The following is a 255,013-nucleotide window of genomic DNA, read 5'->3' as shown; positions in this document are numbered from 1 at the left end:
ATGCTTCTGGCTTCAGCCTGACCTAGCCCTAGCCATTGCAGGCACTTGGGGGAATGAACCAGTGGATGCAAGCTCTTTGTCTCTCGCTCTCTCTATTTAACTCTGTCTTTCAAATAAATAAATAAGTAAATAAATCTTTTAAAAAGACTGAAATGGATACCATATTATAAAGAAATGCAATTGTATTGCTCTCAAATGTGACTAGAAGGGACCAGTGCTGTGGCGTAATATATTAAGCCTCTGCCTGCAGTGCAGGCATCCCATATGAATGCTGGTTTAGGTCTCGGATGCTCCACTTCCACTCCAGCTCCCTGCTGGCCTGGGAAAGCAGTGGAGGATGGCCCAAGTCCTTGGGCCCTTGCACCCACATGGGAGACCAGGAAGAAGTTCCTGGCTCCTGGCTTTAGATTGGCCCAACTCTGGCTGTTGCGGCTATCTGGGGAATGAACCAGAGGGATGAAAGACCTCTCTTTCAGTCCCTCTCTCTTTCTGTAACTCTGCCTCTCAAATAAATAAATAAATAAATCTTTTTTTTAAAAAAAATTGTAACTAGAAGGGGACTTCAAAGAGTTTTCAGAAATGTGGAATTAAAATATAACTTTTAAAAAATTTTTGTGAGACAGAGAGGGAGAAATAGAGAGAGAGTGCTCCTATTTGCTGCTTCACTCCCCAAATGTTTGCAACTGACTGGGCTGGGCCAGGCTGAAACCAGGAGCCAGGAACTCAGTCTGGGTCTTCTATGTGGACGGCAGGAACCCAAGTTCTTGAGGCATTGTCTATGGCCTCCCAGAGTGCACTGGTGGGAAGCTGGAGTCAGGAGCTGGAATCAGAACTGGACTCAATGTGGAATGTGGTATTATAACGAACAGACTGAATGCCCACCCCCAATAATGTTTGTGTGCAAAAAACTTTGAAATCCTGTGGGGAGCAATCCGGACTGGACTAAGTTACTGGAATTAAGACTTATTCTATGCATCTGCTCTCCCACAATATGGCGCTGGGAGAGAAGTAAACAGCTTCCGCACAGCTGCCTCCAGTTCAACCAATAAACTGTAGGACTTGCTACTGATTGGAGGAGAGCAGCGTACTCGGCGTGTGGGCAGCCGAGTTGGGATTGGCGGAGGAGGACTATAAAGGAGGAGAGAGACGGCATGCACCAGGGAACATCTAAGGGGGAACATCTAGCTGAAGGAACACCCGTGCAGCCCCCGAGAAAGCCGGCCGGCGGTGTGCCGCTCCCCTGTGGAAGTGGGGAATGTGGCCAGGGGGAACTGCCCTTCCACGGAGGTGGAAGGGATAGTAGCCAACCCGGGAAGAACCAGCAGCAAACCCGGGGAGGGCCGAGCAGACGAAAGAACAGTGCAGGGTCCTGTGTCGTTCCTCCACGAAGAGGGGGAGCGACAAAATCCATGCATAGGTTTTTTAGAATGTGCCTTTTTGAAGACCACTCATGTATTACAACTCCAAAAGCAAGGAATATAAAGTACATTTTCAAAAAAGTAGAATAGATGAAAATAGAGGGAACTTAATGTAAAAATAAAATAATAATTAGAAAATATTCTGGAGTGCCTGGTATTTACCTGCTTCCATCCTTTTTAAAAAACATTATGGGGTCGGCACTGTGGCGTAGCGGATAAAGCTGCTGCCTGCAGTGCCAGCTTCCCATATGGCTGCTGGTTCGAGACCTGGCTGCTCCTCTTCCAATCCAGCTCTCTGCTATGGTCTAGGAAAGCAGTGGAAGATGGCCCAAGTGCTTGGGCCCTCGCACCTGGGTGGGAGACCTGGAACAAGCTCCTGGCTTCTGATCAGTCCAACTCTGGCCAGTGTGGCCATTTGGGGAGTGAACCAGCAGATGGAAGATCTCTCTTTCTCTCTCTCTCTGCCTCTGCCCTTCTGTAACTCTGCCCTTCAAATAATAAATAAATCTTTTAAAAATTACGTATTTAGTCATTTGAAAGGTGGAGTATCAGAAAAAGAGAGAACTTTCATCTACTGGTTCATTCCCCAAATAGCCACAACAGCCAGGGTGGGCCAGGCAGGGCGAGGCCAAAGCCAGGAGCCAGGAACTCCATCCTGGTCTCCTACATGGGTGGCAGGGGCACAAGCTTGTGGGCCACCCTGTGCTACTTTCCCAGGCACATTAGCAGGAAGCTGGATCAGAAGCAGAGCAGCCAGGACTTGAACAGGCACTTTGATATAGGATGCTGGCGTAAGCGGTGGTGCTCCAATGCCAGCCCCCCTGTTTCCATCCTTAAATTTCTCAAATCTTTTTGCAACACAGCAGCTTTGAAGACTTAAGCCAACTCATGTCACTTCCCGGTTTAGAATCTTCCCACTTCATTCAAAGTAAAAGGCAAAATCTTCGCAACGCTCTGGAAGCCCTTATGCAATCTGCTTGCCACAGCCCACTTCCACAGCTTCCTCATTCTGTATTTTGTACTCTTGGCTGTCCCATAACTATGCCAGGTTCTCCTGCCTCAGGGCCTTTGCACTTGTGGTTCCTTCTGCCTGGAGGTTTCTATTCCTTCAAAGTCACATTTCCTTCATGGCCTTCCTCAAGCACCACCTTTCCTGACTGCCCTATTTAAAATGGCAACTTCCCCACAACCCACAACCACCTCGCAGTCTCCTTCCCCACCCTCTTTCCTTATAGCCTGTCACCACCTGACTTCCTTTTTATGTATTGATAAGTTTTGTTTATAAATCTTGCCCCACCCTTCGTGTATCAAAGTTCCTCCCAGCAGGGGTTTGGGTACGTGTTGTCCCCTGTTACGTTCCTAGTTCCTTGTATAGTGGCAGATTGCTAACCCTGTCCATTGAACAGGTGGATGAATTCATGAAGGATGCTAGGCATGTTTGCCTACACTGCCTCGTTGACCCCTGTTGATCAGAGGTGATTCTCATACTATGTCACTAAATGATAGCCCTCATTATAATTATGTGGTTTTATATTTAACCAAATAAAAAATGGCCTGAAAACTCCTTTAATTTCTGGAAGCTGGAGTTGGAAAAACACTGTTTATTTTAGCATGTGGATGTCCTTTCAAGGCTTCTGAGGCAGGATGGGAATGCAGAGGAGGAAGCTGTTTTTTAACTTTTCACTCACTAGAAATGACATACATTGCTTCTGAATTAAAATGAACTATGAATTTTTATATCAACTTAAATTGGCCTTTCCTAATTTGGCACTAATTCCCCAACCCTTAAAAATGATTTTAAATTTCGCCCAAATGGTGCATGAGGGCCCAAGTGTGGGCCCGAGGAGCCGCTCCTGCCTCATTGGAGATAAGGCCTCTGCCTCCTGAATTTCTGGTTTCCATTACGGCTGATGACACGAACGAAATGCTTGTAAGAACAAACGTCCGCTTCCAGGCTGTAGCCTAATTTAATAGTGCGCTTGAAAAAGAAAAGCTGATGATTCATTCCAAAACCCCTGGGGAGGGAGGGGCGATTGTAAACAGTTTGGAGAGGGGCGAGCGAGCCACTGGGAACCGGGCAGCAGTCTGCACAGCAACCAAAAGAGCCTGGCCGAGACTTGGCAGATTCGGATTTTTTTTTTCTTTTTTCCAGAACAATTTTTGCTCAGGAAAGACTGTTAGACTTCCAAATGCCTTTCTTCCTGCTCTGATTTGGGGGGTGGAAGTTTGTAGTTATATTCATTTTTGATAGTTCCAGATAATATGAAGTGTTTGGATGAAAGATTACCCCTGAGGTTTTCATAACCATGGTTTTCCTCAAAATAGTACATGCGATTGTAATTTCTGTTAGGGACCATAACCCTAGGCAAGCTTTTATAGAAGGAAGAGAAGTTTTTTTTTTTTTTTAAAGAAAAAAAATAAGTAAGATCTAAGACACACCAGCCATTGGAGGAGGTGGAAGCCACCGCTGCCATGGACAAGGCCCAAGCCCCTCCCACTGCTTTACTGGACCATGCCTGAAACTCGGAAAACCAGGAATTCATTTTAGTGGACTAAGATTTCAGCTCTTAAAATACTCAGAGCCCTGCCCAGGATCACTCTCTGAACCTTCTGGTCCACTCAAATGGCTATGGCTGGCCTCACTGGCTCCAGGTCAGCAGAATTTCACAACACCACAAGGGAAGAGTGAATCCTGGCTATGTGGAGATGAGGCTGTTTCCGATGCTTCAAAAGTTCATGGAAAAATGGAAACAAAAGATAAGTCTGTTTTGGTGCCCAAACCATTATGAAATTCAGGCAGAGTTTTTTCATAACACATTTTGCATGAATCTTAAAAAATAATTTGTTTATTTGAAGGGCCCAAAGACAGGAAGAAAGAGACACATATACATATATATATAGGAGAGAAAAGAAAGGGTGTGTGAGAGAGAGAGATCTCCCATTTGCTGCTTCACTCACTCAAAGGCAACAACAGCTGAGACTGGGCCAGGCTGGAGGCAAGAACTGAATTCAAGTATCTCTTGTAGATAGCAGGAGCCCAACTACCTGAGCCATCACCAGCTATGTCCTAGGGTGTGCATTAGCAGGAGGCTAAATTCTAGAACAAAGCTGGGCCTTGAACCCAGGCACACTGATGTAGGATAAAGGCATCTCAAATAACATATTAAAAAGAGAGAGAGAGAGAGAGAGAGAGAGAGAGAGAGAGAGACAGAAAGGTCTTCCATCTGCTGGTTCACTCCCCAAATGACAGCAAAAGGTGGAGTTGGGACAATCCGAAGCCAGGAGCCGGGAGCTTCCTCTGGATCTCCCACACAGGTGCAGGGGCTCAAGTAATTTGGCCATCTTCTACTGCTTTCCCAGGACATAGCAGAGAACTAGATTGGAAGTGGAGCAGCCTGGGACTCGAACCAACGCCCATATAGGATGGTGATACCGCAGGCAGCAGGTTAGCCCACTACACCACAGCACTGGCTCCTCAAGTAGCATCTTAACTGCTAGGCCAAACACTAGTTCCCGTATGAACTTTCTGAAGTCCTTTCATATGTACCATGGGGGCGGTGGTAGCAGCCACCCTAGGAGGAGCTCATCAAGGATGGTCAGGAAGTGAACTTGAAAACTTTTCCCCTGGTGGGAGCCATGTTCCCCCACTGTTGCCCAAGTCTTCCTTCCCTGGATGCCTCATGCTTGTCCTCAGGTCACCCTAAACCACCGTGGGGAGGGGTGTCACAGCCATGACCCTCTAGCATAAATCAAAACCACTCGCTGCAGTTGGGTTCACGTCTTTTGTTCCTCCCTGACAATCAGAGGTATTTGAATGCCTTTATCATTTCAAAAGGCATTCCTGAAAGTCCTTCTGACATCCTGCTCCATGTAGTTTTATCAGTCAAACCACGGCTGCTGTGTGGAAATGACTCCAGTCTTGCTATTGTCACGTAGGTTTTCGGCACTACTGTTACTAGCTCCATGGTTATCTTGCTGAGATAATGGTGACATTTTGTTTTAATTTCTCACCACTTAACTTAGTTATTTTCTTTTAGGTGACTCTGAAAACAATTTAGTTCTTCCCAGGAGTGTTGAAAAAGGGGAATTTAATAAGGTTTGGCTTCTTATGCCATTGTAAAATGGTGGCTTGTGGTACCGGACACTGCGTTGGCACAGCTTGTAAAGACTATCAGGCTGTGTTCTTTTTTATTTTTTATTTTTTTTTTAATTTTTGACAGGCAGAGTGGACAGTGAGAGAGAGAGACAGAGAGAAAGGTCTTCCTTTGCCGTTGGTTCACCCTCCAATGGCCGCCGCTGCAGCCGGCGCACCGCGCTGATCCGATGGCAGGAGCCAGGATCCAGGTGCTTTTCCTGGTCTCCCATGGGGTGCAGGGCCCAAGCACCTGGGCCATCCTCCACTGCACTCCCTGGCCATAGCAGAGAGCTGGCCTGGAAGAGGGGCAACCGGGACAGAGTCCGGCGCCCCGACCGGGACTAGAACCCGGTGTGCCGGCGCCACAAGGTGGAGGATTAGCCTATTGAGCCACGGTGCCTGCTCGTTCTTTTTTATTATCCTTAAGTCATTTATCACATGCTCATACTATGTAGCAGATGCTGTACTGGACACTGAGGCTGCAGACCTGAAGTCCCTTCTCCTGTCCTTAAGCTGTTCTGCATAGTCACTTAGAAGAGACAGATACATCTCTTTCTGGTAAGAACATGACAGAAGTTTGTGGAAAACAGTGGAAGCTTCTTCATCCATGCTGGGACATCAGGAGCACTTTTCTGTAGGGATATGACTGAACTGAGGGTTTTTAGGATGTGAATAATGGGAGGAAGTAACCAGATGAAGAAGTGGGGCAACTGTGTTCGAGGCAGGGGGAACAGCATATACAACAAAATAGTGGAGAGAGAACACATGTTCTTGTCCATCTTCACTTCTGTAGGATAAGGCACAACTATTACTCATTACTGTAAAAAAAAGAAAGAAAGCAAGCAAGCAAAAACCAAAAGGTCCACTTTATCATTAGCAAGGATGCTCTTGTATGAGTGTGCTGGTGGCAGCCACTGACAATGGAGCCCTTTCAGAGGGAGTTCAAAGCACCTGCCGTGAAGGAGAGGGTTAATGCGAGTCCTGCCCTGCCTCTAACAACACCTACATCAGAAAAAGTAATATGGGGGCTAAAACAAGACAGCAAGGGCTTGAGGATTTAAGTAATGGAGTCATATATTGCAATTAGTTGGAAATGTTCCATTTAGTAAGTTGATTATAATTTTTTTCTCTGTCAAATTGTTTTAAAGGAATCCTTTCTTCTTTTAAAATCACCATTTAAGAATTCTAATGCAGTCTTGTTTGATTCTGAATGTCTGATGCCAGATGGATTCTACCAAACATCTCTGAGATGGCTGATCTACTTCTGTAGGGAGATACTTGAATAGGTTCACCTGTGCTCCTAGCGAAAAGAAAGAAACGGAAAGCTATGGGACTGAAATCAGAATACTGTGGCATTATAGCTTCTTTTGTCCAAGACATTTGGGAAGAATCTCTATTTTGTGTAGCCAAACAAATTAGAAATTGATTTAGGGAACTGAATCCAATTCATTGGATTTTTATTCTGCATTCTTTTCTGTTGCTAGTGGTTATGATTTTTATAAGAGCGATCAAAACTGAGCGCTTAGTATAACATATGATAGACTTAGAGATATAAATTATCTCAGAGATCTAGTCCAGCCCTTCCTTGGAAAGGAAGTTACAGAGGGGTGAATCACCACGGTGGCAGGAGCAAGACCAAAACCTGAGCCTCCCAGTTTTATTACACAACCATTTGGTGCTGCTGGAGCTGGTGTTTCCCCAGAAATCAGACCCAGAGACGGAGATTTGCATGCGGGAAACATTAGGAAGGGCCTGGGGGGTGAGCCCCTGCAGAGCAGGGTTAGACAGCAGGAGTGGAACTATGATGTAACTGCAAGGAAGATCGAATGATCCGACAGAGTGCTCTGCCACTGGGATGGCCCCGGTGAGGCAAGGGCCTGGGGTCTCTACTCTCTCCTGACGCAAGCAGTCATTGGATGTAGATTGCTTTCGGGCAATAGCTGGATCTTAGATAGGACACAATATTTAGCTGAGGGCAATCTGGGGAAAGGGTGTATCTGAAGGCTGTGGGTCCCCAGGACTCCTAGCAGTTGGAGAGATGAGCACAGTCCTGAAGGTGGCTCCAATGCCACCTCTAACATGATGCTCGACAACAGCCGGGTAATGATGTTTGCATATCTGTGCGCTTGAATTCTCCTACTGCTTAACAAGACCCTCGAAGACAGATCCCCAAGTTATATTGGGCTCAAAAAAAAAAGTGAAATACATGTAGCATATGGCTCCAACCTCTTGGAAACTCAGTAATACTAGACAAACATCAAAGAAATTAATTATAACATTAACTGTGTCTTGAAGGGGATAACTTATCTAATGACGTCACCCCCCATTAGTGTTACAATTAAAAATTAGGAATGATTCATTATATTAAATACCTACTTAACATTAACGCCTTAATCCTTCTACTGTTGCTTAACATAATGTCTGAGATTTGGTCATTTATGAAAGAAAGAAATTTACTTAACCTCATGGTTTTGGAGGCTAATTTTTAAAAAAAAAAGACTTGTTTATTTGAAAGGCAGAGTTACAGAGAGGGAGGGAGAGACAGAGAGAGAGAGATCTACCTGCTAGCTTACTACCCAGATGGCTGCAACAGCCAGGGCTTGTCCAGGCCGAAGCCAGGAGCCAGGAGCTTCATCAGGTTTTGCCATATGGGTTCAGGGGCCCAAGGACTTGGGCAATTTTCTGCTGCTTTCCCAGGAGTATTAATAGAGAACTGGATCAAAAGTGGAGCAGCAGGGACTTGGACTGGTGTCCATATGGGATGCAGACACTGCAGATGGTGGCTTAACCCACTGATCCACAACAACACTGGGCAAGTGGGCACTTACGGCAAAGATAAAACACAAAAGGCAGCCTCACGCTCTAACAACTTTGTATCAACTTTTTTTTTAAGATTTATTTATTTTACTTGAAAGAGTTACAGAGAGGCAGAGGCAGAGAGAGAGGTCTTCCATCTGCTGGGTCACTCCCCAAATGGCCACAAGGGCCAAAGCTGGGCCAATCCAAAGCCAGGAGCTTCTTCCGGGTCTCCTGCACAGGTGCAGGGGCCAATGGCTTGGGCCATCTTCTACTGCTTTCCCAGGCCATAGCAGAAAGCTGGATAGGAAGTGGAGCAGTTGGGACTTGAACTGGCTCCCATATGTGATGCAGGCACTGCAGGCTGTGACTTTACCCACTATGCCACAGCACTGGCCCCAACAGCACACTCTTAACAGTGATGAATCCAGTCCTGCAGCACGGCGTTAACCTCTCCTAAGGACCCCATCACCTCTTAAGAGTCCTGCCTCCCAACACCGCCACAATGGCAATCAAATTTCAATATGAGCTTTTAAAAAAAAAAAAAGATTTATTTATTTGAAAGGTAGAGTTACAGAAATGCAGAGGTGGGTGGAGGAGGGGGGTCTTCCATCTGCTGGTTCACTCCCCAAATGGCCGCCAACGGACAGAGCTGGGCCAAACCAAAGCCAGGAAGCAGCAGCTTCCTCCAGGTCTCCCACATGGGTGTAGGGTCTAAGTACCTGGGCTTTTCTCTGCTGCTTTCCCAGGTGCATTAGCAGAGAGATGAATCAGAACTGGAGCAGCCAGGACTCAAACTGGCGCCTATATGGGATGCTGGCACTGCAGATGGAGGCTTAACCTACCATGCCACAGTGCCGGCCCCCAACATTTTTCTATTAAGTGCTGTGGTTTGAATATAGTTTTGTTTCCTTCAAAACTTACATTGAGGGGCTAGCACTGTGGCATAGCAGGTAAAGCCGCCGCCTGCAGTGCCAGCATCCCATATGAGTGCTGTTTCCAGTCCTGGTTGCTCCACTTCTGATCCAGCTCTCTGCTATGGCCTGGGAAAGCAGTAGAAGATGGCCCAAGTCCTTGGGCCCCTACACCTACGTGGGAGACCCGAAAGAAGCTCCTGGCTCCTGACTTCGGATTGGTGCAGCTCCGGCTGTTGCGGCCATCTGGGGAGTGAACAAGTGGATAGAATCCCTCTCTCTCCCTCTCCCTCACACTCCTCTTGTCTCTCTCCCTCTCCTTCTCCCTGTCTGGGACTCTGACTCTCAAATAAATAAATAAATCTTTAAAAAAGAAAGGAAGGAAGGAAGGAGTCTTTGCTTTCTGATTGGCTACTAACCTAATTATTATGGGGTATGGAGGGGCATTAGAAACCAACATGTTATATTAAGGCAAAAAGAAAAAGAGAGAGAGAGAGAGAGAGAGTAAACCTAAAGATACAATTTTCATGAAAGGCTCCCCTCCACCACCCTGTTGTCCTTATTAATTGCACAGAAGCCTAAAAGTCAAAATACCCTGCTCCCTTCTAAGTTAGCTTGGGAGCCTTTTCACCAGTGGGTACAAAGTGAATAAATTGATATCTCTGAAGTGTATTGTAAACTTGAAAATCTGTCTAATATTTCCTTTTTCGTTAAAAAATACGATGAAGGGAAATTTTCCTGTTTAAAACATGATGAAGACTGGAGGCCAGAAGATTGCCACACTGAAATGTGAGACATTGTACGTCACCTACTAAAAAGGAGGATTTGCACTGGGTAGTTCAGGTGTTCTCACTCCATTTGGAAAAGATGATTCGTGCCAAACAGTATATTGAGTGTGCTTATGTACTACTGTGTGCATGTGCATACAATAGTGTAAGTCTACGGAAAGGACATCCCCAAGTTTTAACTTGTGCCTCAAATGAGAAGCAACCTTTAAGAGTAACAGTAAAAACAGAAGAATTCAAACATCACAAATAGCACTGAGAACTGTAATGAAAGGCTTTTTGTGTCACCAAACTATCCCTTTGGCAGGCCTAGTTGCAGCTGTTAACTTTTTGGGAGCATGCAAAAAGGGCAGATGTGCCAAAGTGTGGCCATGTCCCCTCTCCAGGGATTAAAACATCATGTCTCAGTCCCAGGCCCAGAAAAGCCGCGGCGGAAATCCTCAGCCAGAGAGCAGCAGTGGCTGTCCCAAGGTCAGCAGTGTGAAGCCAGAGGCTGTCCCTTCTTTTCCATGCTTTCTCAAATGCCAAAGAACCAACTAGTTGAAGATTCAGCAAAGTTTTACTTTGTAAGACTATCAGATGTAATAAAATGATGCTTATTAGGATACATTAATTCAGAGTGCATGATAATATTCACAGAATTTCATCAGTGTTTGCTTTCATGAATGGCTTGCTGAATGATGTATGATGCCAAGAAGAGGTGGTGCCTTTAAGCAGCACTGTGGGGTTGGAGAGGGGCTGGGCATCTTCAGGGGCCATTGCTGCAATTGCAGACATAGTGTGTACTCCAGCAATGTTGAAATAAGCATGCACCCTTATCCCCAAGCCAGCACACTTCATCCATGTTATGAAGTCGTATTCTGAATTCTCCTGCTTCTCCTTCCCCTCTCCCCTTTTTTTTTTAAACTTGAGTTGCCTTAATGGTAGGATCTAGTAACTTTTCTTCATCAGGCATAGATAGACATGAACTATCCATGAATTGTTATCCAATACGTAAATTCATCAAGCAATGAGCTTGTCTGCAAGTTATTGTGGTACCGTGTGGATGGGTAAGTGCATACCTCAACCAATAAGCCATACCGAATTTTTTTTTAATCCTTTAACCATTTTTTTTCTCAGGAGAGAGTTCTATAAGGGGACTGTTCACTTGACTTTGTTCTGGAAATGTTGACCTTTATTCACATAGATATTGCCCACCTTGGTCGATGTAGATAATACTCATCCCAGAAAGGTTTATTAACTTGAGCTTTTTAAAAATTTTTTTTAATTTATTTTGATTTTATTTGAAAGACAGAGAGTTAGATCTTCCACTATTATTAGAGTGCCTACGACAGCCAGTGCTGAGCGAGGCCAAACTCCAGAGCCCAGAACTCAGTTATGTGGGTTGCAGGGACTCAGGTACTTCAGCCATCATTGGCTGCCTTCCAGAGCACACATCAGCAGGAAGCTGGATCAGAAGTGGAAAAACCAAGTTCATACCAGGCACTCTGATACGGGATGTGGGCATACCAAGCACAGTCTTAAACACTCCACCAAAACTCTGCCCCCAACTTGGAACTTAATGAAGTTCAAACAAAAAGATTTGTTGACAGCGAAGTTCTCTCTAGAATTAGAAAGGCACTGTATGGAAATAAGCAATTTACTTTGTATAGTCCTCTCTTCTCTGCCCCCTTAAAAGTTTTCTAAGTCCATTTCCTGTTGTTGGAATTGAATATCACAAACTATAATTTGTAAAAATTTTTGAAGATTTATTTATTTATTTGAAAGGCAGAATTACAGAGAGGCAAAGAGAGAGTGAGAGAGAGAGAGAGAGAGGTCTTCCATCCACTGGTTCATTCCCTAAATGACTGAAACAGCTGGAGCTGGGCTGATCCGAAGCCAGGAGCCAGGAGCTTCTTCCAGGTCAACCACGTGGGTGCAGAAGCCCAAGCACTTGGGCCATCTTCTACTGCTTTCCCAGGTGCATTAGCAGAGAGCTGGATCAGAAGAGAAGGAGCTGAGACTGGAACCAGTGCCCATATGGGATGTGGGCACCACAGGCTGGGGCTTTACCCACTATGCCACAGTGCCAGCCCCCTACAAACTATAATTTATAAAGAATAGAAGTTTATTCAGCTCATGGCTCTGATGTCATTCTCCAGATATTTCTAGTGAAGTATCTTTTTTTAAAAAATATTTAATTATTTATTTGAAAGTCAAAGTTACACAGAGAGAGGAGACGCAGAGAGAGAGAGAGAGAGAGAGAGAGAGAGAGAGAGATCTTCCACCCACTGGTTACTCCCCAATTGGCTGCAATGGCCGGAGCTGTGCCGATCCGAAGCCAGGAGCCAGGAGCTTCTTCTGGGTCTCCCACGTGGGTGCAGGGGCCCAAGGACTTGGGCCATCTTCTACTGCTTTCCCAGGCCATAGCAGAGAGCTGGATCAGAAGTGGAGCAGCCGGGACTAGAACTGGCACCCAAATGGGTTGCCAGCGCTTCAGGCTAGGGCGTTAACCCACTGCGCCACAGCGAGGCCCCTCTGGTGAGGTATCTTAGGGTGGCTTTAAAAGACCTTTTTGCTTTCCAAGCCTCTCTCTATCTCTGTGCACACACACACACAGGAGGGTACTTCAAAACATTTGTGGAAAATGAAATCAAAAGGTGTTTGTTCTGGTGCAAGAAAATATTGAAATCCACACATAGCTTTTTTCACAATATGCATCAAAAAAAAAAAGCACTGGCTCTGTTTCTCTGCAGAATCCTTGCTAATCAATACACAGACTGTTTCTTGCTTTCCACCTCAGCCTCACTCAGAGCCTCATTCACCTTTGCCCTGTGCCCCATGGCTGCAGGAGGAAGCTCACCTTGATAGCTGTGACTTACTCCCTTTGCACATGTGATTTCTTTCGGTCAATATTAGTTTAAGACCCACTATGCTCCCACCCTCATGGAGAATGGAGGAAAGCAGAAGCAGAAATGGTTACTCTGTGTGTGTGTGTGGGGGGGGGGTGTGTGTGTGTTAGGTAGGACTGCATTGCATTGTCACTTTTCTTGTGTGTGTGTGCGTGTGTTCAGTAGGACTGCACTGCATTGTCACTTTTGTGTGTGTTTGTGTGTGTGTTAAGTAGGACTGCACTGTATTGTCACTTTTGTGTGTGTATATATGTGTTGAGTAGGACTGCACTGCACTGTCACTTTTGTGTATGTGTGTATGTGTTGAGTAGGACTGGACTGCATTGTCACTTTTGTGTGTGTGTGTGTATATGCGTTGAGTAGGACTGCACTGCACTGTCACTTTTGTGTATGTGTGTGTGTGTTGAGTAGGACTGCACTGCACTGTCACTTTTGTGTATGTGTGTGTGTGTTGAGTAGGACTGCACTGCACTGTCACTTTTGTGTATGTGTGTGTGTTGAGTAGGACTGCACTGCACTGTCACTTTTGTGTATGTGTGTGTGTTGAGTAGGACTGCACTGCACTGTCACTTTTGTGTTTGTGTGTGTGTGTGTTGAGTAGGACTGCACTGCACTGTCACTTTTGTGTATGTGTGTGTGTGTGTGTTGAGTAGGACTGCACTGTACTGTCACTTTTGTGTATGTGTGTGTGTGTGTGTTGAGTAGGACTGCACTGCACTGTCACTTTTGTGTTTGTGTGTGTGTGTGTGTTGAGTAGGACTGCACTGTGTTGTCACTTGGTTGCCTTTCTTAGCTTTCTGTGATTGACCCCCACTCCTCAGAAAAGCCTCATGGAGTCTTCATTTGAGTTCTGTGTTTCTTGATTATGCCTTCTTTCACTTTTAAATCTTTTGCTTAAAATTTTTTATTATTTATTTCATTTATTTGAAAGGCGGAGAGAGAGAGATTGAAGTCTTTCTATCTGCTTGTTCACTCCTCAAATGCCTTCAACCACCAGGGTGGACCAGGCTAAAACCCAGAACTGGGAAGTCAATTTGGGTCTCCACGTGAGTGGCAGGAACCCAACCTGCTGTGACCCTGGGTATGCATGAGCTGGAATCAAGGTCAAAGCCCAGACTCAACTCCAGGTGCTCTGCTATCAGATGCAGGTATCTCTTTTTTTTTTTTTTTTGACAGGCAGAGTGGACAGTGAGAGAGAGAGACAGAGAGAAAGGTCTTCCTTTTGCCGTTGGTTCACCCTCCAATGGCCGCCGCGGACAGCGCGCTGCGGCCTGCGCACCGCGCTGAACCGATGGCAGGAGCCAGGAGCCAGGTGCTTTTCCTGGTCTCCCATGGGGTGCAGGGCCCAAGCACCTGGGCCATCCTCCACTGCACTCCCTGGCCACAGCAGAGGGCTGGCGTGGAAGAGGGGCAACCGGGACAGAATCCGGCGCCCCGACCGGGACTAGAACCCAGTGTGCCGGCGCCGCTAGGCGGAGGATTAGCCTAGTGAGCCGCGGCGCCGGCCAGATGCAGGTATCTCAATCAAGATCTTAACCACCAGCAAATGCCAGCCCCAGCTTTTAAATAAACAACCCCAGAACTTCACATGGTCAGTGACAAGCATTTCCCCGTGTACCTGAGCATGACGATGCCTTATTTTATCTCAAGTTTGTGTTTTTCAGTTTGGAAAAACCTTTGAGATCATAATAATCCAAAGTTAAAAAAATATATTGGGGCCAGTATTGTGGAACAGCAGGTTAGGCTGCCGCCTGCAGCATTGGCATCTCATATCAGATTGTTGGTTTGAGTCCCCGCTGCTCTGCTTCCAATTCAGTTCTCTGCTAACGCAAGTAGGACGCAGCAGATGATGACACAAGTACTTGGGCCCCTGCCACCCATGTGGGAGTCCAGGGTGGAGGTCCTGCCTCTTGGTTATGGCTTAGCACAGACCTGGATGTTGGGGACATTTGGGGAGTGAACCAGTGGATGGAAGATCTCTGTCTCTGTTTTCCCCTTTCTGTCTCTCTGCCTGCATGCCGTATCAGAGTACCTAAGTTCCCTGCTAAAGCACATCCTAGGAGGAAGCAGCCCTTCCAGGTACAAGTCCTTGGCTCTCTCCCACGCATGCGGAAGACCTAGATTGAGTTCCCAGCTCCTGGCTTCAACCTGGCCCAGCTCCAGCTGTTACAGATATGTGGGGGAGCGAATACGTAGGCTACCAGCTCTGCCTTTCAATAAGTAAGTAAATAAACATCTAGATGGAAAAGTGAGAAACCCAAAAGAATGGTAAAAGAGCCTGCACCTTCATGAACTGCTATGCAAAAGGTGTTTGTCAGTATCTTTGGGCTTTCATATTTATTCTGTGCTTCAGTCTAGCCTTAATATTGAAAGATCAAAAACATGGGCTAGAGGCTGGGGCAGGTGGTCTACGGTGAGAAGAGGCAATGCATGCTGTCTACACTGCTGTTCCCCATGGTTGCTGCTCCTGCACAGAATGGTGGGGTGACTCTCTCAATGTAGCTTGAATGGTGGACAGAGTTGCCCTTTTGCAGGCAATTTGATTTCTTGTGTGATCCAGCTAAAGCTGTGTCACACCTGCAGAAGGGAAGGAAGCAGGAATATGGGGACCAGGTAGGCAGTACTGGGGCAAAGAGCTGGAGGCGCAGGCCCTCAGTAAGATCCAGCACTGGTGCCAGTGGGGGAGGGCAAAATGTGCATGGGTGGGCGTGGGGTGTGGTGCTGCATTGAAGAGGCCATGAACCAAAGCACATTGTCAGTATGTGTGTCTGACAAGTTCTCAATGGGCATGAATGTGGGGTGGGACTTTCTCCTTGTCAACGAGACTTTGTTTTCAGCCAATGCCAACTTGCTGAGGGACTGACCCTCATTTTACATGGTGATTTCCTTGCTGACAACTACAGGGACTGAACTAATTTAGTATTTGGATGTGTGCCTGGATGTGTGTATGTGTATGTGTGTGTATGTGTGTGTTAGAAACAGAGAGACACACCAGGGAGAGAGGCACACAGCATCCCCGTGATAACCAGACACTCCTAGCTCATGGCTGCAAACAACCTCCTGTGCAATATGTGCCCTGGAAATGTCTGTGACTTTATTTAGGGAGACACAGCCACGCAAAAATGTGTTATGACAATGGTATCTGAAGAGCATGGCTAGCCACAGCAAACCGGGCAGATAGAGGGGGCAGGGAGCCATGTGGTCCATGTCGACCTTCTCTCTGGGGATTTCCTGGACTTTGGTGAACTGGGCCTTGAAAGCACAGTGGAGCAAAGTGTCAAAGGGTGAGTCATGGGGACAGATGAGGCCAGGTAAGAACTGAGGAGAGAAGATTATTATTTGTAGAGGTTGAATTTATTCCAGTTTTGGTTCATGGAGTACAAACAGGTTCCCTTTTAAAAAGTGGCCGGTGAAGTATTGGCAGCAACTTAGCCCAGCTCTATATTGGAGGGAGAGCTGGGCAGACACCTGCTGGACCACCTGGCCAGAGTCTGGCCATTTGCCAGGGCCAGGGTTGCAGCCATCGTTACTGAAGGTAATTTTGTGGCAGGATTTGGTTTCAAGTGTTCATATATGGTCACTGTTACTCTGAACAAAAAGAAATAGGTGAGTCTTTTAGACCTAGGCTGTGGTCTTTGGAATGAGACTTTGTTTTCAGCCAGTTCCACCTTGCTGAGGGGCCATCGTCATTTCACATGGTATTCTCATCCTAGAAACTGCAGAAATGGAACTAATGTAGTTTTTTTTTTTAAAGAGGCTAGCTTTTTTCATTGCTGTATTTTAGCAATAGATATGCATAGCGAGTTGAATATTATCCCTCTCCCCCACTCATTCATGCCCATCTTGAACTTGTCAATATCACCTTACTTGTAAATAGGGTCTTTGCAGATGGAAGTCGTTAAGATAAGACCATATTGTATTATGGTGGGTCTGAAATCTAATTCCCGGTTTCTTGTGAGAAAGGAGAGGGTGATTCCAACACAAAGATATGGAAATGCACATGGAGAAACGTGTTGTGTGAAGACAGAAGCAGCGTGGAGCAAAGTGGCCAAGGCCTAGGATTGCAGCGAGCACAGAGCTCCCTCAGAGGCTCTGGAAGAAACTAGCCCAGCCGACAGGCACCTTGGTTGCAGACTTGCAGGCTCCAGAAATGGCAACAATGACTTTCTGTTGCTCTAAGCCACCACTTGAGGCAATTTGTTTTGACAGTCCTGGGAAACCAATCCAGCATGTTTTTCACAGCTGCTTTTAGCTCCGAAGCCTGCGGAAGCAGCCTAAGTAACATTGCTGACACGTGGGGCACGCTGCACGGCTCCCGGCTCCAAGCAGAAGGTCTACAAGCTCTGGGGCCATTGCTGTGGTGTAGTGGGGAAAGCCACCACCTGCAGTGTTGGCATCCCATATGGGTGCTGGTTCGAGTCCCGGCTGCTCCTCCTCCAATCCAGCTCTGCTGTAGCCTGGAAAGCTGTAGAAGATGGCCTAAGACCTTGGGCCCCTGCACCTGCGTGGGAGACCCAGAAGAAGCTCCCGGCTCTTGGCTTCAGATCGGCTCAGCTCCAACCATTACAGCCTTTGGGGAGTGAGCCAGAGGATGGAAGCCCACCCCCACCCCCTTTCTCTACCTCTGCCTCTCTGTACCTCTGCCTTTCAAATAAATAAATAAAACCCTTTAAAAGGTCTGCAAGCCCTGCGTGATGGGTGTCTTGCCCTCTCTCTTATGGCATCTCCTCTCCTTTCTGCCATACTGCTCTATTTGGCTTCCTTCCAACCTACCACAGGCCCTTTGCTTCTCTGTTGTTCTGGAATGTTCTTTGGCTGACACACGTACTCCTCCCTCTCTTCCAGCCTTCAGGTCTTTACTCCACGGGAACCTTAGTGAGACTTTCCCTGGCCTTCCTATTTAAAAGCACCATCGTATCCTTAAGCCTCCAGCTGCCTTATTTTTCTCTTATCACCGTTTAGTAGATCACATATTTTACTTATTTATTTCAGTTATTGTCTGTTTTCCCATTTGTTCTGGTCACTGCTACACAGCCAGCACCCATACCACTGCACATAGTTGGTGCTCAATGCAAATATTTGTTAGGTGATTGAATGTGTACTTTCAAACAAAAACAGTGATACAAGTAAAGAGACTTGTATCTGTGGAATGAGGAGTTCCAAGGAGCAACTTAACCACTGTGCCAAGGCCTGCCCCAAAACTTGAGTCATTTTTATAAGTCAAGTAAATTCCTAATTCCTTCATCCTAACGCAATTGTCTTCAGTTTCCATGTTATCTTCTAGTCCTTCACATGCTTCTATAGATACGCTTTTGCATATTTGTAAATACAGTCTAAATGTCATTTGAAGAGTGCTGCTTTCAAAGTTTTTTAATTGTTTTGATTGACACGTAGCAATTGTACATATTTATGAGGCACTGTGTGGTAATCTTCTACCTGTGTACAATGCGTAACAGTCAAGTCAGGGTAATTGACATTTCCATCTCATCAAACATTTATCATTTCTTTGTATTGAGATCCTGCAAACTCCTTTTTAAAAAAATATTTACTTTATTTAGTTAAAAAGCAAAGAGAGAAGGAGAGAGAGAATCAGAGAGTACATTTATTGGTTCACTACCCAAATGCTTACAAAAGCCAGGCTGAAGCCAGAATCCAGGAACTGAACGTGAGGCTTTTCCATGGGTGGCAGGGACTCAAGTATTTGAGCCCTCACCTGCTGCCTCCCCGGGTGTGCATTAGCAGGAAGCTGGAATCAGAGCAGAGCAGGTACTTGAACCCAGATACTCTGGGCATCTCAAGCAATGTCTTAACCAATACTCCAAATGCCTGCCCCAGCACTGCTTTTTAATTTAAGGTTTATCAAGCATATTTTGACACTTCTGTAGTCTATGTAGTTATAATTTTTAATGATCACATAGTAGAACACCTTGCAGATGCACTACACTTTTCTAAGTAATTGTCTTATGTGGAAAATTATTTTGCTTCCAGATTTTGTCCTTTTTTTTTTTTTTTTTTGGCCGTCTATGCCTTGTAGTAAAAGTCTTTGTACATCTAGAGTTCTATCTCTGTAGAATTAGTTCCTTTGTGAGTTCTGGGAACAGGATTGCTGTGTCAAAGAGACAGGATAGCTGTGTGGTTCTTGCTACCTGTTGCAAAGACCACACTTTAGGAAGGTTATTTGGGCTATTGGTTAAGTCATCAGTTAGAATGCCTGCATTCCCCATCAGAGTGCCTGGGTTTGTGTCCTGGCTCCAGATCCTGATTTCAACTTCTTTTTAATGCAGCCCCTGGGAGCCAATGGTGGTAGCTCAAGTAGTTGGAACCTTGCCACTCACCTAGCAGGTCTAAGTTGAGTTCCTGGCTCCCAGCTTTGTACCCTCGGTCACCACAAATACTTGGAGGGAGTGAACCAGTGGATGGGAGTGCTTTCTTACTCTCCTGATGCTTCTCAAATTTTTAAAAATAATATAATGCTATGTATATGCATATGCATATATATACATATATATGTGTGTATGTAAGTACATACATATGTACCTTGTTATAGAGTATCAGGTCGCCAGGTTCTAGATGGGGGTAGGTTCATTCCAGTGCAAAGCATCTTGAAGACATCTCTTTTTGGAGACAAAAACACATTTTCTTTTTTTTATATATATTTTTTTGACAGGCAGAGTGGACAGTGAGAGAGAGAGACAGAGAGAAAGGTCTTCCTTTTGCCGTTGGTTCACCCTCCAATGGCCGCTGATCCGATGGCAGGAGCCAGGTACTTATCCTGGTCTCCCATGGGGTGCAGGGCCCAAGCACTTGGGCCATCCTCCACTGCCTTCCTGGGCCACAGCAGAGAGCTGGCCTGGAAGAGGGGAAACCGGGACAGAATCCAGCGCCCCGACCGGGACTAGAACCTGGTGTGCCGGCGCCGCAAGGTGGAGGATTAGCCTAGTGAGCCGTGGCGCCAGCCTCTTTTTTTTTTTTTTTATATTGACAGGTAGAGTTATAGACAGGAGAGAGAGACAGAGAGAAAGGCCTTCCTTCCGTTGGTTCACTCTCCAAAAGGCCGCTACAGCCAGTGCTGTGCCAATCAGAAGCCAGGAGCCAGGTGCTTCTTCCTGGTCTCCTATGCAGGTGAAGGGGCCCAAGGACTTGGGCCATCCTCCACTGCCCTCCCGGGCCACAGCAGAGAGCTGGACTGGAAGAGAAACAACCGGGACTAGAACCTGGTGCCCATATGGGATGTCAGCGCCCCAGGCAGAGGATTAACCAAGTGAGCCACAGCGCCGGCCCCATATTTTCTTTTTAAAAAAGATGTATTTATTTATTTGAAAGGCAGAGTTAGAGAGAGAGAATCTTCCAGCCGCTGGTTCACTCCCAAATGGCCGCAACGGCCAGAGCTGTGCCTATCCGAAGCCAAGAGTGAGGAGCTTCTTCCAGGTCTCCCACATGGGTGCAGGGGCCCAAGGACTTGAGCTATCCTCTCTGCTATTTTCTCAGGTGCATTAACAGGGAGCTCATGGGAAGTGGAGCAGCTGGACTCAAACTGGCGTCCATATGGGATGCTGGCACCACAAGCTGCAGCTTTACCCGCTACGTATGTCACAGTGCTGGCCCCAATTACATATTTTTACGAGAACCAGGAGCTGACAGAGTTTTAGCTAGCTTTTGCACATACACGTTGTGGAACTGATAGGATTCCCGTAGGACTTGTGAGGAGTTCTCAAGACTACTTCATCTTCATCAAATAAAACTGTAGCCTCACAGATTCACTTGAATGGTTATTCTCTGCACACTAGACCTATGTATTCCTCATGAGAATTTTCAGAAAAGAGAAATAGCCACTTGCTTTTGTGGTCATTTGGAATTCAAACCTAAATTATATTCTTTGCTCATAGGACAATATAAAAAATTTGTTGAATGATCCGATGTATAATTGTTTTCTCATTGTCTATGTTTAAAATAAAAAAACTATGACATTTTCAGCTTTTCTAATCAAAATAAGGAGAATTAAAGTATTTCTAAAAATTGAAACAATTATAGTCCATGATCAGTTTATGACAATTTCCTACTCCTTGTTACTTAACAATTCAAATTATTATATAGTAATTAATATAAAATCAATGTAAATTTAACAGCTGCCAATTGCCAATAAATCTGAAGGATATTTTCCAGTCCTCTCGAGTTTACATCTATTTCTGCAGTCCTCTGTGGTTGTTCTTTTTCCCTACAGAGTGAAATTGATGATGGAAATAGGCTGGCACCAGGCAACAGCTGTCATTTCTTTTGAAGTTTCAATTATTTCACTCTTTTGGATTTCAGTAATCAAAAATTTATAATCCATTTCAAAATATAAATCCTTTCAGCTTCTTATTTTTGAAAATGTGCGTATTTTTTATAATTACCTGCCTTAAATTTTGCACTGGGAATCATAAATGTATTCCTTTTTCTAAAGGAAAATGTAGCTGGTGAAGTTATCAACCTGTAATACCTAAAAGAAAAAGAAGTTTTAGGCAGAAAGAGGAGTCTGAATGAAGCAATAGGCAGGGCTCTGGGAGACAGGGATCGGATCTGTCTCTGTCTTCCATGGCTGCCGTGGACTGGCCCTCCAGTCCTCTCTGGCTCCACCAATTCTCTTGTCCTGTTCCACACTTCCCCGGGGAAACACTCACCTCTTCAGCTTTCTTGGCCATGTTGGATTTGTACAAAATAGTCTGGCCTTGCGTACACTGTTCCATCTACCTGTAACGCTCCTCACTGCCTTCTCTGTTTGGAAAATTTCTGATTGTCCTTCACAACCCAGTGCGACTGTCACTCCCACAGTGAACTCTTGACTGGTGATGGCTAGCAACCTTTCCCTTCATCTTCGCCGTCCTCCTCCCTCCAAGAAAAACCTAGCCTGGCCCGAGAAGAAATCAACTCATTTCCTTCTGTAAGAGTCCTAGATACATGTATTCGCCTCCTCAAATGTTTTATTAAATGCCTACTGTTTTAGAGGCTGGGAAAACTAGTGAACAAAACCAACAAGGCTTCATGGGGCCTTTGGCCTAATGGAGATAAACAGACAATGAGCTAAATAAAGAAATTATTTATGTAGTATGTTAGAAGATGATAAGTGCTAATGGCAAAAATAGAGCAGGCAAGGGAGAAGGAAGCGCCCAGGGAGGGTGAATTGAAACAGAGAGCCAGGAAGAAGCTCATAGACATGGTGAGGTTTAAGCAAGGACTTGAAGAGGGTGAGGGAATGAACACTGGGGACATCCAGGTGGAGGAAACAGATTCTCAAAGCCCTTCGCGGGGAGCTTGCACACGATATATGAAGAACATCAGGAAGTCCCACGTGAGTACAACAGAGTGAACAGGAAGAAGAGAAACGGAGGCTAGATCAGAAGGGTAAAATCGATGATGGGGCCCCACATCTCATGGGTCTCAGGGACCATTGTGAGGACTGTGACTTTTTCCGGCAGTGCGATGGGAAGCCACTGGAGGATTTTTTCAGCAGGTTTGATCTTTTTAAAGGCTCCCTCAGGTTGTTCCAGGATATGCATCGTTAGAGGAGAAGACAATAATCTGGACAAGCTAAGACAGTGGTGTGGGCCAGGAGGGCGGCCGGGTGGCTAGTGAGAAGTGGTCCTAGTCTGGATACATGCTGAAGGTGGACCCAGTAGGAGTTCTTGGGAGGATTAAATGAATGGTATAAGAGAAAGAAACCAAAGATGACACCATGGCTTTTGGTCTGAGCCACTGGAAAGATGGAATTGAGATGATGAAAGTCACCGAGAGCACAATTGGAGGGGAAAACCAGAGTGGTTTAGACATACTGAGTTTGAAATGCTTTTAGGTGTGTCAACTGGATGCTTGAAGTTTGGGAAAGAGATCTAGAGAGACAGAGAGAAAGGTCTTCCTTTGCCGTTGGTTCACCCTCCAATGGCCACTGCGGCCGGCGCGCCGCGCTGATCCGATGGCAGGAGCCAGGTACTTCTCCTGGTCTCCCATGCGGGTGCAGGGCCCAAGCACTTGGGCCATCCTCCACTGCACTCCCTGGCCACAGCAGAGAGCTGGCCTGGAAGAGGGGCAACCGGGACAGAATCCAGCACCGCGACTGGGACTAGAACCCAGTGTGCCGGCGCCACTAGGTGGAGGATTAGCCTATTGAGCCGCGCCGCCGGCCTACAATTGATTTTTAAAGCAATGACACTGAGATCACGAAGGGAGTAGTGATAGGAGGAAAATAACAGGGTGCCAAGGCTGAGTCCCATAGTACTCCAAAGTGGAGCAGCTTAGCACACAGGCCTGTCACAGCGCATTCCCATCTCATTGTGATTGTTGAAGCTTGTCTTTCCACTAACCTGTGATCTCCTTCGTGGAAAGAACTGGATCTTACCTATTTTTAACAGTTTTATTGGAAGTATAATTTATATACTATAACACTGACCAGCCTAAATATCCAACTCAGCAGTCTTCAGTTTTTCCTCATTTTGTATCTTTAATAGCAGGTATATGGTAAGCACTAAATAAATGCTTTAAAATGAATGTTAAACTTTTAAGTGAATGAATAAATGAAGACTTTGATTTTTATTTTATTTTATTTAAATAGATTTATTTATTTATTTGAAAATCAGAGTTACAGAGAGAGGGATAGACAAACAGAGGGAGAGAGAGAGAGAGAGATCGTCCATCTACTGGTTCACTCCCCAGATAGCCACAATGGCCAGGGTTGGGCCAGGCCAGAGCCAGCAGCCTAGAGCTTCATCTGGGTCTCCCATGTGTGTGTCAGTGGCCCAGACACTTGGGTCAACTTCCATTGCTTTTCCCAGGCCATTAGCAGGGAGCTGGGCACCCATATGGGATGCTGGTGACACAGGTGGTGGCTTTACCCGCTAGGCCACAACACTGGCCCCTGTACATAATTTTAGATCAGCTCTTTATTTTTTTTAAAGATTTATTTATTTATTTGAAAGAAGGAGAGAGAGAGAGAGAGAGGTCTTCCATCTGCTGGTTCACTCCCCAACTGGCCGCAATGGCCAGAGCTGCACCAATCCGAAGCCAGGAGCTTCTTCTGGGTCTCCCACATGGGTGCAGGGGCCCAAGGACTTGGACCATCCTCCACTGCTTTCCATAGCAAAGAGCTATATCAGAAGTGGAGCAGCCGGGACGCGAACCAGCGCCTATATGGGATGCCAGCACTGCATGCAGTGGCTTTACCTGCTATGCCACCGCCCCAGCCCCTACATCAGCGCTTTATAACTCTGGACATCCCTTCATTGCCTACACAACAAGAGAGTGCTGAAGAGAAATTTTAAAATTATTTTTCAGCTTTGAAATTTATAGGTTCAAATTTTTGTTTCAGTGGTGTGATGGTTAATTTTGCAATCAACATGTCTAGAATGTGGGGTACTCCAGCATTTGGTCATACATTATTCTGGGTGTGTCTTTGAGTGTGTTTTTGGATGAGAATATTTGATGTGCTAGACTGAATAAAATAAGTTGGCCTTCATAATATTGATGGTCTTGCATGACTGCTGGAGCTGGGACATCGGTCTTCTACCTTCACGCTCAAATGGAAAAGTCAGCTCTCCTTGGGGCTCTAGCCTGCTGGCTTCTGGACTAGAACTAACACCATTGGCTCTCAATATTCTCAAGCCAAAAAAATTTTTAGATAAATTTTAAAAATCAAATTCAGTAAGATATAAAAGTAATATAATATATAATAAATAAGTGAGAATGTATTCCAAGAATGCAAGATTGGTCAACATTTGAACATTGATCAATGTAGTCACCACACTGGGAAAGAATTTGCCGTGATAATAATCTCTCAGGGCCAGCATTGTGGTGCATGGAGGTTAAGCTGCTGCCTGCAACACCAGCATCCCCTGTGGGCACAGATTCACCTCCTGGCTGCTCCATTTCCAAGCCAGCTTCCTGCTAATGCCCCTGGAAAAGTAGTGGAAGATGGCCCAAGTGCTTGGGCCCTTGCCATCCACATGGGAGACCAAGAGGGAGTTCCAGGCTCCTTTTGGCTTTGGACTGGCCCAGCCCTGGCCATTGCAGCTATTTAGGGGAGTAAACCAGTGGATGGATGATCTCTTTCTCTTTCCCCCTCTGTCTCTGTGACTCTTCCTTTCAAATAAATAAATAAATCTTAAAAGAAAATTCTCAATAAATTTCGAAAAGAACATAACTTTCTTAGTTTAATAGAGGATATCTAAAAGACAAAAACTAAAACCAAATATTCAATATTAAAGTCATCCTGGGACCATTGCTGTGGTGCAGTGGGTTAAGGCCCTGGCCTGCAGTGCCGGCATCCCATATGGGCACCGGTTCTAGTCCTGGCTGCTCCTCTTCCAATCCAGCTCTCTGCTATGGACTGGGAAAGCAGTAGAAGTTGGCCCAAGTCCTTGGGCCCCTGCACCCACATGAGAGACCTGGAAGAATCTCTTGGCTCTTGGTTCTGATCGGCACAGCTCCAGCCATTGTGGCCATCTGAGGAGTGAACCAGTAGATGGAAGATCTCTCTCTCTGTCTCTATGTCTCTCTGTAACTTTATTTCAAATAAATAAAATAAATCTTAAAAAAAAAAAGTCATCCTTAATACTGAAAGAATGAATGTTTTCCAATACTGGGACTATAGTAAGCCTGTCCAATATCATTAGTTTCACTCAACATTGTAATAGAGAACCTGCAGGACAATGTCTGGGGAGGAGTGGTGGGGCTCAAAAAGGAAAGAAAAATAGAAGGCATACAAATTTTTAAAAATATTTATTTATTTATTTGAAAGGCAGAGTTACAGAGAAGCAGAGGCAGAGAGAAAGAGAGAGAGAGAGAAATCTTCCATCTGCTGGTTCATTCCCCGAATGGCCACAATGGCCAGAGCTGGGCCAGTCCAAAGCCAGGAGCCAGGAGCTTCTTCCGGATCTCCCATGCTGGTGCAGGGGCCTAAGGACTTGGGCCATCTTCTACTTCCCAGGCCATAGCAGAGAGCTGGATCAGAAGTGGAGCAACCAGGACTTGAACTGGCGCCCATATGGGATGCCAGCACTGCAGGCAGCAGCTTTACCTGCTATGCCTCTCTCTCTCTCTCTCTGTCATTTTGACTTTCAAATAAATAAAATATATCTTTTTTAAAAAGCTAAAATTATGAGACTTCTGGAAAATATAGACGTGTGAGACTGAAGTATGCAAGCAATAAAAAATGTTTTTGATAAGATATAAAAAGTAAAATCTACAAAAGAAAATAATGACAAATTAGACTCATTAAATTTTAATAATTACCTCTTCTAATGGCATTTTTAAAATATGAAAATATAGGCTACAGACTGGAAGAATATATATATGTATATATATATTAAAGATTTATTTATTTATCTGAAAGGCAGAGTTACCAAGAGTTATGTTGAGACAGAGAGGGAAAGATCTTCTGTCTGCTGGTTTATTCCCCAGATGTCCACAACGGTGGGGCTAGGCCAGGCTGAAGCCGGGAGCCAGGTGCACTTGGGCCATCTGCTGCTGCTTTCCCAGGCACAGGGAGCTAGATCAGAAGTTGAGCAGTCAGTACTTGAACCAGCATTCATATTGGATGCCAGTATTGCAGGCAACAGCTTAACTGGTTGTGCCACAACACTGACCCCTAGAAGAATATATTTGTAATAAATATATCTGACAGAGGACTTTGTATTGAGAATAAACTATGTAATGAAAATGAACCACTCAATATTGAGAGGGAAACACAATTCAACCAAATAGGCAAAACATTTGAGCAGACACCTCACAAAAGAAGGTGCAGATAATGGCCCAAAAGTACATGAATATCCATCAGGGAAATATACCTTAATAATCCAGAAAATGCAAATTCAAATTACAGTAAGATAGTTTTACACACATTGGCAAGACTAAAATTTAAAATACTGGCAATTCCAGTTGTGGCTGGGGATGTGAAGCAATTGGCAATTTCTCCTAAAACTGAATGTATGCCTACCCTATGACCCATCAAACCTACTCATGAGTATTTACCCAAAGGAAATAAAAATATGTTCATGAAAAGCCATACACAATAATGTTCATGGTATCTTTATTCATGATAGTCAAAGCCTGGAAATAACCTGAATGTCCACCAGCAGAATGGCTAAATAAACCATGGCCTATCTTTATAATGAATTGCTACTCAACAATAAAAAAATGTACAATGATGTGTGTGAATCTCAAAAACATTATAGCGAATAAAAGAAGCCAGACACAAAAAGCACATACTATAGGATTCCATTGATCTGAAATTCTAGGAAAAAAACAAACCAACCTAGAGCAACAGGAAGATCAGTGGTTGCCTGGGACTGGGGGTGGGATGGGAGGGCTGGGGTCTAGCAGTGTCACGTCACTAATTAGCAGTGTGAACTTGAGCAGATCACTGCCTGCCTGCTCCTTTGCTTCTTTGAAATGTAGCAGATAATCAGGTAAACCAGGGTCACATGGACTAACTGATCTCAATGTCCCTTGTAGCACTAAATTCTTGGTCTCTTCTTCATCCAGAAAAGGGAAAGAGCCTGCTCGCTGTGTTTACTTTCAATTCTCAAAATTTAGCAATAGTGGTCATGAGGTGTTTGTCAGAGAGGAAGAGAATAATTGTCTGGCATAATTTTTTCTTTTGCCAGAAAAAAAATGATGAATTAATAGTAAAGTAGGCCAGAAAACTGAAGGAAGAGCTCTTATGATAGCAGCAGGAGGCCTGTGCTTATTGTGGGAAATGCTGAGTAAAGGGTGGGGTGAGTAGCAGAAGGAAGTAAAAGCTAAGAAAGAAAATGACATGCTACTTCCAACAAAATGACGGCTCTTCTCACCATCTAAATGACGTCCCTGGTATGCATTAGCTAATTGTGAAAGTTAGATCCATATATTTCATAAACCAGTAGTATTTATAGCAGTGAAACAAAACACAAGACCCCACATATCATTTGACAAACAGGAGACCCAAATGCACGTAAAAAGACATTGCACAAGGCTCCTCCTCTCTGAGGACATGCATCGTCTCTTTCACAAGTTCAATGGGGAGGTACTGCATTTGCACTCGTCCCCTCCATTTCACAGAGGAGTAACTGAGGTGCATACCTACGTATTGCCTTTCTGAAAAACAACACACTCGGAACTGGAGGCACAGCTGGCCTCACGACTTTGGAAGGGCAATTGCGGGCCTGTAATACCTACTTGTTAGATGGTGGTCAAGATTAAATGTGGAAATGTATGCAATGGCTGCGGCACGCATTCAGTTCTCTACATCAGGCGGTTATTACAATGAAAAGTTACAATTAATTTAAAATGGTAAAATCCGTAAGTTGCGTTAGAGGATGCAAGATTGAGAAGATCCTGGGTGGCAAGATCACTCAAGCAAAGGAAACAGCTTCAACAAAACATGAGACCATGAAGGGCATATTCTGGGATGTGAAACAAAGAGGTGGCAGATTTGGAGACTGTAGAAAGAGATGAGGCCAGAGAGTTTGTTTGTGGACAGCTTGAATTGTTTACGGGCAACAGCAAGGGAACCAAAAGCTTTGGTGTATGTGGTGTATGCGTTGGGGAGGGGTGGGGAGCACTGTTGGAGTTTGACAAGATCTTATCAGTGTTTTAGGAAAAGAACCCTAGTGACAGTGTAGCAGATAGCCTGAGGTAGGGGACAGAGATCAAGGAACTATTCAGAATGTTCTAGCATGGTTTGTGTTGAGAGTTAATAAAGGTCGGACTTAGAGCAGCTGAGAAAAGGGATTATTAGGAGCACAGTGTGAGACTCAGCCAGGATTTGGCAACCAATAGTGGGAAGAAGAGAATGAGAGGGTGATTCCGGAGCAGAAATAATTCTGAGTCTTCAAGCATAATAAACATCTAGTACAGCTATGAATTGAGATTGAGAGCTTCTACAAAGAGAAAAGACTACGTTTGGATGGAAGGATGAGTTCAATTTAGGACGTTTTGAGTCTGAGACATTTACAGAACACGCAGTTGGAAATGTGGACCTGGGGCTTGGGAGATGAGTCAGCCAGAGGCAGATGGACAGTCACCCCCTTAAAGATCACAGTTGAAACTACCCAAGTGGATGAGATCATTGAGGAATAACATGTAGCATGAGCATCAGATAAAATTAAAACACTTGAATGTAAGTGCTACCTGAACTTTTACATGTACTCTCTCATTAATTAATCTTAAACACAGAATATTTGAAGTAGAAAAAAAAAAGGGAAGAGAGACAAACCCTTATTAAGATCCATATTTGCAAGGTTAGGCAGAACTAGAAAAGGGAAGAAAGACCAAAATTTTAAAAAATATTACTTGGAACCTCCAAAAACCAACTTAGCATCAGCGATCCTGCCTCCAATATTCTTGGACCCTAGATGAAAATTCAGGATGTGCAAGAAAAGGAATGAATGAAGGACAGAAATTAAAAGAGAGATAGGAGATAGGAGAGAGAGAAGAGAGAGGAAAGAGGAAAGAGGAGAGAGGAGAGAGGAGAGAGGAGAGAGGAGAGAGGAGAGGAGAGGAGAGGAGAGGAGAGGAGAGGAGAGGAGAGGAGAGGAGAGGAGAGGAGAGGAGAGGAGAAGGCTATGGGAAGTGCCAAGCACATGGAACAGACAAGAAGCACTAGTTGGTCATGGATTGGTCTGGATTTGGTCCAGGAAGGCTCAGAGAAGCAGAAGACATGTGGAGCTGGGTCTTGATGGGCAGCAAAGTTGAGAGGAGTGGAGAGAGAAGGAGAACAATGCAACTCAGGGGACCCATGGCTGTAAAGAACATTTTCTCTTAATTCATTTTTATAGCTGAAGCATACCAGAAAATCTCCTACAAACTCACAATACTTCCATCTGTCTCCAGTTTATCTCAAAAATTTCTACTTATTCCCAATGCTACTAAAACATACTTATGTGGTCACCAGATTTGGCAAAACAGTGGCATTTGAATTTCCTTTAAACATCAGCATATCTTGGGTTTTCTTTCAGTTTCATATTTATTTTATTTTTTTTTAAGATTTTATTTATTTTATTTGAGACAGTGAGAGGGAGAGACAGAGAAAAAGGTATTTCCTTTTGTTGGTTCACTCCCCAAATGGCTGCAATGGCAAGAGCTGTGCCAATCTGAAGACAGGAGCCAGGAGTTTCTTTCTGATCTCCCATTTGGGTGCAGGGGCCCAAGGACTTGTGCCATCTTCCACTGTTTTCCCAGGCCATAGCAGAGAGCTGGACTGGAAGAGGGGCAGCCAGGACTAGAACCGGCAACCATATGGGAAGCCAGCGCCGCGGGTGGAGGATTAACCCACTGTGCCACAGCGCTGGCCCCTCCTATTTTAGTTCTGATATTTATTTGAATGCATTTGGTTTTTAAATGCTAAGTCAATGTCAAATAGTATGGCATTCTGAATTATTGACATGATGCTCAATTAATTCCTAATTCCTTTCACATTAATGGTTTGAAAGTTGGTCCCCTTCCCCATGCAACCCAGGAGGGACCCTGGAACTAGGTCTGGTCCCAGATTGAAGGGGGTATCTGCTGCTCATAGCCTTCCCAGGACATGTTCCTCCTTCTGTTCTTTTTTTTTTTTTTTTTTTGGACAGGCAGAGTGGATAGTGAGAGAGAGAGACAGAGAGAAAGGTCTTCCTTTACCGTTGGTTCACCCTCCAATGGCTGCCACTGCAGGCGCGCTGCGGCCGGCGCACCACACTGATCCGATGGCAGGAGCCAGGTGCTTCTCCTGATCTCCCATGCGGGTGCAGGGCCCAAGCACTTGGGCCATCCTCCACTGCACTCCCTGGCCACAGCAGAGAGCTGGCCTGGAAGAGGGGCAACCGGGACAGAATCCGGCGCCCCGACCGGGACTAGAACCAGGTGTGCCGGCACCGCTAGGTGGAGGATTAGCCTAGTGAGCCGCGGCACCGGCCCCCACTTCTGTTCTTAGCAGAGTGCTGAATTCCTTGTTGGGAATTACTGGCTCCTCATTGTAGCAATTCCAAAAGGACTGTTAGTTAAGGAACCTGCCTTCTTTTTTGCCAAGAGTGGTTAGTGGCTGAGGTTAGCCAATCACCTTTTATTCTAGGACAGTTCATCTTGGTTAGCATAACTCAAGGACCACTAAAAAATCTTTGAATATGGGGGTCTGGTAAAGCTGAGGTGCTAGCCTGAGATGCTAGCATCCCATATGGCTGCCAGTTTGTGTCTTGGCTGTTCCACTTCTGATCCAGCTCCCTGCTGATGGCCTGAGAAAGATGTGGAAGATGGACCAAGTGCTTGGGCCCCTGCACCCATGTGGGAGACCTGGAAGAAGCTCCTGGCTCCTGGTTTCAGACTGGCCCAACTCTGACCATTATGGCCATTTGGTGAATGAAACAATGGATGGAAGATCTTTCTCTTTTTTCTGTCTTTTCTTCTCTCTCTGTAACTCTGCCTTTCAAATAAATAATCTTTAAAATAAATGGGATGGGGCCGGCGCTGTAGCGCAGTGGGTTAACGCCCTGGCCTGGAGCACTGGCATCCCATTTGGGCTCTGGTTCTAGTCCCGGCTGCTCCACTTCTGATCCCGCTCTCTACTATGGCCTGGGAAAGCAGTGGAAGATGGCCCAAGTCCTTGGACCCCTGCACCCGCATGGGAGACCCGGAAGAAGCTCCTGGCTCGTGGCTTTGGATTGGCGCAGTTCCAGCCATTGCAGCCAACTGGGGAGTGAACCATCGGATGGAAGAGCTCTCTCTCTAATAATAAAAAATAAATAAATAAAAATAAAATAAAATAAATGGGATACGATTTATTTCACCAATGATGTTTTGAGGAGTCCAGTGGTCTTCTACCACTGGGATAATCTGGGAATGTCCTTCCCAAGCCTTGGGATTCTGTGAGCTGTCCCATATCTTTCTAATAAATTCTCTTTTAACCAGAGTCTTTTGTTTTTTAAGAAAGAGTTCATTGACTGGCCCAGCTAGAAAACTGATTGCTTTCAGTTGTTAGTCAAAGTTACCTGCATGCAGGAAACCAAGAGTGGTCAGGGTGGGTCAACACAAGGTGACTAGAACTAGGTAAGCTGCTCCGAGATTTTTTTTTTTTTTTTTTTTTTTGACAGGCAGAGTTAGACAGTGAGAGAGAGAGAGAGAGACAGAGAGAAAAGTCTTTCTTTTTCCATTGGTTCACCCGCCAAGTGGTCACTATGGCTGGCATGCTGCAGCCAGCGCACTGCGCCGATCTGAAGCCAGGAGCCAGGTGCTTCCTGCTGGTCTCTCATGTGGGTGCAGGGCCCAAGAACCTGGGCCATCCTCCACTGCACTCCCGGACCACAGCAGAGAGCTGGACTGGAAGAGGAGCAACTGGGACAGAATCCGGTGCCCCGACCGGGACTAGAACCCGGGGTCCTGGCACCGCAGGCGGAGGATTAGCCTAGTGAGCTGCAGCGCCAGCTTCTGAGATTCTTAATATTTGAAGACACTGTGTGAGATCATAAATAATTATCATTTAAGTCACTCCATTTTGGAGTAATTTGTTACATAGCAATAGCAACCAAAGCAGGCCTCCTGACAGATGCATTCCCTCTCTTCTTCATACCCAGGCAGTCACATGAGCATCACTCATCTCTTCGCCTCTGTTTCTCCACTGAAATCATCCTTCTCCAAGTCTGGACCACTGCACTTGACAACTAACTGACTCCCTAGCTGACTACACTCCAGCTCAAATGAGCAGTGGAAATCTGTGGCTGGCATTCTTCTCATTAGAGCACTTCCCTAGCAACCATTGCTCTGGGGACCAAGAAATAACATCCTCCTAGGGCTTGATCATAGCCCCTCTTGCCTGCAGTCTGTCTTAGGCTGCCCTTGCTTCCCTGTGCTCTCCTAGCCCTCTGTGCTTCACCTCAGGGCCCTCTGTCCCTCCTCTCTGTCTCCAGAGTGTCTCTCCTGAGTCAAGCACCGCAGGCATGCAGCTGCCAACACCCGTCCCCGGTCCCTGCAAGCTTCTCCTCCCGGCAGTCGCTCACGTCAGCCTTCAGGACTCCGTTTGAGAGCCACCTTCTCAGAGAAGGCCTTTCCCAGCCTCCACCAACACTTGGCTAAGCCCACTCTTGTTTACCTCCTAGAACCTTACTCAACTTTCAGGCAATACTTATGGGGCATCTAACACAAGCACTGCCTGTGAGTTTGGAATACATCAGAAGATACATTCCACCTTTTGCTCATGGTGAGGATCACAATTTTAGTTTAAATAATTACTCTTGTCTTACTGATGCAGGTCTACCTCCATTGCTGCCTTGTAAATTGTGCAGACAGAGGCCATTGGCTGCTTGTTCACCAGAGTAGGGACTCGACTATTTGTTGAAGGGAAATCAGTGAGCTTTGAAGTCAGACAGACCTGAATTTGAAACCTTGATTTACTGCTTACAAACCATGTGACATGGGCACAGTTCCACCATCTACAGAATGTGAATAAGTAACAAAAGTACCTCCCTCAGGATTAGATCATATAATGCATGCAATGATCTTAGAACAGTGCCTGATACTTAATAAGCTTTCATACAAATCAGCCATTTTATTATTGAAAATAAATTTTATTGGCTTAGACCTGCTCTAGCAGTTGGCCATTGCAGCATTTGGGGAGTAAACCAACAGGTAGGGGAATCTCTCTCCATCTGTTTCTGTCTCTCTCGCTCTCCATTTCAAAAAAAAAAAACAGAAACAAATTTTGTATTATATTCATATCACAGAACTTTCAATTGAGAACTTTGGTCTATTTATTGCACTCTACATTTTCCTGAGTCATAACTTCCCTAGAAACAATCATTTTGTTACTCAGCTTAGCTAAATGTACTTGCTTTGATTCTTTCAGGGTTTCTCTGAAAACCTGAATTGATGTGGCATTTTGTGTTTGCTATACATTTTCCTTGTAGAGGAAAGATTGTTAAAAGCCTTGTGTATTTGGGGGAAAAAAAAGGAACGCAATGCATACCATTCAGGAGGACGTGGCGTCCAGGAATTTGCAGCGATAAACAGGAGTAGGTGGATCTCCAAGAACGTGGCATAGATACAAATCACAGTGAAGGACAAATAGGAAATCACGTGGCTACAGTGTTTGATTATCTTCATCAGGGATATTTATAGCAGATCTTGCTCTGCATTTCCGTTGAAGGTACTAAATGCCTAGAAGAAATAACTTAAACATATGCATCCAAGTGCCACTGGCAGTTACCTCTGGGAGGAGGGGGCTTTATGTTTTAGTTTGCTTGATAAGAATTCTATAACAAGAATAAGGTGTGGATTATGTATTCTCGTGTGCACACACACATGTGTGCACACAGATGTGATTTAATGAATAATAAATCAGAAAGAGGGAGACAAAGCTGAAGGTGGTTCATTTGGGCTTCAGTTTGGTTTCTTACACACATTTCATCAGCATAAAAGCCATCTTCAACAAGAAGAGGGAAGTGAAGAGGACAAGAAGGAGCCATGGAGAGAGGGTAGCTGCCTCCTAAGACATATTTTTGCTATGTGGCTTCATTGTGACTTAAAATAAAGCCAGGTGCCACATAACAACATTCCAGCCAACAGTGGACTGCACATACGTCAGTGGTCCTGGAAGATAACATTGCCCACATCTTACACTCCATATTGGTTGCACAATGAGGTTGTCCAATGATGCATTTCCTAGAACATATCCGGCTTGTGAAGTGATACATGGCTGCGCTGTAAATTTCTAAGGTGTTGCACATTCTTCATCAAATAATTACTGACTGCCTTCTTTGTGTGGGTCACTGTGCTCAGTACTATGAAGCTAATGAGCCTTCCAGTGGCTTTGCATCCAGTAGGACCTAGCAGACAGGCTGCAGACTCTGTAATACAAATCAGAATGGGTTAGGTGCTGTAATTTCAGGTAATGAGAAAGGGTAAATATGCAAGGAATAACAGGAAATGTCCGGTGAAGCATGAGAGGCTTAGATGGACGTAAGTAAATTTGTCAAGACGTGGAAAAAATACAGGTTTGGGTTTTCTTTTTTAGAAATAGATACTCAATGGAAGTAGCATCTTCATAGTGAAAATAGAGCCCTTTAGAGATGGAAAAGATAGCTACCCAGAGCTGGCTTTAATCTGATACACAATCAAAGAGGGAGCTGAGATTATCTTTTGGGAAAGTGCGGGAGTAAGAATAGGACTTGGGCAAAAATAAAATTTTGGTTTAGCAGCTGTGAGGAATTTGAGAATCAGTCAAAAACATGAATACAAGAGATGGCAAGCAATGGTGAATCACTCGGATTTGCAGCAGACCCAATCAATACCTTTTTTAAAATTTTTATTTGACAGGTAGAGTTATAGACAGTGAGAGAGAGAGACAGAGAGAAGGGTCTTCCGTTGGTTCATTCCCCTAATGGCCGCCACGGCCGGTGTTGCACCGATCCAAAACCAGGAGCTGGGTGCTTCCTCCCAGTCTCCCATGCGGGCGCAGGGACTCAAACACTTGGGCCATCCTCCACTGCCCTCCCGGGCCACAGCAAAGAGCTGGACTGGAAGAGGAGCAACAGGGACTAGAACCCGGGGTGCTGGCGCCGGAATCAGCCAAGTGAGCCACGGCACCGGCCATCAATACCTTTTTGAGACTTCTAACACATTTGATAGACTTGGAGTAAAAGTGACAGAATGATAGGAATGAGTCCTAAGTGGAGAACTGGAGAAGGAGGTATGAATGTAAAGTTCAGAGAGATTCTGTTCAATGTAAAAAAAAAAAAAAAAAAATAGCCAAGCTCTCTAGCAACCTTCTCCCGAAATGGAGCAGATGCCTTAGGTGCTTGTCACTGCAGGTCCTTAAAACCGGGCTGGCTGCTAACCTGGGCTGTTGCTCAAGTGATTTATCACTGACTGATTGCACAGAATTGAGCTTCTACCCCTTTACCCTTATGTGTTGTGATTCCAGAGGAACATCAAGGGCATCAGTGAATTGGTTCACCAAGTGGGAAAGGAAAGCAAGCGAGTTTTCAAGGAAAGACTCCCTCCAGCTCTACTGAATAAAGTACTTCTGGGGACAAGGCCTTGGCATGGCAGATCTTGCTGAAAAGCCAGGATTGAGAACCATGGATATGTGAAAATGTGATGTGTTCTTCCAGGCCCTTTATAATGACTGTCTGGTTTAATATCCTATGATTAAATATGAGGTCAAACGTAAATGATTTTGGGAAGATCTGCCAATTGGGATTTTTCATTCCACTATTTTTCCTCTGTGGGTAACTGAGAATTGCAAAGATTGCATTACTCCTGGTCCAGAAGAGTGAAGGGCACCAGAAATAATATGAGTGTAAAGAAGCCATTCATTCACAATGTAATAAGTAGATATACATCCAGGTTACAAATATATTTTTCAAATTTTTATTAATATAAAAATAACCAATTTCATGTATTTCATAGGTGCAATTCATTTTTTTAAAAGATTTATTTATTGGGACCAGCACCATGGCACAGTAGGTTAATCCTCCACCTGCGGAGCCGGCATCCCACATGGGCACTGGTTCTAGTCCCGGCTGCTCCTCTTCCAATCCAGCTCTCTGCTGTGGCCTGGGAAAGCAGTACAAGATGGCCCAGGTGCTTGGGCCCCTGCACCCGCATGGGAGACCAGGAAGGAGCACCTGGCTCCTGGCTTTGAATCGGTGCAGTTCCAGCCTTGGCAGCCATTTGGAGAGTGAACCAACGGAAGGAAGACCTTTCTCTCTGTCTCTCCCTCTCACTGTCTGTAACTCTAACTCTCAAATCTTTAAAAATATGTTTATTTATTTATTTATTTATCTGAAAGACAGAGTTACAGAGAGGCAGAGGCAGAGAGAGAGAAACAGAGAGAGGTCTTCTATCCACTGGTTCACTCCCCAAATGGCTGCAACTGCCAGAGCTGAGCCGATTCAAAGCCAGGAGCCAGGAGCTTCTTTCAGGTCTCCCACATGGGTGCAGGGACCCAAGAATTTGGGCTGGCTTCTACTAATTTCCCAGGCCATAGCAGAGAGCTGGATCAGAAGTGGAGCAGCTGGGACTTGAACCAGTGGCCATATGGGATGCTGGTACTGCAGGCGGCAGCTTTATGTGCTATACCACAGTGCCAGCCCCCATAGGTACAATTCTAAGATAACCATGGGACCAGTGTTGTGGCATAGCAGTTTAAGCCCTGCCTGGCGAAGCTGGCATCCCATATGGATGCTGGTTTGAGTCCCAGCTGCTCCACTTCTGAACCAGCTCTCTGCTATGGCCTGGGAAAGCAATAGAAGCCATCCCAAGTCCTTGGGCCCTGCACCCAAATGGGAGACCTGGAAAAAACTCTGGGCTCCTAGCTTTGGCCTGGCCCAGCACTGGCTGTTACAGCCATTTGGGAAGTGAACCAGTGGATGGAAGAACACCCCCAACCTCTTTTCCCCTCAAACAAATAAATTAAACAAAATTCTAAAAGAATAGATACAATCTGGCACATACATATTATGTGTGTGTGTGTGTGCGCACGCAAACTAACAAATTGCATATGTGATTGCAAGGACTGCCTTGGCAAATCTGAAATCTCTGGGGCAAGCTATCAGGAAGGCATAGGCAGTCCACAGGTAGAATTTCTTCTTCAGGGAAACCTCATTTCTTCCAGGAAGGCTTTTCAACTGCTTATCAAGCAAATTATCATGGATACTCTTCTTTGCTTAAAGTCAACTTGCTGTAGATGTTCATCTCATCTATAAAATACCTTCAGAGCAGCAGCTAGATTGGTATTTGATTGAATAACTGGAGACAAGTTGACACATAAAACTGGCCATCATTACTTGGTGTTTAATTTAATGTAGGCTCATCACCTGTGGATACAGAAGTCTCAAGCTTCACTGTGCAACTTTCTTTTTACATTTTTTTAAAGATTTATTTATTGCGGTTGGCGCGGTGGCGTAGCAGGTAAAGCCACCACCCACAGTGCCAGCATCCCATATAGGTACCTGTTCAAGTCCCGGCTGCTCCACTTCCAATCCAGCTCTCTGCTACGGCCTGGGAAAGCAGTAGAAGATGGCCCAAGTGCTTGGGCCCATGCACCCATGTGGGATGCCCTGAAGAAGCTCCTAGTTCTTAGCTCCTGGCTTCAGATCTGCGCAGCTCCAGCCATTGCAGCCAATTGGGGAGTGAACCAGCAGATGGAAGACCTCTCTCTCTCTGCCTCTCCTTCTTTCTCTGTGTAATTCTTTCAAATAAATAAATAAAAGCTTTATTTGTTTATTTATTTAAAAACTTTATTTATTTATTTGAAAGAGTTACACAGAGAGAGAAGGAGAGGCAGAGAGAGAGGGAGATGCCTTCCATTGCTGGTTCACTCCTTAAATGGCCACAGTGGCCAGAGCTGAGCAGATCTGAAGCCAGGAGACAGGAGCTTCTTCCAGGTCTCCCACATGGGTGCAGGGGCCCAAGGACTGGGCCATCTTTCACTGCTTTCCCACGCCATTAGCAGAGAGTTGGATCAAAAGAGGAGTGGTCGAGACTCAAACCAGCACTCATGTGGGATGATGGCACTGCAGGCAGCAGCTTTACCAGCTACGCCACAGCATCAGCCCCAACTGTGGAACTTTTGACTGCTAATTCTAATTCAACAGTAGGTTTGGGGAGATCGCCCAATCGTCATTAGGTTGTGTCACAGATTTCTAACTGTAAATAGTCAGAACAAGTATATAGCCTAGTAGTTAAGACATCTGTGTGCCCCATATCAGAGTAGCTGAGTTTGATTCCCAACTCTGGTCTGACTCCAGCTTCCTGTGAATGCAGACGCTTAGAGGCAGCAGTGATGGCTCGAGTAACTGAGTTCCCGCCCCCGACATGGGAGACATGGATTGCCTTCCTGACTCCTGACTCCCTCCCCAGCCCAGCCCGAGCTGTTGCAGGTATTTGGAAAGTGAATCAGTGGATGGGACCTCTATGTCTCTCCTTCTTTTCCTCTCAAATAAACAGACTTTTTAAAATTAAAAAAGAATGAATTCTAGATAGAAATGAATTCTTCCTGAGGTTGCAATGCTTGTTGCTGAATCCATAATCTCTTTCTGCTTATTTTGGATGAGGGAACTCATATTCCAAATGGACTTTTCCATCTAGGCTTTGCATCGTGGTTGCAGATCTACTGTCTGAATTCACATGCCTTCAGGCTAACCCTGAAACAAAAATGTTTTGGCAATGTTTCCATATTTAATTATATGCCGTTGCTTAAACTTGTGGATTTGTTTGAAACCTTGAGCCTAACCTTCCCAGTTAGGACCATTCCACCCAGTCTGTCTCACAAACAAACCCTAGTTAGGACAACATGTTTGCTCCTATAGTCTTTGAGTGAGACTGAGAATACCAATAATTATGGGAGCCATGAGGCTGGGGATAGCAGAAGCAATCCCAGCAGCCTACTTCACAGTTCAAGGGTCCAAATTGCCCTCATTGCCCAGACTGTGCCTTGCAGCTTCCCCATAGCTGACGTCTGCTTCAGCTGTGATATGTTAGAAGTGCTGCCTGGGGTGGAAGGTGCTTGCTCTTTCAGTGGCACTGCCAGCTTCCTGAATCCCGACAGCAGGACCTGTCACTCATCAGGACTCTGCCACCCTTGGCTCTGCAGTGCTGAAGGGCTTGGAAGCTTCCCTGGGACAGCTCGTTCTCAGTGTTTTTCTCTGGATCAGGGAAGCTATGAGACGGGGCTGACCAGTGACCAAACGAATATTCGGAGGCCTCAGAAGCCTGCCTCTGTGTGATAACCTGAAGAACAGCCCCGTACTCCTGACACCAGCCGCTATTGAAATTTCCATGCCTGTGTTTATTTACTCGAATATGTTTCCATATCTATCGAAAACTTTCTTTCTCCCTGAAACCCAAAACTTCTCACTACCAAGATCACAAAATTCCATCCTTAAAAATTCTTCCACTAAGCCGGTGCTGCGGCTCACTAGGCTAATCCTCCGCCTTGCGGCACCGGCACACCGGGTTCTAGTCCCGGTCGGGGCGCTGGATTCTGTCCCGGTTGCCCCTCTTCCAGGTCAGCTCTCTGCTGTGGCCAGGGAGTGCAGTGGAGGATGGCCCAAGTGCTTGGGCCCTGCACCCCATGGGAGACCAGGAGAAGTACCTGGCTCCTGCCATCGGATCAGCGCTGTGCGCCGGCCGCAGTGCACCAGCCGCAGCGGCCATTGGAGGGTGAACCAACGGCAAAAGGAAGACCTTTCTCTCTGTCTCTCTCTCACTGTCCACTCTGCCTGTCAAAAAAAAAAAAAAATCTTCCACTTTACAGCGACAGATCAAGTTCCAGAGACCTAACTGGCCTCTTTTACTCCTACTTATACCAGAATTACGAGAGTTTCTCTCTACAATTCTCATTAGTAAAATATTTTCACATAAAAATACCACTAAATCTCCAGTTAGTCTGTCTTTGTGGACTTCATAATTGATTCAAGTAGATATATGGAGTCAGAGATTCTTGCCCTAAAAGCCTTGTGTAAGCTGCAGAAAGCAGCTTAAGACACAGCTCTGAGAGCCAAGAAGCTGGCCTGGAGAAGCTGGCTGCCAACGATGGGTGGCACCAGACCTCCTGGAAGGCACTGTTGCCCTAATACCCTTTCTACCCTTCCTTAGTAAAGAACCTTGGATTTAGATGGATACCAGGGACAGATTCCATCACCCGGCCTCCCTGGTGTCTGAGTGTGTCTGTGGTCCTCTGAGTGATATGTGCAAGCTTACGGTTGTGACTTTCAAGGGTAAGAGTATGCCTTGCACTCCCTTTTCTACATCTTGCTGCTGAATATAATTAGACATCTTGGACCGTGATGAAAAGGACCACACCCTAGGATGACAGAACAATAAAAGCAAAAACCTGGGTCCCAGGCATTATAAAGCTACAACCTTGACAACGAACTGCTTTAATAGTGTTCTGTGTTACGACAGCCATACTAACAGAGCAGATGATAGGAAGGTCTGGTAATTGTTGGATAGCAAGCTTGTTCAGAAATAGCTTCAGCTGGAAAGATAGGCTAAAACTATGGCCCCGACCTAGGCTTTCCCTGAGAACTGCCAGCCTTTTGGCTCCAAGCTGTGTCCTCAAAGTTTCTCCCTTTCCCTTGGCCACAGTTGCTGAGCACTGCCTCAGTCAGAGCTGTGATTGAGTTCTCTCAGTGGATTGACACAGGGCCATCAAGCCAATTCTGGATTCCCCAAGCCTTTCAAAGGCAAGTACGACAATGTGATGATATTGATCACTGGTTGTAGCCTCATTCCTTCTTACTTCTACTAGAAATAGGACATAGGCTTCAGACCACTGTAGTGAACAAGGAACAGTCTAACTTGTCTTGAGAGCCACTGGGATGACCCACTGATTTAGTGCTGTTCAGGTCTTTCTCTAGTGAGTACAACCTTTTTAGTTGCATTTCTTTCTTTTTTTTTTTTTTCCTAAGATTTATTTTATTTATTTGAAAGGCAGAGTTACAAAGAGAGGGAGGGACAGAGCAAGAGAGTGATCTTCCACCTGCTGGTTCACTCCCCAAATGGCCACAATATCCACAGTCGTGTCAGGCCAAAGCCAGGAGCCTGGAACTCCATCTAAGTCTCCCATGGGTGGCAGGGGCCCAGGTACTTGTGTCATTTTCCATGGCTTTTTCCTAGGTGCATTAGTAGGGAGCTGGATCAGAAGTGGAGCAGTTGGGATATGAATTGGCACCCATATGGGATACCTGTGTCCAGGCAGAGGCTTTACCACTGTGCCACAATACTGGCCCATTTAAGTTGCATTTCAATTGCATTTTAGAACCCCCTGCTAATTGGTGCGAGTTTGGATCTGAGGTCACCTTGTCTGCTGGATTTCACGCATCATTTCTCAAATTGCCTTCCCAAATTTTCAGCCGAACTACTTCTGACTCTGATTTCAACAGTTTTACATACTACATGTTTAAGTTTCTCGGCTTAAAAGCAATGTCGAAAACTTGGACCTAGTCCAGACTGTCTAAGGTTCAGAAAGATTAAGTTACTTTCCCAAGGTATTTTGGTTAGATAGTAGTAGAGGTAAGATTAGAATAGAAATATGTCCAAAGAGAAAGAAAGTATATCTAGTACCAGTTCTGATATATGCTATGGTCTGAATGTGTCCCCCAAATTCACATGTTAGAAACTTAATCCCCAGTGCACTAGTGTTGGCATGCAAGGACTTTGGGGAACAGGCTTGCTTGTGACAGCTCTGCCCTCATGAATGGATGAACATAATGGGGCTTGGTGGAGGAAGTTTGTTCTCTCTCTCTTACTTTCTGTCCCACTCACCATGAGGACATAGCACAAGGTGCCATCCTACTAAACCTACCTACATCTTATATCCCAAGCCTCTAGACTTGTGAGAAATAAATAAGTATCTATTTATAAATTATCTGGTGTCAGATATTTTGTTATAAAAAGCACAAATGGACTAAAACAATATGCGTGAAATCTTTCAATTACTGATTTCTTCAATATATCTTCCATGCAACATTTAACTACAAAGAGACTTAGAAAAAAGACTAAACTGCTTGGTCTTTGTCCCCTGCCAACATGATAAGGAGGATGGTAAGGAAGCAGAGGAAAATGATATATGCTCTGGTAGATATCATCATCTTAGTAAATAAGAAGCTAACACTAACAACAAAACTTTATCCCCTCCTGCTAAAGGGAGGAATGTATGAGATATGTGATATTCAAATAGTGGACAGGGGCTGGTGCCGTGGTGCAGTAGGTAATCCTCCGCCTGCAACGCTGCCATCCCATACGAGTGCTGGTTCTAGTCCCAGCTGCCCCTCTTCTAATCCATCTCTCTGCTATGGCCTGGAAAAGCAGTAGAAGATGGCCCAAGTCCTTGGGCCCCTGCACCCACATGGGATACCAGAAAGAAGCTCCTGGCTCCTGGCTTTGGATTGGCACAGATCCAGCCACTGTGGCTATCTGGAAGGAGAACCAACTGAAGAAAGACCTTTCTCTCTCTCCCTCTCACTGTCTAGAACTCTACCTCTCAAATAAATATATAAAATCTTAAAAAAAACATAGTGGACAAATACAGTTGCTTCTTTCCAATGAAAAAAAAGTAGTGTAAGTCAAAATTTAAAAATGTTTGAAGCTTCAAAGATATGTCTATGAAATATACTGCATTGATACTATAATATGGGGTTGAGACAAGCGATACAAATATTCTATAGCTCAGGGTAAAATAACAGTACTGAAAGTTGTTGGGGAATTCAAAAGACAGAAAGGTCATATTTGATTGTGAAAAATCTAGAAAGGCTTTGTAAAGTGCTCTGCAATGGATATTTTAAAGGAAGAGTTCTTATGGCATATGCTTCTAAGGATACATGGATTTTTCAACAAGTAGAATTTGGAGAATCGAGGGTGAGAAGGCCAATTAAAACAGAGAAGGCATGAGCAAGGACATTAATGGTGACGGTCACAAGTTGTATTCCAGAATGTTGACTTTACATAGACGGTAGGCTATATATAGGGTGGTTGCAGAATAAAGGATTAAAAAGATGAGCTGGGAACAGGTTGCAGAAGCAGCCTGTAAAGGCAAGCTGCAGAACTGCTGATCCATCAGCCAGACAGGGAAGAGAGAGCTGTCAAAGGAGCCTTAGAGCACTGGGTTTTGGAGACAGGTTATGTTGACAAGTAGCCCCCTTGGGCTTCAGGTTGTTACACGCAAAATGAGGGCGATGTGCTACACACCCTCTACGCATACATATACTGTAAATGTTCCGTGTTGAAAGGAGTAAAGTACTGCTTCAGGAAGACTCAAGTCCTAGATTGTTCCTTCCCTTTAAATGTCCCATCTCAAGCACAGAGACAGAAACCATGGTGTCAAGGAGGCGATTTGGTAAACTCAGATGGTTGTGCGTTGGCATGGATTGGAGCTAGAGAAACATTTAGGAATCTATTACAATAGTCCAGGTAAAAAGTGGAGACCATGGACAGTCATGAGATTAGACATACACTAGAAAGGCATACCAGAGGAGAAAATGTGTAGGATTTGGGTTTGTGAGCAGTGGAGAATAAGAAAAGGAAGGCACAGGTAAGCATGACTGAACCTGCAATCGTGAGGAATTGGAGGAATGATGGTGCGACTCACAGAAGTAAGGTAATTTAGAGGGAGAAGCTAGTTTGTTTCTGAGAGAATGGGAGATTATGGGTTTGTTTCGGGCACCACTGATTTTTTTAAAAAGATTTATTTATTTATTTGAAAGGCAGAGTTACAGAGAGGCAGAGACAGAGAGAGAGAGGTCTTCCATTTGCTGGTTCACTTCCCAAATGACCGCAATGGCTGAAACTGCGCCAACCCGAAGCCAGGAACAAGGAACTTCTTCCAGGTCTTCCATGCAGGTGCAGGGGCCCAAGCACATGGGCCATCTTCTACTGCTTTCCCAGGCCACAGCAGAGAGCTGGATAGGAAATAGAGCATCCGAGACTCGAACCTGTGCCCATATGGGTGCACTGCACTTGGCGGGCCAGCACCGCAATTGGCGGCTTTACCCACTATGCCACAGCGCTGGCCCCTAGCTCCATTGATTTTAAGGTACCAATAGACATATAAGTCATTATTCAACAGGTAGAAAGAGTACGTTAGAGGTAGGACTGCATTTTCAGGAATTATGCATAGTGATGAGAATTAAACCCATGAGAAAGAGCGAGAGAGAACAGTGATTTTGAAGAAGTTCTTTGAGGGTGAACCTTTGGGAGGTGGTCTTGCTTAAGAATAACCTGGGGGGCCAGCGCCATGGCTCACTTGGCTAATCCTTTGCCTGCGGTGCCGGCACCCCATATGGGCGCCCGGTTCTAGTCCTGGCTGCTTATCTTCCAGTCCAGCTCTCTGCTGTGGCCTGGGAGTGCAGTGGAGGATGGCCCAGGTGACTGGGCGCCACACCCGCATGGGAGACCAGGAAGAAGCACCTGGCTCCTGGCTTCGGATTGGCGCAGCACTGGCTGTAGCCGCCATTTGGGGGGTGAACCAACGGAAGGAAGACCTTTCTCTTTGTCTCTCTCTGTCTCTCTCTCTCTCTCTCTCTCACTGTTTAACTCTACCTGTCAAATAAGTTAAAAAAAAAAAAAAGAATAACCTGGGAAAGAAGAGACAAAGATTGATTCGTTAGAGGGATAAAGAAAAAAGGATTCTGTTGTGTTTTGAAAACCCAGGGGTGCCAGATACCATGTATTTTGTCCTCCAGACTCACCCTCCAGCCTTCTCTGTCCTACTTTCAACTCAGAGGCTGCCCTATGTGACTCCTTACCCTTTGACTTCAGGTCAGGAAGGGTTTAGTTAAAGGGGATCCAAAGAGGAGCCAAGAGTGAGATGTTGCCTTGAGCTGGCTATGACCGCTATGCTAGGGTCACTCACTGCACTCCTCAAGGCACCTGCTGTGCATGATTCTCCTTTCAGGCTCTGTAAAGTTCTCTCTCCCCCTTTGTTCCCAAGAGGGGTAAGTGCTCAATTGCTATCCAAATTCTTCTCATCCCTATTGTTTCCTTAACCCTGTGCTTTATAAACCTTACTAAATTATCCTAGAGTGAGTTTTTCCTTTGTTTTTCAAGTTGGGATGCTGATTGAAACACCTGTTATGCCTGGTAAACTCTAACAGGAACATAAGTGTTGATCAGGTGAACAAATGGGAACACTGAGGTTGTTCTATCTCCAATCAATAGCTCCTTTTATTTATTGGAGTCAATAGCAAAATTTAATTCCAGCCATAATTCTGCCTAGAGCCTGGGCTCCTACCCAGACTCTGCCATGCAACTGAGCAAGCAGGACTTTTGGTTAATAAAATAAAGCTTCCTAAAACTAATCCAACAATTTTTGATAAAGATGCTAATTTTATGAGTGAAGCAAGTTGGCATATACACAGATAAGAGGATGGAATCCTTAATTCTTTTTAAAGATTTTATTTTATTTATTTGAAAGGCAGAGAGACAGAGGGAGACAGAGAGCTGCCATCCACTGGCTTATTCCCCATGATAGCTGGGGCTGGGGCAGATGCAAGTCAGGAGCCAGGAATTCAATCTGGGTCTCCTATGGGGGTAACAGGGACCAAGCACTTGGTTCACCATCTGCTTCCACCCAAGTTGTAATCAAAAGCAGAGATGGGACTCGAACCCAGACACTCTAACATGAGAGGCAGGTGTCCCAAGTGGCTACTTAACCAAACCTCTGTCCCCACCCCTAAGTCTTGTTTCTCTCAAAATGCTACTATATAAACACTTCAGCTCTCTGTTCCCGGATGCTTTATTCCAATCACCTGAAGCAATTTAGCTATCACCTGTAATTAACCTTAACCTTATTTATAGAACCATTTGTGTGTATAGTTAGTTAGGTGGTCACAACATCAGTCATTGATTTTTTTGTACTAAATCCCTGTTACCACTGAACTTGCACTAATGTAAGAAAGCTCACTCAACCCCTGGCCTTATACTTTCATGTCCATATCTGGACTCTTACTGTTGGGAACACGCTGATCCCAGCATCCCATCTACTTAAAGTAGTGGTGATTACTTGTACTCTTCCAGAGTGGGTGAGTACCTTGGATCTTGAGTCTATTTAGCTCTCTTTGTCTTGGAGTGATTTTGTGGTTATGGGTCTGCCTCCACACTTACATCCTTGTGTGCTCATTCTTAGAATCACACGTCGTCTGTGCTCTGAGATTCTCAGTTACTACCTAACCTTGCAGATCTGTCTTCATTCCTCAGCCTGACAGGACATAATATGGCTCATTTCATTGCCACACAGGCTTCCCAGGAGATTAATGGTATTAAGTACATTTTGCATACCAAGTTGTGTGTTTCACAATACTGTGTGCATGTATATTCCCTATACATCATTTCAGTAAGAAACTGATTATCTTCGTTTTTGAGTGAAGAAACAGAAGCTCCTGGATGTTCCGTAGCTTCCCCCAGATAACTCAGTGGCGGAGCTGGAACAGCTTACATCCTTGTCAGGAAACTATCATGAATACAGATTACAGCAATGCAAAAAAATGTGTCTGAGGAGTTCAAGGAATCCAGAGTCACCAGTGAGCCCCTCCTGGGTAAAATGCTCACAGATGAGAGAGGAGTGCGGACAGGGGGAACAGGTAGGATTCTGACAGGTCCTGAGGTTTTTAAAAACTGGCTCGCATGAGAGTGGGGCTGGCAAGTCGGCATTCGTCCGGGCAGGCAGGTGGAAGGAGAGGATGTTGCAGCTGGAGTCTTCTCTCTCAGGGACTCCTTCTTTCTCACGGGACCTCCTCCTTTGTCTTTAAGACCTTCAACTAACTGACTGGTCAAGGCCATGCCTCATGGAGGATAATCTGATTTACTCAAAGCTAAATGTGAATCTCATCTTAAACACTACATTCACAGGTGTTTTACCCAATATACTGCGCTCAGTAGCCTACCCACTTTGACACACAAAGTTAACCATCACAGCTAGGAAGAGGAGAGGTCGACTTGGGTGGGCTATGAATGCTAGGTGAATGGTTTGGTAGTATTAAATTATATAACGTGTATATAATCCTTGGGCCATAGTAGGCTAAGTAATTGGGTAGCATGTAATAGTTATGGAAGATTTTTTGGTAGTAGTGATATGCTGCTGTACAGTATTAAAAAGGAGTATGACAAGGAGAAGGGACAATACCCATTTTTTATGGATTAGCCATGAGGGAGTGGACTGGTCACTTCCCTTGTGTCAGGTGTGAATAGATGTTTCAGATACATTATCTCATTTCCTATTCCAACCAGCCTGTACAATACTTGATCAATGAAACCTTCTCTTCCAACCCCGTATGAACTTGCCTAAGATCAGTTACAAGATAGGACTCAAATCCAAGTCTGCCTGATTCCAGCCTTGCTCATATTAACAATGGTAGCCATAGAAAGAAGGAGAAGGGTTTGAATAACATTGTGAAATTGAAAGTATTTGGTAACTAATCAGAAGGCCTAGTGACAGAGACAAAAGGTAACAGCACAATTTTGAAGCTGGGTAGATTTTTAGTAGAAGAAAACTGTGGCCCTTCAGGATAAACAAGAAAATCACATGAGGATCTTATTTTAGATGAGTCAGCCTTTTTGATTTATTCAAGAAGTATTCATTTAGGGGCCGGCGCTGTGGCACAGCAGGTAAAGCTGCCTTTTGCAGTGCCAGGCACCAGTTCTAGTCCTGGCTGCTCCAGGCTGCTCCACTTCCTTTTTTTTTTCTTTTTTTTTTTAAGATTTATTTATTTATTTGAAAATCAGAGTTACAGAGAGAGAGAAGGAGAGGCAGAGAGAGAGAGAGAGAGAGAGAGGTGTCTTCCATCTGCTGCGCCGATCCGAAGCTAGGAACCAGGAGCTTCTTCCAGGTCTCCCATGCAGGTGCAGGGGCCCAAGCACATGGGCCATCTTCTACTGCTTTCTCAGGCCATAGCAGAGAGCTGGATAGGAAATGGGGCAGCCGGGACTTGAACCAGCGCCCGTATGGGATGCCAGCACTGCAGGTGGCAGCTTTACCTGCTATGCCACAGCACCGTCTCCAAGGCTGCTCCACTTCCAATCCAGCTCTCTGCTATGGCCTGGGAAAGCAGTAGAAGATGGCCCAAGTCCTTGGGCCCCTGCACCCGCATGGGAGACCTGGAAGAATCTCCTGGCTCTCTTTCTTTCTCTGCTTCTGTCTCTCTGTCACTCTGCCTTTGCTTTTCAAATAAATAAATAAATAAGTAAATAAATATTTTTTAAAAAGTATTAATTTAATGGTAACAGTGTGAGGAAGCAAATCATTCAGGAATCAGTAAGATTTAGCACATTTTAGTCAGAGGGAGCACGGGAAATAGTGATTGAGGGAAGAGGAGTAAGAGATGGGGGCCAAGGCTTGTTGTCTGAGACCTCACAGATCATGAGAAATTTAGTTTATCTTTGGAATGAGATGGCATGCCAGTGCAGGGGTGCGTGCAGAGCTGTCCTGTGATGTGACTTCCATTTTTAAAGTTTCACCCTGTGATGCTGCCATGTTCAGAAGAAAGCGAGCGCAGTGAGGGCGGAAGCACAGAGACCAGGGAGGAGGCTACTGGAACAATCCAGGAAGGGTTGATGGCCACCATCAGATTGGGATGGAGGTAGCGAGAAGTGATCAGATTCTGGAAGTATTTTTAAAATAGCAGACCAAACACATTGATGGTTTGGATGTGAACTGTAAGGGGGAAAATGTGTGGATTTTAAGATTTAATATTTGTATTTCAGTAGTGACATCTAATAGCTCTCAGGAACATGAACACTGGAAGACAAGGGAGGGGATGATGGCTGAGACAGAGGTTTGAGAAACATCCACAGTGGTGCTCACCTGATATGGCCACTTTAGAGTCTCCTAAGAAAAGTAGGTGCATATGCATAACGCAAATGTGTGGCTAAAAATACGTGGAAAATATCAAGTTTTTAACAAAATGAAGGTCTGGAAGGTAGCAAAAGAAACCAAGAGTGACAGGGGATTGGTCATCAATTCCAGTTTAGTGGATTTTGGACTTTGTGACAATCTTGGGAAGAGAATGAATCAACATGATACCATTCCTGCTATTTTTGGAAGTTCCCTATGAATGGTGATATTATCTGGCCCTATTTGTGATTAAAGTATTTAATTTGCCAGGCCCCTGCTCCTTTAGCAGGGAGCTGGATTGGAAGTGGAGCAGCCTCTGGCGGCAATATGGGATGTTGGCATTATAGGAGGTGATTTAACGTACTACACCTCAATGTCAGCCACACACCCCAAAGTTTATGTTCGTGGTTAATGGATTGATGGATTAAGGGTGCAGGCTTGGTCCAATTATGGCACTGGTAGGCGGCCTTTAGGACATGGGACTTGCCCTTGGAAGGTAATTCTCACGAGCGGGTTGCCTATTTAAGCCACGTTCAATATAGCTTCCCCCTCTGCTTCCTGGCTCTCCATATGGTCATCCCTCTTCCATCCTCTGAGGTCCTCAGATGCTACTCCAGTAAGGCTGCTTGACCTTGGACTGTGAACCTCTAAACTGGAGGCTGAGTATTAGTCAGATTTTGTTACTTTAAAACACCAGAGGGTAGCCTCTGGGGGAAACAAGAAGGTATGTCTGCAATGTGCTTTATTATTTCTGAATAAACTATTTGGAGGATAAAAGATCTTGCATAAAATAACATTCATTATAAAGTAAGATAAACCCTAACGTTTACCCATGTGCCTAGTAAATCATTTTTATAATGCAAAGGTAAACTTGAATTGTCTGTGCCCAATCTCAAAGTTACACAACTGTCAGTCATGATATTTTTCCACTATGGTTATTTTTGGCTGCCAAAATTCAGATCATTACCAAATGCCTGTTGCACTTTCATTAGCTCCACCCCTTCCTCAAGGAAACTGTAGTAACTAAAAATATTTGGTAGAGTTGAAATAAATTTTTGAGTCTTAATTTTGTTTTTTAATTTGAGAGGCAGAGAGATAGCCAGCCAATCAGCTAGCAAGCTACACACACACACACACACACACACACAAAGAGAGAGAGAGACAGAGACAGAGATGGAGACAGAGAGAGAGGGAGGAGAGGGAGAGACAGAGAGAATATTTTCATCTGTTGGTTTACTTCCCAAATGCCCACTTTGGCAAGGGCTGGGCTAGGAACAGAGCCAAGAGCTGAGAACTTAATCCAGGTCTCACATGTGGGTAGCAGGAACACAATCACTTGAAACATCATTGCTGCTCCCTAGGGTCTGCTTTACTGGGAAGCTGAAGTCAGGAGCTTGGGCCAGGAATTGAACCCAGGCACTATGATATGGATTTGGGACATCTTAACACTTAGGCTAAACACCTGATCCTAGGACTTAGATTCTGTAGGCTATGCCTGGTCTACTTTATTAGACCGACCAATTGGAGTAAATCCCTAAGGTCATTACACAAGTAAACCATATTGCAAGGCTGAAATGTGAGTTTCTTAACTCTGTTTTTAAATGACTGCTTTCCCCAGCAGAGGATGGCCCAATTGCTTGGGTCCCTGCACCTGCATGGGAGATCCAAAGCTCCTGGCTTTGGATCAGCTCAGCTCTGGCCACTGGGGCCATTTGGTAGGTGAACCAGCAGATGGAAGACCTCTATCTCTCTATCTCTCTCTGTAACTCTGTCTTTCAAATAAATAAAATAAATCTTAAAAAAATAAATGACTACTTTCCCAAGAATGTTTTAACAGTGCTCTGAGCTAGGTACTAGGAAGAATATAATAATTACTAAAGGAGGAAAAATAGTTACAAGATTTGTCCTGAAACAGATATGCCTAGAAGCTTTCTACCTCTTTTCGTTCGCTTAGTAGCCAACCAGTTTTAAACAAAAAAATGTTATAACTTGATGCTGTGTCTTAGGCGTTGTCAACAGCAAAGTAACTTCAGGCTTTGTTCTTGCCCTCTATTGCCTGTCACATCCTTGTTTTGCAATATTCTGCTAGAGCTTGAATAAAATAGTAGATGAGACACCTTGATGTCCCTGAAGACTTAAAATTTAGGCCTCTTATTATTAGAACTATTTAACAATGATGTAGAGATTTAAAAATAAGAACTTCCCTTTGAAAGCGATGACAGGACAGACAAACCTACATACTCTGTAGTATAACACAGTGCTGAAATACACATTTTAAGTCAGACACAAAGAAAACAGCTGAAAAAATGTTTTAGTGGTTTCTTAACATTTGCTTTATCGTAATTGCCTTGAAATATTTTTATCCCTAAGAAAATAAGGCAAGAATATACTTTACAAAGTAATCTATCCATAATGCATATATGCATTTTTTATTTCATTTTTAAGATCTACCATGCCATGCATTTCTGCTTACCACTTCATTGGCTATGGGTTAGAGATGGTTGGGAAGAACTGGGCCTTGCAAGCACATTCAATGCCCTTTCTTTTTGTGGAGGGATCCAGCAGCCTGCAGCTGGGGTCTCTGCTGCTGCTCTGCCAGGGGTGTTGCTCAGCCTGACCTGTGGGCAGGAGCAGACTTTCCAGATCCGAGGAGGTAATAGGCTTGGGATTCTTTATGAAAGTGAAAATAGTACTCTTTCAAGTACAAAAGGATCCTGTTGGATGCCCTAGAAAGAGAAATAGAGTACACTTTAACAAATAAAAAAAATCTTTCATCTGCAAAAGATCAACTGGATTAGAAGGAGATATCCAGTGGCAACAAGAAGTGAAATGTTCAGGAAAAGGTCAAAATGAAAAAAAATTGTTTTACTGTAAAGGAGAATTCTACTTGTAAAAGTATAGATGAATTGGATAAGGCATTTGGCCTAACTATTCACCAATTCAATATTTGAGCAATGGTGGAGCGCCGCGGCTCACTAGGCTAATCCTCCGCCTTGCGGCGCCGGCACACCGGGTTCTAGTCCCGGCCGGGCCGCCGGATTCTGTCCCGGTTGCCCCTCTTCCAGGCCAGCTCTCTGCTGTGGCCCAGGAGTGCAGTGGAGGATGGCCCAAGTGCTTGGGCCCTGCACCCCATGGGAGACCAGGAGAAGTACCTGGCTGCTGCCATCGGATCAGCGTGGTGCGCTGGCTGCAGCGCGCCAACCGCGGTGGCCATTGGAGGGTGAACCAACGGCAAAGGAAGACCTTTCTCTCTGTCTCTCTCTCTCACTGTCCACTCTGCCCGTCAAAAAATAAAAATTAAAAAAAAATATTTGAGCAATGGTTAAGATGAGTATAACATGGTCCCAAGCCCTACAGAGTACTAGAACTGAGGAATGAGCAAAGCACTCAGGCGGAAGAAGTGGCCTTCTGAATTTGGTCTGGAACAGTGATAAGGAGGATGCTGAGGATGGTAGCTGGGGTACTGGAAATGAGGGGGCTAAGAGAAATAGGGAGAAAACTGCTTTAAGCGAAGTCCTTAAAGCTATAGAGTTGTCTGAAGGAACTATGCTTTAATTAAATTCAGTGAGATAAGTGCACATTCTACTAACGTGGGAGTGGAAAAAGCATAAAACAAGTTGGGTACTATAAGGATTCTGGAATGGAAATCAGGAAAAACTGAAAGAGATAAAATATAAATATGGAAGGAGTAATGCAAATAATTTAGAAAGGCATCATCCGGCTCACTAAGAAGTTTGGGAAAGACAGAAAGAATTAAAAATGTGCATTTTATTTCAGTTCCCTCAAAAATTTTTTATTTATATAAGGTGTACAAATTTGATATATTTCATATATATAGATTTAAGGGTATAATGATACTTCCCACCCTATCATCTTTCCTACCATGCTCTCAGCCTCCTTCCTCCTTCCTTCCTTATTTTTTCTTTTAATTTTCACAATTACATACTTTCCATTTATTTCGTAATCACAAACTTAACCCTCCACCAAATAAAGAATTCAACAAGTAGTAAGTAGAAAAACCACTTACTCAAGAGTATAGACAAGGGCTGAAAACAAAAATCAAGTCTCAAAATGTCAATTTTGCTCATAAGCATTACATGTTTTGTATTCTGTGTATCCTTATTTCAGTTATTTAAAAGGATATTTATACTCGAACAAATTCTTTGTGATGAGGCCTAACTTCCACTCATGAGGATGTTGCCAAGGAAATGATAATACTGACATAGGCACTATGGGTAAGAACAGGAAGTACACTAAATGAGGGTGGGGAAGAGGTGTGGCATGGGAATAGAGGAGGTGGGGTTAGGTTTAATGGAGTTAAAGAAAGTCATCAAAAACAGGCTTAACTGTAGGTGATGGGATTAACCTAACTCAAGGAGAGACAAGCAAGAAAAACTGCAATAGAAAACACATGGCTGCTCTGTGGAGTAGTTCGTCAGGTCTCTGCCTGTTGCGCAGGCATCCCATATGGGTGCCAGTTAGAGTCCCAGCTGCTCCACTTTTTTTTTTTTTTTTTAATTTATTTGATGGAGTTAGACAGTGAGAGAGAGAGAGAGAGAGGTCTTCCTTTCTCCGTTGATTCACCCCCCAAGTGGCTGTGTCAGCCGGAGCTACACCAGGAGCCAGGTGCTTCCTCTTGGTCTCCCATGGGGGTGCAGGGGCCCAAGCACTTGGGCCATCCTCCACTGCTTTCCCCGGGCCACAGCAGAGAGCTGGACTGGAAGAGGAACAACCGGGACTAAAACCTGGTGCCCATATGGGATTAGCAAAGTGAGCCACGGTGCCAGCCCTGCTCCACTTCTGATCCAGCTCCCTGCTAATGCACCTGGGAAAGCATCAGAGGATGGCCCAAGTGTTTGGGCCCCTGCACCCACATGGGAGACCCAGAGGAAACTCCAGGCTCCTGGCTTCAGATCAGCCCAGCTCCAGCCGTTGCAACCATTTGGGGAGTGAGCCAATGAATGGAAGACCTCTCTGTAACTCTACTTTTCAAAAAAATAAATAAATCTTAAAAAAAAAAAATGAAAAAGCAGAAACAATTTCCTGGTGGAACGATGGGGTTAAAAGCTGCAATTTCAAGACATACACACATACACAGATAAAGCATACTAGATGTACACATATGTAAAATTAAGTGGATAAGGGAGTCAAGTATTTTTGGTAATGACAGTGAAAAAAAGCTAAATCCTACAATCAAGGGGAGAAATTTGGGTTTAAACTTTATAAACTGAATTCATTAATTATTCATTTCTTCATATTATTCTGCTTGCATTTGGCTGTATTTGGAAAGTAAATCTGAATCAAAATTAAATTTCACAGATCTGAGAACTACATCTATTAACAATATCAGAGGTCAGGGCCGGCGCTGTGGCACAGTGGGTTAATGCACTGGCCTGAAGCGCCGGCAAACCATATGGGCACCAGTTCGAGACCCGGCTGCTCCACTTCCTGTCCAGCTCTCTGCTATGGCCTGGGAAAGCAGTGGAAGATAACCCAAGTCCTTGGGCCCCTACACCCGCTTGGGAGACCGGAGGAGGCTCCTGGCTCCTGACTTTGGATCGGCGCAGTTCCAACCATTGCAGCCAATTGGGGAGTGAACCATCGGATGGAAAACCTCTCTCTCCCTCCCTCTCTCTCTCTCTCCCCCTCTCTTCTCTCTGTGTAACTTTGACTTTCAAGCAAAATAAATAAATCTTTAAAAAAAAAAACCAATATCAGAGGTCACCAAACTGTCACTTTAAAAACTAAGAGGCTGTGTCCGATTCGAGAGCAATGACATTTTTCGGTATGGAAAAGAGGAACCTACATAGGCTTCACAGTCAGATCTGAGTTCGAATCATAGCTCTGTGGTCTCTGTATGAGACACATAATTTCTCTGTCTCCTTTCCCTGTGATTCCTTTCATTGGAGTAATAACTACCCAGAATTACTGTAAAGATTGAGAGACATAAGTATTTATAGAGTATTAAGCATAATGACTCCTACATAGAAAGACTTATAATTTAGAGATCATCTGTGGTAGAATTAAAATTTTTTTAAAAAAACTGAGGTGGCTGGTGTTGTGGCATAGTGGGTTAAGCTGCTGCCTGTGACTCTGGCATCCCTTATTGGGGCACTGGTTCAAGTCCTGGCTGTTCCACTTCCAACCCAGCTCCCTACTGATATGCCTAGGAAAGCAACAGAAGATGGTGCAAGTACTTGGGTTTCTGACAGCCATGTGAGATACCTGGAAGAAGCTCCTGGCTCATGGATTCAGCCTGATCCAGCCCTGGCTGTTGTGGCCACTTGGAGAGTGAACCAGCAAATTAAAGATATAGCTGTCTCTCCCTCTCCCTCTGCTACTCTGCCTTTCAAATAAATAAATTTTTTAAGCATTTTATTTGAAAGAGGAGAGAAGGAGAGAGAGTGAGAGCTGGGCCAAGCTGAAGCCAGGAGTAAGAACTCAATCTGAGTCTCTCATATGGTTGAAAAGTCCCAAGTACTTGGAACCTTCTGGTTTCCACAGTGTGCATTAGTAGGGAGCTGCAATCAGAAGTACAGCCAGGACTCAAAACCCAGGCATCAACATCCATCTTTAGAAAAACTATTTTTTTAAAGATTTTTTTTTTTTTATTTGAAAGAGAGAGAGAGGGGTCTTCCATCCACTGGTTCACACCCCAAACGGCTGCAATGGCTGGAGCTGAGCTGATCCGAAGCCAGGAGCTTCTTCCGGGTCTCCCACGCAGGTGCAGGGGCCCAAGTGCTTGGGCCATCTTCCACTGCTTTCCCACATCCTAAGCAGTGATCTGGATAAGAGGAGCACCTGGGACTTGAACCCACACCCACATGGGATGCCGGTGCTGCAGGTGGAGGCTTAGCCTACTACGTCACAGCACTGGTCCCTGGAAAATCTTTTTAATGGCTAGATTTCTTTCTTTCTCTCTCTCTCTTTCTTTCTTTCTTTCTTTCTTTCTTTCTTTCTTTCTTTCTTTCTTTCTTTCTCTCTCTCTCTCTCTTTCTCTTTCTCTTTCTCTTTCTCTTTCTCTCCTTCCTTCCTTCTTTCTCTCTCTCTCTCTCACACACACACACATACCCTTTTCATATTTAGTGCATTTTAAAGCAAATACTTAGAGAAAGGTTTATATGAACTATTATTATGCCTATGCATTTACAAACAATATATATGATAAAGGTTCAGTATAATAATACTGGATTGTGCTTTAGCTTTCTATTATTTATTTATTTTATTTGAAAGACAGAGTTACAGTGAGAGGTAGAGACAGAGAGCGAGGCCCTCCATCCTCTGGTTCACTCCCCAGATGGCCGCAATGGCTGGAGCTGTGCCGATCCGAAGTCAGGAACCAGGAGCCTCCCCCTGGTCTCCCACATGGGCGAAGGGGCCCAAGAACTTGGGTCATCCTTCACTACCATCCCAGGCCACAGCAGAGAGCTAGATTGGAAAAGGAGCAGCCAGGACTAGAACTGGCGCCCATATGAGGGATGCAGGCGCCCCAGGCCAGGGCCTCAACCTGCTGCGCCACAGTGCTGGCTCCCAGCTTTCTATTTTTACTATTTATTTATTTATTTGAAAGGCAGAGTTACACAGAGGCAGAGGTGGGGGAGAGGGGGCCTTCCATCCACTGGTTCACTGCCCAGATGGCCGCAACAGCTGGTTAGCTTTCTATTTTATCATGGGATTGACTGCACAATATATCACGTGTGTGAGGCAGATGTTAGTACTAGATACTTCTTTTTTTTTGACAGGCAGAGAGGATAGTGAGAGAGAGAGACAGAGAGAAAGGTCTTCCTTTTGCCGTTGGTTCACCCTCCAATGGCCGCCACGGCTGGCACGCTGCGCTGATCCGATGGCAGGAGCCAGGTGCTTCTCCTGGTCTCCCATTGGGTGCAGGGCCCAAGCACTTGGGCCATCCTCCACTGCACTCCCTGGCCACAGCAGAGAGCTGGCCTGGAAGAGGGGCAACCGGGACAGAATCGGGTGCTCCGACCGGGACTAGAACCTGGTGTGCTGGCGCCGCAAGGCGGAGGATTAGCCTACTGAGCCGTGGCGCCGGCCTAGATACTTTTATATCTATGAAATGCTAAGATGTTTTTTATTTCTGTATGTGAAAAAGAGTTGCTTTTCTAAAAATATTTGCCTTTTTCTTATTGTTGCTTCACAAAACAAACATCATACATAAAACTTCTGGAATTGCCATTCTAGTATTAATGTCTACAGAAACTAAAAATTCTTGCCACTTAAATCAGAAACCCAATGATCTCCACAGGAACATCTTTCAAAGGTCAAGATTTTCAGCGGCGCCGCGGCTCACACCGGGTTCTAGTCCCGGTCGGGGCGCCGGATTCTGTCCCGGTTGCCCTCTTCCAGGCCAGCTCTCTGCTGTGGCCAGGGAGTGCAGTGGAGGATGGCCCAAGTCCTTGGGCCCTGCACCCCATGGGAGACCAGGAGAAGCACCTGGCTCCTGCCATCGGATCAGCGCGGTGTGCTGGCCGCAGCACGCCGGCCGCGGCGGCCATTGGAGGGTGAACCAACGGCAAAGGAAGACCTTTCTCTCTGTCTCTCTCACTGTCCACTCTGCCTGTCAAAAAATAAAAAATAAAAATAAAATAAAAAAAAATTAAAAAACAAAGGTCAAGATTTTCACTTAACAATGTACGAACAGTACAAATAAATATTCGTAATACAATTTTAATGACACAACCGATGTTGTTTACTCAACATGTCACCATTTTACTTAGATAAAATACACAATATTTTATTTTATAAATATAATGAATATTTTTCAACTATGAAAACATAAGGAGAGAAAAAAGTGATGTATTTAAAAATTTTCAGACTATAGTACACATTCACTGACCAATGTTCAAATGATAATCTGGTTAATCAAATGAGTTTTAAAAAATTGTCGTACTAATATTTTAGTGCTGATTTTGTAAAAAAAAATTATTTGTTTATTTTGACTTTACTTGAAAGAGAGAGACACAGAGACAGATCTTCCCTCTGCTGGTTGACCCTCTCAAATGCCCACACCCAAGACTGTGCTAGGACAAAGCAAGGAGCCTGGAACTCAACAGGTCTTGGGTGGCAGGGACCCAACTACTTGAGTATTTACCTACAGCCACTCAGGGTGCACATTAGCAGGAAGCTGGAGTCAGGGGCAGAGTCAAAACTTGAACCAGGCAGTCTGATATGGGATGAAGGTGACCCAATTGCATCTTTACCACTGCCAAACACATGTCTCCAAATATTTTAATGCTACATGGCAATTTAGTAAAAATTTGTTTTTTATTAAAGATTATTTTATTGTTATATTTGATTCATTACCTGTATGAAAATATTTCTTCACAATTTCTATGGAAGAAATCTGGGACATCACCATTGGTTTCATTTTTTTTTTTTTTAAGAAAATAAGAGCTACCAGCTTTTCAGCATCTATTAAGTGCCAGGTACATGGGAGGTATCATACAGTCTTTCTCATTTTGGCACCAGTCCTGCAGTGACAGAGATGGCTAATTACCCAACACTTATTCTCTCCTTCTTCCTTACTAACTGCCTCAGTTGTTTAGAGGTGGCAAAATGTTCAGCCAAAAACCACATTTCCCAGCCTCTCTTGCAGATACAAGCGGTCATGTGACATGGTTGGCCAGTCAGGTGGAAGATAAAATGACTAGGCGCAGTTTCAGAAAATCTCTTTTTGAAGGCAAGCCAGATCAGCTTCATGCTTTTTTCCCCTCCTTCCTATTACTTTTACCAAAGCAAGCCTACAATACTTGAGGTGGATTAGCTAAGTATGAGATGATAAGCACACTCTGAAAATGGCTGAACAAAAAAACAGAAAAAGCATAAATGTTTCTGATGACAGTATGAGAACCCAGAGGAGACAGATGAGGCCTGGATTGCCTACTTGTGACTTAAGTGATAAAAATAACCCTCGTTTTTCAGGAGTCTTATTCTCAGATTAATATAACTCTTAACTGATTCACCAGCAAAGAGAATGTTGAATTTTAATTCAGTGTCTGACAGGAGGTAACACAGCTGCTAGAAATTAGGAGAATAGGGCCAGTGCTGTGGCATGGCAGGTAAAGCCACACCTGCAGTGCTGGCATCTCAAATGGGCACCGGTTCAAGTCCTGGATGCTCCACTTCCAATCCAGCTCTCTGTTATGGCCTGAAAAAGCAGTAGAAGATGGTCCAAGTCCTTGAGCCCTGCATCCGTGTGGGAGGCCCAGGGGATGTTCTTGGCTCCTAGCTTCAGATTGACACAGCTCTGGCCATTGTGGCCATCTGGGGAGTGAACCAGCAGATGCAAGACCTCTCTCTCTCTCTCTCTCTCTCTCTCTCTCTGTCATTACCTCTCTGTAACTCTGCCTTTCAAATAAAATAAATCTTAAAAAAATTAGGAGAATAATTTGATATATAGGTATAAGAATAGTTAATTATCTAATTTAAAAATCCTTTGAGATCCTTGGATTACAAGTGTTACATATCATGGAGAAGATACAATGTTAAGGGATGTATAAACATTTCCCTTAATTTAATAAATGTTTACACTGGGGCCAATGTGGTGGTGCACTAGGTTAATCCTCCGCCTGCGGCGCCAGCATCCCATATGTGTCCCGGGTTCTAGTGTTGGTTGCTCCTCTTCCAGTCCAGCTCTCTGCTGTGGCCCAGGAGGGCAGTGGAGGATGGCCCAAGTGTTTGGGACCCTGCACCCACATGGGCCATTTGGCGTAGCTCTGGCCGTGGCAGCCATTTGTAGGGTGAACCAACGGAAGGAAGACCTTTCTCTCTGTCTCTCTCTCTCTCACTGTCTGTAACTCTACCTGTCAAATTAAAAAAAAATTTTTTTTTTACACTGAGAAAGTTTCTTCATTCCTTGTGCTTGGTTTACTCATCTTTATTTAAAACTTTTTTTGATAAAAATATATTTTATTTATTTGAGAAGGGGAGGGAGAGAGAGAGAGAGAGAGAGAGGGAAAGAGAGAGCGAGAGATTGAGAGCACTCCCATCTGCTGGTTCACTCCCAAATGCCCACAACAGCCAAGTCGACTGAGCTTGAAGCTGGGGCCCATTTAGGTGGCAGGAATCAATTTATGTGAACCATCACTGCTCCCTCCTAAAGTCTAAATTAGCAGGAAGCTGGAGTCAAGAGCTGGAGGCAGGGCTCAAACCCAAGCAAATCGGATCTGGGTTGCAGATGTTTTAATCGCTAGGCCAAACACCTGCCGCTACTCGTGTTTAACACAAGAACACTGCGCTAGATTCTTTCTAAGGCTCCTTTCAGAGAGAACTATCAAAACACCATACACATTGGCCCATGAAGAGACAATGACAGCAACCTGGCATCTAAATGCATAATTCCTAGTGAGCCCCATATATTCCTGCTGCAAAATTTCATGCATAAGAGAAACATTAGCCTAAGACTAACAGGAACAGGCAAAGCAGACATGTGGTATTATACTCTGTACTAAAGTTTCACACAAAAGTACTGAACACAGCCACGAAAGAATGTAGGCTCCATCCTTTATTTTTGTTTTTCTAGGCAACTTGTGTTTTTATAGAAGGAAGGATCCAAAGTGCTACACAAATACAGCACATAGTAAAAGCTCTCTTCTCCAACCCTGGTAGGTGATTGGTGGACAGAAAAGTCAATTAAAATGGCATGATTAAAACATGATGCATATGTATCTTAAACTTTCCATTTTTAATGTATACTACAAATGTTTGTCATTCGCCTGCAATATAAATATGGATATTTACTAATTTTTGCTAGGCTCTTCTAATTGTCTTGCTTACACTTCGTTTGACAGTAACTTCTTTTTTTTTTATATTTATTTATTTATTTTTTGACAGACAGAGTGGACAGTGAGAGAGACAGAGAGAAAGGTCTTCCTTTTGCCGCTGGTTCACCCTCCAATGGCCGCAGCGGCAGGCGCACCGCGCTGATCCGAAGGCAGGAGCCAGGTACTTCTCCTGGTCTCCCATGGGGTGCAGGGCCCAAGCACTTGGGCCATCCTCCACTGCACTCCCTGGCCACAGCAGAGAGCTGGCCTGGAAGAGGGGCAACCGGGACAGAATCCGGTGCCCCGACTGGGACTAGAACCCAGTGTGCTGGCGCCACAAGGCGGAGGATTAGCCTAGTGAGCCACGGCGCCGGCCCGACAGTAACTTCTTTAGTGGTATTTCTTTCGCATTTCATCGGTTCACATAATACTTAATTAATTAACATAATTACAATAATAAGTTTAACTAGCATAAACAGGTATGGGGAAAATGCAAGTGGCTCCACAAGCAAGAAAGCTGTAGTGGGAGCAGAGGTTCCCAAATATGTTAGAGGGAATTATACTCATTTTCAGCATATACCATGCAGAGGATATGTGTGAAAGAGGAAATGAGGAGCATCAGTTAATCTGGCAAATGAAGTGGATGTCAGGAGCACTCCTTGCGTGCCCATCATCAATTATAGAAATTGCATAATAAGATGTTAAGCTATTTCATTCACTCTTTTAGTACATGGGTCTTTGCAGATTGGTGAACTGAATATTATAATGCCATTCTAACATCCACTTTTATCCTTCCCATCCTTGTTCTTATGAGCAAATTCCTGCCATGCAAGGTATTTTGAGGACTGTCTCCCTATCATTTTCCTCTGTGCCTGAGTCTCTACCCTGGATCACAGTTCGTATAGTTTTATTTATTTTTATTCTCCATTTCCTTTTCTGATAAAGCAAGAACACTGGACTTCCAGATTTGTTGGATTAAGTGATCGGGGAAAGCCACACCACAAACTGACAGAGAAATGTTTGCTTTTCCTCGCTTTCTTGAGGCTTTCAACATTTGGTCTTTGCGGGTTACTTACCATTACTCTCCTGACACAGATCTCTGAACACTCACAGGAACACCTGCCTGTCTGCATCTCTGCCCATCTAGAGTCCAGATATCTGCTTGCTAGTCCATACTACCAAAGGCATTTTCCAAGAGCATTTAGCTTGGCCCTTAGTCTCACTGGTCAGCTTGGACAATTGTCTACCTCCCAGAGATCCCTGTGTATCCGTCTCCTCCACTTCTGACTACGATTGGTTTTGTCATTCAACATACACTAAACATCGACTATATATGGGGTGTATTAATCAGGGTTCTCCAGAGGAAAAGAACTGATGGAAGACACACACACACAATTCTTGCAATTATGGAGACTAAGAAGCTCCAAGACCTGCAGTGAGCAAGCTGGACAGGCAGAGTGGACAGTGAGAGAGAGACAGAGAGAAAGGTCTTCCTTTGCCATTGGTTCACCCTCCAATGGCCGCCGCGGCTGGTGCGCTGCGGCCGGCACACCACACTGATCTGAAGCCAGGAGCCAGGTGCTTCTCCTGGTCTCCCATGGGGTGCAGGGCCCAAGCACTTGGGCCATCCTCCACTGCACACCCGGGCCATAGCAGAGAGCTGGCCTGGAAGAGGAGCAACTGGGACAGAATCCGGCACCCTGACCAGAACTAGAACGCGGTGTGCCAGCGCCAAAGGCGGAGGATTAGCCTATTGAGCCACGGTGCCGGCCTTTTCCTCTAATTTTTAAAGTTCCTTTTCCTTGTCCTGTCCTTTTGGGTAAATGTTTCTCATAGTATTTCACTCCATGTTTTAGTTATTTCTATAAGTTCAAAAGAGAAACACTTAGCCCTTGATAATCTCTACCAGAAAGATTTTCCTGTTTAAAACATGGTAACATAAACATGAAAATGTCAGTGAACATTTCAGCTCTCTGATAATGCTATGAAGGCTAAAGTAATTTGTAAAGCTATTTTCAAAATTCTGGTTGGGACACTTTTTCTCAAAAACTTTTTTTTTTTTAAGATTTTTTATTTATTTATTTGACAGGTAGAGTTACAGACAGTGAGAGGGAGAGACAGACAGAAAGGTCTTTCTTCTGTTGGTTCACCCCCCAGATGGCCGCTACTGCTGGAGCTATGCGGATCTGAAGCCAGGAGCCAGATGCTTCTTCCTGGTCTCCCATGTAGTTGCAGGCACCCAAGCACTTGGGCCATCCTCCACTGCCTTCCTGGGCCACAGCAGAGAGTTGGACTGGAAGAGAATCAACCGGGACTAGAACCCGGCGCCCATATGGAATTCCGGTGCCGAAGGCGGAGGATTAGCCAGGTGAGCCATGGCTCCGGCCCCTCAAAAACTTTTATAAACCATATTCTTTATAGAATTCTGCAAGTATAACGGCCGGCGCTGCGGCTCACTAGGCTAATCCTCCGCCTTGCGGCGCCGGCACACCGGGTTCTAGTCCCGGTCGGGGCGCTGGATTCTGTCCCGGTTGCCCCTCTTCCAGGCCAGCTCTCTGCTGCGGCCAGGGAGTGCAGTGGAGGATGGCCCAGGTGCTTGGGCCCTGCACCCCATGGGAGACCAGGAGAAGTACCTGGCTCCTGCCATCGGATCAGTGCGGTGTGCCGGCCGCAGCGCGCCGGCCACGGCAGCCATTGGAGGGTGAATCAATGGCAAAGGAAGACCTTTCTCTCTGTCTCTCTCTCACTGTCCACTCTGCCTGTCCAAAAAAAAAAAAAAAAAGAATTCTGCAAGTATAAATTGATTCTTCAGGTGAACAATTTAGCCCTAGGTAAAAAGAACCTGAAAAAATGCATATAATGATTTTTTCCCCTCTAGAAAGTCATCCCAAGATGCTAATTGGAGATTTTTGAAGTCATCTCTGCCTCTTTTCTCTCATATCATATTTCTAAGTCTCACCCCCCCCTTAAAAAAAAACCCACGTCTCACCCCAATTACTGTCATCCTATTTGTCCCAAAACCACCATCACCATCACTGCTCACCTGGATTATAGCAATAATCTCTTGATGTGTTTCTACCCCTTATAGAAAAGTCAAAATGATTAGATATCCCTCGGCTCAAAACCCTTCTATTTAAGTCAGTCTAGAGGCCAAATTCTTGGTTATTTTTTCTCCCAACATTACCAATTAATTTATTTGGAATCAAAATTAAAATAACATTTGATAATTGTGAAAGGTATGTTTACTCCAATGCTTCTGATTAATTGTACAACTAATCTACAACAGATTAATTTTACATTACTTCTTCAGGACCAGGGTCTTTTGTTGGTTTCAATTTTTGGCTCTTCAAATTTGAGGGAACATGTTCACGTCTGCTTTACCAAATATTTGCTGCACCTTAAAAAGCTCCCTCTTCAGATCCTGCTGGAGGCCGGCACCGCGGCTCACTAGGCTAATCCTCCGCCTTGCGGTGCCAGCACACCGGGTTCTAGTCCCGGTCGGGGCACCGGATTCTGTCCCGGTTGCCCCTCTTCCAGGCCAGCTCTCTGCTGTGGCCAGGGAGTGCAGTGGAGGATGGCCCAGGTGCTTGGGCCCTGCACCACCCCATGGGAGACCAGGAGAAGTACCTGGCTCCCGCCTTCGGATCAGCGCGGTGTGCCTGCCGCTGCGGCCATTGGAGTGGTGAACCACTGGCAAAGGAAGACCTTTCTTTCTGTCTCTCTCACTGTCCACTCTGCCTGTCAAAAAAAAAAAAAAAAAATCCTGCTTAGATTTGTATTCTCTAGTCTTGTTCATGCAGAGTTTCTGTACAAGATGAAGTTCCTTATTAAATTCCACTGCTGGGGCTGGCGCTGTGGTGTAGTGGGTAAAACCGCCACCTACAGTGCTGACGTCCAAAATGGGTGCTGGCTGGAGACCCAGTTGCTCCACTTCCAACCCAGCTCCCTGCTGTGGCCTGGGAAAGCAGTAGAAGATGGCCCAAGTGTTTGGGCCCCCTGCACCTGCCTGGGAGACCCAGAGGAAGCTTCTGGTTCCTGGCTCCTGGCTTCGGATCAGCCAAGCTCCAGCTGTTGCAGCCATTTGGGGAGTGTACCAGCACATGGATGATCTCTCTTTTTCTGCCTCTATGTAACTCTGCCTCTCAAATAAATAAATCTCAAATAAAAAAATAAAAAACCCACTGCTGTAATGCCAATGTTCCTCTGCAGATGGACTGGGACTGCCGACTGGACAACCGAGGAGAACCTGAGGAGCCTGTGCACAATCATGGTGATTTTATGTTGCTTGGACTTGGTATGGAACTGCCAGAGCCACCACAGCTGCCGCTGTTCTACAGTTAGGGGCCGAACTCTACTCGTGATCAGCAGTGTCCAACATGAGCTGGCTTCACCCGGCTCTTGGACTCCACTTCATTCAGCTTCCCTTGCCTGCTCTAGTTTCCTGGCTGTTGCTTACACAAGCCCAATCCACTACCAAACTTGGGGATTTTACAAGCTTTTCTCTGCCCCGAATGTTTTCATTGGCCTACTGCTCCACTGCCTTCAGGTCGTCTCTCAAATGTCATTTTCAAGTTCCTTCCTGACTGTCCTTAAAAATACAATCCTCAGGCTCCCACCACTGCACTTCTTATTCCCTTTCCTGCTTTATTTTTCTCCAGAGTTCTTACCGTCATCTAACATAACCTTCAGTTTACATGGTTTCTCCTCCTCATTACGGCAGGGACTCTGGATGGTTTGTTCACTAATGTATCTCCAATATCCAGAGCAGTAACTAGTTGTTGAATTATTACAAAGTTTGTTGTATAGTGTTGTTCAATACATCATTACTTACAAAAGTGAAACATCTGGAAATAAAATATCCAGTAATAAGAGAAAACTAAATCATTAATATATCCATGGGGTGGAATATTATATACTCATTAAAGTCACATTTAGGGGCTGGTGCTGTGGTGTAGCAGGTTGAGCTTCCGCCTGAGGCGCTGGCATCCCGTATGGGCACTGATTGGTGTCCAGGATGCTCCTCTTCCGATCCAGCTCTTGGCTTATGGCCTGAGAAAGCAATAGAAAATGGCCTAAGTGCTTGGGCCCTTGCACCTGCGTGGGAGATCTGGAAGAAGCTCCTGGCTCCTGGCTTCCAGCCGTTGTGGCCATTTGGGGAGTGAACCAGTGATGGAAGATGTCTGTAACTCTGCCTCTCAAATAAATGAATATTTTTAAAGTGATATTTAAAAAAATTATTTGCTATGACAAATTATCACATTATATGAAGTGGGAAAAAGCAAGATATAAAATATTTAATAAGATCTCAATTAATTTAAAATATAAAGGAGGGCATACATACTAAATGTCATCAGTGGCTATCACTAAGAAGTGAGATTAAAAGTGACTTTTGTTTTTTTCTATTACTGGTTTTGTAGTTTGTAAATTTTTGAGGATAAGCTCTACTTTCAAATAAAAAATTTAGAGCTGATGCTGGCACTGTGGTGTAGAAGGTTAAGCTACCATCTGATATGGGTGCCGGTTTGAGTCCTGGCTGCTCCACTTGCAATCCAGCTCCCTGTTAATGTGCTTGTGAAAGCAGTGGAAGATGGTCCAAGTGCTTTGGCACCTGCACCCACGTGGGAGGCCCAGAAGAGTTCCTGACACCTGTCTGTTGCAGCCATTTGGGGAGTGAACCAGTGCATGGAAGATCGGTATCTCTCTCTTTCTTTCTCTCTCTCTCTCTCTCTCTGTCACTCTGCCTTTCAAATAAATAAATCTTTAAAAAAATTAGAGCTAGAAAACTGTAAAGTTTTGGAAAAAAAAAAAAAAAGCTTCCTCATTCAGTTGCTTGCTTCTATCCCCCTCTGGTCTGAATGAATTTCTCACTTCAGTTAGAGAAATGATTGGTATATATATTTTGGTATTAATTATATGATGCTAGTATTGTATGTCTTTCTTTACTATACTGTATACTTTTTTTCCCCGCATTTAAAGCTTTTGAAAAATAAAATACAAAAGTCATTAAGTTGTAAAGGTATATGGTAATTTCCCAACTTTTCAGAAACAATACCTAACTGTATACTTTCAGAAGGTAAAGCCCAGCAGGTCTTATTTATAATTTTTAAAGCCCATATTGCCTATCTCTACATTCAATATCTATACAAAAGAGAAAATGTTTGAAATGTCTTGATAGTCAGGAAAAATGTATTTCCCAATAAGAATTTTGAGGAATCACATTCAGAGCATAGTATTTCCGTAAAATAAATAAATGGGAAGACTGTGCTTTTCCCTAGACATCTGTTGAACTTCACTTTGACTGCTCTCTGGTTTCTACTCCAATGTCATTTTCTCAATTACTACCTTCCCTGTTCTCCATGTCCAGAACGCCAACCCCCCTTCATTTGCAAAGGTACCATCTAGTTTACTTTCTTTCCTTTCCCTACTTTATTTTTCCTCCAAGCACTAAGAGCAAATGTATCATGTGTTTTACTTGTTGATCTTGTTTGTCCATCTCTCCTGCCAGAACATTAAATGTTGTAAGGATAGGCATTTCCCCTGCTTTACTTACAATTTAATTCCCAGCCGCATGCACATATTGGGCATTCAACAAATATTTGATAAACAATGACTGAATAAATAGCATAGGTCCTTTTGGGACCTCTCATTAGAATTTATAGTTACCAGGAGCTTGATGATACTTTACATGACACAAGATGGTTTTAACCACACAACATTAGGATTCTGCCTCCATCAACTCAGTTCACAAAGTCTTGTCAATTCTTTCATCTCAGTGGCTTTGATTACCTTCTTCTCACTTTCCTAGTTGCCAGTTCCACAGAAATTCTTATATTTTTTGTGGATTAATGCAGAAACCGTCTAATTGGTCTCCTTGTTCACTGCCTTCTCATTCTAAACCATCCTTAAAATTCTTACTTAAATTCTTTTCTTTTATAAAGTTTAATTTGAAAGGCAGAACAAGAGAGAGAGAGAGAGAGAGAGAGAGAGAGAGAGAGAGAGAGAATGCACGTGAGAAAGATCTTCTATTTGCTTGTTCACTCCCCCAAAGCCAGAGCTGAGCCAGACTGAAGGCTGGAGCCTGGAATCCCACCCAGTCTACCACCTGGATGGCAGGGACCCAGCTACTTGAGCCACTGTCTGCTGCTGCCTTTCAGGGTGTGGATTAGAAGAATGTTAGATCAGAAGCAGAGAAGGCACTGGAACCTAGGCACTCTGATATGGGAAGCTGGCATTCCCAGTGGTATCTTAACCACTGAGTCACAACGCTTGCCCCTGAAATTCTTTCTAAAAAAAAAAAAAAAAAAAAAAAAAGAGAATCTGATTCTTAGGTTGTTTCTTGGCTCCAAATCTTTGTCTCCCTATCACTGAAAAAAATCCAAAATTTCTTGGTTGGGAACATGAAACCTTCATGATTGTGGTCCTGCCTTCCCTCCTCCACACACGTTCCAGCTTTTCTGCCCCTTATACACACTCATGCATCCTCATGTGCCTTCTATCTGCTCAGGCAACACTTTGTGAGAGTTAGGTGTTCTACCCTCAATGCTCATAGAGCTCTTTGTATGTTCTTCTAATAGCACTTATTCTAATAGCCACCAGCACTAAGTGGTATTTTATTGATACTAAGATGTATTTTATTTCCATTTTAACATTTCTAAAATTGGAATGTGACTTAAAATCAATGGCATCTTACAATACTGTCACCAAAAGGCAGTTGTGAGGTGGTTATTCTTGGTGGTATGACTGGACAACTCTAAACTCCTGAGTTTTCAGTCAACCATCTGAAGTCTTAATTGTGGTCTGAAAACCTTTCGTTGACACCTTGTGTTTGGATTAAGAAAGTACCAGCATCAAAACTCACAGAATAGATACCAACTGTTTGGAAAACATTACCAAAACCAACAGTGGAGTATTCTTTATAAAAATGTTGCATCACTGATGTTCCTGCTGGTAGTATTCAGTACAGTGTTTAAAAGTTCTATTTGATACAATAGCATTGTGTCATTGTTTAATTAACAACACTTCCCCTCCACAGTGATCCAAAAATAATGGTGTCTCTTACAATTCATTATGTTCCAAATTGATGACATGTTACTTCATATTTTCAAATCACTCCTATATTGTGTCTTACGTATCACACCTAGGGTCTGCTGGTATCATGATATTGCATTCTCATATCTGTTTAATCTATCTTTCCATTACATTATGAATGCTCTGATGCCTTACCATAATGCCTATTGCATTTTGAGTGTGTACTTCATATTAGTTGAAAGGATGACTGCAATGTTCATGCGATTTTTTACAATAAATGTTCTACTCTGATTTTTTTTTAATATTTATTTTATTTGAAGGGCATAGTTAGAGACAGAAAGGAGAGTCGTCCATCCCCTGGTTTACTCCCCAAATAGCCACAATGACGAAGCTGAAGTCAGGAGCCAGGAGCGTCATCCACATCTCCCACGTCGATGCAGGAGCCCAAGTAGTTGGACCATCTTCCACTATTTTCCTAGGCACATTAGCAGGGAGCTGGATGGGAAGTTGAGCAATTGGTGCCCATATGGGATACTGGCATTGCTGGCGGTGGCTTAACCCTTATGCCACAGGGCTGGTCCCTCTACTTTGATTCTAATTCTCAATCTGGATATGTCCATTTTCAGGGTGGATTTCAAATTGTCTGAGATTTCAACTATTTCTGTGAAACAGTACTTATTGGAAAGATTTAATTTCTTCTGAATAGTAGGCCTTCACCATTTTTCTGCAGACTGATATAATACTGATATGATCAAAATTAAATTTTCTTATATATGTGTCATTTGATTACAGTGGGTGGCTAGTGTCACTTTTCTTAAGATTTATTTATTTATTTGAAAGGAAGAGTTACAGAGAGGCAGAGGCAGAGACATAGAGAGAGAGAAATCTTCCATTTGCTGGCCTACTCCCCCCAAACGGCCACAATAGCTAGAGCTGGGCTGATCCAAAGCCAGGAGCCAGGAGCCTCCTCCGGGTCCCCCTCACAGTGTAGAGGCCTAAGCACTTGGGCCATCTCCTACTGCTTTCCCAGACCACAGTCAGAGAGCTGGATTGGAAGTGGAGCAGCTGAGTCTCGAGCCAGCACCCATATGGGATGCTGGCATTGCACGCGGCAGCTTTACATGCTACGCCACGGTGCTGGCCTCACCTTATTTTTTATAGTTGTTATTTTGACATGGTTTTTGATGTTCTCGATAATGATTATTATGATCTCAAAGAGGATAGTATAGCAGAGAGCTGAGCAAATGGCAGCCTAAAGAAACTTGTGTAGGTTACATATGAGAAACACTGGTTCATCTGATTATTCAGTTCAGATGGCACATCAGATCCAATACCATAGGCCAAGTCACTGGCACATAATTATTTTTAAACCGTGTTACCCTGATTAATTGGTTTAAAGTAATTTAAAAAGGCTCTGGTTGGTTCCTACAAATGAATCTAATTCATCAGTTTTTAATTCACTTAGAAGAGTACCATTTCAACAATTTAGGCTATTATTTAAGCCAGAGTCACCATTCTTTCAGGTTTCCATGCAATTTATTTCTTCCCTTTTGAATTGAAGCAAGAGCATTTGGCTAGTACTCCTCCTTTAAAAACCGAAGCAAACAGCAAGTTTTCTTCCACATTTCTTATGATCCCAGAAAAATCTTCCCTCATCTCCTAGACTGCAACAGCACAGGGTTTAGCACACATCCAACTAGTTTTCCCTCTAGCATTGCAAGAACTCACTGTTTCTTCCGTCAAGTCTGATGAAATTGTTGGCTTGCATCTGGGGCCATGTTTTAGAAAAATAAGCCTGAATATGACCAGATTCTTTCTAGAGTCAAAGACAGAAATTGAGTAAAGAAGAGATTCATGTTTTCCAACTCCTGCTTACTGGAGGGCTGAAGTTCACTGAGAAAACACTGTGAAATCTCCAGCAGTATTTTCTTTTTTTCCCAAACGTGGCAGAATTCAAGCAATTTAAATAAACATATGATAGAAATCCACCATAAATGAGTTTTAGTCACATTTACAGTTTTTTTTTTTTTAGCATACAGATTTTAGTTCATTTATAAGAGATGCAAAAAGACAGGGAGAGAGCGAGAGCAGGCAAGAGAGCAAGGGAGCACTTCCCAAATGCCCACAGTGGCTGGGGTTGGGCTAAGTCAACGCCAGGAGCCAAGAACTCAATCCATGCACATAATTACTTGAGCTATCACTTTCTGCATCCCAAGGTGTGCAATAGCAAGAAACTGGTACCAGAAGCAGAGCTGGGACTCTAATCCAGGTACCCTGTATGGGATGTGGGAGTCTCAAACCCTATCTTTAACTGCCGAGCCAAATGCGCACCCCTATTTTAGTTCTTTTTAACAATACACTAACTCTGAAGTTATGTGAAGAGTACTGATACTAGATACCTTATTCTAATATATTAGGCCTCCAGTCCTTCACCAGTATTATTTGTAAAACTCATCTGTTGAGCTTTAAAAATTGGCAAATAGGGCCTAGTCTAATCTACTGAATCACTTTCTGCTGGTGATGCACACTTGGTATATTATTTTTAAGATTTATTTATTTGAAAGGCACAGTTAGAGAGAGAGGGAGGGAGAGAAAAGGATAGAACAGTGAGAGAGAGAGAATCTTCCATTCTCCGGTTTAATCTCCAAATAGCTGCAATGGCCAGGGCTGGGCCAGGCCAAAGCCAGGAGCCAGGGATTCCTCCAGTTCTCCTGCGTGAGTTCAGAGGCCTAGGGACTTGGGCCATTTTCTGCTGCTTTCCTAGGCACATTAGGAGGGAGTTGGATCTGAAGTGGAGCAGCCAGGACTCCTACCGGTGCCCATATGAGATGTTAGCATTGCAGGCGTTGGCTTTACCTGCCAACTTACAGCGCTGGCCCTGGTATGTTATTTTGTAAAGCTCTGTAGGTCATGTCTGATGTACATCTCCCAGCTAAGAATCACATTTTTTTTTTTTTTAAGATTTATTTGATAGGCAGAGTTAGGGAAAGAGAGGGAGAGAAAGAAAGAGGGATTTTCCATCTGCTTGTTCACTCCTCAAATGGCCACAATGACTGGAGCTGGCTCAGGAATAAGCCAGGATCTAGGATCTAGGAGCTTCATCTAGGTCTCTCACACCAGTTATAGGGGCCCAAGCACTTGGGTCATTTTCTGCTGCCTTCCCAGGTACCTTAGTAGACAGCAGGATTGGAAGTGGAGCAGTCTGGACATAAACAAGCACTTAAATAACATGTTGGCATGGCAGGCAGTGGCCCAACCCGCTAAACCACAACGCTGGCCCCAGAATCACTGTTTTAAGCCACTATCAACCAACAGCTGAATTGTCAACCAGAGAAACTAAGAATAAACTTGGCCTATTTCACAATTTTGTCTAAGGACTGCTTGTCAGTGTCTCCTGGTTTCTGCATGCCTCTTGATTTGCTGCCTATGTACGTCCTCATTCCTTTCTGTTCTGCCCCAGGGCTTTGCCTTCCAGTGCTTCTGGACTTCTGAACTGGAAACCTGATCTTTGATCTCTGGCACCCTCATAAGCCTGAGTTCTGGTTATATGTTCCTGGTCAGCTTACTGTACTTGACCTTTGCATCTAACTCTGTCCCTGACACCTCCATGTATGACTGTAGTATGACAACCTGCCAACATCATTGAAGAGGGAGCCATGATGACTCTATTTGAAAATGATTTCAGATTAGCTGTAATCAGGAAGGTTTTTATTACTGTGTACTAATCTCCACTAGGCTAGTCCAATTCCCTTCAAACATTGCTTTGTATTTAGCATTCAAACAAAAAATTCTCCAATTTATAGGGACAAAATAGCTTGGAATAAAAGCCATCTACCAGTTAGATCTGACTTGCCTCTCTGGATTTTTTTTTTTTTTTTAAATTTTTTGACAGGCAGAGTGGACAGTGAGAGAGAAAGGTCTTCCTTTTGCCATTGGTTCACCCTCCAATGGCCGCCGCGGCCGTCGAACCGCGCTGATCCGATGGCAGGAGCCAGGTGCTTCTCCTGGTCTCCCATGGGGTGCAGGGTCCAAGCACTTGGGCCATCCTCCACTGCACTCCCTGGCCACAGCAGGGGGCTGGCCTGGAAGGGGGGCAACTGGGACAGAATCCGGTGCCCCGACCGGGACTAGAACCCAGTGTGCCGGTGCCGCAGGCGGAGGATTAGCCTAGTGAGCCGCGGCGCCGGCCACCTCTCTGGATCTTACACTTGTCTTCCCGCACCTGGTGCTGCAGCCTAGTTGAAAATCACTGTCCTTCAGGAAGCAATCAGCAAAGCTGTCCTAACTTCTTTACATTTGGAATTTCTGGAAGGACTTTTTACCAGGAGCTTCCCCATCCATATCCAAATTCTGCCAATTTTTCAAGCAGTGTCTCTCAAACTCGAGTAACTCACAAAAGAAAGAAGACTCACAAAAGAAATGCTTATGATCCTAGAGAATATGTTTTCAGACAGGCAGGGGTCCACAGACCAGTTTGAAAAGCACGGATACAGAAAACTACAGAGCAAGTCTATGGAACTGTGCAAATGATCACTCTGAAAAATTCACTCTTTATAGCTGCTAAAGTAATTTGCATATTGCAATAGAATGGATTCTTTTCTTCACATCTATGATTCCAGTTTGAGGAACAAAATGGCACAGCTTAAATATATGAAGCTTGGACAATGTTCTTCATCACTCCAAGTGATAAATTTCTCTTTCCTGAATTATTTAGTATCTTATCACTTTCTACGTTGGAGTAGCTAATAATACATATGAAAAATATTCACCTAGAAAACCGTAAGCTCACTGAAGGCAGTGGCCACATTTTATTCATTTATTTCCAGCAGGCCTATTTCACAGTAGGTCCTTAGCAAATACTGGCTGCAAGACCTGTACTCCGTCATAATTTTTAGTCCAAATACTCTTACAAGTATCCATACCTCTTCTATGGTCCACACTTACAAAACACTTTTCACTGAAATAGCCTGACTATAAATTAACAAAAAATCTCCAAGGTTGTCATAAATATCGGGAAGTTTTGAAACTCAAGATTTTAAAAAAAAATGCCACAACATGTCTTCTGTGTTAATAGGAACAATTTCTTTAAATGATCAGTAGGCACATAAAATTTCAAGATTAAAGAATAAAATCTGGAAAGGACAGGCTAACGGGAGGCGTCCTACAAATTAGCTATCCCTACAAAGGCCGCTTAATTAAGTCTCTTAATTGTATCTAAGGCAGTCTTCATTTTTTTCAGCGAGTTCGAGGAAGCTGTTTTTCTCGGAGCAGATTCATGACTTCAGGTAAGGCAGGGGCTTGACCGAGACTGCTTCTCACACACACACACGGGTTTTGGAGTTGGAGGGGCTGCTTGTAAGGGAGGGTTCTGGGAACCCCCGTCACTGTGTTATCTGGGCAAGTTCATGTCAGGTTTTTCACTTTAAAATGAGGGCAATGGATGATTTGCTAAAGTCCCTTTCAACTCTGAAACTGATATCCTATGACCCTGAGTAAACAGCTTGGAAAAAGTCTTTTTCTCTGGGAAGGAGCAGTTACGTTTGCTCAGGATAAAAAGGGTAGCAAAGCACTTATCCATAAGCTCCAGTCTCTCCCTAGGCCGTTCCCGGGTTCGGCGGCTTTCTGGGTGCCCCTTCCGACGGCAAGGCTCCGGGTCTGCCGAGCGCCGCCCTCAGCCTTCGGCCGTCGCCCCCGCAGCGCCCGAGGATCCGGGCGAGGCGAGGCCCTCGGGCCCACTCCCCAGCGGGAGCGGTGTGACTCGCCGCGATTAGTCCCCGGTCATAAACAACCTCTCACTTCCCCTCCCCCGCCCCGGGCCCGCCCGCGCTGGGCCGGCCCTCCCAGGCCCGGGAACCTCCTCCCGCCACCGCGGGTCCCGAGCCTTCCTCGCGAGGGCGGCCGCGGGCCTGCCCCCTGCCCTTAACCGAGTGTGTGTTCACTTTACTCAGCCCTCCTCGGTCGTCCACGTTACCAGCGACCTCGGAGGGCGAGCTGAGGACAATCTCCATTTGCCTTCCTCCGACCCCTGTCACCTCCAACAGCCAAGGAGAGGCCAGTGGCCCTGACGCGCAGGCTCACAGTGGCGGCCGCCCTGCGCGCGCCGACGCAGCCCCCGCCCCCCACCTCGCGGTCCTTCCGAAGCCAGTCCCCGCCCCTTCCCAGAGCCCGCCTCCGCGACGGCCCGCCTGCTCGTCCCTCGCGCTCGCTCTCGCGCGCACCCGACGCCCCGCCTCCGCGCATGCTCGATAACAACCCTCAGAGCCGGCCTACAAGCAGCCCCCGCCCCTGACCTGTTTGAATATGCTAATAAGAGCCTCGGGATTAGCCAATGGAGCTGCGGGGCGGTGCGTCACGTGGCCCGGGGACGTGTCAGGGGGCGGAGCCCCCGCAGCCCCTACCCGAGTTAAAACCGGAGTGTGAGAGAGAAAAGCGCTTCAGTAGCGAGAGGGGCTGAGAAAGTGGTGACACCGCCGGGGTGCGGAGGGAGTCCCTGAAACTTCTCCCAACAGCCCCAGGGCCAATCTCCCCTCAGCCCACTCCCCTCTTCGCCAGCTCCCAGGTCCCCACTCCCTGCACCGGGGGTGGGGTGGGGGAGCCAGGCCCGTCTCCCGCTGGGACACACACAGGGGCCGGGAGCGGGGACGGGACCCCCGAGGCGGGGGGGACGGACCGACAGACAGACGGCCGGGCGCCCGCCCCAGCGGGCAGGCAGGCAGGAGGAGGCGGAGGCGGGGGTACGACGGGGAGGACTGGGTCTGGGGAGTTTCCTCTCAACTATCGGGGGAGAAACTCCCCGCAGCCGGAGGAAAGACCCAGACGGTGTTTTCCTCCCGGGGGCCGCGCTCCCCCGCCCCGCGTAGCGGCGGCGACTGCCGCCGCCACCGGCGCCTCCACCTCTACCATCTCCTCTTTCTCCACCACCTCGGGCCCCGGTGTCCCCGGCCAGCACTATGCCCATCTTACTGTTCCTGATAGACACGTCTGCCTCTATGAACCAGCGCAGCCATCTGGGCACCACCTACCTGGACACGGCCAAAGGCGCGGTAGAGACCTTCATGAAGGTACCGACTGACCGAGCCCGGGGCGGCGACCCCGGCCCGGCGGCCCGCGGGCGGCAGGGTGGGGGAGGGCGGCTGGGGGCGGCGGGGCGGGGGTGTCGGGGACCTGACTGCGGGAGCTGCCGGGCTCCGGGACCCCCTCCCCCACCGCGCGGGCGGGCGGGCGGGCGGGCGCTGCGAGCCGGGCTCGGCCCGGGCCCGGGCTCCGGCCCCGGGGCTGGTGTGTAGGGAGCGATCGGTGTGTGTGGGGCGGCGTGGAGGGGTGGCCGCTGCGTGTGCGGATACTGTGGGGGGCGGCGGGGGACGCTGGGCGCCCCTTCTTCGCCTCGTAACCTCGCCTCTCTGCTTCCCTCTCGCCCGCCCCGTTCCTCCTCCCGGCCCGCAGCTCCGTGCCCGGGACCCTGCCAGCAGAGGAGACAGGTATATGCTGGTCACTTTCGAAGAGCCGCCCTATGCTATCAAGGTAACAGCCCTCGCCCTCCCCCTTCCCTTCCTTCCCTTCCCTGTTCCTTCCTCGCTCGCCCTCCCCGCCCCCCCATTCACCCTTCATTATGCTCCCCTCCCCCACCCGCTGCGCTCCCGGGGCGGAGGGCCCTTCCCCTGCGGGCTCCCACCCCCCTCCCCCGCTCGGGAGCGTCCCGGCGCGGCGCGGACTCGCCGGGCCACCGCCGTCCCCTCCCCGGCCCGGCCCGGCCCCGCGGCGGCAGCGGCGGCGGCGGCGGCGCTGCGATCAACATGGCCGACATTTCCCCTCCGCGGCGTGAGCGGCAGCAATGAACTGTGGGGGATATTTATTCAAGTTAGCCCGAGTGACAGCCGGGCCCGGCCGCGCCGAGCCCCGGTTTGCATTAAAGGGGAATCAGGCGCGCCGAAGGGGGCTGCGAGGCTGGGGCTGCTCGGATTCGCCCTGGGAGGGCTGCTGGAGGTTAACTTCCCAAGTGCCGCTCCCGGCCGCCTGCCCCTAGGACGTTTGCATCCCCACATTTTGAGTGTTAGATTAGGTAGTAGATTTCCCAGTGTGAAGTTAGAAAGTGTGCAGGCTGCTGGCTACCAAAAGCTGTAGAGCAGGCCGGTTGCTTGCCGGCTACCTTTGGCAGAGAGTTTCCTCAGCAGCGATAACAGTATTAACACGTTAACCCAACCATGTCAACCCAAAGTGAAGCAGCTACATGGTGCACGTCAGATTGTAACGGCTGGCCGTGTGCATTTAGCGTTACAGGAAGAAAAAAAAATTCTCACGTTTTTCTTTTCAGGCCGGATGGAAAGAAAACCATGCAACGTTTATGAATGAACTGAAAAACCTTCAGGCTGAAGGACTTACGACTCTTGGCCAATCCCTAAGGACAGCTTTTGATTTATTAAATTTAAATAGATTAGTAACTGGCATAGACAACTATGGGCAGGTAGGTTGAATATTAAAAGTGGAAAAATAGTTGATTTTTCTTGTGGGGAAAAAGAAAACAGCCCAGTCCCAAACTATCTAAGGTGAAGTGCAAGTGTGGAACATTTCAGAGTAAAATACAGTATGCACATAGTACAAAGGTGAAGCTCCGACTTACTGTGCATGGTTTTATATCCCTTAGTTTCTTTTCCCTTAAAAGGCATTTGTATTCAGAAGTAGAATCTGAAGTCTTTGCTGTAGAGTTTAATGTGAATGTGGTTTTCATTCCTTGAAAGTTCACGGGAGACAGGCCAGGAAGACCTCGCACCTCAGCATCCTCAGTTGCTCTGCTCCTCCATCCTCAGGCAGGTGTGCAGCTTTAGCGGTGGCCAAGTTGGACTTAGTTGTCAGTGGTTTTCATTTCCATCTTAGTAAACATGGCAGAGGGAATTATCCTGTTGGTTGCATCAGGGTTTAACTTAACCCTGTGTTCTAGTATTGTGTGAGTTCTCTCAAAGGTAAGATTTTTATGGAAGCACAATAACTGGCTGAGTACATTACGATTTTTTCTAATTAGCAATTATTGCAAGAGAAAGTCTGAATTAAATTACAGGTCCAGAATCCAGAGTTTTTACTTTTCCTAATTAGAAAAACAAAGTCTAAATCTCCAAACCATCAAGGAAAACAAGGCTGTCTGGAAAATAGGACAGAGCTTCCTTGACCTGCTGTCTCTGTATAGCACTTGTATCTGAGTGTGAGAGAAGCTTTGAATCACAATGATGGTTCACTAAGGAATAACGCAAGGTGATCCATATGACTTTTTAGGATATTGTTATCTTAGAATTAAAAAGATACTGAAGAATGTGTAGTGTTATTCATAAGCACAGAATATTATACACAAAAGAGTTCAAGTCTTTCATTGTAGTACAAAGCACTATTAAAATTGTGCATTTAGGGGTGGTTTTTCTCAAGTTCCGTTGTACACCCTTTGCATGAGTTTTGCACATTTCTGGAAGCAGAATTGTTTCTGTTTTAGAAGTTTTTATGACTTTCTTCCCGGGGATAACTGTTGAGCCCCTAAGCAACTTTAGAAATGGTTGAATTTAGTCCCAAAGCAATTACAGTATACATTGCTATTTAGAACCATTTGCCAGATTGCACTTCCATCATTTAATTAGGTAAATATGTATTTTCTTATCACTTTAGCTTTTGTCTGTGTTGCTCTGTTTTGAACTCTTAATAACTTAGCCTTGAACTAAGCTTGCCATGAACTTTTGGGTTTGTTTCTGTAAAAATTACAATGGATTTTTTTCCTTCTCATATTCCTTTGTTGGGTAGAAGGTATACAGTCTTTCACTGCTAAAACTTTAAACTGCTTTGCGTTCAAAGACACATTCAAAAGTAGCCATTATTTGGTTAGCTGACTAGATTGTCAGTATATAGCAGAACTATTTGTTTCTTCTTGTTCTGCATCACATGTCTAGTAGGAAAAGTATTTGGACACATTCGCCTCAATATTCAAAATATTCCTTGGGATACTTCCTTAGAGAACTGCTCCTAATGGAAGCCTGAGGACGTTTGGAACTTACCCCTGTATTTTCTTTCTCCAGTTGCCATCTTCCACAGAGAACACTTTAGTTTTTGTCTGTAAAGCTTATAAAAACTTTGAGGGTGAAGGTGGTCCTTCTATGCTGTTGCTACTTCTTTGACCAAGAGAAGAGCCTGGAGATTGGGATGTTTTTGCATTTTAGGGCTTATTAAGTCATCAACAGGGAGGGATAATGCTCAGTTATTTTGATGAATGAACAAAGATGCAAGAAGTAATACTAATGCTTATATCCTGATTGGTACATAAAAATGACACTAACATTAAAGTAATTGAAGAAGCCTGAATCTCTGAACAAAATGAGTAAAGTTTTTGATTAGAAGAAAATATCTTTCTAGAAGATTTTTTTCTCATCATAAAATTTTATCACATTCATTTAAATATTTCACATTTTTTATTCACAAGCAGAGATAAATGGTCAGGAATTTTGGATGCCTCAAAATATTTAATACTACACACCATTCATGTGTTCTTTGTAAAAGCACTTTGTATCTACTTGTTTTCTATGGAATACCTTCGTTCTATAACCTCAGTGTTTTACATAAATACTTCCCCTGTATACTAAGAACTGTGGAACCCACAGTACCAACCACATGTATGTAATCTCAGGTAGTGAAGGAAATAAGAAAAGGTGAGTTAGATGGAAGACAGCCTGTCTATTTTATAGAGCATTTAGAAAAGTTTATACAATTATTTTTTAAAAGTCTAAATATAGGTTAATGTGTATCTACTTGTATATTTACCTAGATAATCTTCCAGCCCCACACACACATGCACATATGTGATTTTCCATAATCAATTACAGAATTACAAGAGTATTAATGTCTATTACACCTGTTAATTTAGTAGCATACGCACAAATACATTTTTGAGATTAACTAGAGTGCTACAGAATTCATAGGGCATCTGTAAAGAAAAGTAGCTGAGAAAGAAGAACAATTCTTGTTCAAAGTTTTCCTCAAGCATTTTGGATAGCCCACTAAAATTTTTTTTACTGATAGAAGTCCCTATAAATATTTAATTTTAAAAATCAATGCCATTTGCTGACATTTCTACAGTCAGGAAACAATGTATAGCCTCTAATCTTTTCCTTTCTAGCACTATCTTATTAAATTGCTTATCATTGCAGATAAATTTGACATTTTTTCACATGTTCAACAGTTTCAAATAATGCTGATCATTTGAGAGTCACCGAAAATCGGAACCAGTATTAGTTTACAAAATTAGTAAATGTATGAATTTTTAGGGCTTTCATTAAAACTTTGTTAAGTATATTTTATTTTCATGTTGTTCCAGATTTTTCTGTTTTTCCCTCGATGTTTTTAACATTATCATTTCTTTCTTTGGAAAGTTAATTTCCATTTTGAATTAGCTGCTAAATCTTGTTCTTGCCTGTAATTTTATTTTGTCACTGGTCTGACTCCACACCCTTACTTGTCAGGATACTAGTAAGGAATAGATTGTTTCAGGACTTAGAATGGTACCGATTTATTAAGTGCCCTTAGTGAAGATAATCCATGACCAGTATCGTAAATGGAGATAAAATGTGCTTAATTTCTTGAGGATTTTCATTGGAAATGGTGACTTTTAGATAGATAAGATCTTGGGGAGAATAACTTTAACAAACTTTATTTTTCAGCATAAAGATGTGTTTATAAATTTAGCAGATACTCCAGGTAGAGTTCTAATATGACTACTTTGTTTTCCCTTAACCCAAGTAGTTCTCATTCAGAACTAAAGTGGTTGAAAATACAGGCTTCTCTTTTAATGTTGGCAGGTGAAGTAGTGAAAACATGATTCCCATTTGGGTTCCCTAAAGCTATCAACTAAGAATTTGGTATTTATTAAGCTATAGACATCTTTTCAAAAGAAAGTAGATTACTAAACCTGGTCATACTGGCCTGACTGTGAACTGGAAACACTGGTGAATAACATTTTGTAAATTTAAGTCCCTTAATTAAAAAAAAAGTTGGAAAAACATGTGACAAAAAAATGTATTAACCAGTTTTATGTGTGTGGGTCAGTAGTGTTAAGATGAGGGGGTCTTCAGAAAGTTTATGGAAAATGTCTGTAATGAAAAAACTATACATAGATTTCAATTTTTTTTGTACAAAAAAATAGGCATCTTTTAATTCCATTTTCCCAGAGACTTTTTAAAGTACCTTTGTATTTTCACATTGTTGTACAGCCAGTATCCAGAATATTTTTGTCTTGCAAAATTGCAACTCTGCACATTAAGTATAGATATTCCTTCCCTCTCTGCCCACCTAGCCCATGGCAGTAACTTTTTGACCACTCTAGATCCCCAACAAAAGTGGAATCATGCCATCCAGTTGGCCTTTCATATTTGCAGGTTCCACATCAATGGATTCAAGCAACTGCGGATAGAAAATATTTGATAAAAAGTTGCGTCTGTACAGATTTTATGCAAAATTTTCCTTGTTATTATTCCCACAATGATTATATATGGAACAGTTAGATGGTATTAGGTATGAAAGTAACTTAAAGATTATTAACTTACATGGAAGGATGTGCATAGGTTGTATGGGCATCCTTGGATTTTGGTATCCATGGTGGAACCTGGAACCCATTCCCACAGACACTGATGACTGTCATTTTGTGACTTGGCTTATTTCACTTAGTTTAGTACCATCAAGGCCCATGTAGTAGCTGTGTCAGATTTTCTTTGTGTTTGAGGCTAAATAAATTATGTTTTATTGTATGTATATACTACATTTTGCTTATCCACTCATCTGTTGATGGTCTCTTTGGTTGCTTCCGCCCCTTGGCCTTTGTGAATAATGCTGCAGTGAACATGGGTGCACAATTTTTTTTTTTTTAAGATTTATTTTATTTATTTGAAAGAGTTACAGAGAGAGGTAGAGGCAGAGAGAGAGGTCTTCCATCCGCTGGTTCACTCCCCAGATGGCCGCAACGGCCGGAGCTGCACTGATCCGAAGCCAGGAGCCAGGAGCTTCTTCTGGGTCTCCCACGTGGGTGCAGGGCACCAAAGACTTGGGCCATCTTCCACTGCTTTCCCAGGCCACAGCAGAGAGCTGGATTGGAAGAGGAGCAGCCGGGACTAGAATCCATCCCATACGGGATGCTGGAGCTTCAGGCCAGGGCTTTAACCTGCTGCGCCTCTGCGCTGGCCCCAGGGGTGCACAAATCTCATTGAGATCCTGCTTTCAGTACTTTCGAATATACACCCCGAAGTGGAGTTCCTGGATGATACACTGATTTTAATTATTTGATGATGTACCATACTGTTTTCCCTAACAGCTACATCACATTCTGACCAACAACACATAAGGGTCACTTTACATCCTTGTCAACACTTTTTTTTTAATTTGAAAGGCAGAATTGCAGAGCAGCAGAGGCAGAGAGAGAAAGGTCTTTCATCCCCTGGTTCACTCCCCAAATGGCCACAACGAGTGGAGCTGGGCAGATCTGAAGCCAGGAGCCAGGAGCTTCTTTTGGATCTCCCATGTGGGTGCAGATACCCAAAGACTTAGGCCATCCTCCACTGCTTTCCCAAGCCATAGCAGAAAGCTGGATCAGAAGTGGAACAACCGAGAACCGGCGTCCATGTGGGATGCCATCACTGCAGGTGGCTTTACCTGCTATGCCACAGTGCCTGCCCCTACTGCTTTTTTTTTTTTTTTAAAGCCATCCTAATGGATGTGAGGTGATAGTTAATTGTGTTTTTATTTTCTCTGAATTATTTATTTTGAACATCTTCATATTTTTTGGCCATATATATACTGCCTTGGGAGAAATGTCTATTCAAGTCCTTTAGTCAGTTTTAAAATGTTTTGTTGATGTTATAAAAATTCTTTTATATCTGAATATTAACTCTTTATCAGATATATTATTTGCATAAATTATCTCCCATTCTCTACATTGCCTATTTTGTTCTGTCTTTTGATACACATAAATTTTTAATTTTGATATAGTCCAATTTACTTTTTTTACCTGTACTTTTGTTGTCAGTCACAAAGTTATTATTAATTTCAGTGTCTCTGGAGTTTTTTTCATATTTTTAAAACGTTTTGTCGTTTTTTGACCTTATGTTTAGGTATTTAACCTGATAGAAATCTAATCAAAATATGAGTTGATATATAACTTCTTCATCACCGTTTGTTGAAGAGCCTGCCCCTTCTCCACTGAACAGTCTTGGCAAGTCCCTGAACTTTTAAGCTACCTAAAAAGTATTTTTGACAATTGATGGATAGAGGACTCTGTAGTCAAACTTAATGTTTTCCTTCCATCTTTGTTAAGAGAAGAGCATTCTGCAGAAATGTGAGAATTGGAATCCCAATCTTGACCTTGCCATTGAATTACCATATAACATTGGGAATTACATTACCACTCTGTACCTCTGCTTCCTATTCCAAATGGGTAGTCAAGAAGTCATTGTACCCTTTAGTAGAGTCGATGAGAGATTTAAGTAGGTTGGCATATTTAAGATGTACTTTACAAAGTGCTCAATAGATACAAAGCATACTTTTTTCCCAAAAGATTAGTTTACTTCTACTTTTGTGTATTTTCAGTTTTATATTTGAAATTCCATTATAAAAATCTAATGGTATTTAAAGCTAATTTTATTAGCATTTTAAGTGTATATTTTGCCTTGGGCTTTTTATTTCATCCTAAGGAAAGTAGATATGAAAGAAAAATAACTAATGTAACTTGATCAAAGTTATACCAGCAATAATTGATAAGCATGGTGTGGTATTTTAGAAGAAATATGTTAAATGATAGCAAACTTTAAAGAACAGGGATGGTGTTTTTAAAAAGACCGATTAAATGAAAACTGGATCTGAATAGTTTACCAGACAAATCAAAAAGTCATTTTTTGCTGGTAACACTGCTGTGACAAAAGCATGTGTTTTAGGATTCTTTCAAATAGGGAGCTCCCCCTGGTGCGTTCAGGGTGAGTTTGGTTTTCAGGGAACCTTTTAGGAGCCCTTCTGTTGGGTGAATCAAAGAATATTTATGTAAGATTTGAGTAAGCTCAGAGTAGCATCAAATGGATATGATTGATTTCCTTTTGAACATTGAATAGTGGCAGTTTAAGTGAAAAATATTTCATGGCTTGAAATTTTTCTTCAGAATACTTGCCATAACATTTCTAAATAATTTTATTCATTAAATACTGGTTTCTAAAGAATTACTATTTCTGGGTTATGATCTTTCAAAAGAAAATGAAAAATAATATTCTAAGGACATTGCATTCTTAATTAAAAACTATCCGAAACAAGTCCTAAGTACAAAAGGCAAAAATAAAAGTTTTATTTTATTTTCATATAAGAGAATGTGAATAATTATGTACTAAATTATATGGAGTAAATTAAAAGACCAGGAACAAATTTAATATTTGAATGAAAGAATTTTTCACTTATTCAAGTATTTTGAATAGACCTAAGGCTATTTGTGATTAGAATAGACTAAAAGAATTGTTGAGCTGTGTTCATGTCTTGGAGTTCTCCAAAGAGATTATATACTATTTTATAATTTGAAATGTTTTCTAAATACTTAAAAGTTGTTTTCAGCCATTATACCCATCACTCAAATCTGTATTCTTAGTAAAATGTCTTTGTATGGTTTTTATATACTAGCCCTGTGTTCCTTTGTTTAAAATTTAAAAAGTAACTTATTTTATTTTTGCTTGCTCTTATTAACATATATAATTTAGACATGGTTGCTAGACTATAAATGAATACTGAATTTTAAAATGAATTTGTCTTGATTTGTTTTTTCCCTGATTTATGTCCCCCAACTTTTTAATTTAGATGTAGTTTAAAATCACAAATTGTAAGTGTGAAGCTTCGTGATTTTTAAAAAGGATTTATTTGCTTAATTTATTTATTTGAAAGTCAGAGTTACAGAGAGAGAGAGAGAGCCAGAGAAGAGAGAGAGGTCTTCCATATAAGGATTCGCTCTCCAAATGTCTGCAATAACCAGAGCTAGGCCAGGCCAAAGCCAGGAGTCTGGAACTCCATCTGGGTTTCCCACAGGAGTGGCAGGGGCCCAAGCATGTGGGCCATCTTCTGCTACTTTGCCAGGATCACAGCAGGAAATTGCTGTGGAAGTGGAGCAGCCTGTGTTTGAACTGGTGTTCATGTGGGATGTCAGCATCGCAGACAGTAGCTTAACCCACTGCTCCACAACGTCAGCCTCAGTGAATTTTTATATATATTCTTGAAGAAAACATTGTAATTTGTATCCATTGACAGAACTTTTCATTAGATTTTCTGTGTTTCACATATTTTATAGAGCTTTAGAATAATGTGATGCTAGAAATTAACTTCATTTTTCATCATTTTATAGGTTGAGAAAGTAAGGCCCAGGAAGGCTAACATACTTATTACTTCATATTTATAAGATATTTTAAATGATTTATTTGTGGAACAGTAGTTACAGATTTTGTTAGTAATTTTTATATTATTTAGGAATAAATTTTATATAGAGATAGAACCAGTAGATCTGAGTTACTTTCTTGAGTTGTGTCTGTAAGTTGTACAATATAAATTCTCTCAATTCCTGTTGAAAAATCAGTCATTTCATTTTGACATTATGTTACAGTTAGCCTTTTTGTAACATTCTATCTAAATGCTGTTTGTTACATTATCAGCCTCTGTTGGATTCCTTCTTCCCCCTTGTTTAGAAAAAAGAGTAAGAATGAGAGCATAGTGGATAGGATTTTCATACATTGTTTTTTAAAGGCCTAGATTCCATTATATGTAGATACTTAGTGTACTTTTTGATTGTGTATTTCATAATTAACATTTCTGATAATAGTTTACTTTTCCAATGTAGTATGCCAGCTAATGTTAGGACTATAGATCATAACTTTTCATCTGGACAGTTTTACACTTAGTTAACTACCATGTTTTTCTTTGACTTAAAGAAGTTTTTGAAAATTTTTGAGCATTATAGCTAACGATTCAGAAAACTCTGGCTCAATTTATGAATTCTTAATCTACGTATGCCAAGATATATAACCTCTCAGCTTCAGTTTCCCCATTAGGAAAATAAAAGATAGGATGTATCTTGCAGGATGGTGGTGAAGATTTAGTGATATGTAACAGTTTATTGTTGTAACACAACCTGTTATCCTTTTGGTGAATTTCTGTTTGAATTTTAAGTATTGAAATTATAGGTACAGAGTTTTTTTGTATCCTGCTGTTTTTATTTTTGAACAAGCAGTGGTGATATTCAAAGAACTGCTTTCTTAAAGAACTAGCTATGCTTGGCCCTGCCACTCACCAACCTATGATGTTTTGATAAGTCCTTTAACCTCTCTGAGGTTCAAGTTTCTCATCCTTAATTTTCGAAGGATTTTGAAATACTAATTGTGAATCACCCAGCACAGTGCCTGTCATCTGGTAAGATTCAGGTGTAGATGACCGCCATCCCAATATTGTGGTAAACACTTACAGGCTAAAAGCTTTCTGATCTGAAACTTTATACAAAAAATGGTAAAATTGTCCCGTAACCTGACATGTATCTTTGAGAAGCAGCTAGCATAGCTGTGCAGTGGTTTAGCTGAAGTAAAATTTCTTGTCATGGAGCACGTGGTGGTTTTGGCTTTGAATTGAAGCTCTGAAGATGGCTCTGAAAATTCTTTTTTTTTTTTTTAATGTTTTTGATTTTCAAAGAAAGAAATGTTTTAACTTGATATATAGAGAAGAGCCCATTTCTAGGACTTTATATGTTTTAGAATTCAAGTTGGTGATGGCTGTAATGGGGTGGATATAGGGGAAGATGTTCCTGTACAGAAGAAAGGTCAAATGTAAAAGGTATGATCTTTCTTATAATTTGTCTTGTAGATATATGTGGGGAAAAATATAATAGGATTAGCCTGAGAAAGCTGTTTTATATGAAGATATTTCTTTTTTTTTAGGTCATCTGTGCTTTGAAATTTGATTATTAGTATATTGAGAGAGAATTGTATCTGAAACATGTTAACCTAAAAATCTTGTAAGAAGATTCCTTTTAACAAAAGGACAAATTTATGTTAATCTTGAGATTAGTGTTAACAAATGTATTCTAGTCCTATCTATATACTATTTAAAAAAAATAAAAAACATTTGTTTGAAAGGCAGAGTTAGAGAGAGGGAGAGACAGATCTTTATCTGCTGTTTGACTCTTCAAATGGCCACAACACTCTGGGCTGTGCCAGGCCAAAAGCCAGGAGCCAGGAACTCCATCCTGGCCTCGCACATAGGTGACAGGGGCCCATGTAAGTGGGCCATCATCTGCTCCTTTTTCCAGGCACATTAGCAGGACTCTGATCAGAAGCGGAATAGCCAGGACTTGAACTGGCACTCCCATAATGTAATGCATGCAGGTGTTCCAAGCAGTGGCTTAACCAGCTTTGCCATGAAGTCCCTGCCTCTTTCTAACTTTATTTATTTGAAAGGCAGGGTAACTGATGAGATTTTTTTTTAAAACTATGCCTTAAAACAGTATGCCATTTTAACATTTTTCCATCCATTAGTTTTGCCCAATTAAAATGTAGGACTCGGCCGGCGCCGCGGCTCACTAGGCTAATCCTCCGCCTAGCGGCGCCGGCACACCGGGTTCTAGTCCCGGTCGGGGCGCCGGATTCTGTCCCGGTTGCCCCTCTTCCAGGCCAGCTCTCTGCTGTGACCAGGCAGTGCAGAGGAGGATGGCCCAAGTTTTTGGGCCCTGCACCCCATGGGAGACCAGGAGAAGCACCTGGCGCCTGCCATCGGATCAGCGCAGTGCGCCGGCCATTGGAGGGTGAACCAACGGCAAAAGGAAGACCTTTCTCTCTCTCTATCTCACTGTCCGCTCTGCCTGTCAAAAAAAAAAAAGTAGGACTCGTGATGAAGGTCCTTGGAAGAATATCATCTACAAAACTTTATTGTTTATGAAAACAGTTCTGAATATGTGATAAAAAGAAGTTGTAATGTTAATTATTCGGTGATACATTTTATAATTAGTACATAACAGGACTGATTCTGGCATATTAAAGGAAAACTTCTCTGTCTCAAAACTAGTGCCCCTGGTTAGTTATTAGAAAATATCAACAAAGTTTTGTGATTATTCTGGGATTTCAACAGTGGAAACTTCCAAATGGAATTTTGAAAGGATTCAAAACAATGGATTGTTTTACATAAGGAGTTGAAGATGATTAGGTATGCAGTGTGCCGTGAAAGGTTTGGCTGCATGAGGCTGTCTCCAAGACACAAGGTACAGTCCTTCATCAGTCCTTAGTAAAATGATGTCTTGGTGGCCTCTGACACTGCCTGAGTTGTGATAGTTCTTGGTCATTTATGTACTTTGGCGCGTAATAATGAATAAAAAATTTGATATTACTTGTACAGTTTTCTCAAACCAGTTAAGTTAGAAAACCTGAGAATGCATCCAGATGATTGGGCCTAAATGAGGTAATAAAAAGAATAAGAGGTTTTTATTTTAAATCTTACAGGAATCCAGAATGAGTAATGTCTTATCCCAAACTGGATTATATTGAGTGCAAATCCTAATGTAAAATGGTAATTTGTCATGTCCTAATGAGGTAAAGTAATATTCTGAAACATGTAGTGATTCTGTACAGTCATCCATATTTGCTTCTTGGAGCATATTTCTAAGGTAAAATCATTGCTGAATTTGTATATATAGTTAGGAAGCCTTAACAAAGTGTTTAAAGGATGAAGCCCAATATTATATGCTTAGATTTTTGTTTCTCAAAATGTCATCTGTTTTGAAAATTTAAAATCTGTAAACATTTGGGAAGGTATTTAGCACAAATATCACTTAATGTTTGAATCAGAATCTAACAAGAATTGATTCCTGGAACTTTTACTCAAGTCTGTAAACTTAGTGGATTTACAGGAACTTAAGGTATTCCTTAAAAATCTTACTGAATTGAGTTACTATCAATTCTTTGTTAGAAAACTAAAAATCCACATTTACTTTTATTTTTATGAAGCAAAATCCCTGAAATTAATCTTGTATTTGTCTTACCAAATTAAATTAAGGTAGGCCTTCAACCAACACAAGTGGGTAATAATACACTGTCAGTTTTCTCAAGTTCTTTTCATGAATTATTACTATTTGGTTTATTATTTAATTCAAATTCTAGGATAGTATTCCTTAGTCATTTTATTAGAATATATAAGATTGCCTCCCTGTACTTTTGCTCAAGTCTTATTCCATGTGGTTTTAATGCTATTATATTTTTAATATAAGGAATTATTACATGTTTAAATAAAAGAATTGATATACAATTGTATAATGAAATTAATAGAAATTCTCGTATTTTAGGGTAGATCTTTTTTTTCTTTAAGATTTATTTTTTATTTGAAAGAGTTACACAGAGAAGGAGAGGCAGAGAGAGGTCGAAAGGTCGCAAGGTCTTCCATCGCTTGTTCACTCCTCAGTTGGCCACAACGGCTGGAACTGCGCCTTCGAAGCCAGGAGCCAGGAGCTTCTTCTGGGTCTCCCATGAGGATGCAGGGGCCCAAGGACTGGGCCATCTTCTACTGCTTTCCCAGGCCACAGCAGAGAGCTGGATTGGAAGTGGAGCAGCCGAGACAAACTGGCGCCCATATGGGATGCCGGCACTGCAAGCGGCAGCTTTACCCACTACACCACAGCTCTGGCCCCTTTCGGGTGGGGTGGATCTTAAACGTTTTCTATGGTTACAGATTTAATGTATCTTAAAATACTGGGTTTTTATTCACTAGCAGATTTTTTAAAGTTTTATTTTGGCATATCAAGCACATTTTCATTTTAGAGAATAGTTGTTTTGAATATATAATAAAAGTCTTTGGTTAAAAAGAGTTGAAGCTTTATAAAAAGTTATCCAGTTGCTCACTTACATTCTTCAGAGGCAATGCATGCGTGGTTCACCAGCTTCTAATATATCCTTCAGAGATGTTTTATGTATAAGTCAAAGGTATTATTTTAAAAGCAATTTCTTTTTAAGATTTATTTATTTGAAAATCAGAGTTACACAGAGAGAAGAGAGGCAGAGAGAGAGACAAAGAGGTCTTCCATCTGCTGGTTCACTCCCCAGTTGACTGCAATGGCCGGAGCTGTGCCAATCCGAAGCCAGGTGCCAGGAGCTTCTTCTGGGTCTCCCACATGGGTGCAGGGGCCCAAGGACTTGGGCCTTCCTCTACTGCTTTCCTAGGCCATAGCAGAGAGCTGGATCGGAAGTAGCAGCAGGCTCTCGCTTCAGGCCAGGATGTTAACCCACTATGCCACAGAGCCGGCCTCCAAAAGGATTGATTTCTTAAGATGAATATTTTAAAGTTTGACATCAAAAGATCAACCACACCATTTGAAATTTTAACAGTAAAAGTAGTATTGCTGAATTCTAAAACAAACAAAATTTCCAATTCTCACTTTGGAATATTGACTTTAATGTAGATTTGTCAGGCCTTTAATGACTTCAATAATTATATTTTGTTTAGAATGTTTAATAGTGTGTTCACCCCCTAATTTAATGAACTGCCTTAAATACCTTAAAAAATTAACAGTATTAATAATGTGAATAGACAAATATAACTAGCACATCAAAACTATAATTTCTTAGATCTTATTTTTGAGGATTAATGGAAATGGAACTGATTAGAGGAAAAGATATGATCTAAGAAATCATCTGGTTGTCTTGCTTTGAAAAGTATGAATTAAAAGAAGCTTCTTCAATTTATATAGTAGTAACTGTTACTATTGGTAATTTTATCACTAATAAGTTTTTGGATATGAATTGGATCTTATTTGTGCAATTTTAGAACTAAGCTTAAAGTAGGAGAACATTTTTATATTTTGTAGTTTAATACTAGCTTTATGGAATCTGAATTTTGACAAATTATATCACCAAATATCAGGAAATGTTTCTAAATGAATATGAGATAGTTTCTCCTATCGTATAGCCACATATATTGGTAGAGGAAAGTGGGTAGATAATACACATTTCATTTCTTTAAGATTTTTACTGTCTATGTAGATCCTACAAAGATAATAATGAAGGGAACCTAGAGATGATCTAGTCTAGTAGTGTAACCATTAGGAGGTTTTAAACAACAGTCCTCTGACATGCTTGTCCAGTATATGTGTAAGTGTTGTACTTATCTCTTAAGGTGACCTTTTTCATCTTTTGGCTTGTTGTGTTGCTGGTTTTTATTTGAATCTGAAGTTTTGTATTGAAGAAAGCACAAAGTATTATCTATTTTTTTTGTTTTTTACTTGGTGCTAATCTGTGGCCTAGGGATATATATTTTAATGTCTAATTTGTTAAATTCTGTTGACCATCACTTTTCTAGAATATAGTAAAACACATGACCAGTATAAAACATATGTATAACTGAAAGTTATGTGATAGGAGAGCCAGAGAGCTAACTCTTGGTGCACTTTTCTCTTTAGTAGAAGTCTTAAGCCATGGGAAAATTGTAGTGCCCATAGGTGCTTAACTGTGCTTTACAGATTATTCAAAGAACTGGCACACGTGGTGGAATGCCTTGGCACTGGAAGAAAAACAAGTTTTACTGAATGCTCAGGGCTGCTCTCCCTTTGTTTCAGATTAGTTATGGCCTCTTAAGGGTGCAGTAAGAGTCCTAGGCTCCCCTCCCCATTTTCATTTTCTTGAGTAGAAACAGTCTTGAATCTGGAATGTAGATTAGCTTATATTTGGGGAAAATTACCTTCTGTTTACATTTTCAAAGTAACTTGTTTTAATATTGAGAAACTTTTTTTGTAAATAAGTGAGTGAGGTGGACAATATCTGCTTACCTTAATTTAAATTTTCTCACTGAGATTTTATGCCTTAATTGAATTAGCATCATGGTAATCAATTGATGAGAGAATGATAATAGGAAATCTTAAGTGAAGTGAGTTTTTACTCTATAATACTGTGTGGCAATATTCCTTTACTTAAGGCTTTTGGCCAACACTGAAATCAGATTTTTCTAAATGGAAAAAATTTCCCATTAGGAAATAGCTCTAGATGCAGAACATGTTTTACAACTATTTTGCATTATATTTTTTAGGGATATGTTTGGATTTCTTTATGCTAAGAATCACTGGTCTGACAGTGAAGCTTGTGAGTTTATTCTGCCAGTGACAAAAGTAAACTTCTAGTCCCTCTACTGGCTGCCTTTGATGTAGCAGCACTTTTTTTTTTTTAATTAAAAAAATTTAATTAGAAAGTATATAGCTTACTATAAATTATGATAAAGACTTTGTAACTTTTTGACAAGGTGAATATCGAGGAAACTTCTAGTGCATTGGCCCTACATCAAGTGACTTTAAACACATACTCAGAATAAAAATTTATAAAGTAATTGCGCTTTTTTTTCTTTTTTTTTTTCAAAGCTGTTTAGTTTATTCTCATGAACACTCTGGCGGTTAGTATTTCACTGTGAACTGAACTGGCAGTTCGCAATCAGGCCTGGGGGAGGGGGCGAAGCGGGGGTTGGGTGGGTGTGGAGGCAGCTGGTCTCTTGGGAAAAGGGGCTTGGTGGAGGGAGTGGAGGTAGGGATGGGCCCTGCAGTCTTTTTTTTGTTTGTTTTTAATATTGATTAATATATTTAAAAAATGGTAGAAAATCATGGAACAGAAAACCACCTATTAGAGGGACTGTCAGTCCTATTATAGGTACTTTTACTGCAGATAGAATATATTAAGAAAACTAATTGGTTGTTACTGCCATGCATTATTTGGTGAATATTACACAGTCAGGTTGCTGTAGAATTGTGTCCAAGAGAATTCTGGGGCTACCTAGACAGCCGTTTAGATGAAGAAAGGCTGTGTGATTTTGAATCGACAGTCTTATTTAGGTTCTGGTGTGTGTAGTTAACAGCATTTAATCTCCCTGAATGTGTTACCTCACCAAGCTTTTTATGGTCAAATGAAATAATGTTGAGTGCTTTATTGTTAAGAATCTGATCATTATAGTAATTTCAAACACGGCCTCTACAGATGGTATTATGTGTAAAACTCTAGTATAAAGTTTCAACTTAAAAGTTTTGTTTTATTGTCTTAAGAAAAGGTAACTTTGATTCTAGTGTTCAAATTTAGATTAAATAATCTGAATAATTCAGACTCTGCTATGTTTTAATACATTTTAACTTGATCTGTATGCATTTTATTTTATTATTTTAGATTTATTTATTTATTTGAAAGGCAGGCAGAGTCAGAGAGGGAGATGATCTGTCCACTTCCCAAATGGCCACAATGGCTGGAGCTGAGCTGATCTGAAGCCAGGAGCCAGGAGCTTCTGAATCTCCTACGTGGGTGCAGGGGCCCAAGCACTTGGACCATCTTCCATTACCTTCTCAGGCGTGTTAGCAGGGAGTGGAGCAGCTGGGATTCAAACTGGTGTCCATATGGGATGCTGACACTGTGGGCGGTAGCTTTACCTGCTATACCATAGCACCAGCCCCTGCATTATGATTTTTTAAAATGTGTGTACAGCTGTCCCTCAGTAGTCATGGGGAATTGGTTCCAGGACCCCTGCAGTTACCAGACCTGTGGATGTTCAAGTCCCTTAAATAAAATGTTGTGTTTATGTAAACCTACACATACACTCCCATATACTTTAAATCATCTCTAGATTATTTATACTACCTCATGTTAAAATGCTATATAAATAAGTTGTTGTACTGTATTGTTTAGGGCATAATTATAGGAAAAAAGGTCTGTACTTGTTTAGTATAGACTCAATTCTTTTTTCCAAATCTTTCCAATCTGTGATTGTTTTAGTTTGTGGGTTCAGTATCCATGGATGGGGACAGCCAACTGCATTAGTTTATAGTTATCATCATCCATAAAGGTCTAATATGGTAAGTTTTTTAAATTATAATTATTATTATTCTGAAAAATAATTCTCAATGTGCTTATACAGGAATAAGAATTGGATGAATGTCAAGGCTTTTGGTCAGAAAATCTGACTTTGATTTAGGGTAAAAAGAAGTTATACAGAAGACCCTACTATAAATATTTGATCCTTCCTTGGGGACTTTAAAGAGCTTTGTTGATTTGTTTTTGAGAGGCAACCAGTCAACAAAAATAGTTTTATTTTAAGATTAGGAGCAAGATAAAATTATTTAGAAGATATTTGATATTTTGGTTGTTCCCTCTTGTCAGTTTTTGGGCTAAAATGTTATTGTAGAGACCGAGGAAGAAGATAATTACTATAAGTACATATGTTTATTATACATAAGAGTAGAGATGATCTATCATGTACCTAACACAATGCCTGATTTAAAATAGCCACTCAATAAATAATTGAATAGCTAATATGAATGTGTGGTCAGTAGATAGTGGGTAGACATCAGAAGGAGGCAGTGCTCCTTTAAATACCATTGTAGCCCAACAGATTTGTGAATTGCTACGTGTGGAGTTTGGTGAATGCTCATTTACACTGTGATAAAGGTTTCATGAATGTATATTATTTAATTTTTTATAATTTATTTTTTTAAACATTTAGTTTTATTTATTTGAAAGCGTTACAGAGAGAGGTAGAGCCAGAGGAAGAGAGAGAGGTCTTCCATTCTTCTGGTTCACTCCCCAAATGACCACAACGCCCATATTGGATGCTGGTGCTGCAGGCTGGGGCTTTAATCCACTGTGCCACAGCGCTGGCCCATATTTATTTAATTTAAAATTTGAAAGCTACCACTATTAGAATTTAGAGAAGAAAGGAGCTGTTACTGAGGGCCTGGGTAACCCAGTGAAGTCTTCATGCAAGAAGAGAAAGACTTAAACTAATCTTTAAAGAATGAGTAAGAATTGGATAGGTTGTGAGCATGGAAAAGGAAAAGCATTTTAGCATGTTTCTAGTTTCATGGAAAGACCTAAATTATTAGAGGCTATTCATTTTGGGGGTAATGGCATAAGGCAAAATAGTATAATGTAATGTTTCCTAAAATGCATTCCATTTAACATGTTGCAGAGAGGAAGATAGGATAAAAAGTCATGTTTTCTTCCTATGATACTCTTGTGACCTCTTAATGCTGCAATATGCTCAAAATCTTCTAGATTATATCCAACATATTTTAAGTTCATTTGACTAAAGTAAATATACTTTCCATTAAGTTGTATGGCTAGGTCAAAACATTTAATTTGGGTGTGGGTGGATAGTGGAGCAGTTATAAGTCGCAGCTTGGGGTGTCTGCATCCCTTATTGTAGTGTCTAGGTTTGAGTCCTGGCTCTACTTCTGATTCAGCTTCCTGCTAAAGCACACCTTGAGAGGCAGCAGATGATAGAGCCAGTCCTTGGCTTCCTGCAACCCATGTGGGGGCCCAGGATCGATGTCCCAGCTCCTGACCAGCCTAACCCCAGCCTTGTTTATTGTAAGCATTTGAGGAAAATCTCTTTCAAATAAGTAAACAGAAAAGCAAAACAAAACAAAAATCCCGAAACATTTACTCTACATGATGATTAAATTGTATTTACGTACTTAGTATGAATTCAATAAATATATACTATAATACACTAGGAATTTGGAATTTTATAAATGTAAGACAAAGGCTATAGAATCATAGAATATTATATACATGTAATTCTACGTTGTTATTCTAAGCGTAGCTTGTGGACATTAGCGTCTACTAGCCTGTGGTCGTGTTAGAAATGCAGAATCTAAGTCTCCATCCCAGACTTCTGAATCAGAAACTGTATGTTATCAAGATCTCCAGGAGATTCATATTTACATTAAAATTATATATTGTTCTATATCATGTCCAAAAAAACTTCATTTACTATTTGCTGCCATTAGCAGCAGAGAGTTTGATACCTTTGATTTCAAGCATAAAGTTTATGCTCTTGACATTTCTACCCTTTGGTCTTAGTTTTGTCTTATTGTTACATAGGATGTCACTTGAAACTGATCATAGTACTTAGTTCGGGTGGGTCAGAGAGCTCAATGAACTGAAGTTTTACAAAGCTTATGTGTAGAATCGTTGAGAGCTCTGTGCCATTGTGTTCTTTGTTGTTTAGTGTTCTTCCCAGTCATTTTCTTTTGGTTACTATTCTTAATTTTTAACTTTTCATCTTGGATAATTATTAAATTTTGCAAAGTTTATTGTAGCCCTAGTATTGCCATGAAGTTAACTTTTGTAGTTTTTCCACCCATATACATAATTACTTACTTAGACATTTTGTTTAGAGTTGAAGATCGTGGTAATATTGCCTTCCTCTTTAAGAAAGTTTCTCAGAAAATAGTCTTTTATTTAATGTAATTTGTAGTACCTAAAAAAGTCTAATTAGAATTGAACTATTAGAGTCTCTTAATAAATTAAAAAGTGCTTTTAGGTATATTAATATAAATGTTTATTGTAAAAATTAAATGTGAAATTAAAATAATATAAAAATATATAAAGAAATTAATCCACTCAATCCTGCTTCTTCAGAGTTAACCATTTTAGTTTTTCTGAACCGGTTTTTAAATAAGCAGGTATATATTATGTGTAAAATTTTTTAACAGGAAGGGAGTATATGCTGTGTTCTGAGAATTGACTCCTACTAAAAAGAAATTAAGCCAGTGTCTGAATCCTAATAGTATCAATGTGTGTTTTTTTTTTTTTTGTTTTTTTTTTTTTTTTACTTTAGGGAAGAAACCCTTTTTTCTTGGAGCCAGCAATAATTATCACAATTACTGATGGGAGCAAGTTGACTACTACCAGTGGAGTACAGGAAGAGGTAAGTTTGCTTATATCTCACGGAATATGCAGATGCAGATGAAAAAATCTTTATTTGTGTAAGCAAAGTAGGATATTGAACACCCTGAATAGGTTCTCTCTTTGATTATTTGATGTAGTCCAGAATCTGTCTCTTGGGATCCATTTACTTTTTTTGTTTAAAGGGGTAGCCTCCATATGTTCTTATATAGGAATCCCTTCTGTGAAATTTTTTGTATGTCCTCTATTACATGCTTGCTTATGGAGTTTATATGAGGGGGACAGTGTTAGTACATTATTGTATATTTTAGTAAAATGAATTTTTATTTTAGGTTTTAAAAAATGGAAACAGCATTCTAATAATTTCTTTCCATATTTCAGTAGATTATCATGTGCATTCTACTGTGGGCCCCCAAGACAGCCATGCAGCAAACCCAAGAGTGGGTTAAGACAGGAGAAGTAATGACTTTTGAGCATTTTTATTTATCTAAGTAAAATACAGTATAAATAATTTATAGCTCCCCCTACGTGTTTTCTCCCAGCATACATTTTATGGAGATGTTGTGTGTGGTGTAGTAGGAGGGTGAATGCAAGTTTTTTATTTTTAATTTTAACTTTAAGGTGTTTTTATTGTAGTATTCAAACTGATTTTGGACACTATTTAATTTTTAATATTACTGATGTAGAAAGATGATTGCTTAGACTATTATTTTTACTGTTTGCATTTGCTTTAGAATCTTAATTTTTAATTCCTGTGACTTTCATAAGGGTTTGATTAAATGGGAAAAGTATAGATTTTAATGTCATTTGTGTGACATTGTGTAATGTAAATAGGACTTGGAATCAGGACACATGGTTCAGTGACTTTTCTGGCAGTAGATTTTTGTACCATTCACCTAAATTCCCTAAGTTTCTGTTCTTATCCATGAAATAAAGGTAATAATTTTGGCTTACTTTTAAGGTTCTTGGATGTCTGAATTGAAATAATGAATATGCAAGTACGTGGTAGACTGTAAAGAAAAATACGTAGTATTTTGCTCTGTCATGAGGTATTAGAACCAGTAGAGAACTATGATTTCCTTATCTTGATTTGGGGAAGTGAGCTAGAGTTGTTTTGTGTGAGCCATTGTTATTAAAGGGAATTCAGGATATAAGCTGAAAAGTTCAGGTGGATTATATACTGTGTACTTAGTAGCCTTGGAACACTCCATAGCTGAACTTAATGGGTTTTGGACTTTCTTAGTCTTAACTGACATGTAGAGCCAGTTATGGTTCTGGCACTATCAGGAATAGATAGACATTGAATTATATATGTAAATAAGCAATAGAAATGCCACTTTAAATTTGAAACTTCCATGGTGATTTTTCCCTCTAAATAGAACTCATGGTAATTAACATCTTCATTCAGTTTTGTTTTGTATACATTAGAAGTCTTTTGATTATTTTGTCTTTATCCTGAATGGTTTCAGTTGAAAAGTTACTTCTGTTTTCTGTTGTGAAATATTCTTCACATGTGAGGTTATCCATTCAAGATGCTTAGTCTACTGCCTTTGAAATGTTGTTTAGGCTACAGTATATTTTGTTGCCATATATCTGGATCTGGATTGTAAAATTTGTTTTGTAGGATCTCCTTTATCTTAAAATCTCTTGAAATATATATGTATATTAGAATTGCTTACTCCTCTTCTAGGTCCTTCCTTGGAAAGGATATTGGAGAAATGTACCTATGTGTTTGCTAGCAAGATTAGGAAGATTTTCCTGTGGGCAAGGATCTTTTACTTTTATCTTCTACAATATTTAGCATAGTCCAGAGAACATATTTATATTTTTTAAAAATATTAAATATAGGTGTGGTTGAGTTGAATGTGATAGTCATAGTCATCAAGTTCAAAATTGATTATTGTTACTTTTTTATGAAGTAGAAGGATCATTTGTTTTAAGGAGAGGTTTATTTTCATTATGAATGGAACGTACTCCTCTGAGTTATTTTGGTATTAAAGTGAGGGAGTATCTTTAGATTCATTTTTTGGGTGGCAGTTTGCAAATGTACCCCAGATGTGTATGTTGATGAAGTTTAATTTTTGCTAAAATGTGGAAAAATGTTGCAAAGTACTCACCCAAGTAGTTGAATTATGTTATTCATTTTTTAAAACCCCTTTCAGTTCATAGAAAAACAAAGATTTTCTTTTGTATGTGTACGTATACATGTTTATGAGTGCTATATATGATCAATATTGTTGTAGTTTCTACTAAGGAATAATAAGCAGAATTTTGCTTTTATATCTTCTCTTCCGATCTCCTAACCTTTGCCTTGCCAGAACATTAGGGATGTGTATATATAATTCATGGGTGACTGTGTGGCGGCTGTTGGTGTGACCTATTACTATTTATGGAGTGGTATGTTCTACCCGTATGACACTTTGCTCAACAGTCGTGTCATCTGACGTGATATATTAACTGTTCTGTTAGTGCTGTTTTTTCAGGAATAAGTATTCCTGCTGCTTTAAAATCATTCTTTGAGCATATGAGGAAATATAAAGCTAATGTAGTCTTTTTTTTAAAGATTTATTTATTTATTATTCAAAAGTCAGAGTTACAGAGAGAGAGAGAAGGAGAGGCAAAGAGAGAGAGAGAAGTCTTCCATCCGCTGGTTCACTCCCCAGATGGCCACAACGGCCGGAGCTGTGCCGATCCAAAACTAGGAGCCAGGAGCTTCTTCCGGGTCTCCCATGCGAGTACAGGGGCCCGAGCACTTGGACTATCTCCTACTGTTTTCTCAGGCCATAGCAGGGAGCTGGATTGGAAGTGAAGCAGCCTAGACTCGAACTGGCACCATATGGGATGCCAGCACTACAGCAGGCGGCTTTACCCGCTATACCATAGCACTATATCATAGTGCCTGCTAATTTAGTCTTACCTTTTATTTTACAAATGAGGAAATTGAGATCCAGAGAGAAAAAGGGATTTGCTTAGGGATAGTGTTTGTTATTGCCAATATTCAGATTAGAATTTAAATTCCAAGACATCCCAGCCCCTTCAAGACTAGTGCCTTTTTCCTGATATGCGCACTGCCTCTTCATTTCATTTCATCTTTGTGTGTTCTTAAAACTTACTTTCTATTTACCTGAATTCTTGCTTGTCAACTTAATCTTTGTGTACAAGTGTAATACAGGTATTCTGTTTTTTATTCATTCGGTGTTCCATGCATGACTTCTGACCAGAGCGTTTTTAGAATAACAAAGATGAACAAGGTGGATTTCTGGTTCTCAAAAGTTCACAGTCTTATAAGGAATAGCATGTTAAGCAGTTTTATGAGTAATAAAGTAGATATTTACTAAGCATTGGTAGTTGATTCTTAAGTGGTAGGGAAGGATTTACATTATCTATCTTTTTAAAAAATATTTATTTCTTTATTTGAAAGGCAGAGTTAAAGAGAGGCAGAGAGAGAGGTCTTCCATCCCCTGGTTTACTTCCTAGATGTCCTCAATAGCCAGAGCTGTGCTGATCTGAAGCTGGGAGCTTCTTCCAGGTCTCCCATCTAGGTGCAGGGACCCAAGGACTTGGGCCATCTTCTGCTGATTTCCCAGGCCATAGTGGAGAGCTGGGTCGGAAGTAGAGCAGCTAGGACTTGAACCAGTGCCCATATGGAATGCTGGCACTGGAGGCGGAAGTTTTACCCACTATGCCATAGTGCTGGCCCCTATTAACTATCTTATGTATGTGTCAAATCCTATGTCATGTGAACTTTTACAGTATAATTTAATTTAATTAACCAAATCCAAGGACCATATGGGTGATTTGATATAGGATGTGATTGATAGCTTATGTCTCTGAAAATGATAAAGAAACCTTGTTTAAAGTTGTTTCGAGCCTAGAAAATAGGTAATGGAAAAATTTGATGTCCTGTTGTCCTTCAGTTGGCTAATTACATACAGGCCAAAATGATCTAATTTTGTATAACTTTTTTGTCAAAGGAATCTAGGAAAATCCTGTGACAGCTTATCACTTAGAAATGTGTTAGGAATTAGGAGAAAAGAGTAATAGAAGTTGTATAATGGGTGAAAATCCTGAGCTGTGTATAATTTTACTTTAATTCATGACTTTAATTATCTTCTTGGGCCTCCTTTAATAAAAGTCTGGGTTATTTTCTGATGTTTCTAGTGTAGCATTTTGGAATAACTGTTTAGGACTTCTTCTGATCTTTTGGGTTGGAAATTATTTTTTTCATTTTTTAAAAAATGTAGCTATTTTATAAAACTGTAATATTTTTATTTACAGGGAGTGAATTAGATATGACTTTGAATTCTAAAACATAAGAAAACTATACTGCTTACCTTTCTAAGTAGTTATCTTTGATGTTAAACATACATGTGGCCAAATGCTCATAGGTACTATTCATTATGTTATATTACTGATAGCTCAAATGTTTTGGTAGAGTCACCCAAATTATATTACTTATTGAAAATATTATGGTTTTTATTTCCTGCAGAGATCATCTCTAGTACTACTTTGCAATGGAAAACTATTCAGTACTATGATTCCAAAACAGGTGGCTAACTATATTGCTCAATAAAGTGGCTCAGAAGAAATCCTGCCAGTACCTTCTTAGTGTTGAATGACATTCCCAGGATAGTGTAGCAGCTATTTTTCTCTTCCTTGAAAGTGCTAAGAGTAGTATTATCTTTCAAATATTGAGATTTCCAAATGCTGAAGAGGCCTTCTGTACCTCTTTATCAATATTATGATTGCCCTGGAGGCTAATGTTTTAGAGAAGGTGTTTGCAAACTAAACCATTGATTTTTGGTGATAACAGTTTTGCTTTCTTACTAGCTTTCCCAGCTTTTTATGGCCAACTAGGACAACTACTTTTATAACTTCTGGGGGTCAGATATTCAGTAAGGAATGTGTTTCTTTTTTTTTTTTTTTTTTTTTTTTTTGACAGGCAGAGTGGATAGTGAGAGAGAGACAGAGAGAAAGGTCTTCCCTTTGCCGTTGGTTCACCCTCCAATGGCCGCCATGGCTGGCGTGCTGTAGCCAGTGCACCGCGCTGATCCGAAGGCAGGAGCCAGGTGCTTCTCCTGGTCTCCCATGGGGTGCAGGGCCCAAGCACTTGGGCCATCCTCCACTGCACTCCCTGGCCACAGCAGAGAGCTGGCCTGGAAGAGGGGCAACCGGGACTAGAACCCAGTGTGCCGGTGCCACAAGGTGGAGGATTAGCCTATTGAGCCGCGGCGCCGGCCAGGAATGTGTTTCTTTATAGAAACCAGGTAGGTGCTGAAAAGGTTGTACATTGGGATTTATATTTCAGTTTGTAGGTCCTCAGAAGTTGAGACAAAGGTTTAATCTCTGAGTTGTAGATTGGTATTGGTGATTTTTTTATGGATCATTTTAGGCAATGTAAATGGCAAGGATCTATAATTATGCCTTGTATTATCGATTAATGATTAAAAGATAACTGGAATTTTTTCCTCTTTAAAAAATTGATACATAAGTATACGTATTCATGGAGCACAGATGATTTTGTTTTTAAAGATTTATTTATTTATTTGAAAGCTAAAATTACAAAGAGGCAGAGGTGCAGCAAGAGAAAGAGAGAGATCCTCCATCCACTGGCTCACTCCCCAAAGGGCTACAATGGCTGGAGCTGTGCTGATCCAAAGTCAGACATTTATCATTTCTTTGTGTTGGGGACATTCAAAGTCTTTTCTTCCCTTTATTTTGGGATATATAAGAAATTATTGCTAACTGTAGTCACTCTACTGTGCTATAGAATATTAAAGCTTATTCCTCTTACCTAACTAGTTGTACCTGATAACTGGCCTCTCCCTTTCCTAGCCTCTGGTGTCCTCTATTCTAGTCTTTTGCTTCCACATGTGAGTGAGAACACACAGTAGGTAGTCTTTCTGTGTCTGGCTCATTTTGCTTAACATAGTGTCCTCCAGTTCCATCCATCTTGCGGCAAAGTCATTCTTTTTACAAAATGACTGAATAATTATTTGTGTACATATATCACATTTTATCCATTTATCTGTTGATGGATACCTTCACAAACTTTTTAAATCTGAGTACTGCATTGTGGCATAGCAGGTTAATCTGCTGTTTTTAACTCTGGCCTCCCATATTCAAGTTCTGGTTCAAGTACCAACTGCTCTGCTTTCTATACAGCTTCCTGGCAATGTGCCTTGGAAGGCAGTGGGTAGTGGTCCAAGTGCGTGAGTCTCTGCCACCTACGTGGGAGGCTGCGATGGCATTCTCAGCCCCTAGCTTCAGCTTGGCCCAGTCCTGGCTGTTGCAAGCATTTGGTCAGTGAACCAGAGGTAGATTAATTCAGCAACAATGTTCCCTGTGATACATAGTGATATTGTCTGTGTATGAGAATAGTGACTGCCCCATGCACTTACATTTAGGTTCTTTATGTTCTAAACTGGGGGCACAAAGAAGGAATTAGGCAAGGCCCTTGCCTCTAAACATGACATTCTTGAAGACAGGGAAGTAATAAGCATTCATAACACGTTGGGGTAAATCTTGTGGAAGAAATGAACAGAAAGTTCTGAAAGAGCATGAAGAAAGAAGCTAAGATTTGAGGGGATGGTAAGGAATAGAGCCATTTCGTGAAGAGGGACCAGTATGTGAAAGTACTAAGACATGAACACAACGTATGAGGAGATTCTAAATTGTATGTCAGGAGTATGGGAAATATAGGTGGGAGGAATGGGTGATTGAAATACAGTAGAAGACATAATATCACCATAATGAGATAGGACTTAATTCTGTTAACATGTGCAGGGGAAGTGTGGAAGATTTTAGGTAGGTGAGTGACATGGTCAATTTTGTATTTAGTAAGGTTATTCTGCTAGCAAGGTGAAAAAAGATGGATTGAAGGTGGTAAGATGGGAAGAACAAGCCTGTAACAGCCCAGGGAAAACATGGAGAATGCCCAAAATAAACCAGCAGTGAACAGAAAGCCAGAAATCTGAGCGATTTGATAGATATGCTAGGCAGGCTTTCAAAATGGCAGGTAAAGTAGCAGGGAAAAAAAAAGTATTTCACAAGCATACTTGGACTTCAGAGGGTTCTGTGAATTTGCCAAAATCATATCTAAGTACTCTTTATCTGTCTTCATGCATATTTTTCTGATAAAAGCCTGGGATCAAGTCTCACTCTAGTCTGATCCAGGTTTCCATCTTGGATGTCTGTGTGAATGTTGGTAGTATTAACTGAGACATGGTAAAGTAGGAAAAAGGAAGTTATTAATGAAATATTTATTTTTTAAAGAGATATCTTCTGTCTGCTGGTTCACTCCCCAAATGGCCACTGTGGCCCAGGCTGGGCCAGGCCAAAGCCCAGAGCCTAGAACTACATCTGGGTGTACCACATGGGTGGCAGGGGCCCAAGAACTTGGACAATGTTTGTCTGCCTTCTCAGGGATATTAGCAGGAAGCTGGATCAAAAATGAAGCAGCCAGGACACGAACTGGCACTCATGGGATGCTGGGATTGCTTAACTCCCTGTGCCACAGTGATGGTCCCGATAGAGTATTATTACGATTAGAGTAAGGCTGTAGCTCAGAGACTTTTTTTTTTTTTTTTTGACAGACAGAGTTAGAGAGACAGAGAGAAAGGTCTTCCTTTTCCATTGGTTCACCCCCCAAATGGCTGTTATGGCCAGCGCGCTGCGCCAGTCCGAAGCCAGGAGCCAGGTGCTTCCTCCTGGTCTCCCATGTGGGTGCAGGGCCCAAGCATTTGGGCCATCTTCCACTGCACTCCCGGGCCACAGCAGAGAGCTGGCCTGGAAGAGGGGCAACCGGGACAGAATCTGGCGCCCCAACCGGGACTAGAACCCGGTGTGCTGGCGCCGCAGGCGGAGGATTAGCCAAGTGAGCAGCGGCGCCGGCTGAGACTTTTTCTTGCCTTTTATTTTTTTTCCCCTCCCTCCCTCCCACCTCCCCCTCCCCGCTCCTGAATGGCCCTGGAGGGAGCCTTTATTTATTTATTTATTTATTTATTTATTTATTTATTTATTTATTTTAAAGATTTATTTATTGAAAGGCAAAGTTACAGAGAGGCAGAGGCAGAGAGATAAGCTTCCATCCACTGGTTCACTCCCCAAATGGCCACAAACAAGAGCCAGGAGCTTCTTCCAGGTATCCCATGCGGGTGTAGGGGCCCAAACACTTGGACTATCTTCTATTGTTTTCCCAGGCTATAACAGAGAGCTGGATTGGAAGTGGAGTAGCTGGTACTCATATGGAATGCTGGCACTGCAGGTGGCAGCTTTACCTGTTATACCATGGTGCTGGCCCCTTTCTTGCCCTTTTGTATTGTTTCTTAGGAAAGTAACTTTGTAGGTTAAATAAACATTAAGCATCCTATTTATTCATCAGCTTTTTCAATTTTTTTAAAAAATGTAAGGATATTATGATGTGAACATTTAAAATTGTTTATTTCAAGCAAGCATCAACATTGAAATTTAACAGAATGCTAGGACCTAGAGCATTGTGTGTGGGGATGGAGGGTGTGGACGGGGGTATACCTTGTGTTAGTGTCCAGTTAAAGAGCATGCAAGTCTAATTTTTTATTTAAGAATACTTAGTAGATTGATTTTAACTGCATTGGTACTCTGCTGTTAAACTCAGCCTTTTTGGGTATTTCATGCCCCTGTAAGTGAGATTTCAATTTGAGAATAAAAATGTTAGGCATCACAGTCATATAAGCGTTACTGCTAGTAGGTTATAAATACCTAAGTTATACTTATTTAGCTGTACGGATATTTTTATAGTTAACTTCAACTTTCAGTTCTTTTCAGATACAATACAGTAGATTTAAAATTTTTTAGATTTGCATATTAGGTAGAAATCTTATGCAGTGACTGGAATGATACTCAAACTATGCTCTTTATTTCAAGGCAAGACTACATTTTGATCTAGACAAGGCTGTTTTTGTGTATTTTTCCCCACGTTCTGTCTTTTCAGATTGAATTACTGATTTTCCCCCCTTTGTTTTGTTTGTTGTGGTTTTGATGTTTTTTTTCCTTTCAGCTAAAGGCGCAGCCCAGTGATTTTCAAGAAGTGCCAAAGTGCACTGACTGTCTCATGATGACTGGTGCCTCAGGGAGGGTCGTGATTCCTGGATACAGGATCGACCTGATCCTGGATGTCACTTCAAGCAGTCAGATCGTGGGGAAAAGCCTTGTCTAATGGCTAGCCTTCCTCAAAAGTCTGATGCTAGTCATCTCAGAAGGCCTCAGAAAAAGCCTTAAAGGTGAGCAGAGTAGAGTGTAGTTCTCTCTGGGGGCTGTGACTATTTGTTGGAGAATCCAATTCAACGTAGAATGACAATCGTAACCTGAGAAATCCAGATTCAATTGGTAAATTAACTTTGAGCTTATAAAGTGGGTTGATGATGATGATCAGATTCCAACTTTTGAGTTGTTAGAAATCACCTTATTAAGCTTAAGATCTAGAAAGAGAGGAATCTGTTATTTACTGGGCTGTTCATCTTCAGGGCCTTAGACTGGGTTCTGTTGTCTTGAACAAATAGCCTTGCAGCTAGCTATAGCTAAGGAACATAATGATTACAAAATTGCATTAAGTCGCTAAGACCAGATAGATTTTAAAAATTAGCTAGCAGATTGTTCTCTTAGTTTGTGTACCTATCAAATACCAATGATGTATCAGGCATTTGAAATTCAGGGGTTCCTAGCACAAGTTTGCATTTGATCTGTCATAATAAACTTAAAAAACATCCTTTGAAGCAGTTTGGATTTATGTATTTCATATTTTATCATATTTAACTTGAAAAATATTAGTAGTACCTGTATCATTAAAGTAATAATCTCAGTATCATGAACAGATTTTTTAGAGATGTTTTGAGCATTTCAGTTTTGAAAACATTTAATTCTAGGTCTTTTGTCTATGATTTGAAGCACTTACAGAACCCAGTTGTTTATGTAATAACCTTTTTAAAAATATTTATTTTATTTATTTGAAAGAGTTACAGAGAAAGAGAGAGGTCTTCCATCCACTGGTTCACTCCCCAAATGGCAATGGCCAAGGCTGACCCAGACTGAAGCCAGAAGCCAGGAGCTTCATCTGGATATCCCATTTGGGTGCAGGGACCCAGGCACCTGGGTCATCTTCCACTGCTTTCCCAGGCCATTAACATGGATCTGGATTGGGTGTGGAGCAGCCAGGACACGAATTGATACCCATATGGGATGCCAGTGCTACAGGCAGCAGCTTAACCTGCTACACCACAATGCCGGCCCCATGTAATAACCTTTATGGGTAAATATAAGTAAACTATTAAAACTTGTCCTGGGTCCGGCACCGTGGCACAGAAGGTTAATCCTCCGCCTGTGGCACCGGCATCCCATATGGGTGCTGGTTGTTGTCCTAGTTGCTCTTCTTCCAATCCAGCTCTCTGCTATGGCCTAGGAATGCAGTAGAAGATGGCTCACGTGCTTGGGTCTCTGCACACCTGCATGGGAGACTGGGAAGAGACTCCTGACTCCTGGCTTCGGATTGGCACAGCTCTGGCTGTTGCGGCCATTCGGGGAGTGAACCAACAGAAAGAAGACCTTTCTCTCTTCATCTCACTGTCTGTAACACTACCTCTCAAATAAATAAAATCTTCAAAAAAAAAAAAAAATTTGTCCTTAGACTTAGGAAGGATGAGTGGTTTTTTTTTTTTTTTAGATTGAACACCAATACCATCCCAATGTGTATACATTTTTAAACAATATATCACTTCCATATAAACATTTATGAAACATTGGCACTGAAAATAAAAGTTTGAAAAGATGAGGTGAAGAAAACTTGTGTGAAGGGTTCTGATACTTTGTTTCTGCACAGTATGAATCCTGATTCATACCAGGAGTCTGAGAGTGAAGTGTTCAGCCCATATGATCTCTGTTGGAGTTAACCAAGTCTGCTGCCTCAGCGCAAAAACAGCCATAACCAGTATGTTAAATGAGTCAATGTGGCTGTGTGTAATGAAGTTCTGTTTACAAAAATAGGCTGGATTTGGCTGATGGGCCATTGTTTGCTGACCTCTGGAGTGTACTCTATTTTCTTAAGTCATTAATTTGTTTGAAATGTAGAAAGGATGGAGGGAGAGCAGGAGAAAAAGAAAGTATCTTCCATCCTCAAATGCCTGCATCATCTCTGGTGGACTAGGCTGAAGCCTGGAGCCAGGAACTCCATTCAGTTTTCCCACTTGAGTGTCAGGGACCCAAGCAATTGAGCCATAATTTGCTGCCTCCTGGAGTACACATTAGCAGGAAGCTGGGAAGCACAGTTGGTATAAATGCCAGGCACCTAGGGGATGGTAGTGTCCCAAGCAGTGACTCAACCTACTAGGCTACAGTACCCACCCCTGGAATACACTCTATTTTGTATACCACTACCTTAGATCTTGGAGGTAACTGCTTCTGTTAGGTCCTTTTCACATTCGTTTGCTAGTAGACTTTATCCATGCAATTGATCTTCCTTAGTAAAGCAGACTATGAACACTAATGGAATGTTATTCAATTTAATTGAACAAATAATTATTGAGCAGCAATAAAGTTGAGACGCAAGGTTAGACATTAGCTCATGAGCGTGTTTAGAGAGATTGGTGAAAGTTATGGCATGGAATAAAATGTAACATGATTGAAATATAAGCTAATAAGATGGTATAGTTGAGAAAAATAAGAAATTGCCTCTGGGAAATGTATTGAGTTGAGATTTAAAAGATTAATTCAAGATATGATTGACTTGATGGATGCAAAAAATAGCAGAAGAGAATTTGGGGGACTCATGTACCTCGGTATTGTTGGTTTGTAAAATGTTCAAGAAAAGAATAGCAGCAAATCAGACTGAACACGTTAGCATGGCCCACGTGCATATGGTCGGCCAAGAAGCTTGGGCTTTGCCTTATAGGCTAGTGGGAACTATTGAAAAGATTTTAGATAAAAATGATCAGATTTGCGTTTCAGAGAAATAGCAGATATATGTACATTACTGTACATATGAGGAATGGTTTTGTCAGTTTATCTGTTTTTACATTTTGGCAAAGATGATACAATTATGGGTTAACTTAGATATATGGAATAACTTGGAATACTATTTAGCAATAAACTATTGAAATGCTACAACTTGTTTGAGCTAAGAAACATACCAGGTGTTGTGGTGCAGTAGGTTAAGCTGCTGCTTGTGATGCCTTCATCCCATAATGGAGTGCTTGTACAAGTCCTGGCTGCTCTGCTTCCAGTCTGGCTCTGCTAAAATGATTGGGGTCCTGTAATCCACATGGTAGACTGGTAGACTGGGCTGGAGTTCTTGGCTCTTGGCTTCAGCATGGCCCAGCTCCAAATGATGCAAGCATTTGAGATGAAGGATAAAGGATGAGGATCTCTGTCTTTCTTTCTCTCTCTGTCACTTTATCTTTCTGATAAATAAATACTAGATGCAAAATTCCACATACTTTGTGATTGTATTTATATGGCATGTCCATAAAGTAGATTAGTGATTGCCTGAGGATAGAGTGGGGACTGATTGCAAATGGGCAAAAGGGATCTTAGGGTTTTGGCAATGTCTTGAAACTGCAGGGTGGTGACTGTTGTACAAGTCTGTAAATTTATTAAAAATCATTGAATTGGGCTCTATGACAGGTAATTTCGCCTTAGTAAAGTTGTTAAAAATAAATATTTAGGGCTTGCTATGACTAGGTACTGTTTTTAGAAATAATTATGAAGTTTGTTTTTTTTTTTACTATTTTACTTTCTTTTAAAATAGTATTTATTTATTTGAAAGGCAGAATCAGAGAGAGAGAGAGAAAGGCAGATTTTCCATCTGCTGATTCAGTGGCCAGGCCAAAGCCAGGAGACTGGAGCTCCATCTGTGTCTCCCATGTTGGGGCAGGCTCAGAAGCACTTGGGCCATCTTCCACTGCTTTCCCATTTACATTAGCAAGGAGCTGGATCAGAAGTGGAGCAACTGGGACTTGAACTGGTGCTCATGGGGGATGCTGGTGTCTCAAGTGGCATCTTAACCCACTGTACCATGACACTGGCCCCTATGCTACTTTGTTTTATTCCTGGTTGTCAAAATAATTATGAAATTGAGCTTAATATAAATAAGAAAACAAGTATAAACTTAATTGTATAAGAAAAAAGTATAGACACTTTTATTGTACACATAATAATTTTATATCTTAATTTTCAATTCTGTAGGAATGGAGGAAATGACTTTTACTAAAACTGATTCCCAAGTAAGAGCTGGGACTTTACCATTGATTTTTCTCATTTTATTTCAAGTGCATTGTTCTTTATACTTTAGTGTGAGAATTTGTTTTTTATTGAAAAGTTTTATTTTATGTTTATTTGGGAGGCAGAGAGAGAAAAAGAGAAAGAAAGATATCTTCCATCTGCTGCATCTCTTCAGATGCCTGCAACAGCCAGAGCTGGGCCAGGCTAAAGCTAGGAGTCTGGGACACAATCTGAGTCTCCCATGTGGGTGACAAGGACCCAACTACTAAAGCCATTACTTGCTGCCTCTCAGGATGCACATTAGCAGGAACCTGGAGTTGGAGCAGAGCTGGGCCTGTGAGCCAGGCACTTCTGTGTACAGAACGTGTAACAGATAGTTCAAACACCCAACTCGACTTCTCCTATTTCCTAGATCCTGTATTGCCTGCTTGCTTGCTTGCTTTCTTTCTTTTTTTTTTTTTACAGGCAGAGTGGACAGTGAGAGAGAGAGAGACAGAGAGAAAGGTCTTCCTTTGCCGTTGGTTCACCCTCCAATGGCCGCCGCGGCCGGCGCACTGCGCCGATCTGATGGCAGGAGCCAGGTGCTTCTCCTGGTCTCCCATGGGGTGCAGGGCCCAAGCACTTGGGCCATCTTCCACTGCACTCCCTGGCCACAGCAGAGAGTTGGCCTGGAAGAGGGGCAACCGGGACAGAATCCGGGGCCCCGACCGGGACTAGAACCCGGTGTGCCGGTGCTGCAAGGTGGAGGATTAGCCTATTGAGCCGTGGCGCCGGCGCCATATTTCTTGATTTTTTTTTAAGTGCCTCCTTTTGATGGTGCACATGCTTCTCCAGTAGCTTCAGGAGAAGGGGTTCATATGGGAGGTAAATTAAAAGCATTGTTGAATTGCTAATCTCTGTTTTAGCCTTTTATTTTATTGATAATCATTGTGGTTTCTGATTTCTAGTTTGGAAATGGTTTCTCTTTAAGACAATATTCTGTTCACTTACAGCTTTGAGTGTTGCTATATATGAAATTCGATTCTTATTTCTGTTTGTGACCTGTAGAGTTTTTTTTGTTGTTGTTGTTTTTGTTTTTCTCTCTTGAAGTTTTTAGACTTAAAGAGATGATGATCTGTAGTATAGATATTTCCTCATTTATTGTGCTAGGTTCCTGGAAAGCCCTTTTTTTTTTTTTTTTTTAAGGTTTATTTTATTTATTTGAAAGTCAGAGTTACACATAGAGAGGAGAGGCAGACAGAGAGAGAGAGGTCTTCCATCTGATGGTTCACCCCCCAACTGGCCGAAACAGCCGGAGCTGCGCCAATCCAGAGCCAGGAGCTTCTTCCAGGTCTCCCACATGGGTGCAGGGGCCCAGGCACTTTGGCCATCCTCCACTGCTATCGCAGGCCATAGCAGAGAGCTAGATTGGAAGAGGAGCAGCCGGAACTAGAACTGGTGCCCATATGGCATGCCGGTGCTCCAGGCCAGGGTGTTAACCCACTATGCCACGGCGCCAGACCCTGAAGGGCCTTTCAGTTTGACTTTAACTTTCAGAAATGTTGTATTATTTCTTGGACAGTTTTCCCCCTCCTATGCCTCTCTCTTTTTTGTAAATATCAAACTTCTGAATTGATTTCTTCTTCTTCTTCTTCTTTTTTTTTTTTTTTTTTTTTTTTTTTTTTTTTTTGACAGGCAGAGTGGATAGTGAGAGAGAGACAGAGAGAGAAAGGTCTTCCTTTGCCGCTGGTTCACCCTCCAATGGCCGCCGCTGCAGCCGGCGCACCGCGCTGATCCTGGCAGGAGCCAGGAGCCAGGTGCTTTTCCTGGTCTCCCATGGGGTGCAGGGCCCAAGCACCTGGGCCATCCTCCACTGCACTCCCTGGCCATAGCAGAGAGCTGGCCTGGAAGAGGGGCAACCGGGACAGAATCCGGCGCCCCAACCGGGACTAGAACCCGGTGTGCCGGCGCCGCAAGGTGGAGGATTAGCCTATTGAGCCACGGCGCCGGCTTCTTCTTTTTTTTTTTAATAATTTCTCTCCTATCTTTGTTGTACTGTCTGGGACTTTTCCTTAACTGACTTTGCTTTTGCTAATGATTTATATATATACACACACATGCACACACACACTTGAGATGAAATTAACAAAACAAAGTCATTTAAAAGTGATCAGTTCTGTATTTAGTGCATCAGTTCTTTCTTTTTAATAACACTATTCATACTTGGCAGAAGTGAAGGCACAATAACAGTGTAGTAGTTCTTTACTTGTGAGTTTCCCAAGCAACCAATTCTAGCATGGACAAGTCTCTGTAGTCAACTTATCTTCAACCACATGATTTCAGTTTGGAAATTCTTGAAATCTGTATTGTTCTTGGAAATAATTAAAAAAAAAAAAAAAACAAACAAAAAACAAAAACCAAGGAGTTGAGATTGTTAGAGGGTAGGGAGAGAAAGGCATTTGAAGGATCAAATCTTCAATCTTAGAACTATCGCTGTATCTGTTGGGAAGGAGGAAACTGAAATGCATCTGTAAAGGTCTGTCACTACTGAACATGGTTTATTGTTACTGTTTTAAGATCTAAAATTGTGTTATATTTGAGGAATGGGATTTAAGAAATAGTTATACTAACAATGTTAAAATTTTATTTGAAGTTTTTTTCCCATTCACATTATCCAAGCAAATTTGAGTAACTGGGACTTGAGCTGGAGGTGCCAGCCTTCTAAGTGAATCATGACGGCATTTAGCATTAGTTTGATTAGAATGTGTGCTTTCCTGCCCATAACACATACAGTGCCTCATTGCACGTTTTGTGCAGTAAAGAATAACAAATTGACAGGCATCTAATTGAACCTTCAAGGATTCTGAAAAGCTTCGGGCAAGGTGTATTTTTTAGGATATTAGTTGAGAAAACCTTAATAGTGTTCTGTTTTGTTTTTAGATTTATTTATTTATTTGAAAGAGTTACACAGAGAGAGAAGGAGAGGCAGAGAGAGGGAGAGGTCTTCCATCCGCTGGTTCACTCTCCTATCGGTTGCAGTGGCCGGATCTGTGTGAATCTGAAGCAAGGAGCCAGGAGTTTCCTAACTTGGGCCATCTTTTACTGCTTTTCCAGGCCATAGCAGAGAGCTGAATCGGAAGTGGAGCAGCTGGGACACGAACCGGTGCCCATATGGGATGCCGGCATTGCAGGCAGCGGCTTTACCTGCTACGCCACAGCACCAGCCCCATAATATTATTTTAAAAAGATAAAAAGCTTTTTCTTTCACACCACAGAATAGTTTAGTAGTCAAGGAGGTGGGATGGATCTCTACCAAGTGATTGTCCTAGATTCCATCTACTTTATTGCTGTCTTTGCCTTCATCTTAATTGTTGATGTTGGTTTTACAACATATCTTAACAACTGAATTCTAGCCTGTAGGAAGGCATCAAGAGTGTAGAGGGCAGGCAACTTCCTAGTATGAGCATGATGTAACACATGGCATTTCTGATCAGAGTCCATCAGCGAGAACTCAGCTACAAGGCAGAGTGAAAACTAAAGTCTCAGCTTGGTGGCTATGTTCCCCCTAAAATTTAGGGGTTTTGATTAGTAGAGGAAGAAGGAGAGATTAGATTTGAAAGGGGTACAGTTAACAGTTTTTAAAATAAAAGGGGTGGTTAAGAAGCTAGTTATATTTTAAAAGCTTGAAAGCTGCTTTGTTTTCTAGTGTCACAGCGTGTTCTAAGCTTGGATATTTTTGCCTTCAGTTTGGAATCAATTCAAGTTCCATGTATTAGGAAATGGTATATGGAGACCATAACCTGGATTTTAAGGGGTGATCACTGCTGTTGAGCTAGTCACTGTTTTCAGTCCTTTTCAGTAGACAGAGCTACACAAAAACTTTTTTCCTAAAAAGAAAATATGTCATTAATTCATACTAGCATTTCCAATTAAAATTGAATCTAGGTATTTAAAACATATTGGTTAAAGAATATGTTTACCTCATAAATACCAAGTTTTGGTTCTTGGTTCTGCAGTAATTGAAAGTAAAATAAATATAACCATATTCTCTTTTGTTCCAAGTTTTAGTTTCTTTAACTTTAGAATGAGGATAATAACTACATCTCATGGCAGTTGTAATGATTAAATGAGATAATAACTGTTTAAGAAATTCTGCTGACTTTAGTCTCTATCACAGTACAACAAGTAGAGATTCCTTGTTCTTTTTTTTTTTTAGATTTGCTTAATTTATTTGAAAGGCAGAGTTACAGAGGGGCAGGGGCAGAGGCAGAGAGAAAGAGAGAGGAGAGGTGAGAGAGAGGTCTTCCATCTGCCTGTTCACTCCCCAGATGGCCACAACAGCTAGAGCTGTGCTGATCCCAAGCCAGGAGCTTCTTCCGGGTCTCCCACATGGTTGCAGGGATCCAAGCACTTGAGCCATCTTCTACTGCTTTCCCAGGCCATAGCAAGGAGCTGAATTGGAGGTGGAGCAGCTGGGACCATGAGCTGGCATCCATATGGTACACCTGCACTGCAGGCAGCAGCTTTACCCACTGTGCCACAGTGCTGGCTCCGAGATTCTTAGAAGGATTACAGGGGGCCAGCACTGTGGCCTAGCGGGTAAAGCCACCGCCTGCAGTGCCGACATACCGTATGGTCACCAGTTCAAGCCCAAGCTGCTCCACTTCAGATCCAGCTCTCTGCTATAGCCTGGGAAAGCAGTGGAAGATGGCTCAAGTCTTGGACCCCTGTACCAACATGGAAAACCCAGAAGAAGCACCTGGCTTCGGATAAGCACAGTCCCGGCTGTTGCAGCCAACTGGGGAGTGAACCAACAGATGGAAAACCTCTCTCTCTCTCTGCCTCTCCTTCTCTCTCTGTAACTCTTTCAAATACATAAATAAATCTTTAAAAAAAAAATAAAAAGAATTACAGAAGACTTGGTAACACCTGCGCCATACCAGAGGGTTGGGTTTTAGGTGGGATGTAGATGTTTATTTAAAGGAAATACCCAGGGGCCAGTGCCATGGCGCAATAGGTTAATCCTCCACCTGCAGTGCTGGCATCCCATATGGGTGCCGGTTCTAGTCCCGGCCGCTCCTCTTCCAATCCAGCTCTCTGCTGTGCCTGGGAAAGCAGTATAAGATGGCCCACATGCTTGGGCCCCTGCACCCGCATGGGAGACCAAGAAGAATCACCTGGCTCCCGGCTTCGAATCGGCGCAGCTCTGGCTGTTGAGGCCAATTGGGGAGTGAACCAGCAGAAAGAAGACCTTTCTCTCTGTCTCTCCCTCTCACTATCTGTAACTCTACCTCTCAAATAAATACGTAAAAATCTTAAAAAAATAAAAAAGAAATATCCAGACAAAGTACTTGCCAGGGGAGGGGCTATGATCAAGACAAGAGCGCAGGTCCTTATTTGCCCTCAAAAAAGAAAAAAATGCTTTCTCCTCATAGCATTTATCATGGTGTGATAGTGTGTAATGATTTTGTAGTCTGTACACTAATTTCTTACTCTCAGCCTTTATTCTTGCCCCATCAAGACAAACTGTATCCTATTTTCCTTTTGTTTACCATTGTAACCCCAGTGTGTGGTACATACTGGTCACTCAGTTGATATTCATAGCCTGGGTGAAGTTTTTCAGCATTTATAAATATAAAATTTAGTATTTGATTATATATATATATATATTATTAGTCTGCAATTGATAACCTTATTTGCTAACTCTGCTGTATGTAGCTCAGGGACTACTAATTAAGCTAAGTTCTTTAAAAATCAATAACTTCCAATACTTTAGAGATCTTGGCTCATTTATCCACTAACTAGCAGTATTAGTTCTTAGATTTTAGGTCAATGAATGAATTGGTTTTTGCTCCATCTGTTTGGGTCAGATTTTCAGCTACAGTGTGGATATACTGGTATATCATGAAATGTGTGCTTAGTAATGATTGTTAATTAAAATTTAAAGTACTTTAATGAAGCAACTCTGATGCTTCCTTTTTGTTATGTTGCCTTAAGTGGTAGAAAATAGATGCATAGATTATCCTCCTAAGAATTGAACTCTCGTATTCCTTGGGAGTGTTTGTATTTGTGTGTGTGCATGTGCCTCTTACATGTGTCCCTGTGGAATTTTTTTCAAAGATTTATTTATTTGAAAGGCTGAATTTTACAGAGAGAGAAAGAGACAGAGAGAGATCTTCCATCCACTGGTTTACTCTACAGATAGCTGCAATGTCCAGGGCTGGCTAGGCCAAAGCCAGGAGCCAGGAGCCAGGAGCATCTTCTTGTCTTCCACATGGGTGCAGGGGCCCAAGTACTTGGGCTGTCTTTTGCTTTCTCAGGCACATTAGCAGAGAACTGAATGGGAAGTGGAGCAGCCAGGACTGGAACCTGGGCCCATATGAGATGCTAGCGTCAGCTTAGCTCTACTGTGCCACAGTGGCTCCCCACTCAATATTCTCCTGCCATTGAATCTGTAAGGAGATATTCTCAGAAAGAAGTCAGCATGATACACTCTAAGGCAGCAGATCCTAAATCAAATGACTCCTCTCTTTTTGGGCCATTAAATATATGATACTCAAATTTTACGTTTGTTTATATTTCTTTTTGTTGATGTTTTGTCCCCTTTGTTGAGGTACAATATATATATATATAATAAAGCAATTTCAGGTATAAAACTTTATGAGTTTTGACAAATGTAAGTAGTCATATAATTAATACCACAGTATAAATATAAAATATCTATTTTAGCGAAAAATTTCCTTCATGTCATTTATAGTTAATTTCTTTTTTTTTTTTTTTTAAGATTTATTTATTTATTTGAAAGTTAGAGTTTCACAGAGAGAGAAGAGGCAGAGAGAAAGAGGTCTTCCATCTGCTGATCACTCCTCCATTGGCCCCAACGGCCGGAGCTGAGCCCATCCAAATCCAGGAGCCTGGAGCTTCTTCCAGGTCTCCCATGCAGGTGCAGGGAGACAAGGGCCATCTTGGGCCATCTCTGGCCATCTCTACCACTCTCCCTTGACACTTACTGATCTGCTTTTTGTCATTTATAGTTTTATATTTTATTTAAAAAAATTTTTTTTTGACAGGCAGAGTTAGACAGTGAAAGAGAGAAAGGTCTTCCTTCCATTGGTTCACCCCCAAGATGGCCAAAGGCAGGAGCCAGGTGCTTCTTCTTGGTCTCACATGCGGGTGCAGGGGCCCAAGCACTTGGGCCATCCTCCACTGCACTCCCGGGCCACAGCAGAGAGCTGGACTAGAAGAGGAGCAACCGGGACTAGTACCCGGTACCCCAACTGGGACTAGAACCCGGGGTGCCGGTGCCACAGGTGGAGGATTAGCCAAGTGAGCCACGGCACCAGCCAGTTTTATATTTTCTAAAATTTCATGTAAAGTTGATTCATATAGTTTGTAATGTTGTACTGGCCAGCTTCTTTCACTTAGTGTAGTGTTTTTGAGATTCATCCTTGTTGCATATATGAGTAATTTGTTTATTATTGCTAATATTCCATTCACTAAATAGAACATTTAGATTTTTTAGTCATTAGGAATAAAGCCACTGTGAGCATTAATTAATGTTCAAGTCTTCAAATAGACATACTTTCATTTCTCTCGGTTATAAACATAGGCACACAATTGATGGGTTGAATAGTAGTATCTAACTGTATTTAAAACTGCAAAAGTGTTTACTAAACTGGCTGTGCTATTTTGTATTCCCACCAGAAATATAAGAGTTCCAGTTATTCCACATCCTTTCAATGCTTGAATTTCACTGTTTTCCAGATTTTAAGACAATATAGTGAGTGTATTGTATCTTATTTTGATTTAATTTCAGTTCACATTTCTCTAGTGACTAAAGATGTTGAACATCTTTTTATGTGCTTATTTGCTATCTGTATATCTTCTTTGGGTGAAGTGAGTATTCTTATTCTTTGACTGTTTTTGTACTGAGTTATCTTCTTGTTAATGAGTTATAAGAATTTTTTTTACATATTCTGGATATAAGTCCTTTATGAATATATGTTTTTTCAAATATTTTCTCCCGGAGCTGGCTCTGTGGCGTGGGGGGTTAAGCTGTCATCTGTTGTGCTGGCATCCCATGTGGGTGCAAGTTCAAGTTCTCGCTCCTCTACTTCCAATCCAGCTCCCTGCTAATGTGCCTGGGAAATCAGCGGAGGATGGCACAAGTGCTTGGGCCTCTGCTCCCACATAGGAGACCTGGAAGAAGCTCTTAGCTTTTGGCTTCAGTGGCCTAGTCCCAGCCATTGTAGCCGTTTGTGGAGCGAACCATTTGTAGAGTGAACCATTTGTGGAAGTTCCTTCTTTCTCTCTCTCCCTCTCTCTGTCTCTCTCCCCTTCCCTTTCTCTCTGTAATTCTGACTTATAAATAAATATTTAAAAATTTTTCTCCCTGTCTGTGGCTTCCTTTTTCATTTTTTACAGTGTTACTGAAGAGTGAATTAAAAACAAATTTTAAGTATTTATTAATTTGAAAGGCAGAGCAACAGAGAGATAGAGATCTTCCATCTGCTGGTTCACTCCCCAAATGACTGCAACCAACAGCTAAGTCTGGGCCATTCTGAAGCAAGGAACCTGGAACCTTCTCCAAGTCTCCTACATAAGTGGTAGGGGCCCAACTACTTGGGCCATCATCTGCTGCCTATCCAAGAGCATTAGCAGGAAGCTGGATTAGAAGCAGAGCAGCTGGAACTGGAACTGGTGCTCTTATATATGGAGTATCAGATGCCATGTTGCCAACAGTGATTTAGCTCATCGTGCCACAATGCTGGTCTCTATTTTTTTCTTTGATGATATTTTATGCTTTCTGTGTCTTGTTTAAGAAATCCTTATCAGCCCAAGATTAAGATTTTTCTCTTGTATTTTCTCCAAGTAAATTTATAGTATCAGCACTTACTTTTAGGGTCATGACTTATTTAGAATTTATATGTGAGATAGGAGAAAAGTGTTGGAGTTCATTTTTTGACATATGATTTACTAATTGCATTAGCACTGTTTGTTGAAGAGATTATCCTTTCTCTGTTTTATTGCTGAGACATCTTTGTTGAAAGTCAGTTGGTCACAGATTTGTATGTCTATTTTTGGACTTTCTGTTCTGTTTTGTTAGTATCTGTGTCTTTTGGCAATATGCACTCTGAACTACTATTGTTTTATAGTATAACTCTTGAACTCAGTATTAAGTCTCTAACTTTTTCAAAATTGCTGTGTCTATTCTAGGTTCTTTGAGTTTACATATAAATTAGGTTTCTAAATGTTTACAAGAAAAGTCACTATAATGTACTTTTGACTGAAATTACATTGAATAGAAGTTATTTTGGGGAAATGAGTACTATTTACATTATTGATGATTGTGATCTGTGAACATGGCATATCAGATTTTTAATATACATTTAAAGTTAAATTTTGGGGAATCAAATACATTGACAGTATACCTTAGAATCTAAGTTATAGATAATAGGTTTATTAGAGGATTAAATAAGGTGATATAACAGAGTATCTAATTAAAACTGATATAAGAGTTTAATAAATGATGAATTGTTCATCTGTTAACTTGCTATGTGGTTTTGGGCAATACTGGACTGGACACGAGTCCTACAAAGACTTGATTTTTTGAACTTTTGAGAAAAGATTATCATTAAAAAAAAACTATTTCCACAAGTCAGGACATACATAATGCACTGCAGTAAGTTTCTGTTGATAAGTTTTTTTTGTGTGTGAGGTCTTAATTTGCTTTCAATTACCTAGAAAATAATAGCTCTTCAAAATGTTTCACAAAATTTTTCCTTTATTTTTAAATTTCTTTACCTATGTACTTCTGACTTAATATTTTATGACTTACTCGTCTAAATGTTTTATGCTAAATTCGGAAAAATTCGTGGGTATTTATAATTACGTACAGTTTTTAGCATTGGTAATATTTCTTTTGGGAAGCATGTATGTGTGTTTGGAACTTAGTTTTGTCGTTTCTTACATCATACTTTATGTTTGCTTGTTATCCTTTGAGAATGTTAACTCATTTCTGTAATAGTAGAGGTACAGAAAGTGTTAGGGCCTTAGGACATACCATGTTCTATATCTTTTATGCCATGTTTGTCTTTGTTATTAGTTCTTTGCCTTTTGCTCTTCTTAGTTTCTCCCTTTTATTCATATACCTTTTGCTGTGAGTCACCCTGGTGCTTTTCTTAAACCATTGTATTATCTTTCTAACTCGTCCTGACTGCCCTCAATCTTCCTACATATTAGAATTCCTGTAAAGCATACCACCTTAGTGTATTATTCTACTCAAAATGTTTTATTGCTTTCCACTATCCACTAGATTCCTCAGTGCCTTTGACAGTATAGCCAGTCATGTTATTTACTCATCCATGTATTCATTCAACTATATTCAATGAACTTCTTTTATGAACCAGATACTTTGCCTTGTTTTGAGGATAAAATGGTGAGCCAGATGAAACAGCACCCCTTTCTCCATGGGTCTGGAGAAGGCAAATATTAATAAAAATACCACCTAGGTGAAAGTAAATTTGCAATCATATGTTCTACAAAAGGGTGGGATTTATGATATGAGAGCTTACACTATAAACATACTACATCTAGTCAAGGAGGTCATGGAAGGCTAAGATCTAGAGAGACAGTAGGACTTAACTACACAAAAAGTGGGAAGGAAGATCATACCGGGTAGAGGGACTAGCATATACACAGGCTTTTTTTTTTTTTTTTTTTTACCTTTGAAGGAAATGTGTTTTGAGAATGAGGAACTGAAAGAAAGCTAATGTGGCTTTAAGTGTAATAGAAGAAGGATTGTAGTACAAGATGGAAATTGAGGTTGAACTTGGCTTTGAGGCCATGCTAAGTATTACTGTTGTAAATATAAAAGTAATAGGAAACCATAGAGGGTTTCATTTAGAGGTAGGAGGTGGAGGAAAGAGAGCCAAAAGTAGATGTCAAGAAACCAGTTGCACTGTTGGGCTAAACTTCACAATAACTTTGACAAAGAAGTTGGTTGACAGTAGAAGAGATAGAAAAAAGCAACAGTCTTGAGATATTTAGGAAATTTTTAAAAATTGTTTATTTGAAAGGCAGAGTTAGGGAGGGAGGGAAGGAAGGAAGGAAGGAAGGAAGGAGAGGCAGGCACAGAGAGAGATCTTTTATGTGCTGGTTTACTTCCAAAATGGCCACAATGGCTGGAGCTGGGCTGATCTAAAACCAGGAGCTGGGAGCTGCTTCCAGTCTCCCATATGGGTATAGTGGCCCAAGTACTTGGGCTGTCTTCCACTGCCTTCCCAAGTGCCTTAGCAGAGAGCTGGATCAGAAGTGGGGCAGCCAGGATTTGAATTGGTGCCCATGTGGGATGCTGGCGCTGCAGGCAGTGGCTTTACCCACTATACCACAGCACTGGCCCCATGTATTTAGGAAGTAAAAGCAATAAAATTCACTGATATGTCCTACATTTGAGGGTATAAGGAGCAGGGAAATAGCTTTTTACAAAACTATATAGATTATGATGCCATTTACTGAACTAATTAAATGTTGTTGGAAGAGGACCATTTTTGGTGGGGGAAAATTATCAGTTTGATTTTGAACATGTTTGGTTTTAGGTACCTATGAGCCATTCAAAAGGGAATGTCAAGCAGATAGAAGAATACTTGGTGCTCAGAAGTGAAATAATAAGCTGAACAGATAATTTTTGAATATTATCTATGTAAAAATGAGTAATTGAAGCTGTGAGTAGAGAGGTTGAGGATTGAGAGTATAAATTGACCAAAGCATAAGAGTGAGCCTTAAGGATCTGTGGCACATGATTGCTGGCATTTGGAGACTGAGTGTGGGTTGGAGATGAGGATAGAAGACGCGCCACCGGCCAGAGAAAAGGAGGAAAGCTGTGAAAACATCTGTGAAACGAAAGGAAGATGGCTTTGAAAAGAGTGGGAAGCATTTGGAATGCTGTGTGGAAGCCAAAACGGAAAGTCTCCACTAGGCTTAATGATTCCCATCGCTGTGTAACAAGTCATACTGAAACTGAGTGATTTAAAACAACAATAATTTGTTATTAAAATTCTGTGGTATGGTTGCATTCAGTAGGGGGTTTAGTGGGATGGAACATGCAACATATTCTTATATATGTTTGGTGCCTTTGGTGCTGACTGTTGGCTAGGCACCTTGCTTTTCCTCCCTGTGGCTTCTGTTTGTCCATCACTCAGTAGTCTGGTTTAAACTTATTTATGTGGTGGCCAGCTTTCATGTAGGTGAAAATGAAGCTACAAGGCCTTGGGAGATTTAGGCCTAGAATATTTTGACCACAGCGTGTCACCTACCACTGACACCCAAAAGAGGCCACAAATGATTTACTCTCAGAGATCTTTTAGTGAGGTGAGAGGACTGGGAAATGACTAGGAGATGAAGAAAAATTCCTAGCCATTCTCTTATGGTCCCTAAATTTGACCTAGATGATTAATTTCCTGAATGTTTACTGTTTCTCTCCTCACATTCTTCCTTCCCCTAACTACTATTTCTGTCTCCTGATATTAAAATTCTACCCATTTTAAAATCTCAAAGACTTTCTTAAGAGAAAATATTTTATTTCTCTCTTCTTTTAAAGTTGTTTACTGTCCAACTGTTCCTGAAGTTTTTTTTAAGATTTATTTATTTGAGGCTGGCGCCGTGGCTCACTTGGCTGATCCTCCGCCTGAGGTGCTGGCACCTCAGGTTCTAGTTCCGGTTGCTCTTCCAGTCCAGCTCTCTGCTGTGGCCTGGGAGGGCAGTGGAGGATGGCCCAAGTGCTTGGGCCCTGCACCTGCATGGGAGACCAGGAGGAAGCACCTGGCTCCTGGCTTCGAATCCGCGCAGTGCCAGCTGTGGCGGCCATTAGGGGAGTGAACCAATGGAAGGAAGACTTTTGGCTCTGTCTCTCTCTCACTGTCTAACTCTGCCTGTCAAAAAAAAAAAAAAAAAAGATTTATTTATTTGAAAGACGGAATTAGAGAGGGAGAGAGAGATGTCTTCCATCCGCTGGTTAACTCCCCAGATGGCTGCAATGGCCAGAGCTGAGCTGATCTGAAGCCAGGAGCCAGGAGCTTCTTCCAGGTCTCCCACGTGGGTGCAGGGGCCCAAGGGCTTGGGCCGTCTTCTACTGTTTTCCCAGGCCACAGCAGAGAGCTGGATAGGAAGTAGAGCAGCTGGGGCTTTAACCCACTGCGCCACAGTGCCGGCCCCTTGAAGTTGTGTTTAATCTCAGTATTTGTTTTCCATTATAACTTCCTTTAAAAATATTTATTAATTATTTGAAAGGCAATTAGACACTGAGAGGCAGAAACAGATAGAGATCTTCCGTCCACTGGTTCATTCCAAAATGCATGCAATAGTCAGGGCCAGACCAGGTCAAAGCAGGAGCCCAGAACACCTTCTTGGTCATCTACATGGTTGACAAGGACCCACATAAGAGAATTGTTGCCTGCTGCCTCTCAGGGTGCACATTAATAGGAAGCTGATGTTGAGAGTGGAGCTGGGACTTGAAATCAGTTACTGTGATACAGAAAGAGGGTGTCCCAAGCAGGTCCTATGTTGAACACCTGCTCCTTCATTATTATTTCTTGCCTCCTGGGTTTTTGGTCACGTTGTTCACTCTGCATTGTTCCCTCTGCAGATAGTTCTGGATTCTCAGTAAATATTAATTCTTCAAACTTGTTCAGATCTACTTCCTCTGGGAAGTGTTTCCTGGTTTACCCCCCAGATAATTTTTTCCTTTTCATGTACCTATGTATAGTTTTGCTGATGTATATGTTATATTTACTTACATGTCTTGAAGGTAGTAAATATCCATGTTTAATGAGTTGTCTTTCATTTAATAACTTCTGAGACATAACTTGATTGGCAGTCCCATTAGTTTTAAAAAATAGGTCTCATTGGTAATAGTTAAAATATGGGTATTTATAATGACCCTCTTTGATACTGTTCCAAGTTTACTGGTACTAACCAGTGTGATAATCTATGAAGAAAAGTTACAGTTAAGTGTTTGAGATGAAAAATTATAGGAAATAGTGTGTAGTCAAATCCTTTTATATCTCTTACTATGAATAAATAAAGCAAGCATTTATGAGCTTATGTTCCATGTGAACCTCAGTAGAAGTATGTCTGTAAATTTTCATTATGACTGTTATATCCTGAGCTGCATGGAGTAGTTGCTGTCATACCAGGACATGAAATCTTTGTTTCCCCACCCTGTCCTTCAGGTATGAGGCAGATTTTGCAGCTCATATCTTTGTGTCCTCTAGGTGTGTGTGTGTGTGTGTGTGTGTATACACTCATATATTTATGATATTTATATTATATTTATATATATTTACTCATAAATATTTATATATATGAGTGTGTATATATATAGGAGTATATATACATACAAGGGTGTATATATACATACAAGGGTCACGATAATGAGCTAGTTACACACACAAGGAACACACTAGCAGCTCTTAGAATTAAAACTATCTAGTTCTGTGATCCATCACACACATTTCCATGGAAACTGTTAGTAAACATGTACGTGTGTGTGTATGTTAGGTTGGAGGGAGCACAATTTTTTTTTTAAGATTTATTTATTTTTATTTGGAAGGCGTAGTTACAGAGAGACAGAAGCAGAGAGAGAGAGAGAGAAGCCTTGCATCCACATCCACTTGTGCCCATCTGAAGCCGGTAGCCAGGAGCTTCTGTTGGGTCTCCCACACAGGTGCAGGGGCCCAAGGATTTGGGTCATCTTCTACTGCTTTCCCAGGCCACAGCAGAGAGCTGGGTTGGAAGTGGGGCGGCCAGGTCTTGATGCTGTGCCAGTATGGGATGCCGGCACTGTAGGTGGCGGTTTTATCTGCTGTGCCACAGTGCTGAACCTAAGTAGCACAATTTTTGTTTGTAGCACACTGAGAGGTGCTTGTGCACTGATTACAGCTCTCACTGTACTTCTCTTGTACTTTCCCTAGACTGTGGGAGTGGGACCTCAGTTACACATTTGACAATATGGAGAGGCAGAGAAAAGAAACACATTTTTCTTGTCCCCTTCTAAACTGGTAGGATTAGGCAGCTCAGGAAATGGCTCATTAAAACTGAAGTGGGAGGTACTTTAAGAAAGGACTTATAATTTTAATTACTTCAGTAATAGAACCAGTTGGGGGAACATCCAGATTCAAAGAGAAACCTCTTTATTTGTTGGTACAGATCAACCTTGACTCATGGTGGGCTCTGGCGTGATCTGTTCCAGGAGTCATGTTAGGTTGTATTCTAGGAAACATCTGTTTATATTCCTGAGTTAAAGATGTCTTAAAAATGAATTCTAGGTTGGCGCCGCGGCTCACTAGGCTAATCCTGTGCCTTGCGGCGCCGGCACAACGGGTTCTAGTCCCGGTCAGGGCGCTGGATTCTGTCCTGGTTGCCCTTCTTCCAGGCCAGCTCTCTGCTGTGGCCAGGGAGTGCAGTGGAGGATGGCCCAAGTGCTTGGGCCCTGCACCCCATGGGAGACCAGGATAAGTACCTGGCTCCTGCCATCGGATCAGCGTGGTGTGCTGGCCGCAGCGCGCCGGCCGCGGAGGCCATTGGAGGGTGAACCAATGGCAAAAGGAAGACCTTTCTCTCTGTCTCTCTCTCTCTCACTGTCCACTCTGCCTGTCAAAAAAAATAATAAATAAATAAAAAATAAAAAAAAACGAATTCTACCTTTTTTAACTACTTGCTTCTATTTTTTTATATTCTGCAGTTTAAAAACTAATTTATAATACTAAATAATACTACTACTAATAATAACTATATATAGAATAATCTACTAAATAAATAATAGTGAGTATTGAGAATATTAATACTAAGCCCCATGTCATGGCTCACTTGGCTAATCCTCCGCCTGTGGTGCTGTTACCCTGGGTTCTAGTCCTGGTTGGGGCGCTAGGTTCTAGTCCTGGTTGTTCCTCTTCCAGTCCAGCTCTCTGCTGTGTCCCAGGAAGGCAGTGGAGGATGGCCCAAGTGCCTGGGCCCTCCACCCACATGGGAGACCAGGAGGAAGAACCTGGCTCCTGGCTTTGGATCAGCGCAGCAGGCTGGCCGTAGCGGCCATTTTGGGGGTGAACCAACAGAAAGGAAGACCTTTCTCTCTGTCTCTGTCTCTCTCTCTCACTGTCTAACTCTGCCTGTCAAAAAAAAAAGAATATTAATACTAAATAAATAATATTAATAATAAAAACAAACATTATCTGAAATTTATAATAACTAATAACTTTTTTTTAAGTGAGCTAGCTTAAATTTTATTTGAATGCTGTTTATCTGGCTTCCGTTATCCTTATTAAATCCTGAAATAGTGTCATGTTTATGGCATGTGCATTCTGGATAAGTAATTAGAATTCAGTTGAGTGTTAGTCCAATTTTAGCCAAATCACAAATAATGAGGATCAGAACCATAATTAAATGTAAACAATCAAATAAAGGTGAAGCTTCATTTTTTAAATGTACAAAGAATGGCCATGCCTGATATAGATCATTACCTGCCTAATTTACCATTCATTTTTCATACTATTGCTAGAATTAAGGTTTTTTTTTTTTTTTGTAAGTTCAGAAATGACTCAAAAGTGAAAAGGTAGAAAAGTCTCTGAAGGAAAGGAGGAAAATTAGGAGTGTTTCTAAATTTAAATTACATTTCCTTTTCTAGATAATTAAGATGTTTAGATTGGTGATAACACTAGTCATTTAAAAAATATAGAAAATATTGTATCCAAGTTAAAAAAAAAACTTGGTAGGAATAAACAATAATTTTCTTGGCTTGTTAGACCATTATACTGAAGCTTTGGTAAGTATAATCTTTAAAGACCCTTATAAAGGCCAGAAATACCACGGTTATGGAAAAATTATATTATTGAATCATGCATTATTTATCTGATTCTTAAAATTTACAGTCCTTTTTAAGTGTTCTAAATTTGATTGTATGGCAGGGCTAACTTGAGTATATTCTCCAAGCAGATGTGTCTTACTATACAATTTTATATTACAACTCATCTCTAAGATATGGATAGTAATAGTATATACCCCACTTGCTTGTTATAAATATTATATCTAAAGCTAGTAGATAATGCTTGGAACATTGTAAATATTCAACATATGCTTGATATCATTATTATTGTTTGTTTTTAATTGTTATTACCCATTTATTGAGAATTGAAACAGAAAAGCAAGAGTGAGAAAATTATATTGCTACTCCTTTCCATTGGATAAAAGTTTATGGGAAAAGCATATAAGTGTACAGTATAAAAAAGATATTTATAAGATGTATTAATTAATGGCTTAAAATCACTGATGGAGAAATTTGATTAACATTTTTTTCTAAAGGTGATCATTTTTTTTTAAGAAGGCTTCTATTTAATAAATATAAATTTCATAGGTGCAGCTTAAATGTATATATATGTATGTATGTATTTATTTATTTGAAATGCAGAATTACAGACAGAAGGAGAGACAGAGATTTTCTGTTTGCTGGTTTATTCCCCAAACGGCCTTAACAGCCAGGATTGTGGCTGGCCTAAATCAGAAGCCTGGAATTCCATCTGGATCTCCCATGTGGGTGCAGGGGCCCAAGGATCTGGGTCATCTTCTGCTTTCCCAGGCCATTTGCAGGGATGTGGAGCAACTGGGACTTGAATCAGCACCAATATGAGATGCCAGTATTGGGGGTGGCGGCAGCCTAATTTGCACCAGAATGCTGACCTCAAAATCAGTTTCTTTTTAATACAGATATCTCAGCATTTTATCTTTATTTTTTAAAGATTTATTTATTAATATTAAAGAGAAAGGAGGAAAGGGGGAGGGAGAGAGAGAGGCGGGGGGGTCCTTCATCTGCTGGTTCACTCCCCAGATGGCCATAACAGTCAGCTCTGGGCCAGGCTGAAGCCAGACACTCATCCAGGTCTTCTACATGGTTGCTGTTTTCCCAGTTGCATTAGCAGGGAGCTGGATCAGAAGTGAAACAGCCAGGGGCATATGTGGGATGCTGGCGTTCCAGGCAGCGGCTTAACCTGCTCTGCCACAATGCCGGCCCCAACATTTGATTTTAAAACTGCAGGTTATAGCTTCAATGTTAATTAGGCAGTATAGTGAAGTATTTAAGAACAAAGAAGGGGCCAAACTACCTAGGTTTGAGTTCTCCTTGCCACTTAGTACTTGTATACCTTCTCGCAAATTGCAGAAGCTGTCTGTACTTCAGTTTTTATTATTTGTAAATAGGGAATATAATAGTGCCTATCTGACTTGTTCATTTTTTGGATGGTAGAATTACTATACTCAAATATGAATGGTTTAGAATAATATCAGGATCTAGTAGCAGCTACTATAACAATATTACTGTTACTATAGCTCTTTTTTTTAGCTTCACTACTTTAGACATTTTTTTTTTTTTTTTTTTTTTTTTTTGAAGGCAGAGTGGACAGTGAAAGAGAGAGAGAGACAGAGAGAAAGGTCTTTGCCATTGGTTCACCCTCCAATGGCCGCCACGGCCGGCGTGCTGCGGCCGGCGCACAGCGCTGATCTGATAGCAGGCGCCAGGTGCTTCTCCTGGTCTCCCATGGGGTGCAGGGCCCAAGGACTTGGGCCATCCTCCACTGCACTCCCTGGCCACAGTAGAGAGCTGGCCTGGAAGAGGGGCAACCAGGACAGAATCCGGCGCCCCGACCAGGACTAGAACCCGGTGTGCTGGCGCCACAAGGCAAAGGATTAGCCTAGTGAGCCGCGGCGCCGGCCTGCTGACTTATCTTTAAACAAGTTCCTTTCAGAAAATGATCCCTCTTCTCAGAACTCTTTGAATACCATAGGGACAGTATTTTATTATTTGTCTTTAAATCCCCAGAATCTCAACATGCCTCAGGTTTGGTTGATGCATAAAAAATGATGAGTGAATATTATGCATAATTTCCAGGAAGTATTCAACCCTCCTGCAGAGCACTTTAATAGCTGGTCAAGTAGAACTCTTTGAAAGGGTCCTTACAAATGTCTGAATTTTGGGTTAGTAATTTTGTCCAATCTACCTCTTATTGAGTTGAGGCATGTGATACTTTCTTGGTTCTGATTTTGCAAAGAATAATGGCGTGTTAAAAAAGAGGTGTAGATAATTACTTGAATGAGTAATTTCCTGAGTGTTGACAGTTGTCTCCACATTAACATGTTCTAGTATTCTGGACAAGAAGAATTTCTGCCATATATGTCTAGTTTTTTCCATTTTTGTTTTGGCTCTTTTTTTTTTTTTATTTGATAGAGTTATAGACAGAGAGAGCGAGAGAGAGAGAGAGAGAGAGAAAGAAAGATAAAGGTCTTCCTTCCATTGGTTCACTCCTTAAATGGCTGCAACGGCCAGCGCTGGGTCAATCTGAAGCCAGGAGGGAGCCAGGTGCTTCTTCCTGGTCTCCCATGGGGGTGCAGGGCCCAAGCACTTGGGCCATCCTCCACTGCCCTCCCGGGCCACAGCAAAGAGCTGGACTGGAAGAGGAGCAGCCAGGACTAGAACAAGCTCCCATATGGGGTTCCGGTGCCGGAGGCAGAGGATTAACCAAGTGAGCCACGGCGCCAGTCCCTGTTTTGGCTTTTTAAAACTGAGTAAGCAAAACAGAAACTGAAGATGAAGTGTGTCGCATTCATTGTTTCCCAGGGAGCACATTAGCAGGAAGCTGAAATAGGAAGTAGAGCCAGGAATTGAACCCAGGCACTCCAACATGGGATGTGGGTATCCTGAGCAGTGTTCTAGTCACAGCGTCAAATAGCCACTCCAGTAATGTTTATTCTTAACAGTGCATAGATTCTGTGCATATCATGTCACATGCTACCCTTTATTTTTATCTAATATTGACCCAAAAATAGACTCACACATGCATAGTCACCTAATGTAAGAAATTTATTTCAGTTTTAATTTTAAGTGATAAAATGATAAAGCTTTTAGAGGAAAACATAGGAGAAAGTTGTCAAGATCTTTGTGTCCTCAAACTGTGAAAACAAAATTAAGGTAAATTCTTTTTATCAAAAGATAGCTCTTAAATAATGAAAGACGTCACACACAGACTGGGAGAACGTAGTGTTAGTACCTATGTCCAACTGAGGACTGATATTGGAATTATATTAACAGTCCTTCAAGTCAATAAGAAAACGATGGGCAACCCAGTTAAAAAAAGAAGGCAGAAGACTTTAAGAAATACATTAAAGAACATACCTTTAAGAACACAGTGAAATGGTGAATAAATGTATGAAAAGGTATTCAGTTTCCACAGACGTCAGGGAAATTAAAACCTCACTGAGATACCACTCTACTCATACCAGTATGGCTAATATGAAAAAGATAGTTGATACTATGTGTTAGAACACCTTGTTCTTCCACATACCGCTGGTGGGAGTATAAATTGGCACAACCACTTTGGAAAATTGGTAGTGTCAAATGAAAGTACATATTTTCATGCCCCATGACCCCTCAGTTCACCTCCTAGGTATATTCTGAACAGAAAAGTGTACATGTGTTTTCCATAAGACGTGTACTGGTATTTTGTTGTTACACTCTTCATAGTACAGATAACCCAAGTGCTTACCCTCCAGAAAAATGGATAATAAATTATGGTATATTCAGAGACCCATACGTAGTATGGCAATATGAATGAATGCTCTACATGTTTCATGTGCAGTGTGGATGAATGTCACCCTTTATAGTGATGAAAGAGGCTATAAGCCAGAGAGACCATACTGTATAATTCCACTTATGTAAAGTTCAAAGTCAGGCAAAAATAATCAGTTGGGGAGTGGTAGTTCCTGGAAGAGGCATAAATTAATAATCTTTCCTGATGTGTATGCTAACTGCCCAAATATGTTCAGTTTTTGAAATTTCATCAAGCTGTACCTTTATAATTTGTGTTTTTTTTATGTATATATATTGAATTGCCCCAACATGATTGTTTTATGATCTAGTTTATTTGTCAGCGGTAATATGAGAACCTACCACAGTTATTTTTTGATTGCCTTATTAGACTTTCAAGTTGATAGTTCACATTGTTTTTATATTCTTGTTACTGGTATTCTCAAACTTATAAAATTTTTGGTAACCTTATGGGTGTGAAATTATATCTCACTGATACTTTGGTTTGTATTATGCAGTAACCAGTGTATTTCAGCATCCTTCCACTTGTTAAAAGGCCATGTTGATTTCGTCTTGGGTGTTCCTTTGCTAAATTTTCACTTACCGTAATTCTGTTCATTTTAATTGCATTTTCCTAATGGTTAATTTTATATTTCTCTTCTTGATTTATGTGCAATTTGCGTTGAAAAGTACTACCGAATAATCTTCCTCTTTGTGATGTTATGATATTACTAGAATCTCAGCTGTAAAGTTCAGGTTTGGGTAGTTCAGTCTACTTACAAATGTTTTCTCTTTTATTCCTGTTTGCTTGGCATTACTTCTTCCTATTTTAATAATATGTTTCCACTACATGGAATTCTCTCCTACCCTTTGGTGGTGAGAGGTTGATGGTTATATGGGGGGAGAAAAATAAGAATAGAAAAATAAGAATTCACAAGGTTTTATAAAATTGAAATAGCTGTGTTGTAAAATGCTTGTAAAAATACTTTGACTCAATGCATTCTAGATTTAGATTGTAAAAGCAAACTGTTTTGTTGTTTATTTTCTGCTCTGCAGATGCTCATCATCACATGATTAGTTTGTGTTTGTGTGTGTGTGTGTTACAGTCTCTTTGCAGTGTTTGTTGTCCCTGAATTCTCAAAGCAGTTTCAGGTACCCATTACTATGCCAAGCAGTTGCATTAACAATTAAAATCCTCTCTAACCAGTGACACAGGTGCTTTGTTGTTTCTGCTATTTTAGAGAAAAAAATGGCTAAACATTTGGTAGTTGTATTTCCTAAATACTAAGGTGGTTGGTTGGTCTGTGGTGCAAGAAGATTATATATAAACAGTGCTTTCTCCCCTGTCTTCTGGCAGGGTGTGGTAATAGCGAGGGTCTGGAGTTCCTGAGCTGTTCCTTGAGTTGTTTGCAAGTGTCCCAGAGCCTTGAAGGTTTGGGAACCTTCCTCAGAGAACGTCCTGGCCCCAACTTCTTCAGCATTCCTTCCTCTTGCCTCTGCCTTCTGCTGCAGTAGGACCGGTGCCAGAGGAAAAGCTCATGACTCCTGTCCATGGTCACAAAATCTTGGCTGATCGTGGTAAAGTCTCACAGCATATTCTCTTGGCATGAGTCTTTTGGGGAGAGGTGCCAGCAAGCATAGCACAGCTTCACTAGGAACTCTTCCTAGAATAGAATCAGAGCTGTTTTTAAGGATTTGATGTAAGTCAATGAAGAGAATCGAATCTTCAATAAGTGTAGAATGACTTCAGTCTCCAATTTATCAATTTCAGAAGTCTCTGAGATTTAGAAGGGCTGTAAGGAAATGTAATTAAGTATTGCTTTATGAAGAAATTACTGTAAACTTTGGCAGTTAATTTTGATAATTTGTAACTGTGTTCTATTAAAAAAAAACCAAACTTCTAATATTTGTGGAAATAAGTCTGTGAGTGTTCTGATCTTGGGCTTTGTTTATTTGCTTTTTAAATTTATTTGAAAAGCTGGCAGGAAGGGAGTTGGGTAGAGAAAGAGAAAAAGAGAGAGAGACAGAATGCGCAAGAGCGTGCTTCCATCTGCTGGTTCATTTCTCAAAGACTCACAACAGCCAGGACCTGGGCTACGCCAAAGCCAAGAGTTGGGAACTCAGTCTAGGTCTCCATGATGGGTGGTCAAGCCAAGTACTAACAATGTCTCCTGGTGCCTCCCAGGGTGTATATTAGCTGCAAGCTGAGTTAGGACTTGAACCCAGGCGTTCTGTTGGGATGCAGGCATCCCAAGCGGCATCTTCTGTGCCAAATGCCTGGCCCTGGACATTATTTTTAAAAGTCTTACAGTGATAAGAACTTTTGTGTCCCTAAGCACAATACCATTATCAAATACTATTAATAATTCTAATAGCATATTTAAATCTTTCCTGATTGTTTCCAGAAAGCTTTCTTTTGTTTGTATTTTTTCTCTTGTTCTGTGACATTTCCAACTCTTCCCCACCCTGGATTTTTCCATGATGTTGGTCATTCATTCTATAGAATGTCTCATTTTGGATTTGACTGCTTGCTTCCATGTAGTGATGTTTAACTTGATCTTGTATTCCTGGCAAACTGGTAGTTAGAACAAAAGGTTTGTTTTGATTTAGAATAAGCCTTTCTTTTTCCCCTTCCATTTCCCTTTCCTTCCCCCTCTCTTCCTTTTCTCCTTCCTGTCTCTTCCCCTTGCCTCCTGACCAGTCTCTATTTCTTCTGTCTTCCTAGTCTTTTTCTTCTTTGGTAAGAATACCTTTACAATTGCTGTCTGGTTGTCCCTTTTCCGGTGAAACTAAGATTGATGTGTGCAATCTATTGGTATGCTGAATTTTCTTGATGCAGAGGTGCTCATTAGAATCACTGTAAAACTTTTAAAGATTCTTAAGAATCTTAAAAGAGATTCTTATTTAACAAATCTGATGGCAGTGGGGAAAAGCATTAATTAAACACACACTCCAATCTCTTCTACATTTATTTATTCAGGTACGATAAGAATCACTACTTTATTACACTCAATGTGTAATTAGTGGCAGAATTTACTCTTATGCAAATACTTTGAGAATGTATATCTTGTATAAAACGAAACATTTTAAATTGATAAGGTACTGTAAAGATGTTTGGGGCTGCTTTGTGTAATAGAACGAATATTGACTTGGGCCCAGAGAGGAATAAAAGGTATCTGTCACAGAATTGTTTTGATGACTAAATAAAATGATTTATTTGGAATCATTCCAGTACCTGGCAGTTAGTTGAGCCAAAATCTGAAAGGCATTACAGTATTACAGATTTAATTTTCAATGCAATTCTTCAGAGTAAAATTTAAATTAAGGTAATGATATCATGTGCTATTTTAACTGTACTTGAATGAGGATTTATTTGTAGCTTGTTTTTGGAGTAATAGGAAGCTCAGTGCAGTTTTAATGTAAGTGGCCTTCTGAAGAATATGGTGTATGGAAATCTTACAGATTTTTCCCCTCTACTTTCAGCTCCATTTACCTCTTAATTCTCCTTTGCCTGGAAGTGAATTGACCAAGGAACCTTTCCGCTGGGATCAGAGACTCTTTGCATTAGTGTTGCGCTTGCCTGGCACCATGTCAGTAGAATCAGAACAGTTGACAGGCGTGCCTTTGGATGATTCTGCCATCACACCAATGTGTGAAGTGACAGGCGGTAAGTTTTATGCTGGCGGTAATTCAACTTAAAAAGCGGAGTTTACCTGAGTGTTTTAAAATCTACATTTCAAAAACTTCATATTTGTTTTTGCTTAACAAATTATTTAGAATTAGTGTATGATTTCAAAACTAATTAATGATGGCTTAATGGTTTTGTTTTAATAGGGTGTGTTTAATAATGGATCTGATAGTGAATGGTAATTTTTAAATATCCTTATAGATGTGAAATTGCTGGTATTTGAAGTTGTTAACTTTTCTGTCTACAAAGATTGCCAATGATTTATAAATGCTGTAGCATCATTTTCTGTGGAAAATGCTTTGAGCATCATTTCATCATTCATTTGATGTTTATGCCTAGATAAGGGCAGTTCTTCCCAGAGACAAGGAGGTAGATGGCTTAGAGGAATCAGGTGGCCACTGTGCTTGGTGAACACTAATGGAAATCTTGACATAGAACTTGTAATGAACACAGAATTTCTACAGTGTGAGATTAACTACCAAGTAGATTAATTTCTTTAAGTTTATATTGAGTGCCTACTATGTGCAGATTGTGCATCCTTAATGCAGAAAGCTGAAATCTGAAATGCTTCAAAATATAGAATGTTTTGAATGTTTTGCTCAAAGTGTTTTAGATTTTGGAGCATATTGGGTTTCAAGTTTTTGGACTACAGAAGCTCAACTGGTAGTCTCTGCAGATATTCCAAAATCCAAATAACTTTAAAATATGAAATGTTTCTGGTCCCAGGCAGTTTGGATAAGGAATACTCAATCTGTCCTGAGTACTGTGTGTGCTTTAGGGCTTTAATAGTGAATACAGCAAGCATGGTGTTTTTGCTTTCATGGAACATTTTAGTTCTCACCTAAGTAGTCTGATATTAAAATGTTGAAATCTGGCATTACTGCTGTTTCATATGTGATGGGGCCTCTGACAGGGGCTCCAGCCAAAGCTGATGCTTTATTGAGATTCCATCATAGCCAAGCTACGTAAGTTAAGAGAAACTATAAATGCTGATTAATATTTTAGATACATTGCTTCTAAAATTCCATGAATTTTAGAAATCCGCAAATGTTCACAGACAGAAAGGGATTAGCTTTAGAGAGGTATATGAAGTGGGAAAAGTTAGGAAATTATTATTCACATTATTAAATGCTCCCACCAAATAACTCTGTGAATTGTTTTAATATTTCCACACAATATGATTTACCCTCCCCGCCCAAGAGAGGTAGGCATATATTCTTAGGGACAACCTGTTATCTAAGTTGAAACATTTGCTAACAGTTTCCTATGTATATGGATAATCATATTTTTTACTGGTAGTCTTAATTGTTTCTGTGGGAGGATGTACATTTATATATTAAGAAATTTTTGTTTTCAGCTTTGAATTGATCTACTTGTTAAAATCTTGATTTTGTTTTTTAACTAAGTGTTTTTTTACTTAACAGATCATGAAGGGCTTTGAGGCTGTTATTTAAACATTCTTTCATTGGAAATCTCTTACTATGAATCACTAAGTCTCAACTTAGGATTATGATGAAGATGTGGGACTATATATATATGTGTGCTATGACTTTTGTTTTGTGGAATCAGGAATATTTAGTGTGAAATGAAGTGAGTGGTATAATCAGAGAGGATCTGAAAAGAACCTTGAGACATCATGTAGTAGTTGGTATCTTTGCCTTTGGGCAGTGGTGTACTAAAGATATTTTGTTTATTCTTTGAAAGGAACACCTCCAAAGGAGAAGATTCTGAAGTCATCCTTGGTAATATTTTTCAATGCTCCAAAAATCTTAGTCAAAAAATGAGGAAGCTTTCCCTAAATCTAGTTTGAATCCCTCCTAATATAATCATCCATTTGCCCCTTTTCGTGCTCTTGCTAGCAATAATGGGAACCTTGCTCAGATGCCACTCACATTTTCATATATCTGAATAATGTGTTTTCTTTCTTTTTTAATGTAAAAGAAAGAATGTTCACGCAGGAAAGTTTGAGGATAAAACACCAGAAAAGTAGAAAGAACAAAATAGCAAATGTCTCCTGGTATTGTACTGTCCAAATATAGTTATTTACTAACAATTCCTGTGCTGAATGGTGTGTGTGTGTGTGTGTGTATGTGTGCACGCGCACTTATTTAACCGTCAAAGAATTATTCATATTAATTAAGGAAAAAGTGAAACTTGCCTGTATTATAAAAGTAATATTTTGTTGTATTTTTCTATGTGCTTTTAAAAGATTCCACAATTACAGTTATTGTAAACATTTTTCTTGTGTTATCAGGTAATTAATGAGTGCCCACTGTTTGCCAAATGACTGTTCTAGATGCTGAGAGTACATCAGAAACAATAGATATAAGTTATGTCCTTGAACTGGGTGCTAGATAATAACCATGTAAAATTAATAAATAGCATAATTTTATTGAGTGGTTCCAGCTATATAAAGAAGTAAACAGGGTTAGAGATTAGAGAGTAACTCAAGGCAGAATTCTAGGTATGTTTTCTTTAGAGGAAGTGACATTTGAGTAGAGACCTGAATAATGGAGTTAATTGCAGGAAGATCTAGGCAGAAGAAATAAAGGGAAGGAACATGCTGTGTACACTTGGGAGCAACAGGAATGCTGTTGTGGGTGATTATGTAGGGAGGAGCAGAGTTGCATATAGGTTTAGAGAGACAGGCAGGGGCCAGATATTGAATACAGTTTTAGGCCATAATATGTTTTATTTTCCAAATATGTTGAGAAGCCATTGGAGGGCTTTTTATAGAGGGTGACATCTGATTTCTCTAATTTTAAGAAAACATCTTTGTTGGTAATTTTACTTCATTTTAAGATGATAACTAGTTTTGCATATACTTTTCTAACCAGCTTATTTATGATATAGCTTAGGGGAATAGTATTGGTCATATGCTTAAATATTTGTTTATTAACATTTTGGAAAAATACTTAAATTATATGACATTAGATATCAACATTTATATATAATCTTCTAAGTGGTTTGTGTATAAAGATGGTCAGCCTTTTTGTGTATTGTTTTATGTATATGCTTAATTTAGGAGAAATTTAAAATCACTTTATTCAAGTAAGCATGGTTCCATATTTTAAATATTGTTTCAAATTAGTACATAATTTGTGGTGTACAAAGTGTATCTACAGTAAAGTTTCTCGTACCTTGTAAGGACTTGAATCTTGGCTGTACACTGTACTAAATTAGGGAAGTTAGTTAACCTCTTTGTGCCTTGGTTTTCTTGTTTGTAAAATGAGAGGAATAAGCTATATGATTATTACTATATTAATATGATAAAAAGCTTAGAACACTGCCAGGCATATATTGAGTAGTTGGTAGATATTGTTACAATTATGGTCATTATTTTATTTACAGGTAAGTTGTTAATGTGATACTTATTTTTTAAGTAATGCTTACTTATGAGGGTTTGAAGCACTATTGCTTAATGTTCTCTTTCTGAGTAGCCTCTAGCAAATCATGTTAAGTTGATATCAGTAATTTGATGTTAAATATAATAGTGTAACTTGTTTTCTGAAATAATTGGCTGTATTTATAAAGGAGTAGGACTTTATCTTGAGCTCATTACAAATGAGATTGTAAGATGTTAGGTTGAACGTTGAGTTTTAGCTCAGAAGGTTTTGAATGTTGGTCTGTATCAGTACTGTATAATAGAACTCTGATTTAAGTCCCGTAATAAAAAGTTTCATAGTAGCCATATTAAAAAGAAAGAAGTGAAGTTAATGTAATATGTTTTATTTAAATCAGTATATCCAAAATATATTTCAACATGGAATTATTTAAAAATTATTAATGGTATTTCACATTTTTTCATATGAGACCTACAAAATCAGGTGTATATTTTGTACTTACTGTATATCTCTTTTAAGACTAGTCATATTTCAAGTTCTCCGTTATCCAATCTGGCTAGTGTGTGTGGTATCAGATGGCAAAAAGTCTTGATGTTTTTGTTGAAAATTTTTGTTTCAAAGGTCTTTTTACTAATATCATTTAAAAAAATCAGTAACATTTTGTTTATAAACTAAAGATGTTATAGGTTAAAATATACTAAAGAGAAATTCATTTAAGAGGTAGTTCACAAGTACATAGGCCAAATAAAATTTAGAAAAGCACATGCTACTATCTTTATATCAAAATGTAACATTTTAAAAATATGCAATAATTGCTAGCAGACCAGATAAATGACTTTAAGCATCTTCTATGTGATTAGCATAAATCTTAGTGATTATACTTTTCCAATGCTGGATAAAGATTTTACAAGTATCATTACTGGATATTTTTGTGTGCGTATGTGTTTGTATGTGTCTGTCCATGCATGTGTGTGTGTTTTAAAGAAAAATTACATTGGAGAAAGCTGGATATAGTGTTACGTAAAAAATGTGATTTTTTTTTCCTTTTGGTGTGTTTAAATCAAAATTTTCTCTGTTCCATTTAGTGATAATTAGAAAAAAATTACATTATCTCACAAAAATAGGATTACTGATTGGTTGAAAATAACTAATTTTATTCCTTCATTCATAAGACAATACCCTTTCCCATTGAATTTTTGTTAATTGGTCATATACTGTCTGAAACCCCACCGTGGTTCTTTCTTGCTAAAGGTAGGAACTCTCACAACTAACTAGTTTTTTGTTGTTATTGTTATTTTTATCTCAGGCCGTTCATACTCTGTGTGTTCTCCAAGAATGCTTAATCAGTGTCTGGAGTCGTTGGTGCAGAAAGTGCAAAGTGGGGTGGTAATAAACTTTGAAAAAGCAGGACCAGATCCTTCCCCTGTAGAAGGTATTACTGAACTTTTCTTTTAGAAATTCTAACTTGATTTAAAAATTACTCAAGTAGAATTGAAAATTTGATTTTAAGATTGACAAGGCCAAATCATCAAGATGACAAAGCTGCTTTGGTAAGAGGGTTGATTAAATAAGAAAATCAAGGTTAACTGATGGTGGTTCAGTAGCATCACCTTTTTTTATTAACGATTGTTCAATCTAAAATTTTAGTAAGATCCAAAAACCTTTGTAAGCATTTATAGTTAAGCAATCTCATATTTTCCTTTAAGTATTGTAACTTCTCTCTAGTATACATGCTTTTCCCATGTGCCTTCATTATAAGACCATTTATTTAATTCCTTAGCTACCTTTGTTTCCGGAATCAAGCTGATCAGAACCAAGTGGGTTTTGTGGATGAGAAATAAGGAACTAGCCTCTGCCGTTAAGCTTGATTCTTTTAATCCAGTCAAGCCTCACCTAGCTTTATTTTTGGCTTATGTGATAGTGAACTGTTTATAATAACCCATGGGTACCAGGAGTTAGAGTAGCACCAGTGGACAGTTTACAACTGAGATCCTCTGCATTGTCTATAACTTCATTCAAGAATTAGAAGATTGTTAAGGACACCTGGCAGAGAGGATCTACTAGAGTGAGTAGTTAAGAGAAGAAAAAGAAGACGGAACGATGCATTCAAAAGCTGTATAGGGAAGGAGCAGGCGATAAGAATAGGTTGTATCACTGTGTCTGATTTAAAAAAAAAAAAAACAAACTTTAAAAAATCTTCTTTAAGAAATTGTTTAGAAATAGAATGCACTTATTTTAAAATTATTTTAACACCTGGTTTAGAGTTAGGCACTAAGTAAATAGTAAGAGACTTGTTCTCTTGCTAGAATTATTTTAGATTAAAGATGGGTGATTTGAATCTAGATTTGTGTAATATATTTTTTCTTTTAGTTATGAGGCTATAGTTAAGCAATGTTTACCTAGTATTTACCCTGTACTTGCACTGTTTTTATCAATGAGGGTGTGATGATGAAAGCAAATTGGATGCCTGCCCTTATTTCAGGGTAGGGGTGAAGAGTGGCATTCATTACACAAATATTCACCACCAAATAGATTTTATATGTTTTGACTGGGCAAGAAAAAGATGCTCTGGGACCTCCTTTTAAAGAGGTAAACTCAGAGTTGGGATTTACTATCTAGTGAATTATAATCTAAATGTTAAGCAGAGATAATAGTCTGCCATTTAAGAAAATTTAAGGAAAATATAGGAATGAAGAAGTATCAGGACATTTTTATTAAGTAATAATAAATATAATTTAACTTTACAGTTTTTTTCCCCAAATGATGTATGCTTTGTCTTAATTGCTTTGCTATAGATGGACAGCCAGATATATCAAGACCTTTTGGATCTCAACCTTGGCATAGCTGTCACAAACTCATATATGTCAGACCAAATCCTAAAACAGGGGTTCCTATAGGTCATTGGCCTGTTCCAGAATCTTTTTGGCCAGACCAGAATTCTCCCACACTAGTAAGTATGAGAGAAACTTATGACTATTTAATAGCATCCATATAGCTGCTTTTTTTTGTAATTTTTTTAAGTACTGTTGTCAAAAATGTGGTTCATTTACTAGAACTAGATAGATTTCACAGTGCTATGATAAACTGTTATGTGCTTTAATATACCATATTGTTCATTATGGAACAGCAAAAGAATGCTTTAGAATCTAGTATATGCTTATGTTTTTATTTTTGCCATCTGGATATGTAGCAAGATTTCGTCTTAGGACTGTAAACATGTAGCATGAGGATTTGTCTTTGGGACACAGTTTAAAGTTTACTACACTTGATCTTAGCCAAAAGGCCAAGAAGTGATGACCCAATTTAAATATAAATGAAAGCTTAGAAAATTATTCTGAGGGACAGTGTTGTGGCATAGCAAGTTAAGCTGCCACCCGTGACACTGGCATTCCATGTAGGTGCTGGTTTGAGTCCCAGCTGCATCCGATCCAGCTCCCTGCTAATACACTAGGGAAAGCAAGAGAAGATGGCTCAAGTCCTTGGGATCTTGCCACCCACATGGGAGACCCGGATGGCGTTCCAGGCTCCTGGCTTCTGCCTGGTCCAGCCCTGGCCATTGGGACCATCTGGGGGGTGAACCAGTGGATGGGAGATGTCTCACTCTCTCTGTTCCTCCCTCCCTCTTTATAGCTGTGCTTTTCAAATAAATAAATACATCTTTAAGAAAAATTATTTTGATAGCTTGCCTGCCATCTTTTAAGACTTATTCTTTTTTTATTTTTTCCTTTAAGATTTATTTATTTATTTATTTAATTTGAAAGGAGATAGATCTCCTATACACTGGCTCACTCCCCAAATGGCTGCAAAGGCCAGGGCTGGGCCAGGCTGAAGCCAGGAGCCAGATAATCTATCCAGGTCTCCCACATGGGTGGCAGGGGCCCAAGCACTTGGGCCTTCTTCCCCTGCTTTCCTGGGCACATTACTAGGGAGCTGGATTGGAAGAAGAGCAGCCCGGCGCAAACCAGTACTCACATGGGATGTTAGTATCACAGGCAGCAGCTTAACCCACTGTGCCATGATGCTAGCCCCAGGACGTGATCTAGTCTTAGAAATTCATGTTGACTTGTATGGTTTTGGTTATATTTAATGTTGCAATCTGGAAGTCTAAGCAGAAAAAAGATTTTCTGGTCTTGTTTATGTGAGTTGTTTTTAGGAACACTGAGGATTATTGACTGACCATGCTTATTAGTATTCATTATATGGTTCTTAATGGGGTCAATGTTTAAAAATATCTATTCAGTCTTGTCAGTGTAGTTTTTTCAGATTAGTTTTTTTCTCTAGTATCTGAGGACTTCAAGGGATATTTTGTGAGAGAGTATGACAGTGTTTCTTTTTGATATTCTTAAAAGATAAGAATTATATTTCAAAGATCATTAAGCAGTCTTTAATAATATTTCCTTCAACTATGAATTTAACTGAATCCTTTTTGAAACCTTTTGTACTTTAAAACTGTGTCATATTTTCCAGGTAATGTTTACTTTGAATCTATACAAAGTCTATGAAGTGATATTTCCTTTATTCATTAGGGATTTAATGAAGTTGTATATTGTGTGTAAGGTTTTACAGATTTCATTATCTTCTTTATTTTGTTTTTTCTGATTGAACCATTATACTTTCTTACTCTAGCCTTATAAAGAAGCTTTCAGTTCTTTGGTTATTTTATTTTCTCTTTTGGAACATTTTCAACACATATAAAACAAATACTATCCATATTTGTATTTCTATTTCTTTAATGGAAAGAAATCCAAAATCAGAATTAAAAGCCGTATCTATTAATATTGCTCTAGTAGTCTTGCACATGGTTAAAAGCGATAGAGGATGGGTAAAATTTCAATTGGAGCAGGAATAGTTTGAGAAAAACATCTCAGTAGGAAAGAACAAGATTTATTTAGAGGAATGATAAGGATCTGAGTATGGAAGGCTTGTAACATCCATGTAGGACATTGAGAATACTATTGAGTAAACTAGATTGCCTGTGACTTTAAATGCAAAGTTAAAGAATATGAGGTTTTTTTTTTTCTAGTGAGGTTTCAAAAATAATTGAAGATGTTTTTAACAGACTGTCATTTTTGGAAAATTAATTTGTTGATTGTTACATGCAGCAAGATTAAATGGAATTGGAAGGCAGGTTGTTTTATTTAGAGGGCTATGGATAATGTAAGAGATGAGTTAAGATGATAGGAGAGAGGCTCATAAGAGATAATACTGGAAAGATGACAGAATTTAGTAACTGGTAGATATTAGAAGAGATGAAATTTTTATAATATTTTAAACAAGAAGTATGACTACTGAAATTAAGTGCGATTTCCTAGAAACTTATTGATTTTGAATCACATGACATGTTAAATATGTTTTTGGTTAATTCTATTATTTAAGCCTCAGTTTTCCATTTGCTAAATGGAGATAATAGATCCTATCTCAGGGTTGTTTGGGGATTTTTTAAAAGTGTGTTTCGTGGACTGGTAGAAAAAGCTGTGTGTCAGATAGCAACGAGGTTCAGGGACACCAGATGAATAAAACATAGTGCTTATTCTCTTGAGCCTTACCATTCCATGGGCAGGTCAGACATGCACATCACAGAGAACAGTGTGCCAGCTGTATTAGTGGAATGGAGCTGAGGCAGAGGAGGTAGGGCCTGTCTACCTGATGTATTTGTCCTACAAGGTAGGAAGGGCTGCCTCTAGAGCCTTGTACTTGTCAACTCATTCTTCAAAACTAAGGTTGTTTGCAATATGCAAGGGAGAAAATACAGGGTTGACACATGGGACATGGATGATGACCTATTTGGGCATGTGATTGGCATGGCTGGAACACAGGATCTGTATGATGTGGTAGTAGAAAGACAGTGACCAGATCATCAAATACTTTTTTTTCCTAAGATTTATTTATTTATTTGAAAGTCAAAGTTACAGAGGTGGGGCAGGGAGAGAGATCTTCCATCTGCTGGTTCACTCATCAAATGGCTGCAAAGATCAAGCCTGGGCCAGGCTGAAGCCAGGAACCAGGAGCTTCATCTGGGTCTCTCACGTGGATGCAGGGACCCTTGGGCCATCCCCCACTGCTTTTCCCAGGACATTAGCAGGAAGCTGAATTGGAAGTGAAGAAGCTGGGACACAAACCAGTGCCTATATGGGATGCCAGCATTGCAGCTGGCAGCTATACCCACTAAGCCACAACACCAGTGCCTAAAATACTTTTTAAAATGTTTATTTTTTATTGACATATAACATTTCTGCATATTTTTAGGGTACAACGTGATATTTTAACATGTATGCAATGTGCAATGATTAAATCAGGACAATTAAAGTTTGTGTTCGCTTAAACATTTATCATTTCTTTTTAATATTGGGAACCTACAAACTCCTTGTAGTTCTTTATAAAGTAATATCATCAAAGATCTTTATAAGTGATGGGAAAATCAACCATCTTTCCCCTGCTCTCACACCACAACAATCAACACAGAAGACTCTTTGACCTCTAAAGGTATAGAGCTTGCTGCCTACTAACAGGCAAGCTGGTCAGTGCTGTAGCAGCAGATACCACCTGGGGGAGTTCCTCTAACTGAATTTTGTTCTATCGACCTGGAGGTAGTGTCAGATCCCAAAGGTTAAGGACTCAGATCCAAAGACTGCCTTTCCCCTTCACCTGTGCCCCTGACCAACTAACTGTAATTCAGGGTTTCCACAGCTCCTCAGGTTGGATTAATTTGCTTGAGCTGCTCACAGAACTCAGGAAACAGGTGGGTTTACTGGCCCGTTATAAGAATGGTACAAAGGATACAGATGCAGAGGTGCACAGGGTGAGATCTGGGGTAGGGGTCACAGAACTTCCAGGTCCTCTTTGGGTGCACCACCTTCCAGGAACCTCCACACGTTCAGCTCTGTGGAAGCTGATCAACCCTACCCTTTGGTTTTTCGTGGAGACATAGGCGTCATTGCTGATATGCCAGGCAGGGAGGTGGTGGGTGCCCAGCCAGGCCTGTGTGTGCAGATTCTCCCGCATTCCTCTCTGTTAAGGGTGGCGCAGGAGCCTTCTGCAGCAAGGAGGGGCTTAAGATTGCTCTCCTGGGTTTCTATATCCTACTATGGGGAGAGAATTAAGAGCCAGGAGCAGTGGATGAAACCAAAAAAATATGTATCAATTTCACAGTGATGTTAAAAGAGTCTGGGCTTATTTTTAGGTGATTGGCTACTACTTTAAAAAAAAAAAAGATTTATTTATTTATTTGAAAGGCAAGAATACAGAAAGAGAAGAGAGAGAGAAAGAGAGAGAGAGAGAGATCGAGATCTTCCATCTGCTGGTTTACTCCCCAAATGGCCACAATGGTCGGGGCTAGGCCAGGCCAATGCCAGGAGCCAGGAGCTTTTTCCAGGTCTCCCATATGTGTTCAGGGGTCCATTGTATTGAACATATTGAACACCTGCCATGTTTATGTGTTTTGGTGAGTGCCTTAGGATTTGCAATATCATTTTAGCTAGGTCTTTGTGACTAGATAAACAGGAAATACTAAGGATAACATCTAGATTTATAGAACAAGTTTTGTGGTTTGGGGGAGAAATAACTAGTTGGACATAATGTAGGGACCTGTAGAAGATTTGGGTTAGGTAGTTGGATACGGAAGAGAATGAGAGAGATCTGGTCCTAACAGATTTGAGAGCTACCAGGGTGACCAATGGAATCCTTAATTGCTTGGAAATTCCAGATTACTTCCCTACAGCTCACATTTTCATCACAGTTGGTGACAATTTTAGGAAAGAGACAATTAAGGGATATATGAGAAAGTAATACACCTGTTTAAAAAGTTGTATTTCTTAGGGAATGTTTGTCCTAGTGGTTAGGATACTAGTTAAGGGCCAGTGCTGCGGCTCACTAGGCTAATCCTCCGCCTACAGCGCCGGCACCCTGGGTTCTAGTCCCAGTCGGGGTGCTGGATTCTGTCCCAGCTCTCTGCTGTGGATTGGGAAGGCAGTGGAGGATGGCCCAGGTCCTTGGGCCCTGCACCCGCATGGGAGACCAGGAGGAAGCACCTGGCTCCTGGCTTCGGATCGGTGCAATGTGCCAGCCGCAATGCGCTGGCTGCAGCGGCCACTTCGGGGGTGAACCATTAGAAAAAGGAAGACCTTTCTCTATGTCTCTCTCTCTCACTGTTTAACTTTGCCTGTAAAAAAAAAAAAAAAAAAAAAAAAAAAAAAAAAAGATGCTAGTTAAGACACCCCCACCACATATTGGAGTGCCTGGCTTTCATTCCCAGTTCTGCTCCTGATTCCTGCTTCTGCTAATTTAGACCCTGTGAGGCAGCAATGAGGACTCCAGTGATTGAGTTCCTGCTACTGACTTGGGAGACCTGGATTGAATTACATAACTGGGGGCCACTATGGGTATTTGGGGGAGTGAACCAGTGGATAGCTCTGTCTCTGTCTCTCAGCTTCTCAAATAAGTAAAAAAGAATATTAACAAGTTATGTTTCTAATTCTTCTAGAATAGGAGTCAAAATAAGGTGTTATGTGTACAACAGAAATAACCAAAGCAATTCATTGGAAAAGGGAGAAAAACATTAGAACTTCTATTTTCCTCTTTTGTAATATTATTTTGATATTCTTTATTATATACATATATGCTATATATGTATATATATATTTAAATTTGAGAGGTAGAGCCATGACAGAGAGAGGGAGAGATAAAGGTTCTTCATCTGCTGGTTCACTCCCCAGATGGTCACAATGGCCGGAGCTGGGCTGATCTGAAGCCAGGATCCAGGAGTTTCTTCTGGGTCTCCCACATGGGTGCAGAGCCCAAGCTCCTGAGCTGTCCTCTGCCACCCTCCCAGGCCACAAGCAGTGAGCTGGATCAGGAGAGAAGCGGGTGAGACACAAACCAGTGCCCACATGAGATGCTGGCACTGCAAGCGGAGGCCCAGCCCACTGTGCCACAGTGCTGGCCCCTGTATACATATATTAGTAATTTATAAGTAATTTAAAAATAAATGAAGTTCTGACTTGTATTCAAAAACTCCCTGCAGTATATGATTAGTTTGGAACTCACATGTAAATAAATTATTGCAAATGAGAACTTGGCGCTTTTTATATATTATTTCTTGGGTGTAAAAATTAATGGATGCTCATTTAATTAAAAAGTTTTCATTTAACTTCTGATAAGTTGGATTTTAATCCCTAAAAGTTTCACTTTATATAGATTTTTAAGTGTTTTGTCTTTTTTGGGTATGTATTATTCAATTTAAACATTTCATTTTCAAGTATTTTCTTTTAGCATAATAATTGCTTTTAATTATAAATCAAACTCACTAGCAAAACTGAGGAACTAAGTAAATTTTCATAGTGAGGTATACTTAAAATGAATTTTCTTCTGGTATTTTGAGTAACTAGTAATAGTAAGACTTTTCTCTCTAGCCACCTCGTACATCTCATCCTGTAGTGAAGTTTTCTTGCACAGACTGTGAACCAATGGTTATTGATAAACTGCCTTTTGACAAATACGAGTTGGAACCTTCACCACTGACTCAGTTTATCCTGGAAAGGAAATCTCCTCAAACATGTTGGCAGGTGAGCTGAACAACTGTAGTGATTTTAAAATTTAAATGACTTAATGTAACTTTTGAAGAAAAAAATGAAAATTAAAGTTTAAAAACTATGAAATTTTTTGAATTTAAAGAATCATTTCTTCAAAGGTCAGTAAATGTGATGTTTTAACCATTTGTTTTTAACAGGTATATGTGAGCAATAGTGCAAAATATAGCGAACTTGGTCATCCTTTTGGTTACTTGAAAGCCAGTACAGCACTGAATTGTGTCAATTTATTTGTGATGCCTTACAATTATCCAGTCCTTCTTCCCCTCTTAGGTAAGTCATTTTTATCATGTTCTCTGTGGCTTAGCATATGAAAATTTTCCTAACCATGAACTTTAGGAACATCTCTTTGTAATTCTTATCTTCTCAAAATTACTGAAAATGTTTTTAGTATTTTAAAATATTAAATGTCTTTAAGGAAATTTTTTTAAAGATTTATTCATTTATTTGAGAGGCAGAGTCACAGACAGAGGAGGAAGAGACAGAGAGAGAAGTTTTCCTTCCACTGGGTCACTCTCCAAATGACTGCAGCTGCCGGAGTTGTGTGATCCGAAGCTTCCGGGTCTCCCATGTGGGTACAGGGGCCCAAGCACTTGGGCCATCTTCACTGCTTTTCCTGGTTATTATCTGGGAGCTAGATCAGAATTGGAGGAATCCCATATGGGATGCTGGCACTGCAGGCAGAGGTTCAACCTACTACGCCACAGTGCCAACCCCTTTAAGGACATTTTTATAGAAGTTGTTCATGTTTGTGGTAATTAAAATTTAGTGTTGAAATGGCTCTGAGTCTATAATAAAGATAGTATATTTAAAACTTTTAATTTTTCTGCAAGTTGGGTATCTTACATGGTTAGAATTGATATTATAAGGGAACTTCAAAAAATTCATAAAAAGGGGCCAGCGCTGTGGCATAGCAGGTAAAGCTGCCACCTGCAGTGCTGGCATCCCATATGGCCATTTCCATGGCCATAGCAGAGAGCTGGATTGGAAGTGGAGCAGCAGAACTCGAACCAGTGCCCACATGGGATGCCAGCACTGCGGATGGCGGCTTTACCTGTTACACCACAGCGCCGGCCACTTGGCTGCTCTACTTCTGATCCAGCTCTCTGTTATGGCTGGGAAAGCAGTAGAAGATGGCCTGAGTCCTTGGGCCCCTGCACCCACGTGGGAGACCCAGAAGAAGCTCCAGGATCCTGGCTTCAGATCGACGTAATTCCGGCTTTTGCGGTCATTTGGGGAGAGAACCAGCAGATCTAAGACCTCTTTCTCTGTCTCTCTCTGCCTCTGCCTTTCAAATAAATATATAAATCTTTTTTAAAAAAGTTTTTGAAAAAATGGAATTTAAGTAAGTTATTTTGATGCAAAACATTTTTGAAACCTATCCATAAAAGTGGTCTTAAGAAATTCATGAAAAATGTATATTATGAAAAAAACTATGTGTAAACTTCAGGTTTTTTGCACCAAAATAAATTTACCTTTTAATTCTATTTCCTATAAACTTTTTGAAGTACCTTCTTACACCCTTTCTTTTTGGTAAATAAGACATTTTGTGGAAGCATACTGTAAGATCTGAGTGGATTTTCTTATAATTTATCTAAACACTTTAATTTTAATTGGCAAATTTTTTTTTGAAAATGGAATTTGTTATAAAACACTGTGATAAAAATCTAAAGTTGGTTTCTAGGTATCTTTTGGGTATGAGTTTTTGAAAAGTATGATCGAGAAAACTTCTTTCCCTCCATGAAATCACATCTGATTTTTAAGTTATAGCCAGAATGTTAGTAGGTGTGTTTCAACATTGTACGTAATTTCTGTCCTCAAATCTTTTTTTCTTTTTTTTTTTTTTTTCCCCCGAACATTGGACCTCAAATCTATTTTGTTGTCAGGGCTGCAGACAGGGTGTGGATTTTACTTACTTATTTCCTGATTCTTCTGTAATTGCATATAATTTTCATTTTTAAAATGATGTTACAAATAGAAAATGCAAAAACCAGAAATTTTCCTGCTTTTAATTTTGTTAAAAACATGTATCTAATGTTATTGTGTCACAAATAACAAAGCAGACTTTGAAAAGAAAATTTCTTGGACTTGATTTTTATTTGCAGAAATGATGAGTGGTGATAGTTTGTTTATGTTTTGTATTTATAGATGACTTGTTTAAAGTGCATAAAGCAAAACCAACATTGAAATGGAGACAGTCATTTGAAAATTATTTGAAGACAATGCCTCCCTACTATCTTGGGGTAAGGTTATTATTGTTAAAAGGAGAACTTGTTTTAAATTTTGTATTCATAGCTTAGGTATAACAAATTGTTGTAGATTAAACAGCAGGATAATTGTGTACAAATGGCCAATATAGATGTAATGTTAAAGGTTTCTGAGATTTATAGAACAATGCTGAGGATCATGATCATGAGAATATTTATATACTACTTATTCCAGGCTGGGTGCTCTCTGGAGTACTGTTCATGTGTTAATATCTAATTCATACAATCTCCATATGAGGTGGAATTGTTTGTCATTCTTATTTTATAGATGAAGAAGCTAAGGCATTAAGGTGTTGAGCAATTTATCCAAGGTTACATGACTAATAAATGGATGGATAAGGGGAATTGGAATTCAGTCTGACTTTAGAATTTAGGTTTTTAACCTTGTTATTGCAGTTTTTGTTTTTTTCAAGGTTTTTGTTGTTGTTGTTGTTTTAAGATTTATTGTTTATTTGAAAGGCAGAATGAGAGAGAGGGAGGGATGGAGAGAAAGGGAGACAGTTGTCTCCCATCTGCTTGTTCTCAGAGCTCTGTCTGTCTCAAGTACGTGGTCCATCTTCTGCTGCCCTCCTAGCACATCAGCAAGAAGCTGAATTATAGAAGTAGAGTAGCCAGGACTGAGAACAGCTCTGTAATGTGGGATGCCCGTGTCGCAGGCAGCAGCTTAGCTCACTGCACAACACTGACCCCCTGTTGCAGAGTTTTTTTTATTTTAATTTTTTTTAAGTTTTATTTATTTATTTGAAAGTCAGAATTACACATAGAGAGAGAGAGAGAGAGGTCTTCCATCTGATGGTTCACTCCCCAGTTGGCTGCAATGGCCAGAGCTGCACCCATCAGAAGCCAGGAGTCAGGAGCTTCTTCCGGGTCTCTCACATGGGTGCAGGGGCCCATAGCAGAGAGCTGGATCGGAAGTGGAGCAGCCGGGTCTCAAACTGGCGCCCATATGGGCGTTAACCCACTGCGCCATAGCGCTGGCCCCCATTTGCAGTTTTATGATTATTTCTCCTTATGGGTACAAAATGGTTTATGTTGCATAAATTCCCAAATCTCCAGGAACACCTTTTTAAGTGGACAAGTATTTATTCTTAGAAACTAGTGTATCACTGTAGGTAAGACCAATAACATATTTTAATAAATACACTGATTTATTTAGCTTGCAAAAAGTAACCATTTTTTATGAAGACTTATTTATTTTTGAAAGATTAACAGAAAGATGCATAGAGAGAGAGAGGTCTTCCTCTCTTGTTCATTCCCCACATGACTGCAGTGGCCACTGCTGGGTCAGGATCTTCTTCCAGTCTCCCACATGGGTAGCAGGGACCCATACACTTGGACCATCTTCTGCTTTTCTAGGCACATTAGCAGAGAGCTGCATCAGAGCAGAGCAGCTGGGACTCGAAGCGGCACCCATATGGGATGTGATAACTTTACCTGCTGCATCTCAGCAATGGCCCCCAAAAGTTCTTATAAAGGTCTATGCTGAAACTACTTTAACACATTACTTCTGTTTTTGACACAGAACTATTACAGCATTTGGCTATAACTAATCTTTCTAAATGATTCCTAATTTAATTTGAAGATTAATTTCTTGAGCTTTGAAAATCACAGTAATGTTATAGTTCGAAGAGATAAGTTATGTTGAATGTCTAGGCCACAATACTTGGCACGTAATGGAACAAAAAGGAAGAAACATCTGGAATATGACTGGTACATGTGTTGACTCATTTCCATTTCATTAAACCCTGAAGACTCATCCAAAGTTACATAGGTGTTAAGTAACAGATCAGGTCTTTGATTCCAGTTCGACAGTAGTGCTCATATACTTTCTAGAATGTCAGTGGTGATTTCTCTCTGACTCTGTCCCATTCATCTATGTTAGGTGCTCCTGCTGATTGTATTTTTCACTGCACAAAGTAGTTCTCGGTCAATCTCTTTATAGTTGTAAGTTTTTTCACTATACCACATCCATTACAAATATTAGACCAGTTTTTCTTCCTACTTATTTTTTCTTGAGATTTTCTTTGTTTTTTTTCAGCTCAACTAATAACAGTAATGATTAATATATATTGAGTGCTTATTGTATGTCAGGTGCTTTTATAAGTGCTTTTCATGTATTTACTTATTTAATATCATGATAATCCTACAAGGGTAGGTACTATTGTTACTTCCACTATACAAATGAGAAATCAGTCACAGAGAGGCTCTATAAGCTGGTTCCAAATAATATGGCTTCTGAGTGAGTCAGACCCAGCCAGTTACCCAAGTAGAAATCATATTTTCCTGAGTCCTTTTTACTTGCCTCTTGAGTTATATTAAATCTACCTTATAATGTATCTCCTGTCCATTTCATCTCAACTGAATTCTATCTCCCAATAGTACAAGAAATGTAGCACTTCATCCTTCTTGCTGGGGGAATTATTTATTTATTTATTTTTAAGATTTATTTTTTTATTTGAAAGTTACACACAGAGAGAGGAGAGGCAGAGAGAGAGGTCTTCCATCTGCTGGCTTACTCCCCCATTGGCCACAATGGCTAGACCTGCGCCAATCTGAAGCCAAGAGCTTCCCCTGGGTCTTACCGCATGGGTGTAGGGGCCCAACGACTTGGGCCATCTTCCACTGCTTTCCCAGGCCATAGAAGAGGGCTGGATCAGAAGTGGAGCAGCTGAGACTCAAACCGGAGCCCATGTGGGATGCTGGCACTGCAGGTGGTAGCTTTACCCACTATGCTATAATACTGGTCCCAAATTATTTATTCTTATGCCTTCCAATCCTTCTTAACTGTTTCAAAGTGCTTTTCACAACACTGACATTTTATTGAAATATAAATATGATTATATTACTTACCTATTGAGAAAAAGGGGGAAATTTTTTGGAGAAATTTTTAAAATGAACTTTATACGTAGAACCATACATTTTTAAGCTTAATGTTGAATAATGTTTTGTTTTTTTCCTGTAGCCTTTGAAGAAAGCCGTTAGAATGATGGGAGCACCTAATCTGATAGCAGACAGTATGGAATATGGACTTAGTTACAGTGTCATTTCATACCTCAAGAAGTTGAGTCAACAGGTACTGTCAAGAAATTTAATGAGCTTTTAGGTTTTTCATGATATTGGCTAAGATAGTCAATAGGCAGAAACTATTGATGATTCTAATGGAATTCCATTTTTTTAACATTGCATTTTAAAGCCCCTATGTGTCACATAGTAATATAATTCTGTCTTAGGTCTTTGATGTGCTGTGCTTTCGAATGTTGATTTTAAGGTTTTATAATTCCAATTTATGAAAATGGCTTCATTAATGTGACAGACTTCCTGTATGTGAGCATTGTTTTCTTTTGAGAAATTCATATTAGAAAGCTGCTTTTACAACATGTAGATTTTTCTTGAAAATGAGAATCTCTTTTCAAATGTTTCTAGAAACACTGAATTTTGTTATTCTGGCTATAAATCACATTAACAGATCCTATGATAGTCAAGCAGTATATAGTTTAACTGACTGCCAGTTTATTAATGTTCTGTGAAATATATTACTTTTCTAGTATTTCTGACATCTGTACCTTATTTGCTAATCAGGAATGCAGTTTGGGAAGAGTCAAAATACTGCTCTTTATTTTCCACTGAAAAACTGCATCATCATTTGCTGTATCTTTGATAGTTTATGTGCTAATACAGTGTCTTTAGGTAAATGTTGATGCGATTGTTGTTGTAATCTCCTATAACCCCTCAATTGGGAATATCCATTTTTACGTAGGGCACATTTACATTTCATGGTTTAAGTGTGGTAGGGATTAAAAGATAAAATAACTAATTGAAATTGTGCTTGTTTGTCCTGCTCCGACTTAGAATTGTAATGATTTGAAACCATAAGACCTCATTGTTTAGTTTACTCAGTAGTTGACATAAGCTCTACTACTTGAGTTTCAAATTTCTTATTAGATACTTTTGAATATATAATAAAAACTTATAGAAGACTGTAACTATTAGTATCTGATTTATCAAGTTAGATTATGTCAAAATAACTGTTGTTTATTTTTTACTTTAGGCCAAAATAGAATCTGATCGAGTCATTGGATCTGTAGGCAAAAAAGTAGTACAGGAAACTGGTATTAAAGTCAGAAGTCGATCACATGGTTTATCAATGGCATATAGGAAAGATTTTCAACAACTGCTCCAGGGAATTTCAGAGGATGTCCCTCACAGACTGCTAGATCTTAACATGAAGGAATACACTGGGTTCCAAGTTGCTTTGCTAAATAAGGTACTAGTCAAATAAAATTTGCAGTACTTTATGTTGTGTTATATTGTTGAATAAATCAGATTTTCTGTACATTGTAAGAGGAAATCTTTATGATGTTGCCTTAACAGAGGTTCTAAAATACAGTACAAAAAGCATGAGACAAAAAAGTTGATAAATTGAGCTTCATTAAGATAAAAAATAATTGTGCTCTTCAAAGAAACTTTTTTTTAGGATTTTATTTATTTATTTATTTATTTGAGAGATAGGGTTACAGAGAAAAGGAGAGCCAGAGAGAAGGTCTTCATCCACCGGTTCACTCCCCAAATGGCTGCAACCACTGGAACTAGGCTGATCTGAAGCCAGGAGCCAGGAGCTTCTTCTGGGTTTCCCACTTGAGTGCAGGAGCCTGAGCACTTGGGCCATCATCTACTGCTTTCCCAGGCCATAAGCAAAGAGCTGGCTCTGAAGAGGAGCAGCTGGGACACAAACCGGCATCCGTGGCATCCGTATGGGATGCCAGCAGGTGCCTCAGGCAGAGGTTTAGCATAGTATGCCACAGTGCCAACCCCTAAAAGAAACTTTAAAAATGAACAACCAAGCTTCAGGCTGGAACACAAGCACATATCCCTAAAGGACTTGTATCAACATGTATAAATAACAAATCTGTGCAACTCTAGATAATATAGAAAGACAAACTCCCTAATAAATATGGGCCAAATTTTGAATTTGGACAGTTCACCGAAGATATACAAGTAAAAACAGGCACACATGAGATGCTCAAATTTATTAGCTATTAGGGAAATACAGATTAAGAACACAGTGAGATACTACTTTATACCTTGTAGGATGACTAAAATGTGTGACTGAAGAGTGTCAGGTGTTGGTGAGGATGTGGAGAACTAAAACACTACTGCCTGATGGGACATAGTTTGCAGTTTCTTAAGAAGTTAAACATATATTGAGTATGCAAATGCTACTGTAGATTATTCTGTAATAATTCTACAACAATGGTGCTGTGTATCCTTACAATAAATTATTCTGAAATAATAAAAAGAGCACACTACTGGTAGATAAACAACATGCTTGAATCTCAGATTAAAACATAATACTTAATAGAAGAAGCCTGATATGAAAAGCTAGATATTGCAAGACTCCATTTATAAAATGGAATGCAGAAAGAGATCAGTGATGGCTGGGGATAAGAATAGAGAATGGCTACAACTGAGTACCGGAGACTTTCTGGAATGGTGGAAGTGTTCTAATACTGAATTGTGGTGATGGTTTCATGACTAAATTTGCCAATACTCATCCAACTGTATACTTCAAATAAGTAGTTATATGGTATATACATTATATATCAAAGCTATTTTACAAAACTATCAATCTTCAAAATTTGGAGATTGGTATAATAAAAATTTAATAGATTTTTGATGTGCATTTGAGATTATATGAGTATAGTTGTGCTCATTACCATATTTTCCATCCTTTGGCCCTAAATTAGTACACTAAGATAATACCATGTGTCATCATTATTATTATTTTTAGTTAATTTGTTAATCCACCTATCTTATTTCTAAATTCATACTGCAGTCTAGAGATTTTAGTATCTTTTAACTCTGAATTGAAAATAAACTTTGTCCTTGAATGTTTTTCAATAGGATTTGAAGCCTCAGACATTTAGAAATGCTTATGACATCCCAAGACGTAATCTTTTGGATCACTTGACAAGAATGCGATCTAATCTTTTGAAGAGCACCCGTAAATTTCTTAAAGGACAGGATGAAGGTTAGATCATGGTTTTAATATTAGTATTTTTTATAGTTCTTTTCTTTATAATTTAAGAAAATTTAGTATGGATTTTAAAGGTATTTTAAAATTTAGCATGGATTTTAAAGTATTTTAAAGGATTATTACACTAGTGTTACATTCCCATTGTAAATTTAAACAAATGAAATCAAATGTAAATGATCCCTGATACTCTCCTTTCCTTCTGATTGTCACTGTTACCCCAGTCTGCTTCCCAGAAATAATAGTTTTGTTAACAGTTTAGTTTAGCTTTCATCACACTTACCTACATGCAAGCCCATACAATCATTTTCTCTTCTTTTTTTTTTTTTTTAAGATTTATTTGTTTACCTGAAAGGCAGAATTACAGAGAGGCAGAGGCAGAGAGAGAGAGAGAGGTCTTCCATGCACTGGTTCACTCCCCAAATGGCCACAATGGCCAGAACTGAGCCAATCTGAAGCCAGGAGCCAGGAGCTTCTCCTGGGTGTCCCATGCAGGTGCAGGGGCACAGGGTCTTAGGCCATCTTCTGCTGCTTTCCCAGGCCATAGCAGAGAGCTGGATTGGAAGTGGAGCAGCCAGGACTTGAACCGGCTCACATATAGGATACTGGCACTGCAGGCAGCAGCTTTACCTGCTACACCACAGCATAGTGTAACTTTATGACCAATACATGGCATGTTTTGCTATTTCTTTCTACTGTGTTAATGGCATCTACTGAAAATCAAATCAGATGGGAATTTACCCCTTGCCATCTCTGATTTAAGTAATCTAAGTACAGCTTTATATAAATGGGTTATTTATATGACTTCCATTTTCTACTGTACTACACTTTATACTTTTCTGCAAATTCTATAATCAAGTTTTATTTATTTGGAACCGGGTAGAGTAGAAAAGCTATACCTTTTGTGGCAAATTCATACTTGTTTCTTATTCTGTGCACTGAGATTAGCTACAGTGTTTTTGCTTTGATAGAAATGAAATTAGTATTTTAAATTTTATTTTAAAAATCTCAAGGACTGTGTTACAATATTTATAATTGCACCAAACTAAAATAAATGGTCAGGGTGAATACTCTCTAGAATAACATTAGGTAGCATTTGTGTATATGATAACTGGGTGGAATATAGTTTTAGTGAGGTTAACTTCTATTGTATTGTGTTTGAAAAGATCAAGTGCACAGTGTTCCTATAGCACAAATGGGAAATTACCAGGAATACCTCAAGCAAGTACCTTCTCCGCTACGAGAACTTGATCCCGATCAACCTCGAAGGTTGCATACATTTGGCAACCCATTTAAGCTGGATAAAAAGGTAATTTTAAAGTGTTCCCTTATATAGTTTGTTTGAGTATGCATTGTTGATTTAACAGTTCCTAATTTAACTAAAGTCTATTTTCCTGATAGGTTGTCTAACAAACTGAGTCAGTATAGTTAGAATAGTTGGTTGTTTTAAACTTATTTATTTGAAAGGCAGAAAGAGACACACAGTTAGACAGAGTGATCTCCCATCCACTGCTCACTCTGAAGCTGGGAGCTGGGAACTCAATCCAGGTCTCCCTTGTGGGTAGCAAGGACCCACCTGTTTGAGCCATCAGCTGCTGCCTCCCTGGGTATGCATTAGGAAGCTGGAATTGGGGACTGAGCTGTGTCTCCAGGCTGGGACTCCACTATGGAAGGCAGGCATTCCAAGTGGCATTTAAAAAAAAAAAAAAAAGACATTTTTTTTTATTCATTTGAAAGAAACAGAAATCTTCCATCTGCTGTTTAACTTCCCAAATGGCTACAATAGCTAGGTATGGCCCAGGCTAAAACCAGGAGCCAGGAACTCCATTCTGGTCTCCCACATGGGTAACAGGGGTCTAAGTACTTGGTCCATTATCCATTATAGGTCGACAGGGAGCTGCATTGGAAGTGGAGCACTCAGGACTTGAACTGGCTCTCCAGTATGAGATGCAAACATACCAAGTAGTAGCTCGAGCTGTTGCACTACAAATCTAAACTCTCAAGTGGTGTTTTAACCACTACACGAGATACCCACCCCAGAATTGGAGTTGGGGTTAGTTATACCATTTAAAAATTGTATATAAATTCATGAAAATTGTATTCTTTTGTTAGAAATAGATCAGAAAGGTGATTACCTAAGGAGTTGAGGAGGAGGAAGGATGGGGAAAAGGATGTTAATCAAAGGGTACAGTTTCCATTTGATTGGTGTAATGTATGTACTATACTGTATGATGACCATAGTTAATAATAATCTGTTGTATGCTTAAGATTGCTAAAACAGTAGGTTCTTAACATTGTTACCAGGCCAAAAAAAAAAAAAAATTCTCAATTGATGAGATGATAGATTTCTAGTTCGATTGAATCTTTCTACTATATATATGTGTCTGTGTGTGTGTGAGAGAGGTCTATATATATGTGTGTGTGATAGAGAGAGATCAAAATACTACATTGTAACCAGTAAGCATGCACAATTTGCCAATTAAAAAGACAAAAGAGACAAAATTTTAAAATAACAGTTGTATGTAAACTCAAAATTATGTATGTATGTTTTTTAGGGTATGATGATAGATGAAGCAGATGAATTTGTGGCTGGACCTCAAAATAAACATAAGCGACCTGGAGAACCAAATATGCAAGGGATCCCTAAAAGACGTCGGTGTATGTCTCCCCTCCTGCGAGGCAGACAACAGAATCCTGTAGTGAACAATCATATTGGAGGAAAAGGACCACCTGTACCTGTGACTCAAGCACAGCCAGATCTTATTAAACCCCTTCCTCTTCATAAAAGTACGATTTTCTTTTTTAACATTATTTGATGCTGTTTGGGTTCCTCTTTAGGGAAGAGATTTTTGCTATAGATTATAGAAAAAAGTTAATAGAATATCTAAAGAAGATGTTTGCTCTAAATTAGCTTGTAATAACTTGTATGTGTTTTTTGTGACCATTTGTTGAATATTTCAATAATTCATAATGCTTTATTAGCTGTCATTCTCCAAAATATTTGTGATTCTTGAGCTTTTCAAAATAGTAGTTTTGAAAGGATTATCAGTGCTGGCAGATAATTCAATTTCAGTTTATTTCAGAAACAAATAAGTATTTAGGCTACTTTGGACAATGCTAGGCATTGTACGGCAGTGAACAAGACAGTAGTGATCTTTGCCCTCGTTTATGGTGAGCAAAGGGAGAAAGCCATTGAATAGATAATTAGAAGTGTTATAAATGTTAGGAAAGAGAAGCTAAGTATACTGTGGAAACATTTGACAGGAAGATTTAACTTCGTCAATGGGGTCACAGCACTTTTCCTGAGGAAGTCATATTTAAACTGACACTTGAAGGACGAATGGGAATTAAATAAAGCTGTGCATTTGCCTATGCTAGAGCAGTAATGTAAGACAAGTAATTCGGACAGTTAATAAAAAGAGGGGCATTCAGGGAACTAAAAGAATTCCAGTACAGCAAGGATGTTGACCGTGAGGTACATGAATACTGAAAGATAGATAAAAAGCCAGATAATACAGGGCCTTGGACGCTGCTGTGAAGATTCTCTTCTTTATTCCAAGGACACTTAGCATCCAGTGAAAGATTTTGAGAGATGGTGACTTGATCTGACTACATTTTTATAATACTGAGCTGACTGTAACGTGTGGATTGTTAGGATGGAGGAAAAATGAATTTAGAGATTCCTTAATGAATGAGTAGATTTATTAATTGAAGGTAGTCATCATTCCTGACTTAAAATATCTTAAAGAAGAGAAACCGGATATTGTAAACTTCCTGGTGGACTTATATGATACTGCCTCTAAAGGAGTCTTGCCCAAATAAAAAGGGAAGAAAAAGGAATGTTGGTGTGATCAGGTTCTAGACCTAACTAGCAATTCATAGAAAATAGAGAGGACAGAGAAACGTGTTAAATAAAAAAACAGGAATATAGTTAGCAAAATGTAGACTCTAGAAAATGCTACAGAATCAAGTGTCTGTTGTTCTCCCCTTCCCTGTATGAAACACACATAGTAAAAAGAGAGAAGTACAGAGGGATCTCACAAATGGAGAGGTTGGTAAGAGGCATATAAGCCAGGTGCAGTGTAACAGGCTTGATTGGATCCAGAATCAAATAAAAATCAAGCTTTTCCACCAAAAAAAAATATATAGAAGGTAATTGGAGAATGTAGACTGAATATTTGTGATGTTATTAAATAATTGCTGTGTATGCACAGTAACTAGTTAGAAAACCCAGGGAAGAGACGATTGTGATCTGGCTGCAGTGAGATTGCGAAAAGTTTGTATTTGAGAAATAGTTGGATGTATCAGCAAAGGACTTAGTGACAAGGGAGGAGTCGGGCATCTGTTCTGAAACACTGGGGGAGCTGAAAGAAGACATGGTGATCATCGAGTTTAGTATAGAAATGCATATTGGGTAGCATAATTGAGATACTAAGTTAGAAGATGAATATTTGAATTTGGGACTCAGGAGAAGGCTGGGCAAGAGGCGTAGATATGGGAGGTTAACCATCCCCTGGAGTGAATTGTCTCACCAGGCAAGAAACAGAGGGAAAGAAGGTCAGAACGGAACCTTGAAAGTGCAAACATTAAGATTAGAAAACAGAAAAGGAGATTGAGAAGGAAAAATCCATGAAATAAGAATATAGGGAAGAATTTAATGTCATGGAAGCTAAAGGGATATAGACTTGAGTGGCTGAGAGTCAACTGCTTAAAAAAACAGATCAGTTGAGAGGAGTAGAAGGACTCTTGGTCTTTGGCTGTCTTAGCTGGAGCGATTTCTTTTTTGTAAAGGGAGCAGAACCCTAAAAATGTGGATTAGAGGAGTAAGTTGAGAAAATGGAGATTATAAGTGTAAACCACCAGTTTATGAAGGTTAGCTATAAAAGGTAGGTGTGAAACGAATTGTAGTTGGAGGTCTTGTTGGGGTGAAAATGATGGTTTTGCTTTTTTTTTTTTTTAAGATTTATTTATTTATTTGAAAGTCAGAGTTATACAGAGAGAAGGAGAGGCAGAGAGAGAGAGAGAGAGAGGTCTTCCATCTGTTGGTTCACTCCCCAGTTGGCCGCAATGGCCGGAGCTGCGCCAATCCAAAGCCAGGAGCCAGGAGCTTCTTCCGCGTCTCCTACACAGGTGCAGGGGCCCAATGACTTGGGTCATCTTCTACTGCTTTCCTAGGCCATAGCAGAGAGCTGGATTGGAAATGGAGCAGCCAGGTCTTGAACCGGCACCAATATGGGATGCCAGCACTGCAGGCGGCGGCTTTACTTGCTACGCCACAGCGCCGGCTCTGGTTTTGCTTTGTTTTTTTTAACATCAAAGAAACTTGGATGTGTTTAAATTCTGGTGTGATAGTACCAGTAGAGGGAGAAGTTGGAGATAAAATGAGAAAAGGCATGATGAGCACCAAAGCATTGAGTAGGCAAAAGAGCCATAAATCAGACCACAGTTGAAAGACTGCTGCTTCCATTGCCTGGCATGGGTATGGGTACAAGTTTAGTAGGGGGAATAGAGGAAGTTCCTGGACTACAACTTTGCTTTGCTTTTCTTCTCTGATATAGAAGATAAACTGCTGAGAGGGAAAGGGAGTCAAAGTGAAAGTCAGATTTGAAGCGGATGGTGGAAGTTTGAATAATCTTTGCAGAAGGGGAAGAAAAGATTGCTGGTCAGTGCCGAGCACTTGCAGACTGATAGTGACTGTGACCACTCTGGAGCAGGGTCCTGTTTCTCCGTCAGTGCTTACCATTCCTGAATGCAGGTTGGAAGGAGGTACATAATGAGTCATGAAGCTTGAGGTTTTGCCTAGCATGTGTCCTAGGAGGACTATGGAACAAGAGAAGTAAAGACATTGATAATAGTGATGTATCATGAGAGATAGGCCTGGCTGGTAAGCCACTGTCTAGAACAGCTCTAATTAAAAGGAGGGAGAAAGTAGAGGAGTGGCTGAGCTAGAGAACCGTAGCCAGGGCCCTTCAAAGATGAGGGCTGTGCTCCTGCATCCCTGAATGTGAATTGGTTGGGTGGGGAGGCAGCTCTTTGGAGTTAAGAAATTGGGGGGCCGGCACTGGCTCACTTGGCTAATCCTCCGCTTGCGGTGCTGGCACCCCGGGTTCTAGTCCCAGTTGGGGCGCCGGATTCTGTCCCGGTTGCCACTCTTCCAGTCCAGCTCTCTGCTGTGGCCAGGGAGGGCAGTGGAGGATGGCCTACGTCCTTGGGCCCTGCACCCACATGGGAGACCAGGAGGAAGCACATGGCTTCAGATCAGCACAGCGTCGGCTGTAGTGGCCATTTGGGGGGTGAACCAACGGAAGGAAGACCTTTCTCTCTGTCTCTCTCTCTCACTAACTCTGCCTGTCAAAAAAAAAAAAAAAAAAAAAATCAGGGAATGGGAGGCCAGATTCTTGGCATGTGATCTGCTTAGACACTGGTCACCACAGCACTTCTCACACTTTAATGTTCATGTGAACCATCTGGGGGTCTAGTTAAATTGCAGGTGCTTGTTCCTTCAGTCTGAGATGGCGCTCAGTGCCAATGCTGCTTGTCTATAGACCACACTTTGAGTAGTAAGGATCTGTTGTCAGGAGGGACTTGGGGATAAGAAGAAGGCTGTGAACCAGATGCCAAAGACATCACTGGCTCCAAGAATGTGCCCTGAAGTTATAGGGTAGTAATGAGGAGAGAGAGGATGAGTGGCATCATTGAGCCTCAAAGGAGCAAGAATTTTTACATGAGTGCCCGAAGAAATCTTGAAAGGACATGGGGAGGCAAAAGAATCTGTGACCCCATGTGGAGATTTTAAGCACGTGAAGAGTGTGTGAGGGAGAGCAGTTTTTACTGCTGGTCTGAAAAGGAGTGCAGTTTCTTTACAGGAGCACTGAGTCTCAAAGTGTAAAATATTGTAGAGAATATCCAGTAAAGAGGAGTTAGTCAGGCACAAAATTGGATTTAGGTGTTCAGGGGATTGTGGGGCTGAGTACAGGGAAGTGTGAGTAAACCAGGAATTGACATTTGGAGATAGTGTAAGGAGGACAGCAGAGACGAATTCAGCTTTGGTCCTTGAGGACTTGGAATTCAGCTGCTTTTCTGGGGACCAAGTATAATAACCTGGTGTTAACTGGTAACTTTGCAAGTGTGTGGGTGCAATGGTCTAATGAAGTAGACAGCAAGTGGCTCTGCACTGTTCAATTCTTGAGGACTGGCTGGCTGGTCAGAAGGAATGGTATACTGAGAAACGTGACCTGTTCGGTAGTATGTTCTCTGCAAAGTTGGGAAGAGCGAAAACCGTTCAATGTTTTACTTTTGCCTCTAACTGGTAACAGATGTAATAGATCATCAGAATGAGCTGAAGCTCTCTAAGATAAAGATGACCATGATAATTTACATCACATGTATTTACTGAAGTGTTAAAAATCTTCTTCAGGGCTGGCGCTGCGGCTCACTAGGCTAATCTTCCGCCTTGTGGTGCCGGCACACCGGGTTCTAGTCCCGGTCGGGGCCCCGGATTCTGTCCCGGTTGCCCCTCTTCCAGGCCAGCTCTCTGCTGTGGCCCGGGAGTGCAGTGGAGGATGGCCCAAGTGCTTGGGCCCTGCACCCCCTGGGAAACCAGGAGAAGCACCTGGCTCCTGCCATTGGATCAGTGTGGTGCGCTGGCTGCGGCGGCCATTGGAGGGTGAACCAATGGCAAAAGGAAGACCTTTCTCTCTGTCTCTCTCTCTCACTGTCCACTCTGCCTGTCAAAAAAAATAAAAAAAATTTAAAAAAAATCTTCTTCAATAAAACTGTCGAATAAAACAGAGGACTAAAATCTAGTTAGAATTGGCTTTTTGATTTGTTTTTTTTTTCTAAGAAAAGTGTACAGATTTAGTGAATATTGTGAATGTTGCACATTGAAGTCCACCATATCTTTGACAAAGCTTCAGAACCAGATCTCATCATTTGTTAATTTACCTTAGTCAAAGATAGAAGTTGTGATTGACTTTCTTTACCATGTGCTTTCAAATTGGCTCTCAGCATTTTTCTCCTTTGTTTTTAGTTTCAGAAACCACTAATGATTCAACAATAGATGATGTGATTGAAAATCATGTTGCAGACCAACTTTCATCAGATGTTACACCAAATGCTATGGATACTGAATTTTCAACATCATCTTCTCCAGCCAATTTACTGGAACGACCAACCAATCATACAGAGGCTCTTGGTCATGATCATTTAGGAACTAATGACCTCAGTGTTGGTGGATTTTTAGAAAATCATGAGGAACCAAGAGATAAAGAACAGTGTGCTGAGGAGAACATACCAGCATCTTCACTCAACAAAGGAAAGAAATTGATGCATTGCAGAAGCCATGAAGAGGTCAACACTGAACTAAAAGCACAAATAATGAAAGAGATCCGAAAACCAGGAAGAAGTATGTATAATTGGCCAAACCTCAGATTTGATTTCTATATGTGCTCAGAAAACAGATTGAATTACTGAAAGCATACACCATGGTCTTGAGCAGTATTTAAACCATTTAAGATTGATTCTTTGTTCATTCGGCAAACACTTACTATCTGCAATGTCCAGGGTACTACATATGATAGAAGTTAATGTCATGGAAGCTAAAGGATTATGGAATTGAGTGAGTTAGGATTAGTAAGAACTGAGAGCTGAAGAAAACTATAGATGGGTTGTGTGTGGGGTTCCTACCATGACAGGAACCCATAGTATTTTAACCTGCCAACCCCAAAAATTATAGTATTAAATGACTTCATGTCTATATTGTTTACAGAATGTACGTTGTGTTTCAGATTTAAACTATGATAGTGACCAACAATATCCTTAAGCCAAAAAGCTAAATTATATTAGTACAGAAGTACTTCATGGTAATCAAATTCGATATTATTTGGATTCATTCAGAAGATGTTAATAGATCACTTGCTCTGATAGTGCAAAAATGACCTGTAGTGGTCCAGAAGTGGGTAAGACTCAGAGAACTTGGCATTTAGGAGTGTATAAGTCCTTGGCAGGGTTGTGTGTGAAAACCTGAAACTGAAGTAGCGTTCTTATACTGTTTGGGGTTTTTGTTTCTGAAAAGGCCACTTGCCTTTTTCTTGTCAGTGGTACTACCAAAAAAGCCGTGTAACTCATTCTTCTAAGCTTTATGTTTGATACCTTCATGGGAACTTTTACCCAAAAAAGCATTGCTTAACAAGTTGTTTTATCTTTGTTGACACATACTTTTCTCACAAGTCTATGTTAAAATGTATTGTAAAACGGAGTAGTGAAATTTTTATGTAGAATGTTTTGTTTCATTGTATCTTTTTGTTTGTTCCAGTATATGTTAATGCTGAAAGGCATTTAATTTTTCTTTTTGCTTCTCTTGTTTTAAGAATATGAAAGAATCTTCACTTTACTGAAGCATGTGCAAGGCAGTTTACAAACAAGACTAATATTTTTACAAAATGTCATTAAGGAAGCATCAAGGTAAACAGATTATTTTATACAATATGAATTGGTGATGAAATGGGTCCCCAGTTTATACTTATAGAAAATATTTTACTAGTACCCATCATGCATTTGTGTTTATGCATGTTTATGACACAAATACATAGGAGAACTTTTTTCTGTTTACTGAAATCAGTTCACTTAAAAAGTAGATACACAAATCCTTCAAGAATTATGAACCTTTTCTCCATGCAAATTATTAGTTTTTTTTCATAATTCTTATTTAACCTCTTTAGCTTTTTGGTGTCTTCATATTTTATAGGCCTTAATTTTTCTCTTTTATATGTCAATCAGTAATTAGAAGTAACTTAGGAAGACAGTATTTGAATACAGTTCATTTTTGCATGGGAAGACATTTTTAAACAAAAAAGGATTTATTTATCTGAAAGGCAGAGTTAGAGAGAGAGATATCTTCCATCCACTGGTTCACTCCCCAAATGGCCACAATGGCTAGAGCTGGGCCAATCCAAATCCAGGAACCAGGAATTTCTTCCGGGTCTCCCAAATGGATGCAGGGTCCCAAGGATTTGGGTCATCTCCCACTGCACTCCCAGGCACATCAGCGGGGAGCTGGATAGGAAGAAGAACAGCTGGGACTCAAACCGATATCAATATGGGATTTCAGTGCTGCAGACAGTGGCTTTACCTGCTATGCCGCAGTTTTGGCCCTAGGAAGACATGTTATTAAGGGGACCAGAGTTGGACAGATGGACCTTAATCTGATTGTTTCAGTAGCCCAGGACTATGGACAAGGAATGTGGATCAAAATTATAAATGTAACTACAAAGTATAGTTAATTGGAAAGCATACTTGTATGAGTTTACACACATTTTTAGTGTTTCCTTCTAGACCTTGAGAATTTTAATATTAGAAGATTTATGGTTTATCTCATCTGACTTTCAAATATAAACATACTCATGTTTTGATTAATCTTCCATCTCTTTATTGCTACATGTAAAGGATTTAGATAAAGCAATTTTTTTTTTCCTGGAGTGGCTAGAGCATAAACTACTTTGAAAGATCAAGATAAGACCATAACTTTTCTATACAATTTTAGCAAATTAGCTTTCTCTGCTTTTCGTGGTGATGTTCTGTTGAATGAAGCCTCATAGATTCAGTTCTATTCCTGGTACCTCTACTATGCTTCTGCCACTTTCAGGGAGCAGTATAATATTATGGCGACTTTATATTAGTTACAGGAAGAGAGGAAATAGAGTAGAATTTAGTTTTTTTGATTAATATTCATGTAGAGGACTGTAATTGTAGTCTACTTATATTTATTGCTGAAAATTTTTAAAAAAAATTACTTTGTGAACATTAAGTGCTTGCTATACCCTCTGTAACATATGTCTAATTATTGATTTGCTGACTATTTAAATTATAATAATGGAACATTATGGTTTTTAAACATTACTGTCTTTTTTAATTTCTCCTTTTTTTTTGTGGAGAATTATACTTTCTTTGTATGCCTTTCAAAGAGTTTGAGAAGCTCTTGGAATAATTGCTTTGGGAATCCCAATTTTCCTAGAATATATCCAATCTACAGATGGTAGGATTTTTTTTCCTTTTCAAAAGTTGTAGAAGGGATAAACTCATTCCTGTTATTTCTGGGCTTAGACTATTTGTTTTAGGGATAATCTATCAAAAGTGTATTGATAAAAGAACATGCTAATCTTCCAACAGATTTTTATGTCATGGATTGTTGATTTTTTTGGTTTTCATTTCACTTTGAAAAATCTTCCAAAAACAGTTTTTTGCCCTTTTCTAAACATCATAACATGCCATTCATTAGAAAAGCAATTGAGAATGTTATTATTTATATTTTTATACAGGTTTAAAAAACGAATGCTAATAGAACAACTGGAGAACTTCTTGGATGAAATTCATCGAAGAGCTAATCAGATCAACCACATTAATAGCAATTAAAAGAAAATAGAATGTGGCCATTTATTTCACTGTCTTCTCCAAATACAAAGTAAATACAAGACTGTTGTGATCTTGCATTCATTTTTTTGACATGCATTGTTGGCTACTTGAAATACTAAGAGCAAGTCTACAGATCCTTTTTCCATCATTTTACAGTGACCTTTTCTTCATTTTGGTTTATTTTTGTAATGTGAAAAGTATCACTCTAAAAAACATTTTTATTTAACAAACTAAAAATAATTCCTCCAGATCTCTTGCTTGTCATTGACTCTTGCGTGTCAATTTCCCTCAGGTTCTATTTTCTTAAACCAACCTTTAAAATTGTCACCTCTGTTAAGGTTGAACTTTGCCAAAAAAAAAAAAATTAAAAAGAAGTTACTTTGTAATTTTTGGGGAAAAAAAGCACATACATTAAAACTAGGTAATGTTTTGTATATACAGTTATTTTGGATATATTATTGTAAGTTGTACAAATGTATTTTGAAGAATATTTAAGAAAAGCACTTTTGTTATTCCATCAATAAATGCTCTATTTTACTCTTGTGTGGTTTAGGAAATAATCACATTTAAAGTAATCACTCAAAAAAACATCTTAAGACAATGGAATTTTAAAGGCCTTGCTTTATAGCATTGGAAAAATGCACACTTGAAGTTCATATTTGTTAAACCTAACTGTAATTACATGTTACATAGTCTGCATTGTCTTTTTACTATGTTTGTGGTTTTTGTTGGCCAAGCCAACATACTCCCATTTCTGTCTAGGTAAATGGGAGTGACTAATTGTCTGTGGCAGATAGACAGACACTTTCAAAGCTATTTAAAAAGCAGACAACTTTGGACATTATTGGTTTCTTTATTTCCCTTCAACTGTGTTTTCTTTCTTACTAGGATTGTAACGGCACTAAGTGGAGGCTGTTAGGGAGTGGTTAAGTTTGGGATACACTGTATACTCTGAAATTTTAGCAATTTGATACCACGCTTATTACAAAAGCCCACAATTTAGAGGTTCCAAGGGGGCTCTCATGTTCTGCTCTGCTGTTCTCACACTGAAATTCTCCATTTTATTTAGAAATTAAATGAAAAGGAAACATTTCAGAAGACTTTGCCCATTTTGCATTCTCCCCAAGTTATACAGGATAAGGAAATCCAACACTTCATTTTCTATCCTCAATCCAGTGTGGCCTTGTGTGTCATGATTGGGGAAGCAGTCCTGTGGCCTGACTCATTCATATTTCGTAGATCACTGCTGTGCCTTTCAGTGGTTTGGGAGTGCCCCGTAGAAAAGATAGTTAAAAAGGATTTGAATTAACAGAGCAAAATAAACATATACAGTTGAACTATTTTAAGTCCATAATATTGGAAAACCACATATCCTTAACTTTTACATTTTATCAAAACATTTTTTTAAGCTTTGAGAGTATAGCAAAATGAAATTGTAACTTGTTATGAAGTAAAGCAGAGATGAAAGTGGAGAATGTGCTTGAGATCTTCTAATTCAGTCAAGGGGACTTGAGACTCTCCCAATACTGAAGATAAACCCTGCCAAGGAAAAGAAGCTTTTAATGTTAGCATTGTGTAATATTCTCATATGCAATTCTCTAAAGCTTTTTTACCTCTACAAAACACCTTTAAGTAAAGCAAGATATCACTCAGTAGATTAGGAATTGTTAAGGAAACTGCCTGCAGTCAGCATTGCTAAATTCAACACGAGCTACACAAAATTCCAGAATATATTGTCTGGTCTTAAATTAGATATAGTTAGTTCCTGAGAGTAACAGACGGGATTAGAAGTCATTCAGATAAAAGTCCATGTTTGATAGGAACCTCTAGGACAGAATCAGTCTATTCCAATAGTTAGCAGTTCTCCTTATTTAAAAGTTTTATTTCCATCTCACAGGTTGCACAAGGGGTCATTATCCTTTAGAACCCAGCATTGTATGTATCTTTCAGAATGAACTCTTAAGGGAGTTGGGAATAGCGGTCTTTTCTGTCTTCTTTTGTCCTTTATCTCTCTGCCACTATGCTCTTTGCATCTTCATCCCAAAACCTAGTTCTACAATTTTAAGTTCCTCATAACTACAGCTTAACATCCCATTTCTCTCAAAAAACTAAGAGTACGTTAGTTAATTTGTGAAATACTTAACTGTGGAATTCATCTTGTCAGCAGAGGGGCAAGGGATTTTATCTGGGGAGAACAGCATGCCTTTTAATCTCTCTATGTCGCTGGATGACCTTCGGCTTGATAAGTGATATCCTCCAAAAGTTTAATCTTGAGGTTTGTAGATTATTATTTTTCATGTTTCTGTATTTGTCCCATCTGTCAATTGATTGGTTTACTAGTGTTTTTTTTTTTTTTAAATCAGATTTGTTTGGAGTGGTGAAGGGCTGAGATTCATTTTTAATCTCTTCAATAACCATCACAGAGGAGAAACCACTTTGCTTTGTCTGATGTGGGCAAATGCCTCCCAGAAGGAGAGGGAAATAAATTCACAATGATTATACTTAGATTTGCTACCGATTATGGAACTGGTTTTAGATTAACCTTATATTTTCATTCTAATAACTAAGGCAGTTCTGAAAGTCATATTGATTTAGTGGTATGTCCTTTCCTACTTTGAGGATTTTACATCATTTTTATGTAGTTAAATTCCAAAAACAATCTTTCTCTTTTAACCATCATCAACCTTTATTGGCTGTCAACTTTTGGTAATGGCTTTTATGTTCAAATTTAGTCCTGTTTCCATTATTCCTTGAGGGGGCAGAACCTGTCATTATTTTCATCTTTCAGTTTCTTGACATGTATCCTTTCCAAGAGAAGGCTCTGCTGCCTATTTTGAGTGATGAATGACATTTTCATCTAATCACTATGGGTTTGGGATGATCATGGTGAAATACTGAGAAGATATATTCTGTCGATGGACTTTTTCTCTCCAAATAATCCCCAAATAGATTATTTTCTAGTGAATGATTATATTCATCCTTTTTGTCACAAAAAATGTTCCTTTGATTTCTAGCACACGTTACAGCAGTATACAAATGATTCTCAGATAAATGATGTTGACAGTATTTCCTTAATAATTTGTGTAAAACTATGCATACTTTTCATTATTCTAACTTCTGACATTTTTTTTCTCCATAAATAAAAGTAAAGCCTGATGTTTAGTTAAAGTAGATCCACCTTTGCTTGATTTTATTAGTCTTGTTCCATCCTATTTCTTTTAAGTACATTGTTTAGACTTGCCAACACTCTTTACTGAGAATCTCTTTGCCTTCCTAGGCTAATAAGTAATTATCATAGTGGGAAGAGGAGCACTAAAGGAACTAATGTAAAGATGTTACAGTTGAAACGTCAATGGCATCTGTCTGTCCTGATGTGCTAAGGCTTTGTCTGTGCCATGCCATCTTTGGATTAGAATATCATTGTATATGGGACTTAAGAGTACTAGGGAGAATATTTGATTTTTGAGAGAGATCAACAGAACAATAGTATAGAAACCTAGTACATTGACTAGAACACTAGAGCCGCTGAGTCACTGGGCGACCGGTGTGATACACTCTAGTGGCCTGAAAAAACCAGCTTACCTAAAATGACAAGATAGGGGACAGCAGAGAAAAGAAGGCAAGATTTATGATCTATTTTACTTACATGACTTTTCAAAGTCTTCTAAGAAATAAAAGCTTACTGAAGTTTTTTTTTTTAATCTAGATTAACCACTAATGAGCCCAGAGAATGAGAAAGAAAAAAATTTATAATAGTTTGTGCTTATAAAATATTTTCCTTTATTCGGACACAAGACATAGCAACTGGGAAACACTATAGAAATAGCTAGAAGAAATGCTTGTTGTAGGCTGCAGTGGACAAATGAGCTCTTGTTGCTAGAGGTATGCTAGTCAGCATTTATCTGAATCCTATAAAAAAAAAAATAGTGTGATACCTGTTTTGGGTTCTCTCAGGAAAAAGATGAATGGCCGATCTGCTTTAAAAATAGGAATCCGAGACCTTTTCAGTAACAGCAGAGCTGTGGGAAAGAGAAGAGTCTCATTGCGTTTTCTATTCATTTGCAGAAACCACAATTTAAGTCGCATATGAAGTTAGCTATATCCCTTAGTTTTTGAAGAAATCAAAGCATCCTATTGAATATTCATTGTCTAGTGTTACTATGCGGGGCGGGGCAGGGGGTACAAATAAGATAATTAAAGAGAAAAATAACACTAAGCCAAGCCTGTCTGCCATTTTCAAAATATTCCAACAGATAAATTCCTTACTCAAGTAATTTACAGAATTACTACTCCTTGTTTATGGGATGATCAAAATGGAAATCTATCACTTTCCAAAAATATTTTTGCTTTTTGGGATTTTTTTTTTAACTACATGTGGATTTGGGGTTTTGAATGGAAAAGTTTAGAAGTGTAGCATCAACTGGATGAATTTAACAAAGGCAGATATAAGTAAGCTATGTATTGGGAATTGCTTCCTTCCAAGGGAAACATACCTGTGGCTGCAGATGCCTTGGTACCTTCCTCTAAAACCTCAATCTTGGCCTTGTGGATCACTTCAGAAACATAAAAGCCATCTTGGCCTAACTCCAGGAAATGATAAAAATGTGAATTATCATTTACATTTTTTATGTACTCACTGTAAGAATTTAAGTACACTGTAAAGATATATATATATTTAAAGATTTATTTATTTGAAAGAGTTACAGAGAGAAGTAGAGCAGAGAGACAGAGATCTTCCATCTGCCAGTTCACTCCCTAAATGGCCGCAAAGGCTGGAGCGAGCCAACAGAGCTGAGCTGATCTGAAGCCAGGAGCTTAGGAGCTTCTCCCACATGGTTGCAGGGGCCCAAGGACGTGGGCCATCCTCTGCTGCTTTCCCAAGCACATTAGCAGGGTGCTGGATTGGAAATGGAGCAGCCAGGCCTGAACTGGTTCCCATATGGGATGATGGTTCTGCAGGCCAGGGCTTTAACTCACTGCACCACAGCGCCAGCCCCAAAATCATGTATTTCTAAAACAGCATTTGATGCTGCTGATTGTGTAGCTAAGGAGATGATCTGCTTGGAAAATTCTTAAGTTGCAATATTTTTATATAACTCCCAAAAATGCAATTTGTTAAATTTACCATATAATCCCCCAAAAAGTCTTGCCTTAAGCTAATATTTCTAAAACTTCAGTGGTTGTTACAATCACCCAATATGTGGTAAAAGGCAGATTTGTAACCCAGGAATCTTTTCAGCAAGCATCTTAAGATTTTCCTTGAATGCCTTCTTAAACTGCATTTAAAAGATTTATTTGTAAAGGAGAGAGAGGGAGAGACAGAGATCTTCCATTCCCTGGCTTACTCCCTAAATGGCTGCAACAGTCAAATCTGGGCCAGACCAAACTCAGGAGTCAGGAACTCCATGCTGGTTTCCCACATGGGTGGCAGGAACTCAAACACTTGTGTCATCTTCTATGTTCCCCTGGGCACATTAGCTGGATGCTGGATCAGAAGCGGAGTACTTGGGTCTTGAACCAGCACTTGGATAAGGGGTGCTGGTGTTGCAAGCAGTGGCATAATACTTTGTGTCACAACACCAACCCCAGTAGATTGCATCTTAAACATCTTTAAGACACAAGTTTTAAGAGGCATTCAGTGAATTAAAAATGCCTGATGTTGCATGACTGCATTCTGCACTTAGGTCTATCAGTTATGCAATGAACTTGCCTCATGAGCTAGAATCTGCAAAGAAGTAGAGAGGTTAGAAAGAGATATATGGCATGAGGATTAAAGTAACCGTGTACTTGTGTTTTGAAGGAACTTCATTTCATGTTAGATTAATATTTAAATAGATTTGCATTTGTCAATGCACTTACAATGAGATGGCCGTGAATGTCATGAGAGAATAAAGCTAACTCAGAGTAGAGGATGTGCAGCGTTCTTGTGCACTGCCTCTCTCCTGTAAATGAGCAATTATTTTCCAGTATCAGCAAAGGGGACAAGCAAGGGCCAGATGGAGTGGGGGGAGGGAATCAGTGGAAATAGTTAGCATCACTTGTCCTAAAAGTCAGTGGAAGATTGGTTATTTTAACAGTTAATTTGGGGGGAGGGGCAGGATCTTTAAGAAAAGAACCAAATTTCTCTCTCAATAATTAGTTCCTCTGACTAGGTCACTGAGCAAACTGCAATGCAGTACCAAAATGTAAAACTTCATAGTTGAAACCTGGCTCTTTGACAGTCATAAGGTTTTACAATTCTAGGGGACTTGGTTACCATTTGTTGGTGTCTGAACATTTTAAACAAGTGTCGATGAAATGAACAGAGGCTCTTCACTATGAGCAGTGTGTGTGTTACCCCAGGTACTTTGGTACAGTGTGAGAAATGGGACCAATTGGTGTGGCTGAGTCTTCTGTTAGGTAGGCTGTGGCAATAGTCTAGTAATTGGCATCCATGTTTGCACAGCCATCAGCTAGACCCATAGCCTGACATGGCCCCAGCATCAGCATCTCTTCAATTATATTTCTGGTAAGACTGACATTTCAGAAGACCAACATGTATGATAGGAGTTTGGGGGAGATGTGAATTTGGGAGCTGTGAATTTGTTTTTTCTTTGATCTATTACAGATCCCTGTTAGCTCTTGAAATGTGAGGCAGCTAATGAAATCCACCTAAAATTTAAGCAAAAAGGGATTCTCCTGGCTTTTTTCTCCTCACCTGAAGTGGCAGCTGCCTAGTACCACTGAAAGTCAAACAACCTATTTTCCTAGAATTTGTTCTCAAAATCATTGCGAGGTGCTATTCTGGAAAAAGGGTTGCAAGATTAGTTGAATGTGGGAGATAAGAGTTAAACAAGTTCATGCTTGTGTTTTTAGCAGGGAACTTCTCAGAGCTGCTAATTTGCTGACATTCTAGTGTATATCTCCACAAGGAGGATTACAATGTATAGCATTTAAACATGGAACCAGCCTGGCCATCTTCCATGGCTAAATTTCCTGGGTTAGCATTCTGAGGAACATACTTCTGGAACGTAGCCCACCAAGAGCTCATTTGCTCCTGCGTTACATTTCAGTGTCTCCAGCAGGGAGGTGCCCTTTTTCCTCCCTCTCTCCTGGCATAGTCTGCATTCTTCATAGCACCTCCTACAGGCGTTAACCTTCCTTTTTTTTTGACTTAGCTCCTGGAAGGCAGAAACATTGTCTTACTCTAAATACTTCTCACCCAGCTGGCACTAGAAAGCTTGGTATGGATATGTGCTCAGTAAATGTTGGATGAATTCACAAGACACCCCGCACCCTAACTGCTTGTTTCTTTTCCCCATAAGGGAAACTTCCCTAATGCTCTTTAACCTGGTTATCCTTGTAAGGAAATGCTGGTTGGTGTCTGTGCAACTATAAGGGTATAGCAAACGGATGTTTGGCAAGACTCAACCAAATGAGTATTTCAGTGCCGCCTTTCCCCTTTTGTTAGTGGAGACCATTAGTCTTTGTATACAGTTAGTCATACTCTCCAGAGGATTAAGCGTCTTCAAAACATGACATTGTGTAAACAGGATTTTCAAAATGTAAATCAGTGTCCCTACATTTCATCCTCAGCTTCTCATAAAGCAGGGTAAATATATCATTTGCTGGTTCTTTTGTCTTTCCAACTATTTACTACTGGCAGGGTTACTGGCTTTCAACAAGTTTTTGCCAGAGCATGGCTTCTAGTTTATCTTTCTCATCTTCTTGTCACCTTGTTGCTAAGAGTTGGAGGGTATGTTTGTGAGTGTCACATAGCACCCAGCGCAGGATATAGAAAGTGCCGAGAAGGATCTGAGATGACCTTTGACAATGAGCTGTGATTAGTTGCTTTCTTCATGCTTCTCCTCGAACCTACTCCTTCCTCCTTTGTGTAGCAGCTCTGACTAGACAGCCATCTGGTGTGGCATACTTAGGAACTCAAAGGGACAACTCAGTGGTTTGCTCATTTAAGTCATGGTAAGAGAGAGAGCTTGTACTTCTTGCTGAGATTGGAAACTAATGATTCACTTCTAAAGCGAAGAACAAGATAGTTTCTTCAGGGTTTCAAGTTTAGACACAAGAAGTGTGCCTTGTACTAGATGGCACAGATCTGTATCAAAACCTACTGATGCTGGAGGACGCGGGCCCACTGTGCAAAGAATGTCTCCAGCTAGTATCTTTAGTGTGAAGGGAGAGTCAATTTACTCTTTAAAAAGCTTAATAACAGTGGCAAGGATGGCTGGGGGGAAAATTAAACCCTGAGCCAATTGGGCCTTGAAATGATGTTGAGCAAGGTCTTCAGACAGCAAAAAAGGCTGTGATGCTAAGAAGAAACAGATGAGAGAGCTCTGAATGGGGAAGGAGAACTTAAGCAAAGTGATTCTGGAACCAAATGGAAAGAAAAGGAGAAATGTCCCCTGTGGTTATAGGCTCCCAACATTGGCACAAACTGCTTAGCAGCCTCTTATTAAAGAAAGGGAGGCCAGTGTTTCCTGACGACTTATTTTCTGGTCAACACTGTTGACGCTGCACTATATTTATATTTTTACAATTAAGATGTAAGGTAGGTGATCTCCCATTTTAGCAATGAGGAAATTATTTCTTATCAAGATTCAGCGGCCCTGTCTCTATCAGAATAGAGTCCAAAGCTCATTTGGGCATTGGAAAGCAATACTTTAGTTGGCAAATTTCCTATAAAAGTCCAGATATTGAATACTTCAGCCATTGCATGCCATATAGTATCTGTCCCCAACAACTCAATTCTGACATCGTAGTAGGAAAGCTGTCATAGGTGATATGTAAATAAGTGGGAGTGGCTATTTCAGTAAAAGTTGGTCTATAAACACAAGTAGTGGGCTGTCATTTGCTGACCTCTGCTTTAGAGGAACAAAACTTTATGGGAGAAAGCTAGAAGTTGGTATGTTTTGTCCAGAAGAAACATGAATTGCAAGTTTCACATTTGGCACATGGTAACTGCTCAATAATTATTCCAGCAGCCAGATCCATGAGTCCGTGTCTCTCCTGGTTTGAACTAATATAAGTAGACTTGAATTGCATTAAGAAAAAAGAGATTAGGTGCTAAAAAGGTACTTTTCAAACTAGATTGTTTCTTAGATCTCGTCGGGGGGCATATGTGGACCTTAGGCGTCATTGCCAATAGGGGAGTTGTCCTATTTGAGACAGTCCTATTTGAGAACAGCATTGATGGCATTTTAAGATGTGTACACCTAGGACATGAAAGAGTTTTAAGAGTTCTGAAGGAAGAATCCTAAGCCACAGTGACTCACTGAATATAGTGGTGTGGAGGAAAAGGTCAAAAATGGCCCCAAAGTTTTGAACTAGAATGATTAAAAAAAAAGAGAATAGAACTGCCAACAACAACAGGGATGCCATAGCTGAGCTCTGGAGTCAGAAGCAGCTGTGCTTGATTTCGCATATTATTAAGGACAGAACACACCTAAGTTCCATATCCTTTGCTCACTCTTGCCCTCGGATCTTTTTTATTCCAATATTCTTCCTTTCTCTGCAGTGTCAGATTATTCCTGCACCACCCAGGCAAACTTTGAGTCATTCAACCAAATCATCAGTATTTATTCCATCTACATGTCAAGCATCATCTTGGGCACTGTGTGACTATTGCTTTGCTTATCCCTTGGCATGTCCAGGCAATGAATAAAGAGATGGTTGATTTAGAAAATTATTTTTAAAGATCTATTTGAGGGGCAGGCACAGCTTGGGATGCCCACATCCCGCTTTGGAATGCCTGGGCTCAAATCCTGGCTTCACTTCCAATTCTAGATTCCTGCTAATGCACACCCTAGGAGTAAGCAAGTGATACCTCAGAAGCTTGTGTCCCTGCCACTCATGTGGGAGACCATGATTGAATTCCTGGCTTCTGGCCTTGGCCTGGCCCAGCCCCAGATGTTGTAAGCATTTCACAAGTGACCCAGTAGAAGAGGATCTCAGACTGTCTCTGTCTCTCTTCCTGTCAAATGAATATTATACAAATTTTAAAATGTATTTAGAAGATGACACAGAGAGATCCCATCCATTGGTTCACTGCTCAAATGCCAGGCTGAGCCAAAGTTAGGAGCCAGGAACTCAGTAAAGGTTTCCCATGTATGTGGCAGGAACCAAATTATTTGAGCCATTACTACTGTATCCCAGGGTCAGTATTAGTAATTTCTGGGTATGAAACCCAGGTATTCCAATGTTGATCTGGCGTCTTAGCCGTGGTCAAATGCCTGCCCCAAGATGGTAGAATTTTTACATGCTAGAACAGATCTTTCCTCCTGCGTTTTGTGATAAATAACTCTGACAGTCTGGTTCACATATAAAGCCCAAGCCACGACTTCTTTTGTGGATCAAACTCTCTCTCTATTTTTTTTTTTCAGTGATTGGTTAAAAAGGAAGATTCTGAACTTTTCTGTGTCAAGACAACTAACATTCAAGTTAGTGATTTTTTAGCTCATCAGGTGAGGAGAACGTCAAGGCCAAGGAATATGCCTGCTACAGTGTCTTTACACAGTTAATTTTCTATCTAGAGTAGAAACAAAACTGAGCCTTTGAATTGGCAGTAATTTAGCCAATGGTCTCCTGAGAGGACTCTGGGACACAGGTTCTGGCAGTCTATTCCCTTCAAAGATAAGGGTGCTAAAAAGTTTGTGGAAATTAAATCAGAAGATAAATTTATTTTGGTGCAAAAAAAAAAATGAGAATCCATGCATAATTATTTCATCAAACATTTTCCAGTAACTTTTTGAAGACCTTTCATGCATGGATTTCTTTTTATTATTATTATTTTATTTATTTATTTTTTCGACAGGCAAAGTGGACAGTGAGAGAGAGAGACAGAGAGAAAGGTCTTCCTTTTCTGTTGGTTCACCCCTCAGTGGCCACTGCGGCCAGTGCACTGTGGCCAGTGTACCGCGTTGATCTGAAGCCAGGGGCCAGGTGCCTCTCCTGGTCTCCCATGGGGGTATAGGGCCCAAGCACCTGGGCCATCCTCCACTGCACTCCCGGGCCACAGCAGAGAGCTGGCCTGGAAGAGGAGCAACTGGGACAGAATCCAGTGCCCCGACCGGGACTAGAACCCGGGGTGCCAGCGCCGCAGGAGGAGGATTAGCCTATTGAGCCGCGGCATCGGCCTCATGCATGGATTTCAACATTCTTTTTGCACCGAAATGAACTTATTTTTTAATTCCATTTTCCCATGAACCCTTTCAAGTTCCCTTGTATTTGATAGAAGTGCAGGTCTCAGTGCTATTGACTGGTAGTAGCAGGTCAACTATGGGCAAAGAAATTTAATATGGATGCTGGTAGAACACTTTAGGGCAAGGTTATACGAGTATGAGTAATTTGATGAAAGGAAATTGGATAGATGAGGGCAAGTTTCAAGTTAGCTTATTAAAGGAGGACAGAGGAAGTACAGGGAGGGAGAGGAGGTAGAGCTAGCATGACAGCAGGCCATCAGGAGGAAGAGTTCTACTGTTGCATCAGCATCTCTGGTACCCTCTGTTGGGACAGACGTGGGCTCCCTGGTCCATGACCATAGACATCTCTGTGAAGGTGGTCTCCAAAAACCATGCTTGAAATTCTCAAAAATATCTCCTCCACCATGAAATCTAACCCAAGCGTGACTGGCTTCACAAGCAACATATTCTCAGCCAAAGCAAAGCACTTTCTTTAGTCATTCATTACATGATGTTGACTCTGACTGTGACCACTGAAGACTGTAGAGACAATGAGAACCCATTAATCCAGTAAAACCACCCCCAAACAATACTAAACAACAATAACAACAACAACAAAAAAGAAAAAACAAAAGACTTGGAAAAATTATTGTTACCTGAAATTCCTTTCAAGTTAGCTTTGAGTGGATCAAAAACATCAGTGACTCCCCAAGAATTTAAAATGCCTTTCAAGTCGAATTGATTTTGAATCCTAAATCTAAGAAACAAAAACAAAGCATCAGCTTTCATTTAAAATTACACTCAATCTTTCATACACAGGAATGAAGTCCAAAGTTCCTTAACTTGGAAGTCAGGAGCCACCACATTTGTTTCTCGTTTTACCTTTTATTGTTCCTTTCCATGAACACTTCCCACTGGGTAACCTTGGCCACACTCGGGTCTTTCCCATCTCTGCACCTTGGCTCACACTGACCATTCCATGTCTCCCACTCCCGTTGGCTGCCTTTTCATAACTATTCATTCTTCACTCGTTACCCCCTCCTCCTCTCTCCAGCTGTTTTTTGATCTTTAGTTCTCTTTTCTTTGCAATGTTCATTTATTTTCACTTTACTTGAAAGGTGGAGAAAGAGAGAGAGAGGGAGAAAGTGAAAGAGATCTTCTATTTGCTGGTTCACTCCCCATACTGTGTGCATCAGCTGGAGCTAGGCCAGACTGAAGCCAGAACTTCGGAATCCAATCTGGGTCACCCATGTTAGTGGCAGGGACCCAAGTGCTGAGCCATCACCTGCTGCCTCCCAGGTTGTGCATTAGCAGGAAGCTGGATTGGAAGAGGAGGAGCCAGGACATGAACCAGGCACTCATGGGATTCAGGATATGGGATGCAAAGTCCCAAGCAGTGTGTTACTGCTGAGTGGAATACTCCCACACTACCTTTGGTTCTTAAAGCTCCATTAATAGTTTGTTCTACTCTTATGATGTATGGAACATTCTGCTTCCTACTACCATTCTTTATGATATTGTAAACTACTTGAGAGGCTATCCCAGTTCATTTTTATTTCTTAGTCCTAATTAATATTGAGTGCTTGTTTTACAATAAGTACTATCATGAGAACTTTATGTGGATTATCTCATTTCATCTCCATATAACTATTATTATTATCCTCCTCTTGCAGATGGGAAAATTGAGGCTTAAAGAGCTTAAGAAATTTGCCCAAGATGACCTAATGCATACGTGGTGGATCTCAATTCAAAGCAAGGCTGTGTGGGTGCAGAGTCCATGCTTTGATCATCTGTGCTTTGCCACCTCCTATCTTGTGTGTCATCTCACACATGGGAGGTGCAGAAGAGAAGCGGTTGACTAATGGACAATTAACAGAGCGTCTAATTTCGTATGCTTATATCAGATAAGACATGTTTTCATGGTGCTGTGAGCAGCGTGTGCCTTTCATGCACAGCAGGGAAGGAGCGCAACGAAAGGCCTTGCTGGTAAGCCCTGGAGAGTGGAAAGTACCAGCACATCAGCTTCTCACCGGTTCCCCCAGGGCGAGGCATCTAACGCTGTTCTGTAGAAGGATCCTTTCAAGGGGCTGCTGCTATTATTTTTCTTTGGAAATAAAAGCATTGGAAATGGAATTTAGATGATCTTTCTCTATAAACCATGCAGAACTTGCCTCTTAAGACTATTGAATAGCAAAGATCTTCATTGTTCTACAAGACAATGTGACCAATATTTTAAATAAAAGTACCAAACTTTCTCATAAAAGTGTGTTTCTTCAGAATGGTTTCCAAAAACAGCGTCTGCTCTCTCCAGGTATGCTGACATGTTTCAAAAAAATTTTGGACCCTTCTAAAGTTTGAAATACTGAAAACACATTCTTTCTGAAAACTCTGGGTGCTGAAACACAGTGATTAAGAACATGAACTTGGGAGCCCAGGGTCAGGGTTTGAATCCTGGCCCAGCCTCTGGCTAGTCGAAGAACGGGTTAGTTTACTCCTGAGGTGAATTAATTGGCTTCTTTTTGCCTTGCTGTCCTCATTTGTGAAATGAACAGATTAGTAGTGGTTGCCTGTGGGTTGTGGAGACTAAATGAAATAATCCTTAGAAAATGCACAGAACAATACCCAGTTCAGCCTGTGCACACACTGTCACCATCATGGTTTATTACTGCTTCTCAACAACACTGAGAAAGAGCTAAGGGCTGTTTGAAACCAAGCATCACAGCTAGGGTGGATGATAAAACCATGGTACCACTTTTTGTAAACCAAAATCAGCAATGAAAGTGAGGTATGACTATAAAAGATTAGAGTGATTTCTTGCATGCCCTGAAGGAGGATCCAGGAGAAATGGTACAAAAATAGCTCAACTTAACACAAAGCAAAACAAAATACCTTTTACCAACACTGGACAAGGATATCATGAGAAAAGAAAACTGCACATCAGCATCTCTTATGAAGATAGATATTCAATCCTCAATGACGCACTCCCAAATTAAACCCAGCTCCATATAAATCCCATCATGACCAAGTGGGATTTATTCCAGGAATCCAAGGTGGGTTCAACATAGGAAAATTAATTCCTACACTATACAATATTAATAGAATAAAGGACAAAGTTCTCATGATCATCTCAATAGATGCAGGAAAAGCATTTAACAAAATAGAATAGCATTTTAGGATAAAAATCACTTAACTAACGTGAGGTAGAAGTAACCTCCTCAATTTGATGAAAGGCATGGAAAAAAGACCCCGCAGCTGACATCATAATGCTATGGCAAGAGATTGAAACATCCCCCTTAGATCAGGAGCAAGATAAGGACGTGTATTCTGACGACTTGTATTTCATGTTGTATGGAGGCTGGGAAGGGACAGTACATGAGAAAAAGAAATAGAAGCTGTGAATGTTAGAAAGAAGAAAACCCTTCTCTATTCATAGATGGTTTGGTCTTATAACTAAAAAAATCCTAAAGAATATACAAGAAACCTTTGGAAAATAAGAAGTTTTTCAAGGTGGTGGGGAATAAGATCAAGATAAAAAAAAAATAAGTTGTGTCTTTATGCACTAGCAATGGACAATTTGAAAATGAAATTAAGAAAACAATTCCATCTACAATAGCATCAAAAGGAATCAAATGTTTACAAATGAATTTCTCAAAAGAAATGTAAGACTTGTACACTGAAAGCTACACTCTGAAGTTGAAAGAAACAAAGATCTAAATGAAAAGACATGTTGAGTTCATGACTTGGAATGCTTAATATTTTTAGAAAGCAACACTTCCCACATTGATGTAGATCCCCAGCTAAATCACATTTACTTTCTGGCAGAAATTGATAGAAGGATCTTAAAACTAATATGGACATGTAAGGGACCCAGAAAAACTAAAACCATCTTGGAAGGGTAGAAGAGTTGTGGGACTCTTACTTCCTGATTTCTAAGCTTACTGGGAAGTTACAGTAATCAAAACTGTATATAAATTTATGCCTATAGAGTAGAATTGAGAGTCCAGAAATAGAATCATATATTTATGGGTAACTGATTTTGATGAGAAAACCAAGAAAATTCGATAGGGGAAATAATAATCTTTTAAACAAATGATGTTGGGAAAAAATGGACAGTCGATGCATATCATATGCAGTCAATATTGACTGCATATCTATGCAGTCCTCATACCACATACATAATTAATTCAAAGTGGATTAAAGATCTAAATACAAGAGCTGAACCTATGACACTCTTAGGAAAAAAATAGACATAAATCTTTGTGATCTTGGTTAGGCAATGGTTTCTGAGATATGACATCAAAAGCACAAGGAACAGAGAAAAAATAGATTAATTGAACTCCATCAAAGTTAACAATGTTTGTGTTTCACAGGACAGCATCAAGAAAGTTAAAAGAAACTCACAGAGTTGGAGAAAATATTCACTAACCACATATCTGATAAGGGACTAGAATCCAGAAAAAAGAAAGGACTGAAACAACTCAACAATGAAACCACTACTAATAAAAATTGGCAAAGAATCTGAATAGATACCTCTCAAAAAATATAAATGATCAACAAGCACATGAAAATATGCTCTACATAATTTGTCATTAGGAAAATGCAAATGACAGCCCACGAAATATCACAATGAGATCCTTGACTAGGAAGCCTATAATCAAAAGATGGAAAATAACATCTTGACAAGGATGTGGAGAAATTAAAACACCCCTATATTGATGATACGAATGTAAAACGGTGCACCCACCTGAAAAACAGTCTGGAAGTTTCTCAAAATGTAGAGTTACCACGTAACCCATTCTATTCCTGGGTACATGTATACCAAAAATAATCAAAGGTATATATCCACATAAAAATAAATGTCTGGAGTAGCCAAAAAGTGGAAACAAGACAAAAAGTGTCTTGGCATTCAAATATCTACAGATTAATGAATGGATAAACAAAATGTAGTAATTTATATAATGGAGTATTATTCAGCCATAAAAAGGGAATGAAACTCTACATGTGATCTTAGCCAAAAGAAGCCTTAGGAATGAAGCACTGGCAAGGATGAACACTGGAAACTTTATGCTAAGAGAAGCCAGGCACAAAAGCCCACATACTGTGCGATTTAATTTCCTTGCTATGTCCAGAATAGACAAATCCACAGAGAAAGAAAATAGATTAGCAGTCACCAGCGGCTGGAGGCAGGGGTTGGGGGAGAATGGGAGGTGATTGCTAATAGGTTTGGGGTTTCTTTTTGAAGTGATGAAAATATTCTGGAATTATTAGATAGTAATGATAGCTGCATAGCTTTGTGAATTTAACAAAAATCTCTGAACTGTGTACTTTAAAAGAGTGAATTTTACTGTATGTGAACTGTATAATTTTTTCAAAAGGAAAGAAAACCCTCTTGGAAAAACATAAAGCACACACAATGATGATCAGCACCTCCTGGAAGGAAGAGCAAAACTCCCTGTGGAAACCTGCAATGTGCTGGATTTGTAAAAGACGTAGATCATATTTAATATCAGAAAAAAGTTCATGCTCAGCTGCTTACAAGATTGACCTGATAACTAAGGGCTTCATTCATTAAATACATATTTGACATTATTAGTCTTTCTTGTGGGGCTTTACATGATTATAAATAGAAATGACTCTTAGCACTCAGTCTTGGTTTCCTGATTACTCCTTAAATACGCTGAGTGTCCCTAATGAAGATGAATAGTCCCATGCATTCGACTTTGCTTCTTTATAAATAAAGAGTTACTTTGGAAGCTAAATATCATCAATTATCCAGAAGCTACTAATCCACTGCCTGGCAGCATACACCACCTAGCTGTCACCCCATACTTGCATGGCTTCTCACAGTATGCACATTTTTTTGCCCTTGTTAAGTGACAAATGCTATATGAGGAATGGATAGCTTGAGGCAACCAGCAAGAAATCCTTGCCCAAATGATGACTTTGTGTCTACCTCGGTCCAAAGCTTGTACGTACATCTAGACCTAAGACAGTTTTTACTTCTTATTCTGTTTACTCTCTGAAGTACTTGAAGCTAGCTTTAAAAAACAACGCAGGCCGGCGCCGCAGCTCACTAGGCTAATCCTCCGCCTTGCGACGCCAGCACACCGGGTTCTAGTCCCGGTCGGGGCGCCGGATTCTGTCCTGGTTGCCCCTCTTCCAGGCCAGCTCTCTGCTGTGGCCAGGGAGTGCAGTGGAGGATGGCCCAAGTGCTTGGGCCCTGCACCCCATGGGAGACCAGGATAAGTACCTGGCTCCTGCCATCGGATCAGCGCGGTGCGCCGGCCGCAGTGCGCCAGCCGTGGCGGCCATTGGAGGGTGAACCGACGGCAAAGGAAGACCTTTCTCTCTGTCTCTCTCTCTCACTATCCACTCTGCCTGTCAAAAAAACAAACAAACAAACAAAAAAAACACAACAAAAAACAACGCAAAACAAGAACTAGGTTAGTTGGGCCCGTGAAATAGCCTCACTTCCCTCAAAATTTCTCTTCTTCTTGGACAGGAGACTTGACCATCTTAGAGAGATTAAAAAACAAAAATGACCACAATGAGGTCAAGTGTTAACCGATGGCCTTGTTGCTAAGATCCCCCGCCTTCTCATTCCTCCTCCATCCTCCAATGCTTTCCAAGATCATGGCTTACGGGTTTGAGTCTTCTGGAGGCAGGGTCACAGGGAAGGAGAGGGCTTAGGGGAGCCAGGGGTTTCCCATCAAGTGTTCCAAGATGGGACGAGCCATCTGTTGCCCAAACCCAGGATGACTGCGGCAAGCTCCTGCATGGGGCTCTGCTTTCGCTCCTCTTTTGACATTGAAGGCTCCTCTTCCTTCCTTCTCTGAGCTGCTCTAAAATAGGCCCAGAAGATTACAGTAGCTGCTTCTCTAGACCACAGAGAGCCGCTGAAATACCTCCCCAGACTTTGTGCTTTGGTTTGGGCTTCAACTATTTGGTTTTGAAAGATAGACTTTATCTTCGAGTTAAGTTTACCTTTGGCCCTGGGCTGGGCCACCTGCTACGTTAGACCTTGCCCTTTATTTGCTTGGTCTCTCTTGGTACGTTTTTGTTCTGCTGCATGGACTTATTTTTAACTCCTTGAGGGAGCATGGCCAAGGCCTTTGCCTTGGCCTGCTGAGAGCCCAGGCAGGGCAGGAGGCCAGGCCCCATGTGAGCAGGCGCTTGAATTCACATACTCCGGGAGGCCCTGGACAGTGTTCCTCACCCAGTGCTGGTCCACAAATTGCTGATAAATTTCTGATTTCAGAGAAGTGCATCATTTAAAGAAGTGCTAAGCACTTTTGTTAGGGATTGAGTTTTCCTAATAGATTTTTGCTTTGGGAGGCCAAAAATCGAGCACTGTCATTTAACTTTCTGGAAACCTGCATTTGTACCTACTGGGTTTCCTGAAGGGAGGGTTCGCCACTATATACAACAAATGAGGACTTCAGCACAGAGACTTAAAGTTTCACATTTTTATGCCTTAATTGGGCTTCTGTTCACAGGTATATTTGTAAGACTGTTCAATCAAATAAGACATCTCATGTCTGGTTTAGGAAAAATGACAATCATATTCGATGAGGATTTGGGGCACATTCCTACAAGGGGAGCCCACTGCACTTCCTCCCCTTGTTCTCAAACTGGCTGAGGCCTGAGGCTGGGGCAGGGGCCTGAGGGCATCCATCTGGCCCAGAGACAACAGAGGGGCTTGCCTTGGAAGACCACAGGGAGTTAGCTCATTTCAGCCTGAGCCATGAGCCAGTGAGTAGTGACTCTGAAATGGACACAAATGGACTCTAGGGTAACTTCCCCTTGCTCTACCTCTAGGGATACACTAGACAAGCCAGCCCATGGTTAGCAACAGACCCAGAGCCAGACCGCCTGGCTTGAAACCCGTGCTGTGCAGACCACTGGCCACAGAGCACTCTGGAAGGGGGAGGCCGCTGCTCACCTGGGGAGGAACACGTCCATCCTGGCTCTCCTCAGCCTGCTGGTCCAGAGGTGGATGACGCTGGCTGTGAGCTGAGGTTCAATGTGATGCAGGGGGGTGTCCTTGTTACGGGGCAGCACGAGGAACAGGCTGGCCGCACTTCCCAGGTAAGGCAGCTCCAGCACTCCCACCTGATGGCCGACAGCGTCCTGGAACTGGCCTGGGGGTTCAGCTGTCAGGGATTGGCTCTGTCCCTAGAGCCAGGGAATCCAAACAGTGCCAGACCCCTCGCGGGGGCCACCCTGAGTGGGATCACTTCACTGGGCACCCACTCATCCGCAAGGAGCAGTTTGAGGCAAAGCCTTCTGGGTGACATGGTCACATTTTCTGATCTTAACACCTAGGATCTCCAAGATTCTCTCAGGGCCAGGACAGAGGCCAGTGGTGGTGGGGCATGGTGGGGACAATGGCAGAAGGGGGAGCAATCTGCTCTGTCCTAAAGGAACTGCCAGTCCAACCCTGGCCAACCACAGCCATGGGGAACCCAGGCTCTTCGTGCCAGATCTTCCCATCTTCCAATAAAAGTTGTAAATCTAGATTTCATAGATTTCCCAACTTGTAAACCACCACGCAGGCGTGACAGAACACAAGTCCAGCTGCACATGAGCTGGGGGCTGTGCCTAAACACACAGACCTCAGGATGGGCAGTGGGGGCTTAAAGGCAAGGGCAGTGGCTGGCTGAGGACAAGCACAGCCTGTCAGGTGGAGCAGCATGATGGGACAGGTGGCAGGTGGCAGCGGACACAGACGGCTGGGAACAGGGAGACCCAGTGACAGTTGCTGGTGAATGCAGACTGTGACCAGGCCCGGGGACAGGGAGGGGAGTGTGAGTAATGTGGGGTGATCCAGGCGGGGTGGGGACAGAAGAACTGTGGGTTGGACTCCAGCCCCGATCCTTCTCCTGGGAGCAGGAGGGAGACCGAGGCCCTGGTGTGGAGCCACAGCAGAGTTTGGCTGGCTGATAAGGCAGAAAGTAAGCTTCTACTTACTTTCCCTATTGGATCGATACTAATTTGGCATCCATTATGAGGCAGTGCACAGGCAGCACACTGTGTCCTGGAAGAACCAGAGCCACATAGAGGCTGCTTATCATCACACAGCCAAATCAGCCAGCCCGGTCACAGCTACGTTGAGAAAACAGCAGGGACAAGAGTGAGGTTAGCTTGTCCATGTGTCCTCACCCCATAGGAGTTCTTGGGGTCACATAGGTAGGTTCTCATCTTACTCGGCCTCAATGGTATTGGTGGTTGAATAAGCCAATGGCTACATTTACTGAGCACGCACCACGTGCCTCTCATGGAATCAGGGTGGAACTACTAGCAAGCCCTCTGGATGACAGAGACCCTAAAACTCTGACATCTCACTGGCTTTTCTCTGAGTACGTCTGACAGGAGCCCCACAAGCCACAGGCCCAGCCCACAAGGAGGGCTGACGGAAGTGGGGCAGGTCGGGTATGAAGGCAGGAGTTGGGGGCCCTTCTTCCCTTGCTGTGCCGGCCCTACTGGAGCCTGCTGGATTGAGGGCTACCAGACCCTCGCCGGCACTGGCCACCTGCCCCCTCTCCGCATCCTCACCCTGACCAAGATGACGGAGCCATCAGGCAGGGTGGGCACAGAGAACTACGGCATTTCAGGATGAGGGGACTTTTTGGGGTGCTCTTGGAGAGCCTTTTAGACTCAATCTTCTTCCTTGCTAAGTGGCTTTCAGTTTGTGGGGCTGCCTGTCCGAGGGAAGTGATTGGGTCAGGATATTTTTGGCTTCACATGAACTCTCTCCTTTCCTAAGTGCAGAGGGAAATGTCAAGCGTGAAATCGGCTTTTCTCCCACATCCACAGCCTCACTGTCCAGCCTCCTGCTGTCCCAAGACCCCTAGGTAAGAGTCCCCTGCCACACTGGGCTTTTCTTCAGCACACACACAGCCCAGCGCCTGTGGGAGGAGAGAGCTAGCTCCTGGCTCCCACTCCCATGCCCCGCGCTTCCTCACGCTTCGGGCAGCCCAGTGGGAAAGCGCTCACCGTAGTTGACTTCAGCCATTTGGTGCATCGTGGGGACCTGGAGGACGAGGCCGTGGGCGCAGGTGAAAGGCAGGAGCTGCGAGTCCCTGGAGGAGAATGCCTTCCGCCAGGTGCTTTGGAACGACATGGTGCTCACAATGGCAAGCTGAGCAGACGTGGCGCCGACGGGCCCCCATGGAGAGCTGCTTGGGCCCTCACCTGCGGGTGGGACAGCAACGGGGGAGGGGAGGGACAAGTGCCCTGTGATTGAAATGAACACCACGGTGCCGGGTCCAGGAGGGCAGAGCTAAAACATCCTCGAATGTCATTTATTGCTGTGTAATCTTTGTGCTTATTCAGCATGTGGAGAAGACCGCCTGGCTTTGTGGATCCTGGGCAGGAGGCTCAACCTTCTGTGCCTCAGTTTCTCTCTCTCTCTCTTTTTTTTTGACAGGCAGAGTGGACAGTGAGAGAGAGACAGAGAGAAAGGTCTTCCTTTGCCATTGGTTCACCCTCCAATGGCTGCCACGGCTGGCGCACTGCGGCCGGCGCACCGCGCTGATCCGATGGCAGGAGCCAGGTGCTTCTCCTGGTCTCCCGTGCGGGTGCAGGGCCCAAGCACTTGGGCCATCCTCCACTGCACTCCCTGGCCACAGCAGAGAGCTGGCCTGGAAGAGGGGCAACTGGGACAGAATCTGATGCCCCGACTGGGACTAGAACCCAGGGTGCCGGCACCGCAAGGCGGAGGATTAGCCTATTGAGCCGCGGCGCCAGCCTGCCTCAGTTTCTCCATCTGTAAAATGTGGCCAGGACTCGTGCTGACCTCCTAGGATTATCGTGAGGGAGGGCAAACTGATCCCTTAAACTTAGAACAATAAGACATAAATTAAACAGTGACGGTTACTGATTTTCACCATCACAGTCATAATTACAACTGTACAATATGCCTGTGCTGTGCCTCCCTGAACCCTCCCCAACTGTAGGACAGGTTGTTCATCAGCCTGTTTCATCAATTAAATTGAGCTAAGCATCTTACTGAATGTAACTTCTCTTCTCTTGATTTACTTCCTTAGCCTAAATTCCCAAGAAACTACTGTTTGGGTTGCTGCTTCATTTTTCTATCACAGGTTTTTGTTTGTTTGTTTGTTTTGACAGGCAGAGTGAGACAATGAGAGAGAGAGACAGAGAGGAAGGTCTTCCTTCTGTTGGTTCACCCCCCAAATGGCCGCTATGGCCGGTGCGCTGCGCCGATCTGAAGCCAGGAGCCAGGTGCTTCTCCTGGTCTCCCATGGGGTGCAGGGCCCAAGGACTTGGGCCATCCTCCACTGCACTCCTGGGCCACAGCAGAGAGCTGGACTGGAAGAGGGGCAACCAGGACAGAATCCGGAGCCCCAACCGGGACTAGAACCTGGGGTGCCGGCGCTGCAGGCAGAGGACTAGCCAAGTGAGCCATGGCACCGGCCTCTATCACAGGTTTTTAACCATAGACAGGAGCAGAGCTCAGTGGAACTAGTGGGGGAGACAGGTGCAGGGGACAAAGACTGCCGGATGTGCCCCGAGGTAGGAAGCCATGAGGAGCACACTTCTCTGTGTGTGTGTGCTTGTGTGTCTCTCTCGGTGTGCTCATGTGCATGTAGATTTGTGTGTGAGTGTATGGGCTGGAGGGGGGCAAAGGTCAACTGTGGAAGCTTCAAGGAGGAAGCCACTCAAGGATCAGTGTCCCAAGAGGACAAGCTCTGCTGCAAAGGGGGTGGCACGGACACTGTCACCATGTCTTTGACAGTGATGGGAAATACTCTGTGTGTGCAGCCATTGACCTTACCCGTGAGGTGCTTGGTGTTCTTTTACCTGAGGTCTGTTTGGAGGCCCCGTCGTCAACTTGAATGGTGGCGCCATTGGGCTCTCTGAGATCACCTGGCTCCAGGCTGCTGTTGGCCCACCAGGAGACCTGCTCCACAAAGCAGGGGGACAATGGCGTTCCTGCTTGCACAAAAAGGGTGCAGGCCAGCTCCATCTCAGTGCCTTGGCCGGAGTTGGACAGCGTGGCATAAATGGTGTGCAGTAAATCTCTCACCCTTGGGTCTGTGAAAAACAAGTTGGGATCCATTGACAAAAGTGGGTGTGAGGAAGGAGCCAGCACAACTCCCACCTGCACAATGCATTGAACGGGGCCCCAGCAATGCCACTTTGTGTCCCAAGTCTAAACACACACAGTCAGTTTGGAAAACTCCGAGCTGATCACTCAGGAATCAGCCTGGACTCAAAGATTAAAATTGGGAAGAAACCATGCAAGATCTGAAAGAAATCAGGCTGTGATGAAATTAAACAAACACCGTCGCTAACATCTTGTAGCTGGAAAGAAGCTCTTCTTCCTAACTTCCTGATTCAGGAGTACTCACAAGTGCCACTCACAAGATCTTGGGCTGGAAAAATGGCAGTTCCAGGGCCCAGTTTCATTTACAAAGTGAAGAGATTTATGTGCAATGTCACAAAGATCAGTGATGGATAGTGGCCAGAATGTTGCATTGTCCATACATCTTGTCTGGGGCCTTAAATCCATCCCAATGACTGCCTGTCAGAAGCCTGAGTGACAGTGACAAGCAATCTCTTTTAGCACTATGCTTTCAATGTGAAAAATGCAAAGGACAATAATTCCTCCCCTCTGCCATCTCCCTAAGACCCAGCAGAGAGCTCCTGTTATTAATGTTGGCGTTGACTGCATGAATGTTGTTGAGGACATACAAGTAAGAAGCCCATTGCCAAGAGTCAATAGCTTCCACCTTCTTGGACAATAGTCAGACTTCTATTTATTTACCATTTACACAGGAGATTGCTTCCTCATCTCCATTTATCTCCGATGGTGGATTTCATTTGCATGCTATTAGTTGCAGGCTGCAGCTCCCCTAGGCATCTTGTATCTGGAATGAGGCCTCATGCCCACCAGTGAGTCTGCATATAGTTGAGTTCCCCAAGCTTCCCACTCCTGACACGTGCCAGCTGGATAGTTCTAGAGTGAAGCACCATCGTGCGCAGGCTGACTCTACAGTGTGGCCTTCCACTGCTTCTCCCCACTTCTCCTCCCTCTTAGGCACTGCCCATAACCTTCTGTGTAAAATTGATGATGCTGGAGATCTCTTCCTGAGCCACCAGCCCCTTCTGGCTCTCCCTGAGCACCCAGTACATGAATCCCACTGTCTCAGCATGGGCTGGCTCCACTCCAATGCACTTTGTGTCACAGAGTCCAACTCAGGAGGCAGCAGTAGAACCCCAAGTTGCCTGAGTAGCATCTGCTGAGGGGGATATAGGCACCCAGAATATACCTCAGCCAAAGTGCCCAGCCACCAGGCCACAGACCTCATAGTAGTGGGTAGATACCACACACTACCAAAGCTGCTTGTTAGAATCCACAACTATATAAAACGGATATAGGTCCCATGAGTTATCACCCAACTTGAGTGCTTGCATTTTATTGCAGTGAAAAAGAACACACACTTTATAATCAGATTTTGCCCTATTGAGGGAGATCATATATATTTCCAGGCTCATATCCCTGTAGCATGTTGACTGTAGAGGAGGAGAATTGAGACATTCTACTGGTCCACAGTGCATATTGTGAACTTGGAAATGGTTGGTGCCTTCTTCCCAGTCCTACCCTCTCTGGATGCAAGAACTAGTGTTCTTTTAGACAGAAGCATTAGCATAGCATAAAAATTGCTTGAAGTTTAGTTTGGTGCGAAATCTTGCCTCCACCAAGTCTCTGTGTTTGTGCTCATCTGAACACAGAAAGGGCTTTTCTGGACCTTCCAGAATTTGCATTGCCAGAATAAAGAATACTGAAGGTAGACTACGTCCACAGAATTGTGCTAAACACTTACGTTCCTGATTGCATCGGATCCTTTCAATAACCCTATGAATGAAGACTATTGTCTCTGTTTTATAGATAAGGGAGCTGAGGTCAGACAACTTCATAAACTTGCTCAGGGTCACCCAGCTGGAGGTGGTGGCATTTGGCTGCCCCATCCGCCGCCAGGGTGGCATAGATGTGCAGTGTCACAAAGTGACCTCACAGGGTGAGAATGGATGGACTGAGAAGACTCTGCACACGAGCACCTCACTCGCCCTGGAGTGAACATGGGGCGATGCAGCTCCTAACCTCCTACTTGCTGTACATGTGGCGTTCCGGCTCCTTCTCTGTGATGGGGCAGAGGTGAATGATGCGAGTGTGAGGGCAGGATTGTCCTGTCACAGCTCCTGAATGAGAACCCTGTCTGCTGACTTCATTTCTCTCTGTCTTAGCATCTGAATAGAAAGCCACCTTCCTTGCTGGGAGGTGGGTTAATAACTTGTAGTTCTAATAAGATGTTGAGCAAGAGAAGGAAGAAGAAGAAGAAGGCAAGAAAACCACCTGGGCAGACCAAGAATGTAGCGAGGGAAGATTTGAGGATAGGGTCCCAGGCTGTGTGAAGAGTTGGAAGAAAGTATTAGAGTCTTGCTGCAAACCAGCCTTTTAACTCTACCAGCATGAAGAGTGCCATAATCTACAAAACTGACGTCTTGAATATGGCACCAAATCTGGTGAGTCTTGACTTCAAAGTTAACGTATGTAAAATTCATGAACTGTAAGAACCATCTTTCTGAGGCTGATGTTTTTGTTATCAGAAATTAAAAAAAAAGGTTAAGTTTAGGATGCTCTCCAAACCAAAGGGTTTAGTTGGGCTTAGAGGGCAATAGAGATGCCTTTGGTGAGACACAGAAATAGAGAAGGCAACTGCTCCATAGTTTAGAATGGTGCTAAGGAATTATTGAAAGAATACGGGATTTGGAATCAGGAAGTCTGGAACTTGAATTCTGGTTCTGCCACATGTTCATTAGGTGACCTAAGTTTCCCCAAATCATTATCCTCTTACCTTATTTATAAAATTGGAAAATCAATAGAGGTCTAGTGACTCTATCTGATTTCTATGAGGACCGAATGCATAACGAACACCACAGTAGAACCCAGCGATGTCACTCAGCAGAACTCTTCATCTGCGAGGTCTCTGTTCTTGGAACAGTTCTTGTCAAAGTGTTCCTTATTAATTTGAACTGAAGAACAATAACAATCCCCAGAAGCTGGAACACTGGGAGATTCTGCATTTCACATAATGAAAACACGGTCTCTCTTTGGGAACATCTTGCCTCGTATTTGTATGGAGAGCGGGTCGGTGCCCTCACAAAGCTCCTTGTTGTCACCTACTGCCTGGAGGCACAGCGAGAAGGAGACAATGCTGATGTATCCCATTGCAACTTGTATGGGTCTTTCCATCGATTAAACAGGCACGATGGCCCCAGACCCTGGGATGGACTTTGCGGCTTGTTACACCTGTGTCGTTGGTCTGTACTGACTTTTAAAAGGACTGGGCCAGATAGGGAGCTGGCTCTGGTGGGCTGTCTTAAGCTGCACACATGTGACTCTCTGAGCTACCCTGGGGCACACCAAAGTATAGGGGTATTCTGTTAACCAGCACACTGACATATGTAAGTTGCCCATTCTGGTTCATAATAATTAACCATGGCTGCATAAGTTGAAAAATGCAGTTTTTGGTGGTGGGCACTTGGCCTTGTAATTAAAGTGCTTGTTACCATGCCCACTTCCTACATTGAGTATCTGGGTCCAGTTTCTGGCTCTGGCTGCTGACTGTGGTCTCCAGCTGATGCAGAGTTCAGGAGGAAGCAGTGATGGCTCAAGCACTTGAGTCCCTGCTGCCCAGGTGGAGATCTGAATTGAGTTCCCAGCTCTCAGCTTTGGTCTAGCCCAGCTCTAGCCATCACAGGCATTTGGAGGACTGAACCAATGGATAAGAGTTCTCAATTTCTCTGCCTCTCACATAAATAAATAAAAATTTAAGACTGAACTTAAAAAAATACAGTTTCTGATTAAGAGGAAAGTGTGAGATTATTGTTCCAAGAGTTAGGCTTTCAGCATCCTTGACATTGGGAGAACATCTCACAGGCTCTATGGAAACTCTGAGAGTCCGTCTGTTTGGTTAGCCAGATTCCACGACTGTCCCAACAAAGGAGAATTGATGGCGCTCAGTGTGCTTTCCCTGCAGTGTGGCGACACTTCCATTTCTCACTTTCCCCCCAGTCCTGACTTCTATGAGACTCCATCTTAAGGCCGACAAGCCTGCCCTTCTTTGATATTTTTATTTATTCTTCATCACCCAGCTCCAGTATCACATCTTCTGGGGAGCCCTTTAAGCTGCCGGTGGAATAAATCATTCACTCCCTTGTATAAACTTATTTCTAAAAACTGTACCTACAGCAGTGTGCTGGAGCGCATTTCCATGTGCACGGCTCCTATGAGACTGAGCTGCCTGCATTCAGGCTTTTCCTTATAGATCCCGATGCTGAGTTCCTGGCACAGCACTGGCCCATGGAGCAGGTGCACAGTAGTACTCCGGGAATGGCATGGCTCGGAATCTAACATGATTGAGGAATAGCTCCCTGCCTATGTGCACAGCTGTGATATCACTGCAGAGAAAAACAAAGCTCAACAAACTACCTTTGACTTCAGTTGTCCCTGAAGAAAAAAAATCATTTGTTTGTCAACCAGCAGGCTCATGAGAATCATTTTGGCAGGGGGAGGAGTATGAAGGAGGAGGGACAGGACGCTCTGCTGGGGCCTTATGGCCTGACACGTTGAGTGTTGACCTCTATTTGCCAGTTCAAGGTCCCGTCCTAAAGCACACTCTCACCGGATATATTGGCATTAGTTCTTGTGCTTTCTGACAAATACTAATTTATGCAAAGGTCACTGCATCTTTTTTTTTTTTTTATGGATGCCTTTTTTTGAGAGAGAGAAGGAAAAACTCCTGTGTTTGTCTTAGCCTGGAGTTGGTAGGTGGTGCGGGGGCCCAGCATTGAGCTGAGGCCCTGCACGTAGCCTAGGAGAACCTGGCCTGCATTTGGGAGACTCTTTGCTGCTGCTGGCAGAGCTGCTCTGAGATCCAGAATCTATAGGATTAAGCTGGCAGATCTGGCACTGCCTAGACATCACGGATTTATGAAAGCGGGTTGGTCCAAAGCATGGGCTCTGAGCCAGACAGCTTGGGTTTAAGCCCAACTCTGCCACTTACTGGCTTTGTGACTTAGAGCAAGTTGCTTTCACTCTCTGTGCCTATTAGTGCCTTTCCAAAATACAGATGATAATAAAAAGTCACCAACCTCAGAAGGGAGGTTGTTGTGATAATTAATTAACGCTTGCCAGGGGCCTTAAATGCTGTCTAGCACCTAGTGAGCATCATAAAGTGATGTGGAAGGAAATGGACATATTGCCATGAAGTCTGGGGTTAGAAGAGATCTTAAAAATCAAGGGTAATTAGGTTGGTGTTGTGCAGTGGCTGTAACTCCCGCCTGTGATCCCAGATCCCATATGGATTTGAGCCAGGTTTGAGTCCTGGCTGCTCCACTTCTGATCCAGCTAATGCACTTGGGGAGGCAGCAGAAGAAGACCCAAGTACTTGGGCCCCTGCCACCCATGAGGGAGACCTGGATGGAGTTCCAGGCTCTTGCCATTTGGGGAGTGAATAAACAATGGAAGATACCTCTCTCTCTCTCTCTCTCTCTCTCCCTCACTCTCTCTCTCCCTTTCTCTCTCTCTGGCTCTGTAACTCTGCCAAAATAAGTACATAGGTACATAGGTTTTTATTATTATTATTATTATCATCATCATCAAGGGTAATTGCATTTCCCGAGTTTGAAACCTGCTGTTGCACCTCCTGCCCAGTTGTGTGACCCATTGGCTGCTGAGCTCCACAGCTCCCGAGGTGGCCTGAGCCAGAGAGTGAGCGGGAGGGAGAGCAGGTGTCTTACCGTGGATGGTGTACCCCAGTGCCTCTGCCAGCTGCTGGGCCGTGTTCCCTTGGGCTCCAAACTGCAGGACCTCCAGGGGCAAGGCCACGCCCGCGGGCGAGATGACGAAGTTCGTCCCATTTCTACCTGCTGCCACGCTCCTGTAGAGGTGAAGTGCAAACTCAGCCTTCAGCACCGCTAGGGCTTCACGGAGGTGGCCATTTGCTTTGGGGACACAGGAGCAGAGGAGGAAGAAGGTGACCAGGAGAGGCGGCATGGAGACTGGAGGGGCTCCTGTAATTCCAAGGGAAAAGATGCAGTGAGGAGGCTGGGTCCCACCCCACAGAGCAGCAGGACCCCTGGCTGCGTTCATGGGGGCTGGCATGAATGCAGGCTGTGGGGGCCACCCACCCCCAGGGCCACCGGCCAGCCTGCTTCATTGCTTCCTATTATGTCAGTCTAGAAATACTCCCTAGGACCAAACCGTGGATGGGAAATCCTGCTTCTGTCACTGGTTGTGTGGCTTTGGCTAGGCTCTGGTCAGAGCTACGGTAGCTGGTATGTTCTAGAGATGCTATCTGAGGTTTACAGCGCTCAGGGACTCACAGAAACACATGGGGAAAGCAACAGGGCTGAGACTCAAGCCCTGGTCTTCTACAGCTGATAAAATATTGAGAGTGTATGCTCCCTAAAAATATTGATGTATAAGCTCATTGTACCTAGGAAACCAGGATCCTGGGGATGTAAATTATTCTCATAAGAAAGCACCTTCATAGAGTGTGGAATAATGCCAAGAGTGCTCCTGCCACAGAAATGCACCCTTCCAAGAAGGAGAGAGCATCCATCAGGCAGAAATTAATGCAATAAGAGAACGGCATAGCCCAAAGGGACACACAGACAGTGAGCAGCAATTTTTGCTAAGCTGTCTAACTCTGGTATCAATTGGAATTGATGTGAGAGAGGCCAAGTTCAAAGTCACTTCCTAGAGGCGTATGCATGCAAGGCCCTTGGTTCCATGGTGTTGGCTTTAGATCAAGGTCCAAGATAGAATGACATTTTCTTGTTTTTCAACTCTTCCTCCCTATGACCAAACATGACACAGTACATGGTGACCTTGGCACACCAGCTGTGTGTGTGTGTGTGTGTGTGTGTGTGTGTGTAAGGAGGTAGCAAGCCCCAGCCCAGAATTATTTGTGAAAGCTTCAAGTCCCAAGACTTCTGCAGCTGCTATAGCTATCCACAAGAGAGTTCTTAGCAATCAGACCTTGACCCTGCAGGCTCCCCATGACCCGTCCATGCCCCTCGGATGAGCTGCCCACTCACCAACTCTTGGATCCCACTGTTGCGTCTGCTTGCTCTGTTCTGTCCCAGTGAGCCTCCAACATTAACGTGCTCCCTTTCTTAAAAAGCGGAGCAGAATGTGCTCTGAATCACAAGTCAACGCAGGGAGGAAGCTGGCGACCGCCGTCTCTGCCGGCGATGTCTCTACCACTCGGTCCAAATTCCTGGAGCCTGGAGGTCCTGCAGAGGCCAGGAGGAGCAGCCCAGCCCCAGGGCAGCACAGCCCAGATCGGGAGCAGCGCAGAGCCCTGGGGACGGAGCCAGCCACACCCGGCAAGCCTTCTTAGGCTTGTGACCTGGTTGTACCAGCAAGGAACCCCTCGCCTAGCCCTTTGTCACTTTGAGGAATTCCACTGATAACTCTGAGTCTGGGCTTTTGCTGGGTACCAGGTACCTAAGGCTTCCCCCTCCTCCTGGGGAGAAAACAATAAATCAGTCATTGGGCAGCACTGGAAACTCATAGTGAAGGGAATGCTGTAAAGGAGAAAGAATGTGGGCCATGGCTCAGTCACTTTGGGGCAGGGTGACTTGCCTCGGTTATTATTAATACATGTGAATGGACTCATTTATTTATCAGAAATGCGAGCACTACTAACAATCCTGTTCTTCTCAGCTACAACACTAAAGAAGTTCAATGACTGAACTTGAGAAAGAGACCAGGCTCTCAGTGAATAAACTCCGTATCAGCAGGTGTTGTCAAAAGTCTCTCCTTGTGACCAGTTCAGAATTATACACACTCCTACGAAGATCTTGGTTGTATTAAGCTCAAATTAGGTGAAGGAAAAGGAGAAGCCATTTGGAAATGAAGGCAGTTCTTAGTAATTATCTCTCCGGCACCTGTTAGTGTTAATATGTTTAAAATAATGGACTTATTTTTACCTGAAAGTTATCCATATCCCTATAATCAGGAGGTTATTTACTTTAAAGCAGATTTTACAGCTGATGCTCAAGTCTGAGGTAGATTATAGCTCATAGAATAGTTACAGATCTATAATTGTTTCTCCAAAATGGTTAATTTAGATTTAAATTCATTATTGCATAAGTCAGACTCTAAGTATGATAAATACATACATTTAATTTATTATTTATTTATTTATTTTTATTTGACAGGTAGAGTTATAGACAGTGAGAGAGAGAGAGACAGAGAGAAAGGTCTTCCTTCCGTTGGTTCACTCCCCAAATGGTTGTCACAGCCAGTGCTGCACCAATCCAAAGCCAGGAGCCAGGCACTTCCTCCTGGTCTTCCATGTGAGGGCAGGGACCCACGCACCTGGGCCATCCTCCACTGCCCTCCTGGGCCACAGCAGAGAGCTGGACTGTAAGAGGAGCAACCAGGACTAGAACCTGGCTTCCATATGGGATGCCAGTGCCGCAGGCGGAGGATTAACCAAGTGAGCCATGATGTCGGCCCCTAACTTATTATTTTTTAAAAAGTTTATCTAGTTATTTAAAAAGGCAGAGTGACAAAGCGGGAGACACACAGAGAAAGAGGTAGAGAGATAGAGTTCTTCCATTCATTGGTTCACTCCCCACATTGGCCACAAAGAGCTGGGGCTAGGCCAGGTTGAAACCAGGAGCCAGGAACTCCATTTGAGTTTCCCACATGGGTGGCAGGAACTCAAGCCCTTGGGCCATCATCTGCTGCTTCCCAGGCTCATCAGCAGGGAGTTGGATGGGAAAAAGAGTAGCTAGGACTTGAACTGGGATTCCAATATGGGATGCATGTGTCCCAAGTGGTGGTGTAGCCCGTTGCTCCACAATGCCTTCCCCTATTAGCTTATTCTATGGCACCCAGAGAGGGTGTATCATCCATCCATCCATCAACAAGGATCTGATCGTTTGCTGGGTTCAAAGGCACTGAGCTGGATACAGCAGAGAACCAACTGTCTAGGCTCAACAAGACTTAGAGTCTTGTCCACAGAGTAGGTATTTCAGGTGTCAGCGCTGAGAGTGTTAAGAGGGAGGTGCAGGGCCGGCGCCGCAGCTCACTAGGCTAATCCTCCGCCTTGCGGTGCCAGCACACCGGGTTCTAGTCCCGGTCGGGGCACCGGATTCTGTCCCAGTTGCTTCTCTTCCAGGCCAGCTCTCTGCTGTGGCCAGGGAGTGCAGTGGAGGATGGCCCAAGTGCTTAGGCCCTGCACCCCATGGGAGACCAGGAGAAGCACCTGGCTCCTGCCATCGGATCAGCGCGGTGGGCTGGCCGCAGCGTGCTGGCCGTGGCGGCCATTGGAGGGTGAACCAATGGCAAAGGAAGACCTTTCTCTCTGTTTCTCTCTCTCACTGTCCACTCTGCCTGTCAAAAAAGAAAAAAAGGAAAAAAAAAAAAAAAAGAGGGAGGTGCAGTAACTCCCAAGAGCTGCCTGGCATTGCTGCAAGGTCACGACGGCTGGAATTACTGAGGCAGAAGCTGATTCACTACTTGCCAGTGATAGGGGTGGAGAGACGCCTGTAAAACAATTTCTCAAATTGGCAAAACGTTGGGCTGTGTGACTTCTGCAAATATCCTTCCTAACTCTAAGAATGCACTGTGCTAAATTGCTTTTTAAAAACATTCTCAAGGGAAAATGCTAGGGAAATTTAACATACAACCAGCATTTCCTATAGAATAATCCCCTTTATCCAAGGGACATATGTTCCAAGACCACCAGTGGATGCCTGAATCCTTGGGTAGTACTGAACCCTATGGAAATACACAGACTGATTTTTCCCTCTGTGTCCAGCTGTATTGTCACTTAGTGCCACAGTGCGTGTATCCTTCATTTCTTATGTCCTGGTGCCTCATTGCATCACTAGTCTTGCATTTTGAGGTGGTAATTAAGTAAAATAAGGATTACTTAAATACAAACACTGAAATATCACCACAGTTGATCGAAGAACCAAGACAGCTATTAAGTGACTAATGGGTGTGCGGTGTATACAGTGTGGATATCCTGGACAGGGAGATGAGTCAAGTCCGGGGCACCATGGAGCAGGCAATAAGAGGTTTCACCATGTGACTCAGAACAGTGTGCAACTTAAAACTTATGAGTTATTTCTGGAATTTTCCATTTAACATTTGTGGACCACAATTAATCATCAGTTACCACAATTGTGGAAAGAGGAATCCTAGGTAAGAGTGGACACTGTATCGTACTGGTGACACTGTATCGTACTGGTGACACTGCTAAAGGAGGCTTCATTCTTGGGGATATTTGTTCATTACTGTGCTTTAGGTACACCGTTAGCTACTTCCATTCACTATAACAATGAGTCTTCACCATAATGTATGAGGGCTGCCTTATGATTCCCATTTTGCAGAGGAAGAAACCAAGGCTGAAGAACAGAAGGCCTTGCCCAAGGCCCTACCAGGCCAACCTGGGGTTTGAACCTGGGGCCACCCGACTCCAGGACTCATGCTTTTCATCAGTCTTGGTGGTGTCTGTCAGAGGCCTAAATGTAAGGTCTCAAAAATCCTATGGTTGGTGCCAGCCCAGAGCGTACTGGTCCATGACATGTGTCCACTCTGCCTGCACTTAGTGGTATGCAGTGGTGAATCACCTGCAGATGGACTTCTTTGAGACCTAGCGTCTTTTTAATTACGTTTTTTTTCTTTTCACTGGCTGATTTCTTATAAGCATAAACCAATTTTCTTCAAGCCCAGCGGTCTTCCAAACCAATGTGATGGATAGGAACATTGCATTTCATTCAGTTAGAACATAATTAGTACATGAGCATCTCCTCTTTGTTGAGTGGGTTGCTTGTCTTGGATTGTACTGAGAGAATCTTCACTCGTAGCTCTGCCCTTGGAGAGTTCACCAAAGACAGAGGACACACCACCTATGGAGACATGAACACCAAGAGGAGTCCCATATGGATGCTGATTTGAGCCCCAGCTGCTCCACTTCCTATCCAGCTCCCTGCTAATGCACCTGGGAAAGCAGCAGAGGATGGCCCAGGTACTTGGGCCCCTGCACCCACATGGGAGACCCAGAGGAAGCTCCTGGTTCCTGGCTTCAGATTGGCTCAGTCTGACCGCTGCAGCCATTTGGGGAATGAACCAGTGGATGGAAGACTTTCTCTCTCTGCCTTTTAAATAAATAAGGTTATCTTAAAAAATATTTATTCAGCTTTCCATAAACTTTTATTATTCCTTTAAATCAATTTTAAAGCAAACTTATTAAGCACCTCAAAAATTCCAATTAAAATTTGATAATTATGTCACTGAATCTACAGGCTAATCTAGAAAGAATTAATGTATTAATATTATTATCTTATTCAAGACTATTAACTATCTTTCTACTTATTAAATCATCTTCTATATAGATAGTTTTAATAGAACTTTTTGTATACTTGATTAAATTTCCAGATTTTATACTTATTGCCACATTTTGGTTAATAGTCTATTTTTTAGAGCTGTTTTAGGTTTCCAGAAAAATTAAGCAGAAGGTACAGTGCCCCCCCTTTATTCATAGGGGACATATCTTTTAAATGATTTATTTATTATTGTTTATTTTAAAGGGTGGGGGAGAGAGGGAGGGAGAAAATGAGAGAGAGAGAGAGAGAGAGAGAGAGACAATCTTCTATCTGCTGGTTCACTTCCCAAATGGGCCAAGAGCTAGAGCTGGGCCAGGATGAAGCCAGGAGCCAGGAACTCCATTTGGGTCTTCTATGTGGGTGTCAGGCACGCAGTTACTTGACCCAGCATCTGCTACTTCCCAGGTGCATTGGCAGGGAGTTGGATTAGAAGCAGAATGATCAGGACTTGGACTGCCACCCTGTTATAGGATGGCAGGGTCACTAGCAGTGGCTTAACCAGCTACACCACAACACCAGCCCCCACAGGGCATATGTTCTGAGATGTTCCATGCATGCCTGAAATCAGGGATACTATAGAACCTTATACATGTATATACTGTGTTTTTCTTTTTATGTACATACCTATGAAAGCACAGTATGAACTTAAGAACTATAATTAATAATAAAACAGAATAATCGTATATCATATAACACACTATTTATAATATACCATAATTTTAAATAATTTTATGAATTGTTTATTTCTGAGATTTTCCACTTACTATTTGTGGACCACAGTGGCCCCGAGGGTAATGGTAGCACAAAGTTAGACTGCAGATGGGGGTGGGGTGTAACAGAGTTGCCGTCACTCAGTTCATCCTGCCTTGCTGTGCACTGACACATCACTGTGAACCAAAGCTGGTAGTTTGCATTATGGCTCCTCTTTCTGTGGTCTAGTCCTGTGGCTATCTCCAACGTGTCACGATGTGTGACCACTACAGTAACACACGGAATAGTCTCACTGCACTCAAGATCATTTGGGCTCCACCTGGTCAGCCCTCCCTCCTCCTCTGCCCTCTCAGCTCCTGGTCTTCCCCAGAATGTCGAAGAGCTGGGCTCACACAGCATGGCCTCTTTGGATTGGTGTCTTTCACTTAACAAAATACACTTAAGATTCTTCCACGTCTTTCCTTTTTTGGCTTGAAAGCTCATTTCTTTTTAAACACTGAATAATATTCTATTGTCTGCATATATCACATTTTATTTATCCATTCACCTATGGAAGGACATCTTGGTTGCTTCCTAGTTTTAGCAACTATGAACAAAACTGCTATACACGTCTGTATGCAGATTTTTGCTTTGGTATAAATTTTCAACTCGGTTGGGTCAATACTTAGGAGACACAATGAACTGTATGGTAAAACTGCATTTAGCTTTCTAATAAACTGCCAAACTATTTGCTAAAGTGGCTCTGCCATTTTGCATTCCAAACAGCAAGAATGGAGTCCCTGGTGCTCCTGATTTTTGCCAGCATTTGGTGTTAGCACAATTTTATATTTTAGCCATTCTACTAGGTGTGTAGTGGCATCTTCTTATTGTTTTAATTTGTAGTGCTACAATGACATATGATATTGAGCATTTTTTCAAGTGCATGTTTTCTGTCTATATATCTTCTTTCATAAGATATCTCTTCAGGGGCTGGTGCTGTGGTATAGCAGGTTAAGCTACCACCTGCCACACTATCACTCTATATGGGTGCTGGTTCATGTTCCAGCAGCTCCACTTCCAATCTAGCTCCTGCTAACGGCCTGGGAAGGCAGTGAAAGATGGTCCAAGTGGTAGGGTCCCTGTGCCCACGTGGGAGACCCAGAAGAAGCTCCTGGTTCCTGGCTTCAGCCTGGCCCAGTCCTGGCTGTTGAGGCATCTAAGGAGTGATGGAAGATACCTCTCTCTCTAATTCTGCCTTTCAAATAAATAAATTATTTATTTAGTTGAACTTCCATTGACTGGTTTGCTCCTCAAATGGCTGCAACAGCTGGGGCTGGGCCAGGCTGAAGCCAGGAGCCTGGAACTCCATCAGGGTCTCCCATGTGGGTGCAGAGACCTGTATTCTGTTGCTTTTCCAGGCACATTAACAGGGAGCTGGATTGGAAATGGAGCAGCCAGAACTCGACCTAGTGCTCATATGGGATTTCAGCACCGCAGGTAGTGGTTAACCCACTGTACCACAACACAGACCCCACTTTTTTTCTTTTATATATTTATAGAATGTAAGATGGTAAATATGAAGATGTCAAAGAAAAGTAGATGATGCAATCGACACATGATTGACATGGCCTTGCAGGAACTGACTGATGGAGAATGTTACTGAATGTGAGGTGGTGTTGGGCAGCTGTCAGAGGGATGTCTGATGTTTTTTAAATTTTCCTATTTTGGTTCTGATTGGGAAGATCAAACTTTGTATTTACAAGAAGCGGAAAGTGTAAATATGGTATACAAATCTGGTGCTGTGCACTAGATGTAAGAGACTTAGCGATTAGGCAAACAGGTGGACATTGCAAACGCCCCGCCTGTGTGTCGAGGGCAGCACGGGTTCATTTACACTAATGAATTTGAATCCCCAGCCCAGCTGCTCTGTAGCTCTGTCTGGTCCCAGAACCAGTATGAATAGTGCCTCTGCCTCAAAAGCCTGCTGGCTCCAGATAAGGCTGCAGGATAAACTTAAAGCCTTCATTACTTAACCTGGGAGATAATCCTAAAACCAGATCGAATTAAGGAGAAAGTAACGCAGGTTGAAATAGAAGGAATGTTCCACACACTGCTGTCTTTCCCTCTGCCTGTCTGTTGTTCTGCCTTTCCAATAAGTACATAAATGAATCTTAAAAATCAAAATAAGGTATGCATAAGTATTTTATCATAAAGTATTAAAAATCCCTAATTTTGATTTAATGTTGTCAACCTATTTTGCATAACTTATCAGCTTTTTTTTAAAATAAATGGATATAGGAATTTGTGTATGAATTTCTATCCTCTACTAATATTTAATTGAAAATGCTAGGAAGAAAATAGAGATTAATGCATATATAAACATTATATATGTTTATATAAAGAATTCCAAAAAATTTTTGCACCAAATAAATCTATCGCTTAATTCCATCTTTCTAATTTTTTTTTGAAATACTCTAATATATAAGATATACTATGTGTTTATCCTAGAAATAAAGGTTGTCTTAATTAGATTAAAAAAGAAAGAAAATGGAAGGAAAGGCCCTTATTTGCGTTTGGAGGCTCCGCTTCTTTAAATCTTGCTTTCAGTGTTACTTTCCCATGGTTTGTTTTTTTTTTTTTTTTTTTTTTTTACAGGCAGAGTGGACAGTGAGAGAGAGACAGAGAGAGACAGGTCTTCCTTTGCGTTGGTTCACCCTCCAATAGCCGCCGCTGCAGCCGGCGCACCGCACTGATCCGATGGCAGGAGCCAGGAGCCAGGTACTTCTCCTGGTCTCCCATGGGGTGCAGGGCCCAAGCACCTGGGCCATCCTCCACTGCACTCCCTGGCCACAGCAGAGAGCTGGCCTGGAAGAGGGGCAACCGGGACAGAATCCGGCGCCCCGACCGGGACTAGAACCCGGTGTGCCGGCGCCGCAAGGTGGAGGATTAGCCTATTGAGCCACGGCGCCGGCCCTTTCTTTTTTTTTTTAAAGGCTTTATTTATTTGAAAGTCAGAGTTACACACACACACACACACACACACACACACACAGAGGTCTTCCATCTGCTGGTTCACTCCCCAGTTGGCTGCAATGGCCGGAGCTGCACCGACCCAGAGCCAGGAGCCAGGAACTTCTTCTGGGTCTCCCACATGGGTGTAGGGGCTCAACGACTTGGGCCATCTTCCACTGCTTTCCCAGGCCATAGCAGAGAGCAGGATAGGAAGAGGAGCAGCCGGTCTCGAACTGGCGCCCATATGGGATGCTGGCACTGCAGGCCGGGGCGTTAACCCGCTGTGCCACAGCACCGGCCCCCTCATGTATTTCTTTATTCTCAGTATTTGGCCACTTACGTGAGTTTATTGCCTGTTTTCTTCTCTGCCCTCAGAATGGCGACCTGGACAGGTGAGGCTGCTCTCCTTGTTAAGCCAGCCTCGCTCCTCAGGAACCGGCAGGTGTTGCTGGTTGAACAAAAGCCGCCCGGGGCTATAGGCACAGGGCACACGCTCTCCTTCCTGCCCCGGAGCTGAAGGCGTCACTGACTTATTACAACCGTTCTTCCCAGTGAGCTGGGCCGGGACCTACCATTTTCTCAGAGGAGGACCCGAGGGTGCTGCTTTAATGTGCCAAAATCATCTGGGGAAAAACGCGTTTGTCGTCCCTGTGATGTGGCGGGAAAGCTTAGATAGATAACTGCAAGCTCATGAGCTGGAAGCCACACCTCCTTCACCCTGTCCACCGACCTGTCAATCAGGAAACCCCTCCCCGGGAAGTACTTCCTCTTACCCTGGACGTGGGGGTGGTAAGCACTTCCGTTTTCCTAACCTCATGAAAAAAGCTAGGAAGGACGGAGGCTCTTTCTCCCAGTGGACTCAGGGCGAGCCGGGAAGGGTATGATAATTCCCTTTCTTTGGCCCACTCTCCCTAAAGAAAGCCCTAATGAGCCCGTGTATTTTTCTCACTTTGTAAATAAAGTTTATCACACTGCCTGCCGTGTTTGGGTTTGTACTTAGAATTCTTCTTTAAGTAAGAGATGAGAGTCTGGAAGATTAATTTAGGCCCAGCCCAGCCCATAACACCGGAAGCCTCTCGGAAGGACCTCGGCTCAGCTGGGGAGCCTCCGACCTCCTGTGACCCCACGATGTTCAGGGCTCTACTGGCTGACTCAAGGGACAGCAGCATGGGCAGGTGCCCGCAGGAATGAATTCACCGTGAAGAGAGTGGCAGGGTGCACACAGGCCAGGGGACCCTGAAGTTCCCAGGTGGCCACCAGAATGTGGCCGACTGCTGCCGTGACGGGGATTCCTGTGGGTGCCGTCCTGCAGGCCTGAGCCAAGGGCACCAGAAACATCTGCTGCTGGTGACACAATGGCTGGGAAATGAGAAAAAAAACCACAAATCTTAAGTACGCCGGATTCTGTCCTGGTTGCTCCTCTTCTAGTCCAGCTCTCTGCTGTGGCCCAGGAGTGCAGTGGAGGATGGCCCAAGTGCTTGGGCCCTGCACCCCATGGGAGACCAGGAGAAGCACCTGGCTCCTGGCTTCGCAACAGCGCGATGCGCTGGCCGCAGCAGCCATTAGGGGGTGAATCAACGGAAAAGGAAGACCTTTCTCTCTCTCTCATTGTCCACTCTGCCTGTCCAAAAAAAAAAAAAAAAAAAAAAAACAAGTACGCTGTGGGGGGGCCCTGGGAGTGGGTGTGAGGGCCTCCAGGTGGGGAGAGTGAGGTAAGTCTTTAAAGTGATGGCTTCACACTGGTTCTGCCCCCAGGGTGGGCCTGGGCTCGAGAGAGAAGCGCCTGGTCCCTGGGCAGACTGAGGGCACTGAGCGGCTGCCGTGTGGATGTACCAATGTAACCAGTTCTGCTTGATTCTAAGTTGCACATTAGACAAAATGACCACTTATATTTCCCCACAGGAAGAAGAGGAAAATAAGGGAGACAGAGTGGACATTCAAATGAGCTTAGGGTGTTTCATGAAAGCCCTCTCCTTGCGCGTGGGCCCTCAGCACTGTGATGTACGGGTGGATGTCCTGGGTACCAGGAGGCTGCACCTCCACTTTTCAGCTGGGGCTGTGCTACAGAGCCCTGTGTGACAAGGTGGCAGAATATTCCAGAACGCACTTCCGTGGATGCAGCCCTGCAGGAGACTAGGAGGTGAGAAGTGGGGAGGGGTGGGACTGAGGTTTTAGAACTGTCTTCTTTCTATTTTCAACACAACAGTGATTGTGATGTGGTGGGGGGGGTTGTGAGTCTGGGGGAGGGGCAGGGCAAAGGCACCACAAGGGCTGGCGCTGGCTGGAATGCTTGTGAATGCACAAGCCAGGGACCATGTCCATGTGAACAGCAGTGACAAAACCAGATGGCAACCCCTCCCCAGCAAGCCCACTGTAAGGAGACAGCATCAGTGCTGGGCCTCCGACATAAGGCAGACCCTGTTGGGGTTGGGGTTTTGGAAGATGAAGATCTATGGGCCCTGTGGGCTTCTTGATGGAGGTTGTGAGGCATGGAGGTCTTGGTGGAGAATTCGGGGGACATCATGAGGTTATCACTTTGGGAAAAGGCTCGTTTCATTATTCCTTGGAGCAACTCCAGCAGAGCCCAACCCTGATTATTCAACAAAAAGAGATGGGAATGTCCAAGCACAGTGGGATCCCTAGAACATCTTCGTGGGGTTTGGCCATGCACATTTGATGTGACTAGCTTTTGTATTCTGAGCAATTACACCTCACATCAAAGCAAGGCCAGGCCAAGACACTGCGGCAAAAGATGACCTGAATGAAAGATCTCTGTGAGATCCCAGCAGAAAGAACGGGCCATCAAAGGAGGAGGTACTTTTCTCTGAAGGGAGGAGAGAACTTCCACTTTGATTATGGCCTTCTCTAAATAAGGTCAGAGTTTGGGAACTCAAGAGGCTTCCATAGCCTTGGCAGCTCATGACAAGAGCCTCGGGTGATCACTGATGCCATAAATGAGTGTCAGTTGTTAAATCAACAACGGGAGTCACTGTACACTTGCTCCCCATGTAGGACCTCTGTTCTTAACGTGTTGTACTATGTGAATTAATGGTAAAACTAGTCTTCAAACAGTACTTTATACTTTGTGTGTCTGTGTGGGAACAAACTGTTGAAATCTTTACTTAGTATATATTAAGTTGATCATCTGTATATAATGATAATTGAAAATGAATCTTAATGAAGAATGGAATGGGAGAGGGAGTAGGAGATGGGATGGTTTGTGGATGGGAGGGTGGTTATGGGGGAAAAACTGCTATAATCCAAAAGTTGTACTTTCAAAATGTATATTTATTAAATAAAAGTTTAAAAAAATATTAAATGTAAATGTACAGGACTGAAATGGACACCTTGTGATTTGATTGTTGTTTTTAGCTCTTGTTCTTACTCCTGTGGAACTGTGGTCTTTATACTTTTTACTTGTTGAATGTTATGGTTAGTGGTGCATTAGATCTGTGATTATAGAGTGGACTGAAATTATGTTTTCACAAAAATTAAAAAAAAAGGAAGGAAGGAGGGGGATTGGGGCAGGGTAAGTGGAACATAGGACTTTATGGTTATCTTAGAATTGTACTTATAAAATAAATGAAATCTGTTTTCTTTATATTAATAAAAAGAAAAAAAAGTTACATAAAAGCATGAAAAAAACCCCAAAAAACAAGGCAAGGTTCAGGATGTCAAGAGGAGAATCATTGCACACAAACATCACCTAATTTAAAAAGGGCTCGTGCATTTGTTTTCTTCAACAAGCTAAGGCACACCTGTGAAGGCATGAACAACTGCTGGGGCTGGCCAGTTTCTCTCAGGGCTTCGGCTGCCACTGCTCTCCGCTGGGGCATCCATGATTTCTCTTGGGGAAGGTGTAGGAGTCCAGGCTCGGGTGGCCTGCATCAGGGACTTTGTGCTGAGGGGCTTGGTACTCTGGTTCCCATCTAAGGGCCTGTAGTTTCGTGCAACATGTTGGTTGCATTGAAAAGTAATTCAGTCATTACATCATTGGCTATATAAGTTGTTTCCAAGTTATATGAGGGTATTTCAGAGTTTGTGGAAAATGGAATTAAAAGATTATTTGGACACATCAATTTTTTTGAAATTAATTTTTTTTCATAATAAACATTTCTGTGAACTTTGAAAGACCCCTCATGTGTACAGGTTACAATTTTTTTTGCACAAAAATAAATTTATCTTTTCATTCCATTTTCCATGAAGTCTTTGAAGTACCTTTGGACCATGACTTACCAATATATTCCATACTTTTTCTGCACAGTACAGTTTGTAACTTTGGGATGCAACAGATATTTATCTCCTCTGAAGGAGGTGGGCACAGGTTCCTTGGTGATGGGGTAAACATTTACAGCTTTAACTGCTTTGGAGAAAAACATGTTTACAAGCAAACGACCATTTTCAGTGAAAAAGCTTGTTTACCGGGTTTTTACCCAGTAAACAAGTTTTTATTCCTGCCTGTTAAAACATCGGATAAGGCATCCTTTCCAAAAATTTATTTTGCGGGTTGCAGATTTTACAGTGAATTACTGTTTATACCTCTTGTTTGCTTCGATGTGTGTTTAGATTCTAAGTTTGCATTTTCTTTAAGATTTTATTTATTTATTCGAAAGTCAGAGTTAGGGAAAAAGAGAGAGAGACAGAGAGACACGGAGAGACAGAAAGAGAGAATCTTCCATTTGCTGGTTCACTTCCCAGATGGCCACAACAGCCAGGACTAGGCTATGCCAAAGCCCAGAGCTCTTCCAGGTCTCCCATGTGAGTAGCAGGGGCCCAAGCACTTGGGCCATCTTCTGCTGCTTTCTCAGGACGTTAGCAGGGAGTGGATCATAAGTGGATCAGCCCATATGGGAAGCCAGCGCTGCAGGTGGTGTTTATCTGCTACAGCACAAGGCCAGCCCCTAAGTTTGCATTTTCTGATACAGTGAGTTTGACATCCTAGAAACAAGATCGTGCTGCTTTTATTAGGGAGCTTTTCACTGGGAAAAGAAAAAAACTGCAAAAACTGCTCAGCAGAATAATGGAGAACTGACAGTACTGGCTGCCAGTTGTTCAGGTTTGGATTTCATGGACGCTATTTTTCGTGAAGAGGGGGGTGGTTTTTCTTGTTCATAGCTGTATGTCTGATGTTGAGAGCAGAATGTGGCATAGGATGGGCGCTTAGTACATAATTACTGAGAGTCTGAATGGGAGAATGAACCCATACTTTGTCAGCTCATCCTCTATGAGATGAGAACAGAGCAGATATTTGAGCCATCGAATGAATAAAATCAGTACTTTGGAAGCTGTGCCCTTGGGTATCCTGGCGGGGTCAAGGTGAAGGGCTGTCTCCTGGCTCCTGCAGCTGTGAGGGACTGGGCAGAGGCAGCCTCTTGGCCCGTGCCAGCCCTAGGGCTCTTTGTCCTGCCACTTCTTTGGAGAAACTGGCCTCCCTCCCGTGTCTCTCAGGCCTGGGGTTTGTCCAGGTTCCACAGAGTGGGAGGTGCTTGCAGGGCTTAGGGGCCCTGCCTGGCTTCTAAACTCAGGAGTTTGCAGGGAGCTCCGGGCAAGTACATGTGCTAGGAGAGCCCCTAGTGTGTGCTGAGGTGCCAAAAAGGGGCAGGAGTGAGGCCCTCTGCACCAGACATGGACCGCGTGGCCCCGCAAAGCAAGTCCACGGGCAAGGTCATATCACAGCCCCTTGGCTTCATCTGGGCTCTGCCATGTTGCTCTTCCTCGGGTGCACGCGCCCTGTCTTTTTCACATCTTTGAGCTTCAGTTTCCTGATCTGTAGAATGGGAATAAGGAATCTACCACAAACTGTATCTAAGTGAGGCAAAGAACATGCAAGGACTTTGTCAACCATGAAGTTCCATTGTTCCTTTGATTTTTTTTTTCATTGAGAGACGCAGCTCTCAAATGAGACAAACATTGTCTCCTTTAATGTTCCTCACAGTCACTGCAGAATTTTTAATGAAATAAAGCATTATCAAGGAGAAAACAAAAAAATAGCCAAGATTCCCCTCACCCACTGTTATTTGTGGGTAATTGTCATTTTCTTTCTTCCTCTGGAAGATGCTGGGGCCAGCTGAGCTGAGGGGGAAGGGCTGGAGACAGGTGTGCGTATCTGAGGGTGTGCTCGGCTCCCCCACGGGTGAGGCGGCACCCTCAGGGAGGTGCAGGGAGGAAGGAGGGCAAGAGGGCCTGAGACTGTTGTTCCCAGTTCACACCGCCGTGTTGCTACTCACTGGGTGACAGGGCCTGTCTTGTTAATCTCAGTTCTCCTTGGCAAGGGTGTTCTTCATGGGGAGGACTCTAGCTCTCCTGATTCTGGAGACCCAAGAGAGCCCAAGGTGTAATTCTGCAGTCTGGCAGCATTGAGACCCAGGAAGAACCCAGGTTCCCATTGGAGTCCAAAGGCAGAAGTCTGAGACCCCAGCACAAGGCAATGGGGCAGAACTTTCCTCTCATTCAGCCTTTTGTTCTGTCCAGGCTTTTTTTTTTTTGAAGATTTTATTTATTTATTTGAGAGGTAGAGTTACAGACAGTGAGAGGGAGAGACAGAGGGAAAGGTCTTCCGTCCACTGGTTCACTCCCCAAATGGCCGCAATGGCCCGAGCTTCACCCATCTGAAGCCAGGAGCCAGGAGCTTCTGCTGGTCTCCCACACGGGTGCAGGGACCCAAGGACTTGGGCCATCTTCTACTGCTTTCCCAGGCCATGGCAGAGAGCTGGATTGGAAGAGGAGCAGCCGGGACTAGAACTGGTGCCCATATGAGATGCAGGCGCTGCAGGCAGAGGATTAACCTACTGAGCCACAGCGCCAGCCCCTCTATCCAGGCTTTTTATGGGCTGAAGCCCAGTCACATCAGGGAGGGCAGTGGGCTTTACTCAGCCCACCCAGTCACACCCTCACAGGCACTCCCACATCTTGTTGGACCAAAAGTGTGGGACCCCTGTGGCCCAGCCAAGGTGACACCTAACACTCAAGCAGCACGCAGCATGGTGCGGGTGGTGAGTTTCCGTTTCTGAAGATCCTTCTCCATGCCTGTGGGGCGTGGGAGGTCAGCTGGCCCAGTGGTTAGTTATTGTAAAAGCTGGGCATTCAAACTCTTACACAGGGGAAAAACTTGCTACCAAGTAAGTCTGCTGGAGGAACACAACCCAACACAGTTTGTAGGAAATCCTCCACCTGTGAGGAGGCCTGGGGGTCTGTGCTGAGTAAGCTGAACTCTGCGGGGAGGGGCAGGAACTTTTGTGTCTGAATGCCTGGGAGGGAGTGATGCCAACCACGCTCACCAAACAGGGGAGCTGTGACAGAGGCATTGCGTGAGAGGAAGAGTGCCTTCCCATTTGCTGGTTCACTTCTCAAATGCCCGTGCTGGCCAGGACTAGGCAAAGGCTGAAGAACTGGGAGCCAGGACCTCAGTCCAGGTCCCGCTGCTGTCTCCCAGGGTGGCACTGAAGGAAGCAGAAGTCAGGAATAGAGTCAGGTGTGGAATCCAGGGACTCCAACGTGGGACACAGGTGCCCTAACAGGTGGCTTCACGCTACACTAACCGGGAGCTTTGACCATGGGATGTCCTTGAGAAGGACTGCCTGAGTCTGTGAGGCAAATGCATGCAAAATAGCAGGTGGAGCCATGAGTCCTGGTGGCTTTTTCTTCCCATCACAGCAACACTGGCCTGATTCCCCACTGGTCTCTTACAACTTTCCTCCCAGTGTGTGCTCCTCTGTAGGCCTGGGCAGCACGCCCCTTCAGCCTCAATGAGGGGGGCAGAACCAGGAGGTGTTGGGGTGATGCCTGTGCTGGCTGCCCTTGCCGGGGTGCCCTGGGGTAAGTGTGTGACAGGCCCCAGGAAGAATGTAGGCAAGAGTCAGCATGTGCCAGATTTATTTGAAAGGCAGAGTGATGGAGAGAGATCTGCCATTTGCTGGATCACTGCCCAAATGGTTACAATAGTCAGGAGCCAGGCCAATAGTCTTGGGCCAGGCCAGAGTTAAGAGCCAGGAACTCCATGTGGGGGTCCAAGTACTTGGTCGACCTCTGCTGCCTTCCTAGGTGCATTCTCAGGGAGCTGCAGTGGAGACAGAGTAGCCAGGACTGGAACCAGCACTCTGATATGGGATGCTAGTGTTGTGAGCCATGGCTTAACCTGCTGCACCATAACACCCACCCTAAAGCTATGTAATTTTATGGGACCATGGTCATAAGCTCATTATAGGGGTTGTCATTGACTGAAATGTTGTTATGTGGTGATGATTGTATTTGAACATTTCCCCAGGTATGAGGTGACCAGACACTTGAATAATTTCCTGGACCTATGACTATGACTTTAACAAAAATCCTTAGCTGAACAATGGTGGAGGTTTTTTTTTTTTTAATATTTATTTATTTGAAAGGCAGAGAGAGAGAGAGAGAGAACTTTCATCTGCTGGTTCATTTCTTAAAATGGCTGCAATGGCCAGGGCTGGGTCAGGAACCTGGAACTCCGTCCAGGGCTCCCATGTGAGTTCTGGGCCCAAGCACTTGGGCTATCTCCCTATGATTTTCCAGGCACATTAGCAGGGAGCTGGATTGGAAGTGGAGCAGCCAGGACTTGAACAGGTGCCCACCCACTGCACCACAACGATAGCCCCAAGCGGTAGAGTTTTAACACTGGAGTGTAGGCTGCTTCCAAGTGGCATTGGTCAAGACCTCAAGGACCAAAGCCACATCTGCAGCAATCACAGAATCTCAGAAGTGAGTGGCCCTCCTGTGTGACTGTGGCCACACAAGGGTACTTCAGAAATTTTCTTAGAAAATAGATTGAGAAATTGAATTTATTTGGATGCAAAAAAATTCTAAATCCATGCAAAGCTTTTTGCAATATACCTTTTCCAGGAACTTTTTGAAGACCTCTCATATACATGTTTTTCTAAAATGTTTTACACACAAATAAACTTATCTTTTCATTCAATTTCCCACAAACTTTTTGAAGTGTCTTTGCACGTGCCTATGGCATGCTTGGCCTTGACTGCCAACCCTTGCTGGCCAGGAGACAACTGTGCAGGTACCTGCAACCCTCCACTGCCTGATCAGGTCCACAGGGGTGGGGCCCTAGTAGCAGGTATGCACCAAGTTTCACAGGGACCCTGGCCTAACTAAGTGGCCAAAGGAGGGCACCTGGCCCACGCTGGCCGATTGGCTTCTAATTCCATTTTTCCCCTCCCATCCCCACCCACCCACCCCCGGCTCCTGTTTCTCAAAATCTGAACTGAGAAACCTAAAGGCTGGGTGTAGGTGCTGAGCCCCATTGAAGGAAGAGCCCAGAGCTGAGCTTCTATCTCATACCGTGGGCTCGAAATAGCTTGTTTCTCTGTCCTGAACCCCAGTCGGTCAACTCTCTTTAGAATACTTTGAGATCATCTTTCCAAAAAATTCCTTTTTTTATTGTTGGTAAGCAAATTTTTCTTATTTGTTGCAAAAACAATATTAGCTAATATTCAGTGGCCACAATGAATTTCCAAAGCAAAAATTATATACTTTTCAAGGCCAGTTTCTGATCTCTCTGGGAGCGGATCTTTTCCAAAGTGTTAATTTAGCTATATTATGTCTGAATTCCTGATCTTTTAAAATTCACAACTTGGGAGTGGGTGTTTGGCATAGCAGTTAAGTCTCTGCTTGGGACCCGCACACCCCATGTTGGAGTGTCTGGTTTGAGTCTTGGCTCCTCCGCTTCTGAACCAGCTTCCTGCTAATGCACACCCTGGGAGGCAATGGATAATGGCTCAAATACTTGGATTCCTCCCACCCACATGGGACATCCAGATGGAGGTCCAGGATCCTTGCATTGGCCTGGCCCAGCCCCAGCTATTGCAGGCATTGAGGGAGTGGACCAGTAGATAATAGATCTCTCTCTGCTTTTCAAATAAAATTTTTTTAATTCACAATTTTTTTATGATCATCTGTGCGCCCATCTTGGGCATGGGACTAGCTTTCAGCATGGGTCAGCCTGGCAGCTGCTGCTGGGTGTGCCGGGAGAGGGGCTAGAAGGCTCTGCCACCCTTGTGCTCTGAGTGGAGCTGGGCATCCCATGGAGTTTGACTATTCCCAGGGCATACTATGAGCCTGCTCAGGCTGACGTGGAGGATGGGGGCATAGGGAGAAAGCAGCAGCCAGGTGGGCCTGCTCTGCTCTATAGTGCCCACCCCTCAGTGAGTGTGATGAGGTTCTGCAAGGACTTGGGTTTGAGTGTCCTGTGAGACCAGGCCCAAGGAGACCCAATGACAATGATCCAATGGTACACTTATCTTTCATTTCTTATTTCTAAGGCACAGAAAGCATTTTAGAAATTCTTATTGGTCAGGAGGCAATGTTATCCTCTCCCAGGAGACGAGGCAGGAAGCTAGAACAACATGCATTCTGGGTGCATTATAAATTTAATTAATTTGTGCAAGACTATTTCAATTGCTTTCTCTCTCAAATGAATGAAATCCACACAATTTCCTATCTGTTTCTATGGTTTCCTTCCTCTGTTCAGATACATTAATTAGCCTGTCAGTTTATTACAGATTTTGGGGGCCTTTTTTCCCCTTCAGATCTGAGTCCATATTAATTTAGTTTTCATTTCAATAGTGTTTAAAAATAGAGCAGAAGTGTTTTGACTAGCATACAATCAGGTCTGTGAATGCTGAAGGAGTTTGCTGCAGAGGTCCAGGTTTCCACTGCTCTTCTCTTGCCTTGGATGAGATCTGGCTGCTCAGCCTCTCCCAAACATGACCATGGTGGGCACGGTGCTCCCACCTCTGAGTGTTGTTGGCCTGAGGCCTTGTTGGCTGAATTCCTAGGGGCTTCAGCTGTAGGCAGTGGGTTATGTGCAGAGTTTAAAGACACGGACTTTGGGGACAGGCCTGGGCTGGGTTGTTTGTCTCTCTTCTTGGCTGTGAGATCGTGGGCCTTTTCTCAACATCCCAAAGGCTCTGATTCCTCATATAAAATGAGATCTAATTTGTAGAATAAGCCCTCCACTAACAGCAGCTCCTGCTGTCTTTCATGCCTCTCCTCCTCTCTTATTGTGCCTCCTGTTCCTAGGATTCCAGGTGCTTCTGTGTTAGGTATAAGCCCCCATCTGGGACTGGGGACCCTCCCTGGCTTCTGGCCTTGCTTAGTCTCCATGATGAGCATTTCCCTAGCTGTGACAGTGAATTTCCTTTGTCAACTCGACTGGGCCATGGGATGCCCAGGTATCAGGTCCAGTATTATTTCTTTTTTTTTTTTTTTTATTTGACAGGTAGAGTTATAAACAATGAGAGAGGGAGACAGAGAGAAAGGTCTTCCTTCTGTTGGTTCACTCCCCAAATGGCCGCTACAGCCAGCTACGGCCGTCGCTGTGCCAATCCGAAGCCAGGAGCCAGGTGCTTCTTCCCAGTCTCTCCTGCGGGTGCAGGAACCCAAGCACTTGGGACATCCTCCACTGCCCTCCCGGGCCACAGCAGAGAGTTGGACTGGAAGAGGAGCAACCAGGACTAGAACCTGGCGCCCATATGGCATGCCAGCGCCGCAGGTGGAAGATTAACCAAGTGAGCCACGGCGCTGGCCCCCAGGTCCAGTATTATTTCTAAGTATGTCTATGAGGGTGCCCCCTGATGAGACCAGCATTCCAGCTGGTGAACTGAGTAAGGCAGATGGCTGTCCCCAGTGTGGATGGGCATCTTCCAATGCATTGAGAACCTGAATAGAAAAAATAGATGGCGGAGGGCTAAGTTTGCCCTTGACATGAGTGCTGGAGTGGGGACCTCCATTTTCATGGCTCCTAGACCCTCAGAGTTGTTCAGGATCCTGTACCACCACCTCCCGGGATCTCAGACCCTGGAACCATACCACCGGCTCTTCTGCATCTCCAGCTTGTAGACAGCAGGTCCTGGAACTTCTCAGCCACTGTATTTACATGAGCCAGCGTCTTGCAATAAATCTCTTTCTCCCCTCCTCCCCTTCTAGTTGGCTCTTTCTGGAGAATCCCGACTAATGGCCTCGCTGTTGTCAAAGAGCTAGACGATGACACCAGAGATCCCTTGTATCTGCTCGAGGCCCTGCCTGACTTGACTCAGACCGTAGAGCACTGCCATGTTATTGTCACCTGACTTTAGGACTCTCCCCTGCCTGGATTACACTCCCCGAGTGACAGAAGCAGGTGGAGCCTGATTCTCCCTTCACTGCGCTTAGTGCAGACAGGTGTCTGCTTGGACCCCCACCCCTACCTCCCTCCCCAGGTCAGCTGCGGAGACTCCAACAGCCTGTGCCTCCTAACCTGCTGGTGTGAGAACACGAGCACATGACAGATGTCAGGACTTCAGGGAAAAGCACCACAGATCTGCAGCACCATGTTTCTGTTTTGAATTGTCAGACATATCCATCTCCTCTACAGAAAATAAAAAGCCCCACCACATTGTGGTCGCCTGAAAGTGGATATAAGTTTACAATGAGTCTCTTGGTGCCACTATAGGAAAAAAAAAAAAAAAAAAAAAGAACCACACAATTGCAAAATGAAGTAGGGACTTCATTAAACCCTCTTAAAGGTGTACATCAACAAGATCCCTGGCCTGATACATGTTCCAGTGAATGGCCTGATGAGGCAGGGTCATAGAGCCCCTGGCTTCCTCGGGTGAGAGCACTCTCCCTCACCTCAGCACTTGCCTCTTTTTGGCTTGGCTACCTATTTGCTTCCACCTGCCTGGGAGCACCTTGGAATTTAGTCTTTCTTTGTTCCCCAACAGAGCTAGGTTTGTGGCACATAGTAGGTGCTTAGCAAATATTGGACAAATGTAGGAACAGGGTTCCATCACACCAGTTCCTATAACTACCCTCCCCCACCAACTGCTATGGTATGTTGTGCCTGCACTTGTTGGCTTTTCTTTCTATATTTATTTATTAGAGAGGGAGAGAAAGAGAGAAAGAGAGGGAGAGAGAGTCAGTTTACCATCTACTGCTTCACTCCCCAAATGCCTGCAACAATTGGGGCTGAGCCAGGGTGAAGCTAGGAGCCTGGAACTCAATCCACAACTCCCATAGGGTGGTGGGAATCAAGAATGAAGCCAGGACTCCAGCCAGGCCCCCCCATACAGGATGCAGATGTTCCAAGTGGCATCTTAACCAAATGCCCGGTGCCAGGTACTTCCATACGTTATTTAGTTTCCTTCTCACAGCAACCCTGCAAGGAAGGAACTTTAACCCTCATTTGGCAAAGGAAGCCCCTGAAGCTCAGAAATGATAGAATTGGCTTAGAATACATAGCTCTCCAGGGACAGAACTAGGAATCGAATTTGATCTTTGCTCAGTCACTCAGCTCTTTTATTCTGTTTAACTTCTGAAGATCATAAGCCACATCATTCCTGATTATATAGTCATTGTTTTGGGGGTAAGAACCAAGTATAATACTTCTTTGAAAGTCCCACAGGGCCAGGAGTAACTTATACATAATTGTTGATTGATCCCCATAAGAGGCCGTGGTATCAGACAGCTGACCAGTCTTGTGACGAGCTTTTCTCTTTGAGAAGCTTCAGATCCATGAGTTGGCTCCAGGACGTGGGGCTGAAAGCAAGTATTATGTTTGAGGATAGGATTGGGCATCAAGTTTGTAACCCTGGGAACCTGCTTTGCCAGTAGCAGTGAGCCCGAGTCAAGTTCATGGTTAAGGTTCTTAATACTTTTTAACCTTCTGTTCCCTATACACAGAGACAGGCAGTCAGCATGGATTAAGGGAGCCCCAATTAACCCCTACCTCTTAATAGTTGGTCACTGCGCAGGAGTGGGCTGCCAGGTACGGAAGATTAGCTGGTCTGGATTATCTGCCTGGGCAGATTAGCTGGCCCAAGGTGGAGCAGCTGAGTGTCCCTCGGCTGAGTGGTGCTTGGTGTAGGCCAGGGCAGTGGGGAGTTCCATGCCAGGTGGAGATCCTGAGAGAATTCTGCTCTATGTTGCCTTTCATGAGCATGACAGCTTGCCCAGGCTGCCCTAACCAGGGATCACAGGCTGAGTGGTTTAAACAAGAGGAACTGATTATCCCATACTTCTGGAGGCTGCAAGTTTGAGCTCAGTGGGTGGGCAGGGTTGACTTCTGAGGCCTCTCTCGTCAGCTTGCAAATCTTTTCTTTGTGTCCTCGCATGGTTGTTCCTCTGTCCTCGACTCCTCTTGTTACAAGAAGACCAGTTGTCATTGGATTTGGTTCATTCCAATGACTTCATTTCCACTGCATTCTCTTTTCAAAGTCTCTATTTTCAAATGCGTCACATGCTGGGGTGGTGGGGGTTAGGGCTCCAGCATATGGGATTTGGGAGGGACACAATTTGGCCCATACCAGTGAGATTAACCAGTGATATATACCACAAAATGCTTATTAGAGATATACTGCCCCAGTGACTGCTGTGGCACCTGGTATGGTGAGAATAGGTTGTCTCCCATTGTGGCTGCATGGCTTACCAGGGGCCTGACTTGGGGGCCAGCATGTCATAAGCAAGGTTCTGGAAGAGGCCAGTGTGGTGGAAGCAAGGGAGCTAAACCCTGGGCAGACACGGTATAGCAAGGAGCCACCATCTTAATGGCTGTGAGAATTATTTCTATACTGTGTATATAGTATATGGACTCATACATGTATATATTCCACATGGACACACAGTGTATTTGTGAGTAGAGGCTGTAGGAAATATGTATATATATGTGTATAAATATAAATATGGTATATAAGAGCCCTTCAGAAAGTTTGTAGAAATGCATATTATGAAAAAAATATGCAGGAATTTCAAAATTTTTACATCAAAATGTATCTTATAATTCTACTTTCCATGAATTTTTGAAGTACCATATATATAGGGATTGTAGTATACTTACTGTATATATTCTATACACATGTGTATATATAGTATATGTGTATTCACTATATATAATAGTAATATTATATATATGTGTGTGTGTATAGTGTATTGTAATGGTGTAAATAGTGACTATAGTATATATTTTTCTTATGTATATATACAGTATATATGTGGGTGTAGCATATAGTATATAGTAGCTATAACATATTTTTATATGTATATGGTATATATGTAGTAGTATTTATAGTGGCTATAGTATATATATGCCTACTTTAAATTATTTATTGGTTTCTTTGAAAGGCAAAGAGACAGAGATAAAGATAGAGAGCTCCTATCCATAAGTTCACTCCCCAAATGCCCACAACAGCTGGGACTGGGCTGGGTTAAGGCTACAGCTGAGAACTCAGCCCAGACCTCCCCCATGAATAGCAAGACCTCAACCACCTGCTGCCTCCCAGGGTAGGCATTAGTAGGAATTGGGAGAGGAGCTGGAACTTGAGCCCAGACACTCTGACATAGATGTGGGTATCATAACTGGAGTCTAAACTGCTACAGCAAATGCCTGCCCCACTATATGTACTTTATGTTTGTGTCTGTGTATAGTTAATATATATATGTTTATGGTACATATGTAGTATGGATAGTGGATATAGTACATATATTTTATTTGGGTATGGTATATATATAGTAGGAAATATAGTGATGATTATATATTTTACCTATGCACACATATGTAATATATATGTGTGTATGGTATACATGTTAGATATAGTAGTAGTGTAGCTCCTGGGTCTCTGATCACACCCATTCATTATGATCCAGACATGATTTTGCATCACTTCTAAATGCAAGCCACCCTAGAGCTTTTCACCTAGCATGTTCACCTCATTTTGTAGTAATGAGAGTCCCCAGGAAAAGCACAGATTGGATTAGCGCAAGACCCTGTTACTTCAGCACCCTGGGGAGTCCCAGCTGTGGTTCACAGCTATGAAAAACTGGTTCAGCCCCACTCACTTTCTTTAAATCACGAGTGACCTAAACAAATGAACCCAAAATGCCCAGGAAATTTAGCTGGAGTCAGTTCTCTGAAAACTGAAAGGCATGATGAGAATGAAAATTTTACGGTTCCCAACAGCTGAAGCTGAAAGCCAGAATTTATTGATTTGTCTTTGTAGCCCTTAGAGCTCAAATTTCTCACAGAAATTGTCAAATTGTTTAAATGCAAATGCTGTATCTATTCCAGGCTCCCTAGAAAGCTCTACTTCATCATTGGACTAGAGTTTGGTGGGTCCATTCCTCATCTGGCATTTTCAAGTCAAACTTTAACCCAGAATGATGCATTTTTAAAATCTCCTAAACACGGTAAGGTTCCATGTGGAATTCCTAAAGAATTCCCAGAGTAGGGAGCCGGCACTGTGGCATAGTGGGTAAAGCTGCCGCCTGCAGTGCCGGCATCCCATATGGGCACGGGTTTGAGACCTGGCTGCCCCACTTTCGATCCAGCTCTCTGCTATGGCCTGGACAAGCGGTAGAGGATGGCTTAGGTCCTTGGGCCCCTGTACCCATGTGGAAGACCTGGAAGAGGTTCCTGGCTTTGGATCAGCCCAGCTCTGGTCATTGCAGCCATTGGGGGAGTGAACTGGAAGATGGAAGACTTCTTTCTCTCTGCCTCTGCCTCTCTGTAACTCTGCCTTTCAAATAAATAAATCTGTAAAAAAAAAAAAAAAAAAAAAGAATTTCCAGAGTAGCAGAAGGGGAGTCACGTGTTCCCAGCAGCCATGACAGGAACTCACAGAAGCTGGAAGGAAGTGGGATGGCAGCTCATGGGAGGGAGAGGTGGATTCTGGTCTCTTAGGGAGAGGAATCAATGCAGTGTCATTTCCTTCTGGAAGGGCTATGGGAGCTGGATCTTTCAGACTTTGTTTCTTTCTTCGCTTTGGGTTGCCCTTCAGAATGAGAGATTATGGAGATTGGAGAGGGAGTATCCCAAAGAAAACACTTTGCTTTTGTGCTTGAAAAGATAATGCAGGCAAAGAGAATCATATCTTGAGAGGGAAAGCACACTGTACTCCATAGGTATGCATAATTATTATGTGTTAATCAAAAAAGTTTTTAAAATATTAAAAGAAAATGGAAATGTTAACTATCTTCATTTGATCTTTTTTATTTATTTATTTATTTATTTTGACAGGCAGAGTGGACAGTGAGAGAGAGAGACAGAGAGAAAGGTCTTCCTTTTGCCGTTGGTTCACCCTCCAATGGCCGCTGCGGCCGGCGCGCTGCAGCCGGCACACCGCGCTGATCCGATGGCAGGAGCCAGGTACTTATCCTGGTCTCCCATGGGGTGCAGGGCCCAAGTACTCGGGCCATCCTCCACTGCACTCCCTGGCCACAGCAGAGGGCTGGCCTGGAAGAGGGGCAACCGGGACAGAATCCGGTGCCCCGACCGGGACTAGAACCTGGTGTGCCGGCGCCACAAGGCGGAGGATTAGCCTAGTGAGCCGTGGAGCCGGCCTCTTCATTTGATCTTTTCATATTTTATCCATGTATTGAATTATCACACTGTACCCCATACATTTTAAAAAATGTCTTTTCATTTTATTTGAAAGGCAGACACAGAGAGATCCTCTATCTGCTGGCTCACTGCCCAAATGGCCAGCAATAGCCTGAGCTGAGCCAGGCCCACTCGGGAGCCTGGAACTCCCACTAAGTCTCTCATGGAGGTGGCAGGGACCCAAGCACTTGAACCATCATCTGCTATCTTCTATGCTGCACATTAGGAAGAAACTGGATCAGAAGTGGAGCCAGGAATTCAAATATGGGGTGCTGCTGTCCCAGATAGTATCTTACCCTCCTTGATAAATGCCTGCTCTTGAATACAATATTTAAAAAAAGATGTTAAAAGAAAGCTAAGGCAGGAAACCTATGGGATGGTAGATTTGTGAGGGCTTCTTCTCAGAGAATCAGGACCCCTCCTCCAATTAGCAGGGGCCAGGGAAGTGATATAAAACAATGGGTGGACACTCTAGCTAAAACATGTTGCCTCATAACACATTGGCCAAGTGGTGAATTCGTGATAATGAATACTATTTTTTTTTAATGGGAAGGTCAGCAATTTTTTTCTTTTTTTCTTTTTGTATTGTTAAACATCTTTGTCCATTTTCTAGAATATTGGAGACTTTAATAGGTTTATGTTTTTGATCTTCTGTATATATAGAAAATTGAAAATGAATCTTGATATGAATGGAAGGGGAGAGAGAGCGGGAAAGGGGTGGGTTGCGGGTGGGAGGGAAGTCATTGAGGGGGGGAAGCCAATGTAATCCATAAGCTGTACTTTGGAAATCTATATTCATTAAATAAAAGTTAAAAAATAGGTTTATGTTTTATAATATTTATTTATAATATACTTCTACACAATTGTAACACTTTTACCTCCTGGTGAACATTTTCATGAATTTTTTTTTTTTTAAACAGGCAGAGTTAGAGAGAGAGATACAGAGAGAAAGGTCTTCCTTTTTCCATTGGTTCACCCCCCAAGTGGCCATGATGGCTGGTGTGTCGTGGCTGGCACGCTGCGCCGATCTGAAGCCAGGAGCCAGGTGCTTCTTCCTGGTCTCCCATGTGGGTGCAGGGCCCAAGCACTTGGGCCATCCTCCACTGCCTTCCCGGGTCACAGCAGAGAGCTGGACTGGAAGAGGAGCAACCAGGACAGAATTCGGCGCCCCCACCAGGACTAGAACCTGGGGTGCTGGTGCCACAGGCGGAGGATTAGCCCAGTGAGCTGCAGCACTGGCCTTCATGAATTCTTAAAATTTTCTGCATTTAGCTGTTAGTGAATTCTTGGTCTGGAAAAACACTGGTTTAAAATGGATGTTGTTGGATGCAGCACTGTGGTGTAGAAGGTTATGCCTCCACCTGTGGTGCCAGCATCCCATATGGGTGCTGGTTCGAGTCCCAGCTGCTCCACTTCCAATCCAGCTCCCTGCTAATGTGCCTGGGAAAGCAGTGGAAGATGGCCCAAATCCTTGGTTCCCTGCACCTGTCTGGGAGATCTAGAGGAAGCTCCTAGCTCCTGGTCCAGGCCTGGTGGTTACAACCATTTGGGGAGTGAACCAGTGGATGGAAGATCCTCTACCTCACAATACTTCACCTCCCTCCCCTGATTACATATACTTTAATCAAATGATTAGGGAGTTCTTCCGTAAACCTTGTCTTGACCATTCCATGATAGCCTATAATCATGATTTGATACCAATCTTTTTAAAAAATATTATTTATTTAAGAGGTAGAGTTATAGAGAGAGGGAGAGACAGAGAAAAAGGTCTTTCATTCACTGGTTCACTCCTCAAATGGCCGCAACAGCGAGAGCTGAGCTGATCCAAAGCCAGGAGCCAGGAGCTTCTTCCAGGTCTCCCCAGCAGGTGCAAGGGCCCAAGCACTTGGGCCATCTTACAGGGCTTTCCCAGGCCACAGCAGAGAGCTGGATTGGAAGTAAAGCAGGCGGGTCGTGAACCAGTGTTCATATGGATTGCTGGCACCACATGCAGAGGCTTAGCCTACCCTGCCACAGTGCTGACCCCTGGATACAACTCTTGCGGTCAGATTGAAGCTACACTGAAAGGACTGAGACGCCCTCCTCCGCCTCCCCACCCTGGCCCCTGACTTTGGCGGAGATTTCTCAGAACAAGAGTAACGGACATAGCAATGAAGAAAGGGTCCCCCAGCAGATTTCCTGTTGGAGAGGGGCTGAGGGGAAGGAAAGACCTGAAGTCAAGGAAGATAATAGTTTTCCTGCCATTCAACCTACAACCTAATGCATTTATTATCCCTTTCCCTCAAGCTCATGAAAACTGTATGTGAGCTCACATTACAGTTCTTGATTCCAAATTTAGAATTTCTCCAGAAAGCTAAGCAGAGCTGGCTGGCAGGTCTGCAAATACCAAGGACGTCCACAATCACCTCCCCAGCCAGAATTTCACAAACTGGAGATAACAGCTCACCATCGTGGATTAAATGAAGCAACGCATTTAGACACGCCTAGCGATACACCTGGCACCTAGATGTTCCGGATGTCTTTCTTTTTTGCTGCAAAAACAGTGGCATTCATTTCTCCCCTTTTACTCACATGATTCAAATGTTCTGAATCCACTGAGAGGGAGAGGCTAAGATGGAGTTAGATGTGTAGGAGACTCACTGGGGGTGGGAATCTGTGGAAAACGAAGGGGAGACGGAGCAGAGACAGGGAGACCGTGGTGCTGGCCCGACACTGGGGAGAAGGGAGGGGGGAAGAGGGATGAGTGCGTAGGAAGAGCTTGAGAGGCCGGTACAACAATGAGAAGCTCTTGTCCAGGCAATAGGGAGCCCCTGAGCAACCACTGCTCTTTAGAGGGCCCTGCAATGGTTAGGAATGGCTGACTCAAATCTCACTGTGGCCACCCTTCGTCCAAGAGGTGCAACAGCTGACAGCTCCCTGCACTGCCTGCAGCAGGTTCTCTCTGGAAGGAGAACTGAACCATGCATTCCCATAGTTGCCGGGGATAAAGGAGGAAGCTTTCCCCACAATTGCACAGCTGCCGTGACTCTGTGTCAGGTTATAGCTAAAAGTCAAACCTCCAGTAGCTGAATAGAACAATCCGGTGCAGAGTCCCGCTGGGACAGGTGGGAGTTCACCATAGAGCCAGGCTGCAGGAAAGCCTCCCAGGTAAGAAGATTCAAACCGGAGAATCCAGAGGCTGCTTGGCACATGCTGGGTTAATTTCAAGTCCTCTGGGGGAGATGCAAAGCATGTCACTGAGTGAATGAAGTCTCATAATTAATTCTCCACTTTTAAATGTGAAATGAGAAGTTCACTGGGGCCTTGAGCATGTTGGGAGAATGACAGCTCCCAGGGCTGAGCAGGCTAGGCTTACGAAGGTTTAAGGGGAAACCTATTTTTGTTTTCTATGCCCCAAAGAGACAAAGGTTTAAAGGAGAGTTACACTTTGATTCCAGTGTTTTCCCTGACTCAAGTTCCTGGACTCATGGGGCTGTCAGTCTTTAGCATAAGTAACAGAATTACCCTGTGGTGCTAGTTCCAATCTTCATGTCCTAGACTGGCAGATTCCAGTGTTAACTTGATACTACTCGCCAGCGCCACGGCTCACTTGGTTAATCCTCTGCCTGCAGTGCCAGCATCCCATATGGGCACCAGGTTTTAGTCCCGGTTGCTCCTCTTCCAGTCCAGCTCTCTGCTGTGATCCGGGAAGGCAGTGGAGGATGGCCCAAGTGCTTGGGCACCTGCATCCGCATGGGAGACCAGGAGGAAGCACCTGGCTCCTGGCTTCGGATAGGTGCAGCGCCAGCTATTGCGGCCATTTGGGGGGTGAACCAACGGAAGGAAGACCTTTCTCTCTGTCTCTCTCTTTGTCTATAACTCTACCTGTCCAAAAAAAAAAAATGATACTACTTGGTGTAGGTATAAATTTTGTGGGAGCTGTAGTTTACATAACTTGGGAGGCCTCTTTTAGAAAAAGGATAGAAAATATTAAATGAGGTAGGAAAAGGAATATTTAGAAGAAAAAAAGAATTCATAACAAATGATAGATCAGGAATATCTGATACATGGCACAAAAATTACTTACACCAGAAAATAACCCAATATTTTAATGCACTAAGCACCTTATACACTTCTATCATACTTTTTCTTTGCAATTTTGGGCTGCATAATCTTTGTTCTCTTCCTCTTATAGCAATGATTTTATAGTATTATTTTTGTAGAGAGACTAGAAAGGTAACTGAGACTTTCCTCTAGTATGGCTGACCAAAAAAATGTTTTGGTTGTTATTTGATATGCATGTAATATGTGACTTTCCATACTGAAGTACAAGCTATTGGTATTACCTATAGGTTTGTATGTTACAGACACAGAAATTCTAATAAATTCTACTTTATATACTTACTTTGGAAAAGAACAATGCATAGTATGTTTATAATTGTATATATTTTATTGTTCTGATAAGAGAGCTTCTATTTTGCACCTATAAAATGGCCAAAAATAAAGCCAGATCAAGTTTGGAACAAAAACATTTATTGTCTTATAAAACATATAGATCTCGATTTGGGAGACTTCACTCCAAGTGCAAAGAAGCTACCTTCCAGCAGCTACAGCTCAGCTTCCATTTTGACCTTTTTTGTGATTGATTGTGCTGAGGGGACTTCAGAAAGCTTTTGGAAAAGTGGAATTAAAATATAAGTTTATTTTGTGTGAAAAAATTGAAGTCTATGCATAGTTTTTTTCATTATGCATGTTTTCTATGAACTTTTAAAAGGAATCGCATACGCATTGACTATTTTAAGGGCAAACAGAGCTGCTTAAACTCATTTGTGTACAGCTGACAGATTTAATTTCACTGAATCCTGCTGACAAGGGCATAATAAAGTTCATGTTTTGTGTTTATGATTAGAGATAGTGTTTCAAGGAAATCAAGATGACTTAAGTTTTGGTTACGAGGTTTTGGGCCATTGGCCTTGGGCTATATCTCAGCTGTGGCCTCTATTTTTCTTTTTCTTTCACAGAACTGAATTCTTTGCTCACATTTTTGACACGTGTGGGGATTGGAAGGATTCTCCCCAGACAAGCTTCTGGCTTGAGACATTTCAAGCCTCACTTCTCCTCTGCCATGCAAGGATGTGCAGTGCCAGGTGCCAGAGGACACGCCCTGAACGCCAGCCTGCCCCTGCCCCTCCACCTCAAGCTGTAGGCCTCTCTTTGATCTTCCTGGAAATCATTCTTAGCGCTGTGACATCATCTGTCTCTTGACTTTACAAGGGAGAGACTGCAAAAGAACACAAAAATACGTCCCTTAGACTCCAATGAAATGTATCTCAGCTTAACTCCCCCTTCGTGGGATGCCAAAAACGCTTGTAGATTCTAGGAGAGATTGCACTAAGAGACGTGTTAACAGCTCATGGTTAAAATATCTTACTTTTGCAAATTTGCCAAAGTATCTGCCCACGTGAACATGTTGCCAGGAAAGAGCCCATGCAAATGAGGGGCTCTTCAAATCCAGTTCAGGGCAAGGCCCAAGGGAAATTGCTCTGGGTAAAGGGAGAAGCCTTGATTTTGAAATGAGACCAAAAGCTGAGACACTGATGTTCAGTCTGTTTTCTGTTCATACAAAATGTTCCTGAAAATTTGCTAAAAGATCATGAAAAAATATCAGAGTTGACTTAGAAAATCTAAGGGTAGAGAAGGTGATCTGATTTTAGAGGACTCAAAAACAGCAAAATCACAAATGACATATTCTCTTTCTAGGTGTGATACTTACTTTAGATTATATTTTAAAAATATTATAAGATTGCAGAATTGAAACGGCACAAAAAAGCACACATTAAAAAGGCCCCATGTCAAATTAAATTGGCAAACAAAAAAGATGTCTGCACATTAATGTTTATTGCAGCTCAATTCACAGTAGCTAAGACCTGGAACCAACCCAAATGCCCATCAACAGTAGACTAGATAAAGAAATTATGGGACATGTACTCTATAGAATACTATACAGCAGTCAAAAACAATGAAACCCAGTCATTTGCAACAAAATGGAGGAATCTGGAAAACATTATGCCGAGTGAATTAAGCCAGTCCCAAAGGGACAAATATCATATGTTCTCCCTGATCGGTGACAACTAACTGAGCACCAAAGGGGAAACCTGTTGAAGTGAAATGGACACTATGAGAAACAGTGACTTGATCAGCTCTTGTTCTGACTGTTGATGTACAATGTAATACTTTATCCCTTTTAGTATTTTTTTGTTCTAGTACTATTGGTTGAACTCTGTGATTAACACACAATTATTCTTAAGTGTTTAAATTTTAACTGAAAAGTGATCCCTGTTAAATATAAGAGTGGGAATAAGAGAGGGAGGAGAGGTACAATTTGGGACATGCTCAATCGGACTTGCCCCAAATGGTGGTGTTAGAAACGTGCCAGGGGATTCCAATACAATCCCATCAAGGTGGCATGTACCAATGCCATCTCACTAGTCCAAGTGATCAACTTCAGTTCACAGTTGATCACACTGACAGGTCTAAGAGTCAAAGAGGTCACACAAACAAGACTAGTGTCTGCAAATACTAACTGATAGAATCAAAAAGGGAGAGAACGATCCAACATGGGAAACAAAATTAAAAAATTTAAAAAAAAGTTAAAAAAAGACTCCATGTCATCTCTGGGTCTCTGACACCCAATGACCCTTGTTTCAGTTCCATTCATGCAAACAATTATATGACCACATGGTGGTATTCACACATTAAATTTTGTACGATATATGGGTGTTTGTAGCCATTTTTCTCTTTCTGAAGAGCTAAATGCAAACATATTGCAGGTATTATTCTAATTCTTGCTCTTCTCATTCATTAAAATGTAGGTACTTCAAAAAATTTGTGGAAAATGAAATTGAAAGATAAGTTCATTTTGGTGCAAAAATTTAAAGTTCATGCATAGCTTTTTCATAATGCCTGACTTCCATGAACCATTTGAATACCCCTTTTATGCATCAGTTTTAAAATATTTTGCACCCAAGTAGCCTCACTTGTTTTTGATAGATAATGCCAAATTGTTCTTCATAATAGTTTTACCATTTTGTACCTTTTTAAAAAGATTTATTTTTTTGAACTTTTATTTAGTAAGTATAAATTTCCAAAGTACAGTTTATGGATTACAATGGCTCCCCCCCCCCATAGCTTCCCTCCCACTCGCACCCCTCCCATCTCCCGCTCCCTCTCCCATTCCATTCACATCAAGATTCATTTTCTATTATCTTTATATACAGAAGATTGATTTAGTATATATTAAGTAAAGATTTCATCAGTTTGTACCACACAGAAACACAAAGTGTAAAATACTGTTTCAGTACTAGTTATAGCATTACTTCACATTGGACAACACATTAAGGACAGATCCCACATGATAAGTAAGTACACAGTGACTCCTGTTGTTGACTTAACAATTTGACACTCTTGTTTATGGTGTCAGTAATCTCCCTAGGCTCTAGTCATGAGTTGCCAAGGCTATGGAAGCCTTTTGAGTTCACCAACTTCGATCTTATTCTGACAGGGTCATAGTCAAAGTGGAAGTTCTCTCCTCCCTTCAGAGAAAGGTACCTCCTTCTTTGATGGCCCCGTTCTTTCCACTGGGATCTCACTCGCAGAGATCTTTCATTTAGGTCTTCTTTTTTTTTTTTCCCAGAGTGTCTTGGCTTTCCATGCCTAAAATATTCTCATGGGCTCTTCAGCCAGATCCGAATGCCTTAAGGGCTGATTCTGAGGCCAGAGTACTATTTAGTACATCTGCCATTCTATGAGTCTGCTGTGTATCCTGCTTCCCATGTTGGATCGTTCTCTCCCTTTTTGATTCTATCAGTTAGTATTTGCAGACACTAGTCTTCTTTGTGTGATCCCTTTGACTCTTAGACCTATCAGTGTGATCAATTGTGAACTGAAGTTGATCACTTAGACTAGTGAGATGGCATTGGTATGTGCCACCTTGATGGGATTGTATTGGAATCCCCTGGCACGTTTCTAACACCACCATTTGGGGCAAGTCCGATTGAGCATGTCCCAAATTGTACCTCTCCTCCCTCTCTTATTCCCACTCTTATATTTAACAGGGATCACTTTTCAGTTAAAATTTAAACACTTAAGAATAATTGTGTGTTAATCACAGAGTTCAACCAATAGTACTAGAACAAAAAAATACTAAAAGGGATAAAGTATTACATTGTACATCAACAGTCAGAACAAGAGCTGATCAAGTCACTGTTTCTCATAGTGTCCATTTCACTTCAACAGGTTTCCCCTTTGGTGCTCAGTTAGTTGTCACCGATCAGGGAGAACATATGATATTTGTCCCTTTGGGACTGGCTTAATTCACTCGGCACAATGTTTTCCAGATTCCTCCATTTTGTTGCAAATGACTGGGTTTCATTGTTTTTGACTGCTGTATAGTATTCTATAGAGTACATGTCCCATAATTTCTTTATCTAGTCTACTGTTGATGGGCATTTGGGTTGGTTCCAGGTCTTAGCTACTGTGAATTGAGCTGCAATAAACATTAATGTGCAGACAGCTTTTTTGTTTGCCAATTTAATTTCCTTTGGGTAAATTTCAAGGAGTGGTATGGCTGGGTTGTATGGTAGGGTTATATTCAGGTTTCTGAGGAATCTCCAGACTGACTTCCATAGTGTAGCCTCACTTTTTAATTCCACTTTTTATGAACTTTTGTAATACCATTATATAGCTCAGAAATTGCTCCTCATCAAAAAAAAAAAAAAACAACAAGCTCTTATGGTTGCATAATAATTTATTGTTACAATTCATTTAGTTCATATCCCATTATGGACATTTGTTCATTTGTGATTTGTCCTAGTATCAAGAATGCTTCCAATCCACACATTATTCCTCATATGGGCAGCTCATCTTTAATACACATTCTTGATTTGAAATTGATATGTAAATGGTATTTAGGATTTAGTTGGCACCTATAGAAGCTGTACTAGTACTTCTTTCCCTCCATCCTTTACAACAAGTCTGTCTTAAAACTTTTGACCTTTTCCATTTTGATAGATTAAAAGATGATATATAGGTGTGTTGTTTTTTTTTTTAAGTTATTTTATTTATTTGAAAGACAGAGTTACAGAGAGAGAGGTCTTCCATCTGCTGGTTTATTCCCCAAATGGCTGCTATGGCCAGAACTGAGCTGGAGAACTGAGCAGAACAAAGCCAGGAGCCAGGAGCTTCTTCAGGGTCTCCCACATGGGTGCAGGGGCCCAAGGACTTGGGTCATCTTCCACTGCTTTCACAGGCCATAGCAGAGAGCTGGATGGGAAGTAGAATAGCCAGGACTCGAACCAGCGCCCATATGGGATGCCAGCACTGCAGGCCAGGGCTTTAACTTGCTGTACCACAGCACTGGCCCCTAGGTGCGGTTTCATTGAGCATTTCTTTCACTCTGAAAACATCTTTCTGACCCTAGTCTGTTGTCAAGTCTCTCTCCCTGCTTCTCTGCTTCTGCCTCCTGCTTCACTTTTAAGGGCCCTTCAGATTATGATGAGCCTATTCCAACTTTAGAGCTAGCTGATTAGTATCATTAATTTCATCTGCAATTCGCTGTCTTTCCATGTTTCATTGTTATTCTTTTCTTTTTGAAAGATTGATTTATTTTGAAAGAGTTAGAGGGAGAGATAGAGCAAGAGAGAGAGATCTTCCATCTGCTGGTTCACTCCCCAAATGGCTGCAATGGCTGTACCTAGGTCAGGCCAAAGCCAGGAGATTCTTCCAGGTCTCCCACGTGGGTACAGGAACCCAAATACTTGGGCCATCTTCCACTTCCACTACTTTTCCCAGGCCATTAGCAGGGAGCTGGATCGGAAGTGGAGCAGCCGGGACTTGAATCGGTGCCTTTATGTGATACTGGTATTGCAGATGCAGACTTAACCCACTACCCCACAACAATGTCAGCTTCTCATTGTCTGTCTTTCTTTCTTTTTTTAAGTTTTTTTTTTTTTTTTTTTGACAGGCAGAGTTAGACAGTGAGAGAGAGAGAGAGAGAGAGAGAGAGAAATGTCTTCCTTCCGTTGGTTCACCCCCGAAATGGCTGCTATGACCGGTGCACTGTGCCGATCCGAAGCCAGGAGCCAGGCACTTCCTCCTGGTCTCCCATGCAGGTGCAGGGCCCAAGCACTTGGGCCATCCTCCACTGCCTTCCCAGGCCACAGCAGAGAGCTGGACTGGAAGAGGAACAACTGGGACAGAACCGGCACCCCAACTGGGACTAGAACCCAGGATACCAGTGCCGCAGGCGGAGGATTAGCCCGGTGAGCCGGCCTCATTGCCTTTCTTTCTACATTCCTCCCCCACCCCCACTGCCGCTACGTTTGAATTTTCCTATTGTTTTATATGAGTTCTTTGTATATTAGGAAAGTAGCTCTTAGTTGAGATATGAATTACATGTGGTCTCCCTCAGCCCCTTCCCCAGTTTGGTTTGAATTTAATTTTTCTTGTGATGATTCTTGGGCAATCTTAAAAATCTTACATTTTATGTAATAGAGTTTATCTGCTTTATCTTTGTGATGTGAGGTTTTTGTGCAATTTTTGGGCCTTCCTTGCTCTGAATTGTACAAGAATTCTCCTTTGATTTCTTCTGCTTTTAGAGTTTCATTTTTCTTTTTATATTTAAATATTTGAAGCACACATAATCTATTTTGGTATAAGATATGATATATGGCTCCAATACTCTTTTTAAAAATATTTATTTATTTATTTATTTGAAGGGCCAAGTGACAGATAGGGAGGGAGAGACAAAGAGAGACAGAGAGATTTTCTATCCTTTGGTTCAATACCCAAATGGCCACAACAGCCAGGCCTGGGCTAGGCTGAATTCAAGAGTCAGGAGCTTCTTCTGGATCTCCCATATTGGTACAGGTGCCCAAGCACTTGTACCTTCTTTTGCTGCTTTCCCTGGCCATTAGCAGGGAGCTGGATGGAAAGTGAAGCAGCCAGGGTTTGAACCAATGACCATAAAGGATGGCAGCTTTACCAGCTACACCACAACACCAACGAGAGAGAGAGAGAGAGAGAGAGAGAGAGAGAGAGAGAGAAAGAATGAGCTTCTGTCTGCTGGCCCACTTTCCAAATACCCACAACATCCAGTCTAGGCTGGGCAGAAGCCCGGAGGCAGAACTCATCTGGGTCTCCCACATGAGAGGTAGGGACCCAAGTACTTGGGTCATCCTCTGCTGCCTTCTTATGGCATTAGCAGGAAGCTGGATACTGTAACACAATGCTCTCCTCACACATCTGTTTTTGACCTGTCTATTTAGTTATGTACTAGCACCATGCTGGTCAGTTTCTATATGTTTAAATGTCTGGTCAAGACAGTTCCTAATTATTTTTCTAGCTATTCTTGTTCATTTTTCTATGTGAGCTTTAGAAAAAATCTTGTCCATTAAAAACAGTCCTACTAAAAACAAAACAAAAGTCTGATATTTTGGTACTGATATTTTCTTGAATCATGTTAAATTTATAGACTGAAGGAGAACTCATGCTGTCTTTGTGTCATAGAGTCTTCCTATCTGAGAACATAGTAGGGCTTTTTATTTTCTCCAAGTCCTCTTTTTTCTCTCTGGAGTTTTCCATCATAAGCAGGGCTAAAGCCTTGCATGAATTATTATCATACATGCAAGTATGTCTAACGGATAATTCTTTGAATTGGAATGGCTAGTGACTTAATTTTTTTTAAGATTTATATTTTATTTGAAAGATTTACAGAGAGAGAAGGAGAGGCAGAGAGGCAGAGAGAGAGAGAGAGAGAGAGAGAGAGGTCTTCCATCCGCTGGTTCACTCCCTAATTGGCCACAATGGCCAGTGCTGTGCCGATCTGAAGCGAGGAGCCAGGAGCTTCTTCCGGGTCTCCCATGTGGGTGCAGGGGTCCGAGGACTTGAGCCATCTTCTACTGCTTTATCAGGCCATAGCAGAGAGCTGGATCAGAAATGGAGCAGCCGGGACTCGAACCAGCACTCATATGGGATGCCGGCACTGCAGGCAGTGTCAATTTTTGTTTATCTGTAATGTAATTTGTTTTTTAAAGCTTATTACTAGGAATTTTTTAAATTGTAGTCATTATACATAAGATCTTTCTTACTGTTTTTCTTCCAATTGTTGGTTTGTTGATCTCTATGTACTAAAATTTTAACCAGCCACTGTACTGAATTCTTGTTTTTTTCTTTTCATTTGGCTTTCTTAGTTCTCTCATGTGAACCCTCTTGTAACTCACAAGTAATTGTACTTTTATTCTCTCCTTTTCAATTGTTACACCCTTAACTTCTTTCTACTGGCTGACCTCATAGACCAGTGCCTCAGAACAGTGTTAAATAATTGAAGGCTGATGGACGTCTTGACGTCTCGTTTCCAGCCTACATGGGGATGCTCCTAGTATTTCATCCTTAAGCTGGCCTTTAGGCTGGGGCTGAGGCTGAGGGGAGAGATTTCACTATCTTAAAGACATCTATGTCTATTTCTTTAAGAGTTTATGCCAGAAATAAACACTGATGAAATACACAGCTGGCTATATATTTGATTAAGTGTGGATTAAGATGTCTGCCATGAAGTGAGACTTCCTCCCCCAGTTTTGACACACTGACTCTTCTGAGGGTGTAAAACTCCTGGTGCCTGTACTTGTATCTCTCGGAAGCAAGAGGCTCTCTGAGTGCTTCCTGCTCATCGGGCCCTGCTGCTCCCCCCACAGCTCATCAGAGCACTGGCATTGCTGGGAGAGGACATAGTCACAGAGAATGGCTCCGTGCAGTCTATTAGCCTCCTGTTTCTGCTATAGCAAACTACCACAAACTTAGTAATTTAAAACACGCAAATTTATTATCTTACAGTTCTATAATTCAGAAGTCTGAAATGGATTTCACTGGGCTAAACTCCAGGTGTCGGCAGGGTTCTGCTCCTCTCTGGAGGTTGTAGGGGAGACTTCTCAACTTCTAGATGCTGTTCCTTTTTTGAGGGAAGGGGCTCAGGGCCCTTTCCTACATCCTCAAAGCCAGCAGCACAGCGTGTCTCTGACCCTGCTTCTATCTCCCGGACTCTCTTCTTCTGCCTCTCTCATCCGCAGTGAAGGACTTTGGTGATGACAAAGGCTCACCCACTGCTAAGGTCATCTGATTAGCCACCTTCATTGCCCTCTGCATGTGACCTAACATATTCAGAAACGCAGAGTTAGGAAGAAAACATCTTTGGGTGACATTTTTCCATTTAGAAAGGAGACCAAACCTGGGAAACTGCATGAAGAGGAAAGGAGGTGTCAATGTCTGGGATGGCCCAGCTGATGCCTGGGGATCTCCCCTGACAACACACACTAATCTATGAGGGACTCTGCGTGTCCCTGTGATGAGGGAGTGTAAATAACCATTCTTCCTGCCATATTCAGGGAAGAGTGGACACCTGTTTTGGTCCTGAGACTCAGGTCCTATTGGACTTAATGTTTACGGACACCCCTGTTCTAATGGCTCAGGAGACTTGTTAGTGCCTCTCAACAGATAGCAGGACCCTTAATGATGAGGGTGGGTGGAATCTAAAGAAAAAACTCCTGACATTAGTACTGGTGAAGATCACTCCTATGGCACTAATAGCAAAATGTCAATTCTTACTTTCTAGCACATACACATACGATAAGGGCAGAATACAACAACATGTCAAATAATTGCATAGTCACCAGTGAGCCTAGATGACATTCTGGCTGAGTTGAATTGTGGTGGCTTGGAACTGCTGGTATGACTCAAAGACAAAATCAGGCTCCAGAAGGAGATTTAGGAATCTTGATGTAATGGGAGAGAGTTTCCTGGCTATTGCAGCCATTTGGAGAGTGAACTAGTGGATAGAAGATCTCTCTCTCTCTCTCACACACACACACACACACAGAGAGAGAGAGAGAGAGAGAGAGAGAGAGAGAGAGAGAGAGAAACCCTATTTCGGTTGCTCTGTCTCTCAAATATATAAATACATTTATTTTTTAAAAATAAAGCTAAACATGGAAGTTGTGGGCCTGGGTCCAGACACCTTGGGGGCATCACTGGGTCCCAGCAATCTGTAGGACATTAAGCCATGTAGTGCAGTAAGGGAAAAGGTTCACATGGCTTCAGTTAGTCTCCCCAGGCAGCTGCCTTCATGGAGACCTTGCAAACAGAGCGTAGAACAGTGATATGCCCTGAAGTTCAGGGTCAAGTGTTGTCATAGCAAACACCACGGGGTGGTTCATGGTCTTGACTGCACCCAAGCTTGACTTCATTTAAAATTGCTTGACATGAAGGGTGTGCTGGTTGAGTTTGGGCCTTTTTTTCCTACTTGGGGATTTTTATTGTAATTGGAAAAGATGTTTACACAGATGCTTTGAACCTGTACTTTTTTTCATCTCATATCGCTGTCCCTTCTGAGACAGTCTGTGCTGTCAGGATGGTGTGCTTTAAGAGCTTCATTACTTGTTTTCTAGACTTTTCCCCCCTTCTTTTATTTCACAGCTTTGGTGTGTGTGTGGGGGCCAGGTTATACATGAAAAAAGATGACAGTATGTTATCAAACTTATTTTGGATTATTCCATTTGCCTTTGATTTCTAGGAGCCTATAAGAAGCTAAACATTCATGTAAATTTTGGAGTAACTGCACAGAAAAGAGAAATGTTACTACTTTTTCTTTTGGGTTGTCAGAGCATAAGAAGGACCAAATTTTATCTTCTTAGGCTAATCTGAAGATTAAATAAAATAAATAAAAATAATAAATAAAATAAATAAAAATGATAAAATACCTCAAATTTCATGAAGATCTCAGGGTCCTTGTTTTATGGGTATCAACTTCCATTACTGTCTCTGATTGGCAGGTCTGAGTGCTGGGTTTGATGCAAGCTATGCTGCCTTTCTCAATTAAAAAACGTCATAGAAAATATGATCGACTTGTTGTATGTGTGTTGGGCTTCAGTATTTACAAAGCAGCATTATAACATATCTCATAAAGACCCTGCAAGTGCAGGAAACTAGTCAGTGCTCTTGGGGAGTATTAATGCATATTAATATGTATGTGGTACATGTGCCTGCATCGCTATAGAATTTGCATGTTGATTTATAATTTACAAAACCCTCTCACAAATATATACACTCAAGGAAAGGAAACTACTTAGTGCCTCTGCTCCCTTGGGTATAAATAAATATTAAATTGGGCTTAATAGCACCGGAATCACTTCCTCTGTTAAATTAGATTCTTTACTAAAACTTGGACACCAGTAGAGGCGGAGCCTCACTGAGGACCACTGATCTGTGTCCAGAAGGATGGCATTGTTTGGCTGCTACCAGCCATCTTATCAGCTCTTTCAGAGCTTCCCTTTGATGTCTTCATGATGTCTTGCCGCTGGTAGGATAGAACTTAAAGCGACTGCTCTTTAGTAAGCTGTCATTTCTCCACCTAGATTTCCTGCCCAGATTTCTGAGTCATCTTTTTCTATTTTTCAAGCCACAGGTAAACGGCCCTTCACTTCACATGCCGGGGAGTGGCTGGCGAGTCAGAATGGCTGCTTGAGGGGATCTGCCTGCAGGAGGCTGGCTTACACCCACAGGCGCCATTTCTGAATTCAATTATATCTTTGGAACTTATTTTTCCCAAGTGGTAAGCTACATCTTTTCTCAGCATTTTCGTTTCATGGCATCATGGTTCAAAAGAGACTGAAAGCAGTGTGTTATGGTTTGGGTGTGTTTGTTCCCATGGTTTCAGGTCCTGGAGGCTTGGGCCCCCATAGTGATGTTATGAGATGGTGAAACCTAAGAATTAGGGTCTACTGGGAGGTGGTTAGGTCATCAGGGCTGCAGCCTTGGAAGGGATGAGTGCTGTTTTCACGGAGTGAGTGAGTTATCCCCAAAGGAGATTGTTATGAAGAGCAAGACTGGCTTCTTCCGAATCTCTAGCTTCCTGTCCCACCATGTCATCACTCTTGCATGCAGTCTTGGCCATCGGGATGTCATCCAGTGTGTGGTCTTGGAGCTAGCAGATGCTAACACCGTGCCCTTGAACCTCCTAAACTTTGAACAAAATAAGCCTCTTTTCTTTATAAAGTACTCAGCCTTAGATTTTTGTTATAGCAACAGAAAATGGACTAATATGCATCCTCCAATGATGAGTCTACTCGCATTCCTCAGCCCTTCTGCTTCTTCAAGGTGTCTGACCCTGCACTGGGCTCCACTCTTCTCTTTCTGACGCTGGCTCTATATTTCAAGGCCAATTTAATCTGTATGTCATTGAATCAATGATAATAGTAATAAAGCAATGAAGCAAGAAGTACTTCAGATACACACTTCTCGTAGCTTACATCATCTGCTCTACTCTTGACAGAGTTGAGCAATTTTAAGAAGATCTGATACCCAATTTCAAGTAATTCCTTGAACCATATTTATGGTTATTCACAAGACAAAATGTCCCTTAAAATCCATGTTTACCTTCTTCCCATTAGTAATGGAGCTACTTGAGTTTTAGTTAAGCACATGGACTCTATCTCCAAACTCTAATCCCAGCCTCCTTTGTAGTTATGTCTGGCCATATGCTGAGTCTGGGCCAATGGGATGTGAGTGGATGTAATGTGTGCAACTTCTGAGTTTCTACTTAAAAGCGTTTGCCCTGGAACAATGTTGCAAGTTTGCCCTGAACAGTGTTGCATGCCACATGCTGAAGGGATGCAGAACTGCACTACCTGTCCCCCTCCACTGGCTCCAGACCACTCAGCTGTGGACTGTGTAGTGTAGTGTTAGCTTGGTCTATCCCTGGATATTGTAACAGATGCTTAGAATGTTTAAAATGTACATTCCTTATTATTAGAGAATGCAATACATTTCCAGGAAAGCTGTGTATGTAATGATAGTGTGTTTCTAACTGGTCCCCTGTATTCTCTCTTTTCTCCAACCCAGTCTCCAAATGACTATCAAAAGATATCATTCTGCTGCTTAAAATCTTCTACTGGGGGCTGATGGAGTGGCACAGCTGGTTAAGCAGCCACCTGTGACAGTGGCATCTGCTATGAGTCCTGGTTCATGTCCTGGCTGCTCCACTTTGAATCCAGCTCCCTGCTAACCTGGAAAAACAGTGGAGGATGGTTCAAGTGTTTGGGCCCCTGCCATCTACGTGGGAGACCTGGATGGAATTCTAGGCTCCTGGATTCGGCCTACCCAGCCCTGGCTATTGAGGCCATTTGGGGAGTGAACCAGATAATGGGATATCTCTCTGTGTCTCCCTCTGTCTTTCTGCCTTTCAAATACATACATAAATCTTTTTTTTTAAATCTTCTTTTGGCTCCCAGGAATCTTAAATTCTAAACTCATAGCAAGAGACTGAGACTGTTTTAGAATTTGTCTTAAAAATAAGATAAACATGAAGGCTTTGGTCTTCTCTCATCACAAGAAATCTGGAGGGGAGGTGTGTCTGAGGCTGCTCTCACAACTCACTGATGCTGTGGCTTTTCCCTCTTGGATATGAGGTGGCTGCAAGAGCTCCAGGCCTCACGTCCTCTCACCTATCCAGATGAGGAAAACATGGATTCTTCCTTTTCTTTTTGTCACACTGAGAGGAGGGGAATCTTTCCCAGAAGCCCCTGGCAGACTTGCCTCAGGTCCCTTTGGCCAGACATGGATCAGGGGTCTCTGTCCTGGCTGCAAGTTGGCTGGGAAAGGAAGGCTAGCTTGTGGAAGGAAACTGCCCACGGTGCACAGAGAAGCAGGCATGGCTCAGGGCTGGCAGCCAGAGGGATGTTTCAGGAGCCTCTTGCCTCCCCTGTATGCTGAAATTTAAAAAAATTATTTTCTGAGACTATAAGTCCTCTTAAAATATTTCTTTGGAATTGTTATTATTGTTTATTGATCATTAGACAACTGATCTAAACAACATAGAGTACCAATTTTGATAGATCATGATGTTTAAGAAAAAAATTGACTTTGTTAGAAGTATCTTTCTTCATGCTAACAAAAAAAGCACATTTCCACACTGAGCAATCGCATGGTGGCGGGACTGAAGTCGGGCTCCCCCTTTTATTGATCACTGTCACCTCTTTAACTTCTAGTCCCTGATCCTTCCTGGCAGAGACCACAAAAACAACCCCAGGCAGCTCCCCCGGCACTGACAGTAAATCTGCGGTTGGAAAGACATTATTTGCTGCTGAAATGGGGTAGGGTTAGCTTCCATTGCATTCTAATCTTTATATGTTAAGTACCCTTACTCAGAAAAGTAGGTTGATGGGAATGGCAGGTATTTTATAACAGTAAGGACCATCTGCTCTTTGGGTCCCTTCTGAAGAAATGCTAATTGGCCCATGATGATCTTTAACGATCAGACCTGAATTTGGGATGGATAAGAGGCATGCCTTCCTCCTGTGATCTGGGAGGAGGCAACTGGAAAAGGGGAGATGGGGGACAAGGGCAGCCTCAGGCCACTTGCATCCCAGCAGGTCAGTTACAGGGGAAAAGTTGAGGGCTCAACACTGACTCCAAACCATCCATGCCCAGCGTTTCCCCCTGAGAATGTCTGTGGGGACCCTCAATGATATGCAGACCTCAGTTTAGAAACCATTGGCTGGGAGGATCAAATCAGGTAATGTGCATCTAGCCCTTTGCACACCATAAAGAATATCACAAGTGTCACTGATGATAACTTATTGCACATTTTCTGTTTTTCCAAAATCCTGACTACTACTCACGATGTAAAAAAAAAAAAAAAAAAAGGCTCTCAGTACTTCACATTATAAGTCCTGAAAACTATCTACTCTCCAGCAGGCCGGCTTCCCACTGGCTCACTTACTATAAAAGAAGGTTGGGAGAAGGGAGTGAGGCTCCTCTCTGGGGAGTGGTGAGTGTGGTGGGGAAGGTGGCGTGGAGGTTGGGGTAGGCTCTCAGGGAGAGTGCCCTCCTGTTCCCTGGCTGGGTGTCTACTTCCCAGTATTTGCTGATCTCTTCTGGTCTTTGTGGACAGAAGGAAGAAACCTGGAGGAGCCACCACTGTCCTGTGGAAGTCCCTGTTCCAGAAACTGTAACGGGCCAGGTGCTCCGGGAACTGGAGTCTGTAGCTTGTCCTACTGCAGAGCGGGTCACCTTACCGTGCAAAGTCACCAACAAGGGACAGACAGGCCACAAGGTCACTGCCAGGGCTTGGGGAGCTGCCTGGGTCCCCATCAGGAGTGATGGGGAACCAGAAGTTAGACTGGTGATAATGATGGACTGACCCATTCCCACCATCGTGCAATTGCTCAGTGTGGCGATGTCTTTGGCCTTCTTGGCCTTCTCCTCCTGCCCCAGTAGCAGAGGAGCAGGCTCAGGGACGGGGACAGGAAAAAGGGCCATTTCCCTCCATCTGCTCCCTGTGGTGCTCTTGGTATTGTTAGCTTGCAAGAGCTGATTGTGCCCATCACTTCCCAGGTCTACAGTGTTAGTTTAAAGTCCATCAGGGCAGGAATATTTAACTACTGGGATTATTGAAAGCTACAAGTCAGTCCATCCCCCATCTGCCACCCCCAAGCTGATAGAAGTCAGGGTGTTCAGCATCTCCCGGGACACCACTGATTGTAAGTGCTCAGGACCAGCAACCTAGCACATGAGGGACAGGAGGCACAGGAGGAGTATGAATCAAATTTGAGATTTCAAGATGGACAGGACTAAAGTTCAGTAGCTAAAATGAGATTTTTTAATAATAGAAAATGATTGAAAGGCTATTAAATGGGACTGAAATGGCCTTAAGGGAGCCTGCTACCCAGTAGAAAAGTTGAATTTGGCAAAGCACAATGGTATGCTAGAAGAACAATCCTGTTTAATGTTTACATTTCTTTTCTTTTCTTTCTTTTTTTTAAAGATCTACTTATTTTACTTGAAAGGCAGAGTTACTGAGAGACAGAGAGGCAGAGAGAGAAAAAGAGAGAGACAGAGAGAGATTCCATCTGCTGGTTCATTCCCCAAATGGTTGCAATGGCCAGAGCTGAGGCGATCCAAAGCCACGAGTCAAGAGCTTTTTCTGGGTCTCCCATGTGGGTGCAGGGGCCCAAGGACTTGGGGCATTTTCCACTGCCCTCCCAGGCCATAGCAGAGCACTGGATCGGAAGTGGAGCAGTTGGGACTCAAACCTGTACCCATATGGGATGCCGGCACTGCAGGTGGTGGCTTTACTTTATAGGACACAGTGCCAGCCCTTCAATGTCTGCATTTTATAAGTGGAATCTCTTCCATCAAATCGCATACCTCAGCAAAACCAAAGGTACTGAAAAGGGCCCGTTTCAAGCAAGAGCTATACAACATACCACAGAGTGTTGGGAGTTTCCAAAAATGGCTCCCAGTGAGATCCACTTGGCTTTGAGCCCTTTTCTCTCCCCTTGGAAACGAGCCGCAGAGCAGTGCTGGCAGCTAGAAGCCTCATCTTTTCTTCTGGCTTCTGCAGGGAACTCCCTCGCTGCCCCTGACGGGGCAGGATCCACTGCTCGGGTGGGAGGGCGGCAGAGAGGCGGCTCCTGTCTTGGCCGAGCCTGTTCTGGCTCCAGAAGCAGATTCTGCAGCAGCATCAGGATCACCCTCCCTCTGCTCCATGGGCCATTCTGAAGGATGAGCAGCTGTGCAGAGAATTAGTTCTTTTGCAGAACAGAATCCTTCAATGAGACTAATTGTTTTTATAATAGGACTTTCACAGGAAGGGGAAAAAAAAAACTTCTCTCATAAAAGCAAATGGATTCTCTCTCTGCTCAGAATGCACATCTTCTGCCCAGCAGGTACCGGGATGCAGATGGTGTCTTCCATTCCCAACTGGGTATTTAATGAGCAAGGAAGGGGCCCAGCTCTCCTCTCTCTCCCTGCCTCCAACACTGGCTACACATTTCCTCTTTTCTTTGAGATTCAGTGGGATTGGAGGGGGCATCTATTTTAAACAAAAAGTAAAAGATTCAACATTCAGATGGAATTTAAACCAAGAATTTCAAAACAAAGGGAGACAGCCACAATTGTTCCTAAGCCCCCAGCTTTTAAGGACCAGTGGCCCACAGGTTGTGAATTCTGAGGTTTCCATACCAGTCAGGACCAAGGTCGGCTGAAACAGGAACCAGACCACAAAGGCAGAACCAAAGAGGAAGCTGCTTTTCTCGCAGAACCACAAGCCTGAGATGGACAGTCCAAGGCTGCCCAAGGCTACTCAGGAGGCCACCGAGGACCCAGGTCTCCTCTGGCTTCCAGTACCCTCCTCAGGTGGCAAGAGGGCTTTTCTCCCTCTGGGCATTGCCCCAGATTATAGGCAGGAAGGAGGGTGATAGGAAAAGTGCAAACTAATGGGATCAGGACCCAGCAGTCACACCCTGTAGTGCTTTGAGAATAGCCTGCCCCCTGCAAAGCCTTGAGGTTTCATTTCCCAATTCAGCAGTGTGAGGGGTGTGGCCCGGTGGGAGGAGTTAGGGCAGGAGGCCAGAACCCTCATGACTGGATTAACGCCTTAGCTATTGTGGGAGTTTGGCCCCCTTCTTTCTCTCGCACATCCACTAGCCCTTCCACTTCTTGCCACAGGCTGAAGCGGCACAATGCCCTCTCTAGAGCCAGGCTCTTGGCCTTCCCAGGCTCCAGAACAGTGAGAATGCTTCCCTTTGTAAATTACCCAGTCTCAGTTCTTCTGTTATAGCTACAGAAACCAGACTGAGGCACGTTCCTTGGTATTTACCCAGATACGAAAATCTACATGCATATGCTTATATTAGCTTTCACAAGTCCCCAAACCTGAAAGCAATCAAGTTATTCTTGAGTAGGTGAGTGGATAAACAAACTGTGGCATATCCAGACAATGGGATCTTATTCAGTGCTAAAAAGAAATGAACTATCAAATCATGAAAACACATAGCAGAATCTTAAATGCATATTACTAAGTAAAAGGAGCTAATCTGCAAAGTCTATATATGCTGTGATTCCAATTTTATGGCATTTTGGAAAGATAAAACTACAGAGACAGTGAAAGGATTGGTGGCTGCCAGGGATTACTAGGGGGGAGGGAAAGATGAGCAGGTGCAACACGGAGGATTTTTATGGCAGTGTGATATCACCCTGTGTGCTAGATACTGTGATAGTAGTCTTGTTTTATTCTACATTTGTCCAAGCCTACAGAATGTACAACACCAAGAAGGGACCCAAGTGGACCAAGGTCTCTGAATGATAGCGATGTGTCATCATTGGCTCATCAATGTCGCAAATGCACCACTCTGATGGGTGGTGCTGACATTGGACAAGGTTGTGCCTGTGTAGGGGCAAGGCTATGTGGGAAATCTCTTTATCTTCTCAATTTTGCTGTGAACCTAAAACTGCTTTTTTTTTTTTTTTTTGGACAGGCAGAATGGACAGTGAGAGAGAAACAGAGAGAAAGGTCTCCCTTTTCCATTGGTTCACCCTCCAATGGCTGCTGTGGCCGGCGCACCGTGCTGATCCAAAGCCAGGAGCCAGGTGCTTCTCCTGGTCTCCCATGGGGTGCAGGGCCCAAGCACTTGGGCCATCCTCCACTGCACTCCCGGGCCACAGCAGAGAGCTGGCCTGGAAGAGGGGCAACCAAGACAGAATCCGGCACCCTGACTGGGACTAGAACCTGGTGTGCCAGTGCCGCAAGTGGAGGATTAGCCTATTGAGCCACGGCGCCAGCCCTAAAACTGCTTTAATAACATTCAGTTTAAGAAATGGTGAGGGGCTGGCGCTGTGGCTCAGCGGGTTAAAGCCCTGGCCGGCATCCCATATTGGCCTTGGTTCTAGTCCCAGCTGCTCTTCTTTAGATCTAGCTCTCTGCTATGGCCTGGGATAGCAATAGAAGATGGCTCAAATCCTTGGGCCCCTGCACCCATGTGGGAAACCTGGAGGAAGCTCCTGGCTCCTGGCTTCAGATCGGCACAGCTCAGGCCTTTGCAGCCATCTGGGGGAGTGAACCAGCGGATGGAAAACCTCTGTCTCTGTCTCTGCCTCTCTCTGTGACTCTGTCTTTCAAATAAATAAAATAAATCTTAAAAAAAAAGAGAAATGGTGAGCAAGTTGAATCCATTCCCTTTCATTTAAAAAAAAAATAATGGCTTCCCTAGAAATCCCTTCCAGGAAGATTTTGCTTATACCTCAAAAGCCAAATCTGGGACACGAGCACTCCAGGTGACAAGGGAGTGACTATTTTTAATTTTACAGCATAATTTTACAAATACTATTTCTGTTTTACACCACTGTCTTTCCCCTACCAGAACCCAAGTACTGTTTTAAGAAAGTAAAGGAGACTATGTACTAGGTGGGCAACCTGTGTTTGCCACAGCTTCCCTTCCTGCTAGAGAGTTGTTCCACACACTGCCTAATGCCCTGAATCAGCTGATTAGTAAGGTATCCCTTTGACTTAAAGCTGTTTTCTAATAAAACCCCTGGGAATATTGCTATATAACTGTTGGTCCTTTACACTCCTGGTTAAAGAAATTTAGCCAGTATTTTCAGAGGTCAGTGTTCCTTCAGGTCTAATAGCTCTAAGGCCCTCTCCACTTGGAATCTTCCACCCTTGAGTCTGTCTCTGCAGCTGGAGGAGACACTGTATCTTGTTTAGGAGATACAGTGCCGAGTGCAGTGTCCCTGTGCACTGATCAGGCACAGGAGGCCAGCTCACACCATGTCTGTGGTGGGCATTGGTAGGCATGGCTCCTGGCTGCAAAACCTCCATGCTGACCCTTGAGGCTTCTCGGAGACTTGATGAGCTAACTCATTTCTTTCACAGATCCTTGCTGCTTAAATACAGGATGCTGGAATGGGTTCTGTCAGTTGTCATTTGTAACCTGACCTGGCTCAGTCTGACAACCTTTCCTCCTTAGGTCCCTGTCCTAAATAAAGGCCTCTTTGGAAATCTGTCCACATGCATTGTAAAGAAACACCACTCCATGGGAATTCCTGCATCCCTGGGACCTTGACCATCTGACTGGAACAGCATTCTAGACACTGCCTGTATGCACAGTATGTGATCCTTGTTCCCTGTCCGGTGTTCCTTGGGCCGTGCTGGGGAGAGCCATCTCCACTCACATCTCCTGCTCCATGGATTGCATTTGTGCCCCTCAGGGTCTAACATCATATCTTGCTGTCCATCACTCTTAGTGTCTCAGCTCACAGAGCTGCACAGTGAGCTCCAGTCCCATCTACTCTCAGAACTGTTTATCTTGGCCCTTACATGGGCTGCCTTGGGTGGTTGATCACATGTTTCATGCAGTCAGATGCCATTCCTCCAGGACCCGATCTTTTTATTTTTTAATTTTAAGAAATATTTATTTTTTATTTTTTTTAAAGCCGAGTTACAGAGAGAGGAGAAGTAGGAGGATGAGGAGAGAGAGAGAGAGAGAGAGAGAAAGAGAGAGAGAATCTTCTATCCACTGGTTCACTCCCCAAATGGCTGTAGTGGCTGGGGCTGGGCCAGGCTGAAACCAGGAGTCAGGATCTTCATCTGGGTCTCTCATGTGAGCCAGGTGTCGAAGTGGTGCCCATGAGGGATACCAGCATTGCAGGTGGAGGCTTAACTAGCTTTGCCAGCCCTATGGCCTGATCTTGAATGATATTTCCTCACACTTGAAATCTTGGAGCTACTAGTACTGTGTTCTGTACATAGTTGGCCCTCAGGAAATAATTGAAAATACTAAATCTTTATCTAAATCCTCTCTCAGTTTCCATATTGTCTTATTTTTGCATCCTCCCAGAGGATGTTGCAACCAGGTACAGCCATGTAATTTTTTTTAGAGATTTAAAATTTTATTTGAAAGGCAGAGTTGCAGAGAGAAAGGACGAGAGGCAGAGAGAGGGAGATCATCCATCCGCTGGTTCACTCCCCAGATAGCCACAACAGCCAGGGCTGGGGCAGCCTGAAGCCAGGAGCCAGGCGCTTCTTGCAGGTCTCCCATGGGGGTGCAGGGTCCCAAGGACTAGGGACACCTTCTGGTGCTTTCCCAGGCACATTAGCAGGGAACTGGATTGGAAGTAGAGCAGCTGAGACTTGAACCGGTGCACATATGGATTGCTGGTGTCGAAGGCAGTGGCTTTACCTGCTGTGACACCACAATGCCGGCCCCAGCCATGTAATTTAAAGTCGGCTAATTAGAAACACTCAAGACAGAAGTAGGAAGTGAGAGATGGCAGGCAATGATGGGAGACTAAGACTAAACACTGTCCAGAGGCCCCGGCTTTTCCAGGGCACTTTTAGGTGAAAATCTAATGCTGAAACCCAGACAAGGCTAAGGTTGGATCAGAGCAGCAGTGGCATTTCTGCCAAAAAAATATCCCAAATAGCAGTTGGTATCATTCCTGGCTGTATTATTCCTGCTGTGCGGCATTGCAGCCTGGGTCTCTGCCCTTCAGAAACTCTGAGATCTCCCTGGATCCTCTCACGAATTTCTTTCTATAGTCAACTAGGACACTGAATTCTGTTGTTCACAGCTGAGAACTACTTCAAACCAAGTGGTGGGCACACAGGACCAGGTAATGATTTGGAGTACGATCTGTGCAATCAGATATACCTGGGTTTGAAACTTGACCCAGCTAGCAATTGGCTCTATGACATTGCTATAATTGACTTAGTTCCCCCACGTGTCTATCCTGTTTATCATGTATCATAATAAAACCTATGACATTGAGTTGTTCTGAGATTAAAAAGAGAATGCTTGTAAAGCATTTAGCACATTGCCTGGCATACAGCTGGCACTCAGTGAATGGAAGCATATGTGAAGAAGGTGTATTCCTTCCTTTTACCTGTTGGATTGTTCTAGAATTTTTCTGCCATAAAGATGCAAAATGAAGGATTGGAAATAGCTAGAGGCAAAAGCTCCTTTCATTGGCTGCAGAGGTGGTTTCCCCGCCTTCCTGTTCCAGGGGCACGTGGAATCCTCTGGAATCCAGCAGCGGCATCAGGTGCTCTCTCTTCAGAATGTGGGATGATGGTCTTTTTATGCTGGAAATTGGCCTTGCCACTGACTCTAATCAGGCCAATGCAAGAGTGGACTTGAAGATATGAATTTGGATGAATGGGGAGGGGATGGTGGGTGGTGGGTATGGAAGAATACAAACATTAGCATCAGGTGCAACTTCAGCAAGGCTTTGGTCAATATGTCATGTCACTCCATGCAGTGTAAAAACAGCCTTCGTTAATTCATATCCCGTTGTTCCTTCAACATTCACTTTAGCTCTACATTTAAAGCTTTCATCCTGGCTTCCCTGTCCATTTGGTCCAAATATCCTCTTGAGTTATTTCTGGTTCAGCTGTTTCCAACATGCTGATTTATGGGGCCTTGCTGGAGATACATGGTCAGGGAGTGAGCTGCTAAATGCAATGGGAGACATTTGCAATTCAGCAGTGTGGTCTTGACTGTGGCACCATCTTCACCCCGTGGAGGGGTAAAACGGTGCAGGAAGGGATCCCAGACAGTGTAATTAAGTGAGCAGACAAAAATCCAGACAGGGCAGTTGCTTTGAAGACCCCATGTTGGTCATATAACATCAAATACACCCCCAAATTGATGGATCTGAGCTGAGGCAAAGCTGGGCAAACTCTGAAGTCTCCAGAGAAGTCTGGGACAAGCTTTGAGCTGCACAAATGGCCTTTGTTCAAGAGTGAAACCCGCATGTAGGACCAGAGCCTTTTACTTGCTTCCCTACCATTGCTGAAGCCTGACCCACTTCACCCTGCCCTGCCCCTGCCCCAGTCCTGCTCTTGCCTTCCCTAGTTCCAGATGAACATCCTAACTTACCACCAAATAAGCACTGTAGGCAACTTCATATTAATTTTGTTTTGGGAATTTAAGACTCCTATGACCTTGTTGAAATGTCACAGATCTGACTCTCAGAAACTCTCTGGCCTTGGCTACATTCTTGTTCCTTTCTATGCCTCATGTCCTGATTTGTATAATATAGAGAGCTTGTGGAGGGCTTTAAGGGTGTTGATGGCACAGTATTGAGTCAAGGATTCCCAGGAATACTGGGGTGCCCTGCCAAATCTTCACCTCTCACCCCTGATTTTTCCAGGGGAACTCCGAATTTCTTCCATCCTTCTTCCTGTCTCCCCTACCCTCTACTTGGAAGTGGTGCCAGAATTTACTCCTTTATTAGCATAAAGGGTATGTAGACTCATTCCCAATTCTTCTTTCTGTCACCCCAAACCAGGAAGGGGAGGAACATCCTCCTACCAGATTGTATAAGGAAGAAGCTCTCATCTCTTTGTCAAACCATGAGTGTGATTAGGACACTTCCAATAAGAGCATGTGACCCAAAGGGCACTGACTGACTGCAGCCAGGCTGAAATGTTGTTCAGGCAGATTGGATTCCATTGTACTTTGTAGACCCCGTGGGATTCTACAAATTGAAGGTGTGTGGTCAGCCTGCCTTGAGCAAGTCCATCAGTAGATAATTATGAGCAGTTTCTAGCAATCAACTATTTTGTAAAAAGATTTACTTATTTATTTTGAAAGGCAGAGTTAGAGAGAGAGAGAGGTATATTCCATTTACTGGTTCACTCCCCCAGATGGCTGGAATGGCCAGCACTGGGCCAGGCTGAAGCTGGGAGCAGGGATATCATCCGGGTCTCCTACATGAGTGACAAAGCTTTGCTCAAACATTTTGGCCATCTTCTGCTGATTTCCCAGCCACATTAGCAGGAAGCTGGACCAGAAATGGAGCAGCTGGGAAATGGAGCAGCACCCACATGGGATGCCGTGTCACAGGTGGGGGCTTTACCCTCTACACAGTTCTGGACCACAATCAACTATTTTTAAATTAAGGCATGGACTCTTTTTTTTACACTTAATGCTACCACACATTTAATAGACTGCTACTGAGTGTAAGTATACCTTTTTTCAACCTACTATTTAATTTCTCTTTTGAGAGATGTTTTTAATTTACGTTACAGTCAAATGCTTAACAACTCTGCCAAAGGGTTCAACAAATAAAAGGTACACATACCATTGTCCAGCAGGAAAATAGGCATGGGCTATAAACAACAATCAAAGGAAAAGACGTTCAGCTTTACTCATATAAATTTTAAAATATTCACAAATCATTAAACGTATATTAGTAGGCTGGCACTGTGGCTCACTTGGCTAATCCTCTGCCTGTGGCACCGGCACACCAGGTTCTAGTCCCGGTCGGGGCGCTGGATTCTGTCTCGGTTGTCCTTCTTCCAGTCCAGCTCTCTGCTGTGGCCCGGGAGTGCAGTGGAGGATGGTCCAAGTGCTTGGGCCCTGCACCCCATGGGAGACCAGGAGAAGCACCTGGCTCCTGGCTTCAGATTGGTGCAGCATCGACTGTGGCGGGCATTTGGGGGGTGAACCAACGGAAGGAAGACCTTTCTGTCTCTCTCTCTCACTAACTCTGCCTGTCAAAAAAAAAAAAAGTATATTAGTATGCAATTCCTATTCATTTTACCGTAGCTTTTGTATGTACTGAGAAACCAAAAACTGTGTGTGACTCACTTCACTGTGATATTTGCTTTACTGCAGTGGTCTGGAACCAAACCTGCCATGTCCCTGGAGTCTGCCTGTGTATTTGCCTTTCGAAAGAGCGGGTCTTTCATCTATCATACATGGATGTTCCTGAGCTCCTTTAGAAGGCACAGTTCAGACTCTTATGCCAGACATGCTCCTGCTCCCATGTGCTACAAACAGGGCTTTCTATTTATAAGGAAGAGAGAACAGTTTATATAGTTAGTCTTGCTGGTGACTGTCACCGAGTCACAAGCCTCGAGTTTTTATTTTTTAAAGATTTATTTATTTATCTGAATGGCAGAGTTACAGAAAGGCAGAGGCAGAGAGAGAGAGAGAGAGCGGGCGAGAGAGCTCTTTTCCATCCGCTGGTTCACTTCCCAGATGGCTGCAACAGCCAGAGCTGCGCTGATCTGAAGCCAGGAGCCAGGAGCCTCCTCCAGGTCTCCCACACAGGTACAGGGGCCCAAGAACTTGGGCCATCTTCTACTGCTTTCCCAGGCCATAGCAGAGAGCTGGATCGGAAGTGGAGCAGCAGGGACTTGAACTGGCTCCCATATGGGATGCTGACACTGCAGGCAGCAGCTTTACCCTCCATGCCACAGTGCTGGCCCCAGGCCTCAAGTTTTAGTAGAATCTACTTAGAACTTGGGAGACCCAAATCTTGTCTTCAGCAAGATTCTTGTCTCAAACTGCATGCTACTCCTAGCAGATTTTTACCATTGGGTGCAAATGTTGTCACTGAGAAGAATGGCATTGCACTTACAATTAACTATGGGAATGAGAAATTAAAACACATTAATATTTCCTTAATGAAATGGTAAATGCTAACACTGGATGTGCTGCTTTGGTTGTTCATTTTCTGAAGGATGCTGTGGTTTGAATGTGTCCTCCCAACAAAAACAGGTGCTGGAAACTTAATCACCATGGTAACAGTATGAGAGGGGCTCTAAGTGATGATTAGACCATGAGGGCTCTGCTTTCCTGAGTGACTAATGCAGTTATTGGGGGAGTGGCTTCCTTCAGAAAAGGATGAGTTAGATTCTCTCTCTCTCTCTCTCTCTTTTTCTGCCATGTGATGACGCAGCAAGAAGACCATCACCAGATGCCAGCCCGTTATCTTGGTTTTGCAGCCTCTAGGACCATGAGCCCCTAAATGTCTAGTCATTGTAAGTGACCCAGTCTGTGGCGTCCTGGTATAGCAGCACAGAGCAGATGAAGGCCAGGGAGCTGGCCTTAACAAATGTTTCCATTTGGAAGAACTTGCTCACATCTTGTTGTTAGGTTCTGCCTCCCTTCCAAGCCCATCTCAGTTGTTGCTCCCCTGGCCAGGATGAATCCCCACTTCACGTCACTCATTGCACACCTCACCCATCCTTCTAGACATTTCTGTGCTGTTTTACTTCACCTGGCACACCCTTACCTCCTTTGGAGGTTCATGTTGCATACACGTTCACACATTCCACAGAAACTCAATAATACGCAGCATATTTATTTAAAAGAAAGGAACAATGAATGGTGACAGTCTACAGTTGGCTACTGGTGTGATCTTGGGCAATTTCTTATACTGTGTATGTCTGTTTCCTCATGTGTAAAATAGTGATAGCCACAACCTCCTACCTTTAAGAGTAAATGAGATTATATATATAAAGAGCTTAGCCCAAGGCCTGGCTTATTGACTTCTCAATAAATGCCAGCTTTTTGTGCTATTATTATTAACATAGAATGTATTTTTCAGTAGGTACATTAAGGTAGGTTGGTTTCTTTGCTGACCAAGAGTGTGGTGGTAAATGAAGATTAGATCTGATCAACACTATCCCATAAAAGCAAAGTAATAGTAATAAAACTAGAGTAATTTCAACCAGTAAAATGATGCTTCAAGTTCTATATGCAATAATGAGAAGTTTCCAGAAAGGCCTCAAGCATACATTTGGCACATAAAAATACGACTCTATCTCATCACAAATTTGATCTACAGCCAAAATAATCTTGTCCACTATTGAGTGAATGCATATTGTGCTGCTCTCTCTGTGATACAGCACACCTTTGGAGGCAGATTGGGCACTCTGCTCTTTTACAAGGACTCCCCAAGGAAGGTTAAATTAATACCTTTTCCTCCTTGCAATCACTTTCTCATAGTAAGTGGAGACCTTTGCAATCAATCTGTGACCTTCAAGTGAGCAGCCCATGTAGATTTGTGCAATATCTATTGAGGATGATGTGGGGACAGTTTGTCCCCCTGGAGATTCTTTTCTCCAAGTAACACCTACATCCAGAATTTCTTCCCTTCGTGTCCTCCAACTCTTCCAGTTATATCAGAGCTAACCCATGTCTCTCTCTTCTGGCATCAGGAGCTTTCTCTCATCTTCCCAGACCAAGCCCAAACATTGACCCTCTCTAGGAATCTTTCCCTCATTCCCCATTGGGTTGGAAAAACCAAACTCAGATGCAGTGTCTCTTCTATATAATCACAACACTGGTCACTTCTGATATCAGACATGTGGGCATTTGTCCCATGCACCAAACAAGCAGACAATTCTGTCGCAGCAGACACTGCCTGGGGTCCTCTAATCCAATTTGGCTCTCACTCCGTCTACCTGGAGGTAGTGTCAGATCTCACAGGTTAAGGATTTGGCTCTCACTCCGTCTACCTGGAGGTAGTGTCAGATCTCACAGGTTAAGGACTTGGCTCTCAAAACTGCTCTCCCCCTTCAATTGTGCTTCTGACTTGCCAGCTATAATTCAGGGTTCTCATAACTCCTTCTCAGATTGGATTAATTTGCTTGAGCTGCTCACAGAACTCAGGGAAACATGTGGGTTTATTGGTTTATTATAAAGAAAGGTACAAAGGAAACAGATGAAGAGATACAGAGGGTGCGGGGGAAGGGCCACTGAACTTCCAGGTCCTCTCTGGGTGCACCACCCTCCAGGAACCTCCAGGTGTTCAGCTCTGTGGGATCTGTTCAACTCTGCCCTTTGGTTTTTTGTGGAGGCATAGTTGTTCATAGCATAGGCATCATTGCTGGTAGGCCAGGCAGGGAGGTCAGAGGTGTCCAGCAAAGCCTGTGTGTTCGGACTCTTCAGCATTCCTTCTTGTTAAGGATGGGGCAGGGGCCCTCTGCAGCAAGGAGGGGCCTAGACCTACTCTTCAGCCTGTTCTGAGGGAGGAGTTATGAACTATGGATGAAAACAGAAAAGCATCATAATTTCACACTGTGAAGAGTTTGTTGCCCCTTGGGTCACTGCAAAATTGTCCTTATTTGTATTTTTGCAGTTTCTTTATTTCAGGGCAAGGGGGTGTTTCAAGATTTGTTTCTGCTGGAATACTTATGAATCTCTTTAATGTGTGTATCTGGTTTTGGTAATTCCTAGGTGTCTACATTATAACAGCAGGGTTTGGGGACAATGGGATGGACAGCTATGAGGGCTTCTCTGAGTCTGCCTGTGGCACAGTGTCTGTCACCAGATTTTTCCCCTTGTGGTCATGATAGTAGTCACCACAGAGCAGCCAGCCCCTCCCCTGAATCCCCAGTACCACAGAAGCCCATATTACTAGAGGTGATTCCTGGACCCAGCATGGGAGTCTCAGTGAAAGCTGGGATTTAATTCCCTATGGGAGTAGCAGATGGGAGCCTTGGGAAATAACAGTTGATTTATGGAGACAAGGGATTCTGTTTTATCATAGACCCTTGAGTTGTGGTCTAAAATCACATAAACTCTGATGAAGACTTGTCATTCATGCAGGAATTTATTCACTCATTCATCTCTTCCACAGGTATCTGCCGAGCACCTGCCGGATGCCAGGACCTGAAGGAGGGTAGGTTAGAGGCAGCCTCTGCTGTCACGGAGGGTGTTAGAGTTGTGCTGTCAGACCAAAGCCCACATACAGCTGTGATCAGTATCACAAAGAAT

The 255,013-nt window shown here is 42.4% G+C and overlaps 2 protein-coding genes and 1 long non-coding RNA gene across 7 annotated transcripts; 1 reads left to right on the top strand and 2 right to left on the bottom strand.

The window, feature by feature from the left end:
• Positions 1-17,016: 17,016 nt before the first annotated feature.
• On the bottom strand, positions 17,017-52,542 carry LOC138843807 (uncharacterized). Its single transcript, XR_011378805.1, has 4 exons — positions 51,717-52,542; positions 33,878-34,757; positions 19,477-19,553; positions 17,017-18,375 (listed from the first exon to the last, which is right to left on the bottom strand). It is a non-coding gene; the product is annotated as an uncharacterized lncRNA (long non-coding RNA).
• A 22,874-nt stretch (positions 52,543-75,416) lies between these two features.
• INTS6 (integrator complex subunit 6) lies at positions 75,417-180,368 on the top strand. 5 transcript variants are annotated; one of them, XM_051832219.2, is made up of 19 exons: positions 75,417-75,526; positions 76,027-76,112; positions 76,495-76,572; positions 77,363-77,512; positions 96,691-96,780; positions 134,092-134,275; positions 138,947-139,072; positions 140,436-140,590; positions 147,048-147,200; positions 147,365-147,497; positions 149,373-149,467; positions 152,454-152,564; positions 153,540-153,755; positions 155,393-155,519; positions 156,689-156,831; positions 158,078-158,309; positions 163,552-163,926; positions 164,891-164,984; positions 166,838-170,099. In XM_051832219.2, the coding sequence occupies exons 2-19, from the start codon at positions 76,041-76,043 to the stop codon at positions 166,929-166,931; spliced, it is 2,628 nt and encodes an 875-aa protein (XP_051688179.2). In that variant the 5' UTR covers positions 75,417-75,526; positions 76,027-76,040; the 3' UTR covers positions 166,932-170,099. The 5 variants fall into 5 exon arrangements, with proteins under 5 accessions (XP_051688179.2, XP_051688178.2, XP_051688182.2 ...); XM_051832218.2 differs by adding an exon at positions 179,779-180,368 and having other exon boundaries at positions 75,455-76,112; positions 166,838-166,980; XM_051832220.2 differs by lacking the exons at positions 75,417-75,526; positions 76,027-76,112 and adding an exon at positions 76,258-76,347.
• SERPINE3 (serpin family E member 3) lies at positions 167,207-197,412 on the bottom strand. Its single transcript, XM_008273863.4, has 9 exons — positions 197,237-197,412; positions 195,935-196,207; positions 189,929-190,162; positions 188,102-188,299; positions 186,048-186,246; positions 178,762-178,862; positions 171,425-171,511; positions 170,867-170,950; positions 167,207-168,470 (listed from the first exon to the last, which is right to left on the bottom strand). The coding sequence occupies exons 2-9, from the start codon at positions 196,188-196,190 to the stop codon at positions 168,427-168,429; spliced, it is 1,203 nt and encodes a 400-aa protein (XP_008272085.2). The 5' UTR covers positions 196,191-196,207; positions 197,237-197,412; the 3' UTR covers positions 167,207-168,426.
• Positions 197,413-255,013: the final 57,601 nt, after the last annotated feature.

This window comes from Oryctolagus cuniculus, chromosome 9 (assembly GCF_964237555.1).
Source record: "Oryctolagus cuniculus chromosome 9, mOryCun1.1, whole genome shotgun sequence".
NCBI lineage: Eukaryota > Metazoa > Chordata > Mammalia > Lagomorpha > Leporidae > Oryctolagus > Oryctolagus cuniculus.
The sequence above is the reverse complement of the archived record's forward strand: the minus strand, read 5'-3'. Positions and strand labels throughout refer to the sequence as shown.

Bases quoted from the DNA above. Each gene is read 5' to 3' on its own strand.
- INTS6 (XM_051832218.2), top strand. From the start codon at position 76,002: ATGCCCATCTTACTGTTCCTGATAGACACGTCTGCCTCTATGAACCAG. The intron at 77,513-96,690 runs GTAGGTTGAATA...TTTTTACTTTAG, and splicing joins GCATAGACAACTATGGGCAG to GGAAGAAACCCTTTTTTCTT. The intron at 153,756-155,392 runs GTACTAGTCAAA...GTTTTTCAATAG, and splicing joins AAGTTGCTTTGCTAAATAAG to GATTTGAAGCCTCAGACATT.
- SERPINE3 (XM_008273863.4), bottom strand. From the start codon at position 196,190: ATGCCGCCTCTCCTGGTCACCTTCTTCCTCCTCTGCTCCTGTGTCCCC. The intron at 188,300-189,928 runs GTAAAAGAACAC...TCCCACCCGCAG, and splicing joins GGCCTCCAAACAGACCTCAG to GTGAGGGCCCAAGCAGCTCT. The intron at 170,951-171,424 runs GTATGTTTCCCT...TCTTTCCCACAG, and splicing joins CAAGGCATCTGCAGCCACAG to CTCTGCTGTTACTGAAAAGG.